The sequence below is a fragment of the Anolis carolinensis genome, unplaced genomic scaffold, assembly GCF_035594765.1.
Source record: "Anolis carolinensis isolate JA03-04 unplaced genomic scaffold, rAnoCar3.1.pri scaffold_14, whole genome shotgun sequence".
In the NCBI taxonomy this organism is placed as follows: domain Eukaryota; kingdom Metazoa; phylum Chordata; class Lepidosauria; order Squamata; family Dactyloidae; genus Anolis; species Anolis carolinensis.
The window spans coordinates 8,060,225-8,334,481 of NW_026943825.1; the positions used below are offsets into that span (position 1 = coordinate 8,060,225).

At 41.1% G+C, this 274,257-nt stretch overlaps 13 protein-coding genes and 1 long non-coding RNA gene across 22 annotated transcripts; 9 read left to right on the forward strand and 5 right to left on the reverse strand.

The window, feature by feature from the left end:
- The first annotated feature begins 828 nt into the window (after positions 1–828).
- Positions 829–23,118, forward strand: LOC107983754 (V-set and immunoglobulin domain-containing protein 8-like). The gene is made up of 7 exons (XM_062965179.1): positions 829–1,433; positions 5,277–5,455; positions 6,869–7,070; positions 9,396–9,557; positions 11,364–11,486; positions 13,259–13,493; positions 21,254–23,118. The coding sequence occupies exons 1-7, from the start codon at positions 1,385–1,387 to the stop codon at positions 21,693–21,695; spliced, it is 1,392 nt and encodes a 463-aa protein (XP_062821249.1). The 5' UTR covers positions 829–1,384; the 3' UTR covers positions 21,696–23,118.
- Positions 23,119–25,297: 2,179 nt separating this feature from the next.
- LOC100562394 (V-set and immunoglobulin domain-containing protein 8) lies at positions 25,298–35,447 on the reverse strand. The gene is made up of 6 exons (XM_062965171.1): positions 34,922–35,447; positions 31,424–31,745; positions 29,260–29,424; positions 29,048–29,170; positions 28,000–28,135; positions 25,298–26,213 (listed from the first exon to the last, which is right to left on the reverse strand). Exons 1-6 carry the CDS (start codon positions 35,135–35,137, stop codon positions 25,823–25,825), a joined length of 1,353 nt encoding a protein of 450 aa, XP_062821241.1. The 5' UTR covers positions 35,138–35,447; the 3' UTR covers positions 25,298–25,822.
- A 6,572-nt stretch (positions 35,448–42,019) lies between these two features.
- On the forward strand, positions 42,020–51,651 carry cfap126 (cilia and flagella associated protein 126). 2 transcript variants are annotated; one of them, XM_062964920.1, is made up of 5 exons: positions 42,020–42,159; positions 44,009–44,071; positions 44,859–44,939; positions 46,356–46,532; positions 50,653–51,651. In XM_062964920.1, exons 1-5 carry the CDS (start codon positions 42,133–42,135, stop codon positions 51,274–51,276), a joined length of 972 nt encoding a protein of 323 aa, XP_062820990.1. In that variant the 5' UTR covers positions 42,020–42,132; the 3' UTR covers positions 51,277–51,651. The 2 variants fall into 2 exon arrangements, with proteins under 2 accessions (XP_062820990.1, XP_062820991.1); XM_062964921.1 differs by lacking the exon at positions 44,859–44,939.
- A 1,923-nt stretch (positions 51,652–53,574) lies between these two features.
- sdhc (succinate dehydrogenase complex subunit C) lies at positions 53,575–63,505 on the reverse strand. The gene is made up of 6 exons (XM_062964926.1): positions 63,387–63,505; positions 58,458–58,514; positions 57,906–58,007; positions 56,321–56,382; positions 54,792–54,955; positions 53,575–54,685 (listed from the first exon to the last, which is right to left on the reverse strand). The coding sequence occupies exons 1-6, from the start codon at positions 63,404–63,406 to the stop codon at positions 54,581–54,583; spliced, it is 510 nt and encodes a 169-aa protein (XP_062820996.1). The 5' UTR covers positions 63,407–63,505; the 3' UTR covers positions 53,575–54,580.
- Positions 63,506–73,304: 9,799 nt separating this feature from the next.
- Positions 73,305–90,575, forward strand: mpz (myelin protein zero). The gene is made up of 6 exons (XM_062964925.1): positions 73,305–73,531; positions 80,531–80,697; positions 80,870–81,083; positions 82,366–82,501; positions 85,025–85,082; positions 87,586–90,575. Exons 1-6 carry the CDS (start codon positions 73,465–73,467, stop codon positions 87,688–87,690), a joined length of 747 nt encoding a protein of 248 aa, XP_062820995.1. The 5' UTR covers positions 73,305–73,464; the 3' UTR covers positions 87,691–90,575.
- A 3,537-nt stretch (positions 90,576–94,112) lies between these two features.
- On the reverse strand, positions 94,113–117,766 carry pcp4l1 (Purkinje cell protein 4 like 1). 2 transcript variants are annotated; one of them, XM_062964927.1, is made up of 3 exons: positions 117,609–117,766; positions 100,438–100,492; positions 94,113–97,094 (listed from the first exon to the last, which is right to left on the reverse strand). In XM_062964927.1, exons 1-3 carry the CDS (start codon positions 117,627–117,629, stop codon positions 96,949–96,951), a joined length of 222 nt encoding a protein of 73 aa, XP_062820997.1. In that variant the 5' UTR covers positions 117,630–117,766; the 3' UTR covers positions 94,113–96,948. The 2 variants fall into 2 exon arrangements, with proteins under 2 accessions (XP_062820997.1, XP_008121962.1); XM_008123755.3 differs by lacking the exon at positions 117,609–117,766 and adding an exon at positions 112,061–112,230.
- Positions 117,767–120,633: 2,867 nt separating this feature from the next.
- Positions 120,634–144,511, forward strand: nr1i3 (nuclear receptor subfamily 1 group I member 3). Of its 3 annotated transcripts, none has more exons than XR_010001239.1 (9): positions 120,647–121,277; positions 125,094–125,299; positions 126,082–126,212; positions 130,035–130,228; positions 139,218–139,411; positions 141,395–141,540; positions 142,773–142,889; positions 144,029–144,129; positions 144,255–144,443. XR_010001239.1 is itself a non-coding variant. In XM_062964918.1 (9 exons), exons 2-9 carry the CDS (start codon positions 125,106–125,108, stop codon positions 144,382–144,384), a joined length of 1,212 nt encoding a protein of 403 aa, XP_062820988.1. In that variant the 5' UTR covers positions 120,656–121,277; positions 125,094–125,105; the 3' UTR covers positions 144,385–144,511. The 3 variants fall into 3 exon arrangements, 2 of the variants coding, with proteins under 2 accessions (XP_062820989.1, XP_062820988.1); XM_062964918.1 differs by having other exon boundaries at positions 120,656–121,277; positions 144,024–144,129; positions 144,255–144,511; XM_062964919.1 differs by lacking the exon at positions 144,255–144,443 and having other exon boundaries at positions 120,634–121,277; positions 144,029–144,131.
- Positions 144,512–149,570: 5,059 nt separating this feature from the next.
- tomm40l (translocase of outer mitochondrial membrane 40 like) lies at positions 149,571–188,804 on the reverse strand. Of its 2 annotated transcripts, none has more exons than XM_062964924.1 (9): positions 188,458–188,804; positions 168,141–168,208; positions 167,657–167,749; positions 165,858–165,959; positions 162,656–162,761; positions 156,876–156,998; positions 154,637–154,713; positions 154,448–154,550; positions 149,571–149,848 (listed from the first exon to the last, which is right to left on the reverse strand). In XM_062964924.1, exons 2-9 carry the CDS (start codon positions 168,189–168,191, stop codon positions 149,709–149,711), a joined length of 795 nt encoding a protein of 264 aa, XP_062820994.1. In that variant the 5' UTR covers positions 168,192–168,208; positions 188,458–188,804; the 3' UTR covers positions 149,571–149,708. The 2 variants fall into 2 exon arrangements, with proteins under 2 accessions (XP_062820994.1, XP_062820993.1); XM_062964923.1 differs by lacking the exon at positions 188,458–188,804 and adding an exon at positions 171,560–171,863.
- Positions 162,757–165,437, forward strand: LOC134294295 (uncharacterized). The gene is made up of 2 exons (XR_010001241.1): positions 162,757–164,848; positions 164,932–165,437. It is a non-coding gene; the product is annotated as an uncharacterized LOC134294295 (long non-coding RNA).
- Positions 181,219–185,678, forward strand: apoa2 (apolipoprotein A2). The gene is made up of 4 exons (XM_003229033.3): positions 181,219–181,301; positions 182,727–182,808; positions 182,990–183,131; positions 185,475–185,678. The coding sequence occupies exons 2-4, from the start codon at positions 182,757–182,759 to the stop codon at positions 185,593–185,595; spliced, it is 315 nt and encodes a 104-aa protein (XP_003229081.1). The 5' UTR covers positions 181,219–181,301; positions 182,727–182,756; the 3' UTR covers positions 185,596–185,678.
- A 125-nt stretch (positions 188,805–188,929) lies between the features above and the next one.
- On the forward strand, positions 188,930–192,925 carry ufc1 (ubiquitin-fold modifier conjugating enzyme 1). The gene is made up of 6 exons (XM_003229034.3): positions 188,930–189,090; positions 190,945–191,012; positions 191,237–191,300; positions 191,395–191,471; positions 191,555–191,645; positions 192,667–192,925. Exons 1-6 carry the CDS (start codon positions 188,968–188,970, stop codon positions 192,745–192,747), a joined length of 504 nt encoding a protein of 167 aa, XP_003229082.2. The 5' UTR covers positions 188,930–188,967; the 3' UTR covers positions 192,748–192,925.
- Positions 192,926–194,549: 1,624 nt separating this feature from the next.
- Positions 194,550–216,145, forward strand: usp21 (ubiquitin specific peptidase 21). 4 transcript variants are annotated; one of them, XM_062964915.1, is made up of 14 exons: positions 194,550–194,720; positions 196,912–197,005; positions 197,800–198,616; positions 200,991–201,050; positions 202,863–202,986; positions 204,935–205,046; positions 206,607–206,744; positions 207,671–207,735; positions 209,499–209,602; positions 209,981–210,067; positions 211,621–211,699; positions 211,917–212,024; positions 213,470–213,584; positions 215,578–216,145. In XM_062964915.1, the coding sequence occupies exons 2-14, from the start codon at positions 196,953–196,955 to the stop codon at positions 215,666–215,668; spliced, it is 1,953 nt and encodes a 650-aa protein (XP_062820985.1). In that variant the 5' UTR covers positions 194,550–194,720; positions 196,912–196,952; the 3' UTR covers positions 215,669–216,145. The 4 variants fall into 4 exon arrangements, with proteins under 4 accessions (XP_062820985.1, XP_062820982.1, XP_062820983.1 ...); XM_062964912.1 differs by lacking the exon at positions 194,550–194,720 and adding an exon at positions 194,827–194,850; XM_062964913.1 differs by lacking the exon at positions 194,550–194,720 and adding an exon at positions 194,827–194,850 and having other exon boundaries at positions 197,800–198,607.
- A 2,207-nt stretch (positions 216,146–218,352) lies between these two features.
- On the forward strand, positions 218,353–248,640 carry ppox (protoporphyrinogen oxidase). Its single transcript, XM_062964917.1, has 13 exons — positions 218,353–218,493; positions 225,747–225,843; positions 226,011–226,145; positions 229,347–229,462; positions 229,567–229,699; positions 234,297–234,441; positions 237,314–237,507; positions 241,499–241,559; positions 244,167–244,285; positions 245,298–245,411; positions 247,174–247,323; positions 247,590–247,632; positions 248,137–248,640. Exons 2-13 carry the CDS (start codon positions 225,757–225,759, stop codon positions 248,268–248,270), a joined length of 1,431 nt encoding a protein of 476 aa, XP_062820987.1. The 5' UTR covers positions 218,353–218,493; positions 225,747–225,756; the 3' UTR covers positions 248,271–248,640.
- A 3,368-nt stretch (positions 248,641–252,008) lies between these two features.
- Positions 252,009–272,437, reverse strand: b4galt3 (beta-1,4-galactosyltransferase 3). The gene is made up of 7 exons (XM_008122964.3): positions 272,253–272,437; positions 268,375–268,661; positions 266,152–266,387; positions 262,976–263,166; positions 262,736–262,858; positions 257,252–257,356; positions 252,009–254,632 (listed from the first exon to the last, which is right to left on the reverse strand). Exons 2-7 carry the CDS (start codon positions 268,628–268,630, stop codon positions 254,155–254,157), a joined length of 1,389 nt encoding a protein of 462 aa, XP_008121171.3. The 5' UTR covers positions 268,631–268,661; positions 272,253–272,437; the 3' UTR covers positions 252,009–254,154.
- Between the last annotated feature and the right edge of the window lie 1,820 nt (positions 272,438–274,257).

The following is a 274,257-nucleotide window of genomic DNA, read 5'->3' on the forward strand; positions in this document are numbered from 1 at the left end:
TTGGATCATTGATGTCGCCATCCCAGGTGACAGTCGCATTGACGAAAAACAACAGGAAAAACTCAGCCGCTCTCAGGACCTCAAGATTGAACTTCAAAGACTCTGGCAGAAACCAGTGCAGGTGGTCCCGGTGGTGATGGGCACATTGGGTGCCATGCCAAAAGATCTCAGCCGGCATTTGGAAACAATAGGCATTGACAAAATTATGATCTGCCAGCTGCAAAAGGCCACCCTGCTGGGATCTGCGCGCATCATCCGAAAATACATCACACAGTCCTAGACACTTGGGAAGTGTTCGACTTGTGGTTTTGTGAAACGAAATCCAGCATATCTATCTTGTTTGCTGTGTCACAATAAAATAATAATACTAATAATAATAATAATACATCACACAGTCCTAGACACTTGGGAAGTGTTCGACTTGTGGTTTTGTGAAACGAAATCCAGCATATCTATCTTGTTTGCTGTGTCACAATAAAATAATAATACTAATAATAATAATAATACATCACACAGTCCTAGACACTTGGGAAGTGTCCGACTTGTGATTTTGTGATACGAAATCCAGCATATCTATCTTGTTTGCTGTGTCATAATAAAATAATATTTTTATTATTATTATTTATTTATTTTTAATTTATTTTTCTATCCTGCCACCATCTCCCCGAAGGGACTCGGGGCAGCTAACATGGCCTAAGAAGAGACATGATTTCAAGGAACTTTCCATGCAGTGTTTTGTTGTGCCAGCTGTCAGCTCTAGTTTGTAGTGCAGTTTTCTTGTACTGGTTTTTTGTCTGCTGTGCTTTGAGGAGTTTCTGATTTTTGATTTCAATCAAAGCAAGTTCTTCACTTTGCTTTCCATATTCTGCCAGGGCATGTTCGGGGCAATGTTCCAATGGATTATTATTATTATATTATTATTATATATAATCTCTGGACTCGAACTGCTGACCTTTCCGTCAGCAGCTCAGTGGTTTAACGTGGAGGAGTAATAATGTAAAAATAATAATATAATAATATAAAATAATATACAGTAACAATAATATAAAACTTTGGAGGAGACTCCGGCCAACGGGTCCGTCCCGGAGGAGACTTCTCTCCAAACTTCCTCTGTCGATGGGGAAAAAAATTGCCTTAATTGCTAATTGTGGTGCAACTTCAAAGGTAACCGGGGTGGGTCCCCGAAGCTGGCTTTTATGGTTTGGAGGTGCACAATCACCGGCTGGAAAGTCAATCCAAAGGAATCCTGACCTCACACATGATGCAAGCCCAGGAGGGTTAAAACATCAACACTCTCCGCATAACAACTTATTTGGCAGGAGCTGCTCGCCTGCAAGTCGCCGCGCATCCTGCCACTCGTTATATTATATTGCGGGACTTCGCCATGGCAAGCAACACGGGCTTCCGGATCCTGCTCATCCACATCTTTCTAGGTAAGGCACATCTATATATATAGATATATAACAGCATACAACATATAAAATTCATACAAATACATCTGATAATATTATTTTATATTATTATTACTGTATATTATTTTATATTATTATATTATTATTATTGCATTATTACTCCCCCAGGTTAAACCACTGAGCTGCTGATGGAAAAGTTGGCAGTTCGAATCCAGAGATTATATATAATAATAATAATAATAATAATAATAATAATAATAATAATAATAATAATAATAAATAAGATATATATATATATATATAAAACAGCGTACAACATATAAAATTCATACAAATACATCCAATAATATTATTTTATATTATTATATTATTATTATGGCATTATTACTCCCCCAGGTTAAACCACTGAGCTGCTGATGGAAAAGTTGGCAGTTCGAATCCAGAGATTATATAATAATAATAATAATAATAATAATAATAATAATAATAATAATAATAATAATAATAATAATAATAATAATAACAGCGTACAAAATATAAAATTCATACAAATACATCCGATAATATTATTTTATATTATTATTACTGTAATAATAATAATTATTATATATAATCTCTGGATTCGAACTGCCAACTTTTCCATCAGCAGCTCAGTGGTTTAACCTGGGGGAGTAATAATGCAATAATAATAATATAATAATATAAAATAATATACAGTAATAATAATATAAAATAATATTATCGGATGTGTTTGTATGAATTTTATATGTTGTACGCTGTATATATATATATATATATATATATATATATATATATATATATATCTTATTTTTTATTATTATTATTATATATAATCTCTGGATTCGAACTGCCAACTTTTCCATCAGCAGCTCAGTGGTTTAACCTGGGGGAGTAATAATGCCATAATAATAATATAATAATATAAAATAATATACAGTAATAATAATATAAAATAATATTATTGGATGTATTTGTATGAATTTTATATGTTGTACGCTGTTTTATATATATATATATCTTATTTATTATTATTATTATTATTATTATTATTATTATTATTATATATAATCTCTGGATTCGAACTGCCAACTTTTCCATCAGCAGCTCAGTGGTTTAACCTGGGGGAGTAATAATGCCATAATAATAATATAATAATATAAAATAATATACAGTAATAATAATATAAAATAATATTATCGGATGTATTTGTATGAATTTTATATGTTGTACGCTGTTTTATATATATATATATATATCTTATTTATTTATTATTATTATTATTATTATTATTATTATTATTATTATTATTATTATTATATATAATCTCTGGATTCGAACTGCCAACTTTTCCATCAGCAGCTCAGTGGTTTAACCTGGGGGAGTAATAATGCAATAATAATAATATAATAATATAAAATAATATACAGTAATAATAATATAAAATAATATTATCGGATGTGTTTGTATGAATTTTATATGTTGTACGCTGTTATATATATATATAAAATTATTTTATGGTTTTCCAGTCTAACAGCTGAGTTACCTGTGTGCCATTACATCAGCGCTTCTCAACCTTCCTAATGTGGTGACCCCTTAATACAGTTTCTCATGTTGTGCTGGCCCCCAACCATAAAATTATTTTATGGTTTTCCAGTCTAACAGCTGAGTTACCTGTGTGCCATTACATCAGTGCTTCTCAACCTTCCCAATGCCACGACCCCTTACTCCACCTTCTCATGTCGTGGTGACCCCCAACCATAACATTAGTTTCGTTGCGACTTCATCACTGACATTTTGCTCCTTTTATGAATCAAGTAAGAAACACTGGGGTGTCTGTGGTGGAGGAAAAACGGGAAATCTAGGATATGCAGGATGTATTTGCATTCACTGGATCAAATTTGGCACAAATATCCGATACGCCCAAATTTGAATAACTGGTGGGGTGGGTCGGGGGGAATAATTTTGTCATTTGGGAGTTGTAGTTCACTTACGATCAAAGAACATTCTGAACTGCACCAAGAATTTAATTTATTTATTTACTTATTTATTTATTTACTACATTTATATCCCGCTCTTCTCACTCAGAGCGGCTTACAAATCAAATGAACATACAATATATTACTAGCATAGCACAATATAAGCATTAAATTACTATAATTTACTATATCATTATATGGTTATATTATTAGTAATATTACATATAATATATAATATATAATTAATATTATTATATTGTATTATTAGTATAATATTGTATTACATTATAATATTATTATCAATATTATATGTATATATAATATATACATATAATATTGATAATAATATAACTATATTGTACTATACCACTATATTGCAATATTATTAGTAATATTACATGTAATATATAATATATATTATATTGTATTATTGTTCTATTGTATTACATTATCATATTATTATCAATATTATATGTATATACAATATATTATAGATTGATAAATTAAACAGTGGCGTTGAACAAACTTGTATTTCATTATCATATTATTATCAATATTATATGTATATACAATATATTATAGATTGATAAATTAAACAATGGAGTTGAACAAACTTGTATTTCATTATCATATTATTATCAATATTATATGTATATACAATATATTATATATTGCTAAATTAAACAATGGAGTTGAACAAAGTTGTATTACATTATCATATTATTATCAATATTATATGTATATACAATATATTATATATTGCTAAATTAAACAATGGAGTTGAACAAAGTTGTATTACATTATCATATTATTATCAATATTATATGTATATACAATATATTATAGATTGATAAATTAAACAGTGGAGTTGAACAAACTTGTATTTCATTATCATATTATTATCAATATTATATGTATATACAATATATTATATATTGATAAATTAAACAGTGGAGTTGAACAAACTTGTATTTCATTATCATATTATTATCAATATTATATGTATATACAATATATTATAGATTGATAAATTAAACAATGGAGTTGAACAAATTTGTATTACATTATAATATTATTATCAATATTATATGTATATACTAGGGTTGTCCAAAAAATCGTTTTGATTCTTATATCGGAATTATTTCGGATTGTTCTTGCTTTTTGAATCGAGTTCCGAGACGTTGTCCCTGGGCGCAACCAGCAATGTAATTTGAACCATCGTTGGGCCATTCTCTAAATGTGTCTTAATGTTTCGTTAAAGTCTACACAAGTAGAAGAGGGACTTTCACAGTGATAAGAACCCAATTGAACAGGAAATAAGACTTTCAAACCAGGAACAGGTTTCTTCAAATATTGAAAAATAGTGTATTATAAAAAGTTATCCAGAGATAATAATAATAATAAGAAGAAGAAGAAGAAGAAGAAGAAGATATTATATAATAATTACTGTATATATATATATAACAGCGTACAACATATAAAATTCATACAATTACATCCGATAATATTATTTTATATTATTATTATTATTATTATTATTACATTATTACTCCCCCAGGTTAAACCACTGAACTGTTGACGGAAAGGTCGGCAGTTCGAATCCAGAGATAATAATAATAATAATAATAAGAAGAAGAAGAAGAAGAAGAAGAAGAAGATATTATATAATAATTACTGTATATATATATATAACAGCGTACAACATATAAAATTCATACAATTACATCCGATAATATTATTTTATATTATTATTACTGTATATTATATTATTATAGTCAGGTCGGCTTATACTTGAGTATATACGGTATATACAGTTTAAGTCTTATTCTGCTACAGAAATAATAGTGTACATTGTGTTGCTTTTCAGTGGGAGCTGGTGGAGTGAGGATCAAGGAAGGGGAGCCGAAGGTCATCTACCTGCCCAAAGGGGAGTCCATCAAGCTGGGGTGTCCTTTTGCGTCCGACCCGGAAGACAACACTCCCGAAAACGACTGGGACATCGAGTGGAAGCAGGTGAAGCCGGGCCCCTACCCCCAGGACAAGCAGGTGAGTCTGGGATGCTTGAGAAACCCGTATCGGAGTTGCAATGCAAGTAGTAATAGTAGTAGTGCTTCTCAACCTTCCTAATGCCGCAAACCCTTGATACGGTTCCTCATGTTGTGCTGACCCCCAACCATAAAATTATTTTATGGTTTCTCAGTCTAACAGCTGAGTTACCTGTGTGCCATTGCATCAGTGCTTCTCAACCTTCCTAATGCCGCGAACCCTTAATTCGGTCTCTCATGTTGTGCTGACCCCCAACCATAAAATTATTTCATGGTTTCTCAGTCTAACAGCTGAGTTACCTGTGTGCCATGACATCAGTGCTTCTCAACCTTCCTAATGCCGTGAACCCTTAATTCAGTTCCTCATGTTGTGCTGACCCTTAACCATAAAATTATTTTACGGTTTTCAGTCTAACAGCTGAGTTACCTGTGTGCCATTACATCAGTGCTTCTCAACCTTCCTAATGCCGTGACCCCTTGATATGGTTCCTCATGTTGTGGTTACCCCCAACCATAAAATTATTTTAGGGTTTTTCAGTCTAACAGCTGAGTTACCTGTGTGCCATGACACCAGTGCTTCTCAACCTTCCTAATGCCCCTCATGTTGGTGACCCCCAACCATAAAATTCTTTTACGGTTTTTTGGTCTAACAGCTGAGTTACCTGTGTGCCATGACATCAGTGCTTCTCAACCTTCCTAATGTCCCTCAAGTTGGTGACCCCCAACCATTAAATTATTTTATGGTTTTTCAGTCTAACAGCTGAGTTACCTGTGTGCCATTACATCAGTGCTTCTCAACCTTCCTAATGCCCCTCATGTTGGTGACCCCCAACCATAAAATTATTTTACGGTTTTTCGGTCTAAGAGCTGAGTTACCTGTGTGCCATGACACCAGTGCTTCTCAACCTTCCTAATGCCCCTCATGTTGGTGACCCCCAACCATAAAATTATTTTACGGTTTTTCGGTCTAAGAGCTGAGTTACCTGTGTGCCATGACACCAGTGCTTCTCAACCTTCCTAATGCCCCTCATGTTGGTGACCCCCAACCATAAAATTATTTTACGGTTTTTCGGTCTAACAGCTGAGTTACCTGTGTGCCATGACACCAGTGCTTCTCAACCTTCCTCATGCCGCGAACCCTTGATACGGTTATTGTTGTTGCTACTTCATCACTGTCATTTTGCTTTATGAACCGTTATGAACTGCAAATCCGATAAATATTCAAATCGTAAATATCCGAAAGGTTTGGTGGGCACTGACATTGAGTTTGGGAGTTGTAGTTCACCTACATCCAGACATGGGAAAAGTGGATTAAACTTCAAAAACTTTGTGATGGCGGGACATTGTTGATGGTTGATCGAACTCGCTTCCTCCTCTCTCCAACTCTGTTTCTCATTCCTTGAATCCCCAAAAGCTCCTCGGTTACCACGATCACCGGATCACCTACCCGGGGCCTCCGGATCTCCAGCAGCGGGTGGGCTTTGCCTCCCCGGACCCCAGCCTCTATGACGCCTCCATGCAGCTGCAGAACGTGCAGATCGCCGACTCGGCCACGTACGAGTGCACGGTCAAGAAGACCACGGAAGCCAGCCACAAAGTCACCATCACCGTGCAAGGTGGGTCTCCTCTCTCCTCCGGTCGAGGCGGGATTCACCTCCTCATGCCTTCGACTCAGTGGTTCTCAACCTTCCTAATGCCGTCACCCCTTATCCGATATCCAATAAATATCTGAATTGCGAATCGTAAATATCCGATAAATATCCGAATTGCAAATTGTAAATATCTGATAAATATCTGAATCGCGAATCGTAAATATCCGATAAATATCCAAATCGCAAATCGTAAACATCCGATAAGTATCTGAACCACGAATCGTAAATATCCAAATTGCAAATCGTAAACATCCGATAAATATCCGAATTGTGAATTGTAAATATCCGATAAATATCTGGATCATGAATCGTAAATATCCGATAAATATCCAAATCATAAATATCCGATAAATATCCAAATTGCGAATCGTAAATATCTGATAAATATCTGAATCACGAATCATAAGTATCCAAATTGCAAATCGTAAACATTCGATAAGTATCCAAATCACGAATTGTAAATATCCAAATTGCAAATTGTAAACATCCGATAAATATCCGAATTGCAAATTGTAAATATCCAATAAATATCCGAATCGTGAATCGTAAACATCCGATAAATATCCAAATTGCGAATTGTAAATATCCGATAAATATCTGAATCACGAATCATAAATATCCGATAAATATCCAAATCGTAAATATCCGATAAATATCCGAATCGCAAATTGTAAATCTCCGGTAAATATCTGAATCACGAATAATAAATATCCGATAGACATCCAAATCGCGAATCGTAAATGTCCAATAAATATCCGAATTGCAAATCGTAAAGATCCGATAAATATCCGAATTGTGAATCGTAAATCTCCGATAAATATCCAAATCACGGATTGTAAATATCTGATAAATATCTGAATTGCAAATCGTAAATATCCAATAAATATCCAAATCACGAATTATAAGTATCCGATAAATATCTGAATCGTGAATTGTATATATTCGATTAATATCCGAATTGCAAATCGTAAATATCTGATAAATATCTGAATCACAAATTGTAAATATCCAAATTGCAAATCGTAAACATCCGATAAATATCCAAATCACGAATTGTAAATATCTGAATCGTAAATCGTAAATATCCAAATTTCAAATTGTAAACATCTGATAAATATCCAGATTGTGAATCATAAATATCCGAATCACGAATCGTAAATATCAGATAAATATCCAAATCACAAATTGTAAATATCCGATAAATATCTGAATCACAAATAATAAATATCCGATAAATATCCGAATTGCAAATAGTAAACATTTGAAAAATATCCGAATCACGAATCATAAATATCTGATTAATATCTGAATCACGAATCATACATATCTGATAAATATCTGAATTGCGAATTGTAAATATCCAATAAATATCCGAATCGTGAATCGTAAACATCCAATAAATATCCAAATTGCGAATTGTAAATATCTGATAAATATCTGAATCACGAATCATAAATATCCGATAAATATCCAAATCGTAAATATCCGATAAATATCCGAATCGCAAATTGTAAATCTCCGATAAATATCCAAATCGCGAATCGTAAATATCTGATAAATATCTGAATTGCAAATCGTAAATATCTGACAAATATTCGAATTGCAAATCGTAAATATCTGATAAATATCCGAATCGCAAATCGTAAACATCCAATAAATATCCGAATTGCAAATCGTAAATATCTGATAAATAACCGAATCGCGAATCGTAAATATCCAATAAATAACCAAATCACGAATTGTAAATATCCGATAAATATCCGAATCACAAATCGTAAATATCCGAATTGCAAATAGTAAATATCCGATAAATATCCGAATCACAAATCATAAATATCCGAATTGCAAATAGTAAATATCCGATAAATATCCGAATCGCAAATTGTAAACATCTGATAAATATCCAAATCACAAATCATAAATATCCGATATGCAGGATGTATTTTCATTCACTGGACCAAATTTGGCACAAATACCCAATACACCCAAATTTGAATACTGGTGGGGTTGGGGAGGGACTGATTTTGTCGTTTGGGAGTTGTAGTTGCTGGGATTTATAGTTCGTCTAAAATCAAAGAGCATTCCGAACTCTGCCGACGATGGAATTGAACCAAACGTGGCCCACAGAACCCCCATGACCAACAGGAGATACTGGAGGGATTCCTAAGACCATTGGAAATAAATAATCAATAAAATTAGCCTCCCCACATAAAGCAGTACCTATATTTCCTACTTGACCTTCTCTGACTTTGACTTGTGGTGCTGACGGCCTCTTTGTTTCCCTCCTAGAAAGGCCGGCGGCTCCGCAGTGCTGGATTATGGGAGATGTTGCCTACGGGCAGGACATCATCCTACGCTGCTCGGCCACGGTGGGCTCCCAGCCCCTCAGCTACCACTGGTCTATACTGGGCGGACAGCCCTTCATAGACAGGATTCCCGGGGGATCTATGGGTGAGTATGCAAATATGTGTATATATGTCTGTGTGTGTGTATATATATACCGTATATACTCGAGTATAAGCCGACCCGAATATAAGCCGAGGCACCTAATTTTATCACAAAAAACTGGGAAAACACTGACTCCAGTATAAGCCGAGATACCAATAAAATTACATTACCGTATATACTCGAGTATAAGCCGACCCGAATATAAGCTGAGGCACCTAATTTTATCACAAAAAACTGGGAAAACACTGACTCCAGTATAAGCCGAGATACCAATAAAATTACATTACCGTATATACTCGAGTATAAGCCGACCCAAATATAAGCCGAGGCACCTAATTTTATCACAAAAAACTGGGAAAACGTTGACTCCAGTATAAGCCGAGGGTGGTAAATTTCAGAAATAAAAATAGATACCAATACAATTACATTAATCGAGGCATCAGTAGGTTAAATGTTTTTGAATACAGTAGAGTCTCACTTATCCAACACTCGCTTATCCAACGTTCTGGATTATCCAACACATTTTTATAGTCAATGTTTTCAATATATCGTGATATTTTGGTGCTAAATTCATATATACAGTAACTAGCTGTGCCCAGCCACGCATTGCTGTGGCAAAGTGGTGGTGGTATTGGTTAAAAATTGTTGTGTAATTTTTATTTTACGTTAGTTTTTTTTATTAATTTTATTGTAAGTTATATTTTTATTTATTATATTTTATTATTTTCTTGTATTGTTAGTTATTTTCTTTTATTATAGTATTTTATTGTATCAATTTTTTAGTGTTTTTTTATTATTTTTTATTGGGTTGCTAGGAGACCAAATTGGAGGTGCTTAGCCTTCTAACTGGCAGCAAGTGGATAAAAGCAATTATTCCTCTCTTTCTAATTAGGACTTTATTTTTCTTTTCTTTTTGTTGTATCAACCTAGAGGCGTGGATGATGGATTGTGTTGTCAAATTTCAAGGTTGGAGGGACTGTAGTTTTGTTGTTTTGTGGGTTGCCGTGATGCCATCACTCTTTTATATATATAGATTACTACATAGCATTACTGGGTATTGAACTACTTTTTCTGCCAAATTTGTTGTCTAACATGATGTTTTGGTGCTTAATTTGTAAAATGATAACCTAATTTGATGTTTAATAGGCTTTTCCTTAATGCCTCCTTATTATCCAACATATCCACTTATCCAACATTCTGCCGGCTCGTTTATGTTGGATAAGTGAGACTCTACTGTATTTACATCAAGCTCAAATTTAAGATAAGACTGTCCAACTCGGATCAAATCATGATTCTCATCTTCTTCAATGTAAATGTGCTTATGTATCCTTTTAAGAATAATAGAATAAAATAATACATGTAATAATAATAAATACAGGAAAATAGTGCAAGTAATAATAAACAGAGAAAAATAATAAATGCAATAATAATAATAAGATCAGAGTGAAATAATAAATGTATTAATACTAATAAAAAATAGAGTAAAATAAATGTAATAGTAGCAACAATAATAGAGTACAATAATAAATGTAATAATAGAGTAAAATAATAAATGTAATAATACCATATATTCTCGAATATAAGCTGATCCAAATATAAGCCAACCAGGACCCTCACCCATGTATAAGCCAAGGTTTTTTTTTTCAGTCCTAATAAAGGGCTGAAAAACTCGGCTTATACTCGAGTATATACGGTGTGTGTGTATATATATCTATGGTTGCTTTTTAATGATGCAAAGCTCTGTGCATATACTCAGACTGGCAAATCTCAACTGAAATCAGGACTTTATTCCTCTTTTGCTGGAAACAGGTTCCATGCCGGGCGACTTCCACATCTACGGCTTGTGTGAAGACCACGTGGGGACCTATCAGTGCAAAGTGGGCAACAACGTGGGCGTTGCCTATTGCTCGGTCGATATCGGCTTCGACAGAGGTAAGACGCTTGCCATTCATTAGCTATGCAGCTCAAAAGACAGTTGCATCTGTCGAGTAGGAAATTTAGGTACCGCTTTATGCGGGGAGGCTAATTTAACTTAATTTACGACACTACAAAAACCATCCATCATCATCATCATCATCATCATCATCATCATCATCATTTAATTACTTATTAATCGCCCTCCATCCACGATGCTCTAGGCGATTTACATCCAGCAGCGTGCATAAGAATGAGGAAGTACTCCATCAAGGACTCGGTGTCACAAGTGAACAGTGAAGCAGCCAGAACCGAGCATACCCTCATGACACTGGAAGCTGGAAAAATGTTAAATTGCTTCTATGTCTGTCTCCATATGTCGTATGTCTAATAATGGCATTGAATGTTTGTCACATATATGTGTATTGTGATCCGGCCCTGAGTCCCCTTCGGGGTGAGAAAAAAGGGTGGGATATAAATACTGTAAATAAATAAATAAATAAAATTAGCCTCCCTACATAAAGCAGTATCTAAATTTCCTACTTGAGGGATGCAACTGTCTTTCGGGTTGCTTAGGTCAACTGCGAGCTAGGCTATTAATGTTAACTTGCCTCTGTGTCTGTCTATATATGTCGTATGTCTAATAATGGCATTGAATGTTTGTCACATACACGTGGATTGTGATCTGGCCCTGAGTCCCCTTATACTCGAGAATATATGGTATTATTACATTTATTATTTTACTCTATTATTACATTTATTATTGTACTCTGTTATTGTTGCTACTATTACATTTATTTTACTCTATTTTTATTATTATTAATACATTTATTATTTCACTCTGATCTTATTATTGTAAATAAATAAATAAAAAGATAAATAAAATTGGCCTCCCCACATAAAGCAGTACCTAAATTTCCTACTGACGGATGCAACGGTCTTTCGAGCTGTTTGGTCAACAACGAGCTAGGCTATTAATAGTCGGGAGCTCAATCCAACCTGGGCTTTGGACTCAAAATTAGCCTCCCCACATAAAGCAGTACCTAAATTTCCTACTTGACGGATGCAACTGTCTTTCGAGCTGCTTAGGTCAAACACGAGCTAGGTTATTAAATAGTCGGGAGCTCAATCCAACCTGGGCTTTGGACTCAAAATTAGCCTCCCCACATAAAGCAGTACCTAAATTTCCTACTTGACGGATGCAACTGTCTTTCGAGCTGCTTAGGTCAACAACAAGCAACATTGGAGCTCAATCCAACCTGGGCTTTGAACTCAAAATTAGCCTCCCCACATAAAGCAGTACCTAAATTTCCTACTCGATGGATGCAACTGTCTTTCGGGCTGCTTAGGTCAAGAACGAGCTAGGCTATTAAATGGTCGGGAGCTCAATTCGACTCGGGCTTTGAACTCAAAATTAGCCTCCCCACATAAAGCAGTACCTAAATTTCCTACTTGACAGATGCAACTGTCTTTCGAGCTGCCTAGGTCAACAACAAGCAACATTGGAGCTCAATCCAACCTGGGCTTTGAACTCAAAATTAGCCTCCCCACATAAAGCAGTACCTAAATTTCCTACTCAACGGATGCAACTGTCTTTCGAGCTGCTTAGGTCAACAACGAGCTAGGCTATTAAATGGTCGGGAGCTCAATCCGACCCGGGCTTCGAACTCGTGACCTCTCGATCAGTAGTGATTTAGTGCAGCTGGCTACTAACATGATATAGCAGCTCATTGAGTTAGATCTTCTTCCCAACGATAGGAAACTAACGGTCCTGACTTTTCTTTGAGCAGGTTTCTACTACGACTGGCTGGTCGGAGGGTCGGTCACCATCTGCCTCCTGGCCGCGGCCCTCATCGCGGGGGGAGTGACGTGGTGCTGCTGCTGTTGCCGCAACCAACGTTGTTGTCCGTGCGGCGGCGGCTGTTGCGGGAAAGAGAGTTGCTGGGACTGCTGTTGCTCTTCCTGTTGCTCCGGCGGTCAGGACATCAAGCAGGAGTGTGTGCAGACCAAGGGCAACGACATCTGGTGAGCATCGTGGTGGTGGCGGCACATAGACCACTTTCATGAGCTCCAGGGGTCACCTAGGGCCGGCTCACACTTCCCAACAAAGGATTCCCCCAGGCAGCAAGCAGCCAGGCTTCGAAGCTTGCAAGGCTAATCAGTGCTAATCAAGCAGACAAGAGTTCTTTCTCCCACCCTCCACAGATATATATATATATAAACCCCACTTGCCTAGTTTCCAACAGACCTCGCAACCGCTGAGGATGCCTGCCATAGGTGTGGGAGAAATGTCAGGAGAGAATGCTGCTTGCGGAACATGGCCAGACAGCCCAGGAAACACACAGCAACCCAAAGTTCAGAAATATATACACCACTTGCCAGGTTTCTAATAGACCTCACAACTTCTGAGGACGCCTGCTATAGGTGTGGGAGAAATTTCAGGAGAGAATGCTGCTTCCAGAACATGGCCAGACAGCCTGGAAAACTCACCGCAACCCAAAGTTCAGAAATATATACACCACTTGCTAAGTTTCCAATAGACCTCGCAACTGCTGAGGATGCCTGCCGTAGGTGTGGGAGAAACGTCAGGAGAGAATGCTGCTTCCGGAACATGGCCAGACAGCCCGGAAAACTCGCAGCAACCCAAAGTTCAGAAATATATACACCGCTTGCCTAGCTTCCAACAGATCTCGCAACTTCTGAGGATACCTGTCGTAGGTGTGGGAGAAACGTCAGGAGAGAATGCTGCTTCCGGAACATGGCCAGACAGCCCAGGAAACTCACAGCAAACCAAAGTTCAGAAATATAATAATAATGAATAATAATAATAATGGATAATAATTATGGATACTTATAGATAGATAATAATGGATAATAATAATAATAATAATAATAATAATAATAATAATAATAATAATGGATACTAATAATTATGGAAACAATAATAATATTGGATAATAATAATAATAATAATAATAATAATAATAATAATAATAATAATAATAATAATAGATAGTAATGGATAATAATATAGCAGGAATTTGATCATCCTTTATGGCAGAAAGGGGCTGGACTGGATGGCCTCTGGAGGTCCCTTCCAACTATGTATCTCTTAAGGGTTGGACTAGATGGCCCTTGGGGTCTCTTCCAACTCTAGGAATCTATCTGTCTATCTTTCTATCCATCTATCTATCTCTATGTTGGGCTGGATGGCCCTCTGTCAGGAAGCCTTCAACAACACTAATAATAATAATAATAATAATAATAATAATAATAATAATAATAATAATAATAATAATAGTGATGTTGACCGGCTATATCTGCCTAGAAGATCAGGGGGCAGAGGACTCTTACAAGTCAAACAAGCAGCCAAAGAAGAAGAACATGCCCTGGCAGAAGATGGAAAGCAAAGGGAAGAACCTGCTTTGATTGAAGTCAAAAATCAGAAACTCCTCAAAGCACAGCAGACAAAAAACCAGTACAAGAAAGCCGCACTACAAACTAGAGCTGACAGCTGGCACAACAAAACATTGCATGGAAAGTTCCTTGACAAAACTGAAGGAAAAGCTGATAAGGAGAAGACCTGGCTCTGGCTCACGAATGGGACCCTGAAGAAGGAGACAGAAGGCCTGATCCTTGCAGCCCAGGAGCAAGACATCAGGACAAAGGCAATTCAGGCCAAGATTGAAAAATCAGCTGATGACCCAAAATGCAGACTGTGCAAGGAAACCGACGAAACCATGGATCACATCCTCAGCTGCTGTAAGAAAATTGCACAGACAGACTACAAACAGAGGCACAACTATGTGGCCCAAATGATTCATTGGAACTTATGCCTCAAGTACCACCTCCCAGCAGCAAAGAACTGGTGGGATCACAAACCTGCAAAAGTATTGGAAAATGAGCACGCAAAGATACTGTTGGACTTCCAAATCCAGACTGACAAAGTTCTGGAATACAACACACCAGACATCACAGTTGTGGAAAAGAAAAAGGTTTGGATCATTGATGTCGCCATCCCAGGTGACAGTCGCATTGACGAAAAACAACAGGAAAAACTCAGCCGCTATCAGGACCTCAAGATTGAACTTCAAAGACTCTGGCAGAAACCAGTGCAGGTGGTCCCGGTGGTGATGGGCACACTGGGTGCCGTGCCAAAAGATCTCAGCCGGCATTTGGAAACAATAGACATTGACAAAATTACGATCTGCCAACTGCAAAAGGCCACCCTGCTGGGATCTGCACGCATCATCCGAAAATACATCACACAGTCCTAGACACTTGGGAAGTGTTCGACTTGTGATTTTGTGATATGAAATCCAGCATGTCTATCTTGTTTGCTGTGACATAAGAAGAAGAAGAAGAAGAAGAAGAAGAAGAAGAAGAAGAAGAAGAAGAAGAAGAAGAAGAAGAAGAAGAAGAAGATGATGATGATGATGATGATTCTTGGGAAGTGTTCGACTTGTCATTTTGTGGTACGAAATCCAGAATGTTTATCTTGTTTGCTGTGTCATAATAATAATAATAATAATAATAATAATAATAATAATAATATCACACAGTCCTAGACACTTGGGAAGTGTTCGACTTGTGATTTTGTGATACGAAATACAGCATATCAATCTTGTTTGCTTTGACATAATAATAATAATAATAATAATAATAATAATAATAATAATAATAATACATCACACAGTCCTAGACACTTGGGAAGTGTTCGACTTGTGATTTTGTGATACGAAATCCAGCATGTTTATCTTGTTTGCTGTGTCATACAATAATAATAATAATAATAATAATAATAATAATAATAATAATAATAATAATAATAATAATAGAAATAGAAGAATATCCAAAGCGGATCAGGAGTACATTTCTAATGGGAAATCCCGCAATAAACAAACAAAGCCGGTCTGTGATGCTTGTCTAATTTGCAGCCTGGAGCTTAGGAAGAGCCAGCTCAATCAGTTGGAAAGAGGAAACTATTAAAAAAAGGTCTCGCTTCCTTTCTGGCTGAGAAAATAATGAGCGCTTGGGATGGTTTCATAATTACACCGGTTTATTCCCAAATGCAGGTCGAGCCGGCCCTCCCAGGCATCCCTTCCTTCCTCCCCAAAAACAACAACAGGAAAAATAGGCCTTTAATTTAACAACTAAAATGGCTAATGGGTCGAATTCAGAGCCGCAAGACGTAGTCACCGTTTAAGGTTTCAGAAATTTGCAAGATAATATTCCGTTCCCATCGGGTCAGAATCAGATTGCTTGCTTCGAAGAGAATAAGGCTTGCATGCTAGGCAGATGTGTTGTTGTTGTTGTTGTTGTTGTCTTTATTATTTTTTATATACTGCTTTTCTCTCTTAAACAGACTCAAAGCAGTGAACAGTGGTACAGTAGAGTCTCACTTATCCAACATAAACGGGCTTATTATTATCCAAGATATTCACTTATCCAAGGTTCTGCCGGCCTGTTTAGCTTGGATAAGTGAGACTCTACTGTAATAACAATAATAATAATAAGCTGACAGATGGTTATTTTTGTCAGTGCTGATTGTTTATAACTGCTGGCCAAGGTCTTTAGGCATTGCACCCAGTGTGCCGATCCCCACTGGGACCACCTTGACCGGCTTGTGCCGGAGTCTTTGCAGGTCGATCTTTAGATCCTCGTATCGTGACAGCTTTTCCAGTTGCTTCTTGTTTTCTGCTTATTGCTGTTGTTGTTGTTATTATTATCATCATCACCATTATTACAGTAGAGTCTCACTTATCCAACATAAACGGGCCAGCAGAACCTTGGATAAGCGAATATGTTGGATAATAAGGAGGTATGAAGGAAAAGCCTATTAAACATCAAATTAGGTTATGATTTTACAAATTAAGCACCAAAACATCATGTTTTACAACAAATTTGACAGAAAAAGTAGTTCAATACGCAGTAACGTTTTGTTGTAATTACTATATTTACGAATTTAGCAACAAAATATCACGATATATTGAAAACATTGACTACAAAAATGCATTGGATAATCCAGAACCTTGAGTAAGTGAGACTCTACTGTATTTGAAACACAAGATGAGTCCACAGCAGACACTCTGCTGTATTGGATCATGCGTCGGACACTTCCTAATAATAATAATAATAGGGTTGTTGTATGTCTTTCGGGCTGTGTGGCCATGTTCCAGAAGCATTCTCTCCTGACGTTTCGCCCACATCTATGGCAGGCATCCTCAGAGGTTGTGAGGTATGGATACCTCACAACCTCTGAGGATGCCTGCCATAGATGTGGGCGAAACGTCAGGAGAGAATGCTTCTGGAACATGGCCACACAGCCCGAAAGACATACAACAACCCTGTGATTCTGGCCATGAAAGCCTTCGACAATAATAATTTTATTATGACACAGCAAACAAGATAGACATGCTGGATTTCGTATCACAAAATCACAAGTCGAACACTTCCCAAGTGTCTAGGACTGTGTGATGTATTTTCGGATGATGCGTGCAGATCCCAGCAGGGTGGCCTTTTGCAGTTGGCAGATCGTAATTTTGTCAATGTCTATTGTTTCCAAATGCCGGCTGAGATCTTTTGGCACGGCACCTAATGTGCCAATCACCACCGGGACCACCTGCACTGGTTTCTGCCAGAGTCTTTGAAGTTCAATCTTGAGGTCCTGATAGCGGCTGAGTTTTTCCTGTTGTTTTTCATCAATGCGACTGTCACCTGGGATGGCGACATCAATGATCCAAACCTTTTTCTTTTCCACAACTGTGATGTCTGGTGTGTTGTGTTCCAGAACTTTGTCAGTCTGGATTCGGAAGTCCCACAGTATCTTTGCGTGCTCATTTTCCAAGACTTTTGCCGGTTTGTGATCCCACCAGTTCTTTCCTGCTGGGAGGTGGTACTTGAGGCATAAGTTCCAATGAATCATTGTAGTCTGTCTGTGCGATTTTCTTACAGCAGCTGAGGATATGATCCATGGTTTTGTCGCTTTCCTTGCACAGTCTGCATTTTGGGTCATCAGCTGATTACTCCATGGAATTATGCACATTGCATATATATATATATATATATATATATATATATATATATATATATATTATTATTATTAAGCTGACAGATGGTTATTTTTGTCAGTGCTGATTGTTTATAACTGCTGGCCAAGGTCTTTAAGCATTGCGCCCAGTGTGCCGATCCCCACTGGCACCACCTTGACTGGCTTGTGCCGGAGTCTTTGCAGTTCGATCTTTGAATCCTCGTATCGCTTCAGTTTTTCCAGTTGCTTCTCGTCAATTCTGCTGTCGCCTGTTTTGTTTCTGTGTGCCAAGTTTGGTCCAGATCTGACCTCAGCTGGGTTCAGGGCTCTCTGGACAAGAGTGAACTATAACTCCCAAAATCAAGGTCCATTCCCACTAACCCCACAGTATGTCCTGTTGTTGATGGGGCTTCTCTGTGACACGTTGGCTCCCAGTTGGTGGGTGTCACCAGTGATGGTACTGCAAGTCCCATTATCCTCTCCATTATCCGTCTCCTTGAGGCGTGGCGGAGGATGCTCTTCCACGGTTTGCCACTAATGAAGAAATCTTTAATGTCTCGTCCGGACAGCAATCAGGAAGAGGGAGACGCCTTGCCTGGTGCCTTGGGCGAGCAAAACGCCTTGGCCCAGCCCTGCGACTGTCAGTCACTCTTATTCATCACGACTGTTAAAACCTGCCTGTTCAGACGCAATCTCTCTCGGAATAGCCGTTTCCGACAGATCGTCGGGTTGGGTGAGATGGCGAGATAGATCGACTTTATGTTGAGCATAAAGCCTGGCTTATAGTTTAATAGCATTCTCATTCTGCATTTCTTGGATTCAATCATATACCGTATATACTCGAGTATAAGCCGACCCGAATATAAGCCAAGGCACCTAATTTTACTACAAAAAAAATGGGAAAACATTGACTCCAGTATAAACCGAGGGTGGTACATTTCAGAAATAAAAACAAATACCAATAAAATCTTATTATTATTATTACATGTATTATTTTACTCTATTATTATTAAAAGGATACATAAGCACATTTACATTGAAGAAAATGAGAATAATGATTTGATCAGAGTTGGACAGTCTTATCTTAAATTTGAGCTTGATGTAAATATTCAAAAACATTTAACCTACTGATGCCTCAATTCATGTAATTTTATTGGGATCTGTTTTTATTTCTGAAATTTCCCACTCTCGGTTTATACCTGAGTCAATGTTTTCCCAGTTTTTTTGTGGTAAAATTAGGTGTTTCGGCTTATATTTGGGTCGGCTTATACTCGAGTATATACAGTAATGTAATTTTATTGGTACCTTGGCTTATACTGGAGTTAATGTTTCCCCAGGTTTTTTGTGGTAAAATAAGATGCCTCGGGTTATATTTGGGTCGGCTTATACTCGAGTATATACGGTAATCTGCCCATATCACAATTTTCTTCTATTTTGTCTTGCCAGAGATCTTTTGTTGGAATTTCTTCCGATTTCCAGTATCTAACAAAGGATATTCTTGCAGTAGTTGTCAAGTACTGTATTCAAATGCAGGCATATTGGATATGCAGATATGAATCCAAGCCATCATTGTTTGGGTTCCTAGTGTGCTCTGGATGTAGGTTGTAAAGAAGTACAAATTTTGGTTTACAGATGTTATGTTTAATTGTGTGCTTATGTTTTAAAAGGGTAAGTATTACAGTTATTGCATCTCAGCACTCAGAGGCTGGTTGCCGTTTAGTTGAAGAACTGCAGAGTTTAAAAAAGAAAGTCAGTCTGTGCTCTGATGAGGCACAGGGAAGATTGATTCCAGGTGGATGGGATCAAGGAGACTCAATTATTCATTTTGAGTCGGTTTTAAATAAGTTTGGTGACTTATTTAATGTAGTCTGTGTCCTGGAAAGGCACAGAGGATCTGTGATAGTATATCACAGGGGTGACTGTGGTTTGAAGTCACTGGATAGTCCGGGTTTCAGACTTTGGGAACCAATCCCAGCTGGACTCACAGAGATCCATTGAAGTAACAGTTTAAAAGTGGCAGAGGAAGAAGTTTTAACTATTTTAAGTAAAAGAAGTGATACTTTAGAGAGTTGATTCATCTCATTCTAGTATTGTAACTGTTAATAAGAATACCTCTAAGTGAGAAACAATATTGTAACCACTAAGCTCTGTGCCTGAATAAACTCGTTAATGTTCTTCCAACATCTAAGCCTCTGTTGCATATATTCTAAACCAAGTTACGCTACCCTTTAAAGTAAAAGGTCTCCTCCCTGAGTCTTTGGTGGCTGCATCTTTCCAAATTGGTGTTAGTCATTCATAGTCCTTTACAAATTGGTGGCAGTCGTTATAAATTCCTTACAATTTGGTGGCAGCGGTGGGATAAAAAGATTCCCCCCTGCCTGAAAGAACCTTAGTCGTAATTAGATCTTTACATAGGTAAGCTACAACTCCTATAAATCCCTCCAAAGACATCCAGTATGTTTTTTTGGTCACGGGGGCTCTGTGTGCCAAGTTAGTTCCAGCCCTGATTCCTCAGTGTTTTCTCTGTGAGCCTAGCTGACCTTCTTCTGCCTTCTTTCTCCCTTCGCCGTTCCTAAAAGTAGGGATCTGTGCCGTATCTTCTCTCACTCCTCCTTCTGCTTCGTCCTGAATCCCCGAGTGCTGCTGCCTCTTTAACCACCTGTCCTCCGTCTCTCTCAGAATCCACAACACACAACATGTTTGGAAAGCTCTGCCTTGACGTGTTTCATGATCTCTGACCTTCTTTCCCTTCCAGCGTGGATGCCGATGCTCCTCCGAGCCGGCCCTGCAGCCAGGCCTTGAGCCAGACGGGCAGCCTCCACTCTATACTGGGATACCAGTTCCGGACCGGCCACCGACCCCCCGGCTGCAAGTATCTCCCTCCCATCGTCCAGGTCAAGATGGCCAATCCTCTCTCTCCTCCCGACAGCGACCTGGAACCCTCCTCTCTGCCCAGTTCGGAGCAAGAGCCGCTCACCTCCAAATGGCGAGATCCGTATTCCCCCGCCGATAACTCCATCCAGTACACCAAGGGCAAGAACCACAGCGGCCAGTCTCAGGCTTACTCCAGCTTACACAATTTCGACAGCCCCGCTTCGGAGCCCGGCTGCGTCCGCTGGAAGGATGGGAGCACCAAGCGTTACAAGAGTGCCATGGTCATGATGCAGGCCTCCACCAAGGAAGGCCTTTTGATATGAAGCCGGTTGGGACATTGAGTGACGAGGGTCATAATATGCCCAACACTTGTCTTCGCTGGGAAACATGTACGACTTCGTACCTTTCTCCTGCAATGGTTTTATTTTTCATCTCATACTGAAGAACGTAGTCATTTCGGTTCTGCAAAGTTCTGTAACTGGGCTAAATTAATACCCTGTTTCCCCGAAAATAAGACCTAGTAGAGGTTTTGCTGAATTGCTAAATAAAAGGCCTCCCCTGAAAGTAAGACCTAGCAAAATTTTTCTTTGGAAGCATGTCCACCAAAAAGTACAATGTCGAAGAGATAAACAAACACTATAAAGGTTCAAAACATAAAAAGAGGTACAGTAGAGTCTCACCTATCCAAGCCTTACTTATCCAAGGTTCTGGATTATCCAATGCATTTTTGTAGTCAATGTTTTCAATACATCGTGATATTTTGGTGTTAAATTTGTAAATACAGTAATTACAACATAACATTACTGCGTGTTGAACTACTTTTTCTGTCAAATTTGTTGTATAACATGATGTTTTGGTGATTAATTTGTAAAATCATAACCTAATTCGATGTTTAATAGGCTTCTCCTTAATCTCCTTAAAAATTTACGATTTTAGCACCAAAATATTACGATGTATTGAAAACATTGACTACAAAAATGCCTTGGATAATCCAGAATGTTGAATAAGCGAGTCTTGAATAAGTGAGACTCTACTGTATATATAACATCATATATATATGAATATTATATATAACATCATATGTATAATTATATATATAAGTGAGACTCTACTGTACCTCTTTTTATGTTTTGAACATTTATAGTGTTTGCTTATCTCTTCGACATTGTTTAGTTTAGACATCTGTGTGTATTTATCATTACCACCAAAAAGAACACCAGAGCATGCAGGATCGGTAAATGTACGTACTATAGATTGTTGTACATGGAAATAATAACAGGAAACTCCTGATAGGATTCACAGTTTGTCTGGTCATGCTGGTTTGTGGTGACAACTACTGTACAGTATATAATAAATGTTCGTTTTTTTGTTCAACAATAAATGTGAATTCTTCTTCATGGAAAAGTAAGACATCCCCTGAAAACAAGACCTAGTACATCTTTGGGAGCAAAAATTAATATAAGACACTGTCTTATTTTCGGGGAAACAGGGTAGTTCTAGTATCGTTGACGACAAAAAGGCGATTAGAAAAAGATGAAATCGTTCTCACCACCGGGAAATGCTTCCTAATATATTTTCCCATAGATGGAAACCTCTGTGTTGTGATATACCAGGTTCAGTATGTGGATGACATATTTCAGTATATCGACGATTGGCTCATAGCATCCTTATGTATATGGACGATATACTCATAGCATTGGCATGGGTCAACTTGGGCCTTCCCTCCAGGTGTTTTGGACTTCAACTCCCACAATTCCTAACAGCCTACCGGCTGTTAGGAATTGTGGGAGTTGAAGTCCAAAACACCTGGAGGGAAGGCCCAAGTTGACCCATGCCTGCGACTATGAGCCAATCGTCTATATACTGAAATATGTCCTATATGATTGCCCTTCATTCATATGTATATATACTTATCAATTGGAAAAAAATCACACTTAAAGATTTTACGAATCACTTCAAAAGTTTGCCCAGAAATTTGGGTGTTTTTTTTCTGATTCTAATAAAGTTATTACAACATGGGTTTTAATATAATTGTATGCATTCATGCTTTATGCGTCTGTGGTTACAAACACCACGTTGCCTGCAATTATACATTTCCTGGGGTTGTCAAAGGCTCAATGGGTTGCTGTGAGTTTTCCAGGCTGTCTGGCCATGTGGGTGGGATCATGCAAATTCCACACCAGTGGAGAGTCAGAAACACTGGGGTGTCTGTGGTGGAGGTATGACAGAAAATGTAGGATAGATCTACCCTTCACCTGGGTAGTGGGCAGGATGGTGTTTGTGGAGGACATTGGCAGAGTTCTTGGACATGTTCACAGCACTCTCTATAACTGGGATGTCTGTGGTGGAGGAAATACATACAATCTAGGACGAAATTGTCCCCGTCTGAAAGACTTCCCTTGGGTGGTGGGCAGGATGGTGTTTGGGGAGGACATTGGCAGGGCTCTTGGACATATTCATGGCGCTCTCTTTAACTGGGGTGTCTGTGGTGGAGGAAATACGTGCAATCTAGGATGAAATTGTCCCCGTCAGAAAGCCTTGACTTGGGGGGTGGGCAGGACGGTGTTTGTGGAGGACATTGGCAGGGCTCTTGGACATGTTCGCGGCGCTCTCTTTAACTGGGGTGTCTGTGGTGGAGGAAATACGTGCAATCTAGGATGAAATTGTCCCCGTCAGAAAGCCTTGACTTGGGTGGTGGGCAGGATGGTGTTTGTGGAGGACATTGGCAGGGCTCTTGGACATGTTCATGGCGCTCTCTATAACTGGGATGTCTGTGGTGGAGGAAATACATAAAATCTAGGATGAAATTGTCCCTGTCACGGCGCTCGCTGTAACCTGCAATGTCATTGGAGGAGGGCCACTGGTGTCTCCTGAGTAGTGGGAGATATAGTATGAAACACTGGGATGTCTGTGGTGGAGGAAAAATTGAAAATATAGGATGAAATTGTTATTGGAGGGAGGGATGTTGTTATCTCCGGAGTGGTGGGAGATATAGTTATTTGTGGAAGTGGGAGCCTGTCTGTGTAAGTGGACACCCTAGCCACATACATATATACATACTTTTATTTTATTATGTGTTTATATATATATATATATACACTCACATACATACAAACACACACACACACATATATATATTAAGGAAAAGACATTTCTTCCGCTCATTCTGTTTTGCGGCTGGTACAGGAATGTTGTTCGAAACCTATTTTGCCCTTAGGAAAATTCAACTAAAACAGTCACTGTGGCGTGTTTCAAAAATCCAAGGCGGTAATTTCCACGGTCAAATGTAATTGGTGCTTAATTTGTTGCTGCCGGAGTGTTTTTGCTAAGGAATTAAGCTCCAGATGAGCCTGCATTTTTAATCGCTGCTTTGAAACGTAGCATTAGCAACGCCGGTTATGAAGGCAGTTGCATAAAATACGAGGGTTATCCAGAAAGTAGATTACGTTTTGGGATTAAAAATGAACAAAGTATAGGAGAGAACATTTACCACATGCAGTTGAAAGCCACACCCAAATACCACTTCTCAACATAGTCGCCATTTAAATCTAGCGAGGAATGAGCTTGGCAACTCCTTCCCCACAAAACTCTGCCACTTGCGTCCTTAACCATCCGGTCACCCCTTCTCGCATCTACGCATCATCGCTAAAATGCTGCGTTGAGGATGCAAGCGGCAGAGTTTGGTGGGGAAGGAATTGCCAAGCTCATTCATTGCTATGATAATGATGAATGAGCTTGGCAACTCCTTCCCCACTAAATTCTGCCACTTGCGTCCTCAACCAGCCAGTCACCCCTTTTCGCAGCTGCGCATCATCGCCAAAACACTGCGTTGAGGATGCAAGTGGCAGAGTTTGGTGGGGAAGGAGTTGCCAAGCTCATTCATCACTATGATAATGATGAATGAGCTTGGCAACTCCTTCCCCACTAAATTCTGCCACTTGCGTCCTCAACCAGCCAGTCACCTCTTACCGCAGCTGCGCATTGTTGCCAAAACGCTGCGTTGAGGATGCAAGCGGCAGAGTTTGGTGGGGAAGGAGTTTCCAAGCTCATTCATTGCTATGATAAGTACCTAGATTTCAATGGCGACTATGTTGAGAAGCGGTATTTGGGTGTGGCTTTCAACTGCATATAGTAAATGTTTTCTCCTATAATTTTTGAGGACGCAAGCAGCAGAGTTTTGTGGGGAAGGAGTTGCCAAGCTCATTCATTGCTATGATAAGTACCTAGATTTCAATGGCGACTATGTTGAGAAGTGGTATTTGGGTGTGGCTTTCCACTGCATATGGTAAATGTTTTCTCCTATACTTTGTTCATTTTTAATTCCAAAACGTAATCTACTTTCTGCATAACCCTCGTATATCTGCTGGAAAGAAATAGGGCAGGCTATAACAATGTCGTGACGAATCCACAACACAAAATGAACTTTTACGGGAATCACCACTACAGGGACTTAGAGAACTAGGTCTTTTCTACTCTTGGCCGACACTATGATACGAGCGTCCCCACACCGCTCAGAAGGTCCATGCGCCGACTGAGCCGCATCCTGCTGAGATGTAGATCGCTCTGTTACTACAAGGCTCGTGGGTGGTTGAGCTCGACACTGCGACTGTGCCAAGGAAGGAATGGCCGGGGCGCAATGGACTCTGGCCTTTGTAGTGACCGACGTGGAGCCCTTGTTCTGGACCTCGCTCTCCGTGTTCCTGGAATCTTGATTTGTTGGGCAGAGCATCTCGACCTCTTCCTGCTCCTTTGGAAGGTCATACTTGCCACGTTGAGTGTTTTGATTTGGCCGTTGGTTGCTTTTCCTCCCACCTCTTCCCCGCGGAGGAGCGCTGTCAACCCTAACAACAAGAAAATAATAATTTGCTTCGTTTCTGGAAACCCCTTTTGCACAGAATTAAAACCAAATGCTTCTGCTTAGACCAGTGATGGCCAACCTATGACACGCGTGTCAGCACTGACACGCCTAGCCATTTTTGCTGACACGCTGCCGCATGCAGATTGATTGGATGACTAATGTCTTTTGTGGCCAAATTTGGTGTGATTTGGTCCAGTGGTTTTGTTGTTTACTCCATGGGAATTATGCACATTACACACACACACACATACACATATATAAAATCATTCTATTATTCTATTATTATTGTAATATATTATTATATCTATTAGGGTTGTCCAAAAAATAATTTTGATTCTTATATCGGAATTATTTCGGATTGTTCTCGCTTTTTGAATCGAGTTCCGAGACGTTGTCCCTGGGCGCAACCAGCAATGTAATTTGAACCATCGTTGGCCCATTCTCTAAATGTGTCTTAATGTTTCGTTAAAGTCTACACAAGTAGAAGAGGGACTTTCACAGTGATAAGAACCCAATTGAACAGGAAATAAGACTTTCAAACCAGGAACAGGTTTCTTCAAATATTGAAAAATAGTGTATTATAAAAAGTTATGAAAATTTGCCAAAAATCATAGGAGACAGGAAACCTTCTGCAATTTGTTGAGCAAAGAGCGTTGAATGTGATCTCCCACTGTACCAAATTTGATGAGGATAACTCAAGAAATGAGGGCGGGAGAGCCCTGTAAAAGTCCCCCCCCCGGTTTCCTTTTTTTTTTTTGGCGATTGCACATGCACGTCCACCATTTTACAAACATTTAGAATCATAATGAATTTGCGGAAATATCCAAAATTTTTGGGTGAAAAATTCGGAAATACTTTCTATATCGAAGCGCCGGCACCCCCTACTTTAGAAACAAGAATTGAAACATATTTTACATCGATCGGACATGCCTAATATCTATATATATAAAAGGGTAATGAAATTTCGGCCTAGGACAAAACAACAAAACTACGCATCCCAGAAACACTAAACTTGGCAGTACAACCCCTCATCCATGCCTCTACGTTCATACAACAAAAACAAAAGAAAAATAAAGTCCTAATTAGAGGGAGAGGAATAATTGTTTTTATCCAATTGCTGCCAGTTAGAAGGCTAAGCTCCACCCACTTGGTCTCCTAGCAACGCACTCAGCCCAGGGGACATGCAGAGTTAGGCCTCACTTAGGCCTCTTCCACACTGCCTATCAAATACATATTATCTGATTTTAACTGGATTATATGGCAGTGTAGACTCAAGGCCCTTCCACACAGCTATATAACCCATTTATAATGGACTTAATGTCAGGAGAAAACCTTTACCCTTTACTCTAACTACCACCAATTCCTCAATACTTTATTTCCCATACCACCAGACTTCGCCACAGCAACACGTGGCCGGGCACAGCTAGTTATTACTATTATATTATTATTATATTATTCATTATTCATGACTACATTGAAACTACAATAGAGAGAAATCAGCGTGGAAATTGCAAGAGGTACCATAGATTGTTGTACATGGAAATAATGGTAGTAAATAGTTATGATTTATTAAATACAGTTATATATTACAATTATATATTTTTGTTATTTAAACTATATATATTGTGAAATTATGGTTTTTTTCTCGAAGTGACACACCACCCAAGTCATGCTAGGGGTTTTTTTGGGGTGAATTTTGACACACCAAGTGCAAAAGGTTGCCCGTCGTTGGCTTAGACTAAGATCCCCATGTCCGTGTCTTAATTCACCTGATCTGGTTGACTTCTTCCTTGAATTTCCTCCTCCGGACGCAGTAAATAATCCACATTGTGAGACACAGGAGCAGGATCAAGAACAGCAGCGAGCCGAGGACAGCACCAATTACAACAACCAACTGGTTGGAATCTAAAAGTGGGGAAAAGTTGTCGTAGCAATGGGATCACTTTGAGCTATGAGGTACCGTATGTACCCGAGTATAAGCCGACCCGAATATAAACCGAGGCACCTAATTTTACCACAAGAAAACTGGGAAAATATTGACTCGGGTATAACCCAAGAGTGGTGAATTTCAGAAATAAAAATAGATAACCAATACAATTACATTAATTGAGGCATCTGCAGGTTAAATGTTTTTGAATATTTACATAAAACTCTAATTTAAGATAAGGCTGTCCAACTCTGATCAAATCAAATCATTATTCTCATCTTCTTCAATGTAAATGTAAAATGATATGTAATAGTAGCAACAATAATAGAGAAAAATAATAAATGTAATAATACCAATAATAACAGAAAAAAATAATAAATGTACCATATATTCTCAAGTATAAGCTAACCCAAATATAAGCCAACCAGGACCCTCACCCGAGTATAAGCCGAGGGGGGCTTTTTCAGTCTTTAAAAAGGGCTGAAAAACTAGGCTTATACTCGAGTATATACAGTAAATAAACTTCTTCTTCTTCTTCTTCTTCTTCTTCTTCTTATTATTATTATTATTATTATTACTATTATTATTACTTTTGAACTTATATATTTTGGCTCTGCAATCCTGTGCCATCCTATGCAACAGAGGCTTATCCCAGCTAACTAGACATACGTTTCTGCTCGTTGTAAAGTGTGCGATATTTTTGGTGGAATCACCCCAAGAGGGTTATTTTGATTCCCAACAGGCCTCACAACCTCTGAGGATGCCTGCCATAGATGTGGGAGAAACGTCAGGAGAGAATGCTTCTGGAACATAGCCATTCAGCCCGGAAAATTCACAACAATCCAGTCATTCTGGCCACGAATACCTTTGACAAGACATTGCTCTCTTACCGTCGGCTAGACTGATCTCCAGGACACATTGGCTGTATCCAACTTTGTTGGCCACGCTGCACTGGTAGAGGCCGACATGTTCACGCGAGAGGTTCTTAATGACGATGTCACCAGGATGGACACCTGAAGGGTCAAGAAAGGATGATGGGGTGAGAGAACCAAGTCTGGCGAGATGCAAAACAAAGGATCTTGGGCCGCGAGAGCGTCCCTACCTTTGGTTGCAAAAGCCGAGATGGTGTTCCCATGGAGGTGGCCGGCCACCCGGGACCATTGGTAGGCCAGAGGGGAGTTGCCGGCGTCCGCGGCACAGCAAAGCGTGACTTCGTGGCCCAAAGACACTTTGCCCGTGATGGAACATTTGGGAACCGAAGGCCTCTCTGAAGGAAAGGAGAGATAGGCTTGGGGACGAGATCCAAAATTGCGCCTCATTTTTCCTTCTAAGGAAAGGTCAAGGTTTTCCCCTGACGTTAAGTCCAGTTGTGTCCGACTCTGGGGGTTGGTGCTCATCTCCATTGCTAAGCTGAAGAGCCGGCGTTGTCCGTAAACACCTCCAAGGCCATGTGGCCACTGGCATGACTGCATGGAGCACCAATGTTACCTTCCCGCCGGAGCAGTACCTATTGATCTACTCACATTTGCATGTCTGTTGTTTCCACAGTCATGTGGCCATGGGCATGACTGCATGCAGCGCTGATACCTTCCCGCTGGAGCAGTACCTATTGATCTACTCACATTTGCATGTCTGTTGATGCTTCCACAGTCATGTGGCCACTGGCATGACTGCATGCAGCGCTGATACCTTCCCACTGGAGCAGTACCTATTGATCTACTCACATTTGCATGTCTGTTGTTTCCACAGTCATGTGGCCATGGGCATGACTGCATGCAGCACTGATACCTTCCCGCTGGAGCAGTACCTATTGATCTACCAACATTTGCATGCCCGTTGACGCTTCCATGGTCATGTGGCCACTGGCATGACTGCATGCAGCGCTGATACCTTCCCACTGGAGCAGTACCTATTGATCTACTCACATTTGCATGTCTGTTGTTTCCACAGTCATGTGGCCATGGGCATGACTGCATGCAGTGCTGATACCTTCCCGCTGGAGCAGTACCTATTCATCTACTCACATTTGCATGTCTTTTGTTTCCACAGTCATGTGGCCATGGGCATGACTGCATGCAGCGCTGATACCTTCCCGCCAGAGCAGTACCTATTGATCTACTCACATTTGCATGTCTGTTGATGCTTCCACAGTCATGTGGCCACTGGCATGACTGCATGCAGCGCTGATACCTTCCCGCTGGAGCAGTACCTATTCATCTACTCACATTTGCATATTTTCAAACTGTTAGGTTGGCACAGGCTGGGCCCCCCCGGTGACGCAGCACGTTAAAGCACTGAGCTTGCAGACCGAAAGGTCACAGGTTCAAGCCCAGGGTGAGCAGAGTGAGCACCTGCTGTTAGCCCCAGCTTCTGCCAACCTAGCAGCTCGAAAACATGCAAATGTGAGTAGATCGATAGGTACTGCCCCGGTGGGAAGGTATTATATATTATATTTTACATGTAATATTGCTAATAATATTACAATATATTGATGTAGCACAATATAGTAATTTATTGCCAGTATTGTACTATGCTAATAATATAATATTATATGTAAATTTAATTTGTAAGCCGCTCTGAGTCCCCTTCGGGATGAGAAGGGCGGGATATAAATGTAGCAAATAAATAAATATAAATAAATAAGGGAACGGCACTCCATGCAGTCATGCCAATGGCCACATGACCTTGGAGGTGTCTACAGACAATGCCGGCTCTTTGGCTTAGAAATGGAGATGAGCACCAACCTCCAGAGTCGGACACGACTGGACTTCACATCAGGGGAAAAACTTGATCTTTACCTTTACTTAGGTTGGCAGAAGCTGGGGCTAACAGTGGGAGCTCATTCCGCTCCCCAAATTTGAACTGCCAACCTTTCAGTCAGCAAGTTCAGCAGGTCAGAGATTTAATCTGCCATTAACAAAATCCAAACTTAAAATTTACTAGGGACAAGACACTTGTTTTACTTACCCCTGTCCTTAGGAAATTACTAATTTTAACCTTTTAACTTTGTATTTGTACACTTATCTAGGAGCGAGTTATTAGGCTGCAGGTCGGGATGTTTTGTATCTTTACATGGTTTTATTGTATGTATGCGTAAGTGTGTACGTATTGTATGTTTCACATGTCTTGATATGGTCAAAAGTGACTAATCAATAAAGAGTTGTTGTTGTTGTTGTTACTCAAATATATGCCCAAACTACTTTCGGATATTTCCCCAATGCTTGGAGATATCCACGTCCTTAGCCTCTGAGAAAATCCCCACTCACCAAGCACCATGATGGTGACTTTGCGGCTTGCCAGCGTGGTTTTCTTCACCTTGCACTCGTAGGTGGCGGAATCGGAAATCTGAACGTCTTGCAGGTTGATGGACGCGTCGTACTGGCTGGGGTCGGGGATGGCAAAGTTGATGCGCTGCTGCAAACCGGAGCAGCACTCGGCCACCGGGCCCAGAGGGTGCCGGACGGAGCTCTCCTTGGCCACGTGGAAGCCACTCACCCGCTGCGCTGTCTCCCGGGCCCCAAAGCTCCCTCTTTGCTGCACGTAATGCTCGCCGGGATAGATCACTTTGTGGTCGTGGTAGCTGAGGATCTGCTGGGCAGGAATCAGAGAACGCTGCTGAATCGACAAAAGGTGTGGGAACGCAATGCCCTGTCATTAGAGAGGCTACGGCAGTGCTTCCCAACCCACCGGAGAACCAAAAGCGGACTTTTTTTCATCGTGTAATAGTCGCACCCCAGTTATTAATGATATAATACTATATCAGTTTAATGATATCTCTATCTCTATCTATATCTATATCTCTATCTATATATATAAAAGAGTGATGGCATCACGGTGACCCACAAAACAACAAAACTACAGGCCCCCCAACCTCGAAATTTGACAACACAACCCATCATCCACGCCTCTAGGTTGATACAACAAAAAGAAAAGAAAAATAAAGTCCTAATTAGAGAGAGAGGAATAATTGCTTTTAACCAGTTGTTGCCAGTTAGAAGGCTAAGCTCCTCCAACTTGGTCTCCTAGCAACCCAATAAAAAAGAATAAAAAACCACTAAAAATTAATACAATAAAATGGGGTTGTTGTATGTCTTTCGGGCTGTGTGGCCATGTTCCAGAAGCATTCTCTCCTGACGTTTCGCCCACATCTATGGCAGGCATCCTCAGAGGTTGTGAGGTATGGAGAAAACTAAGCAAAGAGTTTTCTCCATACCTCACAACCTCTGAGGATGCCTGCCATAGATGTGGGCGAAACGTCAGGAGAGAATGCTTCTGGAACATGGCCACACAGCCCGAAAGACATACAACAACCCTGTGATCCCGGCCATGAAAGCCTTCGACAACACATCAATACAATAAAATACTATAATAACAGAAAATAACTAAAAATAATACAAGAAAATAATAAAATATAATAAATAAAAATATAACTTACAATAAAATTAATAAAAAATTGCAAATAAAGTCAAATAAAAATTACACAACAATTTTTAACCAATACCACCACCACTTTGCCACAGCAACACGTGGCCGGGCACAGCTAGTATATAATAAAAGTGAATGTTTGTATGTATGTATCTGGGTATGTGGCAGCTTTCTGATTGGCCGACCCACAGGCCACTGAGACCACCAGAAATGACGGATCTGGCCCAAACTTGACACATTTAACCCCCATGAGGCACTTTATGGCCTGGTGCCGTTTGGGGGAGGATGGACCACAGATGATGGGATTTGCAGTACTTTCAAACACTTTAACTCCCACAGACTACTGCAATGCCCACCAATGATAGAAATAGACCAAACTTGGCACACACAACTCCTGTCGACCCCTTTACGTCCTGATGTATATTGGGGCAGGATGGACCAAGGATGATGGAATTTGCAGTACCTTCCCTCACTTCTTCAGACCACAGCAACTGTCACAAATCACAGAACTGAACCAAACCAGGCACACATATCCCAAATGACACACTTCAGACGGAGGATGGACCAAGGATTATGGGATTTGCAGTACATTCATCCAATTCACCTCCCACAAACCACTGTGATGCCCATGAATGACAAAACTGTATCAAACTTGACACGCAGGTGCAGGGTAGCCCACTTTACATCCTGGTGCAGTTTGGGGGAAGAGGGACCGTGGATGAGGGGACTTACAATATCTTCAGTCACTTCCTGGGACTACTGTGACCCCCACCAATGACTGATCAAGACCAAACTTGGCACATAGAGCCACCATGGTCCATTCTACATCTTGGTGAGATTTGAAAGAGCTTGGACCTTGGATGATGGGACTTGCAGTATATTCATTCACTTCCTGAGACCACTGTCACCCCCATCAATGTCTCATCAAGACCAAACTTCAAACAGAGAACACCCATGACTCACTCTACACCCAGGTGCAGTTTGGAGGATGATGGACCATGCACGATGGGACTTCCAATACCTTCACTCACTTCCTGAGAGCACCGCGACCCACACAAATGACTGATAAAGATCAAACATGATACATGGAGCCCCCGTGACCTATTCTACATCCTGGCTCTGTTTGGAGGGGGATGGACACTGGACGATGGGACTTGCATATGGGAGTTGGAGCTCACCCGCACCCACTGAACCCACCTGACATTGGATATAGGCTACACTTGGAACACAGGCAAACAATGCCTTTCTCAAATGACCCGGGCATCGCCGGGTCTCCAAGCTAGTCTATATATATAAAAGGGTAATGAAATTTCGGCCTAGGACAAAACAACAAAACTACACATCCCAGAAACACTAAACTTGGCAGCACAACCCCTCATCCATGCCTCTACGTTCATACAACAAAAACAAAAGAAAAATAAAGTCCTAATTAGAGGGAGATGAATAATTGTTTTTATCCAATTGCTGCCAGTTAGAAGGCTAAGCTCCACCCACTTGATCTCCTAGCAACCCACTCAGCCCAGGGGACAGGCAGAGTTAGGCCTCACTTAGGCCTCTTCCACACTGCCTATAAAATACAGATTATCTGATTTGAACTGGATTATATGGCAGTGTAGACTCAAGGCCCTTCCACACAACTATATAACCCGGCAGAAACTTGGATAAGCGAATATGTTGGATAATAAGGAGGGATTAAGGAAAAGCCTATTAAACATCAAATTAGGTTATGATTTTACAAATTAAGCACCAAAGCATCATGTTATACAACAAATTTGACAGAAAAAGTAGTTCAATACGAAGTAATGTTATGTTGTAATTACTGTATTTATGAATTTGGCACCAAAATATCACGATATATTGAGAACATTGACTACAAAAATGGCTTGGATAATCCAGAGGCTTGGATAAGCGAGGCTTGGATAAGTGAGAATCTACTGTATGTTGTATATACATATAATATTTATAATAATATTACAATGTAATACAATGCTAATAATAATAAGTGAGACTCTACTGTATTATTATTATTATTATTATTATTATTATTATTATTATTATTATTATTATTATTATTATGTTTATTTATACAGTAACCCAGTTTTTCTCTCCACAAGGAGACACCAAACGGCTAGTAAAATAAATCAATTAAAATACAATTAAAATAAATTACTGAAGCAACATCAGCAAGAACACATTGTATTGATTAGCCGTTAGGCCGTATCACAAGAAATTAAAAAAGGGTTTTCAAAACAATTCCCTAAACCAAGACAGGTCCCTCTGGCTTGTCCTTTAAATTCAAAACCATGAAATTGTCCATCTGCACAGATCCGTTGACTCACCACATTATCTAGACTGGTCGGATCGGAGTTCATGCGCGTCCATTCGATGTCCAGACTGTCCGGACCGTCATCGTGGGCCTCCAGCTCGTAGGGACAGACCAACCGGGCCGACTGACCCTTGGCCAAGTAGATCACTTCCCGTCCTTTGGCATTGATCCTCACCGCTGGCAACATGGCTAGAGAAGTGCGGGGAGATTTAAATACAGGTAAGATCATGGGAACAACTCCTGCTTCACTTTCAATATACGTCCATGCAATACAAAAGACATATACCACCTTAGAGGGGGTGGTCACCCTTGACGCGAGCCCTTACCTGGCATGAGACACAGGAGGAAAAGCTGAGCTCGCCATGCCCCAGACATCTTTCCAGAATGGACTGTGGAGTGGGCGAAGAGGTCTTGGGTGGAAAATGCTGGGAGGCACGCTTCTTTTTGATATACTCTGCCAAGCCACTCCCTCTCGGGCCAGTTACTCCTCAAAGATGAATGGGCAAAGCGTCCACCCAGTTGCCATCGCAGTCATGCTCTGAGTCAACCATCGAGAGGAGAGTGAGTCTCCTTTCACATGGAGTGTGGCTCCTAAGGGTTTTCAAATGGGGAACAGGTGCTTCCCCTGGTTGGCTTTCGGAAGTTCAGCACCCTAGCGTCGGATAGCGCCGTAGCGTGGGATAACACGGTAGTGTCGGATGGAACCGTAGTGTCGGATAGCGCGGTAGTGTCGGATAGCGCAGTAGCGTCGGATAGCACGGTAGCGTCAGACAGCACGGTAGCGTCGCATAGCACGGTAGCGTCGGATAGCACGGTGGCGTCGGATAGCGCGGTGGCGTTGGATATCGCCGTGGCGTCGGATATCGCGGTGGCGTCGGATAGCGCGGTGGCGTCGGATAGCATGGTGGCGTCGGATAACGCCGTCGCGCCGGATAACGCCGTCGCGTCGGATATCGCCGTCGCGTTGGATAGCGCGGTGGCGTCGGACAGCGCGGTGGCGTCGGACAGCGCGGTGGCGTCGGACAGCGCCGTGGCGTCGGACAGCACGGTGGTGTCGGATAGCGCGGTGGCGTCGGACAGCGCGGTGGCGTCAGACAGCGCCGTCGCATCGGATATCGTCGTCGCATCGGATATCGCCGTCGCATCGGATATCACCGTCATGTTGGATATCGCCGTGGCGTCGGACAGCGCGGTGGCGTCGGACAGCGCGGTGCGTCGGACAGCGCCGTGGCGTCGGACAGCGCCGTGGCGTCGGATAGCGCGGTGCCGTCGGATAGCGCCGTTGCGCCGGATAACGCCGTCGTGCCGGATATCGCCGTCGCTTCGGATATCGCCGTGGCGTCGGATAGTGCCGTGGCGTCGGATATCGCTGTCGCATCGGATATCGCCGTCGCATCGGATATCGCCGTCACGTCGGATATCGCCGTCACGTCGGATAGCGCCCAACCAATGATGGATCTGGACCAAACTTGCCACAGATGATGGGACTTGCAGTACCTTCACTGATACTTGGCACAGAGAAGCCCCATGACCAACTGAACATACTTTAGGGGAATGGATCTTCAGTTTGGGAGTTGTAGTTCACCTCCATCCAGAGAGCACTGAACCTAGCTGACGTTAGATCTGGACCAAACTTGGCACACAGACCCATCATGGCCAACTGTGCATATGGGCCTGGTTGGGGGTGAATGACCTCGGATCTGGGAGTTGTAGTTCACCTTTATCCAGAGAGCGCTGAACTAAGCCGGCGACGGAACTGGACCAAACTTGGCACACAGACCCATCATAGCCAACTGTGCATACGGGCCTGGTTGGGGGTGAATGACCTCAGATCTGGGAGTTGTAGTTCACCCTTATCCAGAGAGCGCTGAACCCAGCTGACCCCGGATCTGGGAGTTGTAGTTCACCCTTATCCAGAGAGCACTGAACCCAACTGACCCCGGATCTGGGAGTTGTAGTTCACCCTTATCCAGAGAGCACTGAACCCAACTGACCCCGGATCTGGGAGTTGTAGTTCACCCTTATCCAGAGAGCACTGAACCCAACTGACCCCGGATCTGGGAGTTGTAGTTCACCCTTATCCAGAGAGCGCTGAACCCAACTGACCCCGGATCTCGGAGTTGTAGTTCACCCTTATCCAGAGAGCACTGAACCCAACTGACCCTGGATCTGGGAGTTGTAGTTCACCCTTATCCAGAGAGCACTGAACCCAACTGACCCTGGATCTGGGAGTTGTAGTTCACCCTTATCCAGAGAGCGCTGAACTAAGCCGGCGATGGATTTGGACCAAACTTGGCACACAGACCCATCATGGCCAACCGTGCATATGGGCCTGGTTTGGGGGTGACTGACCTCGGATCTGGGAGCTGTAGTTCACTCTTATCCAGAGAGTGATCCACTAAGCTGGCGACTGATCTGGACCAAACTTGGTAAACAGACCCATCATGGCCAACTGCAAATACTGGCAGAGTTTGGGGGTGATTGCCCTGGGAATCTGGAAGCTGTAGTTCACCCTTAACCAAGCCAACATCAGATCTGGACCAAACTTCAGTAATATGACCTAATGCCCGTTCTTCTAATAACCCGGGCACCGCCGGGTCCCGAAGCTAGTAAATAAATAAAAGTGTCAGGCTAAAACCCGGAACCTCAGATGAGAGATTCCGTCCTTTCTATTCCTTCCTTCCTTCCCTTCTTTTTCTCCTTGGCCCTTCCAAATGCCCCCCTACCACATCCCTCCTTGACTTTCCTTCCCTGCAAGGCAAGGAAGGCGAACGGGTATTTGGCCAAGGTTTTGGTTCAACCGGCTGGTTGGGTTTGTGCATTTTTGCACGAGACGCAGAGGATGTGACTCTCCACCAATGTCGAGAAATAGGAAGTGAGTGCGAGAGTAAATTGTACACTTTGGGCACCCGCTCGCGTCATCCCGGGCCCCGGCCGGGCTTAGGCTTGGGGTGGCACAGGAAGCCCTCAATAGGACCAGGAACACACCTTAGTGAGCCATTTATTCATTTTTGCACCTGCAAAGGCGGGATCACACGCACCGCATTTCTCCTGCGGAGAGGCCAACGAGTAAAATTAATGTCAATAGCAGGGAGGGATCCACCTTATTTGCAATTAGCTTCACTGAGCAAAAAGAATGTTAACTGTTACTATTTACAATTAATTATTTAAATTAGACACTGAGGTTCAGGTTGAATCATGTCTCGCCATTGGGAATGTTAATACCGGTAACACCGCTCCTTTCTAAAATTATTTATTCTGATCCGTCTTAAAAAAATTGGGACCAGATTTAAAGCATGGATTTAAAACTCGTGTCATTTGTTCAATCTCTGTTTTGTGTATTTTAATATGTTTTATTTAACCCCAGCAGATTGAAAACTGAAAACAAGGTCACAACAACATCTATGATAGAACTCCAATATGCTGATGATAACGTAGTCTGTGCACATTCAGAAGACTTACAACGTGTGTTACAGAACTCCAATATGTCAATGATAACGTAGTCTGTGCGCATTTAGAAGACTTACAACGTGTGTTGGAGAACTCCAATATGTCAATGATAACGTAGTCTGTGCACATTCAGAAGACTTACAACGTGTGTTATAGAACTCCAATATGTCAATGATAACGTAGTCTGTGCGCATTTAGAAGACTTACAACGTGTGTTGGAGAACTCCAATATGTCAATGATAACGTAGTCTGTGCACATTCAGAAGATGTACAGCGTGTGTTATAGAACTCCAATATGTCAATGATAACGTAGTCTGTGCACATTCAGAAGATTTACAACGTGTGTTATAGAACTCCAATATGTCAATGATAACGTAGTCTGTGCACATTCAGAAGATTTACGTGTGTTATAGAACTCCAATATGTCAATGATAACGTAGTCTGTGCACATTCAGAAGATTTACAACGTGTGTTATAGAACTCCAATATGTCAATGATAACGTAGTCTGTGCACATTCAGAAGATGTACAGCGTGTGTTATAGAACTCCAATATGTCAATGATAACGTAGTCTGTGCACATTCAGAAGATTTACAACGTGTGTTATAGAACTCCAATATGTCAATGATAACGTAGTCTGTGCACATTTAGAAGACTTACAACGTGTGTTGGAGAACTCCAATATGTCAATGATAACGTAGTCTGTGCACATTCAGAAGATTTACAACGTGTGTTATAGAACTCCAATATGTCAATGATAACGTAGTCTGTGCACATTCAGAAGATGTACAGCGTGTGTTATAGAACTCCAATATGTCAATGATAACGTAGTCTGTGCACATTCAGAAGATTTACAACGTGTGTTATAGAACTCCAATATGTCAATGATAACGTAGTCTGTGCACATTCAGAAGATGTACAGCGTGTGTTATAGAACTCCAATATGCCAATGATAACATAGTCTGTGCACATTCAGAAGATTTACAACGTGTGTTATAGAACTCCAATATGTCAATGATAACGTAGTCTGTGCACATTCAGAAGATTTACAACGTGGGTTATAGAACTCCAATATGTCAATGATAACGTAGTCCGTGCACATTCAGAAGATTTACAACGTGTGTTATAGAACTCCAATATGTCAATGATAACGTAGTCTGTGCACATTCAGAAGATGTACAGCGTGTGTTATAGAACTCCAATATGTCAATGATAACGTAGTCTGTGCACATTCAGAAGATTTACAACGTGTGTTATAGAACTCCAATATGTCAATGATAACGTAGTCTGTGCACATTCAGAAGATGTACAGCGTGTGTTATAGAACTCCAATATGTCAATGATAACGTAGTCTGTGCACATTCAGAAGATTTACAACGTGTGTTATAGAACTCCAATATGTCAATGATAACGTAGTCTGTGCACATTCAGAAGATGTACAGCGTGTGTTATAGAACTCCAATATGTCAATGATAACGTAGTCTGTGCACATTCAGAAGATGTACAGCGTGTGTTATAGAACTCCAATATGTCAATGATAACGTAGTCTGTGCACATTCAGAAGATTTACAGCGTGTGTTATAGAACTCCAATATGTCAATGATAACGTAGTCTGTGCACATTCAGAAGATGTACAGCGTGTGTTATAGAACTCCAATATGTCAATGATAACGTAGTCTGTGCACATTCAGAAGATTTACAACGTGTGTTATAGAACTCCAATATGTCAATGATAACGTAGTCTGTGCACATTCAGAAGATTTACAACGTGTGTTATAGAACTCCAATATGTCAATGATAACGTAGTCTGTGCACATTCAGAAGATTTACAACGTGTGTTATAGAACTCCAATATGTCAATGATAACGTAGTCTGTGCACATTCAGAAGATGTACAGCGTGTGTTATAGAACTCCAATATGTCAATGATAACGTAGTCTGTGCACATTCAGAAGATGTACAGCGTGTGTTATAGAACTCCAATATGTCAATGATAACGTAGTCTGTGCACATTCAAAAGACAATATAATGTAATACAATACAACAATGATACAATATAATCATTATATATTATATATTACATGTAATATTACTAATAATATTGCAGTATAGTGGTATAGTACAATATAGTAATATATAATACTAATATTATGCTAATAATATATTGTATATACATATAATATTGATTATAATATTATAACATAATACAATATAATAATTATATGTTATATATTACATGTAATATTTCTAATAATATTGCAGTATAGTGGCATAGAACAATATGGTAACATATAATACTAATATCGTGCTACGCTAATAATACAATATATTGTATATACATGTATTGTTGATCATAATATTATTTATAATGTATTACATTACAACAATATACAATATAACAATACAATATAATAATGATATATTTTATATTACTTATAATATTGCAGTATGGTGTTATCGTACAATATGGTAATATATAATACTAATATTGTGCTATGCTAATAATATAATATATTGTATATACATATATTATTGATCATAATATTATAATGTAATACATTATAACCATATACAATCTAATAATACAATATAATAACGATATATTTTATATTACTTATAATATTGCAGTATGGTGTTATCGTACAATATGGTAATATAGAATACTAATATACAATATAACAATACAATATAATAATGATATATTTTATATTACATGTAATATTACTAATAATATTGCAGTGTAGTGGTATAGTACAATATGGTAACATATAATACTAATATTGTGCTATTCTAATAACATACTATATTGTATATACATATATTATTGATCATAATATTGTAATGTATTACATTATAACAATATACAATATAACAATACAATACAATAATGATATATTTTATATTACTTATAATATTGCAGTATGGTGTTATCGTACAATATGGTAACATATAATACTAATATTGTGCTATGCTAATAATATAATATATTGTATATACATATATTATTGATCATAATATTATCTTATAATGTATTACATTATAACAATATACAATATAACAATACAATATAATAATGATATATTTTATATTACTTATAATATTGCAGTATGGTGTTATCGTACAATATGGTAATATAGAATACTAATATTGTGCTATGCTAATAATATAATATATTGTATATACATATATTATTGATCATAATATTATCTTATAATGTATTACATTATAACAATATACAATCTAACAATACAATATAATAATGATATGTTTTATATTATTTATAATATTGCAGTATGGTGTTATAGTACAATATGGTAATATATGATATTAATATTGTGCTATGCTAAAAATATAATATATTGTATATAGATATATTATTGATCATAATATTATAATGTAATACAAAATAATTATATATTGTATAACACCATATTGCAGTATGGTGTTATAGTACAATATGGTAATATAGAATACTAATATTATGCTATACTAATAATATAATATATTGTATATACATATAATATTGATTATAATATGTATTGTATGGATAGCGTTGGAAAAAACCCCCCAGGGCCATGTAGGAAACAGGTAGAAATAGATTTAATAGACAGTGGCTGATTGACAGGGATTTGAATCTATGACGTAATTAAAGGGGCGGGTCCTGGCCGAGGTGGGCGTGGCTTCCCCGCCCACTCGCCTTTCCTCTTTGTCTCCCGCGCATGCGCACATTCCACCGTTGCTAGGAAACGGGCCAAACAGCATCCAGAGGAAACAGCATGGCAACGCATTACAGTTCTGGCCAGGTAAGGAGATCAGAGCCTAAAAGACTCTCTTGAGGAGTCACAGAATCCTAAAGTTGGAAGAGAACCCCAAAGGGCATCCAGTCCAACCCCATTCTGCCCTGAAGTAAGACACCATCAAAGCCCTCCTGATAGATGGCCATCTGATTTGCTTTGCCCAGACCTAGGCCCAGGGTCCCTCCAGGTGACCAAAGCAGAAAAGGGGCTATGGCCAAGGATACTAATAATTATACAATATCATAATAATATGTTATATATTACATGATAATAATATTATAATGTAATATAATAAATTATATATTGCATGTAATATTACTAATAATATTGCAGTACAGTGGTATAGTACAATATAGTTATTTATAATACTAATATTGTGCTATTCTAATAATACAATATAGTATATGTACATTTAATATTGATAATATTATAATGTAATACAATAGTGCAATAATACAATACAATATATATCATATATTACTAATAATATTGCAATATAGTGGTATAGTACAATATAGTAATATATAATACTAATATTGTTCTATGCTAATAATATAATATATTGTATGTACATATAATATTGATAATATTATAATACAATAGTACAATAATACAATATCATATATATTATATATTACATGTAATATTACTAATAATATTGCAGTACAGTGGTATAGTACAATATAGTTATTTATAATACTAATATTGTGCTATGTTAACAATGTATTGTATGTACATATAATATTGATATTATAATACAATAGTACAAAAATACAATATAATATATATTATATATTACATGTAAAATTACTAATAATATTGCAATATAGTGGTATACTGTAGTACAATATAGTAATATATAATACTAATATTGTGCTATGTTAATAATATAATATAATATATGTCCATTTAATATTGATAATAATAGTATAATGCAATACAATATAACAATAATACAATATAATAATTATATATTATATATTACATGTACTATTACTAATAATATTGCAATATAGTGGTATAGTACAATATAGTAATATATAATACTAATATTGTGCTATGCTAATAATATAATATATTGTACGTACATATAATATTGATAATATAATGTAATACAATAGAACAATAATACAATATAATATATATTATATATTACATGTAATATTACTAATAATATTGCAGTACAGTGCTATAGTACAATATAGTTATTTATAATACTAATATTGTGCTACTCTAATAATATAATATAGTATATGTACATTTAATATTGATAATATTATAATATAATACAATAGTACAATCATACAATATAATATATATTATATATTACATGTAATATTACTAATAATATTGAGTATAGTGGTATAGTACAATATAGTAATATATAATACTAATATTGTGCTATGCTAATAATATAATATAGTATATGTACATTTAATATTGATAATACAGTAGAGTCTCACTTATCCAAGCCTCACTTATCCAAGCCTCTGGATTATCCAAGCCATTTTTGTAGTCAATGTTTTCAATATAATAATTATATATTATATATAATATTACGAATAACATTGCAGTATAGTGGTATAGTACAATATAATAATCTATAATACGAATATTATGCGATGCTAATGATATAATATATTATATGCACATATAACTTGTAAGCTGCTCTGAGTCCCCTTTGGGGTGAGAAGGGCGGGATATAAAGGTCGTAAATAAATAAATAAATGAGGATCGTGTTTGCCTTGTTCGCTGCAGCATCCCTCTGTTGATCAAGGGTTTGTATGAGCCTTGCTGCTTCCGAAATGTCTTTCCCACCCTGATGCCTTATTTCCCCTTCTGTTCTCACTTACAGTATGAGGATGCCTATGCTCCCCAGAACTTGCGGAACTGGGGCCTTCCAAGAGTAACCAAAGCGGTGAGATCTTGCATATGTTTTTGGGTTGCACGACCCAAGTCTTCTCTAGAACAATAACAAGAACAATAACAAGTTTATTCAGGCACAGAGCTTAGTGGTTACAATGTTTTTTCTTACTTAGAGGTATTCTTGTTAACAGTTACAATACTAGAATGAGATGAATCAACTCTCTAAAGTATCACTTCTTTTACTACTTTTAAACCGTTACTTCAATGGATCTCTGTGAGTCCAGCTGGGATTGGTTCCCAAAGTCTGAAACTTTGACTATCCAGTGACTTCAAACCACAGTCACCCCTGTGATATACTATCACAGATTCTCTGTGCCTTACCAGGACACAAACTACATTAAATAAGTCACCAAACTTATTTAAAACCTGACTCAAAATGAACAATTGAGTCTCCTTGATCCCATCAACCTGGAATCAATCTTCCCTGTGCCTCATCAGAGCATAGACTGAAATTTGAACTTCCCTGGTTTCCCTAAACCTGGAACCAGTCTATTCCCTGTGACTCTCCCGATCACAGACTGAACTCTCTTCAAAACATTCCCTCCTTTTTCATCCAGCTAGCTCCACCCCTTTCTTGCTAGCTTCGAAATAGTTACATTTCTACAGAAGCAGCTACGTTTCTATGGCAACCTGCCTCAGAATGCTGAGCTGGCTACCATCACTCACGCACTGGTAACTCTAATACTTACCCTTTTAAAACATAAACACACAATTAAACATAACATCTGTAAACCAAAATTCATACTTCATTACACCTTCACTCTCTTTTCCCCCTGCAGCACCCTTCCGCCCGAGAAGGTTATACGCAATTCATAGCCGATGACAAGGGACACCTGCTCCCATTGATCCCACGATCAAAGGTGAGGCTTTGAGGTTCAATCCCTATTCCTTGGGTAGATTTCCCTTCCAAGGGGTGGATTTCTCTCGTTTCCTGTTGTCTCACCCCCTGTCCTTATCCAGAAAGTAGATTACGTTTTGGAATAAAAATGAACAAAGTATAGGAGAAAATATTTACCATATGCAGTTGAAAGCTACACCCAAATACCACTTCTCAACATAGTCGCCATTCAAATCTAGGCACTTATCATAGTGATGAATGAGCTTGGGTCCTCAACCAGCCGGTCACCCTTTAGCACAGCTGCGCATAGTCACCAAAATGCTGTGTTGAGATGCAAGCGGCAGAGTTTTGTGGGGAAGGAGTTGCCAAGCTCATTCCTCGCTCTGATAAGTGCCTAAATTTGAATGGCCGCGCAGGAAGCACACCTTTCCTGTCCCAAAAAACGGTTGCCATAAGCTTCCTTGCCGACATCGTTTGCAAGCATTTGCAAAACCTTAGAAGAGCGATCCAGGACGAGTGTGGGGGAAAGTTGAGCCAGGGATTTTGCTGTTTCATGGGGACGCCCGGCAGTGTTTTGCCGACGATGCTCAGCTGCGGGAAGGGGTGGTTTAGGAGGCAAGTGGCAGAGTTTTGTGGGGAAGGAGTTGCCAAGCTCATTCATTGCTATGAGAAGTGCCTAGATTTGAATGGCGACTATGTTGAGAAGCGGTATTTCGGTGTGGCTTTCAACTGCATATGGTAAATGTTTTCTCCTATACATTTTGAGGACTCAAGTGGCAGAGTTTTGTGGGGAAGGAGTTTCCAAGCTCCTTCATCGCTATGAGAAGTGCCTAGATTTGAATGGCGACTATGTTGAGAAGTGGTATTTGGGTGTGGCTTTCAACTGCATATGGTAAATGTTTTCTCCTAAACTTTTTGAGGATGCAAGCGGCAGAGTTTTGTGAGGAAGGAGTTGCCAAGCTCATACATCGCTATGAGAAGTGCCTAGATTTGAATGGCGACTATGTTGAGAAGTGGTATTTGGGTGTGGCTTTCAACTGCATATGGTAAATGTTTTCTCCTATACTTTTTGAGGACGCAAGCAACAGAGTTTTGTGGGGAAGGAGTTGCCAAGCTCATTCATCGCTATGATAAGTGCCTAGATTTGAATGCCGACTATGTTGAGAAGTGGTATTTGGGTATGGCTTTCAACTGCATATGATAAATGTTTTCTGCTATACTTTGTTCATTTTTAATTCTAAAACGTAATCTACTTTCTGGATAGCCCTTTGTAACTCAGGGACGGCCTGTATGCTGTTCTGCTCACAGAATTGTAAACCTGTACAGTGAGAAGAGACCACAACGACCATCCCAGAGCCTACGGGTATCTCAAGAGGCACCCATTTGTCCCCACTGGGACCTCTCTCAAGGCTCTCTCTCCTTGTGTCCCTCCCCACAGGCTTCCCCGTGGGGCACCTACTTGGGCACCTGGGATATGCCCCTGAAGATCCCTCCGGCCAAAGTCAACCTCACCTGTCGTTCGGTGGACGCCGCGGCCCGACTCACCGAGTGGGTCAACAAAGCAGAGGTCCTGCGCAGCGCCTGCAATGGTTTCAGCCCAGAAATTGTTGGCAAGGTAGCAAACAATAATAATAATTTTTTTTTTTTTTCCGTGTCAGGAGTGACTTGAGAAACTGCAAGTCGCTTCTGGTGTGAGAGAATTGGCCATCTGCAAGGACGTTGCCCAGGGGACGCCCGGATGTTTTTGATGTTTTTACCATCCTTGTGGGAGGCTTCTCTCATGTCCCCGCATGGAGCTGGAGCTGACAGAGGGAGCTCATCCACACTCTCCCCGGGTGGCAGCCTTCAGGTCAGCAACCCAACCTTCAAGTCACGAGGCTTTAGCCCACTACGCCATTGGGGGCTCCTATGAGAATAATGATTTGATCAGAGTCTGAGAGTATTATCTTAAATATTTAATTATATTAAATTCATAATATTTACATGTATAATATTATAATATATAATATTTATATATTCATAATATTTAGGCTTTTATCTACTACGCCACCGGGGGCTCCGGAATAATAATAATAAGGTAAAGGTTACCTATTGACCTACTCATATTTGCATGTTTTCGAACTGCTAGGTTGGCAGAAGCTGGGGCTAACAGCGGGTGCTCACTCAGCTCCCTGGATGCGAACCTGCAGCCTTTCGGTCCGCAAATTCAGCAGCTCAACGCTTTAACACGCTGCGCCACCGGGGGTCAAATAAAGTGGGGAGATAAATGGGCCTTGGGTGTTGACGTTGTTTTGAAATTTTGATCTTATTTTATGCATTTGTTAAAACTGTGCCTGAATTCGTTTGTGTTTTGATACTGCTTGTTACTTGTTTTTATTCTCTTGTTTTATATTTTAACTGGTTTACATTATGTCTTTTGGGCTTGGCCCTGTGTTATCCGCCCTGAGTCCCTTTGGAGAGATACAAAAATAAAGTACAGTAGAGTCTCACTTACCCAAGCCTCGCTTATCCAAGGTTCTGGATTATCCAAGGCATTTTTGTAGTCAATGTTTTCAATATATCGTGATATTTTGATGCTAAATTCGTAAATACAGTAATTACAACATAACATTACTGCGTATTGAACTACTTTTTCTGTCAAATTTTTTGTATAATATGATGTTTTGGTGCTTAATTTGTAAAATCATAACTTAATTTGATGTTTAATAGGTTTTTCCTTAATCCTTCCTTATTATCCAAGATATTCGCTTATCCAAGGTTCTGCCAGCCCGTTTAGCTTAGATAAGTGAGATTCTACTGTATTATTATTATTATTATTATTATTATTATTATTATTATTATTATTATTATTATTATTATTTTATTATGACACAGCAAACAAGATAGATATGCTGGATTTCGTATCACAAAATCACAACCCGAACACTTCCCAAGTGTCTAGGACTGTGTGATGTATTTTCGGATGATGCGTGCAGATCCCAGTAAGGTGGCCTTTTGCAGTTGGCAGATTGTAATTTTGTCAATGACTATAGTTTCCAAATGCCGGCTGAGATCTTTTGGCACGGCACCCAATGTGCCCATCACCACCGGGACCACCTGTACTGGTTTCTGCCAGTCTTTGAAGTTCAATCTTGAGGTCCTGATAGCGGCTGAGTTTTTCCTGTTGTTTTTCGTCAATGCGACTGTCACCTGGGATGGCAACATCAATGATCCAAACCTTTTTCTTTTCCACAACTGTGATGTCTGGTGTGTTGTGTTCCAGAACTTTGTCAGTCTGGATTTGGAAGTCCCACAGTATCTTTGCGTGCTCATTCTCCAATACTTTTGCCGGTTTGTGATCCCACCAGTTCTTTGCTGCTGAGAGGTGGTACTTGAGGCATAAGTTCCAATGGATCATTTGGGCCACATAGTTGTGCCTCTGTTTGTAGTCTGTCCGTGCGATTTTCTTACAGCAGCTGAGGAGATGATCAATGGTTTCATCGGTTTCCTTGCACAATCTGCATTTTGAGTCACCAGCTGATTTTTCGGTCTTGGCCTGAATTGCCTTTGTCCTGATGTCTTGCTCCTGGGCTGCAAGGATCAGGCTTTCTGTCTCCTTCTTCGGGGTCCCATTCGTGAGCCAGAGCCAGGTCTTCTCCTTGTCAGCTTTTCCTTCAATTGTGTCAAGGAACTTTCCATGCAATGTTTTGTTGTGCCAGCTGTCAGCTCTAGTTTGTAGTGCGATTTTCTTGTACTGATTTTTTGTCTGCTGTGCTTTGAGGAGTTTCTGATTTTTATTATTCTGATTATTCTGATTATTCTGATTATTCTGATTATTATTATTATTGGGGCCCCTGGTGGCACAGTGTGTTAAAGCGCTACGCTGCTGAACTTGCAGACCAAAAGGTCCAAGGTTCAAATCCTGGGAGTGGAATGAGCGCCCACTGTTAGCCCCAGCTCCTGCCAAGCTAGCAGTTTGAAAACATGCAAATGTGAGTAGATCAATAGGTACTACTCCGGCGGGAAGGTAACGGCGCTCCATACAGTCATGACAATGGCCACATGACCTTGGAGGTGTCTATGGACAATGCCGGCTCTTTAGCTTAGAAATGGAGATGAGCACCAACCCCCAGAGTCGGTCACGACTGGACTTAACATCAGGGGAAACCTTTACCTTTACCTTATTATTATTATTATTATTATTTTATTATAAATGGACCAAGTGTGGTGCTCTGGCCAATAATTATTAAGTGCCTGTCCGCAGATGGGCACCAACTTCCAAGTTTTTTTTGGGAAGTTTCCGTCATTGAGATGCTGTTACTAACCAAGGCTTACTCACTGACCCAACCTCTCAGGGTGGTTGGGAGGACACACAACAGGGCTTTTGAGGAAGATAGTGCATTCCAGGCAGGTTACTATGGGAGGAAGTGATCTTTTAGATGTTCTGACTCATACACAACTCAAGCCTGTGCAGGACAAAACCAGAGATGATAAATGGAAACAAATGGGAAGCCATAGTATCACAAAATCACAAGTTGAACACTTCCCAAGTGTCTAGGACTGTGTGATGTATTTTCGGATGATGTGCGCAGATCCCAGCAGGGTGGCCTTTTGCAGTTGGCAGATCGTAATTTTGTCAATGTCTATTGTTTTCAAATGCCGGCTGAGATCTTTTGGCACGGCACCCAATGTGCCCATCACCACCGGGACCACCTGCACTGGTTTCTGCCAGAGTCTTTGAAGTTCAATTATTATTATTATTATTATTATTATTATTATTATTATTATTATTATTATTACTACTACTACTACTACTTATTTTGTCCTCCAGCCAAGTGACCCTTCTGCACGTTATATTTTATTATTATTATTATTACTTATTTTGTCCTACAGCTAAGCGACCCTCCTGCACATATAATAAAATATTTTATTATTATTATATTGTATGACACAGCAAACAAGATAAGATATGCTGGATTTCATATCACAAAATCACAAGTCGAACACTTCCCAAGTGTCTAGTACTGTGTAATGTATTTTCGGATGATGTGTGCAGATCCCAGTAGGGTGGCCTTTTGCAGTTGGCAATCGTAATTTTATTTTTATTATTATTATTATTATTATTATTATTATTATTATTATTATTATTATTATTTTGTCCTACAGCCAAGCAACTCTCCTGCACATATAATAAAAATATTATTATTACTTTTGTCCTACAGCCAAGCAACCCTCTTGCACATATAAAATATATTATTATTATTATTATTATTATTATTACTTATTTTGTCCTACAGCCAAGTGACCCTCCTGCACATATAATAAAAATATTATTATTATTATTACTTATTTTGTCTTACAGCCAAGCAACCCTCTTGCACATATAAAATATATTATTATTATTATTTATTTTGTTCTTCAGCCAAGTGACCCTCCTGCACATATAATAAAAATATTATTATTACTACTTATTTTGTCTTACAGCCAAGCAACCCTCTTGCACATATAAAATATATTATTATTTTATTATGACACAGCAAACAAGATAGATATGCTGGATTACATATCACAAAATCACAAGTCGAACACTTCCCAAGTGTCTAGGACTGTGTGATGTATTATTATTATTATTATTATTATTATTATTATTATTATTATTATTATTACTTATTTTGTCCTACAGCCAAGTGACCCTCCTGCACATATAATAAATTTTTTTTATTATTCTTATTCTTATTCTTTATTTTGTCCTACAGCCAAGTGACCCTCCTGCACATCCCACTAAAGAGACTTCTGCCAAACTCGGAGGGCCTTCGAGCAGGGGCTCTGAGGGGAAAATGCCGGCTCAAGAAGTGGTCAAATCCAGTGGGGCAGCCACCCCCAAGCACCCCCTGTCCCGCCAGCCTGGCTCTATTGACGTCCGATTGAAAAAAGAGGCTCCGCCTGACGTCCCGTCCTTCCAACAGCCGGATCCCACGGAGGTGAGACAGAGGAGCGGCAGCCAGATCCCGCTCTCACGCCAGCCGGGCTCCATGGACGTCCGGGTCAAAGACACGGCGAGCCTGAAGACCTCGGCCACAAGCCGCCCCAACTCCAGAGAGTTTACTCCTCCGAGGAGAACCATTTCGGCAGAGGCCCCTGCCTTGAGTCGGCCTCGGTCTCTGGAAGGGAAGGCCAAAGGGGTCAGCACCTCTGAACTGTTGGCTTCATGCCGCCCGGGAACCATGGAAGCCAACCCCAAAAGCGCCCTCTCGCTCGAGGCCCTGTCTCCTAGCAGGCCAGCCACAAAAGCCAGCCACGTTTCAGAAATTAGTAAGGATGGCAATCGGAGCGAAAGGGAAGGGGCAACCAAATCTCGCCTTGAAGAAACGTCCAGTTAAATGTCCCTCTCGAGGTCAAATCAAACATATTGTATTACGACGACTGGACATTAAATCTATTCAATGTGTCAAGCCACTCTGATGTGTTTGCATTTCCCTGCATCCCTGAGACCCCTTCCTGTTCCGACCCAAACTTTCTCTTTTCCACTTAATCACTCAACAAGAAACATGTTCCATCAAAGTCCAAACAACGGTGAAAATATATAAAACCCAAGAGAAACCCATGCATTTCTCAACTTGTCCAAACCAGAAGCAAAGGAAGAGCAAAGCCGACTCTGCTTCCCAAAAGATTTGCCCAACTGGACAAGAGGCAGCAATGATATCTGAGTGATACCGTTTGAAAATATTAAATAAAAATTGGATGGAATGGTGTGATCATGCCTTAAAATGCTTTCATGGTAATTGACACTACATCAGTGGTTCTCAACCTTCTTAATGCTGTGACCCTTTGATACAGTTCCTCAAAGCCTCCCTCACTCTTAACCATGAGAATGTTTTGAAAAGGAAAATAAGCCCTTGCAAGTCAGGAAGAATATATATCTATACCCATTAATCTTATAAAAGCATTTTCCCCTGAAATATTTGTTAATGTAATAATAATAATTATAATTCACTATTATAATTGTATAGTTATATTACATGCAATATTACTAAAAATATTGCAATATAGTCGTATAATACAATGTATTGTATGTATATATACTTGTAAACTGCCCTGAGTCCCCTTCGAGGTGAGAAGGGCGGGATATAAATGTCGCTAGTAGTAATAATAATAATAATAATAATAATAATAATAATAATGTTGTGGTGACCCCCCCCCCCCCCAAACATAACATTATTATTATTTTTATTTTTTTTGTTGCGGAGCCCCCGGTGGCCAAGGGGATAAAAGCCTCGTAACTTGAAGGTTGGGTTGCTGACCTGAAAGCTGCCAGGTTCGAATCCCACCCGGGCAGAGTGCGGATGAGCTCCCTCTATCAGCTCCAGCTCCATGCAGGGACATGAGAGAAGCCTCCCACAAGGATGGTAAAACATCAAAAACATCCGGGCGTCCCCTTGGCAACGTCCTTGCAGACGGCCAATTCTCTCACTCCAGAAGCAACTCCAGTTGCTCCTGATACGAAATAATAATAATAATAATTTTTGTTGCGACTTCATCACTGTCATTTTGCAATCGCAAATCGTAAATATCTGATAAATATCCGAATCGCAAATCGTAAATATCTGAGATGCAAGATGTATTTTCATTCACCAATTGGGCACAAATACCCCATACGCCCAAATTTGAATAGTGATGGAGTTGGGGGAGGGTTGATTTTGTCATTTGCAAGTTGAAGTTGCTGGGATTTATAGTTCACCTACAATCAAAGAGCATTCCGAACTCCACCAATGATGGAATTGAACCAATCTTGGCACACAGAAGTCCCATGACCAATAGGAAATACTGGAAGGGTTTGGTGGGCATGGACCTTGAGTTTGGGAGTTGTAGACTCAAAACAATGATGGACGTGGACCAAACTTGGCACGAATACTCAATATGCGCAAATGTGAACACTGGTGGCGTTTGGGGAAAATAGACCTTGGCATTTAGAAGTTGTAGTTGCTGGGATTTATAGTTCGCCGACAATCAAAGACCATTCTGAACTCCACCAACGATGGAATTGAACCAAACTTGGCACACAGACCTCCAATGTCCAACATACTGGGAGACTGGGAAGAATTGACAGTGATTTAGGGGAAGATATAGATACTGGGATGTATAGTTCAACTGCAGTCAAAGTGCACTCTGATTCTCACCAATGATGGACCGGGGTCAAGCATGGCACACAGAACCCCCATGACCAACTGGACATACTGGGTTTGGGGCGAGCTGGCCTTCATTTCTGGGAGTTGTAGTTCACCTACATCCAGAGACACCATGACCACCAACGACAATAGACCGGGACCGAACTTGGCATACATAACTGAACCAACTGAACATAGAGGGGTTTGCGGGGGGGTGCTGACACACCTTGATGGGAAATGTAGTTTATCCTGCAGCCAGAGATCACACTGAACCCCACCGGTGATGCATCCAAAGCAAACTGGCCCAACATAACAAACTTTAAGTCCTGATAGAGTTTATGTGGGTTCACCTGGCATGGTGGGAGTTGTAGTTCACCCACACAACCTTATGCATTTTGTACAATTAAAACATTGACATTTTTCAAATAATCCGGGCAGCGCTGGGCACCCAAGCTAGTCAGAAATAAAGAAGATTGAACTAAATTTACAGCCAAACAACTTTTAGGAGACCAGTAAAAAGGGCGAGCTTATTTGTTTATTAACTGAAAGGACAAGAACACTACAAAACCGAAGCAACAACTTCAGCGTGTCTCGATAATTACATGACAGTTTACATTTACAGAGGAGGGGATGGCCTTCATTTGGTTGGAAATGTCTGACAAAAGGAAAATTAGCAGCAGCTGTTTCAAGGTTTGAAATCTAACATCCTGATGAAAGATTATGTCACGCTCATTAGCAAAGGAATGACATAACTTTGGGTTAGGATATTAGATGGTCTCTCTGGCTGGAAGAAACCTGAACAAGACACTATCATATATATATTTATGTTGTTCGACTTACAATTATTTGGATTATACTGTTTTAATTACTGGATTGTGTTTTTAATCCATGTTACGGCTGGGCTCATCCCCATGTGAGCCACCCCGAGATGGTGGTGGGATATAAAAATAAAATTATTATTATTATATATTATTATCATATGAAACTACAGCAGAAGCAGCCTCAGGCTTCGGGCCCTAAACCTCCCCTCAGGCCAATATTCTGGAGATAAAGAGACAAGGAACAGGACGGCAGCTGGAGGTGGCCAAAGCCTTGAATGTGCTGGTCTGGCCACAGTTCGGCCATCAATGGGGATTGTTGTCCTTTGAAGAAATGTACCCACACGCTCGCTCACACACACTGCACAATTGGAGTCCCCTGGGCACAAAGACTGCTATTGTTTGGAAGGAGAGGGAGAAAGAAAAGAGCACACAGCCGAGAAAAGCAAAGGCTTGTGGTACATTTGTGGGTATGTGAACTTCTTCACCAACTTATTTCGGCCTTCTAGAAGTCTTTGGCTTCATACGGCGATCCCACAAACCATCACACACATATGCAGGGACTTCTACCATAATCTGATCTGAGAGAGAGAGCAAAAAATTGCCTTCTTTCATTTAACTGTGTATTGATTTGTCACCTATTCATCCAGGCCAAGAATTGATAGCCACACTCCTAATGGTGGAGGAGAGCCGTTTAGTGTTTACATGGCTGCAATTCCAACGGAGGACAAAACCGTCAAGACGAGGACAAGGACCCCAGACTGGTAGACCTGCGGGATCTTGAATCCTTTGCCCATGTCCCAGGCCTGTATAGTAACAAGGGAGAGAAATTCGGTAGAATAAGAGCCTCCCTCAGCGGCGGAAAAAAAAAAATCAAAATGAAACGCAGGTCCCCCAAAACGGCTTACATACCAGATGCCGGATTCCGTTCCAAGTGTGGAAGGACAAGGGGAACGCCAGGGCAAACTTTGCGGAATATATAAGAACAGGACCCAGGCTCAGAGACCGGATGAGGTCCAGGTAGTCAGCAAAATGCCCGGGAAGCACCAAAGCGCTTAAGCCGAAGAGTGACACTCCTGGACAAAGACATTTAGGGGGAAATCTGACTTAAACACCGTGCAAATCAAATGAAATCAGTTAAATTAATCCAACTACTCAAACACCTTCACTTTGCCACAACTAAGAAACATCACAGAATACACAAAATCAACTGGAGGGACACATAACCCTGTACAAAAAAGACCAGGCCTTTTTATATACCAACAGTCATGTTATAACGTGTACACTTTGAAAATAATAATAATAAAATAAAAAAATGCCTTCACTCTGCAACAACTAAAAAACATCACAGAATACACAAAAGCTACATGCTGTAGTCCAAATATTTCCAAAATCAACTGGAGGGACACATAACCCTGTACAAAAAAGACCAGGCCTTTTTATATACCAACAGTCATGTTATAACGTGTACACTTTGAAATAAAAAAATACATAAATAAAAATAATAAAATTCATCCTAAAATAGCCAATTGTTCCAATAATAATGAAAATAATAATAAATAAATTAAATAAAATTCATGCTAAAATAGCCAAATGTTCCAATAATAATGATAATAAAAATAAATAAAATTATTCATGCTAAAAATAACCAATTGTTCCAATAATAATGATGATAATAATAATAAATAAAAATAATAAAATTCATGCTAAAAATAGCCAATTGTTCTAATAATAATAATAATAATAATAATAATAATAATAATAATAATAAAGGAATCTTTCTGCCACCATCTTCCCAAAGGGACTCGGGGTGGCTAACAGAAGCATTAAAAATCAACTGGAGGGACACATATAATAATAATAATAATAATAATAATAACAACAACTTTATTTTTGTATCCCGCCTCCATCTCCCATAACCCTATAAGTCAAGAGTCCCTACAGGGAGATGGAGGTGGGATAGAAAAATAAAGTTGTTATTATTATTATTATTATTATTATTATTAGGACCTCCCCAGCAGATTTCAATGCCCATGCCGGTTCGTAGAAGGAGATGCGGTCTCGAAGGTAAGATGAACCGAAAGCTCTCCTCTAGGGATTACTCTCTATGTTTTAAGTTATTTTAATTTTTATAAGATGTTACTGTTTTTATTGATGTAATACTGTTTTGGGCTTGTCCCAGTGTAAGCCGCCCAGAGTCCTTCAGGAGATGGAGCAGGGTATAAATAATAATAATAATATTAACAATATTATAACCCGAATAAAGGGGCTGCTCTTCATCCTGTAATCCTTGGGATATCAATTACTGATGGAAGTATACAATTGCATTCAATGTCATGCCACTGGGGACTAGGGAGGCCTTTGGATTAATACACTCCCCCTCTTCTGATATCCTGATAACAACATCATTGGCAGACAAAACAGAGAAAAGGTTAAAGTACCTAAGCTCATTGCGACCCCTGTGCCACGATGAGAAATGGACATCATCATGGGCAGAGACCACCTGGAAGAGAGAAGAAAGAAAGAAGTGTACATTGCTCTTAAATTCAGAAATAGGAAAACATGGGGAGAGGTGATGCTCCATCATGGAAGACAGAACAGCAAATGGGCTTAGGAAGAGCCAACCATTAGAGCTAGCTCCATGTCTGTGCGCAGAATTATGCAAAGAATCCAGCGAAAGGAGAAAAAAGGACGGAGGAATCTGTGGAGGTGGCTGAACAATGACATTACTCCAATGGTGGGAATCCTGGGAGGGCAGAGGGAAAAAAGAGAGCAATGGGGGTAAAAAGGGACACACAATTGTGAAGTCCAAGACTATTGCTGCCCCATTTGACCAAGAAAAACCAAAGAGAGTGCTCCAAATCCAACGTTCGGTTTTGTTGCCCAAGAGCCAGTGTAGTGCCACAACCTATACACATAATAAAAGTGAAAATATGTGTGTGTGTGGCTGGGGTGTCCACTTCCACAGAACGCTCCCACTTCCACAAATAAATATAGCTCCCACTACTCAGGAGACACCTGCTTCCTGGGAGAAAGGAAATGCAACTGAACATTTTTTTTCACACACAAATAATAATAATAATAACAACAACAACGTGAGAAGAATGGGGATTAAGCCCCCTAGATACCACTTTCTGTTTCCTGGGAGAAAGGAAATGCAACTGAAAATTTTTTGTCACACACAAATAATAATAATAATAATAATAATAATAATAATAATAATAATAATAATAAAACTTTATTTATACCCCGTCACCATCTCCCCAACGGGGACTCGGGGCGGCTTACATGGGGCCATGCCCAGGACAATACAATATAGCAAAATATAAAAACAACATATCATAATACAATTAATAATAATAATAATAATAATACGAACAACAATGTGAGAAGAATGGGGATTAAGCCCCCTAGATACTACTTTCTGCTTCCTGGGAGAAAGGAAATGCAACCGAATAGTTTTTGTCACACACAAATAACAACAACAACAACAACAACAACAACGTGAGAAGAATGGGGATTAAACCCCCTAGATACTACTTTTTGCTTCCTAGGAGAAAGGAAATGCAACTGAACATTTTTTTCCACACACAAATATTATTATTAAATAATATTATTTAAATAATAATAATAATAATAATATTTCACACAAGTAATATTATTTAATAATACTGTAATATTTCACACACAAATGATATTAATAATATTATTAAATGATAATATTTCACACACAAATAATATTATTAAATAATATTATTTAATAATACCCTGGCGATCAATGGGGTGACAGATGTCGTAGCCAGATCGCCCTTACATCCAGATCGCCCTTACATATTACAGTATAATAATACTGTAATAATATTTCACACACAAATAATATTATTAAATAACATTATTTAATAATAATAATAATAATAATAATAATAACAATGTGAGAAGAATGGGGATTAAGCTCCCTAGATATTACTTTCTGCTCCTTGGGAGAAAGGAAATGCAACTGAACGCTTTAAATAAGTATGCTCTTACTGGTAGATGGTAATATGAGGGGAGAGAGGACGCTTTGACTGTGTGTTCTTGTCCCAAAACTGGGCCATTTCTTCTTTTGCTGTCGTTGCCTTGGAGACCGCACTGGAACGAAAACAGCGTGGGATGTCATTTATGTCATTTATTAAGTGTGCTTTCGTCTAAAAAGGGGTCTCGGCTATACATAGCACTTTAATCTACAACACAGTTGACAACAACATGACACATTAAAGTCAAGAGGAATGACAAATTAACAAGTGAAAAAAACCACTAAGTTTAAGAATGCATAGGCAAATACAAAGGGTGCTGAAACCACTGGGTTGTGCAGCTTAATACTGAGTTCACTGAATGGGATTATTTTAACATTTTTATAGAGTTATGGTGCCTTAGAAGGAAAAGCTGCAGGTTTTGAAAGGCAGCAATCATAGCATTAGCACCCACCCTATTATATGCATAACAGTATATGAATTATGGAAAGAAGGGATGTGAAAACTGACAGGAGATGGTTGCAGGTGAAGGAAGGGGAGAATTAACAACTTGAAGTTAAAAACTTACTGTTGTGTGGAGAGTCCTGGGCTAAGACGGACGCAGAGGCAGCGCCGACCAGTTAATCTGAAAGTAAAGACAAAATCTGTGTGCTGAATTTGCGCCATCATGGTTCAATCATCCTGGCAGCCTTTCTTAGCTTCAATCTCAAGTGAATTTTGCAATAACAACTATCATTTTTAAACTAGAGCATTCACAGGGAAGCTTCAGCCTTGTGTTAACTTGCATTTTAACTACAGTACAGTCTCACTTATCCAACGTTCTGGATTATCCAACACATTTTTGTAGTCAATGTTTTCAATGCATCATGATATTTTGGTGCTAAATTCGTAAATACAGTAATTACTACATAGCGTATTGAACTACTTTTTCTGTCAAATTTGTTGTATAACATGATGTTTTGGTGCTTAATTTGTAAAATCATAACCTAATTTGATGTGTAATAGGTTTTTCCTTCATCCCTCCTTATTATCCAAGATATTCGCTTATCTAAGCTTCTGCCGGCCCGTTTATCTTCGATAAAGCTACTGTATATGTATCTTGGGGTTGCTGTGAGTTTTACAAGCTGTATGGCCAAGAGTTCTTTCTCTGACCCTGGACATTCCACAGATATATAAACCCCACTTGCCTAGTTTCCAACAGACCTCACAACCTCTGAGGATGCCTGCCATAAGTGTGGGCAAAACATCAGGAGAGAATGCTTCTGGAACATGGCCGTACAGATCAGAAAACTCACAGCAACACATGATTCCGGCCATAAAACCTTCAACAACACACTTCACTTCACTTTATTTCTTAATTAGTCTCTCTCCACCAGCGACTTACCATTTAAAATATCATTCCACAATATAAAAACATTCAACATAAAAACATTCAACAATGACTATTTGGCAAATTAGATCTGATTTAATTAAACGGACAACCAAACAGCCAAGTCTTGAGCGCTTTTCCAAAAGGTTGCAACTCCGACATTGCTCTAACATATATATGGAGGCAATGAGTTCCACAGAACTGGTCGAAAAGGCTCTAAGCCTTGTAGCTTCCAGGTGTACCTCCCTAGGGCCCCGTACGTATAGGACACTGAATGACTGTGTCACCAAATGATGCATAAAAAGCGTGTCACCGACATTAACCTGTTGGAAAGCTCTGGCTTAGGTACTAGTTCCATCTAGTGGTCTTTTGAGGGTGAAGCAGTTAAAAATCTAATTTACTGACCTATCTTGGACTTTCAAGAAAAGCAGGAGTTTTTAACTTCAATAAATGGAATGAATAATATGTCGGTTACCACTCTTTGGGACAGAAATACTGCTACTACTGTGTTGTTGAAGGCTTTCACGGCCGGGATTGCAGGGTTGTTGTATGTTTTCCGAGCTGTATGACCATGTTCCAGAAGTATTCTCTCCTGACGTTTCGCCCACATCTATGGCAGGCATCCTCTGAGGATGTGGGCGAAACGTCAGGAGAGAATACTTCTGGAATATGGCCATACAGCCCGGAAAACATACAACACTGCTACTACTACTATTATTATTATCATTATTATTAACTTTATTTCTACCATGCAGCAATTACGAGGGAGGCAAACTGGTTCTGGACATCATAATAAATTGTAGACTACAAGTCAAGTAGTTGGGGCCCCCAGTGGCGCAGCGTATTAAAGCACTGAGCTGCTGAACTTGTGGTCACAGGTTCGAATCCGGGGAGCGGAATGAGCGTCTGCTGTTAGCTCCAACTTTTGCCAACCTAGCTGTTCAAAATCATGCAAATGTGATGTACCGCTCCTATTGGCAGGAAGGTAATGGTGCTCCATGAAGTCATGCCGGCCACATGACCTTGGAGGTGTCTACGGACAACGGCGGCTCTTTGGCTTAGAAATGGAGATAAGCACCAACTCCCAGAGTCAGACACGACTGGACATAACGTAAGGGAAACTTTTACCTTTTTACAAGTCAAGTGTGTTCTATGGCTCTGTAAAGATCATTTTACCAAGGGACACTGTCAACTCAAGAACTATGAGTACACTCAGTTGATCAAACATTGGTCTACGAAGATACAGTAATAAACAGATCCACATTCATGTGTCATGGCACCAAAGTTCAATCCATGGGTTGAGATGACTTAAGCCTGTCATCCAAAGTGCTACAAAAGTTGTACAACAAATAATCTTTATTATTATTATTATTATTATTCATGTCAGGAGCAACTTGACTCACTTCTGGAGTGAGAGAATTGGCCGTCTGCAAGGACGTTGCCCAGGGGATGCCCGGATGTTTTTGATGTTTTTACCATCCTTGTGGGAGGCTTCTCTCATGCCCCCGCATGGAGCTGGAGCTGATAGAGGGAGCTCATCCGCACTCTCCCCGGGTGGGATTCGAACCTGGCAGCTTTCAGGTCAGCAACCCAACCTTCAAGTCACGAGGCTTTAGTCCACTACTCCAACCCAGATCATTTTCAATATATAAAATAACATTTAGGGGATACACAGGGCAAGCTCTGAGTTCCCTTCGGGGTGAGAAGGGTGGGATATAAGTATTGGAAATAAACAAACTACCAATGATAGCAAAGGGGGGGGGGAGAATAAAACCAACTGAGTTCCCACTCTCCAGCTAATAGTTATCAATACTAAAATATCTTACATTATCTACATTAATAGGTAAGTTTCAGATCTCAACCAACCCCACTGTTTCCATTCCACTCTTTTGTGTCATCTGACATGATTGAAAGTGCCACTGAAAGGGCAGGTTACTGTCACGGCTCAGCAAGCATCACATTTCTGTTCCAAACGGACACCGCCGGCAAGAAGCAAATTGAATGTTTCAAGGTTTTTCATCGCTGAGACAAACCAGGACCCAGAGGCTACAGAAGCTATTTTGGACAGATCCAGCCAAAGTACTGTCAGGCTGACATTCAAATGTGACGGAGAGGGGAGAGAGACTCACAATCTGTCATGGCTCAAAGATTATAAACTGAAATATGTTTAGATATCTGAAAGGATGTCACATTGAAGGGGTGGGGGAGACAGGCTTGTTTTTTGCTGCTCAAGAGACTAGGTCACAATGGAGCAATGGATTCAAACTGCAGGAAAAGAAATATCACCTAAACATTAGGAAGAACTTCCTGATGATAAGAGCTGTTCAACAACAGGATATGCTGCCTGGACGTTATCCGTAGACACCTCCAAGGTCATGTGGCCACTGACATGACTGCATGGAGCACCAATGTCACCTTCCCGCCAATTGGAGCGGTACCTATTGATCTACTAACATTTGCATGTTTTCAAACTGTTAGGCTGGCAGAAGCTGGGGTTAATAGCGGGAGTTGACAGAAAAAGTAGTTCAATCCGCAGTAATCTTATGTTGTAATTACTGTATTTACGAATTTAGCACCAAAATATCACGATATATTGAAAACATTGACTACAAAAATGGCTTGGATAATCCAGAAGCTTGGATAAGCGAGGCTTGGATAAGTGAGACTCTACTGTATAAGCAGCTAGGGATATTTAGCTTGGGGTGAATAAGGCTGAGAGAAATAATAAATAATAATTTTTGTGTGTGTGTCAGGAACAACCTGAGTCGCTTCTGGTGTGAGAGAATTGGCCGTCTACAAGGACGTTGCCCAGGTGACGCCTGGATGTTTTGATGTTTTTACCATCCTTGTGGGAGGCTTCTCTCATGTCCCTGCATGGAGCTGGAGCTGATAGAGGGAGCTCTCCCTGGGTGGGATTCGAACCTGGCAACCTTCAGGTCAGCAACCCAACCTTCAAGTCACAAGGCTTTAATCCTCTACGCCACCAGAGGCTCCTGATTAATAATTTAAAAAAACTTTATTTATACCCCGCCACCAACTCCCCGCGGGGACTCGGGGCGGATCACATGGGGCAAAGCCCGGTCAACATAGTTCACAGAAGTATATTGTTTTTAACTGTTTAATGCCTATTTTTTTATTGCTCTATGCTTTATTTTATTGTATTGTTGTTTATTGGCATTGAATTTTGCCAGATTTGTAAGCCGCCTTGACTCCCCTCGGGTGAGAAAGGCGGGATAGAAATGACGTAAATAAATAGAATAAATAAATAAATGACATAAATACATTTGCACAATATACACAAGTGAAAACACGATAAGGTAATACAGTAGAGTCTCACTTATCCAACATTCTGAATTATCCAACGCATTTTTGTAGTCAATGTTTTCAATACATCATGATATTTTGGTGCTAAATTCGTAAATACAGTAATTACTACATAGCATTACTGAGTACTGAACTACTTTTTCTGTCAAATTTGTTGTATAACATGATGTTTTGGTGCTTAATTTGTAAAATCATAACCTAATTTAATGTTTCATAGGCTTTTCCTTAATCTCTCCTTATTATCCAACATGTTCGCTTATCCAACGTTCTGCCGGCTGTTTATGTTGGTTAAGTAAGACTCTACTGTATTTACGAATGTAGCACCAAAACATTGCAACATTGACTACAAAAACAATGACTACTAAAAGGCAGGCGGCCTTGGATAATACAAAACCATGGATAAGTGAAGCTTGGATAAGTGAACCTCTACTGTATTTAGCTTGGGGTGAAGAAGGCTGAGAGAAAGGGACAGGAGAGTCATGTTGACATATTTAATTATTACTATTAATTATTACTACTAATAATAATTTATTATTATATTTGGAAGAAGGAGAAATAAGCTTCTGTTGCTGCTCTGGAGGCACATAAGGGCCTGAGAGGAAGGCCTGTTCAAGGGTAGCAACCTAGGCCTCGCCAGGCCTGCCAAGGGCGAGACGGCCTTCTCCACCCTCCAAGGGCCTCACCCACACGGTCCTTCCCCCAAAGCGGTGGGCACGGCCTCCCCGGGCTCCCTTCGCCCTCTCCCTCGCCTTCCGCCCTTCCTCTCGGCCCCAAGGCCTCCCCGTCCCGCTCCCTTCCAGTCACCTCAGCAAAGAGAGCGCCATCTTGCCCAGATGCCGTCCCTTCCAGCAAGCGGAAGTGACGTCACTGCCCTTCTTCCGTCGTCGGGAGGAGAGAAGGGCGGAAGGGAAGAGTGTAGTCAACACGAGGCAGAGGAAGACTTAGGCGGGTGTTTTGGACTACAACTCCCACAATTCCCAACAGCTTCGTCTAAGGATGGTGATTATTAGAAGTACAGTAGAGTCTCACTTATCCAACACTCGCTTATCCAACGTTCTGGATTATCCAACGCACTTTTGTAGTCAATGTTTTCAATGCATCGTGATATTTTGGTGCTAAATTGTAAATACAGTAATTACTACATAGCATTACTGTATTTGGACTACTTTTTCTGTCAAATTTGTTGTATAACATGATGTTTTGGTGCTTAATTTGTAAAATCATAAACTAATTTGATGTTTAATAGGCTTTTCCTTAATGCCTCCTTATTTTCCAACATATTCGCTTATCCAACATTCTGCCGGCCCGTTTATGTTGGATAAGTGAGACTCTACTGTACTCATTGTTAGCTTGACTGTTTTTTCAAACTGTATCCTGATATAATGGGGCCTGCTATAAATCACATAGGGGCTAAGTTGGATCCAGCCTGGTTGCATCTCCCATCAATCCCAGATGTGGTGGGCTGAGACTCCCATCACCCCCAGATCTGGCTGGATTGGGACTGGCAATGATGTAGCTCCCCGGATGTGGGATGTACTCAAGTCCCATTTTATTTATTTATTTCGTGTAAAAAGCATTGCATAACAAATACATTTTAAAATGATGAAAAAAAGGGAATCACAAACAAAACTACGGTTAGGTGGATCTGTAATTGGCTAAGCGAACGAACCCAAAGGGTGATTCTTACCAATGCGTCGTCTTCATTTTGGAAAGAAGTCACGAGTGGAGTGCCGCAGGGCTCTGTCCTGGGCCCGGTTCTGTTCAACATCTTTACTAACAACTTAGACGAAGGGTTAGAAGGCACGATCATCAAGTTTGCAGACGACACCAAACTGGGAGGGAGAGCCAACACTCCAGAAGACAGGAGCAGAATCCAAAATGATCTTGACAGACTAGAGAGATGGGCCGAAACTAACAAAATGAAGTTCAACAGGGACAAATGCAAGATACTTCATTTCGGCAGAAAAAATGGAAATCAAAGATACAGAATGGGGGACGCCTGGCTTGACAGCAGTACATGTGAAAAAGACTTTGGAGTCCTCGTAGACAACAAGTTAAACATGAGCCAACAATGTGATGCGGCAGCTAAGAAAGCCAACGGGATTCTGGCCTGCATCAATAGGGGAATAGCGTCTAGATCCAGGGAAGTCCTGCTCCCCTCTATTCTGCCTTGGTCAGACCACACCTGGAATCACACTGTGTCCAATTCTGGGCATCACAGTTGAAGGGAGATGTTGACAAGCTGGAAAGCGTCCAGAGGAGGGCGACTAAAATGATCAAAGGTCTGGATGTTGTCGACCGCGCTTTAGGGGATCGGGCCCTTAAGGAGAGTCCCGATCCGGTCCTGAGAGAACGGACCTTGGCGGAGCCAATAGGAAAATATGAGCCGCAATTCAACCTGAAGCCGAAATGAAGAAGGTCCGCCAAAGTTGAAGGAAAATCCGCCAAGGAGTCTTTATTGAGCGATTCAGCTGAAGAGGACTCTAGTAGTGATCATTCAGTCTACTAGGGTACCATATAATCAAAATAAAGCCATATTTATACAATGTTTCAGTCTGACAGCCCCTTGAATTTCCCGCCCCGCTCCCCCACCCATCTGATCGCGGATAGGCTAGAGGGTTGAACGAGGCGGGCTTTCGTTTCCCGCCTTGCTCTGCTGGCCCAATAGGGAGCTGCTTTTTGTCCCCACTCGAGCCAATCAGGGAGGAGAAGGCGGGAGTTATTGGAACAATGAAGTGACAGGGCAGGAAAGATCGGATTAATTCCTGTCCGGCCGATTTCTAAAGGGATTAATGACAGCAATCAAGGGTTCCTGTCACGTACACAGATTTCAGATATGCCTTGGGGTGTCAGAGGTGGAAGTAGGGATGGGTGGTGATGGGCTCAGCAGGGCGCCTTCCTGAGGTGTCCTGGATTTCCTTTTGGAGGAGATATGACAATGTTTGCCTTGAGGGCGAATCACCTTTAGGTCAAATACTCCGAATTCGGCGACTCAAGCCCTATATTGTCCATGCAATCTGAATTTGATTGGGTTAAGCGGCAGCGGATTAACCTTTTGTTTTTGGGAAGGTAAGCCTGGGTCATAGAAAATGGGGCAGGTTCTGGGGTTCAAGTTGAGTTCGAAATATTCCCTATTTGATTTCATGACTTGGCAATTATATGAAATAAAATGAAAAATAAAATAAAGTTGGAATATAAACCCAGCTGGGAAAAATACATATTTTCCGGGGATCCCAAAGAGTACAAATACATATAGGCAGATAGATAGATTTCAAGGAAGTAAGGGAGAATCCATAGAGGTGGGTTACATTGCATAAAGGGGAATCATGAATGATATAAACAATTGAGAACATTTGATAAGAACGAAGTTCACAACATCTGGGGAACCCAATATGGAAATTCATAAAAGTGGAGTTTTAGCAGCATGATTTTACAATTCATGAAGTTAGCCCAACGATCAGAAATTCATACAACAGTGATTCATGAGGGTGTCCAGGTACATAGAATATGAAAATTCACGGATACATTGGGAAAAGAGTTCATCTGTGGTGGAAGGAATTCATAGAGATGGCATGGGGAAGAGGCACATGTGGGTTGCAGTCTTTGGAAGTATAAGATTTCATAAGTTCAGGGGTAGGTTTGGGGAAGAGTGTTCTTCTCATTCATAAAATTATGAAGGTGTGAATGAAACGTGGAGGGCGCCCGTCCAGGCACCCTCCTGGCAGCTGTAGAGAGGGTGAAGGTCCTTGGAGAACTATGTCTCCCCAGCGGGAGAGCGATCCCCCCATCCCCAGTTCACAGAAAGGGACCAGGGATCTCCTAAAACCATCCCGCGGGTCGCGGGGAGAGGAAAGTCCGGGATAAGGCTGGAAGAGAGCAGTCTGGCTTGAAAGGAGCAGTCGGTTCCGTTTGACAGTCAGCTGATGAGGTGCCGAGAACTGGACCGATTTTGGTTCCGCTGGTGGTCCTTGAGTCAGGAGCCTTAGAAAGGGTTAGAACTAAAAGAAGAGCGTGCTAGGGGTAATTTTGATAAAGATATGAGCCAATTTGTATCGTCCGCTGTATTAATCTATGGCGGAGGAGCCTCAGCCAGAGTTAAAAGGACGGACGGGTTAGAGAGAGAGAGAGGGGGGGGGGAATGCGTGCAAAAGAAGGAGTCAGGGAAAGACACAAAATAACCAGATAGAGAGTGTTACTGTTAAAAATGAATGCTACTTTTATTGGGGGGATTTGTTACATAGTTCAGGGAAGGGGAAAGTGAAGAAGAAAAGATCTTTTAATAATAGTCTGCTGCGGTCCCGCTCCGTTCCTTTTGGTGATGGATCTGCGGAACTCTCCGCTGCGGGTTCAAATCAATTTGAAAGCCGGGGTCACGGTCATCATGGAGAACAAGCCCTATGAGGAGCGGCTTAAAGAGCTGGGCATGTTTAGCCTGCAAAAGAGAAGGCTGAGAGGAGACATGATAGCCATGTACAAATACGTGAGGGGAAGTCCTAGGGAGGAGGGAGCAAGCTTGTTTTCTGCTGCCCTGCAGACTAGGACACGGAACAATGGCTTCAAACTACAGGAAAGGAGATTCCACCTGAACATCAGGAAGAACTTCCTCACTGTGAGAAGGGCTGTTCGACAGTGGAACTCTCTGCCCCGGACTGTGGTGGAGGCTCCTTCCTTGGAGGCTTTTAAGCAGAAGCTGGATGGCCATCTGTCGGGGGTGCTTTGAATGCGATTTCCTGCTTCTTGGACTGGATGGCAACTAAATAGTTTTAGACCAAAAGCGGGCAACAGCAACCGCACTGTCCGTAGCTTTAAACAATTCCTCCTCCGTGCATGAGGCAGGGCATTGTGGGCAAGCATACATATGTGGAGTTGTTTGTTCTGCTCCACAGTCACACAAGGTGGAGGATTCCTCCAGGTAGTGCCACCTTGCCAAGTTGTCTTTAGATCTGCCCACTCCACTTCTGAGTCTGTTCAGGGACTTCCATGTTGCCCATTCTTGGTTTGCCCCTGGAGGAAGGAAGACCCTCTTGGGGGGCCATCCAGTTAGAATTGCCAGGTTCTAGGGTGCCCAGAGGGACACCCTTGCTGTTGCTGGAGGAACATCCAGAGGAGTGGTGGTTCTCACGAAGCCCTTCCTTGACTTGAGTCTGGTGGGAGGAGGCTGATAGCCATGCAGTGGGGGGCTTTCACAATGTTTGACCTTTTTTCTCTCACCGTTAGCAGCAACTTCCCGTCGCACATCAGGAGGGGCAATGCCAGCTAACTTGTAGAGTTTATCAACAGGTGTAGGTTTAAGGCATCCCGTGATGATTCTGCATGTTTCATTCAGTGCTATGTCCACCTGCTTTGCATGGGCAGACTTGTGCCAAACAGGACAGGCGTACTCAGCAGTTGAGAAAGACAAGGCCAGGGCTGAGGTTCTTATTACTTGTGGGTCTGCTCCCCATGCGCTGCCAGTCTGTTTCCGCAGGATGTTGTTGCGTGCAGCTACTTTGTGCTTGGTGTTCATGCAGTGTTTCCTATATGTTAGTGTGATCGAGGTGACCACCCTCCCCCCCAGGACTTTGTAAAAGATAGTTCAAAAATCAAGACTTTATGTTTATGTTCCATATATTTATAGTAGAAGGTGATTGAGACTTTTTACTGGAGTTTACTGTGGATTATCCCTGCACTCTGAGGCAAGAGATAACAACTTCATGAATTGTAAAATCATGCTGCTAAAACTCCACTTTTATGAATTTCCATGCTGGGTTCTCCAGATGTTATGAACTTCGTTCTTATTAAATATTTTCAATTGTTTATACCATTCATGATTCCCCTTTATGCAATGTAACTCACTTTTATGGATTCTCCCTTATTTCCATTAAATCTATCTATCTGCCTATATGTATTTGTACTCTTTGGGATCCCCGGAAAATATGTATTTCTCCCAGCATGGTTTAATATTCCAACTTTATTTTATTTTTCATTTTATTTCATATAATTGTCAAGTCATGAAATCAAATAGGAAATATTTTGAACTCAACCTGAACCCCAGAACTTATCCCATTTCCTATGACCCAGGCTTCCTTTCCCAAAAACAAAAGGATAATCTGCCACCGCAAAACCCAATCAAATTCAAATTGCATGGACAATATAGGGCTTGAGTCGCCGAATTCAGAGTGTTGACCTAAAGGTGATTCGCCCCAAGGCAAACATTGTCATATCTCACCCAAAGGAAAAACCAGGACACCTCAGGAAGGCGCCCTGCCGAGCCTGTCAATATGGCTCATCACCACCCATCTTTGCTTCCACCTCTGACACCCCAAGGCATATCTAAAATCTGTATACGTGACAGAAACCCGGACACCTTTGATTGCTGCCATTAATCACCCTTTAGAAATCGGTCTAGCAGGACTTAATCCGCCAGCTCCTGTCCTGTCACCTCATTGTTTCAATAACTCCCGCCTTCTCTTTCCTGATTGGCCCTAGTAGAGACAAAAGGCAGCTTCCTATTGGGCCAACGGAGCAAGGCGGGAAACGAAAGCCCGCCTCGTTCAACCTTCTAGCCTATCAACGATCAGATGGGCGGGGGAGCAGGGCGGGAAATTCAAAGGGCTGTTAGACTGAAACTTTGTATAAATATGGCTTTATTTTGATTGTATGGGACCCTAGTAGACCGAATGATCGCTACTAGAGTCCTCTTCAGCTGAATCGCTCAATAAAGACTCCTTGGCGGATTTTCCTTCAACTTTGGCGGACCTTCTTCATTTCGGCTTCAGGTTGTATTGCGGCTCGTAATTCTCCTTTTGGCTTCGCCAAGGTCCGTTCTCTCAGGACCGGATCGGGTCTCTCCTTAAGGGCCCGATCCCCTAAAATGCGGTCGACAACATTAGTGTTCGGTCTAAGGTGACACCAAGGTATTTAGGATGGAAACAGTGTTCGAGCTCTTGGCCTTCCCAAGTGACTTTCAGTTTCCTGTTGGCTTCGCGGTTACGTAGGTGGAAAGCACACACTTGTGTCTTGGCAGGGTTAGGCTTCAGGTGGTTCTCTTTGTAGTAGCTGGAGAGGTCTTTCAAGGCATTGGTGAGTTGCTTTTCAACTGTTTCAAAATCTTTCGCTTGTGTTGTAAGGCCAAGGTCATCAGGCTGCCGATATGCTACTGGGCCCAATTTAAAGTGCTGGTTTTGACCTGCAAAGTCCTAAACCAGGGGTCCCCAAACTAAGGCCCGGGGGCCGGATGCGGCCCATCGAAGCCATTTATCCGGCCCCACGGCACAAGGGCAGAAGGGGGTTGGGCTAAGTAACCCAAGGGGTCTCTTTTTCTCTTACAACCATTATTATTATTATTATTATTATTATTATTATTATTATTATTATTGAGGCTGGGTGGCCATCTATCAGGGATGCTTTGCTTGTGCTTTTGGTGCACACAGGCAGAAGGGGGTTGGACTAAATGGCCCAAGGGGTCTCTTCCAACCCTCTTTCTTCCTCCTCCTCCTCCTCCTCCTCCTCTTCTTCTTCTTCTTCTTCTTCTTCTTCTTCTTCTTCTTCTTCACATTGACGCTGGGTGGTCATCTGTCAGGGGTGCTTTGCTTGTGCTTTCGATGCACGAAGCAGAAGGGGATTGGACTCAATGGCCCAAAGGGTGTCTTCCAACCCTCTTTTTTATTGTTATTGTTATTATTATTTATTTATATATTTATTTATTTATTATTGCTCGGTGGCCAACTATAGTCCGGCCCTCCAACGGTCCAAAGGATCGTGAACTGGCCCCCTGTTTAAAAAGTTTGGGGATCCCTGCCCTAAACGGTTCTGGTCCAACTTACCTGTCCGAACGCATCTCCTATCAGCTCACAAGAACCTTAGGATCATCCGGGGAGGCCCTGCTCTCGATCCCACCTGCCTCACGAGCATGGCTGGTGGGGATGAGAGACAGGGCCTTCTCGGTGGTGGCTCCTCGGCTATGGAACTCCCTCCCCAGTGACATCCGGCAGGCTCCATCCCTTCTGGAGTTTAGAAAGAAGTTGAAAACCTGGCTATGTGCGCAAGCATTTAATGAATGAACTCAAGTTAATGTTGACATGGATTGCATTAAGGCTCTTGCACAAGGTCTGATGGTTGATTGGCATATATATTCGGTGTTGCACTGTGTTATATCTTTTATATATCGTAATTTATTATGTTATTTTAACTATTTTAACTGTTTTATTATTGTATTGTATTATGATATACTGGTAGTGATCCTGCCAGTTGTGTAAGCCGCCCTGAGTCCACTCAGGGAGAAGGGCGGGGTAGAAATATCGGAAATAAAATCAGCATATATAAAGCTCTTTGTGAGTGGTGGTTGTGGCTGATCGTTTATGAAGATGTTAAATAAGGTCGGTGCAAGAACGCTGCCTTGGGGTAAAGTCCCATCATCCTCTGTCATGTCTCCTGAAACCCATCACTATTTTAGATTGGATCATGATGGGTGCGTATCCTGGCTATGCGAGCAAGCGTTCAAAGAATAAGTTTTGTTGGCTTCGACTCGGGCTGGACTACGGTTAATGTACAAGGTTTTGTGGATGAATGGCTCAAGTATTTTGTATTGTTAAAAATCTGTATTTAACTGCTTATGTTTTAATTTTTTTGTATTGTTGTGTATTAGCATCGAATTCTGCCAGTTTTGTAAGCCACCCTGAGTCCCTTTAAGTATAAATAAAATAAGTATAAATATACATATACATAAACAGTGATGCTTGAGCAGTGATGACATGATCGTCAGCATAGATGAAACTATGCTGGTCAGTGTCCACCAAACCATTCCAGTATTTTCTGTCGGTCATGTGGGCCAAGTTTGGTTCAATTCCATCGTTGGTGGAGTTCAGAATGCTCTTTGATTGTAGGTGAACTATAAATCCCAGCAACTACAACTCCCAAATGCCAAGGTCTATTTTCCCCAAACTCCACCAATGTTCACATTTGGGCATATTGAGCATTGGTGCCAAGTTTGGTCCAGATCCATCGTTGTTTGGCCACATGACCTTGGAGGTGTCTATGGACAATGCCATCTCTTCGGCTGAGAAATGGAGATTTCCCCCAGAGTCAGACATGACTGGACTTAACATCAGGGGAAACCTTTACCTTTACCTTTACAATATAGTAATTTAATGCTTATATTGTGCTATGCGACTGATATATTGTATGTTCATTTGATTTGTAAGCCGCTCTGAGTCCCCTTCGGGGTGAGAAGAGTGGGATATAAATGTAGTAAATAAATACATTAATAATAATAATAATAATAATAATAATAATAATAATAATAATAATAATAAAGCTGATAAGGAGAAAACCTGGCTCTGGCTCACGAATGGGACCCTGAAGAAGGAGACAGAGGGCCTGATCCTTGCAGCCCAGGAGCAAGACATCAGGACAAAGGCAATTCAGGCCAAGATCGAAAAATCAGCTGATGACCCAAAATGCAGATTGTGCAAGGAAACCGACGAAACCATAGACCATATCCTCAGCTGCTGTAAGAAAATCGCACAGACAGACTACAAACAGAGGCACAACTATGTGGCCCTAATGATTCATTGGAACTTATGCCTCAAGTACCACCTCCCAGCAGCAAAGAACTGGTGGGATCACAAACCTGCAAAAGTCTTGGAAAATGAGCACGCAAAGATACTGTGGGACTTCCGAATCCAGACTGACAAAGTTCTGGAACACAACACACCAGACATCACAGTTGTGGAAAAGAAAAAGGTTTGGATCATTGATGTCGCCATCCCAGGTGACAGTCGCATTGACGAAAAACAACAGGAAAAACTCAGCCGCTCTCAGGACCTCAAGATTGAACTGCAAAGACTCTGGCAGAAACCAGTGCAGGTGGTCCCGGTGGTGATGGGCACACTGGGTGCCGTGTCAAAAGATCTCAGCCGGCATTTGGAAACAATAGACATTGACAAAATCACGATCTGCCAACTGCAAAAGGCCACCCTACTGGAATCTGCACTCATCATCCGAAAATACATCACACAGTCCTAGACACTTGGGAAGCGTTCGACTTGTGATTTTGTGATACGAAATCCAGCATATCTATCTTGTTTGCTGTGTCATACAATAATAATAATAATAATAATAATAATAATAATAATAATAATAATATAGTAGAGTCTCACTTATCCAACACTCACTTATCCAAGGTTCTGCATTATCCAAGGCATTTTTGTAGTCAATGTTTTCAATATATCGTGATATTTTGGTGCTAAATTCGTAAATACAGTAATTACTACATAGCATTAATATGTAATGAACTGTTTTTTCTGTCAAATTTGTTATATAACATGATGTTTTGGGGCTTCATTTGTAAAATCATAACCAAATTTGACGTTTAATAGGCTTTTCCTTAATCCCTCCTTATTATCCAAGATATTCGCTTTTCCAACATTCTGCCGGCCCGTTTATGTTGGATAAGTGAGACTCTACTGTAATAATAATAATAAGAAGAAGAATTATTATTATTATTGTTATATAAAGGTGGACAGGCTTTTGCCCAAGCCATGCTGCTCCTTTTGATGCCCCTTCTCTTCCGAGGACGGCTTGGCATGCCTTCCGGGGGCTGCAGCTTCGCCTACACCCGGGCAGGAATGTAGCTGGACAATGGGTGCTGTTTGCCCAGCTATGCCACCGGAGCGCTTAACATAAATGCCCCCTTTTCACTTTTGTTCCCCCTCAAAGCCGAATGCCGAGCTCCCATTGGCTCCGGGTTTCTGCAGAGACGGCATCCTTGCAAGGACGGCCGGGTTCTTAAGCCGAGGGCGGCATTCCTTGTGCCTTCAGAAAGGACTTTCCTGCCGCCCAGACCTTCCCCGCCAATGCAGCAAGTCGGAAACGTACAGTAAACAAGGGCAACGTCCAAACCATGAGTTCCCCATTCAGCTTGGGGATGGAGAGGGCCGTGCTGCTGGCCGTGCTGCTCTCAACAACCGGTAAGTTGGCTTCACAAAGCATGGCTTCGGGGAGATGGAAGGGACCACCTGGAAGACGTATAGTCCAACTCCTTGACCAATGTAGTTAGAGCAGGTATGGGCCAACTTTGGTTCTCCAGGTGTATTCTGATATACGAGGTTCAGTATGTGGACGACACTGTTCAGTATATAGACGATTGGCTCATAGCGACAAGCATGGGCAAACTTTGGTTCACCAGAAATGTTACACAACACATGATTCAGGGATTAAATCCCAAATGTTGGCATTGTGGGAGTCGGGAGTCATGGTACTCTCATCTATGATGGGAATGTGATGAGATTAAAAAAAAATGGAACCAAATTCTAACCCAGGTTGAATTATATACTAATACCAAATTTGATTTAAATTCGGTTAATAGGGGGACAGAAGAATTAAGGACCAAGAATAAGAATTAATGATGGTAATGTTTCGAGCAATGATGGGCAACCTTTTGCGCTTGGTGTGTCAAAATTCACCAAAAAAAAAACTAGCATGACTTGGGTGGTGTGTCACTTTGAGAAAAAAACCCCATAATTTCGCAATGTGTATAGTTTAAATAACAAAAATATATAATTGTTATATATAACTGTATTTAATAAATCAAAAACTATTTACTACCATTACAGTAGAGTCTCACTTATCCAACATAAACGGGCCAGCAGAACGTTGGATAAGCAAATATGTTGGATAATAAGGAGAGATTAAGGAGAAGCCTATTAAACATCAAATTAGGTTATGATTTTACAAATTAAGCACCAAAACATCATGTTATACAACAAATTTGACAGAAAAAGTAGTTCAATACGCAGTAATGTTATGTTGTAATTACTGTATTTACAAATTTAGCACCAAAATATCATGATGTATTGAAAACATTGACTACAAAAATGCATTGGATAATCCAGAACATTGGATAAGTGAGACTCTACTGTACATACTAAAACCATATTTGATATAAATATGCAAATTCTGTTAATAGGGATATATGGGGACAGAAGAATTAAGGACCAAGAATACGAATTAATGATGGTAATGTTTAGAGCAATGATGGGCAGCCTTTTGTGCTTGGTGTGTCAAAATTCACCAAAAAAACCTAGCATGACTTGGGTGGTGTGTCACTTCGAGGAAAAAAATACATAATTTCTCAATGTGTATAGTTTAAATAACAAAAATATATAATTGTAATATATAACTGTATTTAATAAATCAAAAACTATTTACTACCATTATTTCCATGTACAACAATCTATGGTACCTCTTGCAGTTTCCACGCTGATTTCTCTCTATTGTAGTTTCAATGTAGTCATGAATAATGAATAATATAATAGTAATATAATAGTAACAAAATGATAATATACTACAATAATAATAGAATAATAATAGAATGATATTATATATTTATTCATTTATTTATTGACAGCATTTATATTCCGCCCTTCTTTCTCACCCCGAAGGGGACTCAGGGCGGATCACATTACACACATAGGCAAACATTCAATGCCTTTAATTGAAAACATTGACTACAAAAATGCCTTGGATAATGCAGAACCTTGGATAAGTGAGTCTTGGATAAGTGAGACGCTACTGTACATGGACGACACTCTTCAGTATATCGACGATTGGCTCATAGCAATCGGCATGGGCAAACCTCGGCCCTCCAGGTGTTTTGGATGCCAAGACACCTGGAGGGCTGAAGTTTGCCCATGCCTAGGTTAGACCAGGACTCTATAGACTAGGGTTTACATCCTCACTCAACTATGGGCAGGTCACACTCTCTCGGCCTCAGAGGAAGACAAAGAATCAAAACCAAAAATTATTATACAGTCTTTATATCCCTCCCTTTCTTCTCAGGGTGGATCACAATGCACATATACATGGCAAACATTCAATGCCATTATTAGACATACAACATATACAGACGGACAATAGAGGCTACCGTATATACCCAAGTATAAGCCGACCCGAATATAAGCCGAGGCACTTGATTTTAACCCCAAAAAACTGGGACTCCAGTATGAGAGTGGTAAATTTCAGAAATAAAAATAGATACCAACAAAATTACATTAATCAAGGCATTAGTAGGCGAAATGTTTTGGAATATTTACATAAAACTGTAATTTAAGGTAAGACTGTCCAACTCTGATTAAATCGTTATTCTCATCTTCTTCAAAATGCAAAAGTGCTTATGTGTCCTTTTAATAAAAATAATAATAATACAGTAAAACAATAAATGAAATAATATAATTTACAATAATATATAATATTATAATATATTGTATATGCATATAATATTAATAACATTATTTTGTAATACAATATAATACTAATAACACAATATAATACTATTAATTATATATTATATATTACATGTAATATTATTAATAATATTACAATAGGGTTGTTGTATGTCTTTCGGGCTGTGTGGCCATGTTCCAGAAGTATTCTCTCCTGACGTTTCGCCCACATCTATGGCATCCTATATATATTACAATATATAGATATAGTACAATATGGTAATTTCTTGCCAGCATTGTGCTATGCTAGTAATATAATATTGTATGTAAATTTAATTTGTAAACCACTCTGAGTCCTCTTCGGAGTGAGAAGGGCGGGATATAAATGTAGTAAATAAATAAATAATAAGACTGACAAATACAGTAAAATAATAAATGTCATAATAAATGTAGTAAAATTATAAAAAAAATAAATGTAATAACAGTAAAAAAAATATCAGCATTAAATAGCCTTGCAGCTTCAAAGTCTGGCTGCTTCCTGCCTGGGGGAATCCTTTGTTGGGAGGTGTTTGCTGGCCCTAATTGTTTCGTGTCTGGAATTCTCCTGTTTTCTGAGTGTTGTTCTTTATTTACTGTCCTGATTTTAGAGTTTTTTTAACACTGGGGGCCAGATGGTGTTCATGTTCATGGTTTCCTCCTTTCTGTTGACATTGTCCACCTGCTTCTTGTGGATCTCAGTGGGTTTTCTGTGTCGTCTGACATGGTGGTTGACGAAGTGGTCCATAGACACCTCCTAGATCACGGCACATGGAGCGCCGTTACCTTCCTGCCGGAGCAGTACCTATTGATCTACTCACATTTGCATGTTTTCGAACTGCTGGGTTGGCAGAAGCTGGAGATAACAGTGGGAGCTCACCCCGCTCCCTGAAATCGAACTGCCAACCTTTTGGTCAGGAAGTTCAGCAGTTTAGTGGTTTAAATGTCTGTTTTCTGATGGTCTTTGATGACTCCTCTGACAACCCCTCGCGACCCCCCCCCCCCCGGGGTCCCGACCCCCAAGTTGAGAAACACTCAGCTAGCTATATATGCCAGTGAGTGAGGTTCTGACATCGCAGGAAGACAGAACTGATAAATACATATATTTATTTACTAGCTGTGCCCAGCCACGCGTTGCTGTGGCAAAGTGGTGGTGGTATTGGTTAAAAATTGTTGTGTAATTTTTATTTGACGTTATTTGTATTTTTTATTGATTTTATTGTAAGTTATCTTTTTATTTATTATATTTTATTATTTTCTTGTATTATTTTTAGTTATTTTCTGTTACTATAGTATTTTATTGTATTAATTTTTTAGTGTTTTTAATTATTTTTAGTGTTTTTATTATTTTTTATTGGGTTGCTAGAAGACCAAGTTGGAGGAGCTTAGCCTTCTAACTGGCAGCAATTGGATAAAAGCAATTATTCCTCTCTCTCTAATTAGGACTTTATTTTTCTTTTCTTTTTGTTGTATCAACCTAGAGGCGTGGATGATACGTTGTGTTGTCAAATTTTGAGGTTGGGGGGCCTGTAGTTTTGTTGTTTTGTGGGTCGCCGTGATGCCATCACTCTTTTATATATATAGATTAATGTGGGATCAGAACCCTGTTGCAGAACGTGCGAATTGGATGCTTGTGTTTTCCCAAATGCCTCGACCACGGTTTCTTGGAAGGCCGTGTCTATCACATGCTGGGTCCAAAAAGCGCGGGAGTAAAACCTCCTCGGCCATGGAAATGTGTCTGGCTGGTTGGAATTTGCAACAAGACTGGATTGTGTGGCATGACAATGGACGCCTTTGAATCAAATGTCACCCCGAACGTTGTAAAGCCAGGTCAGCAATGTTGATGAAACAGGGCTTTTCTTGCAGAAGGAGACCTCCCACGTCATAGATGGAGGGACAGAGGGACGAGGGGGCGGAGGGGATGGAGCCCTTGTACATTCTCCTTTGGAATAAAGGATCCTTCTATATCTCCCTCTCATGTTATGGAGCCTTGATATAATTATTCATCCTCTTCTTCTGCTGCTGATCCAAAATCAAAGCTTGATTGGAACCAGGAACAAGAGAACGCAGGCTTAGCTTCTCACTCTAACACAACGTTGCCTGAACTGACCTTAAGGTAAACAACACAAGAGTCCAGGAAAAAAACCATAAATAGTAAATAGTAAAAATATAAATACAGTAGAGTCTCACTTATCCAAGCTAAACGGGCCGGCAGAACCTTGGATAAGCAAATATCTTGGATAATAAGGAGGGATTAAGGAAAAGCCTATTAAACATCAAATTAGGTGATGATTTTACAAATTAAGCACCAAAACATAGTGTTTTACAACAAATTTGATAGAAAAAGTAGTTCAATAGGCAGTCATGTTATGTTGTAATTACTGTATTTACGAATTTAGCACCAAAATATCACGATATATTGAAAACATTGACTACAAAAATGCCTTGGATAATGCAGAACCTTGGATAAGCGAGTCTTGGATAAGGGAGACTCGACTGTACATGGACGACACTCTTCAGTATATAGACGATTGGCTCATAGCAACCAGCATGGGCAAACTTGGGCCCTCCAGGTGTTTTGGATTCCAAAACACCTGGAGGGCTGAAGTTTGCCCATGCCTGGGTTAGACCAGGACTCTACTGTAGTAAATCCAAAATCAAAGTTTGATTGGAACCAGGAACAAGAGGACTCAGGCTTAGCTTCTCACTCTAACACAACGTTGCCTGAACTGACCTTAAGGTAAACAACACAAGAGTCCAGGAAAAATATAAATAATAAATAGTAAACATATAAATAGTAAATCCAGAATCAAAGCTTTATTGGAACCAGGAACAAGAGAACGCAGGCTTAGCTTCTCACTCTAACACAACGTTGCCTGAACTGACCTTAAGGTAAGCAACACAAGAGTCCAGGAAAAAACATAAATAGTAAATACATATATATAGTAAATCCAAAATCAAAGCTTGATTGGAACCAGGAACAAGAGAACGCAGGCTTAGCTTCTCACTCTAACACAATGTTGCCTGAACTTAAGGCAAGTTCAGGAAAAAACATATTAAAAGTATGTAAAACTCAGGAATAAGAAAGGAAGGTATATAATACAAAAAAGATTTAGTAGAAGGTGAGAACCAAACAATGATCCAAATGTGTCATAAAGTTCCACAGGTGACAAAGTCCAGGAATCACAGATACAACATAAGTCCACAGTCTGGAAGGTATCACTAGTAAGACTTGAACAGGAGTACATGAACAGGAACATAGAAAAGTTCCAGGATATATTAAATCCAAAATCAAAGCTTGACTGAAACCAGGAACAAGAGGACTCGGGTTTAGCTTCTCACTCTAACAGCATTGCCTGAACTGACTTTAAGGCAATGGTTTTCAACCTGTGGGTCCCCAAATGTTTTGGTCTTCAACTCCCAGAAATCTTAACAGCTGGTAAACTGGCTGGGGTTTTGGGGAGTTGTAGGCCAAAACACCTGGGGACCCACAGGTTGAGAAGCACTGCCTTAAGGTAAACAACTTGTAGCTTAATAGACATCCATGAAATCGTTCAGTTTCCCGGTGACTTTCTTTCCCAACTTTCCCATGTAATCTCTCTGAATGACGCAATCTATTTTCAGTTCTGATTTGTAAACAAAGACTTTTGTTGATCTCTGGGGACCCTCCTTATCACTCAGTGTAACGAAGTGTGAATTTTTTAGTTTACAGATGTCATGTTTAATTGCGTTTTAAAAGTCATGTTTAATTGCGTTTTAAAAGGGTCAATATTTCAGTTACTCTGCACTCATGAGTTGGTTGCCATGGAGAAGTGGGCGGAGCCAACTGCCGTTTTGGTGGAGAAGTGCAGGTTTGGAAAAGAAGCAGTTAGTCAGTGCCCTGATGAGGTACAGTGAAGACTGACCCTCTGTGAAGGGATCAGGGAGACTCAAATGCTCATTTTTGAGTCAATTTAAAATAAGTTTGGTGACTTATTTTAAGGTAGGCTGTGCCCTGATGAGGTATAGTGAAGACTGACCCTCAGTGGAAGGGATCAGGGAGACTCAAATGCTTATTTTTGAGTCAATTTAAAATAAGTTTGGTGACTTATTTTAAGGTAGGCTGTGCCCTGATGAGGTATAGTGAAGACTGACCTTCTGTGAAGGGATCAGGGAGACTCAAATGCTTATTTTTGAGTCAATTTAAAATAAGTTTGGTGACTTATTTTAAGGTAGGCTGTGCCCTGATGAGGTATAGTGAAGACTGACCTTCTGTGAAGGGATCAGGGAGACTCAAATGCTCATTTTTGAGTCAATTTAAAATAAGTTTGGTGACTTATTTTAAGGTAGGCTGTGCCCTGATGAGGTATAGTGAAGACTGACCCTCAGTGGAAGGGATCAGGGAGACTCAAATGCTTATTTTTGAGTCAATTTAAAATAAGTTTGGTGACTTATTTTAAGGTAGGCTGTGCCCTGATGAGGTACAGTGAAGACTGACCTTCTGTGAAGGGATCAGGGAGACTCAAATGCTTATTTTTGAGTCAATTTAAAATAAGTTTGGTGACTTATTTTAAGGTAGCCCGTGCCCTGATGAGGTATAGTGAAGACTGACCCTCAGTGAAGGGATCAGAGAGACTCAAATGCTCATTTTTGTGTCAATTTAAAATAAGTTTGGTGACTTATAAAAATTGAAACAGTGTGAAAACTAACATCTCCTGCCTTCCTTTGCAGGGCTAAATCCAGCTTTGGCCATCAACGTTTACACCGACAGGGAGATCCACGGCATCGTGGGCTCCAACGTCAAGCTGTATTGCTCTTTCTGGTCGAACGAATGGATCTCCGACGACATTTCGGTGACTTGGCACTTTCAACCGGAAAGCAGCAGAGACAGCTTATCGGTAAGATTTCCCCCTCCGGTCATTTTAATTTAAGATCTCTATCTTTAATAATGATAATAATAACTATTATTATGACTATTATTATTATTGTTATTGATATCATTGTTTATTATCGCCACTGTGTGGCTCTTCCTCACACATGTATCTCTGCTCTCGGGTCATCCAACCCCAGATCTTTCATTATGCGAAAGGCCAGCCTTACATCGACAACGTGGGGATGTTCAAGGAGCGCATCGAGTGGGTCGGGAACCCGCGCTGGAAGGACGGCTCCATCATCATTCACGATCTGGATTACACCGACAACGGCACCTTCACCTGTGACGTCAAGAACCCGCCGGACATTGTTGGGAAGACCTCTCAGGTCACGCTCTACGTCTTTGAAAATGGTAACGTCCCGTTCAAATGTCGTAAACTTGCCACAAGTACCTGTTATGGTATTTCAGTTTAGCCTGCCACTTTTGGACTCTTGCTTGCTGATGTGTTCCTGTGAGTATCTCTGCAGATCTGTTTCTTGATTTAAGGCAATGATTCCCAAAGTGGGTGCTGGAGCAATCCAGGGGGGCAGTGATGGCACCTATTAGGACACGGGGGCAGGGCCAGGGGAGGGGCGGGGCCTCTTCCCAAGGGCCGGAGACAGGGCTGAGCCCCTGAGGCGCCTGTTAGGACACACGGGGGGGTGGAGCTAGAGGAATGGGCAGGGCTTCTTCCCAAGAGCCCGAGACAGGGCTGAGCATCTATACCTCTCCTGAGGTGCCTGTTAGGACACAGAGGGCGGAGATAGAGAAGGGGGTGGAGCCTCCTTCATAGAGCCCGAGACAGGGCTGAGCCTCTACCTCTCCTGAGAGGCCTTTTAGGACTAAAGGGTGGGGCTAGGGGCGGGGGCGGGGCCTCCTTCCAAGAGCCTGAGACAGGGCTGAGCCTCTATACGTCTCCTGAGAGGCCTTTAAGGACTAAAGGGCGGGGCTAGGGGTGGGGGCGGGGCCTCTTCAGAAGAATATGAGACAGGGCTGAGCCTCTATACTACTCCTGAGAGGCCTTTTAGAACTAAAGGGTGGGGCTAGGGGTGGGGGCGGGGCCTCCTTCCAATAGCCCGAGACAGGGCTGAGCCTCTATATTTCTCCTGAGAGGCCTTTTAGGACTAAGGGGCGGGGCTAGGGAAGGGGGCGAGGCCTCCTTCCAAGAGTCTGAGACAGGGCTGAGCCTCTACACTACTCCTGAGAGGCCTTTTAGGACTAAAGGGCGGGGCTAGGGGCGGGGTCTATTCCCAAGAGCCTCTGTTTACCTCCCCTGAGGTGCTTGTTAGAACACGGGGGCGGGGTATAGAGGTTCAGCCCCGTCAGGCACTTGGGAAGAGGCCCCGCCCCCTCCTCCAGCCCCGCCCCCTGTGTCCTGGACAGGGATAGAAGCTCAGCCCTACCTCAGAGCTCGTAACTCCGCCCATCCCAGTCCCGGCTCCGCCCACCTCCCCCTCCCAGCCCTGCATCTTGGACGAGGGGAGAGGCTCAGCCCCGCCCTCTTGAGCAGGAGCCACGCCCACCCCTCTAAGCCACGCCCCCTTTCCAGGGTGCAGAGAATCCTTATACAATGTGGATACTACCAAACACGCAGTCTAAAACGCTATGGAATTCTATGTATTTCAATGCAAACCTGTTATTTGTGTTGTTTTAGTACCTACCAGGTATGGCGTGGTGTTGGGAGCTGTTATTGGAGGCATCCTTCTCGTGGTCTTTGTGGTCTTGATATTAGCCTACCTTATCAGGTATTGCTGGCTGCGGAGACAAGCAACGCTCCAACGGAGACTCAGGTAAGCCTACAATCGAGAATATGCCCGAGTATATACTCGAGTATAAGCCGACCCAAATATAAGCCGAGGCACCTAATTTTACCAAAAAAAAACTGGGAAAACATGGACTCCAGTATAAACCGAGGGTGGTAAATTTCAGAAATAAAAGTAGATACCAAAAAAATTACATTACCGTATATACTCGAGTATAAGCCGACCCGAATATAAGCCGAGGCACCTAATTTTACCACAAAAAACTGGGAAAACATGGACTCCAGTATAAGCCGAGAGTGGTAAATTTCAGAAATAAAAATAGATACCAATAAAATGACATTACCGTAAATACTCGAGTATAAGCCGACCCGAATATAAGCCGAGGCACCTAATTTTACCACAAAAAAACTGGGAAAACATGGACTCCAGTATAAGCCGAGGGTGGTAAATTTCAGAAATAAAAATAGATACCAATAAAATTACATTACCGTATATACTTGAGTATAAGCCGACCTGAATATAAGCCGAGGCATCTAATTTTACCACAAAAAAACTGGGAAAACATTGATTCCAGTATAAGCAGAGGATGATAAATTTCAGAAATAGAAATAGACACCAATAAAATTACATCAATTGAGGCAACGGTAGGTTAAATGTTTTTGAATATTTACATAAAGTTCAAATTTAAGATAAGACTGTCCAACTCTGATCAAATCATTATTCTCATCATCTTCAATGTAAATGTGCTTATGTATCCTTTTAATAATAATAGAGTAAAATAATACATGTAATAATAATAATAATAATAATAATAATAATAATAATAAATAGAGTAAAATAATACATTTAGTAATAAATGAAATAATAAATATAATAATAATAAATCAGAGTGAAATAATAAATGTATTAATAATAATAAAAATAGAGTAAAATAAATGTAATAGTAGCAACAATAATAGAGAAAAATAATAAATGTAATAATAATAATAAATACAGGAAAATAACACAAGTAATAATAAATAAAGTAGAATGATAAATGTAATAATAATAAGATCAGAGTGAAATAGTAAATGTATTAATATTAATAATAATGAGTAAAATAAATGTAATAGTATGTAAATAATGTAAATAAACAATAATAGAGAAAATAATAAATGTAATAATAATAATAAATACAGGAAAATAATACATGTAATAATAATAATAAGATCAGAGTGAAATAATAAATGTATTAATAATAATAAAAATAGAGTAAAATAAATGTAATAGTAGCAACAATAATAGAGAAAAATAATAAATGTAATAATACCAATAATAATAGAGAAAAATAATGAATGTACCATATATTCTCAAGTATAAGCTGACCCAAATATAAGCCAACCAGGATCCTCACCCGAGTATAAGCCGAGGGGGGCTTTTTCAGTCTTAAAAAAGGGCTGAAAAACTAGGCTTATACTCGAGTATATACAGTATATTGTAAGAGATATTTATTTATTTATTTATTTGCGACATTTATATCCTGTCCTTCTCACCCCGAAGGGGACTCAGGGCGGTTTACAAGTATATATATATACATACAATATATTATATTATACAACTATATTGCAATATTATTAGTAATATTGCATGTAATATAAATATACAATTATAATAGTGAATTATAATTATTATTACATTGTATTACATCATAATATTATTATTAATATTACATGTATATACAATGTATTATAATTTATAATACATAAATTATTATATAAAGAAAGATATATTTCTTTATTTCTTATTTCTTATTTGCGACATTTATATCCTGCCCTTCTCACCCCGAAGGGAACTCAGGGCGGTTTACAAGTATATATACATACAATATATTATATTAAATGGCTATATTGCCATATTATTAGTAATATTTATGTAATAAACATATACAATTATAATAGTGAATTATAATTATTATTACATTGTATTACATCATCATATTATTCTTAATATTACATGTATATACAATATATTATAATATTAGTATAGTATAATATTATTATATATTATAGATATAATATAATTGAGAAAAATAATAAACGTACCATATATTCTCGAGTATAAGCTGACCCAAATATAAGACCACCAGGACCCTCACCCAAGTATAAGCCGAGGGGGGCTTTTTCAGTCTTAAAAAAAGGGCTGAAAAACTAGGCTTATACTTGAGTATATACAGTATATTGTATAGAGATATATAAATATATACACATCCTATTAAGGTTTGAACAGTTGCCTCTAAAAAAAGGAATATATTACCTATACTTAAATAATAATAATAATAATAATAATAATAATAATAATAATAATAATAATAATAATACAACAACAACAACAACAACAACAACAACAACAACAAATATATGTTAAAGGTGCTCAGAAGTCTTCATCTAGAAATCCAAACAACGGTTCTCAATTTTGGATTCATAATCTTCTCGTAATTTTTTTCCTGCTCGGAAATGTAACCACGGGTTTTCAAAAGTTCAAGAAACTCACTTTTTTTTCATTTCTATTTAGTACAATGGAGAAAGGGAGATTGAGGCTGGGCAAGGACTCGTCGAAAAGAGGCCGTCAGGTAAGCATTTCTCCGAAAGAATAGGTTATGTTATTTATTTACTCAGGGCTGATCACAATACACATATACATGGCAAACATTCAATGCCATTAGACATATAACATATATAGACAGACACAGAGGCAATTTAATATTTTTCCAGCTTACGGTTTAATGAGGGTTATGCTCGATTCCTGCCGCTTCACCGTCCACTTGTGACACCGAGTCCTTGATGGAGTACTTCCTCATTCTTCCGTTTTTATGGTGTCTCAAATTAGTTAAATTAGCCTGCCCGCATAAAGCGGTACCTAAATTTCCTACTCAACAGATACGATGGTTTTTCGAACGGTTAAAGTCAACAGCAAGCTAGGCTATTAAATGGTCGGGAGCTCAATCTGACCCGGGCTTCGATCTCATGACCTCTTGGTCAATAGTCATTTATTGCAACTGGCTACTAACCAGCTGTGCCACAGCTCGGGCCCTGTAATGCTTTACAGTGTCTTCCTTTATGGCGGGAAGGAGGTTAGACTAGATGATCCTCTTTATTGGTGTTGTAAATTAGTTAAATTAGCCTCCCCAAAAAAAGCGGTACCTAAATTTTCTACTTGACAGATGCAACTGTATTCGAGCTGCTTAGGTCAACAACGAGCTAGGTGATTTATGTATTTATTTATTTGTTTACAGTATTTATATTCCGCCCTTTTTTCTCACCCCGAAGGGAACTCAATGTGTCACATTGACACATATAAGGCAAACATTCAATGCCATATAACATAGAACAGAGACAGAGACAGACGCAGAGGCAATTTAAACTTTCTCCAGCTTCCAGCTTCCTGAGCGTATGCATGATTCTGTCCACGGGGGGAGCAGATGCTTCATCATCCACTGCGACGGCACTTCCTCATTCCAACGGTGGCTGGATGATTTTTATGGTGTCGTAAATTAGCCTCCCCACATACAAGTGGTACCTAAATTTCCTACTTGATAGATGCAGCTATCTTTCGGGTTGCATAGGTCAGCAACGAGCAGGGGCTATATTTTATTTTTAATTGTTGGGTGCTCACCCCGACACGGGCTGGCCTCAAACTCATGACCTCTTGGTCAGAGTGATTTATTGCAGCTGGCTGCTAACCAGCCTGCGCCACAGCCCAGCCCCTAAACTATTAATGGTTGGGAGCTTACTCCGACCTGGGCTGGCTTCAAACTCATGAACTCTCGGTCAGAGTGATTTATTGCAGCTGGCTACTAACCAGCCTGCGCCACAGCCCAGCCCCTAAAATATTAATGGTTGGGAGCTTACTCTGACCTGGGCTGGCTTCAAACTCATGACCTCTTGGTCAGAGTGATTTATTGCAGCTGGCTGCTAACCAGCCTGCGCCACAGCCCGGCCCCTAAACTATTAATGGTTGGGAGCTTACTCTGACCTGGGATGGCTTCAAACTCATGACCTCTTGGTCAGAGTGATTTATTGCAGCTGGCTGCTAACCAGCCTGTGCCACAGCCTGGCCCCTAGACTATTAATGGTTGGGAGCTGCACCACAGCCCAGCTATGACGACGAGCCCTTTGATCGCAGAGTTTTTCCTCCTTGTTCTTTGATCGCCGGCCTTTTTTATGGAGCCGTAAAATACCTCCCCGCTTAATGTGTGTAAAGATGTCTGGAAGGGGAATTGATGATGACTTTAATCAACTAATTAATTATTATATATATATATCTAATTTTTATAACCGCTGCCACCAATTGTGGAGATGTCAGGCAGAGGATAATTTATTCTTTTTAATCTTACTTTACTTATTTCACCTTTGATGGTAACGTTGCTTAGTTTAGAATATGAGTGTGAGAGAGGCTTAGATGGTTTAAAGAACAAAACAAGTTTATTTCATGCACAGAGCTTAGTGGTTCAATAACTTCTTTAAGGCGCTTAAATAACTGTTACAAATAGATATTGAGGTGTTCCAACTTCCAAAATACTTCCTCCTCTCCAATCAAAACTATTAACTGATCTCTTGGATCTACTGGGATTACTTCCCCTTACTTCTCAGCCTCTACACATAATCCTAAACAAGTCACCCAACTTGCTTAGTCTGGCTCTATTCCCTGGTTTTCCTAATCTGGAACCAGTGTCTTTTCCCTGTGACTAAAAATCACAGACTAAGATTTGAACTTCCCTGGTTTCCCTAAACCTGGAACCAGTCTATCTCCCGTGACTCTCAGATCACAGACTAAACTGGTTTTAAAACATTCCCTCCTTTTCTTCCAAACGTTTGGCTCCGCCCCCGTTGCTATGGTAACCTGCCTCAGAATGCTGAGCTGGTTACCTTCCCCCACGTATTGTTAACTCTAATACTTACCCATTTTAAACATAGCCAAACATGACTTCTAAAACAAAATCAAACAAACATGTCATCCATAAATCAAAACAAAAACACACACTTCTTTACAATGTGTCTCTGTGGCATCCTGTGACGGACGCCTGCTTCTTGGCCTCCCCACGCCGACCATCTCCTCTTCTTTCTCCTCCGTAGCCGCCCGTCTTGTACGCCATGCTGGACCACAGCCGCCTCACCAAATCCGCCGGCGAGAAGAAGTCCAAGGGAGGCCTGTGCGACCTCCGCAAAGACCGGAAATAGCGGTTAGCTGGCAGAGAAGGTACCCGGAAGAAGGCGGGAGACAAAAAGGTCGTCATGACCATCGAGATGGAACTGAAGAGGGACCAGCTCGAGGTCGAGGGCCACAAACCCGCCGTCAAATCCCCCAGCAAGAACAGCCTCAAAAACGCGCTCATGAACATCATCAAAAGCGATTCGGAAAAGTGACCTCAATTTGCGACCCTCTCCGTTCACTACTTGGGGATGTTTTTGCTCTTCGCCCAACTGTCTCGGCTTTGTTTTCTGTCCTGTCCTTCGTTTCGTTTATTTGATGATTCTTGTTGTTTCATCTTAACGTAGACGTCTTGGCATCATATCTGTGTCGCAGATTATAATGTTATTAATAGTTATTACTAGGCAACTAGAATAACTGGGGCAATGATCCAACCCATGCCTCTCCCATATTAAGAACGTACAGAAACTACATTCTTTTTGGGAAGGTAATGCACCGGATAACCTTGTTTGGTCATCACAAAATCAGTATCCATATGGCAATAGTAGCCGAACCTTCCACTTAAATTCCCATTACGCCAGATATGATGCCACGAGGACCACGTAGCCATCCATCCTAGCCCTGCAGTATCCCCTCGACGTCTTAAACACGGACAAAATGATCTAGATTCCATTGTGACCACGGTACCTTCTTCTGCTCAGACGGCTGCGACAACCCTCTTCTGCTTGGTAACTTGACCACAGGTGTAATATTTCGTTTCCTTTTTAATCCACGGATTCAATATATGTATGTGTCTTCCTAAGACGGATGGTTTAATTCCTTTACACAGCTCATGCCATATATCTATTTGACCTATTTCCGGGTATTATAAGGTCGGCGAAAAAACCCATCAATGGAGACCTCTGTATTCTGATATACCAAGTTCAGTACATGGACGACATCCTTCAGTATATAGACGATTGGCTATCAATTAAGTTCCTAATTTTTTCTCCGAATCCAAATTTGTCTAGTATCAATTTTCATTGTCTGCCAGGAGACACTATCAAATGCCTTATAAATATCCAAAGCTAATACTCCAGCCACTAAATACCTTTTTTTTAATACTATGAATTGCATGTAATACCCTACCCATTAAATTTGGCATTTGCCATCCTCCTATAAATCCACATTGATCCTCCTTGATAGATGGAAACCTCTGTATTCTTATATACCAGGTTCAATATGTGGACGACATCCTTCAGTATATAGACGATTGGCTCATAGCAGCCGGTATGTGCAAACTTTGGCCCTCCAGGTATTCCTACTGGCTGTTAGGAATTGTGGGAGTTGAAGTCCAAAACACTTCAAGGGAGTGCCCATATCTGCCGTATATCTGTTTTATCACCACAACCTATTTACGGATAGTATAAGGTCAGCGAAAAGACCCATAGATGGAAATCTCTGTATTCTGATATACCAGGTTCAATATGTGGACGACATCCAGTATATAGACGATTGGCTCATAGCAGGCGGCATGTACAAACTTTGGCCCTCCACGTGTTTTGGACTTCAACTCCCACAATTCCTAAGTTGAAGTCCAAAACACCTGGAAGGAAGGCCCAAGTTGACCTTATGATATGAGTATATCGTCCACATACATAAGGATGTCGTTCTCGTATTGAGGGAAAGCCAAAGTTGACTCATGCCTATGCTATATCGTCCATGTACATAAGGATGTTGTCCATGTATTGAGAAAAAGCCAAAGTTGACCCATGCCTATGCTATGAGTATATCGTCCATGTACATAAGGATGTCGTCCACATATTAAGGGAAGGCCAAAGTTGACCCATGCCTGAGTATATCATCCACGTACATAAGGATGTTGTTCACATATTGAGGGAAGGCCCAAGTTGGCCCATGCCTGTGATATACTTTGCTGGTATTTAGTCCCCCTCTAGTGAACATTGAGATGGAAATCCCTTCATTTTCCAAACATTTCCACACTTTTGAGGCTCATTTTGCAACACAGTCATTCAGTTTGTCCCGCAAACCCTTAGAAGAGTTACGGACCGTCGTAACAAAACGTATGTGGGCGCAATGTATCTCATGAAAACTTTTCATTTATCTCTTTTCAAAGCTCTGTGATGTATTGCTTATTACATCACATAGAGACTCAGAGGTGTCTTGTTTGCGTGGCACAAAATCCCTGCCATAAGGATTTTGGTTAAAACAACACATCATCTAACAAACCAGGAATTTATTTTCAATGCACACGAGAGCTGTGACTAAGATTATTATTAATCGTCGATGTATTTCTTTGTTGTCGTCCTCCCTGTGACCGAACGCCATATGACGTCGCATGGCTAACCCTCCTATTTTTCATTGTTCTTTATGTACGCCTTTCTTCTCACCGTTCCTTACGTTTATATGTACTTCTGTTACCAATGACAACATACGCCGTAATTTCTGGAGGCCAATCGTTCCACAAGGTCATATTAAGGAATGCGATGAGCTCGTCGACACACTTCTATCTTATCACATTATCTAGGTCGGTGTTTCTCAACCCTTGGGGGGTTGCGAGGGGGTCTCGGAGGGGTCTCCCCGTTAAAAAGGTTGAGAAACACTGATCGACGTGGTTTCTTCCCATTCTATTCTAGAATCCAAACATACGCAGCATTGATATGCGATGCGGTGTAGCACGACATTGGTCTCCAGTGCAATGTATATAGTGGGTTGATTCTTCTCTCTTTCACATAATGTTCTAGAAAACTAAACTGTATTTTTTTTTCAAAAAATTTTTTTTTCTCTCTGTTGATCGGGACTTTCCTCCAACGTATGTACATTGATTCCCTCCCAAAGAAAAACAGCAACAACCAAACAAACATACCACGAGTTTTAAATAAATAAATAAATAATAAAAAGACTGACATTTCAATTCAGAGCTGTCCGTGTCTCTTTTCTAAGCCAGGAACAAATGCTTAAGCCCGGCCAATCTCCAACCTCCCATTTTTGGGCAAGGTCCTGGAGAGAGCGATTGCTTCTCAGCTCCGGGGATTCTTGAATGAGACAGATTATCTGGATTCGTCACAGTCCGGCTTCAGCTGGTTCAAAGATCGGCAGCCAGATTTCTAACTGGAGCTGGCTATAGGGAGCATACAATGCCCCTATTAAAGCAGCTCCACTGGCTGCCGATAAACTGCCGGGCCCAATTCAAGGTGCAGGTTTTGACCAATAAAGCCTTACACGGCTTGGGCCCTACCTATTTCCGTGATCGCATCTCCTCCTATGAGCCAGTGCGGACCTTGAGATCATCCGGGGAGGCTCTCCTCGCGCTCCCACCACCGTCTCAAGTGCGGCTGGTCCCACAGTATCTTTGCCTGCTCATTTTCCAATACTTTTGCAGGTTTGTGATCCCACCAGTTCTTTGCTGCTGGGAGGTGGTACTTGAGGCATAAGTTCCAATGAATCATTTGGGCCACATAGTTGTGCCTCTGTTTGTAGTCTGTCTGTGCGATTTTCTTACAGCAGCTGAGGATATGATCCATGGTTTCGTCGGTTTCCTTGCACAGTCTGCATTTTGGGTCATCAGCTGATTTTTCGATCTTGGCCTGAATTGCCTTTGTCCTGATGTCTTGCTCCTGGGCTGCAAGGATCAGGCCTTCTGTCTCCTTCTTCAGGGTCCCATTCAGGGTCTTCTCCTTGTCAGTTTTTCCTTCAATTTTGTCAAGGAACTTTCCATGCAATGTTTTGTTGTGCCAGCTGTCAGCTCTAGTTTGTAGTGCGGTTTTCTTGTACTGATTCTTTGTCTGCTGTGCATTGAGGAGTTTCTGATTTTTGACTTCAATCAAAGCAGGTTCTTCCCTTTGCTTGACATCTTCTGCCAGGGCATGTTCTTCTTCTTTGGCTGCTTGTTTGACTTGTAAGAGTCCTCTGCCCCCTGATCTTCTAGGCAGATATAGCCGGTCAACATCACTGCGAGGGTGCAGTGAATGAGGAATGGTCATGAGTTTTCTTGTTTTTCTGTCCAAATTGTCCAGTTCCGCCTGATGATGATGATGATTATTATTATTTTATTATGACACAGCAAACAAGATAAATATGCTGGATTTCGTATCACAAAATCACAAGTCGAACACTTCCCAAGTGTCTAGGACTGTGTGATGTATTTTCAGATGATGCGTGCAGATCCCAGCAGGGTGGCCTTTTGCAGTTGGCAGATCATAATTTTGTCAATGCCTATTGTTTCCAAATGCCGGCTGAGATCCTTTGGCATGGCACCCAGTGTGCCAATCACCACCGGGACCACCTGCACTGGTTTCTGCCAGAGTCTTTGAAGTTCAATCTTGAGGTCCTGAGAGCGGCTGAGTTTTTCCTGTTGTTTTTCGTCAATGCGACTGTCACCTGGGATGGCAACATCAATGATCCAAACCTTTTTCTTTTCCACAACTGTGATGTCTGGTGTGTCGTGTTCCAGAACTTTGTCAGTCTGGAGTCGGAAGTCCCACAGTATCTTTCCGTGCTCATTTTCCAATACTTTTGCAGGTTTGTGATCCCACCAGTTCTTTGCTGCTGGGAGGTGGTACTTGAGGCATAAATTCTAATGGATCATTTGGGCCACACAGTTGTGCCTCTGTTTGTAGTCTGTCTGTGCTATTTTCTTACAGCAGCTGAGGAGATGATCAATGGTTTCGTCGGTTTCCTTGCACAGTCTGCATTTTGGGTCATCAGCTGATTGTTGTTATTATTATTATTATTATTATTATTATTATTATTATTATTATTATTCCCAACTTGTTGAACATACCATTCCGACATCCTTGTTTATTTTCCAGTTTGAATGTTTTATCTTCCATGTCGGTGCAAAATTCTCGAGGGAGCACCATATGCTCCCATATATTCCGGGGGTTTGCGTGCTTTGCGAAATGGCTCGCCGCCCGATGAGTGCACCAGGTGGTCCCTGACAATATTTTGATGTTTGTATTCTTCTGAGTGGAAATATCCATCTGCAGGAGCAGATTGGCGGCGGGGTTCGGGGTTTGGCAAGGCATGTGTTTGGAGGCAGGGATAGGTCCCCGAGGAGGCTGGAACGGCAGGCCAATTGCTTGCCTTCGTGCCTCTCTTGCCGCATATCGAGCATCTCGTGCTGAACTGCCCGGCGATGAGTGACGGCCCTCAAAGGCACCAACTTGGTCTGATATCCACTTCCAAATAATGCATATCATGGCTGAGTTGGTCTGAGTTATTATTTGTACTATCCTGGGTACCCAGCATGGCCCAGGTTATTTGAAAAAGTTAATTTTTTAAAGTGTACCAAATGCATAAGGTTGTGGTTGAACTACAACCAAACCAATGGAAAATGTAAGAAACACTGGGGTGTCTGTGGTGGAGGAAAAATAGAAAATCTAGGATGAAAATGTCCCTGAATGAAAGCTTTCCCTTGGGTGGTGGGCACGATGGTGTTTGTGGAGGACATTGGCAGGGCTCTTGGACATGTTCACGGTGCTCACTATCACTGGGGTGTCTGTGGTGGAGGAAAAACGGGAAATCTAGGAGGAAATTGTCTCCGTAGCAAAACTCTCCCTTGGGTGGTGTTTGTGGAGGACATTGGCAGGGCTCTTGGGCATGCTCATGGCGCTTTCTATAACTGGGGTGTCTGTGGTGGAGGAAATACATGAAATCTAGGAGGGAATTATCCACGAATGAAAGCCTTGACTTGGGGGGTGGGCAGGATGGTGTTTGTGGAGGACATTGGCAGGGCTCTTGGACATGTTCATGGCGCTCTCTATAACTGGGGTGGAGGAAATACATGAAATCTAGGATGGAATCATCCACGAATGAAAGCCTTGACTTGGGTGATGGGCAGGATGGTGTTTGTGGAAGACATTGGCAGGGCTCTTGGAGATGTTCACGGTGCTCACTATAACTGGGGTGTCTGTGGTGGAGGAAAAACAGGAAATCTAGGAGGAAATTGTTTCTGTAGGAAAGCTTTCCCCTGGGTGGTGTTTGTGGAGGACATTGGCAGGGCTCTTGGACATGTTCATGGCGCTAACTATAACTGGGGTGTCTGTGGTGGAGGAAAAACAGGAAATCTAGGAGGAAATTGTCCCCGTAGGAAAGCCTTTCCTTGGGTGGTGGGCAGGATGGTGTTTGTGGAAGACATTGGCAGGGCTCTTGGAGATGTTCACGGCGCTCACTATAACTGGGGTGTCTGTGGTGGAGGAAAAATAGGAAATCTAGGAGGAAATTGTCCCCATAGGAAAGCCTTTCCTTGGGTGGTGTTTGTGGAGGACATTGGCAGGGCTCTTGGACATGCTCACGGTGCTCACTATAACTGGGGTGTCTGTGGTGGAGGAAATGAGCAAAATCTAGGATGAACATTTTGGAAATGTTACAGTCACGGCATACACTATCTGTTTCCCTATTCAATGTTCGAGAGAGGGAGAGAGAACACAATGATAACCTTGAGAAGCCGTTTTCCCTGATTATTATTATTTTATTGACATGCGGAAAGAGTCAATCCTCGAGTGGCTTTGCCTGCGCCACACAGTGATGCCGCTCGCCATTCTGGGTGAAGCCGCGCCGCGGGATGAAGGTGACGGAGCCAAGAACGGTTCGGATCTCTGCGGCGCCGACCTTCAGCAAAGAAGGATCTGGTGCACCTTTGGCTCAAAACAGGGTGCCGGCAGCAGTGCCCTCTCCCATTGGTGTGACACCCGAGGACGGGCTTCGATCTTGGCGTTTAAAAATAGCAGTGATTTCGGGATCTCTAACATATCGGTTTCAGGATCGAATACTTAAGGAATGGCAGACCTTAGAGGTTGTGAGGTCTGTTGGAAAGCTAAGCAAGTCGTGTATAGGTATGTCTGGGCAAAATGACAGGAGAGAATGCTTCTGGAACAGGGCCAGACCGCCCAGAAAAGTCACAGCAACCCAAAAAATATAACTTGCAAGAATTAGACTTCCAGGTTCAGATATCAGAAAACGAATGGCTCATGTACACTGCCATGTATAATGTAATTTGGAGCGGCACTATAAGGCTAGTGTAATAATAGTAATAATAATAATAATAATAATAATAATAATAATAATAATAATAACGATCTGCCAACTGCAAAAGGCCACCCTACTGGGATCTGCACACATCATCCGAAAATACATCACACAGTCCTAGACACTTGGGAAGTGTTCGACTTGTGATTTTGTGAAATGAAATCCAGCATATCTATCTTGTTTGCTGTGTCATACAATAATAATAATAATGTTGTTTGCTGTGTCATAATGAAATAATAATAATAATAATAATAATAATAATAATAATAATAATAATAATAGCTAGCAGAGTGTCTGCTGTGGACTCAACTTGTTGTGTTTCAAATAATAATAATAATAATAGTAATAGTAATAGTAATAGTAATAATAATAATAGCCAGCAGAGTGTCTGCTGTGGACTCAACTTGTTGTGTTTCAAATAATAATAATAATAATAATAATAATAATAATAATAATAATAATAATAATAATTTTAATAATAATAATAATAATAATAATAATAGCCAGCAGAGTGTCTGCTGTGGACTCAACTTGTTGTGTTTCAAATAATAATAATAATAGTAGTAGTAATAATAATAATAATAATAATAATAATAATAGCCAGCAGATTGTCTGCTGTGGACTCAACTTGTTGTGTTTCAAATAATAATAATAATAATAATAATAATAATAATAATAATAGCCAGCAGAGTCTCTGCTGTGGACTCAACTTGTTGTGTTTCAAATAATAATAGTAATAATAATAATAATAATAATAATAATAATAGCCAGCAGAGTGTCTGCTGTGGACTCAACTTGTTGTGTTTCAAATAATAATTATTATAATAGTAATAGTAATAATAATACTTTATTTATATACTCGTTGGATGCAAGTTTACTGCATCCAATGAGTCCACACTGACCATATAATGCAGTTTCGACTTGCATTATATGGTGGTGGAGATGGGGGGTCTTAGATGTCATTTTCAGATGAGATTTTTTTTGGTTTGGACCTTTAAGAAACACAAGCAGCACCAAAGCCCGGTGAAACCAACCGGCAATAACGGGATATTGTCAAATTTCACGAGCCGGCGGTCAAGCCCTTGCCAAACGAGTCACGAAAATAGTCCGCTGGGCGGGATTGTCCATCTCGAATTTAATGCATGACATGGCAAGTTCATTTACGATGAACACATGTCGAGTGGAAATGACTCGTCCGCTCGCAACGTTTGCACGCAGCAGAGGATGCGACCTCTGAGGATGCCTGCCATAGAGGTGGGCGAAACGTCAGGAGAGAATGCTTCCTGAACGTGGCCAGACAGCCTGGAAAACTCACACAACCCAAGGCGATACTTCTCCACTTGATTAGTTTCCAACAGTCCTCACAACCTCTGAGGATGCCTGCTATAGATGTGGGTAAAACGTCAGGAGAGAGTGCTTCTGGAACGTGGCCAGACAGCGTGGAAAACTCACAACACCCCAAGGAGATACTTCTCCACTTGCCTAGTTTCCAACAGTCCTCACAACCTCTGAGGATGCCTGCTATAGATGTGGGCGAAACGTCAGGAGATAATGCTTCTGGAATGTGGCCAGACAGCGTAGAAAACTCACACAACCCAAGGAGATACTTCTCAATCTCCTCTTGCCTAGTTTCCAACAGTCCTCACAACCTCTGAGGAGGCCTGCCACAGATGTGGGTGAAACGTCATGAGAAAATGCGAGTCTTATCGCAATTGTGTCGAGCGCCCGGTTTAATTGGCTAAGGATGCGCAGAAGCATGAACTGACCCGTAAAGCCACCCTTAAGGGGTCGGCCAGTGTTCAAAGTGCAGACATTTCAAAAAAATACGGGAAATCTAGCAGCGGTTCCCCGACCTCTCCCACCTGCCCTAAGGCCACCACGTTCCCCAAAGCATCGATGGCTTTCTCCAAAGGACAACGCTGCGCTGCTTTATCATGGCTATTGGGGATCCAAGGGGTGGGTGTGGGGTTCGGGATGTGCACGAGCTCTAAAGAAGCCCTCTTGGTTGGTTGTTTCCCCCTCTCCAGCCCTTGCCCGCCCACCAAAAAACCCACCCCGGTCCCTGCTTTGAGTAAGATATGGTACGTGCAAAAAGGAGGGAGCCAAAAGAGACGACGAGTCCCGCTTAACAGGGGCAGATACGACGATATTGAGTGAGCCAGGCTTTGCGAGGAGTGTTTGGGGCAAGGAGGAGGGGTGGGTTGCCGGGAAAGGAGGAGAGAGCGGAGCAGAGAGGTAGGCTCGGCATCGCGGCACGCTCAGGAGCTGGGGTCCTTTTTCCGCTTCTGGAAGCGCCGGAATTTGCCCTGGATGGCGAGCGCAGCCTTCTCGGTCTCGGGGGCGTTCAGGTCAATGTCTATTTCCTCCTCTTCGGCTTCCACCTTCTTGGCAGTCCCGGGTTTATCTGTGGGGAGAAGCAGTTGGCGTGGTCATGAAAGACAGGAGGATCAAAGGACGTCATCACATGCAAGAAAATCAGCATTTCCACACACTATCAGGCTTTTGTTTTGCCTATCAAAAGGCTAGCAGAGAGAGACATATAAGAGAACTAAAGCTTCATTTCCCCCCTTCCTCCTGTTCTCAACTCTGCAACATAAGAATAACCCCTCTATATATGTTTTCAACTCTTACCTACTATTTTCTAAATTGCCTCTCTGAAACACCTGCTGTGCTGCCAGGCTTTTGTTTTGCCTATCAAAAGGCTAGCAGAGAGAGACATATAAGAGAACTAAAGCTTCATTTCCCCCCTTCTTCCTGTTCTCAACTCTGCAACATAAGAATAACCCCTCTATATATGTTTTCAACTCTTACCTACTATTTTCTAAACTCCTGCTGTGCTGCCAGGCTTTTGTTTTGCCTATCAAAAGGCTAGCAGAGAGAGAGTTATAAGAGAACTAAAGCTTCATTTCCCCCTCCCTCCTGTTAGTTAGCCCAGATTGTTTCCTGTCTGGAATTTCCCTGTTTTCTGAGTGTTCTTCTTTATTTACTGTCCTAATTTTAGATTATTTTAAATACTGGTAGCCAGTATTACAGAAAGGCGGAAACCATGAAAACGAACAAAATCTGGCCACCAATATTGAAAACTCTAAAATCAGGACTGTAAATAAAGAGCAACACTCAGACGACAAGGGAATCCCAGGCAGGAAACAATCGGGGCCAGCTAACACCTACCAACAAAGGATTCCCTCAGGCTTTTTAAGCTGCAAGGCCCTTCGATGCTAATCAAGGTGGCCAATAGCAACATTCACACTTGCGAGAATGTGACTTTCCCAAGATCACACCATGACTCACAATCCAATGCTCACATCGCAACACCATTCAGGCTCTTACACGTGAAAATAATATGGCAATTTTGTCTATGCGGCAAGAGACTCGCACGTATACTCGGCTTTCTGTGCCAGAATCCAAAGCCACCGGATTTATCTGAGCAGATGCTGCGAAAGTCCTGGGTTTTGTGGCATCTCCAGAATTAGGGGTGGACAGGGCAGCGCACACAACGGGTAGCTTAGCAACCAGAAACGGAGAGCTGCGGTGATGGATCTGCCATCCCTACAAGGACCGAAAGCATCACAACCCTTGAGGTTCCTAAGCAACCATTAATAGGTGGGATCCGAGCACGTTGCCCCTATAGATTTCCAGCATTTGTCTGCGAGATTTGGTCCTCTTTCCCCAGAATTGGAAACCATCTCAAATGGGAACCATCTCAGTACATTCAAGCCAGCAACAGATAAAGAGGATCCTTGCACTTTAATAGTCACTCCCACATAATGCCAAAAAGGAGGCAATTTGCGCACACAGATCTCTGTCTCCTGCTAGGAACATTTCAGGTTAGGGGAAGATTTTTGTATTATTATTACAGGGAGGACAAATGGTTCTTAAATCCTATTTGCCCTTGTTCCTCTCGTAATTGCTAGGCTCCCGTGTAGGAGCAAACACTGAAACTTCCCGCTTGTCAATCAGCGGGCGGCTGATCCCTTCGTCTTCCAACTCTGCAGCTGCACAAATTGCCCCATTACAACGTCAAGGAACTCTTCAGAGAAGGAACAAAGGAGAGACAGAGGACGGTGGCTTGCTTTGTTGTTGCCGAGCGTCGAGCACGTCACTCGCAGTGGAGTGGGATAGGGTACCCACCAAAGGGGAATCTGCAGAGGGGCCTTTCCCCGTCCCCGTGCAGGGCTTCCGCCCGCTAATTGCGAGCTGCATTCTCATTACTGCAATTTGCCCAAGTGGCATTGAGTGCCCTGGGTCGGACCTTGTCAACTTTCATTTCTATCAGTCATGCGGTAATAAACTACCCATTAATGATGGGTACCAGAACTTGAGCATCTTTCGAGACACAGCCCAACATACCATTGCTGAGTGATGGTCCAGAGCAGGCATGGGCAAACTTTGGCCCTCCTGGTATTTTGGACTCCAACTCCAACAATTCCTGTTGCTGGTAGGAATACCTGGACGGCCGAAGTTTGCACATGCCGGCTGCTATGAGCCAGTCGTCTATATACTGAAGGATGTCGTCCATATATTGAACCTGGTCTATCAGAATGCAGAGGTTTCCATATGGGTCTTTTCGCTGACCTTATACTACCCGGAAATAGGTCGTGGTGATAAAACAGATATACGGCAGATATGGGCACTCCCTTCAGATATTTTGGACTTCAACTCCCACAATTCCCAACAGCCAGTAGGAATGCCTGGACTGTCAAAGTTTGCACATACCGGCTGCTATGAGCCAATCGTCTATATAGTGAAGGATGTCGTCCACATATTGAACCTGATATATCAGAATACAGAGGTTTCCATCTATGGGTCTTTTCGCTGACCTTATACTACCCGGAAATAGGTCGTGGTGATAAAAAAGATATATGGCAGATATGAGCACTCCCTTCAGGTGTTTTGGTCTTCAACTCCCACAATTTTGCCTATCAAAAGGCTAGCAGAGAGAGACATATAAGAGAACTAAAGCTTCATTTCCCCCTCCCTCCTGTTCTCAACACTGCAACATAATAATAATAACCCTTTTATTAGTTAGCCCAGATTGTTTCCTGTCTGGGATTCCCCAGTTTTCTGAGTGTTGTTCTTTATTTACTGTCCTAATTTTAGATTATTTTAAATACTGGTAGCCAGTATTACAGAAAGGAGGAAACCATGAAAACGAACAAAATCTGGCCACCAATACTGAAAACTCTAAAATCAGGACTGTAAATAAAGAGCAATACTCAGACGACAAGGGAATTCCAGGCAGGAAATAATCAGGGCCAGCTAACACCTACCAACAAAGGATTCCCCAAGGCTTTGAAGCTGCAAGGCCCTTAAATGATAATCAAGGTGGCCAATGGCAACATTCACACTTGCGAGAATGTGACTTTCCCGAGATCACACCGTGACTCACAATCTAACTGGACGGCCAAAGTTTACACATGCTGGCCTGGATGGCCGAAGTTTGCATATGCCGGCTGCTATGAGCCAGTCGTCTATATACTGAAGGATGTTGTCCACATATTGAACCTGTTATATCAGAATACAGAGGTTCCCATCTATGGGTCTTTTTGACAACATTATGCTACCCAGAAATAGGTCATGGTGATAAAACATATACGGCAGATATGGGCACTCCCTTCAGGTGTTTTGGACTTCACCTCCCACATTTCCTAACAGCTGGTGGGAATACCTGGACGGCCAAAGTTTGCACAAATTTTCGTGCACATCTTTAATATTTTGCCTGCGAAGGCCGGCGGTCTTACACTCACCTTTCCCCTCCTGGCCAGGAATCTCACTGGGGGACGGAGTCTCATTGGGACTGAGCTGCAGAGGGGGGCGTTGGGGAAAAGGAGGAGAGAGAGAAAGGGACACTCATTAAAAACATGCTTCTTTTGGACCAGTCTCCAGCCTGCCTCTGGGCTCCCGTCACTCAGTCCGATGTCCCGGCGCGTCCTATCCACTCGCCAATGTCACGCAGAGGAGATGTTTGCCAGACAGCTGCCAGGGGAAGAGAGAAACTTTATCTATAGGGAGGATGTGTCATGTACAGCGATGGGGAAGCATCCAAGGTCATATGGCCAGCATGCAGGGACGGTTTAACCATTAGGCGAGCTAGGTGGTTGCCTGAGGCGCCATCCTCTGTGGGGCGCTGTTGAGGCAACTCCGCCCAGGCGTCGCCTCCGCCCAGGCACAGCCTGTTCTGACCTTCGCCCTCGAGGCCAGGTCTCCAGGCTGCCTGGCCATGTTCCAGAAGCATTCTCTCCTGACGTTTCACCCACATCTATGGCAGGCATCCTCAGAGGTTCTGAGGTCTGTTGGAAGCTAGGGAAGTGGGGTTTATATATCTGTGGAAAGTCCAGGGTGGGAGAAAGAGCTCTTGTCTGTTTGAGGCTAGTGTGAATGTTGCAGTTGGCCGGCTTGGTTAGCATTTAATAACCTTGCAGATTCAAAGCCTGCCTGCTTCCTCCCTGGGGGCATCCTTGGTTGGGAGGTGTTAGCTGGCCCTGATTGTTTCCTGTCTGGATTTCCCGTTTTCAGAGTGTTGTTCTTTATTTAGGCTTTTCCTTAATCCGTCCTTATTATCCAACATTTTCACTTATCCAACACTTTTGTCAGTGATTGGTTTGGGGGGGGGGCGCCAAAATTCTGTTCGCCTACACTTGAAAATTACCTTGGGCCGGCCCTGCCAGCATGACTGAATGGAGTGCCAATGTTACCTTCCTACCAAAGCAGTATCTATTGATCTACTCGCATTGCATGTTTTTGAACTGCTAGGTTGGCAGAACCTGGGGCTAATAGCGAGAGCTCACCCCGCTTCCTGGATTCAATCCTGGCAACCTTTTGGTCTCTACATGCAATAAAAATATCAAAATATGTATTATGTGTGTAGCTGGAATGTCCATTTCCACAGACAAGCTCCTACTTCCTCAATTAGCTTTAACTCCCACAGTTCAGGAGACACCGATGGCCTTCCCTACAATGATATTACAGGTTATAGCGAACGCTGTGAACATGTCCAAGAGCCCTGCCAGTGTCCTCCACAAACACCATCCTGCCCACAACCCAAATTTCCTACGAGAACAATTCCATCCTAGATTTTCTGTTTCTCCTCCACCACAGGCACCACAGTGTTTCTGACTCTCTCCATTGGTGTGGAATTTGCATGGCCCTGCCCACTTCCTCTCCCAGCACCCTGCTACATTGGATGTGGTTTCTGTGCATCAGACAAGACCATTTGAGTGGCAGCAATCTCTTGCCTGGGAGCCCTCAAAGAAGCCAACAACAACAACAACAACAATAATAGCAAGCTCAATAGAGGCAACACCATCAGGGCCATAAACACCTGGGCCATACCTGTCATAAGATATACTGCTGGCATCATAAACTGGACACAGGCAGAACTGGACAATTTGGACAGAAAAACAAGAAAACTCATGACCATTCATCATTCACTGCACGACCATTCATCATTCACTGCAACACAGTGATGTTGACCGGCTATATCTGCCTAGAAGATCAGGGGACAGAGGACTCTTACAAGTAAAACAAGCAGTCAAAGAAGAAGAACATGCCCTGGCAGAAGATGTAAAGCAAAGTGAAGAACCTGCTTTGATTGAAGTCAAAAATCAGAAACTCCCCAAAGCACACCAGACAAAAAACCAGTACAAGAAAACCGCACTACAAACTAGAGCTGACAGCTGGCACAACAAAACATTGCACGGAAAGTTCCTTGACAAAATTGAAGGAAAAGCTGATAAGGAGAAGACCTGGTTCTGGCTCATGAATGGGACCCTGAAGAAGGAGACAGAAGGCCTGATCCTTGCAGCCCAGGAGCAAGACATCAGGACAAAGGCAATTCAGGCCAAGATCGAAAAATCAGCTGATGACCCAAAATGCAGACTGTGCAAGGAAACCGACGAAACCATTGATCATATCCTCAGCTGCTGTAAGAAAATCACACAGACATACTACAAACAGAGGCACAACTATGTGGCCCAAATGATTCATTGGAACTTATGCCTGAAGTACCACCTCCCAGCAGCAAAGAACTGGTGGGATCACAAATCTGCAAAAGTCTTGGAAAATGAGCACGCAAAGATTCCTGACTGACATAGTTCTGGAACACAACACACCAGACATCACAGTTGTGGAAAAGAAAAAGGTTTGGATCATTGATGTCGCCATCCGAGGTGACAGTCACATTGACGAAAAACAACAGGAAAAACTCAGGACCTCAAGATTGAACTGCAAAGACTCTGGCAGAAACCAGTGCAGGTGGTCCCGGTGGTGATGGGCACACTGGGTGCCGTGCCAAAAGATCTCAGCTGGCATTTGGAAACAATAGACATTGACAAAATCATGATCTGCCAACTGCAAAAGGCCACCCTACTGGGATCTGCATGCATCATCCGAAAATAAATCACACAGTCCTAAACGCTTGGGAAGTGTTCGACTTGTGATTTTGTGATAAGAAATCCAGCATATCTATCTTGTTTGCTGTGTCATAATAAAATAATAACAATCAAGAGCATGAGACTGTGTGGGAGGAGTGGGAGAAGCCAAGGCAATTTGGTGACCGATATCTCAAGTATTTCAAAGGAACCCTGGCACACATCAAACCCAATCTAGGGCTCTCCATGCGGGAGCTGCTCTGGCATTGCTGCGCTTCTGAATGCATGCATGCACTGGGGAGGGGGGGGGGGCAGGGAGGCTGCAGCATTGCAGCATCTGGCTCTTTTATGGCCTCCCAGCAGGTGATTAAACCCTCGAAGCAGCAATTAAATCCCCTGCCATGCAAAGCTCAGCGTTCCCGGCCGCAAGTGCCGGGTCAAGAAAGGCGAAGCATCCTTTTGTGATTTGGAGAGACTCAATTGCTTGCTTGCTGTGAGTTTCCTGTGGTTGTTTCTGGTCTGGACACCTCAATTAGCACTGAATGCAATTGCAGCTTCAAAGCCTGGCTGCTTCCTGCCTAGAGAGGAGGGAAACCTTTGTATTTGGCCCATCCAAGATGGGAGAAAGAAGTATTTGTCTGTTGGAGGCAAGAGTGAATGTTGCCATTGGCCACCTTGATTATCATTGAAGGGCCTTGCAGCTTCAAAGCCCCGGGGAATCCTTTGTTGGTAGGTGTTAGCTGGCCCTGATTGTTTCCTGCCTGGAATTCCCTTTTTGTCTGAGTGTTGCTCTTTATTTACCATCCTGATTTTAGAGTTTTTCAATATTAGTGGCCAGATTGTGTTCGTGTTCATGGTTTCCTCCTTCCTGTAATACTGGCTACCAGTATTTTTTTTTAAAAATCTAAAATTAGGACAGTAAATAAAGAACAACACTCAGAAAACAGGGGAATTCCAGACAGGAAAGAATCTGGGCTAACTAATAAAAGGGTCATTATTATGTTGCAGTGTTGAGAACAGGAGGAAGGGGGAAATGAAGCTTTAGCTCTCTTATAACTCTCTCTCTGCTAGCCTTTTGATAGGCAAAACAAAAGCCTGATAGTTTGTGGAAATGCTGATTTTCTTGCATGTGATGTAAGAGTTGAAAACATATATAGAGGGGTTATTCTTATGTTGCAGAGTTGAGAACAGGAGGAAGGGGGGAAATGAAGCTTTAGCTCTCTTATAACTCTCTCTCTGCTAGCCTTTTGATAGGCAAAACAAAAACCTGGCAGCACAGCAGGAGTTTCAGAGAGGCAATTTAGAAAATAGTAGGTAAGAATCAAAAACATATATAGAGGGGTTATTCTTATGTTGCAGAGTTGAGAACAGGAGGAAGGAGGAAAATGAAGCTTTAGTTCTCTTATATGTCTCTCTCTGCTAGCCCTTTGATAGGCAAAACAAAAGCCTGATAGTGTGTGGAAATACTGATTTTCTCGCATGTGATGTAAGAGTTGAAAACATATATAGAGGGGTTATTCTTATGTTGCAGAGTTGAGAACAGGAGGAAGCAGGGAAATGAAGCTCTGCTAGCCTTTTGATAGGCAAAACAAAAGCCTGGGAGCACAGCTGGAATTTCAGAGAGGCAATTTAGAAAATAGTAGGTAAGAGTTGAAAACATATATAAAGGGGTTATTGGCCTCCTTGATTAGCATTGAATGGCCTTGCAGCTTCAAAGTCTGGCTGCTTCCTGTGCTTTGATTGTGTCTTCCTTGCAGTCCCTTCCAATTCTAGGTTTGCATGATGCAGAGGTCACTGCCAGGATGACACTGGCCGCAGAGGACGAGGTTTGGGAACGATCCAAAAGTAAGTTGAGCTCTTAGCAAAAATACAAATTGTTCTGCAGGAGGAGGATCAGATTTAGGAAACGAACCGGATCATAGCCAACCGGATCATAGAGAGATGCGTGGAGCTGGCAGGGCCCACTGGGAGCGCACGGAGAGGCCTTTGCAATCGGCGGGGCCCATCTGGAGCCCATGCGCCGGTGCCAGCTCCCAACCCCGAGCCCCGAGCACCAGCGATGGCTCTCCCCGGCCGCCTCCTCGCTAAGCCAATTAGCCACGATTAAGAGCCTCGGCCCCGGCTGCTCATGCCTAAACGGCTCCTGTCAGCCCTGCTTAAGCACAGGCCCCGCGATGGCTCTTTCAGGAGACACGGCTCTCGCTCCTCTGCAAAACGGGGTCCGCAGCTGGAGTGCGCGGCGCATGGTGCATGGCTTCGGTGCATGGCCTGGGGAGCCTCTCTGGGAGACCCCTGAGCCTTGAGCTTGCAGGGTTAAAGTGCAATGAGAACTCTTGGAGAGGATGGGCCTCCTCTCCTTCTTTCCCCACCAATCTTGTGAAGTGTGAATTATTATTATTATTATTATTTAATTGTTATTAAATTATTGCCACCTTACTGGGATCCACGCGCATTACTCACAAACACATCACACAGTCCTAGAAGCTTGGAAAGTGTTCGACTTGGAATTCTGTGATACGAAATCCAGCATATACATCTCATTTGCGGTGTCAAAATAATAATAATAATAATAATAATAATAATAATAATAATAATAATAATAATAATAATAATAATAATAATGGCACCTTCATTGAAAACATGATGGAGCACTGGAAAACTGAACTGTTTGTTGGAAATGAAAGCTATGGACTTGTCAACATCAGAAGAGGAATTTTCCAGGGAGACTCATTGTCCCCTCTGCTTTTCATTATTGCCATGATCCCTCTGTCAACAATCTTACAAAAAACAAATTTCGGCTATCAAACATCTAAGAAATCTCACAAAATTTCACATCTGATGTACATGGATGACCTGAAGCTGTATGGGAAAACGGAAACTGAAATCCAGTCTCTGACCAACACTGTCTGAATTTTTAGCACTGATATCAACATGGAGTTTGGTTTGGACAAATGTTCGACAGTGGCATTGAAGAAGGGAAAAATCATGGAAAGTGAGGGCATCAATATGCCTAATGGCCAAACAATCAAGTGTCACCAGCCAGAGGCCTATAAATATCTGGGCATACTACAGCTGGACAACATCAAGCATGAACATGTGAAGACTGTGGTCAGCAAAGAATACACACAAAGGGTCAGAAAAATTCTCAAAAGCAAGCTCAATGGAGGCAACACCATCAAGGCCATAAACACCTGGGCCATACCTGTCATAAGATATACTGCTGGCATTATAAAGTGGACACAGGCGGAACTGGACAATTTGGACAGAAAAACAAGAAAACTCATGACCATTCATCATTCACTTCACCCTCGCAGTGATGTTGACCGGCTATATCTGCCTAGAAGATCAGGGGGCAGAGGACTCTTACAAGTCAAACAAGCAGCCAAAGAAGAAGAACATGCCCTGGCAGAAGATGTCAAGCAAAGGGAAGAACCTGCTTTGATTGAAGTCAAAAATCAGAAACTCCTCAAAGCACAGCAGACAAAAAACCAGTACAAGAAAACCGCACTACAAACTAGAGCTGACAGCTGGCACAACAAAACATTGCATGGAAAGTTCCTTGACAAAATTGAAGGAAAAGCTGATAAGGAGAAGACCTGGCTCTGGCTCACAAATGGGACCCTGAAGAAGGAGACAGAAGGCCTGATCCTTGCAGCCCAGGAGCAAGACATCAGGACAAAGGCCATTCAGGCCAAGATTGAAAAATCAGGTGATGACCCAAAATGCAGACTGTGCAAGGAAACCGACGAAACCATTGATCATATCCTCAGCTGCTGTAAGAAAATCGCACAGACAGACTACAAACAGAGGCACAACTATGTGGCCCAAATGATTCATTGGAACTTATGCCTCAAGTACCACCTCCCAGCAGGAAAGAACTGGTGGGATCACAAACCTGCAAAAGTCTTGGAAAATGAGCACGCAAAGATTCCTGACTGACAAAGTTCTGGAACTCAACACACCAGACATCACAGTTGTGGAAAAGAAAAAGGTTTGGATCATTGCTGTCGCCATCCCAGGTGACAGTCGCATTGACGAAAAACAAGAGGAAAAACTCAGCCACTATCAGGACCTCAAGATTGAACTGCAAAGACTCTGGCAGAAACCAGTGCAGGTGGTCCCGGTGGTGATCGGCACACTGGGTGCCGTGCCAAAAGATCTCAGCCGGCATTTAGAAACAATAGTCATTGACAAAATTACTATCTGCCAACTGCAAAAGGCCACCCTGCTGGGATCTGCGCGCATCATCCGAAAATACATCACACAGTCCTAGACACTTGGGAAGTGTTCGACTTGTGATTTTGTGATACAAAATCCAGCATATCTATCTTGTTTGCTGTGTCATAATGAAATAATAATAATAATAATAATAATAATAATAATAATAATAATAATAATAATAATAATATAAGGCCACCTTACTGGGATCTGCTCTAATAATAATAATTGTTATTATTATGATCCCTCAACTGCCAAAGGCCACCTTACTGACGCCAATTGTGTATTTATATGTATATTTTTTATCAGTGGTGGAAAAGATGTTTAATGTATTTAATTTTAATTGATTGAATTGTCTGTAATATTTTTATATTGTGCTTTATTGTAAGCCTCCCTGAGTCCCCTATGGGTGAGTATGGCGGGCTATAAATATTGTAATAAATAAATAAATCTGCACTCATCCTCCAAAAATACATCATGCAGTCCAGTAGAATCTCCTTCCGACTCTGGAAGTTCTTAAGCAGAGGCTGGATGGCCATCTGTCAGGAGAGCTTTGGTGGTGCCTCCCTGCCTGGCAGAATATGGTTGGACTGGATGGCCTTTGGGGATCCCTATAGTAGAATACACCTTTCCATTCATTGTAGGGTGACCCTTTGATCCTTTTTCCTCCAAATTGGGATCTAAGAGTCCAAAGTCGGCACATTTTAATCAGTGCGCAGAGATGGGCGGAAATAGATATCTGGGCTTAACCCCAGAATGTGGCTTTCGTGGATTAGTCGTGTCCTTTTGCCTCTCACGAAGGCACAGGCATGCACACACTCGTCTCTTCGCTTCACCCCAATCTTCCACTATATCCCACTATAGGGATCCCCAAAGGCCACCCAGTCCAACCCCATTCTGCCATTTAGGAAGGCACCATCAAAGCCCTCCCGACAGATGGCCATCCAGCCTCTGGTAAAGAACCCCCAGAGACGGAAGAAGACTCCACTGGACACTAAGGAAGTCCATATCCCACTAGGCTTGGAAAGGATCCCCAAAGGCCATCCAATTTGGGAGAGAGGAAGCGGGAGATAAATATATAAATAATAATAATAATAATAACAGAAAAAACTCAGCCGCTATCAGGACCTCAAGATTGAACTTCAAAGACTCTGGCAGAAATCAATGCAGGTGGTCCCAGTGGTGATGGGCACACTGGGTGCCGTGCCAAAAGATCTCAGCCGGCATTTGGAAACAATAGACATTGACAAAATTACAATCTGCCAGCTGCAAAAGGCCACCCTACTGGGATCTGCATCCGAAAATACATCACACAGTCCTAGACACTTGGGAAGTGTTCGACTTGTGATTTTGTGATATGAAATCCAGCATATCTATCTTGTTTGCTGTGTCATAAAATAATAATAATAATAATAATAATAATAATAATAATAATAATAATAATAATAATTGAAGACCTGGCTCTGGCTCACAAATGGGACCCTGAAGAAGGAGACAGAAAGCCTGATCCTTGCAGCCCAGGAGCAAGACATCAGAACAAAGGCAATTCAGGCCAAGATCGAAAAATCAGCTGATGACCCAAAATGCAGACTGTGCAAGGAAGCTGACGAAACCATTGATCATATCCTCAGCTGCTGTAAGAAAATTGCACAGACAGACTACAAACAGAGGCACAACTATGTGGCCCAAATGATTCATTGGAACTTATGCCTCAAGTACCACCTCCCAGCAGTAAAGAACTGGTGGGATCACAAACCTGCAAAAATATTGGAAAATGAGCACGCAAAGATACTGTGGGACTTTCAAATCCAGACTGACAAAGTTCTGGAACACAACACACCAGACATCACAGTGGTGGAAAAGAAAAAGGTTTGGATCATTGATGTCGCCATCCCAGGTGACAGTTGCATTGACGAAAAACAACAGGAAAAACCCAGCCGCACTCAGGACCTCAAGATTGAACTTCAAAGACTCTGGCAGAAACCAGTGCAGGTGATGGGCACACTGGGTGCCATGCCGGCATTTGGAAACAATAGACATTGAAACAATCACAATCTGCCAACTGCAAAAGGCCACCCGACTGGGATCTGCACGCATCTTGTTTTTCAAATACAGTAGAGTTTCACTTATCCAAGACTCGCTTATCCAAGACTCTACTGTAATAATGGTGATAATAATAATAATAATAATAATAATAATAATAATAATAATAATAATAATAATACAGTAGAGTCTCACTTATCCAAGCTAAACGGGCCGGCAGAACCTTGGATAAGCAAATATCTTGGATAATAAGGAAGGATTAAGGAAAAGCCTATTAAACATCAAATTAGGTTATGATTTTACAAACTAAGCACCAAAACATCCTGCTATACAACAAATTTGACAGAAATAGTAGTTCAATACGCAGTAATGTTATGTTGTAATTACTGTATTTACAAATTTAGCACCAAAATATCATGATATATTGAAAACATTGACTACAAAAATGGCTTGGATAATCCAGAATGTTGGATAAGCAAGGCTTGGATAAGTGAGACTCTACTGTAATAACAATAAGAAGAACAATAAGCAGAAAATGAGAAGCAACTGGAAACGCTGTCACGATATGAGGATCTAAAGATTGAACTGCAAAGACTCTGGCACAAGCCAGTCAAGGTGGTCCCAGTGGTGATCGGCACATTGGACTCAGTGCTTAAATACCTTGGCTAGCACTTGAAATCAATCGGAGCTGACAAAATTTCCACCTGTCAGCTTCAAAAGGCCACCCTCCGCGAGTCTATCGGACCCTTTCCGGGTGTATCGGATCGCATGTCGGACCCTTTGCGAGTCTATCGGACCCTTCCCAAGTCTACTGGATTGCATAGCTATCGGATTGCAAACTTCCTAATGCCGCTACCCGTGAATCCAGTTCCTCATATTGTGGTGACTCCCAACCATAACATCATTTCCATTGCACCTGGATCACTGTCGTTTTGCTCCTGTTCTGTATCATAATGTAAATATCTGATATGCAGGATGTATTTTCATTCACCGGACCAAATTTGGCACAAATGCCCTTCTCAGGTGTATCGGATTGCACATTGGACCCCTCCCAAGTCTATCAGAGCCTTCCCAAGTGTATCGGATCGCATGTCGGACCCTTCCCAAGTCTAGCGGACCCTTCCCGAGTGTATCAGATCGCACACCTGACCCTTCCCGAGTGTATCAAATCCCACGTCGGACCCTTCCCAAGACTGTTGGACCCTTCCCAAGTCTGTCGGACCCTTCTCAGATGTATTGGATCGCTCGTTGGACCCTTCCCAAGTCTGTCGGACCCTTCCCAAGTCTATCGGATTGCATAGCAGACCCTTCTCAGATGTATCGGATCGCACGTTGGACCCTTCCCAAGTCTATCGGACCCTTCCCGAGTCTATCGGATTGCATAGCGGACCCTTCCCGGGTCTATCAGACCCTTCCCAAGTGTATTGACCCTTCCCAAGTCTATCAGATTGCATAGCAGACCCTTCCCGAGTGTATCAAATCCCACGTCGGACCCTTCCTGGGTCTATCGGACCCTTCCCAAGTCTATTGACCCTTCCCAAGTCTATCAGATTGCATAGCAGACCCTTCCCGAGTGTATCGGATTGTATAGCAGACCCTTCCCAAGTCTATCGGATTGCATAGCAGACCGTTCCCGAGTCTATTGGATTGCATAGCGGACCCTTCCCGGGTCTATCGGACCCTTCCCAAGTCTATCGGACCCTTCCCAAGTCTATTGGACCCTTCCCGAGTGTATCGGATTGCATAGCGGACCCTTCCCAAGTCTATTGACCCTTCCCAAGTCTATCAGATTGCATAGCAGACCCTTCCCAAGTCTATCGGATTGCATAGCAGACCGTTCCCGAGTCTATTGGATTGCATAGCGGACCCTTCCCAAGTCTATCGGATTGCATAGCAGACCCTTCCCAAGTCTATTGGACCCTTCCCAAGTCTATCGGACCCTTCCCAAGTCTATCGGACCCTTCCCAAGTCTATCGGACCCTTCCCAAGTCTATCGGATCCTTCCCAAGTCTATCGGACCCTTCCCGAGTGTATCGGATTGCATAGCGGACCCTTCCCAAGTCTATCAGATTGCATAGCAGACCCTTCCCGGGTCTATCGGACCCTTCCCAAGTCTATCGGATTGCATAGCGGACCCTTCCCAAATCTATCGGACCCTTCCCAAGTCTATCGGATTGCATAGCGGACCCTTCCCAAATCTATCGGACCCTTCCCAAGTCTATCGGATTGCATAGCGGACCCTTCTCAAGTGCCTTGATTTGCACATTGGACCCCTCCCAAGTGTATCGGACCGCACGGCGGACCCTTCCCAAGCTTCGAGGACTGTGTCATGTATCGGCAAATTATGATGATGATTGTTGTTATTATTCCCGACATAGACATCCCCGTCCCCGTCCCCAAATATGGCTTGCCGATCTGTCTCGATCCCATAATAAAATCCAAGGAGGCAGGTGCGGGATGGGACGCCGCAATGAGAGAGCCGAAAGCCCCCCCGCGAAGCCTTCCTCCTCCCCCTCGTCCTCCCCCACATTACACAATTAAGCAGCAGTCTGTCTCTCCGTCTGACGCATAGGTTTCCCCACCGCAAGCCAAGCCTTCACAGCTTTGCATCCTTTTGGCATCCCCGGTGCGCTTCACCGCCACACCGAGGAAGCCGCCGAGAGACGGAGCATTCCCGAATCCATGCACAACCCAAACGTCACCCTCGAGCCATCTATCGCGGCACCCTTTCCCCGCTCACCTTGCTCATGGCGATGGCTGGGCTGCTCTGAGAACGATGCTCGGCGCTCTTCTCATATGCGTTCGGCGCACACACGAGGGCTCCGCTGTTTTTGCTCTCTCTCTCTCTCTATCTCTCTCTATCCCGATAGCATACTGCCGGACTCAAAAAGGATGCCCGGCACTTTGAGTGGCGCTTGCAGGCAGCCAATGGGAGCGATGCACAGCTTCTGCTGCATTTGCAAATTGGGTTAATACGGTCGGTTTGACGGTAGTAAACAGATGCCTTTCCAGAGCCAGGTTCTGAGAAGATTCCCGACTGGAACGGCTACCGACCAGCCAGACACATTCCCACGTACACTGTGATGCTTGTACAGTAGAGTCTCACTTATCCAAGACTCGCTTATCCAAGGTTCTGGATTATCCAACACTTTTTTGTAGTCAATGTATTCAATACATTGTGATATTTTGGTGCTAAATTCGTAAATACAGTAATTACAACATAACATTACTGCACATTGAACTACAGTAGAGTCTCACTTATCCGAGACTCGCTTATCCAAGGTTCTGGATTATCCAAGGCATATTTGTAGTCAATGTTTTCAATATACCGTAATATTTTGATGCCAATTCATAAATACAGTAATTACAACATAACATTACTGCGTATTGAACTACAGTAGAGTCTCACTTATCCAAGCCTCACTTATCCAAGGTTCTGGATTATCCAAGGCATTTTTGTAGTCAATGTTTTCAATATATCGCGATATTTTGGTACTAAATCCGTAAATACAGTAATTACAACAAAACATTACTGGACATTGAACTACAGTAGAGTCTCACTTATCCAAGGTTCTGGATTTTCCAAGGCATTTTTTTAGTCAATGTTTTCAATATACAGTAGAGTCTCACTTATCCAACACTCACTTATCCAACGTTCTGGATAATCCAAGCCATTTTTGTAGTCAATGTTTTCAATACATCATGATATTTTGGTGCTAAATTCGTAAATACAGTAACTACTACGTAACATTACTGTGTATTGAACTACTTTTTCTGTCAAATTTGTTGTATAACATGATGTTTTGGTGTTTAATTTATAAAATCATAACCTAATTTAATGTTTAATAGGCTTCTCCTTAATCCCTCCTTATTATCCAACATATTCGCTTATCCAACATTCTGCCGGCCCGTTTATGTTGGATTAATGAGACTCTACTGTATATAAAAAGTATGAGACAGTGTAATAAATTAGAGAACAGATTAGATTGAAGAAACTGAAAAATAATAAGAACTACAATAAATAAAATAAATATAAATAAACTACAAGCACAGAAGAAGGAAAATACAATACCCCAAACAAATAAAGTTTCCCTTCCAAATCCTCTGCACAGCAAGACATGTTTTCTTCAATTCTAAACACTTGCCAGCAGATTCCCAAACACATTTTGGGTCCTAGGGTGATATTTTTTTTTACAAATGTTCAATATTTTCTTTAAACATGTATTCTTTCAGTTTGGACCAATTTGTCTCTTGCCTTGAAGCATTGTCCTGTGATAATATTTGTGTTAATAAATCCATGTTTTTAATATCTCATAGTCTCAGAAGCCATTGTTCTGTAGAGGGAATTTCTTGTGTCTTCCACAATTTGGCTAAACATATCCTGGCTGCCGTCACCATGTATGTGAAAAGCTTATCCGTGTTTAGATCCATCTGAAAATCCGTCATTCCTAATAGGAAGTATAGTAGAGTCTCACTTATCCAAGCTAAACGGGCAGGCAGAACCTTGGATAAGCGAATATCTTGGATAATAAGGAGGGATTAAGGAAAAGCCTATTAAACATCAAATTAGGTTATGGTTTTACAAATTAAGCACCAAAACCTCATGTTTTACAACAAAGTAGTTCAATACGCAGTAAAGTTATGTTGTAATTACTGTATTTACAAATTTAGCACCAAAATATCACGATATATTGAAAACATTGACTATAAAAATGCCTTGGATAATCCAGAAACTTGGATAAGCGAGGCTTGGATGAGTGAGACTATACTGTAATAATAATAATAAGAAGAACATTAAGCAGAAAACGAGAAGCAACTGGAAAAGCTGTCACGATACGAGGATCTAAAGATCGAACTGCAAAGACTCTGGCACAAGCCAGTCAAGGTGGTCCCAGTGGTGATCGGCGCATTGGACTCAATACCTTGACTAGCACTTGAAATCAATCGGTGCTGACAAAATTTCCATCTGTCAGCTGCAAAAGGCCACCCTATTTGATTCTGCACGCACTATTTGCTGAAAAAGTAGTTCAATGCGCAGTAATGTTATGTTGTAATTACTGTATTTACGAATTTAGCACCAAAACATCACGATGGATTGAAAACATTGACTACAATACCTTGACTAGGACTCAATACCTTGACTAGCACTTGAAATCAATCAGTGCTGACAAAATTTCCACCTGTCAGCTGCAAAAGGCCACCCTATTTGATTCTGCACGCACTATTTGCTGAAAAAGTAGTTCAATGCGCAGTAATGGTATGTTGTAATTACTGTATTTACGAATTTAGCACCAAAACATCACGATGGATTGAAAACATTGACTACAAAAATGCGTTGGATAATCCAGAACCTTGGATAAGCGAGTCTTGGATAAGTGAGACTCTACTGTATCTATTACACGGATGGGCAAACTTCAGCTCTCCAGGTGTTTTGGACTCCAACTCCCACAATTCCAGTGGTTCTCGAACTTCCTAATGCCGCTACCCCTGAATCCAGTTCCTCATAACATCATTTCCATTGCACCTTGGTCACTGTCGTTTTGCTCCTGGTCTGTATCATAATGTAAATATCCGAGATGCAGGATGTATTTTCATTCACTGGACCCAAATTTGGCACAAATACCCGATATGTCCAAATTTGAATCCTGCTGGGGTTGTCATGTGGGAGTTGTAGTTGCTGGGATTTATAGTTCGCCTACAATCAAGGAGCATTCTGAACTCCACCAACAATGGAATTGAGCCAAACTTCGCAAACAGAACTCCCATGACCAAAAGAAAATACTGGAAGGGTTTGGTGGGCATTGATTTTGAGTTTGGGAGTTGTAGTTCACCGTCATTCAACAAGCACCTGCTTTAGATGTTGCAGGCTGCACCATTGCCGAGCGTTGGCCCATTTCTAGCTCTCATTTTTCAGGTGGTGTTTTTTTTTATTTTACCCCTATTTCCTCCTCATGTTTAATTCAAAGTCTGAAGAAGCAAGTGATAAAAAATTCATGCTGGCTGGGAAAAGAGAAAGCGCAGCCAGGAGAAGAAATCTCTGGTTCCCACTGACTAAGGCTTCTTCTCTCCAAAGACAACAACCATGGGACGGACGGAGATTACCTTATATAAGTATAAGCCGACCCGAAGATAAGCCGAGGCACCTAATTTTACCACAAAAAAACTGGGAAAACATTGACTCCAGTATAAGCTGAGGGTGGTAAATTTCAGAAATAAAAACAGATACCAATAAAATTACATTAATTGAGGCATCAGTAGGTTAAATGTTTTTGAATCTTTACATCAAACTGTAATTTAAAATATGACTGTTCAACTCTGATTAAATCATTATTTTCATCTTCTTCAATGTCAATGTGCTTATGTATCCTTTTAATAATAATAGAGTGAAATAATAAATGTAATAATAATACGTTATTGAAAACATGATGGAGCACTGGAAAACTGAACTGTTTGTTGGAAATGAAAGCTATGGACCTGTAAACACCAGGAGAGGAATTTTCCAGGGAGACTCATTGTCCCCTCTGCTTTTCATTATTGCCATGATCCCTCTGTCAACAATCATACAAAAAACAAATCTCGGCTAACAAACATCTAAGAAATCTCACAAAATTTCACATTTGAGGTACATGGATGACCTGAAGTTATATGGGAAAACGGAAACTGAAATCCAGTCTCTGACTAACACTGTCCAAATTTTTAGCACTGATATCAGCATGGAGTTTGGTTTGGACAAATGTTCGACAGTGCCATTGAAGAAGGGAAAAATCATTGAAAGTGAGGGCATAAATATGCCCAATGGCCAAACAATAAAGTGTCACCAGCCAGAGGCCTATAAATATCTGGGCATATTACAGCTGGACAACATCAAGCATGAACATGTGAAGACTGTGGTCAGCAAAGAATACACACAAAGGGTCAGAAAAATTCTCAAAAGCAAGCTCAATGGAGGCAACACCATCAAGGCCATAAACACCTGGGCCATACCTGTCATAAGATATACTGCTGGCATCATAAACTGGACACAGATGGAACTGGACAATTTGGACAGAAAAACAAGAAAACTCATGACCATTCATCACTCACTGCACCCTCGCAGTGATGTTGACCGGCTGTATCTGCCTCGAAGATCAGGGGGCAGAGGACTCTTACAAGTCAAACAAGCAGTCAAAGAAGAAGAACATGCCCTGGCAGAAGATGTAAAGCAAAGGGAAGAACCTGCTTTGATTGAAGTCAAAAATCAGAAACTCCTCAAAGCACAGCAGACAAAAAACCAGTACAAGAAAACCGCACTACAAACTAGAGCTGACAGCTGGCACAACAAAACATTGCATGGAAAGTTCCTTGACAAAATTGAAGGAAAAGCTGATAAGGAGAAGACCTGGCTCTGGCTCACAAATGGGACCCTGAAGAAGGAGACAGAAGGCCTGATCCTTGCAGCCCAGGAGCAAGACATCAGAACAAAGGCAATTCAGGCCAAGATCGAAAAATCAGCTGATGACCCAAAATGCAGACTGTGCAAGGAAACCGACGAAACCATGGATCATATCCTCAGCTGCTGTAAGAAAATCGCACAGACAGACTACAAACAGAGGCACAACTACGTGGCCCAAATGATACATTGGAACCAGGCCTGTAGCGAGGGGGCGGTTTTAGGGGTTCAACCCCCCCCCCCCCGAAATTTTTCAGGTTATAAAAAAAACCTGGTTTACTCATGAATTTTAACTGGTTAACCAAATCCCCATGCTAAGTCTGTGAGACGCAAAACATTAAGAGTCCCTCCAGGCACTATTTCAAGCAGATATTGACAGGTTTGTAGTGGGGAGAGGTGTGTGCTAGGGGTTCAACCCCCCCCCCCCCCCGAAATTTTCAAAACCCCTCCCGAATTTTTTTTCTGGCTGCGGCCCTGATTGGAACTTATGCCTCAAGTACCACCTCCCAGCAGCAAAGAACTGTTGGGATCACAAACCTGCAAAAGTATTGGGAAATGAGCACGCAAAGATACTGTGGGACTTCCGAATCCAGACTGACAAAGTTCTGGAACACAACACACGTACAGTAAGTACGAGCCTAATGGGAATTGCAGTTCGACCATCTCTTGGGGTCACGAGTTGCCTATCATAGGATCCTAGAGTTGGAAGAGACCCCCCAAAGGGTCATCCAGACCAACCCCCTTCTTCCAGGTAGGAAGACACCATCAAAGCCCTCCCGACAGATGGCCACCCAACCTCCGAATCATACAATGCTGGAGTTGGACGAGACCCACCAAGACCGCCGTTCTTTGGGACTACCTTTTTCTTGGCCGGATCCATGCCGTCGCCGCCGCCTGGCTCCTCCTTCCGAGCTGGTCTAGGTCACGGCCAAGGAGAGGTCCATGGTGGGAACCCACCAGAGATGGAGCCAAGGCTGAAGCCCATCCGGACGCTGATGTCACCAGGCAGAGCACTGTGATGAGCTGTGATGTCAAGGCGACGTTCCATGGACCGAATCATCACCACTGTACCGTGAGCCATATTGGTCAAAGAATCCTAGAGATGAAAGAGACAAAAAAATTCAATTTAATTGCTTTCCTTTTGGTCCGGATCTGCGGGAGGAGAGGACGGATGGGCGAGTGCCAAACAAGACATCCGATCCCAATATCATTATCATCTCTGCCTGGAAAGATGGGGACGGAGGAGCCCGGGGAGAAGAGACAGATCGGCTTGGCTCCGCAAAGATTAATCAAGCTTCTCAAAGTTTCATTAGGAGGAAATTGGTCTTCATGGCCGGGGGAGCGGGATATTAATCGCACCCGGGGGAAAAAACGGATGGGTTTGGCTGCGCTCCATCCCTCTCGCAGGGTTGCCAACTATTTAATTGGCCTTTTTTTTCATTCCATTTTACTTCATACCTATTTTTCAATAGTTGTGCATTTTTCCCCGATATCCAAATTCCTAAATATTTGATTTTTGTTACTATTTGAATACCAGTCTTGTTCTCTATTTCTTCTTGATTTTTCTTTGATATATTTTTTGTTAAAATTTGTGTTTTCTTCTTATTTAGGTAAAAAAATCCGCCATTGATCCATATTCTTCTATTTTCTTTATCCACTGTTGAATTTGGTATTTTGGGTTTTCGATGATACAAATAAGGTCATCGGCGAATGCCCTCATTTTAAATTCGTAATTTGCTACTTTTGTTTAATTGATTACAGTAGAGTCTCACTAATCCAACATAAACAGGCCGGCAGAATGTTGGATAAGCGAATATGTTGGATAATAAGGAGAGATTAAGGAAAAGCCTATTAAACATCAAATTAGGTTATGAATTCACAAATTAAGCACCAAAACATCATGTTGTACAACAAATTTGACAGAAAAAGTAGTTCAATACGCAGTAATGCTATGTAGTAATTACTGTATTTACGAATTTAGCACCAAAATATCATGATTTATTGAAAACATTGACTACAAAAATGTGTTGGATAATCCAGAACGTTGGATAAGCGAGTGTTGGATAAGTGAGACTCTACTGTGTCATTTCTTATGCTCCTTATTACGATTTCCATTGCAAAGATAAAAATTTGAGGCGATTTGAGGCGATTTGTTAATCTGTATTTCTTTTGTATATTGATCATTTACTATGATTTTTGCTTTTTGTTCAGTATAAATTGCTTCTATAGCATTATAGAATTGCTGTCCTATGGCAATTTCTTTAAATAAAAGTTTGACAAATGTCCAATTCAAATTATCAATGCTTTTTCCGCATCAATCGATAGTAAAGCTCATTCTTTTTTGGTGGTACGTTTCGTAATATTCTATAACATCCAGTATGCACCTTACATTTTCTTTCATATATCTTCCCGGAAGAAATCCCTTTTGCTCAGGGCCAATCCAGGTATTTAAAAATTCTTTAAATCGATTTGCCAATATGTTGGTGAAAATTTTGTAATCCACATTTAATAGAGATATCGGTCGATAGTTTTTTACATCTGATTTATCTGTATCTTCTTTGTAGATTGTAATAATGTCTCCTTCTTTCCAAGATTCGGGCCTTTTTTTTTTTGCAGGTGAACCTGGATTAGTACGAGGGTTGAATGAAAGTAATGCCTCCACCTTCATAGCACCTCAACCGATGGCAGTCCTGGTCTGCGGCAGTAGACTCTCCTCTACAGTTAGTTCCATTGGGCAGGAAGCCTTAGCATTGAACGGTTGGGTTGTTAAAATGCGAAGTACGGAACCCTGCACAGACGGGGAAGCCTTAGCATTGAACAGTTGTGTTGTTAAAGTGAAAGTATGGAACCCTGATTGTTTCCTGTCAGGATTTCCCCTGTTTTCAGAGTGTTGTTCTTTATTTAGGCTTTTCCTTAATCCCTCCTTATTATCCAGCATTTTTGCTTATCCAATGCTTTTTTTTTTCAGTGTTTAGTTTTGAGGGGTCGCCAAAATTCTGTTCGCCTACGCTTGAAAATTACCTTGGGCCAGCCCTGAAAGAGTTGGACGTCCTGTGACAGCAACCACTGAGTTTCACAAGCAAAAGGTGGACAGATTGATTCAGGACGATCATCGTATCACTCAAAGAGAAATTTCAAGCATCATCAGCATTTCACAAGAACGTGTGGGTCACATTATTGCTTCAGAAGATTTGTGCACGATGGGTCCTGCGAGACGCCGGTTGCGGAAACAGAGTGTCAACTTCTTCTGCGACGGCTTCAGAAAACTTGTTCATTGTTGTCAGAAATGTATCCAATTGTCTGGTGATTACAGTAGAGTCTCACTTATCCAACACTCGCTTATCCAACGTTCTGGATTATCCAACACATTTTTGTAGTCAATGTTTTCAATATATCGTGATATTTTGCTGCTAAATTCGTAATTACAGTAATTACAACATAACATTACTGCGTATTGAACTGCATCTTCTGTCCAATTTGTTGTATAACATGATGTTTTGGTGCTTAATTTGTAAAATCATAACCTAATTTGATGTTTAATAGGCTTTTCCTTAATCCCTCCTTTTTATCCAAGATATTCGCTTATCCAAGCTTCTGCTGGCCCGTTTAGCTTGGATAAGTGAGATTCTACTGTATTATTATTATTACTATGATCATAACCTCAGCTGCTGTAAGAAAATCGCACAGACAGACTACACACAGAGGCACAACTATGTGGCCCAAATGATTTATATTCCGCCCTTCTCACCCCGAAAGGGACTCAGGGCGGATCACATTATATACATATAGGGCAAACATTCAATGCCCATAAACACATAGAACTGAGACAGAGAGAAACGCAGGCACGGGCGGGCCTCAAACTCATGACCTCTTGGTCAGAGTGATTTGTTGCAGCTGGCTGCTAATCAGCCTGCGCCACAGCCCGGCCTGTTTGATTCAGGACGATCATCATATGACTCAGAGAGAAATTTCAAGCATTTCACAAGAATGTGTGGGTCACATTATTCCTTTGCTTGGCTATCGGAAGATCTGTACACGATGGGAACTGTGAGACGTCGGTTGCGGAAACAGAGTGTCGACTTCTTCTGTGACGGCTTCAGAAAACTTGTTCATCGTTGTCAGAAATGTATCCAATTGTCTGGTGATTATGAGGAAAAGTGAATAGTGCACATTCTGAGGATTATTTCTGCGTTTGATTTATTAAAATATTCCCATCCAAACCCAAGTAATGAAGGGTTTCGATGGGAATATGATACCTATACCCGCTTATATCTTTTGGCTTCGTTGGCTTCGGCCCAGGGCTGCCAAAGCTGCGTCGATCCACGCCTTTCTGCCTTCGAGGACAAAGTACAGATTTCGCCACATCAAATGAAATCAAGCTGGATTATTTCTCGTCTTCTTTTTATTTCACTTTGGAGGGCAGACGGGCACGGCCGGGGAGGAAAACAAGGCAGCCGACGAGACCTCGGCCCACCCCGATTTAAACTGCGACTAATCTGGCTCGTGTTTTCCGGCCCTTCTCATTTTGGTAAGCAAGCCTAATGGAAGGAAATAAGACATATTGGTGGACAAACTCAGGCTTCAAAAGAAATGGAAAAATTGACAGTATACACCGTGAAAGTTTGCTTCCTTGGCTTTCTTTGTTTACATTCTCCGGCAATTGAAACCAAGCAGGAATATCAAAAGTAAACAAGGTTGCAGAGGTGACTCATTTGGAAAAATATGGCTGGAATAGAAACTGTAAGATCCTTTGAATATATGCAAACAATACCCAGTTTTGCTTCCTTCTGCCCAACTTATTTTTTACTGTATATACTCAATAATAATAATAATAATAATAATAATAATAATAATAATAATAATAATAACAACAACACTTGGGAAGTGTTCGACTTGTGATTTTGTGATACGAAATCCAGCATATCTATCTTGTTTGCTGTGTCACAATAATAATAATAATAATAATAATAATAATAATAATAATAATAATAATAATAATAAAAGGCCACCTTACTGGGATCTGCGCTAATAATAATACTGTATATATTAAAGTATAAGCCGACCCGAATATAAGCCTACGATCCATAATATACCCGTATATACTCGAGTATAAGCTGACACGAATATAAGCCTACGATCCATAATATACCCGTATATACCAGAGTATAAGCTGACACGAATATAAGCCTACGATCCATAATATACCCGTATATACTCGAGTATAAGCTGACACGAATATAAGCCTACGATCCATAATATACCCGTATATACCAGAGTATAAGCTGACACGAATATAAGCCTACGATCCATAATATACCCGTATATACCAGAGTATAAGCTGACACGAATATAAGCCTACGATCCATAATATACCCGTATATACCAGAGTATAAGCCGACCCGAATATAAGCCTACGATCCATAATATACCCGTATATACCAGAGTATAAGCTGACACGAATATAAGCCTACGATCCATAATATACCCGTATATACCAGAGTATAAGCTGACACGAATATAAGCCTACGATCCATAATATACCCGTATATACTCGAGTATAAGCTGACACGAATATAAGCCTACGATCCATAATATACCCGTATATACCAGAGTATAAGCCGACCCGAATATAAGCCGAGGCACCTAATTTTACCACAAAAAAACTGGGGAAAAACATTGACTCCAGTATAAGCCGAAGGTGGTAAATTTCAGAAATAAAAATAGCTACCAATAAAATGACATTAATTGAGGCATCAGTAGGTTAAATGTTTTTGATTATTTACATCAAGCTCAAATTTAAGATAAGACTGTCCGACTCTGATCAAATCATTATTCTCATCTTCTTCAATGTAAATGTGCTTATGTATTCTTTTAATAATAATAGAGTAAAATAATAAATGCAGTAATAATAAGATCAAAGTGAAATAACAAATGTATTATTAATAATAATAAAAATGAAGTAAAATAAATGTAATAGTAGCAGCAATAATAGAGAAAAATAATAAATGTAATAATACCAATAATAATAGAGAAAAATAATAAATGTACCATATATTCTCGAGTATAAGCTGACCCAAATATAAGCCAACTAGGACTTAGTCTTCAGTCTTAAAAAAAGGGCTGAAAAACTAGGCTTATACTCGAGTATATACAGTACTTTCTTTCCTTAGCTTGCCTTTTCCCTCCTCCATTTACCTGTTGCATAACACTGCCCTTTGATTACATGCACGGTACACGGAAAAAGCTGGCACCGTATGTTATTAGGAGGAGGGCCAAGTCAAGTTTACAAAACTTAACACCTTAAAGCAGTGGTTCCCAACCTTCCTAACGCCGCAACCCCTTAATACAAAGTTTGGAGAAAATAGACCTTGACATTTGGGAGTTGTAGGTGCTGGGATTTATAGTTCACCTACAAACAAAGAGCATTCTGAACTCCACAAACGTTGGAACTGAATCAAATTTGGCACACAGGACTCCAAAAAAAGAAAAAAAAATACTGGAAGGGTTTACTGGGCATTGAGCTGAAGTCTGAGAGTTGTAGTTCACCTACACCAGAGAGCACTGTGGACTCAAACAATGATGGATCTGGACCAAACTTGATATATATATATATATATATATATATATATATATATATATATATATATATATAATTGTATATGCATATAATATTAATAGTATCCTTCCTATACAGATCTTATAGGAAGGATATTGTTAATATTACATGCATATACAATATATTATAATACAGTAGAGTCTCACTTATCCAACACTCGCTTATCCAACGTTCTGGATTACCCAACGCATTTTTTAGTCAATGTTTTCAATAAATCGTGATATTTTGGTGCTAAATTCGTAAATACAGTAATTACTACATAGCATTATTTCGTATTGAACTATTTTTTCTGCCAGATTTGTTGTCTAACATGATGTTTTGGTGCTTCATTTGTAAAATCACAACCTAATTGGATGTTTAATAGGCTTTTCCTTAATCCCGCCTTATTATCCAACGTATTCACTTATCCAACGTTCTGCTGGCCCGTTTATGTTGGATAAGTGAAACTCTACTGTATAAATATTAATAATTAATAATAATAATATTTTGTAATCTATATATATAAAAGGGTAATGAAATTTCGGCCTAGGACAAAACAACAAAACTACACATCCCAGAAACACTAAACTTGGCAGCACAACCCCTCATCCATGCCTCTACGTTCATATAACAAAAATAAAAGAAAAATAAAGTCCTAATTAGAGGGAGAGGAATATTGTTTTTATCCGATTGCTGCCAGTTAGAAGGTTAAGCTCCGCCCACTTGGTCTCCTAGCAACCCACTCAGCCCGGGGGACAGGCAGAGTTAGGCCTCACTTAGGCCTCTTCCACACTGCCTATAAAATACAGATTATCTGATTTTAACTGGATTATATGGCAGTGTAGACTCAAGGCGCTTGCACACAGCTATAGAACCCATTTATAATGTCAGGGGAAAACCTTTACCTTAACTACCACCAATTCCTCAATACTTTATTTCTCATACCACCATACTTCGCCACAGCAATGCGTGGCCGGGCACAGCTAGTACAATATAATACTAATAATACAATATAATAATATTAATTATATATTATATATTACATGTAATATTATTAATAATATTACAATATATAGATATAGTACAATATGGTAATTTATTGCCAGTAATAAATAACAGAATAGAATATTGTATGTAAATTTAATTTGTAAGCCGCTCTGAGTCCCCTTCGGGTTGAGAAGGGCGGGATATAAATGTAGTAAACAAATAATAATAAATAAATATTCAACTTGCCCAAATGTGAATACTGGTGGAGTTTGGAGAAAATAGACCTTGACATTTGGGAGTTGTAGTTGCTGGGATTTATAGTTCACTTACAAGCAAAGAGCCCCTTGAACTCCACCATCCATCGGGTTGGGAAAATTGGATTTTTTGGAGGGAGAGAGGAAGTAAAGAAAGAAAAAGAAGGGAAAGAAAGAAATGGAGAAGAAGGGAAGGAGATGGGAAGAAAGAAAAAGGTGGGAAGGTGGTTAAACCACCAGCTGCAATAAATCTTTGCCGATCAAAAGGTTGACAGTTCGAAGCACAGGTCAGGGTGAACTCCTGGCCTTTTAGCCCTGCTTCTGCTTACCTAGCGGTTCGAAAGCAAAATGCGAGTAGATAAATAGGTACTGCTTCTTCTTTTTTTACAAAGCGGGGAGGTCTTTTAAGCCATTTTAAGGGGGGAATATAAATACTGTCAATAAATAAATAAACCATATTGCTGTTTCCCTAGGCTACCACTGATTCTGACCTCCATTGCACTTACAGGGAGGCTTCCCGATGGCCGGTCTCACCCGGAAATGCTTTTCCGAAAGCGATAGTTGCAGCGACAGCCCCGGTTCGAGCTCCACGGCTTTGTCTCACGGCGACACAGACTCCAATGGCGAGGAGAAGACCTGCGCCGTGTGCGGGGACCGGGCCACCGGCTACCACTTCCACGCCATGACCTGCGAAGGCTGCAAGGGCTTTTTCCGGTAAGATTTTCCCGCTCGACTCCTATTCCACGCTCCAACAGTCAGTCCATACAAAGCAGTGGGAAACAACAAAGACAATGAGAGGACAGAATAACAAACAACAAACGCCATCCTGCCCATCACCCAAGTGGGTTTAATTTCATCCTAGATTTTCTGTTTTTCCTCCACCACAGACACCCCAGTTATAGAGAGCACTGTGAACATGTCCAATAGCCATGCCCATCTCCTCCACAAACACCATCCAGCCCACCACCCAAGTAAAGGCTTTCATATGGGTTTAATTTCATCCTAGATTTTGTTTTTCCTCCACCACAGACACCCCAGTTATAGAGAGCACCATGAACATGTCCAAGAACCCTGCCCATCTCCTCCACAAACACCATCCTGCCCACCACCCCATTGAACACTTTCATATGGATTTAATTTCATCCTAGATTTTTTGTTTTTCCTCCACCACAGACACCCCAGTTATAGAGAGCGCCGTGAACATGTTCAAGAACCCTGCCCATCTCCTCCACAAACACCATCCTGCCCACCACCCAAGTGAAGGCTTTCATATGGGTTTAATTTCATCCTAGATTTTCTGTTTTTCCTCCACCACAGACACCCCAGTTATAGAGAGCACCGTGAACATGTTTCTTCACCACAGACATCCCAGTGTCATATCTGATATGCCCAAATTTGAATACTGGTGGGCTTGGAAGGCAATTAAGTGAAGGTGTTGACAATGACTTTCTTCAATGAGGCACTTCTACTTGTGTTTTCCCATTTGTGTCTCGCAGACGGTCCGTCATCAAGAGGATTGAGTTTACGTGCCCTTTTACTAGCAGTTGTACCATCACCAAAGCCAAGAGGAGGCAGTGCCAGGCCTGCCGCTACCAGAAATGCCTGGCTGTGGGCATGAGGAAGGACAGTGAGTAGCACAAGGCAATTATCTAGGCACTTATCATAGGGATGAATGAGCTTGGCAACTCCTTCCCCACAAAACTCTGCCGCTTGCATCCTCAACCCAGCTTCTGCCAACCTAGCAGTTAGAAAGCATGCAAATGTGAGTAGATCAATAGGTACTGCAAGTAGCTGAACTTGCAGGCCGAAAGGTTGGCAGTTCGAATCCAGGGAACGGGGCGAGCTCCCACTCTTAGCCCCAGCTTCTGCCGACCTAGCAGTTAGAAAGCATGCAAATGTGACTAGAACAATAGGTACTGCAAGTAGCTGAACTTGCAGGCCGAAAGGTCGGCGGTTCGAATCCAGGGAATGGGGCGAGCTCCCACTGTTAGCCCCAGCTTCTGCCAACCTAGCAGTTAGAAAGCATGCAAATGTGAGTACAATAGGTACTGCAAGTAGTTGAATTTGCAGGCCGAAAGGTCAGCGGTTCAAATCCAAGGAGCGGGGTGAGCTCCTTCTGTTAGCCCCAGCTTCTGCCAACCTAGCTGGCTCATCGGAGGAGAAATAGAGATAAGCCCCAATCCCCAGAGTCGGACTCGAGTACACTTAGTGCCAAGGGGGAAACCTTCACTTTTAGCTATAGCATATAAAATACTAGCTGTGCCCGGCCACGCGTTGCTGTGGCTAGGACTTTATTTTTCTTTCCCTTTTGTTGTATGAACGTAGAGGCGTGGATGAGAGGTTGTGCTGTCAATTTTCGAGGTTGTGGGGTGTTTAGTTTAGTTGTTTGGTCCGGTGCCGTGATTCCATTACCCTTTTATATATATAGATAAAATACTAGCTGTGCCCGGCCACGCGTTGCTGTGGCTAGGACTTTATTTCTCTTTTCTTTTTGTTGTATGAACGTAGAGGCGTGGATGAGAGGTTGTGCTGTCAATTTTTGAGGTTGTGGGGTGTTTAGTTTAGTTGTTTGGTCCGGTGCCGTGATTCCATTACCCTTTTATATATAAAGATAAAATACTAGCTGTGCCCGGCCACGCGTTGCTGTGGCTAGGACTTTATTTCTCTTTTCTTTTTGTTGTATGAACGTAGAGGCGTGGATGAGAGGTTGTGCTGTCAATTTTCGAGGTTGTGGGGTGTTTAGTTTAGTTGTTTGGTCCGGTGCCGTGATTCCATTACCCTTTTATATATATAGATAGTCGATGCAGGTGAAGCCGTGCTTTCCCTGCAAGGCCTTTTCAGTGGTGGAGCTCTGCCTTTTTTGCTTTTCTAAACCCATCCTTTGGTATTGAGAGGTGGCAGCAGCTGCAGAGGAAGAGAAGATGCTCAATACGGCAGAATCCGCTCCCCAGGGATCCCCACTTGGCAGGATGGATTCAAAGGGGCCAGCCAGCTGGCATTTCCCTTGCCTCAACCGCCCCCAAAAAATAAAACCCAGATCAGATTCCTGTAAAAAGATAAGGAATTAAAAGACAGAAGGCAGATCAAAAGGGATTGGTTCCTAATCCGGTGGCAGAGACGCCGAAGCCTGGCCTCGCTCTTTGAACAACAAGAGAGCTCGCTCTAGCTCTCCTCCCGCTCTCGAGGGCCCTTATTCTGCCCCATAGAATAAGAGCCTAATGGAGGTGAAACGCGGGACACGAGATCTCCTGAGTGTCCCCCGAGGCGGCAGCAGCGAAGGGAAGAGAGACGGAGGAGGGAGAAAGAAGCCCAAGCGGGGAGGGAGCGCGATGAAAGATGATGCATTGCAGCTTTCTGATACGGTGCTGCAGTCGGTTTAGGATTTAGACACAGGAGGGAGCAGGAGGAGGAGGAGGAGAGGAGCAAAGCAGGCCGTTCGGGTGTGCGCCGTGCACAAGCCTTGCACCCCATCCTCTCAAAAATCCCCATTGCTTTGTATTTACTTAATCCTTTACTTAGATGATTTGCCCCTCGTTGTCCGAGTAGCTTTGACGGAGTGGGGAGTGAATTAGAACCAGACATCCTGAGGAGTGAGGTTGAATGGGCCTTAAGAAGCATTGCTAATAACAAGGCAGCAGGAGAGGATGGGATCCCAGCTGAACTGTTTAAAATATTTTTTTATAATAATATAATATATTATTAGTAATATAGTATATAATATATTATTAGTAATATTACATGTCATATAGAATATATAATTAACATTATTATATGGTATTATTATTAGTGTTATATTGTATTACATTATAATATTATTATCAATATTATATGTACAGTAGAGTCTCACTTATCCAACACTCGCTTATCCAACGTTCTGGATTATCCAACCCATTTTTGTAGTCAATGTTTTCAATATATCGTGATATTTTGGTGCGAAATTCGTAAATACAGTAATTACTACATAGCACTACTACATATTGAACTACTTTTTCTGTCAAATTTGTTGTATAACATGATGTTTTGGTGCTTAATTTGTAAAATCATAACCTAATTTGATGTTTAATAGGCTTTTCCTTACTCCTTCCTTATTATCCAAGAGATTCGCTTATCCAAGCTTTTGCTGGCCCGTTTAGCTTGGATAAGTGAGACTCTACTGTATATATAAAAGAGTGATGGAATCCTGGCACCGAGCAAAACAACAAAACTAAACACCCCCCAACCTTGAAAGTTCACAACACAATCAATCATCCACGCCTCGAGGTTGAAACCACAGAATATCACGTCAGGAACCTCCACAGGGCCTAAAAACCCCCAAAAACCGGAGCTATTCAGTGCAATTCCAATGGGCCACAGCAACGCGTGGCTGGGCACAGCTAGTATATATATAAAAGGGTAATGAAATTTCAGCCTAGGACAAAACAATAAAACTACACGTCCCAGAAACACCAAACTTGGCAGCACAACCCCTCATCCATGCCTCTACGTTCATACAACAAAAAGCTCCAGCTACTCCAGAAATGGCCAGGCTTTGAGACTGCATGGCTATTCACTGCTATTCCACCTGGCCAACAAAGGATTCCCATAAGCCACAGCAATGCATGGCCAGGCAAAGCTAGTATATATATATATATATAAAAGGGCAATGAGATTTCAGCCTAGGACAAAACAACAAAACTGCACATCCCAGAAACACTAAACTTGGCAGCACAACCCCTCATCCACGCCTCTACGTTCATACAACAAAAAGAAAAGAAAAATAAAGTCCTAATTAGAGGGAGAGGAAGAATTGTTTTTATCCAATTGCTGCCAGTTAGAAGGCTAAGCTCCGCCCACTTGGTCTCCTAGCAACAAACTCAACCCAGGGGACAGAGTTAGGCCTCACTTAGGCCTCTTCCACACTGCCTATAAAATACAGATCTAGAAGTGGTTGCCAATCTGTGCATCTCATTGGTAGCACCTGTTGTTTCGTTATTAGTCTGTCCATATTCTTTATTTCCATTAGTTTTATTATCCATGGTCTACTGTTTAAAATCTTGAAAGATGATGCTGTCAGGGTGATGCGTGCCATATGCCAGCAAATAAACGAATAAACAACAACAGCAACAAATATCCGAATACAATGGTCTTTCAAATGTAGTGTCTTGGTGGTGGGTACCTAGGTGGCTGTGGAGTCCTATTCTTGACCCGCATGTTCTTCCTCCGTGAGGACATCAGATTCCAAATGGAAGGCGGTCCCGGTCAGGGTTGGCTTGATGTGCCTTCCTCTTGGCACGTTTCTCCTTTTTGCCCTCTCCTTGTGTCTCTTTGAATTCCACAGCACTGCTGGTCACAGCTGACCTCCAGTTAGAGCGCTCCCCTAAAACAATGGTTGAAAAAGGATTCGGAAAGAGGGAAAAGCTTTGTGTTTTTTATTTGTCTCGGTCACTGCTCTTTCTTGTTTCGCCCCCAGTGATTATGTCCGACGAAGCCTTGCGCCTCCGCCGGACGCTGCGGCACCGGAAGCAGAAAGAGGAGCAGAGTCCCAGAGGGGAGCCAGACCAGGGTGCCGGCCTCACGGCGGAACAGGAGCAGCTGATCGAGATTCTCTCTGAGGCGCATCAGAAAAACTTTGACTCCAGCTTCTCCCAATTCACCCACTACCAAGTGAGCTGTAATTTCTTTCCGGCGTTAGCTTAGTCCCTACCTGTCTGGGTTTTCGGGTTCTTAGGGGCTGCCCAGTACCAGACCTACTAGGTCCATTCTCCAACCTCACTCCACTTCCGCACCTCTACAATCCAAACCATTATCAGTTCCAAGTTGTCAATTGGCACATCACCTATTGAGACGTATATCATGACACATGTGCAGTTTCAGCCTCCTGTGATAAATAGAAGTGGGTCAGGGGAAATCTTTAAGAAACGCTCCTCATACTATACCACAGCCATGGGCAAACTTTGGCCCTCCCTCCAGGTGTTTTGGGCTTCAATGACATCCTTCAATATATGGATGATTGGCTCATAGCAGCAGACATGGGCAAACTTTGGCCCTCTGTCTAAGTGTTTTGGGCTTCAATAACATCCTTCAATATATGGATGATTGGCTCATAGCAGCAGACATGGGCAAACTTTGGCCCTCCGTCCAGGTGTTTTGGGCTTCAATGATATCCTTCAATACATGGATGATTGGCTCATAGCAGCAGACATGGGCAAACTTTGGCCCTCTGTCTAAGTGTTTTGGACTTCAACAAAATCCTTCAGTATATGGATGATTGGCTCATAGCAGCAGACATGGGCAAACTTTAGCCCTCTGTCCAGGTGTTTTGGGCTTCAATGATATCCTTCAATACATGGATGATTGGCTCTTAGCAGCAGACATGGGCAAACTTTGGCCCTCCGTCCAGGTGTTTTGGGCTTCAACAACATCCTTCAGTATATGGATGATTGGCTCATAGCAGCAGACATGGGCAAACTTTGGCCCTCCGTCCAGATGTTTTGGGCTTCAATGACATCCTTCAGTATATGGATGATTGGCTCTTAGCAGCAGACATGGGCAAACTTTGGCCATCCACCCAGGTGTTTTGGGCTTCAACGACATCCTTCAGTATATGGATGATTGGCTCTTAGCAGCAGACATGGGCAAACTTTGGCCCTCCGTCCAGGTGTTTTGGGCTTCAACGACATCCTTCAGTATATGGATGATTGGCTCTTAGCAGCAGACATGGGCAAACTTTGGCCCTCCGTCCAGGTGTTTTGGGCTTCAACAACATCCTTCAGTATATGGATGATTGGCTCATAGCAGCAGACATGGGCAAACTTTGGCCCTCCGTCCAGATGTTTTGGGCTTCAATGACATCCTTCAGTATATGGATGATTGGCTCTTAGCAGCAGACATGGGCAAACTTTGGCCATCCACCCAGGTGTTTTGGGCTTCAACGACATCCTTCAGTATATGGATGATTGGCTCTTAGCAGCAGACATGGGCAAACTTTGGCCCTCCGTCCAGGTGTTTTGGGCTTCAACGACATCCTTCAGTATATGGATGATTGGCTCTTAGCAGCAGACATGGGCAAACTTTGGCCCTCCGTCCAGGTGTTTTGGGCTTCAATGACATCCTTCAGTATATGGATGATTGGCTCTTAGCAGCAGACATGGGCAAACTTTGGCCCTCCGTCCAGATGTTTTGGGCTTCAATGACATCCTTCAGTATATGGATGATTGGCTCTTAGCAGCAGACATGGGCAAACTTTGGCCCTCCGTCCAGGTGTTTTGGGCTTCAACAACATCCTTCAGTATATGGATGATTGGCTCATAGCAGCAGACATGGGCAAACTTTGGCCCTCCGTCCAGATGTTTTGGGCTTCAACGACATCCTTCAGTATATGGATGATTGGCTCTTAGCAGCAGACATGGGCAAACTTTAGCCCTCCGTCCAGGTGTTTTGGGCTTCAACAACATCCTTCAGTATATGGATGATTGGCTCTTAGCAGCAGACATGGGCAAACTTTGGCCCTCCGTCCAGGTGTTTTGGGCTTCAACAACATCCTTCTGTATATGGATGATTGGCTCATAGCAGCAGACATGGGCAAACTTTGGCCATCCACCCAGGTGTTTTGGGCTTCAACAACATCCTTCAGTATATGGATGATTGGCTCTTAGCAGCAGACATGGGCAAACTTTGGCCCTCCGTCCAGGTGTTTTGGGCTTCAACAACATCCTTCTGTATATGGATGATTGGCTCATAGCAGCAGACATGGGCAAACTTTGGCCATCCACCCAGGTGTTTTGGGCTTCAACAACATCCTTCAGTATATGGATGATTGGCTCTTAGCAGCAGACATGGGCAAACTTTGGCCCTCCGTCCAGGTGTTTTGGGCTTCAACAACATCCTTCTGTATATGGATGATTGGCTCATAGCAGCAGACATGGGCAAACTTTGGCCATCCACCCAGGTGTTTTGGGCTTCAACAACATCCTTCAGTATATGGATGATTGGCTCATAGCAGCAGACATGGGCAAACTTTGGCCATCCACCCAGGTGTTTTGGGCTTCAACAACATCCTTCAGTATATGGATGATTGGCTCTTAGCAGCAGACATGGGCAAACTTTGGCCCTCCGTCCAGGTGTTTTGGGCTTCAACAACATCCTTCTGTATATGGATGATTGGCTCATAGCAGCAGACATGGGCAAACTTTGGCCATCCACCCAGGTGTTTTGGGCTTCAACAACATCCTTCAGTATATGGATGATTGGCTCTTAGCAGCAGACATGGGCAAACTTTGGCCCTCCGTCCAGGTGTTTTGGGCTTCAACAACATCCTTCTGTATATGGATGATTGGCTCATAGCAGCAGACATGGGCAAACTTTGGCCATCCACCCAGGTGTTTTGGGCTTCAACAACATCCTTCAGTATATGGATGATTGGCTCTTAGCAGCAGACATGGGCAAACTTTGGCCCTCCGTCCAGGTGTTTTGGGCTTCAACAACATCCTTCTGTATATGGATGATTGGCTCATAGCAGCAGACATGGGCAAACTTTGGCCATCCACCCAGGTGTTTTGGGCTTCAACAACATCCTTCAGTATATGGATGATTGGCTCTTAGCAGCAGACATGGGCAAACTTTGGCCCTCCGTCCAGGTGTTTTGGGCTTCAACAACATCCTTCAGTATATGGATGATTGGCTCATAGCAGCAGACATGGGCAAACTTTGGCCATCCACCCAGGTGTTTTGGGCTTCAACAACATCCTTCAGTATATGGATGATTGGCTCTTAGCAGCAGACATGGGCAAACTTTGGCCCTCCGTCCAGGTGTTTTGGGCTTCAACAACATCCTTCTGTATATGGATGATTGGCTCATAGCAGCAGACATGGGCAAACTTTGGCCATCCACCCAGGTGTTTTGGGCTTCAACAACATCCTTCAGTATATGGATGATTGGCTCTTAGCAGCAGACATGGGCAAACTTTGGCCCTCCGTCCAGGTGTTTTGGGCTTCAACAACATCCTTCTGTATATGGATGATTGGCTCATAGCAGCAGACATGGGCAAACTTTGGCCATCCACCCAGGTGTTTTGGGCTTCAACAACATCCTTCAGTATATGGATGATTGGCTCTTAGCAGCAGACATGGGCAAACTTTGGCCCTCCGTCCAGGTGTTTTGGGCTTCAACAACATCCTTCTGTATATGGATGATTGGCTCATAGCAGCAGACATGGGCAAACTTTGGCCATCCACCCAGGTGTTTTGGGCTTCAACAACATCCTTCAGTATATGGATGATTGGCTCTTAGCAGCAGACATGGGCAAACTTTGGCCCTCCGTCCAGGTGTTTTGGGCTTCAACAACATCCTTCTGTATATGGATGATTGGCTCATAGCAGCAGACATGGGCAAACTTTGGCCATCCACCCAGGTGTTTTGGGCTTCAACAACATCCTTCAGTATATGGATGATTGGCTCATAGCAGCAGACATGGGCAAACTTTGGCCATCCACCCAGGTGTTTTGGGCTTCAACGACATCCTTCAATATATGGATGATTGGCTCATAGCAGCAGACATGGGCAAACTTTGGCCCTCTGTCCAGGTGTTTTGGGCTTCAATGATATCCTTCAGTATATGGATGATTGGCTCATAGCAGCAGACATGGGCAAACTTTGGCCCTCTGTCCAGGTGTTTTGGGCTTCAATGATATCCTTCAATACATGGATGATTGGCTCATAGCAGCAGACATGGGCAAACTTTGGCACTCCCTCCAGGTGTTTTGGGCTTCAATGACATCCTTCAATATATGGATGATTGGCTCATAGCAGCAGACATGGGCAAACTTTGGCCCTCTGTCTAAGTGTTTTGGACTTCAACAAAATCCTTCAGTATATGGATGATTGGCTCATAGCAGCAGACATGGGCAAACTTTGGCCCTCTGTCTAAGTGTTTTGGACTTCAATAACATCCTTCAATATATGGATGATTGGCTCATAGCAGCAGACATGGGCAAACTTTGGCCCTCTGTCTAAGTGTTTTGGACTTCAACAAAATCCTTCAGTATATGGATGATTGGCTCATAGCAGCAGACATGGGCAAACTTTGGCCCTCTGTCCAGGTGTTTTGGGCTTCAATGATATCCTTCAATACATGGATGATTGGCTCATAGCAGCAGACATGGGCAAACTTTGGCCCTCTAAGAGTTTTGGACTTCAACAAAATCCTTCAGTATATGGATGATTGGCTCTTAGCAGCAGACATGGGCAAACTTTGGCCATCCACCCAGGTGTTTTGGGCTTCAACGACATCCTTCAGTATATGGATGATTGGCTCTTAGCAGCAGACATGGGCAAACTTTGGCCCTCCGTCCAGGTGTTTTGGGCTTCAACGACATCCTTCAGTATATGGATGATTGGCTCTTAGCAGCAGACATGGGCAAACTTTGGCCCTCCGTCCAGGTGTTTTGGGCTTCAACAACATCCTTCAGTATATGGATGATTGGCTCATAGCAGCAGACATGGGCAAACTTTGGCCCTCCGTCCAGATGTTTTGGGCTTCAATGACATCCTTCAGTATATGGATGATTGGCTCTTAGCAGCAGACATGGGCAAACTTTGGCCATCCACCCAGGTGTTTTGGGCTTCAACGACATCCTTCAGTATATGGATGATTGGCTCTTAGCAGCAGACATGGGCAAACTTTGGCCCTCCGTCCAGGTGTTTTGGGCTTCAACGACATCCTTCAGTATATGGATGATTGGCTCTTAGCAGCAGACATGGGCAAACTTTGGCCCTCCGTCCAGATGTTTTGGGCTTCAATGACATCCTTCAGTATATGGATGATTGGCTCTTAGCAGCAGACATGGGCAAACTTTGGCCCTCCGTCCAGGTGTTTTGGGCTTCAACAACATCCTTCAGTATATGGATGATTGGCTCTTAGCAGCAGACATGGGCAAACTTTAGCCCTCCGTCCAGGTGTTTTGGGCTTGAACAACATCCTTCAGTATATGGATGATTGGCTCTTAGCAGCAGACATGGGCAAACTTTGGCCCTCCGTCCAGGTGTTTTGGGCTTCAACAACATCCTTCTGTATATGGATGATTGGCTCATAGCAGCAGACATGGGCAAACTTTGGCCATCCACCCAGGTGTTTTGGGCTTCAACAACATCCTTCAGTATATGGATGATTGGCTCTTAGCAGCAGACATGGGCAAACTTTGGCCCTCCGTCCAGGTGTTTTGGGCTTCAACAACATCCTTCTGTATATGGATGATTGGCTCATAGCAGCAGACATGGGCAAACTTTGGCCATCCACCCAGGTGTTTTGGGCTTCAACAACATCCTTCAGTATATGGATGATTGGCTCTTAGCAGCAGACATGGGCAAACTTTGGCCCTCCGTCCAGGTGTTTTGGGCTTCAACAACATCCTTCTGTATATGGATGATTGGCTCATAGCAGCAGACATGGGCAAACTTTGGCCATCCACCCAGGTGTTTTGGGCTTCAACGACATCCTTCAATATATGGATGATTGGCTCATAGCAGCAGACATGGGCAAACTTTGGCCCTCTGTCCAGGTGTTTTGGGCTTCAATGATATCCTTCAATACATGGATGATTGGCTCATAGCAGCAGACATGGGCAAACTTTGGCACTCCCTCCAGGTGTTTTGGGCTTCAATGACATCCTTCAATATATGGATGATTGGCTCATAGCAGCAGACATGGGCAAACTTTGGCCCTCTGTCTAAGTGTTTTGGACTTCAACAAAATCCTTCAGTATATGGATGATTGGCTCATAGCAGCAGACATGGGCAAACTTTAGCCCTCTGTCCAGGTGTTTTGGGCTTCAATGATATCCTTCAATACATGGATGATTGGCTCATAGCAGCAGACATGGGCAAACTTTGGCCCTCCCTCCAGGTGTTTTGGGCTTCAACAACATCCTTCAGTATATGGATGATTGGCTCATAGCAGCAGACATGGGCAAACTTTGGCCCTCTGTCCAGGTGTTTTGGGCTTCAATGATATCCTTCAATACATGGATGATTGGCTCATAGCAGCAGACATGGGCAAACTTTGGCCCTCTGTCTAAGTGTTTTGGACTTCAACAAAATCCTTCAGTATATGGATGATTGGCTCATAGCAGCAGACATGGGCAAACTTTGGCCCTCTGTCTAAGTGTTTTGGACTTCAATAACATCCTTCAATATATGGATGATTGGCTCATAGCAGCAGACATGGGCAAACTTTGGCCCTCTGTCTAAGTGTTTTGGACTTCAACAAAATCCTTCAGTATATGGATGATTGGCTCATAGCAGCAGACATGGGCAAACTTTGGCCCTCTGTCCAGGTGTTTTGGGCTTCAATGATATCCTTCAATACATGGATGATTGGCTCATAGCAGCAGACATGGGCAAACTTTGGCCCTCTAAGAGTTTTGGACTTCAACAAAATCCTTCAGTATATGGATGATTGGCTCTTAGCAGCAGACATGGGCAAACTTTGGCCATCCACCCAGGTGTTTTGGGCTTCAACGACATCCTTCAGTATATGGATGATTGGCTCTTAGCAGCAGACATGGGCAAACTTTGGCCCTCCGTCCAGGTGTTTTGGGCTTCAACGACATCCTTCAGTATATGGATGATTGGCTCTTAGCAGCAGACATGGGCAAACTTTGGCCCTCCGTCCAGGTGTTTTGGGCTTCAACAACATCCTTCAGTATATGGATGATTGGCTCATAGCAGCAGACATGGGCAAACTTTAGCCCTCCGTCCAGGTGTTTTGGGCTTCAACAACATCCTTCAGTATATGGATGATTGGCTCTTAGCAGCAGACATGGGCAAACTTTGGCCCTCCGTCCAGGTGTTTTGGGCTTCAACAACATCCTTCAGTATATGGATGATTGGCTCATAGCAGCAGACATGGGCAAACTTTAGCCCTCCGTCCAGGTGTTTTGGGCTTCAACAACATCCTTCAGTATATGGATGATTGGCTCATAGCAGCAGACATGGGCAAACTTTAGCCCTCCGTCCAGGTGTTTTGGGCTTCAACAACATCCTTCAGTATATGGATGATTGGCTCATAGCAGCAGACATGGGCAAACTTTGGCCCTCCGTCCAGGTGTTTTGGGCTTCAACAACATCCTTCAGTATATGGATGATTGGCTCATAGCAGCAGACATGGGCAAACTTTGGCCCTCCGTCCAGGTGTTTTGGGCTTCAACAACATCCTTCAGTATATGGATGATTGGCTCATAGCAGCAGACATGGGCAAACTTTAGCCCTCCGTCCAGGTGTTTTGGGCTTCAACAACATCCTTCAGTATATGGATGATTGGCTCTTAGCAGCAGACATGGGCAAACTTTAGCCCTCCGTCCAGGTGTTTTGGGCTTCAACAACATCCTTCAGTATATGGATGATTGGCTCATAGCAGCAGACATGGGCAAACTTTAGCCCTCCGTCCAGGTGTTTTGGGCTTCAACAACATCCTTCAGTATATGGATGATTGGCTCATAGCAGCAGACATGGGCAAACTTTGGCCCTCCGTCCAGGTGTTTTGGGCTTCAACAACATCCTTCAGTATATGGATGATTGGCTCATAGCAGCAGACATGGGCAAACTTTAGCCCTCCGTCCAGGTGTTTTGGGCTTCAACAACATCCTTCAGTATATGGATGATTGGCTCTTAGCAGCAGACATGGGCAAACTTTAGCCCTCCGTCCAGGTGTTTTGGGCTTCAACAACATCCTTCAGTATATGGATGATTGGCTCTTAGCAGCAGACATGGGCAAACTTTAGCCCTCCGTCCAGGTGTTTTGGGCTTCAACAACATCCTTCAGTATATGGATGATTGGCTCTTAGCAGCAGACATGGGCAAACTTTAGCCCTCCGTCCAGGTGTTTTGGGCTTCAACAACATCCTTCTGTATATGGATGATTGGCTCTTAGCAGCAGACATGGGCAAACTTTAGCCCTCCGTCCAGGTGTTTTGGGCTTCAACAACATCCTTCAGTATATGGATGATTGGCTCTTAGCAGCAGACATGGGCAAACTTTAGCCCTCCGTCCAGGTGTTTTGGGCTTCAACAACATCCTTCTGTATATGGATGATTGGCTCTTAGCAGCAGACATGGGCAAACTTTAGCCCTCCGTCCAGGTGTTTTGGGCTTCAACAACATCCTTCAGTATATGGATGATTGGCTCTTAGCAGCAGACATGGGCAAACTTTAGCCCTCCGTCCAGGTGTTTTGGGCTTCAACAACATCCTTCTGTATATGGATGATTGGCTCATAGCAGCAGACATGGGCAAACTTTGGCCATCCACCCAGGTGTTCTGGGCTTCAACAACATCCTTCAGTATATGGATGATTGGCTCATAGCAGCAGACATGGGCAAACTTTGGCCCTCCCTCCAGGTGTTTTGGACTTCAACTTCCACAATTCCTAACAGCCTACCGGCTGTTAGGAATTGTGGGAGTTGAAGTCCAAAACACCTGGAGGGAGGTCCAAAGTTTGCCCATGCCTGCTATCCATGAAACTCTGTCTTAACTTGATATTGAAGTACAGAAATTAGAAGCAAATACGTACAAACTTAATATAAACATATACACGGATGAGTTTGAGCTAGACTTGGCCCAAAGAAGTATGGGCTTTGGTTCCTGAAACCCCTGTCTTTCAGCCCCCAGTGCGCCTGGATATCCATAGCGTGAGACCCCAGAACGGGGCCTGTTTGCTCAGCCCCGAAGACTACCTGGAGAGCTACCCAGAGGAGGTCCTGCCGGACGTCTTCTCCATGGTTCCCATCCTTGCCGAAATGAGCACTTTCATGATCCAGCAAGTCATCCAGTTTGCCAAGGCCATCCCGGCTTTCAGGTAGATTGGCATTGTAAACAGAAGCTTCGCTGTTGGGGGCTTTGCTAATTGAGATATGCCTATTGCCATCTCGGTCTCTTTGCATTCAATGGATCGGGCGAGACGAGTTTTGTTTTCTTGTGATCAATTGCATAGAAAACTATCTGTGCCTGACATCACCAAAAAAAGGGGGGACACAAGCTAGTTTTCTTGCAACCACTTGTAATATTAATAATAATAATAATAATAATAATAATAATAATAATAATAATAATAATAATAATAATACTTTATTTTTCTATCCTGCCTCCATCTCCCTGCAGGGAGTTGAGGCGCCTAACATGGGGCCAAGTCCAAAGAACAAACAATAAAAAATAAAATACATGTAAAAACAACATCTTCAAGCAAATAAAATAATATTAAAATAATAATAATATAGTACAATAATAAAACAGTAAGCAAAATAAAATACATGTGAAAACAATATCTTCAAGCAAATAATAATAATAATAATAATAATAATAATAATAATAATAATAATAATAATAATAATAATACTTTATTTTTCTATCCTGCCTCCATCTCCCCGCAGGGACTTGAGGCGCCTAACATGGGGCCAGGTCCAAAGAACAAACAATAAAAAATAAAATACATGTAAAAACAACATCTTCGAGCAAATAAAATAATAATAATAATAGTAAAATAATAATAATAATAATAATAATAATAATAATAATACCATAGTAATGCAATATAGTACAATAAAACAGTAAGCAAAATAAAATACATGTAAAAAACAACATCTTCTAACAAATAAAATAATAATAGTTAAATAATAATACCATAGTAATGCAACATAGTACGATAATAAAACAGTAAGCAAAATAAAATACATGTAAAAACAACATCTTCAAGCAAATAAAATAATAGTAAAATAATAATACCATAGTAATGCAATATAGTACAATAAAACAGTAAGCAAAATAATATACATGTGAAAAACAACATCTTCAAGCAAATAAAATAATAATACAGTAGAATCTCGCTTATCCAACGTAAACGGGCCAGCAGAACGTTGGATAAGTGAATATGTTGGATAATGAGAGATTAAGGAAAAGCCTATTAAGCATTAAATTAGGTTATGATTTTACAAATTAAGCACCAAAACATCATGTTATATAACAAATTTGACAGAAAAAGTAGTTCAATACACAGTAATGCTATGTAGTAATTACTGTATTTACGAATTTAGCACCAAAATATCACGAAATATTGAAAACATTGACTACAAAAATGCGTTGGATAATCCAGAATGTTGGATAAGCGAATCTTGGATAAGTGAGACTCTACTGTACATGTAAAAACAACATCTTCAAGCAAATAAAATAATAATAGTAAAATAATAATACCACCATAGTAATGCAACATACTACAATAATAAAACAGTAAACAAAATAAAATACATGTAAAACACCACATCTTCAAGCAAATAAAATAATAATAGTACAATAATAATAATAATAATAATAATAATAATAATAATAATAATAATAATACTGCTGGGAGGTGGTACTTGAGGCATAGGTTCCAATGAATCATTTGGGCCACATAGTTGTGCCTCTGTTTGTAGTCTGTCTGTGCGATTTTCTTACAGCAGCTGAGGAGATGATCATAGTAATGCAATAAAGTACAGTAATAAAACAGTAAAATAATAAATAATAAAATGGCAAAGTGAATAAAATGGGAGGGCGGTCTAGACAAAAGTGCAACAATATACCATTTGGGTATGAACTACAACTTCTAACATATGGAATCAATCTCCCAAACTTTTCCAGTATATTTAGTTGCTGTTCAGTTCTGCTCTGTTTCTAATGCATGCAGAGTTGATAATAGTAGGAAAGGGTTAAGGGAGAGGCAGTGGGTGGGATCATGCAAATTCCACACCAAGTGGTTACCACTTTAATCCTTATTTGTGTGTGTTTTTTTTGTCCCTCCTTCGACTAGAATCCTGCCCATCGAAGACCAGATCTCACTCCTGAAAGGGACAACCCTCGAAATCTGTCAGATCCAGTTCAACACCATCTTCAACGAGGAAACCAAAGTTTGGGAATGTGGCCAACACTGCTACACCATACAAGACGCTGCTCTGGGTAAGTCACAACCAGTGCCGAGAATCCCAGAGTTGGGAGAGACCCCCAACATTAAGAGACAATTAGAGAATGGGCCAACGATGGTTCGAATTGCATTACTGGTTGCGCTGTGAGACAATGTCTCGGAATGCGTATCAAAAAGCGAGAACAATCCGAAATAATTCCGATATACAATTCAAAACGATTTTTTGGACCTGTCTAATCTACACATTACAAAGGCCCGACTTATCGAAAGGAGAAAGCTTTTCAACTCTCAGATAGGAGATGTCCCTTCCAAGAGTTGAATGAAAAGTAATGCCTCCACCTTCGTTACTTGGGTTTGCATGGGAGTATTTCAATAAATCAAACGCAGAAATAATCCTTTAACGACCACTATTCACTTTTCCACATCATCACCAGACAATTGGATACATTTCTGCCAACGATGAACACGTTTTCTGAAGCCGTCACGGAAGAAGTCGACACTCTGTTTCCGCACCCAACGTCTCACAGTCCCCATTGTGCACAGATATTCCGAAGCAATAATGTGACCCACACGTTCTTGTGAAATGTTGATGATGCTTGAAATTTCTCTCTGAGTGAGACGATGATTGTTCTGAATCAATCTGTCAACCTTTTGCTTGTGAAATTCAGTGGTTGCTGACACGGGACATCCAACTCTTTGTTTGTCACACAAGTCAGATGTTCCCCCCTCAACATCTTTAAACTTACTCACCCAACGATGCACAGGACTCACATTAACACAATCACCACAAACAGCTTCTCTGATGAATATCCTTTGGGGTGACACTTTCTGCCGTCAAGAATTGAGTGACTACACGTTGCTTAAGTCGCATTGACCGACCGTCTGCGCAGGGTTCCATACTTCGTACTTTAACAACACAACCGTTCAATGCTAAGGCTTCCCCGTCTGAGCAGGGTTCCAAACTTCGTACTTTAACAACACAACCGTTCAATGCTAAGGCTTCCCCATCTGCACAGGGTTCCAAACTTCATACTTTAACAACACAACCGTTCAATGCTAAGGCTTCCCCGTCTGCACAGGGTTCCAAACTTCGTACTTTAACACCACAACCGTTCAATGCTAAGGCTTCCTGCCAAATGGAACTGTAGAGGAGAACAAGCCCGTACCTGCCGCAGACCAGTAAGGCCATCTGTTGAGTTATGAAGGTTTCATTCAACCCTCGTCCAAGCATCCTTGGTCACCTCACCTCTTTTTCTCCCTCTCCCAGCGGGTTTTCGGCAAATCTACCTGGAGCCGCTGCTGAAGTTTCACGTCAGTTTGCGGAAACTCAAGCTCCACGAAGCCGAATACGTCCTGCTCCAGGCCTTGGTGCTCTTCTCCCCAGGTGAGTCCCCATCTACGCACCTTAATACTGAGAACGTCAAGCTTATAAAAATATTATAATGTAATACAATATTATATTAATAATAATACAATATAATAATATTTATATATTAAATGTAATATTACTAATAATATTACCATATAGTGATATAGTACAATATAGTAATTTAATGCTTATATTGTGCCATGCTAATAATATACATTTGATTTGTAAGCCCTTCGGGGTGAGAAGAGCAGGATTCAAAAGTAGTAAATAAATAACTAAATAAAAAAATTGGTGTTCATCTCCATTTCTAAGGTCATGTGGCCACGGGCATGACTGCGTGGAGCACCGGTGCTAGGTTGCTCCATGCAGCAGGTGCTCACACCCCTCCCCGGATTCGAACCTGAGACCTTTCGGCCAACCTAGCAATTTGAAAACATACAAATGTGAGTAGATCAATAGGTACTGCTCCAGCGGGAAGGTAACGGCACTCCATGCAGTCATGCCCATGGCCACATGACCTTGGAGGTGCCTATGGACAACGCCGGCTCTTCGGCTGAGAAATTGAGATGAGCACCCACGGTTAGCCCCAGCTTCTGCCAACTTAGCAGTTCAAAAGCATGCAAATGTGAGTAGATCAATAGGTACTGCAAGTAGCTGTACTGGCTGGCCAAAAGGTCGGCGGTTCTAATCTGGGGAGCGGGGTGAGTGCCTGTTGTTAGCCCCAGCTTCTGCCAACCTTGCAGTTCAAAAGCATGCAAATGTGAGTAGATCAATAGGTACTACAAGTAGCTGTAGTTGCTGGCCTAAAGGTCGGCGCTTCTAATCTGGGGAGCGGGGTGAGTGCCTGCTGTTAGCCCCAGCTTCTGCCAACCTAGCAGTTCAAAAGCATGCAAATGTGAGTAGCACTATAGGTACTGCAAGTAGCTGTACTGGCTGGCCGAAAGGTCGGCGGTTCTAATCTGGGAGCAGGGGTGAGTGCCTGCTGTTAGCCCCAGCTTCTGCCAACCTAGCCGTTAAAAAGCATGCAAATGTGAGTAGACAAATAGGTACTGCAAGTAGCTGTACTTGCTGGCCGAGAGGTCGGCGGTTCTAATCTGGGGAGCGGGGGTGAGTGCCTGCTGTTAGCCCCAGCTTCTGTCGCTTTTGCAGATCAGGTGGACGTCGTGCAGCGAGAGGATATTGACCAGACGCAAGAGAAAATTGCCCTGACTCTCAAGAGCTACATTGACCAGCGGCACCCACTTCCCGAAGGCAGGTGAGGGCGGAAAGAGTTTCTTGGGAAGCGGGAGGTGCACCATGAAACCACTGGCCAGATGTGTGAAGGGCTGATGGAACGGGATACAAGAATAAAAGTATTATTCTTGCCTCCCTCGTCTCCAGGTCCCTGTATGCCAAGCTGCTCTTGCTGTTGACGGAGCTGCGGACCCTGAAGGTCGAGAACACGCGGCAGATCCTCCACATCCAGGACTTCCGCTCCATGACGCCACTGCTCTCCGAAATCATCAGCTGAAAGCTTGGGACACTGACATTGGGTGGTTTTGCTTTGTGACATTAAACGATCCCGATTGAGGCCACGTTTTAAGCAAAGGCTGGATGGAAAATGCATATATAAAATTAATGTGTATGGATAGATACTAGACATGTCCAAAAAATCGTTTTGAATTGTACATCGGAATTATTTCGGATTGTTCTCGCTTTTTGATACGCATTCCGAGACATTGTCTCACAGAGCAACCAGTAATGTAATTTGAACCATTGTTGGCCCATTCTCTAATTGTCTCTTAATGTTTCATTAATTCCCCCCCCCCCAAAATATTTTTTAATATATTTTTAAAAATATTTTTTAAAAAAATTGTTTCTTCAACCTACCTTGAATGGGAGCTTAGCACAGCCTAACATGGCTGCCTCTCCCCGGCCAATCAGAAGCTTCCATGATGGACGCAAAGGTGGGGGCTAACGTCCACATGGAAGATTGCCATACAAGCCCGGTGTGTAGCGATTGCGCATGCGCATCCGCCATTTTAGAAACATTTAGAATCATTACGAATTTTTGGAAATATCCGAAATTTTTGGGTGAAAAAAATCGGAAATACTTTCTATATCGAAGTGCCAATGCCCTCTACTTTAGAAACGAGAATTGAAACATTTTTTTCATCGATTGGACATGCCTAATAGATACAGATATATAGGTACATAGGGATTGCAAAGGCTTGCAGGGGGATATGCCTATATATCTGCAGGAGAGATGAACAAATATTTCAGGAGAAAATACACTTATCTATCTATCTGGAGCCTCCAGTGGCTCAGTGTGTTAAAGCACTGAGCTGCTGAACTTGCTGACCGAAAGGTGCCAGGTTCAAATCCGGGGAGCCGAGTGAGCACCCGCTGTTAGCTCCAGCTTCTGCCAACCTAGCAGTTCGAAAACATACAAATGTGAGTAGATCAATAGGTACCGCTCCGGTGGGAAGGTAATGGCGTTCCATGCAGTCATGCCAGTGGCCACATGACCTTGGAGGTGTCTATGCACAACACCGGCTCTTCGGTTTAGAAATGGAGATGAGCACCAAACCCCAGAGTCAGACACGACTGGACTTAACGTCAGGGGAAACCTTTACCTTTACCCTATACATTCAACATTCACAAAAATAATAATGCCCTGATCAGGGTTATAATATGCAGATGTATCTTACTAAATATTATCAATCAAACATAATTATATAAGAAACTGCAAACCTAGAGGCTTAAATACGGACTAGAGTCAAAGGATTCCAAAAACATGTCAACACAGTATTAGAGCATCATATACATTTAATTCCCAAACATGACTAGACTTAACGTCAGGGGAAACCTTTACCTTATCTATCTATCTATCTATCTATCTATCTATCTATCTATCTATATGTATAAAAGGGTAATGGAATCACGGCACCGGACAAAACAACTAAACTAAATGCCCCACAACCTTGAAAATTGACAGCACAACCTCTCATCCACACCTCTACGTTCATACAACAAAAAGAAAAGAAAAAGTAAGTCCTAGCCACAGCAACACATGGCCGGGCACAGCTAGTATATATATAATTTATATATATACAGTAGAGTCTCACTTATCCAAACTAAACGGGCCAGCAGAACCTTGGATAAGCAAGTCTCTTGGATAATAAGGAGGGATTAAGGAAAAGCCTATTAAACATCAAATTAGATTATGATTTTACAAATTAAGCACCAAAACATCATGTTTTACAACAAATTTGACAGAAAAAGCAGTTCAATATGCAGTCATGTTATGTTCTAATTACTGTATTTACGAACTGAGCACCAAAATATCACAATATATTGAAAACATTGACTACAAAAATGGCTTGGATAATCCAGAGTCTCGGATAAGTGAGACTCTACTGTATTACATTTATTTTTTATAATTTTACTCTATTTATTATTACATTTATTATTTGGATAAGTGAGATCTACTGTATGTGTGTATATATCTATATATATAAAAGAGTAATGGCATCAGGGCAGCGGACAAAACAACAAAACTACAGGCCCCCCATCCTCGAAATCTGACAATACAACCCATCATCCACGGCTCTAGGTTGATACAACAAAAAGAAAAGAAAAATAAAGTCCTAATTAGAGGGAGAGCAATAACTGTTTTTATCCAATTGCTGCCAGTTACAAGGCTAAGTTCCGCCCACTTGGTTTCCTAGCAACCTACTCAGCCCAGGGGACAGGCACAAGAGTTTGGAGAGACCCCTAAGGGCCATCCAGCCCAACCCTTTCTACTATGCAGCAGGACACAATCCAAGCATACACAACACACGGACAACATATAAATACTATACAATACTACACAGAGACATAGACCCCCTCTACCCTCACCACTTTCACAGTACACAAACAACCAAATGCATACTGAAAATAAAGACAACCATACAACAGACATTCAATACCACCACTACCTCAACAATTTCTCACCAACACCACCAGACAACACCACAGCAAAGCGTGGCCGGGCACAGTTAGTATATATATATATATATATATATATATATATACACACACACACACACGCACACGTATACATATACCATATATACTTGAGTATAATCCGACCCAAATATAAGTCAAGGCACCTAATTTTACCACAAAAAAACTAGGAAAACATTTACTCCAGTATAAGCTGAGGGTGGTAAATTTCAGAAATAAACACAGATACCAGTAAAATTACATTAATTGAGGCATCAGTAGGTTAAATGTTTTTGAATATTTACATCAAGCTCAAATTTAAGATAAGACTGTCCAGCTCTGATCAAACCATTATTCTCATCTTCTTCAATGTAAATGTGCTTAATGTATCCTTTTAATAATAATAGAGTAAAATAATACATGTAACAATAATAATAAAATAATAATAATAATAATAATAATAATAATAATAATAATAATAATAATAATAATAAATAGAGTAAAATAATACATGTAGTCATAAATCTATATATATAAAAGGGTAATGAAATTTCGGCCTAGGACAAAACAACAAAACTACACATCCCAGAAACACTAAACTTGGCAGCACAACCCCTCATCCATGCCTTTGCGTTAATACTACAAAAAGAAAAGAAAAATAAAGTCCTAATTAGAGGGAGAGGAATAATTGTTTTTATCCAATTGCTGCCAGTTAGAAGGCTAAGCTCCGTCAGGGGAAAACCTTTACCCTTTACCTTAACTACCACCAATACTTCAGTACTTTATTTCCCATACCACCATACTTCACCACAGCAACGCGTGGCCGGGCACAGCTAGTAAATTAATAAATGCAGTATGAATAAGAATAAGATCAGAGTGAAATAATAAATGTATTAATAATAATAAAAATAGAGTAAAATTAATGTAATAGTAGCAACAATAATAGAGAAAATAATAATACCAATAATAGAGAAAAATAATAAATGTACCATATATTCTCGAGTATAAGCTGACCCAAATATAAGCCAACCAGGACCCTCACCCAAGTATAAGCTGAAGGGGGCTTTTTCAGTCTTAAAAAACGGGCTGAAAAACTAGGCTTATACTCAAGTATATACAGTATATGTTCTTCTTCCTGACTTGCAAGGGCTTCTCTCCCTCTCCTTTCCCTTTTCAAAACATTCCCTTGGTTAAAAGCAGAGAGGGAGGCTTTGGAAAAGAAAACACACTGATAAGGGAGGGGAAGAGAGAGAAATTTATCATATATTGCAAGCAGTGCCCCCCCCCCCCGGCTCCGCTGCTTGGCTTGCTCCATTATAAGCTCAAAAAAAGTGGGGGCTTAAAACCCAGAGTATAAGCTGACCCGAATATAAGCCGACGCACCTAATTTTACCACAAGAACTGGGAAAACGTATTGACTCGAGTATAAGACGAAGGTGGGAAATGCAGCAGCTATGGGTCAAATTCAAAAATAAAAATAGATACAGTAGAGTCTCACTTATCCAACACTTGCTTATCCAACGTTATGGATTATCCAACACATTTTGTAGTCAATGTTTTCAATACATCGTGATATTTTGGTGCTAAATTCGTAAATACAGTAATTACTAAATAGCATTACTGCGTATTGGACTACTTTTTCTGTCAAATTTGTTGTATAACATAAAGTTTTGGTGCTTAATTTGTAAAATCATAACCTAATTTGATGTTTAATAGGCTTTTCCTTAATGCCTCCTTATTATCCAACATATTCGCTTATCCAACGTTCTGCTGGCCTGCTTATGTTGCATAAGTGAGACTCTACTGTATTAATAAAATTGCATTATTTGAGGCATCGGTAGGTTAAATGCTTTTGAATATTTATATAAAACTGTAATTTAAGATAATAAGACTTTAGTATGATAAGACTGTTCAACTCTGAATACCTATATACTCAAGTATAAGCCGAACTGAATAGAAGCCGGCCAGGACCCTCACTCGAGTATAAGCCCAGGGAAGCTTTTTCAGCCCTAAAAAAGGGCTGAAAAAATAGGCTTATATACAGTATGTGTGTGTATGTATGTATGTATGTATGTGTGTGTGTGTATATATATATATATGTGTGTGTGTGTGTGTGTGTGTGTGTATATAATATATATATATATATATATATATATATACACATACATACATACATACATACATACATACACACACACATACAGTAATTGTTTAAACTGCTTCAGTACTTGGCAGCCAATTACATCTCAAGAAAGCGAAATCCCAAATGATGACAAACGAGGCTTTTTTTGTTTTGTTTTCAAGGAGGTGATGATACCTCCCACTGCATGATTTTAATGGAATTCCAAGTTGGCGTTACACTGAAGCCACAGCCCTCGCCTTCACCGTTGTTGTTGGAAAACCACGTGTCCCGGTGCTTCCCACTGAATGTCAGAGCTCTGATACAGAACTGGGGCAATAACAACACCCGTGTACTGTGGTCAGCGGCACCCTAGGAAACAAAGGCACCCATTCCTCTGCGATGGGGGCCTTCACAACCTGCTTCGCAATCCGTGGTGTGGAGGGAATGCCCGACACGTGATCCACAGCCATGTTTGGGGGTCAAGGGGTTTCTTCCGACGTCAAATGTGTCAAATACAAAAAAGGGGGGATTGGGGTTCTGAGCCTCTTGAAGGCAAGGAAACACTCTCAGACACAAGGGACAGCGGGCCTCAAATCACCAGCGCCCGGCTGCAGAACGCTTTTGGGGCGGACGGCCCCCACGTGCCCACGCGCACACATGTACACACATGCAGCCGGGCCTCCTTCCACCCAGAAGTGCCGCCGACATTGAATCCTGGACGAGGCAAGCTCCCAAAGCGCTGCTCAGCCCACGATGATGCTGAAGCCACAATGGAAGCGGTGTTTCCAGTGGTTGAGGAAGGCACCCAAGGCCAAGGTGACGGGCAGCGGGGGCAGCTTCTTCTCCAGGATGGCCCCCACGCACCAGCTGCTGTCCAGGAAGCCTGGAAGGGGGGCAAGAAAAAGGTTCAGAAAGCAACCACGGTCATAATGATATTCCTGACCCACCTTCCTGACTGTTAAGTGTTTTCCAACAGTGGACGTCATTGCCTCGGAGTCTGGTGGGGGCTCCTTAACAATAACAACAACAACAACTTTATTTTTATAACCCACAACCATCTCCCAATTGGGACTCGGGGCGGCTTACACATGGAGCAAATGCCCCTAGATACGAGGGTTATCCAGAAAGTAGATTACGTTTTGGAATTAAAAATGAACAAAGTATAGGAGAAAACATTTCCCATATGCAGTTGAAAGCCATACCCAAATACCACTTCTCAACATAGTCACCATTCAAATCTAGGCACTTATCATAGCAATGAATGAGCTTGGCAACTCCTTCCCCACAAAACTCTGCCGCATGAGTCCTCAAAATGTATAGGAGAAAACATTTACCATATGTAGTTGAGAGCCACACCCAAATACCACTTCTCAACATAGTCGCCATTCAAATCTAGGCACTTATCATAGCAATGAATGAGCTTGGCAACTCCTTCTCCACAAAACTCTGCCGTTTGAGTCCTCAAAATGTATAGGAGAAAACATTTACCATATGCAATTGAAAGCCACACCCAAATACCACTTCTCAACATAGTTGCCATTCAAATCTAGGCACTTATCATAGCGAGGAATGAGCTTGGCAACTCCTTCTCCACAAAACTCTGCCGCTTGAGTCCTCAAAATGTATAGGAGAAAACATTTACCATATGCAGTTGAAAGCCACACCCAAATACCACTTCTCAACATAGTCGCCATTCAAATCTAGGCACTTATTGTAGCAATGAATGAGCTTGGCAACTCCTTCCCCACAAAACTCTGCCGCATGAGTCCTCAAAATGTATAGGAGAAAACATTTACCATATGTAGTTGAGAGCCACACCCAAACACCACTTATCAACATAGTCGCCATTCAAATCTAGGCACTTATCATAGCAATGAATGAGCTTGGCAACTCCTTCTCCACAAAACTCTGCCGCTTGAGTCCTCAAAATGTATAGGAGAAAACATTTACCATATGCAATTGAAAGCCACACCCAAATACCACTTCTCAACATAGTTGCCATTCAAATCTAGGCACTTATCATAGCGAGGAATGAGCTTGGCAACTCCTTTCCCACAAAACTCTGCCGCTTGAGTCCTCAAAATGTATAGGAGAAAACATTTACCATATGCAGTTGAAAGCCACACCCAAATACCACTTCTCAACATAATCGCCATTCAAATCTAGGCACTTATCATAGCGAGGAATGAGCTTGGCAACACCTTTCACGCAAAACTCTGCCGCTTGAGTCCTCAAAATGTATAGGAGAAAACATTTACCATATACAGTTGAAAGCCACACCCAAATACCACTTCTCAACATAGTCGCCATTCAAATCTAGGCACTTATCATAGCAATGAATGAGCTTGGGAACTCCTTTCCCACAAAACTATGCCGCTTGAGTCCTCAAAACATATAGGAGAAAACATTTACCATATGCAGCTGAAAGCCACACCCAAATACCACTTCTCAACATAGTCGCCACTCAAATCTAGGCACTTATCATAGCAAGGAATGAGCTTGGCAACTCCTTTCCCACAAAACTCTGCCGCTTGCGTCCTCAAAATGTATAGGAGAAAACATTTACCATATGCAGTTGAAAGCCACACCCAAATACCACTTCTCAACATAGTCGCCATTCAAATCTAGGCACTTATCATAGCAATGAATGAGCTTGGGAACTCCTTTCCCACAAAACTATGCCGCTTGAGTCCTCAAAACATATAGGAGAAAACATTTACCATATGCAGTTGAAAGCCACACCCAAATACCACTTCTCAACATAGTCGCCACTCAAATCTAGGCACTTATCATAGCAAGGAATGAGCTTGGCAACTCCTTTCCCACAAAACTCTGCCGCTTGAGTCCTCAAAATGTATAGGATAAAACATTTACCATATGCAGTTGAAAGCCACACCCAAATACCACTTCTCAACATAGTCGCCATTCAAATCTAGGCACTTATCATAGCGAGGAATGAGCTTGGCAACTCCTTCCCCACAAAACTCTGCCGCTTGCGTCCTCAAAATGTATAGGAGAAAACATTTACCATATGCAGTTGAAAGCCACACCCAAATACCACTTCTCAACATAGTCGCCATTCAAATCTAGGCACTTATCATAGCGAGGAATGAGCTTGGCAACTCCTTCCCCACAAAACTCTGCCGCTTGCGTCCTCAAAATGTATAGGAGAAAACATTTACCATATGCAGTTGAAAGCCACACCCAAATACCACTTCTCAACATAGTCGCCATTCAAATCTAGGCACTTATCATAGCGAGGAATGAGCTTGGCAACTCCTTCCCCACAAAACTCTGCCGCTTGCGTCCTCAAAATGTATAGGAGAAAACATTTACCATATGCAGTTGAAAGCCACACCCAAATACCACTTCTCAACATAGTCGCCATTCAAATCTAGGCACTTATCATAGCGAGGAATGAGCTTGGCAACTCCTTCCCCACAAAACTCTGCCGCTTGAGTCCTCAAAATGTATAGGAGAAAACATTTACCATATGCAGTTGAAAGCCACACCCAAATACCACTTCTCAACATAGTCGCCATTCAAATCTAGGCACTTATCATAGCGAGGAATGAGCTTGGCAACTCCTTCCCCACAAAACTCTGCCGCTTGCGTCCTCAAAATGTATAGGAGAAAACATTTACCATATGCAGTTGAAAGCCACACCCAAATACCACTTCTCAACATAGTCGCCTTTCAAATCTAGGCACTTATCATAGCGAGGAATGAGCTTGGCAACTCCTTCCCCACAAAGCTCTGCAGCTTGCGTCCTCAACCACTTGTTTCCAACAATGTGGGGGTGGCTGGCAACACAACCTTATCCAACATAAACGGGCTGGCAGAACATTGGATAAGCGAAAATGTTGGATAATAAGGAGGAATACAAATACAAATTAAGCTCCAAAACATGTTTTACAACAAACAGACAGAAAAAGCAATCCAATACACGGAAGCATTATGTAGTAATGACTGTATTAATGAATTTAGCACCAAAACATCGCAACGTATTGAAAACATTGACTACAAAAACATTGACTACTAAAAGGCAGACTGCGTTGGATAATACAGAACATTGGATAAGTGAAGGTTAGATAACCTTTACCTGTTACTGTAATATTAATAATAATATTATAATGTAATACAATATAATAATTGTATATTTATATTACATGTAATATTACTAATAATATTACAGTATAGTCGTATAGTACAAATTAGTAATAGATAATGCTTATATTGTGCTATGCTAATAATATAATATATTGTATATACACATAATATTGTTTTCCCCTGATGTTAAGTCCAGTCGTGACCGACTCTGGGGGTTGGTGATCATCTCCATTTCTAAGCCGAAGAGCCGGCGTTGTCCGTGGACACCTCCAAGGTCATGTGGCTGGCATGACTGCATGGAGCGCCGTTATCTTCCTGCCGGAGCGGTACCTATTTATCTACTCACATTTGCATGTTTCGAACTGCTAGGTTGGCAGGAGATTATATTGTATATACACGTAATATTGATAATATTATAATGTAATAGAATAATAATAATAATAATAATAATAATAATAATAATAATAATAACTTTATTTTTATACCCCGCCCCATCTCCCCGAAGGGACTCGGGGCGGCTTACATGGGGCCTTGCCCGATAAAACAATCAAATATCAAAACACAGCAATAAAACAGTTATCCAATAAAAACATCAATTACAGTAAAAACAATCGTTAAAATCAACATAAAACATACAATATTAACACTGGAGACTAATTCATAGAACCCAGGCAACGTGCAACATGTGCCGAAATGGGCCGAAATGGGGAATGTAATTTCACAGTTAAAATGGACAAAGTGCAATATAGCATTGGCAACACCTCAAGAATGGGGCTATTATAAAATGAGCAGATTGTATATTACATGTAATATTACTAATGATACTGCAGCATAGTGTTATAATACAATATAGTAATATATAATGCTTATATTGTGCTATGCTAATAATGTATTATATTGTATATACACGTAATATTACTAATAATATTGCAGCATAGTGTTATAGTACAATATAGTAATATATAATGCTTATATTGTGCTATGCTAATAATATAATATATTGCATATACAGTACATATAACTTGTAAGCCACCCTGAGTCCCCTGAGTATAATATGAGTATTATATATTATTATATTGTTATATTGAATGCATTTATGTACTGCATTTTCCACAACATGTTTATGCCCAAAGTGGTTCTCAGTATGTAAACAAATGACTGGGTCGCTGTGAGTTTTCTGGGCTGTCTGGCCATGTTCCAGAAGCATTCTCTCCTGACACATCTATGGCAGGCATCAAAGCACTGGTCTGCAACGTGTGGCCCGCTAGTTGTTATTGCCGGCTAGCTAGGGCTGATGGGAGTTGCAGTGTATCATTTAGAGGGCATCCATTGCCTACTTGAAGAAAATTATCTCTCATTGCTGTTCACTTACCTCTGAAAACCATGTTGGTCTTGGGCAGCGTGAGCTGATACCCAAAGGCAAAACTCGTGTCCTGCAGTCGGGTGTTTGCCTCAAATTCCACCCCAACCTGGATCTACAAAGGGAAGGGATACAGATGTTGGGTGGGTGAAAAAACTAAGGGAAGAGGGGAGAAGTACATTTTTCATTTTTGGGACTCACCTGGTCATTGGCCCGATGGTAGTAGCTGGCGTGGGCCCCGCCGTAGCCAAGGTTGAGTGTGGCAATCCATTTGAGAGCTAAAGGGGTGGAAGCAGGAGGCAAATTATGTGGGTATAAACCAGTGGTTCTTAACCTTCCTAATGCTGTGACCCCTTAATCCAGTTCCTCACGTGGTGGTGAACCCCCAACCATAACATTATTTCCGTTGCGACTTCATAATAATCGTTTTGCTGCTATTATGAATCGTAATGTCAATATCTGATATGCAGGATGTACGAGGGTTATCCAGAAAGTAGATTACGTTTTGGAATTAAAAATGAACAAAGTATAGGAGAAAAACATTTACCATATGCAGTTGAAAGCCACACCCAAATACCACTTCTCAACATTCAAATCTAGGCACTTATCAGAGAGAGGAATGAGCTTGGCAACTTCTTCCCCACAAAACTCTGCCGCTTGCGTCCTCAACCACTTGTTTCCAACAATGGGGGGTGGCTGGCAACACAGCATTTTGGCGATGATGCGCAGCTGTGGGAAGGGGTAACTGGCTGGTTGAGGACGCAAGTGGCATAGCTTTGCTATGATAAGTGCCTGGATTTGAATGGTGAGTACTGTATATAAGTATATACACTAGTCGCCATTCAAATCCAGGCACTTATCAGGGCCTGGGCTGTGGCGCAGGCGGGAGAGCAAACCAGTGCAATTAACTGCAATGAATCACTCTGACCAGGAGGTCATGAGTTCAAGCCCCGCTCGGAGCCTATGTTTGTTTATCTTTGTTCTATGTTAAAAGGCATTGAATGTTTGCCTATATGTGTAATGTGATCTTCGGGGTGAGAAGGGCGGAATATAAATGCTGTAAATAAAATAAATAATTATCATAGCGATGGATGAGCTTTGCAGTATAAGCCTAGTTTTTCAGCCCTTTTTTTAAGACTGAAAAAGCCCCCCTCGGCTTATACTCAGGTGAGGGTCCTGGTTGGCTTATATTTGGGGCAGCTTATACTCGAGAATACAGTAGAGTCTCACTTATCCAACACTCTCTTATCCAACATTCTGGATTATCCAACGCATTTTTGTAGTCAATGTTTTCAATATATCATGATATTTTGGTGCTAAATTCGTAAATACAGTAATTACTACATAGCATTACTGCGTATTGAACTACTTTTTCTGTCAAATTTGTTGTATAACATGATGTTTTTGGTGCTTAATTTGTAAAATCATAACCTAATTTGATGTTTAATACGCTTTTCCTTAATGCCTCCTTATTATCCAACATATTTGCTTACCCAACATTCTGCCGGCCCGTTTATGTTGGATAAGTGAGACTCTACTGTATATGGTACATTTATTATTTTTCTCTATTATTATTGGTACTATTACATTTATTATTTTTCTCTATTATTGTTGCTACTATTACATTTATTTACTCTATTTTTATTATTATTAATACATTTATTATTTCACTCTGATCTTATTATTACATTTATTATTTTACTTTATTATTACATGTATTATTTTACTCTATTATTATTAAAAGGATACATAAGTACATTTACATTGAAGAAGAAGAGAATAATGATTTAATCAAAGTTGGACGGTCTTATCTTAAATTAGAGCTTGATATAAATATTCAAAAACATTTAACCTACTGATGCCTCAATTAATGTAATTTTATTGGTATCTATTTTTATTTCTGAAATTTGCCACCTTCTGCTTATACTGGAGTCAATGTTTTCCCAGTTTTTTTGTGGTAAAATTAGGTGCCTCGGCTTATATTTGGGTCGGCTTATACTTGAGTATATACGGTATGTTGAGAAGTGGTATTTGGGTGTGGCTTTCAACTGCATATGGTAAATGTTTTCTCCTATACTTTGTTCATTTTTAATTCCAAAATGTAATCTACTTTCTGGATAACCCTCGTATTTTCATTTACTGGACCACATTTGGCACAAATACCCGATATGCCCACATTTGAATAATGGTGGGGTTCGGAGTGTGAATGCTTTTGTCATTTGGGAGTTGTAGTTGCTGGGATTTATAGTTCACCTCCAATCAAAGAGCATTCTGAACTCCACCAACAATGGAACTGAGCCTAACATGGCACACTTGGATGGTTATTTTAATGGAACATTTAGGGAACGTCTCCCCAGGTATTGACAAAAGGAATCTGTGGGAAAGAAGGGGGTTCTCTTTGGAGAGAGGGCACTCCAGTTTGTCAGCAAAGGGGACCAACCTGTGTACTTCCCAGCCAAGGTGACAATGGCTCCCTCTTCTCCCAGTCGCCGGTGGTAGACCATTTCGCCTCCCAGGACCAACCGCGATGTGACGCTCTGCAGGAAGTGCGCAACCACAATAACTGCGGAGAGGAACACAGAGCGAAGGTTCAGAGTAGAACTCCCTTCCTTGGAGATTTTCCAACAGGGGTTGAACTAGATCAGTGATGGCCAACCTATGACACGCGTGACATCACTGACACGTCTAGCCAATTTTGCTGACACGTGGTGGTCACCTCTTGGGTTGTTAAGTGTTTTGTGGCCAAACTTGGTGTCATTTCATCCAGTTGTTTTTTTGTTTACTCCGTCCTACAAATGAACAGTACATTTATATAAATATATATTATTATTATATCCTATTATTATATTATCCTATTAATATATTTTATATCATTATATCTATATATATATAAGGGAGTAATGGTGTCCGTTCCTCCCACTAAACAACAACAACAACAACAACAACAACAATAATAATAACTTTATTTTTATACCCCGCCCCATCTCCCCAAAGGGACTTGGGGCGGCTTACATGGGGCCTTGCCCGATAAAACAATCAAATATCAAAACACAGCAATAAAACAGTTATCCAATAAAAACATCAATTACAGTAAAAACAATAGTTAAAATCAACATAAAACATACAATATTAACACTGGAGACTAAATCATAGAACCCAGGCAAAGTGCAACATGTGCCGAAATGGGCCGAAATGAGGAAGGCAATTTCACAGTTGAAATAGACAAAGTGCAATATAGCAAAAGTACAAGCCCCAGAATCTAGAAATTTGGCAACACAACCCACCATCCTTGCCCCTAGGTTCCAACAACAAAAAGAAAAGAAAAATAAAGTCCTAATTAGAGGGAGAGAAATAATTGTTTTTATCCAATTGCTGCCAGTTAGAAGGCTAAGCTCCGCCCACTTGATCTAGCAACCCATTCAGCCCAGTGTTAATAAAAGAATAGAAAATAAAATAAATACAAATAAGACAATAAAAAATAATTTAAAAACTCTTAAAAATTAATACAATAAAATACTATAATAACAAAATAACTAAAAATAATACAACAAAATAATAAAATATAATGAATAAAAAAGATAACTTACAATTCACTATTATAATTGTATATTTATATTACATGCAATATTACTAATAATATTGTGATATAGTTGTATAATATAATATACTAGCTGTGCCCGGCCACGCGTTGCTGTGGCAAAGTGTGGTGGTATGGGAAATAAAGTATTGAGGAATTGGAGGTAGTTAAGGTCAAGGGTAAAGGTTTTTTCCTGATATTAAGTCCAGTCGTGTGTGAGTGTGTGGGTTGGTGATCATGTGTATTTGTAAGTCGAAGAGGTGTCATTGTTTGTAGAGTCCTTGGAGGTCATGTGGGTGGTATGACTGTATGGAGCGCTGTTAGTTTTGTGTCAGAGGAGTACTGATATTTGGTAGTTTATTTGGATGATATTGGATGTAGTGATATTTGGATGTTTTGAAAGTGTTGGGTTGGGAGAAGGTGGGGTAATAGTGGGGGATGACTCCGTTTTTCGAATTCAAACGTGCGACGTTTCATTGGAGAAGTTGAGTAGGTTAGCGGTTGAAGACGCTGCGTCATTAGGGGATATTATTTCCTAAAGGTTGCGAATATACAATATTTGTGATTATTGGGTGTTTTTGTCTGTTGGAGGTAAGTATGAATGGTGTCTAAGAGATGTTGTAGGTGTTGTGAATGGGTATAGAGTACGTTATCATCGGTAGAGTTGTATAAGAGATGTTGTAGGTGTTGTGAATGGGGATAGAGTACGTTATCATCGGTATATTAGAGTTGTATAAGAGATGTCGGTGTTGTGAATGGGTATAGCGTACGTTATCATCGGTATATTAGAGTTGTATAAGAGATGTTGTCGGTGTTGTGAATGGGTATAGAGTACGTTATCATCGGTATATTAGAGTTGTATAAGAGATGTTGTCGGTGTTGTGAATGGGTATAGAGTACGTTATCATCGGTATATTAGAGTTGTATAAGAGATGTTGTAGGTGTTGTGATTGGGGATAGAGTACGTTATTATTGGTATATTAGAGTTGTATAAGAGATGTTGTAGGTGTTGTGAATGGGTATAGAGTACGTTATCATCGGTATATTAGAGTTGTATAAGAGATGTTGTCGGTGTTGTGAATGGGTATAGAGTACGTTATCATCGGTATATTAGAGTTGTATAAGAGATGTTGTAGGTGTTGTGAATGGGTATAGAGTACGTTATCATCGGTATATTAGAGTTGTATAAGAGATGTTGTCGGTGTTGTGAATGGGTATAGAGTACGTTATCATCGGTATATTAGAGTTGTATAAGAGATGTTGTAGGTGTTGTGATTGGGGATAGAGTACGTTATTATTGGTATATTAGAGTTGTATAAGAGATGTTGTAGGTGTTGTGAATGGGTATAGAGTACGTTATCATCGGTATATTAGAGTTGTATAAGAGATGTTGTCGGTGTTGTGAATGGGTATAGAGTACGTTATCATCGGTATATTAGAGTTGTATAAGAGATGTTGTAGGTGTTGTGATTGGGGATAGAGTACGTTATTATTGGTATATTAGAGTTGTATAAGAGATGTTGTAGGTGTTGTGATTGGGGATAGAGTACGTTATTATTGGTATATTAGAGTTGTATAAGAGATGTTGTAGGTGTTGTGAATGGGTATAGAGTACGTTATCATCGGTATATTAGAGTTGTATAAGAGATGTTGTAGGTGTTGTGAATGGGTATAGAGTACGTTATCATCGGTATATTAGAGTTGTATAAGAGATGTTGTCGGTGTTGTGAATGGGTATAGAGTACGTTATCATCGGTATATTAGAGTTGTATAAGAGATGTTGTAGGTGTTGTGAATGGGTATAGAGTACGTTATCATCGGTATATTAGAGTTGTATAAGAGATGTTGTCGGTGTTGTGAATGGGTATAGAGTACGTTATCATCGGTATATTAGAGTTGTATAAGAGATGTTGTAGGTGTTGTGATTGGGGATAGAGTACGTTATTATTGGTATATTAGAGTTGTATAAGAGATGTTGTAGGTGTTGTGATTGGGGATAGAGTACATTATCATCGGTATATTAGAGCTGTATAAGAGATGTTGTAGGTGTTGTGATTGGGGATAGAGTACGTTATTATTGGTATATTAGAGTTGTATAAGAGATGTTGTAGGTGTTGTGAATGGGTATAGAGTACGTTATCATCGGTATATTAGAGTTGTATAAGAGATGTTGTAGGTGTTGTGATTGGGGATAGAGTACGTTATTATTGGTATATTAGAGTTGTATAAGATATTGTAGGTGTTGTGAATGGGTATAGAGTACGTTATCATCGGTATATTAGAGCTGTATAAGAGATGTTGTAGGTGTTGTGATTGGGGATAGAGTACGTTATTATTGGTATATTAGAGTTGTATAAGAGATGTTGTAGGTGTTGTGAATGGGTATAGAGTACGTTATCATCGGTATATTAGAGTTGTATAAGAGATGTTGTAGGTGTTGTGATTGGGGATAGAGTACGTTATTATTGGTATATTAGAGTTGTATAAGAGATATTGTAGGTGTTGTGAATGGGTATAGAGTACGTTATCATCGGTATATTAGAACTGTATAAGAGATGTTGTAGGTGTTGTGGTTGGGGATAGAGTACGTTATTATTGGTATATTAGAGTTGTATAAGAGATGTTGTAGGTGTTGTGAATGGGTATAGAGTACGTTATCATCGGTATATTAGAGTTGTATAAGAGATGTTGTAGGTGTTGTGATTGGGGATAGAGTACGTTATTATTGGTATATTAGAGCTGTATAAGAGATGTTGTAGGTGTTGTGAATGGGGATAGAGTACGTTATCATCGGTATATTAGAGTTGTATAAGAGATGTTGTAGGTGTTGTGAATGTGTATAGAGTACGTTATCATCGGTATATTAGAGTTGTATAAGAGATGTTGTAGGTGTTGTGAATGTGTATAGAGTACGTTATCATCGGTATATTAGAGTTGTATAAGAGATGTATGTGTTGTGAATGGGGATAGAGTACGTTATCATCGGTATATTAGAGCTGTATAAGAGATGTTGGTGTTTTGAATGGGGATAGAGTACGTTATCATAGGGATATTGCAGTTGTGTAAGTGATGTAGGTTTTTTTGTGAATGGGTATAGAGTACGTTATCATCGGGATTTTGTAGTTGTATAAGAGATGTTGTAGGTTTTCTGAATGGGTATAGAGTACGTTATCATTGGTATATTAGAAATGTTAGGATTGTATGATGATGTTGTTGTTATTATTGACACAACGACGTTGTATGACACAGCAAACAAGATAGATATGCTGGGTTTCGTTTCACAAAATCACAAGTCGAACACTTCCCAAGTGTCTAGGACTGTGTGATGTAATAATTGTTATTATTATTATTATTATTATTATTATTATTATTATTATTATTATTAAGAGGCTGGGTGGCCATCTGTTGGGAGTGCTTGGATTGTGTCCTGCATGGCAGATGGTGGGAGGTGTTAGCTGGCCGTGATTGTTTAGTGTCTGGCATTCCTGTGTTTGAAGAGTGTTGTTTTTTATTTGGTGTTGTGATTTTAAGCTTATTATAATATTAGGAGTCAGATTGTGTTGATTGTCATGGTTGATAGCATATATTTAAAATATTGAGTGTTAAAATGGGTTGGATATTGTAGAAGGGAGAGTATATGGAGAGAAATAACTCGGATGATGGGCGGGCGCTAGGACCCAGGGGACAGCTTTTTCCCATTGCCTGCCTTCCCTGTTGCCGGCGGCCATTATACTTTCTGTTTCCCTCCCGGGCATGGCTACCGATGGTGCGTTGTGGGTTCTCTCCATGTGGAGCTGCGTGAAGTGAGTTTGTGTTGTTTCAACCTTAAGGCGTGGATGATGGGTTGTGTTCTCAAATTTCGAGGTTGGGGGCCCTTTACTTTTGTTGTTTTGCTCGGTGCTCGAATTCCATCACTCTTTTATATATATAGATTGTATGTATATATACTTGTAAACCGCCCTGAGTCCCCTTCGGGGTGAGAAGGGCGGTATATAAATGTCGCAAATAAATAAATAAATAACATTAATTAAAAATACAAATAATGTCAAATAAAAATTCCACAAAAAAATTTAACCAATACCACCACCACTTTGCCACAGCAACGCATGGCCAGGCACAGCTAGTTATATTATATCTTTATATTCTATTATTATTATATTTTTCATTCTATTATTATTCTATTATTGTAGTATATTATCATATTATTACTACTATATTATATTATTATTCATTATTCATGACAATATTGAAACTAGAATAGAGAGAAATCAGTGTGGAAACTTTGTGAAGCTTAAACTGCAAGAGGTACCATAGATTGTTGTACATGGAAGTAACGGTAGTAAATAGTTTTCGATTTATTAAATACAATTATATATTACACTTATACATTTTTGTTATTTAAACTATACATATTGCGAAATTATGGTGTTTTTTTTCTCAAAGTGACACACCACCCAAGTCATGCTAGGTTTTTTGGCAAATTTTGACACACCAAGTGCAAAAGCTTGCCCATCATTGGACTAGATGCCCATGTGGTCTCTTCCAACTCTATTACTCTATGATTCTACAAATGGAGAGCACGATAGACACAGTTACAACTGCTACAAGAAATTTCCCTTTCATGCTGGAAGTCACTCACTCACTCGACTCGCTGATCAAGTTCGGGTTCCCCAGCGTCAAGGTGGCCGTGTAGTCGTCTCCACGGTATTCCGTATCAAACTGCCAAGTCACAAATTTGGACTGCTGAGTCTAAAAACATTCACAAATGGGGGGACAGGCATTCAGCGTGGATGTACTTACAAGAGATTTACAACATAATGCTCGCAGATATATTTATTTATTTGCAATACAATATATTATTATTATATTGTACTACATTATAATATTATCAATATTATATTTATATACAATACATTATATTATTAGTATAGCACAATATTAGCATTATATATTACTACTGTATATATTCGAGTATAAGCCTAGAATTTCAGCCCTTTTTTAGGACTGAAAAAACCCTCCTCAGCTTATACTCAGGTGAGGGTCCTGGTGGGCTTATATTCAGATAGGCTTATACTCAAGTATATATGGTATATTTATTATTTTTCTCTATTGGTATTGTTACATTTATTATTTTACTCTATTATTATTATTATTACATTCATTATTATACTCTATTATTGTTGTTACTTTTACATTTACTCTATTATTAATATTAATACATTTATTATTTTACTCTATTTATTATTACATTTATTATTTCACTATGATTATTAAAAGGATACATAAGCACATTTACATTGAAGAAGATGAAAATAACGATTTAATCAGAGTTGAAGTCATATCTTAAATTACAGTTTGATGTAAAGATTCAAAAACATTTTAACTTCTGATGCCTCAGTTAATGTAATTTTATTGGTATCTCTTTGCACATGCTCGGAGGGAGAAAAGCACTTTGTACATGCTCAGCAGGGAAAGGGTCAATTGGTAGATGATGATAATGATTATTGTGAGACCTGCACTTTGCACACGATCATTATTATTATAATTATAATTATTAGACTTGATCCCTGATCACTACACTTTGCACATGCTCAGGTGAGAAAGCATCAATCGGTAGATGATGATGCCTCAATTAATGTAATTTTATTGGTATCTATTTTTATTTCTGAAATTTGCAACTCTCTGCTTATGCTGGAGTCAATGTTTTCCCAGTTTTTTTGTGGTAAAATTAGGTGCCTCGGCTTATATTCGGGTCGGCTTATACTCAAGTATATACAGTATATTATATACAATACATTATATTATTAGCATAGCACAATATTAGCATAATATATTGCTATATTGTGCTATACTACTATACTGCAATATTATTAATAATATTACATGTAATACATAATATACATTATTACATTATATTATTATTACCATATATACTCCAGTATAAGCCGACCCAAATATAAGCCGAGGCACCTAATTTTACCACAAAAACTAGGAAAACTTATTGACTCGAGTATAAGACAAGAGTGGGAAATACAGCAGCTACAGGTCAATTTCAAAAATAAAATAGATATTAATAAAATTGCATTATTTGAGGTATCAGTAGGTTAAATGTTTTTGAATATTTATATAAAACTGTAATTAAAGTTAATAATAAAACTTTAATAAGATAAGACTGTCCAACTCTGCATACCTATATACTCAAGTATAAGCTGACCTGAATAGAAGCCGGCCAGGACCCTCACTTGAGTATAAGCTGAGGGGAGTTTTTTCAGCCCTAAAAAGGGCTGAAAAACTAGGTGTTATGGTTGAGCCTCATGGCTCTACTACTGGGAGACGTGGGCGTAAGACTCCTCGAGAGTCAGATACTCTCGAGGAGCGAGAAAGGAAGCGGCTGCGAGATATCTTTGCAGAACCATCTGACGAGGATTCTTTTGAGGGGTTTACTGAGAGAATGGAGGAAGAGATGGTTAGCTCGGAAGAGGATGACATGGAATGGACTCGTGTAAGGGAGGATTTGGGTGCCACTGGCAATGATAGTATGGAAGGCGATTGGGGACCTTCAGGATTAGACCCGTGGACAAGCTGGAGGGATGGGACGGGATCCACAGCTGGGGATGCTGCGGGGCGTAGTCAAAGGTGTTCCAGTTCTGATGAGGAAAGTGATGAGGAAACGCCCGGGCTAAGGAGAACAGCTGATAGCGATGAGGACTTGTAACTGGCATAAAATGGGGTTTGGGAGCAATAGCAAATTGCGTTGGGCAAGGTAATCTGGACGAACGCTTGGGATCTGTGTGGGAAGTTTTCCTGAAGACGGGTGTGATTCGTTTGCTGACTACGTAAGTTATCCTGGACATTGGGCTCAGACGGCGGGAGGAATTGTGTGGGGTTTTGTTGTGCAACCTCTGCTTAATCTTAATAGCTTTGACCTTCCGTCGTCTTCTTGACGGACGCCATCTGCTTACTCTGGACTTACGGACTGACTGACTACGGCCTCGGATTCTCCTACCTGTGTCTATCGTTGGAACTGGTGAACTACAAACGTCTGCATCTGCCTTACGACCTTCGGAACGGATTGGGACTTCGCTGACTGCTTCTGCCCTCGTCTGCTGTGTTTGTATCGGGAAATTGCCTGCTGTGTGGAGGAGTAACCTCTAAGTTACTCAAACATAGCTCTTGGCAGCAGAGAAGCATCTGCTGCCAATTAGTTGCATTCCTTTGAACTTTTTGTTCACCAGCTTCTGTTTGTTTATTCCCAGGCTGAAGCAAGCTGTTTTGATTTAACCCGGATTAAACTCCGGTTTAATCCGGTTTATCTTTTGAACGTTTTTCTTGTCTCTTTTTACTTTTAAGGCCAGTGTTTGCCTAGCCCTTGTCTTTTACGGGCATTTTTGGTTCTGTAACTCCAATAAACTTTGTTATCTTTTATCTTGTGGCGTTCTGTCTTTGTCACTAGGCTTATACTCGGGTATATACTGTATATTGTACTACATTATAATATTATCAATATTATATTTATATACAATATATTATATTATTAGCATAGCACAGTATTAGCACTGCATACTACTACATTGTACTAGACCACTATGCTGGAATATTATTAGTAATATTACATACAATATGTATTATATAATTATTCTTATATTGTATTATTATTAGTATTACATTGCATTGCATTACAATAATTTTATCAATAATATATGCATATACAATATATTATATACAATAGATATATAATATAATATTATTAGCATATATATCTAGGCCTGGAATGTACCACTTCATGACAGGGGAAGCGCTACAACTGATCAGACTGTCCTGCAACAACTGCAAGAGAGACATTACCTGGAACACAGCCTTGGTTCGGATCTGCTCAGCCAGAAGGTACAGCACTTGGGCATTGAGGCTGCCAGTGTTGTTAATATCCCCAATAAGCGTTGGGAATGTCTGCATTGGAAAGAGGGAGAAAAATAATAATAATAACTTTATTTTTATACGCAGGGGCTTGGGGCAGCTAACATGGGGCCAACCCCAGATAACCACAATAAAACAGGATAAAATACATACAGAACAAAACAAGCATCATCAATGAGAAAATTTAAGAGAGCAAAACAGCGATTTAAAATAATAAGAGAACTGGGCAAAAGTTATTATATATTACTGTATATTATATTGTACCAGCTGTGCCCGGCCACGCGTTGCTGTGACTTAGTCTGGTGGTGTTGGTCAGTCTACATTAGATTGTATTGATGCTGTGACCTCCACCCTTCTTTATACTCACATTAGTAGTAGTATTTGAAGTCTGTTACCTTCTTCAATTTTTGTATTGATTGATAATTGCTTGAGATCCCTGTTGTCTTTGGTTTGTGGTTAATCGTGATGTCTGATTCTGTTGAGTGCGGTTTATATTTTTATTGTGGTACAATAGTCTTTTTTTTTGCCTGTGTTGGTGTTTATTATTATTGTTGTTGTAGTGGTCATGAAGGTTGGATAAGTTAGATGCTACTGTATTGTTTTTTGGAGGCCCAGTGTAGCACTGACTAGCCTCTTAGCCTCAGTGCTTGGCTGCTTGTTGCCTGTGATGGTGTTGATTCTTATTGTTGTTGTTATTGTTATTATTGTAATTGTTTTTTTTGGAGGCCAAGTGTGAATGTAGGGATTGGGGAGGTGGATGAGCACTGAATGGCCTTGTAGCCTCAGTGCATGGCTGATTCTTGCCTGTGTAGGTTTATTATTAGTGGGTGAGTGGATGGATAGATGAGTGGATGGATAAATAGAGTGGGTGCTCTCCTTGTTTTCTTTACTCCTATGCTGTTCCTATGTTGTGGGTCCGGATTGTGGTTTTGTGGTGTGGTTGTGTTGTTACAACTGGGAGGCAAGGCTTTTGCATTGTGTTGTCAAGTTTTGTATTTCTGGGGCGTTTAGTTGTGTGCCAAATTTCGTATTTCTGGGGCGTTTAGTTGTGTTGTTATAGTCACGATGCGTTGTTGTGAGTTTTGTGGGTCCGGATTGTGGTTTTGTGGTGTGGTTGTGTTGTTGTAACCGGGAGGCAAGGCTTTTGCATTGTGTTGCCAAGTTTCGTATTTCTGGGACGTTTAGTTTTGTTGTTATAGTCACTGTCCAAACAACTTGCCCTATAAGCCTTATATATCACCTGTCACATCAGCACTTTTAATCTTGTACCCATTACTCTGGCCCGGCCCAGTTCTATTGTGTTTTAGCGTATTGTTATTGCTTGTGGTTTATACTGTTTTAATTCCTTTAATTTGCCTTTGTTTGTATTGTTATATTGTGTGTTGAGGCCTTGGCCTTTGTAAGCCGCATCAAGTCCTTCGGGAGATGCTAGCGGGGTACAAATAAAGTTTAATAATAATAATAATAATAATAATAATAACGTTATCCTTTTATATATATAGATATTGTGTATTGTATATTATATATTTAAAAGAGCTAGAATGCAGAAGAGGGCTCTCTGAGATATTAAGGCAAAAAAAAAGCAAAATAAGCCCGGGGCATTATATACGATCTGGGCAGGCACATCGCAAGGCACATTTCCTCTAGTAAGTAAAGGTGACATACATTGTCCTCAGGAATTAATACTGCAACTCCCAATTTCCTCCTCCTACGTTCCACCCTTCACTCACCTCCGTTGGGCCTAGCTGCTGGTCCCCGACATAGGTGGCACTGAAGTGGTAACTCGACTGGCCGATTGTGCTCATATGGACGGTGTGGGTCACCTGGAGAAAGATGACAAACAACAGCATTCAGCAGCCAAGTCTTTTTTTTTTTCCTAAGAAGCTCATCCTCTTCTTCACCTCCCAACAAAGGATTCCCCCAGGCAGGCAGCAGGCAGGCTTTGAAGCTGCAAGGCCATTCAATGCTAATCAAGCTGGCCAATTGCAACATTCACACTTGCCTCAAACGTACAAGACTTCTTTCTCCCACCTTAGACATGCCACAGATATTTAAACCCCACAAACCTCACCAACCTCTGTGGATGCCTGCCATAGATGTGGGTGAAATGTCAGGAGAGAATGCTTCTGGAACATGTCTATACAGCCAGGAAAACTCACAGCAACCCAGTGACCCCAAGATGCTAGCATAGTGAACAGCAACAAGGATACATACCTGAAAATGGCTACTGAAGGATTTGTTTACGATGAGTTTGACTCCTTCCATCTGCTGCGGGAAGACTTCTGGCAGGAGAAGAGGAGAATGAAGCCGTGCTTATGTTTACTCTCATTTACTTCAAACTTTCTAAGCAGCAACTGGTTTCCCTATTTCTTTTTCTGCTTCTCTAGAGATTAAGCAACATAGCATATTGCATGTGAATGGGATCTAGGGGCCCTACTAGACAGGCCCTGTATCCCAGGATCTGATCCCAAGTTTTCTATTTTAAACTGGATTATATGAGTCTGCATTGCCAGATAAACAGACAACCTGGGATCAGATCCTGGGATATAGGGCCTGTCTTGGTTCCCTTCCACACAGCTGTAGAAAATCCACCATTATCTGCTTTGAAGTGGAATATTTGGCAGTGTGGATTCAGATAACCCAGTTCATAGCGGATACTATGGATTATTCGCCTTGATAGTCTATGGCTGTGTGGAAGAGTCCTGGGTTATATAATTACACTGAAATACCGCCGATCTCTGGGCCTGAATATATTGCACAAGATTGATCTAGCCTAAAATGATACAGAATAATATATAATAATTATAACATATTGTATATACATATAATATTCATAATATTATATTGTAATACAATATAATACTAATAATACAATATAATAATATTAATTATATATTAAATTTACATGTAATATTACTAATAATATTACAATATATTGATACAGTACAATATAGTAATTTATTACCAGTATTGTACTATGCTAATAATATAATATTGTATGTAAATTTAATTTGTAAGCCTCTCTTGAGTCCCCTTCGGGGTGAGAAGGGCAGCATATAAATGTAGCAAATAAATAAATAATAAATAAATACACTTTAATATATTGGGTTTATGGTTCCCGTCCCCTTGATCAGGTTGTGTAAATGTTATTTATTGCTACATAATTGTATTGTTTTACCTTGCTTAATAATGTGTTATTATGTTGCTATGTAATGTATGTGTTGTTTTTATGATTGGAAACCGCCCGGAGTCCCATCCAGGAGATAAGGCGGTATATAAATAATGTTTTTATTATTGTTATTATTATTGTTATTATTATTATTATTATTATTATTATTGTTATTATTATTATTATTATTATTATTATATTGTATGTATGACATAGCAAGCATGATAAATATGCTGGATTTCGTATCACAAAATCACAAGTCGAACACTTCCCAAGTGTCTAGGACTGTGTGATGTATTTTCGGATGATGCACGCAGATGCCAGTAGGGTGGCCTTTTGCAGTTGGCAGATCATAATTTTGTCAATGTCTATTGTTTCCAAAGTATTATTATTATTATTATTATTATTATTATTACAGTAGAGTCTCACTTATCCAACATAAACTGGCCAGTAGAACGTTGGATAAGTGAATATGTTGGATAATAAGGAGGGATTAAGGAAAAGCCTATTAAACATCAAATTAGGTTATGGTTTTACAAATTAAGCACCAAAACATCATGTTATACAACAAATTTGACAGAAAAAGTAGTTCAATACGCAGTAATGCTATGTAGTAAATACTGTATTTACGAATTTAGCACCAAAATATCACAATATATTGAAAACATTGACTGCAAAAATGGCTTGGATTATCCAGAGGCTTGGATAAGCAAGACTCTATTGTATTATTATTATTATTATATTGTATGTATGACATAGCAAATATGATAAATATGCTGGATTTCGTATCACAAAATCACAAGTCAAACACTTCCCAAGTGTCTAGGACTGTGTGATGTATTCTCGGATGATGCACGCAGATCCCAATAGGGTGGCCTTTTGCAGTTGGCAGATTGTAATTTTGTCAATGTCTATTGTTTCCAAATTATTATTATTATTATTATATTATTATTATATGGCCATGTGGACTCCGATATAATTTTTTTGTGTGTGTCAGGAGTTGCTTCTGGAGTGAGAGAATTGGCCGTCTGCAAGGACGTTGCCCAGGGGACGCCCGGATGTTTTGATGTTTTACCATCCTTGTGGGAGGCTTCTCTCATGTCCCCGCATGGAGCTGGAGCTGATAGAGGGAGCTCATCCACACTCTCCCCAGGTGGGATTCGAACCTGGCAGCTTTCAGGTCAGCAACCCAACCTTCAAGTCACGAGGCTTTTATCCCCTAGGCCACCAGAGGCTCCAGATATGATAACAGAATCATAGATAACCCCGTTCAAATCATAGATAACCCAGTTCCAAGCAGATATGGTGGACTATAGTATCCACCTTGATATTCTGAGTTATATGTCTATGTGGAAAGGTCCTAAGAGTCTTGGTAAACCTCAAGATGGATGTTATTCTTCTACAGATGCAGCCTATTTATTTTATTTATTTATTTCCGTCATTTCTACCCCGCCCTTCTCACCCGAGGGGACTCAGGGCGGCTTACAAACTGGCAATTCATGCCGATACACAATAATACAATACAATAAAACAGTTTAAACAGTTATAATATACAGTATACAAAGTCTGCTGAATTTGCAGACCGAAAGGTCGCAGGTTCAAATCCCGGGAGCGGAGTGTTAGCTCCAGCTTCTGCCAACCTAGCAGTTCGAAAACATGCCAATGTGAGTAGATCAATAGGTACTTAGCAGGGGGTTGGACTGGATGGCCCATGTGGTCTCTTCCAACTCTACTATTCTATGATTCTATGATTCTACCACTCCGGCGGGAAGGTAACGGCGGTCCATGCAGTCATGCCTATGGCCACATGACCTTGGAGGTGTCTATGGACAACGCCGGCTCTTTGGCTTAGAAATGGAGATGAGCACCAACCCCCAGAGTCGGTCACGACTGGACTTAATGTCAGGGGAAACCTTTACCTTTTTATACAAAGTTTAAAACAGTGCAAAGTGCTTATGCCATTCGTCCACCAGACCTTGTACAAAAACCTTATTTGAAGCCAGTAAAAACTCTTGGGCGCATAGCCAGGTCTTCAGCTTCTTTCTGAACCCCAAAAGGGATGGAGCCTGCCGGATGTCACTGGGGAGGGAGTTCCACAGCCGAGTTCCACTGAGAAGGCCCTGCCACAGAAGGCATCGCATTGGCCTTCTGTGCTGCAGCATCACACTGTAGGCTCATATAATTAAGCTCCCTTTCACAATGACATTGTTTCCAAGTCCTTCTCTATCTCTGCTTTGCATTTTTAAGGCCTAGGGGAGGTATGAGCCAACTTGGGCGTCTAAGTGCTTTGGACTCCAACTCCCAGCATTCCTCACAGCCTCAGGCCCTTTCCTTAAGCGGCTGAGGGGGGAAAGGAAAGGGCCTGAGGCCGTGAGGAATGCTGGAAGTTGGAGTCCAAAGCACCTGGAAGGCCCAAGCTGGTCCATTTGGGCCCATCTTTCATTGTGTCAGCCGCATCACCGACCTTTGCACTTCCGGTGGAGCTCGTCGAAGCTTCCCGGGTTGCTCCGGGCCTCCTCCTTCCTCGGGGCGCCCCTCAGGGAGCCCGGCCGAAGGGGCAGCGCGTTCCCCATGGCCTTCCAGCTCAACCGGTTCGGCCCATGGGAAGGCCTGGCTAGGCCAAGGCTAGGAAGAGCCTGTCTCCACAAGGGCCGCCATGCCGAAGCGCTTTCTTCCGGAAGCGATCCCCTCACCCGACAACTCCCGAACGCTTCCTCCGGCGGCCATCTTTGTCACGGGCAAGCCCAAGCCCTGTGTTCTGATTGGACGGCCGTGACGTCCCACCCTTTCTCCGCTGCGTTGCCATTGGTTGAATGCTTCAACATAGAATGCTAGGGTTGGAAAAAAGCTTCAGGGACAGTCAGTCCATTCTGCCAGGCAGGAAGACACCATCAAAGCCCTCCCGACAGAGGGCCATCCAGCCTCTGCTTATAAACCTCCAGAGAAGGATTATTATTATACATATTGTTATTATTATATTAATTTATATATATAAAAGAGTGATGGCATCACGGCAATTCACAAAACAACAAAAGTACAGGCCCCCCAACCTCAAAATTTGACAACACAACCCATCATCCACGCCTCAAGGTTGATACAACAAAAAGAAAAGAAAAATAAAGTCCTAATTAGAGGGAGAGGAATAATTTTTTTATCCAATTGCTGCCAGTTTAGAGGGCTAATCTCTGCCCACTTGGTTGCCTAGCAACCAAGGGACAGCCAGGCTTCAGTTAGGGGACAGGCAGATTTAGGCCTCACTTAGGCTTCTTCCACAGATTATCTAATTTGCACTGGATTATATGGCAGTGTAGACTCAAGGCCCTTCCACACAGCTATAGAACCCATTTATAATCTTATATTATCTGCTTTGCACTGGATTATCTTGACTCCACACTACCATATAACCCACTTCAGTGTGCATTTTATACAGCTGTGAAGAAGGGGCCTCATATAATCGAGTTCTGAGCAGATAATATAAGATTAGAAATATACAGCAGAGTCTCACTTATCCAACGTAAACAGGCTGGCAGGATAAGTGAATATGTTGGATAATAAGAAGGGATTCAGGAAAAGCCAATTAAACATCAAATTAGGTAATCGTTATACAAATTAAGCACCAAAACATCATATTATACAACAAATTTGACAGAAAAAGTAGTTCCATGCGCAGTAATGCTATGTAGTATTTACAGTAGAGTCTCGCTTATCCAACGTTCTGGATTATCCAACGCATTTTTGTAGTCAATGCTTTCAATATATCATGATATTTTGGTGCTAAATTCATAAATACAGTAATTACTATATAGCATTACTGTGTACTGAACTACTTTTTCTGACAAATTTGTTGTCTAACATGATGTTTTGGTGCTTTATTTGTAAAATCATAACTTAATTTGATGTTTAATAGGGTTATCCTTAATTCCTCATTATCCAACATATTCGCTTATCCAACGTTCTGCCGGCCCGTTTATGTTGGATAAGTGAGACTCTACTGTACTGTATTTACAAATTTACCACTAAAATATCACAATGAATTTAAAACACTGACTACAAAAGCATTGATTATGAAAAGGCAGACTGCGTTGGATAATCCAGAACATTGTATAAGCGAATGTTGGATAAGTGAGATTCTTCTTTAATATGAAATAATTACTGGGATAGAATAATGCAGAACAATATAATCTCTAAAACCAGGACAGTAAATAAACAGGGGAATTCCAGACAGGAAACAATCAGGGCCAGCTAACACCTCCCAACAAAGTATTCCCATCATCAAAGTCTGGAAAATCCTCTGTTTTCTCAGGGCCACAGACAGTAGAAGCACATAAAATATCGCAAACAACACCACTCTGAAAACAAGGGAATTCCAGACAGGAAACAATCAGGGCCAGCTAACACCTCCCAACAAAAAATTCACTCAGGGAGGAAACAGCCAGGCTTTAAAGCTGCAAGGCCATTACATCCTAATCATTTTTCCTAATTGCAGCATTCATACTTGCCTCCAACAAACAAAAAAAAAACCAATCAGAAATATTGTATATTCACAACCTTTAGGAAATAATATCCCCTGATGGCGCAGCGTGTTAAAGCGCTGAGCTGCTGAACTTCTGGACCGAAAGGCCACAGGTTTGAATTGGGGGAGCGGAGAGAGCCCCCACTGTTAGCCCCAGCTTCTGCCAACCCAGAAGTTCAAAAACATGCAAATGTGAGTGCATCAATAGGTACTGCTCCGGCGGGAAGGTAACGCCGGTCCATGTAGTCATCCCACATGACCTTGGAGGAGTCTACGGACAACGCCGGCTCTTCGGCTTAGAAATGGAGATGAGCACCAACCCCCAGAGTCAGACACGACTGGACTTAATGTCTGGGGAAAACCTTTACCCTTGACCTTAACTACCACCAATTCCCCAATACTTTATTTCCCAGACCACCAGACTTCGCCACAGCAACGCGTGGCCGGGCACAGCTAGTATTATTATATTAAAGATGGTAGAGACAATCTAGTGCAACCCCTTTCTGCCAGGCAGGAAGACACCATCAAAGCCCTCCCGACAGAGGGCCATCCAGCCTCTGCTTATAAACCTCCAGAGGAGGATTATTATTATTATACATATTGTTATTGTTATATTAATATTATTATATTAAAGATGGTAGAGACAATCTAGTGCAACCCCTTTCTGCCAGGCAGGAAGACACCATCAAAGCCCTCCCGACAGATGGCCATCCAGCCTCTGCTTATAAACCTCCAGAGGATGATGCTTATTATGATTATACATATTGTTATTATTATATTAAAGATAATAATAATAAGAAGAAGAAGAAGAAGAAGAAGAAGTTTATTTATATCCCGCCTCCATCTCCCCCGAAGGGGACTCGGGGCGGCTTACAACAAAATCCAAATACAAGCAATGATAAAATATAAAACATCAAAGGACAAAAACAAAAACCAATAATAAAATATACACATTAGGTGAAAAAACACACCACAGAATTAAAACATCAGATTAAAAACAAAAAGGTTGCAATAGTGGATAAGCAAGGCAGAGACTATCTAGTCCAGGCAGGAAGACACCATCAAAGCCCTCCCAACAGATGGCCATCCAGCCTCTGCTTAAGAACCTCCAGAGAAGGAGGCACCACTATCATCATTATTATCAAAAGTTGATATTATTCTTTTTATTATTTGTTTTTTGAATAAGTCAGTTTTTTAATTGTCCAAAATGCATAAGGTTGTGGGTGAACTACAGCTCCCATCATGCCAGTTCAACCCTGAGAAACTCCCATCAGGACTTGAAGTGTGTTAAGTTGGGCAACTTTGCTCTGGATGCATCATGGGTGAGGTTGAGTGTAGGGTGAACTACAACTCCCACTCTGGTAAGTCAGTCTCCTGTAACCCCTCTAGTAGGTTGAGTGAGCCATGCGGGTTCTGTGTGCCAAGTGTGGCCCATCATCGGTGGAGGTTACAATTTCCCTGGTTGTGGGAGAACTACAACTCCCAGAAAGGAACGCTAGTTCCCTAACCCATCCCGTAATCACATATTCGGTTGTGAGGCATCTCTGAGGATGCCTGGCATGGATGAGGGCGAAACGTCAGGAGAGAATGCTTCTGGAACATGGCCAGAAATACACACCAATCCTGTGATTCCGGCCATGAAAGCCTTCGACAACACATTGTCATTGGAAAGGTTTGGCAGTGCCCTGTCCGTCTTCCAAAGAGTGCTTCCAGCTCACAGATGGGGCAGAGTCGATCCACGGTGGGGTGAAGGACAGGCCTCTGATCTGCTCTTATCGCTGGACATTGACCTCCAACATGTCACATTTGCTCAGGGACCGGGCGAGAGGAAGCGGGGAAACACGAGTCAGCAGATTCCAACGCCAAAACAGGAGGTTTGTCCTAATATTTAGGTGGAATCTCTTTTCCTGCAATCTGAATCCAATGTTCCCTTGTGTCCTAGTCTCCGGAGCAGAAGAAAACAAGCAAACAGTTAAACATAACTCTCATGTCCCCTCTTAACCTTCTTTTCTCCCAAGGTAAACATCCCCAGCTCCCTAAGATGCTCCTCATATGGCTTGGTCACCCTTCTCTGGGCTTAATCTTCTTCAACTGTGCCCAGAACAGGCCACTGTGTTATTCCAGGTGAGGTCTCACCAAAGCGGAATTGAGTGGGACTGTGACTTCCCTTGGTCTAGACCAGGGGTCCCCAAACTAAGGCCCGGGGGCCAGATGCGGCCCTCCAAGGTCATTGACCTGGCCCCTGTCCTAAACTTTAGACTTAGGGTTGGCCTAAGTCTAGCTGGTCTTTGGAGGTCTCTTTGCTTACTTATAGCCTTATGAGATCATCTAGATGGTCTTTGGAGGTCTCTTTGCTTAGCTACGGCCTTATGAGACCATCTAGATGGGCTTTGAGGGTGCCTTTCCTTACCTATGGTCCTATGAGACCATCTAGATGGCTTTTGAGGGTCCCTTTCCTTACTGATGGTCTTATGAGACCATCTAGATGGCTTTTGGAGGTCACTTTCTTTACCTATGGTCTTATGAGACATCTAGATGGCTTTTGGAGGTCCCTTTCCTTACCTATGGTCCTATGAGACCATCTAGATGGCCTTTGAGGGTCCCTTTCCTTACTGATGGTCTTATGAGACCATCTGGATGGCTTTTGGAGGTCACTTTCTTTACCTATGGTCTTATGAGACCATCTAGATGGCTTTTGGAGGTCCCTTTCTTTACCTATGGTCTTATGAGACCATCTAGATGGCCTTTGAGGGTCCCTTTCTTTACTGATGGTCTTATGAGACCATCTAGATGGCTTTTGGAGGTCCCTTTCTTTACCTATGGTCTTATGAGACCATCTAGATGGCCTTTGAGGGTCCCTTTCCTTACCAATGGTCTTATGAGACCATCTAGATGGTCTTTGGAGGTCTGTTTGCTTACCTATGGTCTTATGAGATCATCTAGATCAGGGGTCCCCAAACTAAGGCCCATGGGTCAGATGTGGCCCCCCAAGGTCATTGACCTGGCCTCTGTCCTAAACTTTAGACTTAGGGTTGACCTAAGCCTGAAATGACTTGAAGGCACACAACAACAACAATCCTAATTTTGGACTATTTCATCCTAGCCCGTTCCCCCAGCAGTCTGAGGGACTGTGAATCGGCCCTCCACTTCAAAAGTTTGAGGACCCCTGATCTAGACCAATAATAGGCAACCTTTTGCGCTTGGTGTGTCAAAATTCACCAAAAAAAAAAAAAACTAGCATGACTTGGGTGGTGTGTCACTTCGAGAAAAAAAACATAATTTCGCAATATGTATAGTTTAAATAACAAAAATGTATAATTGTAATATATAACTGTATTTAATAAATCAAAAACTGTTTACTACCATTATTTCCATGTACAACAATCTATGGTACCTCTTGCAGTTTCCACACTGATTTCTCTCTATTCTAGTTTCAATGTAGTCATGAATAATGAATAATATAATAATAATATAATAGTAATAATATGATAATATACTACAATAATAATAAAATAATAATAGAATGATATAATGATAATGTAATGTGCATAATTCCCATGGAGTAAACAACAAAACCACTGGACCAAATCACACCGAATTTGGCCACAAAAGACATAGTCATCCAATAAATTTGCATGCAGCAGCGTGTCAGCAAAAATGGCTAGGTGTGTCAGTGCTGACACGAGTGTCATAGGTTGGCCATCACTGGTCTAGACACTATATTCCTATCGATGCAGCCTGGAATCGCATTGGCCTTTTTTGCTGCTGCATCACACTGCTGCCTTGTGTTCAGACAGAGATATTGTTTACGTTGCTGTGTTAAGTTATTGTATGTTGTCTTGACAACTGATTATTTTGCACTCATGTTGGAAACCGCCGTGAGTCTTCTCAAGGAGATAGAGCAGTATATAAATAAATAAATTAATTAATAATAATACATTAGAGTCTCACTTATCCAACATAAACAGGCCGGCAGAATGTTGGATAAGTGAAAATGTTGGATAATAAGGAAGGGTTAAGGAAAAGCCTTACAAATGTCAAATTACGTTATAATTTTACAAATTAAGCACCAAAACATCATGTTTTACAACAAATTGACAGAAAAAGCAGTTCAGTACACAGTCATGTTATATAGTAATGACTGTATTTACGAATTTAGCACCAAAACATTGCAATGTATTGAAAACATTGACTACAAAAACACTGGCTACTAACAAACTGACTACAAATAAAGATAGAATTGCATAAAATGAAATTACAGTAACAATACTGTCTGAAATTAAATGTGTAAAAAGTTCGGTCCTTGCTGCCTAGAGAAACAGCTGTGGATCTAGGCAGGAGGCAGATTGCGTTGGATAATCCAGAACGTTGGATAAGCGAATGTTGGATAAGTGAGACTCTACTGTATATACAGTAGAGTCTCACTTATCCAACATAAATGGATCGGCAGAACGTTGGATAAGTGAATATGTTGGATAATAAGGAGAGATTAAGAAAAAGCCTATTAAACATCAAAATAGGTTATGATTTTACAAATTAAGCACCAAAACATCATGTTATGCAACCAATTTGACAGAAAAAGTAGTTCATTACACATTAATGCTATGTAGTAATGACTGTATTTACAAATTTAGCACCAAAATATCACAATGCATTGAAAACATTGACTACAAAAATGCGTTGGATAATCCAGAATGTTGGATAAGTGAGACGCTACTGTATTATTGTATCTTTTTGCTTCCTGTTTCATCCTGAAATTATATTGGGTTGTCTGTAATGAACAAAAACAGAGAACATCAGAGAATGTCATAAACAATCAATTAAAAGGGTGGCTGTGATTTTTCTAGCCACGTTCAAGAAGCATTCTCTCCTGATGATTTGCCCACATCTATGGCAGGCATCCTCAGAGGTTGTGAAGTCTGCTGGAAACTTCTGAGGATGCCAGGCAGCCCGAAAAACTCACAGCAGCCCTATCAAAGGCAGCAGAGCCTAAAACAAGTGTTACGTATAATGACAAGTTATGCCAATGCAACAGAATGATAGAGAGACAGGGGCTTAAAGGCTTTCAGGCTTATATAATATTTTCCAACTGGCTTTTACAATTATTTTAATCCGTTTTAATGAATGCTTTTACATGCCTTGTTGCACATCGCTTTATGGCCTTAGCTGGGCAGGAAAGGAAATATTCTCAGTTAACCAGCCAAAGCGTGACGAGAATTGCAATCCAGCCAAAGAATGGTAGGAAATGCAATCCAGCTACAGGATGATAGGAAGTGCAGTCCAGACAAAGAGCAATGGGAATTTCAATCCAGCGAAAGAATGATGGGAACACTCATATTATGCTATACTAAATAATATATTGTATGTACATATAATATTGATAATAATATTATAATGTAGTACAATATAATAATGATACACTATTATAATTGTATATTTATATTACATGTAATATTACTAATAATATTGTAGTATAGTGGTATGGTACAATATAATGCTTATATTGTGCTATGCTAATAATATAATATATTGTATGTACAGTAGAGTCTCACTTATCCAACATTCACTTATCCAGCATTCGGGATTATCCAATGCATTTTTGTAGTCAATGTTTTCAATATATCATGATATTTTGGTGTGAAATTGGTAAATACAGTAATTACTACATAGCATTACTGCATATTGAACTACTTTTTCTGCCAAATTTATTGTTTGGGTGCTTAATTTGTAAAATCATAACCTAAATTGATGTTTAATAGGCTTCTCCTTAATCTTTCCTTATTATCCAACATATTCGCTTATCCAATGTTCTGCCGGCCCGTTTATGTTGGATAAGTGAGACTCTATTGTACAGACAGTAGAATCTCACTTATCCAAAACTCACTTATCCAACGTTCTGGATTATCCAACACATTTTTGTAGTCAATGTTTTCAATACATCGTGATATTTTGGTGCTAAATTCGTAAATACAGTAATTACTACGTAGCATTACTGCGTATTGAACTACCTTTTCTGCCAAATTTATTGTATAACATGATGTTTTGGTGCTTAATTTGTAAAATCATAACCTAATTTGATGTTTAATAGGCTTCTCCTTAATCTCTCCTTATTATCCAACATAGTCGCTTATCCAATGTTCTGCCGGCCCATTTATGTTGGATAAGTGAGACTCTCCTGTACATATAACTTGTAAGCCGCCCTGAGTCCCCGTCAGGGTGAGAAGGGCGGGATAGAAATGTCACAAATAATAATAATAATAATAATAATAATAATCCCAGGAGCAAGCCATCAGAACAAATGCAATTAAGATCAAGATCGAAAAATCAGCTGATGACCCAAAATGCAGACTGTGCAAGGAAACCGACGAAACCATGGATCATATCCTCAGCTGCTGTAAGAAAATCGTACAGACAGACTACAAACAGAGGCACAACTATGTGGCCCAAATGATTCATTGGAACTTATGCCTCAAGTACCACCTCCCAGCAGCAAAGAACTGGTGGAATCGCAAACCTGCAAAAGTATTGGAAAATGAGCATGCAAAGATACTGTGGGACTTCCGAATCCAGACTGACAAAGTTCTGGAACACAACACACCAGACATCACAGTTGTGGAAAAGAAAAAGGGTTGGATCATTGATGTCACCATCCCAGGTGACAGTTGCATTAACGAAAAACAACAGGAAAAACTCAGCCGCTATCAGGACCTCACGATTGAACTGCAAAGACTCTGGCAGAAACCAGTGCAGGTGGTCCCGGTGGTGATGGGCACACTGGGTGCCTTGCCAAAAGATCTCAGCCGGCATTTGGAAACAATAGACATTGACAAAATTACGATCTGCCAACTGCAAAAGGCCACCCTGCTGGGATCTGCGCGCATCATCCGAAAATACATCACACAGTCCTAGACACTTGGGAAGTGTTCGACTTGTGATTTTGTGATACGAAATCCAGCATATCTATCTTGTTTGCTGTGTCATAATAAAATAATAATAATTGCAATTGAGGCAAAAAATGATGGGAGTCACAGTCTAGTGAAAGAATGATGGGAGTCACAGTCTAGTGAAAGAATGATGGGAATCGCAGTCTAGCCAAAGAACAATGGGAAGTGTAATTCAGACAAAGAATGATGGGAAACGTAGTTTAGCCAAAAACACAATTGGAATTGCAATCCAAACAAAGAATGATGGAAATCGCAGTTTAGCCAAACAACATTGGGAATTGCAATCCAGCCAAAGACCGATAGGAATTGCAATCTAGCAAGAGAAGGATAGGAATTCCAGTCCAGCCAAAGAACAATGGTAATTGCAGTCCATCCAAAGGACAATGGGAATTGCAATCCAGACAACTATGAAATTTTCCTTTGTATCATGCTCCTGCCGTGTGCCATGCCTTCCAAGGAGAGATGGATGGGGACACGGCACACACTGTTTTACCTGCCCACGCAAAACCTTATCTCTGAAGCGCGTGCCCTTTCGCCCCCTGCTAACCTGTTTACGTGGAAATGGTCTCCTGTTCGCAATTACACAATAGTCCCCAAATGATAGCGGATGGGTTGGCGGATTGGGGTGGAGGGAGGCATCAGCGCCAATCAGGACAGGTGAGACTAACTGGACTCTCAGCGGGATATATAAAGGCCTGACATTGCCGACAGAAACACATTTCGACACTGAATGTTAATCGATTCCTCAGGTAAGAACGGGAGACGGGAATAGGTTTGTTCCTCCAATAGAACCCTTGCGGTGTTACGTTTATAGGCGCGAGACAGACAGAAATACAACTGGGACAGCTTCCCCATTACTGAATTATAAAGTGGCTGGATAATAATAATAATAATAATAATAATAATAATAATAGTAATAATAATAATAATCACACAGTCCTAGACACTTGGGAAGTGTTTGACTTGTGATTTTGTGATACGAAATCCAGCATATCTATCTTGTTTGCTGTGTCATAATAAAATAATAATAATAATAAATTTATTTTTGTATGCCGCCTCCATCTCCCCAACAGGAGACTCGGGGCGGCTCACACGGGGAACAAGCCCAGTATAATCACATAAAATCATAAAACAACAATTTAGACATCAGACAACACAATTGAAAAAAGTCATAGTTAAAATCGACATAGTTAAAATGTTAATAATCTAGGCATTATAGGATAACATCTGGGCGAAAATCAAAACTGATTTAGGGAGTGTCTATTGCAAATAGGACATACAGTAGAGTCCCACTTATCCAAGCTAAACGGGCCAGCAGAAGCTTGGATAAGCGAATATCTTGGATAATAAGGAGGGATTAAGGAAAAGCCTATTAAACATCAAATTAGGTTATGATTTTACAAATTACGCACCAAAACATCATGTTATACAACAAACTGCATAGAAAAAGTAGTTCAATACGCAGTAATGTTATGTTGTAATTACTGTATTTACGAATTTAGCACCAAAATATCATGATATATTGAAAACATTGACTACAAAAATGCGTTGGATAATCCAGAACGTTGGATAAGTGAGACTCTACTGTAAAATCATAAAACAACAATTTTAGACATCAGACAACACAATTTTAAAAAGTCATAGTTAAAATCGACATACAGTAGAGTCTCACTTATCCAACATAAACGGGCCAGCAGAACGTTGGATAAGCGAATATGTTGGATAATAAGGAGAGATTAAGAAAAAAACCTATTAAACATCAAAATAGATTATGATTTTACAAATTAAGCACCAAAACATCGTGTTATACAACAAATTTGACAGAAAAAGTAGTTCATTACACATTAGTGCTATGTAGTAATTACTGTATTTACGAATTTAGCACCAAAATATCACAATGCATTGAAAACATTGACTACAAAAATGCGTTGGATAATCCAGAATGTTGGATAAGTGAGACTCTACAGTAGATACAACAGGTAGGGAAGATAAATCTGAACGGGAAACAAACTAAAAAGTAAGCAGGGCAAGTTTCAGTGTAGATATGGACCATATGGATATATCATTTATATATTCATCCCACTTTTTCGCTCCCAAAGGAGACTCCAAATTGAGAAAGGTGTGCAATTCTGCCTTCATTGACAACCTCTTTTTCTATCATTTTTTTTCTCCAGAAAGTACAAAAACCCTCGGACTGTAGCAAAATGAAGGTGTTGGTTCTAGCCCTCCTGCTGGTCAGCGTTTGCTGCCTTGAAGGTAATGTTGACCATTCTCCATCAATTTTAAACATATATTTAAAAGTCAGACTGTAGTTTGGCACATGTTGGAAACGGCATTATATGATCATGGTAGATTCCTGTAGTGTTGCTTAATGGCACTGAACTGTAGCGATACAACAACTCTTCCTAAGCTTTCGGTGGGTCTCCTCTCTTTGCAGGCGCTTTCGTGAAACGCGAAGCGGAAGGGGAATCTCAGGCGCCGGCTCAAGAAGTGTCACATTATCTGGAGACCTTATCCCAGTTCTTTCCCCATGAAGTGTTCAGCGAGGAGAAAATTGGGCAGTTCAAGACCCAGGCCCAGTAAGTGATTTTTGCCCAATGGGACGGGTATGTCGAAGAAGGGTTAGAGCCATTGCTATCCAGATATACTAGAAAGCATCCAGACGTTGGTCACTTCACATGGTCTTTTTTACTCACCTAAGCTGCATTTTTGGGGAGGGAAGGGACATTCTTGTTGGTAGGACAATGGTCTCATTCTTCCCTTCTGGAGCCGGGTTACATTGCCATACAATGCAGTTAAACTCCATCCTGAAACTGTATTATATGCCAGTGTAGATGAGCCTGAACAATGAGCATTAATCACCGCTGACCACAAAGAATAACAAAATGGGGAGTATATGCGCACATAGAACACACACATATAAAAATGAATGATAATATTATACATGTAATATTGATAATAATATTATAATGTAATACGGTATAATAATAATACACTATTACAATTGTATATTTATATTACATGCAATATTACTAATAATATTGCAGTATAGTGGTATAGTACAATATCTATATATATAAAAGGATAAAAAAAAATTCAGCCTAGGACAAAACAACAAAACTACACATCCCAGAAACACTAAACTTGGCAACACAACCCCTCATCCATGCTTCTACGTTCATGCAACAAAAAGAAAAGAAAAATAAAGTCCTAATTAGAGGGAGAGGAATAATTATCCAATTGCTGCCAGTTAGAAGGCTAAGTTCTGCCCACTTGGTCTCCTAGCAACCTACTCAGTCCAGGGGACAGGCACAGTTAGGCCTCAGGCCTCTTCCACACTGCCTATAAGATACAGATAATCTGATTTGAACTGGATTATATGGCAGTGTAGACTCAAGGCCCTTCCACACAGCTATATTACCCATTTATAATCTTGTATTATCTGCTTTGACCTGGATTATCTTGAGTCCACACTGCCAGATAATTCACTTCAGTGTGCATTTTATACAGCTGTGTAGAAGGGGCCTCATATAATCCAGTTCTAAGCATCATGTTATAAAAGTAGTTCAATATGCAGTAATGTTATGTTGTAATTACTGTATTTACAACTTTAGCACCAAATTTCACGATATATTGAAAACATTGACTACAAAAATGGCTTGGATAATCCAGAACCTTGGATAAGTGAGTCTTGGATAAGTGAGACTCTACTGTAATAATATTATAATGTAATACAGTATAATAACAACAATACACTATTATAATTGTATACAGTAGAGTCTCACTTATCCAAGACTCGCTTATCCAAGGTTCTGAACTACTTTTTCTGTCAAATTTGTTGTATGATGTTTTGGTGCTTAATTTGTAAAATCATAACCTAATTTGATGTTTAATAGGCTTTTCCTTAATCCCTCCTTATTATCCAAGATATTACTTATCCAAGGTTCTGCCGGCCTGTTTAGCTGGGATAAGTGAGACTCTACTGTATTTATATTACATGCAATATTACTAATATTGCAGTATGGTGGCATAGTACAATATAGTAATATATAATACCAATATTGTGCTATGCTAGTAATATAATATATTGTACAATATGTACATATTATTTGTAAGCTGCTCTGAGTCCCCTTCAGGGTGAGAAGGGTGGGATATAAAGGTCGTAAATAAATAAATAAATAAACAAACATGTATGTATGTAATATGTATGTATGTATATACACACACATATACAGTAGAGTCTCACTTATCCAAGCCTCACTTATCCAAGCTTCTGGATTATTTTTGTAGTCAATATTTGCAATATATTGTGCTATTTTGGTGCTAAATTCGTAAATACACTAATTACAACATAACACTACTGCGTATTGAACTACTTTTTCTGTCAAATTTGTTGTATAACATGATGTTTTGGTGCTTAATTTGTAAAATCATAACCTAATTTGATGTTTAATAGGCTTTTCCTTAATCCCTCCTTATTATCCAAGATATTCGCTTATCCAAGCTTCTGCTGGCCCGTTTAGCTTGGATAAGTGAGACTCTACTGTATTTATATTACATGCAATATTACTAATATTGCAGTATAGTGATATTTATATATAGTAATATATAATACCAGTATTGTGAGATGCTAATAATATATTGTCCAGTATGTACATATTACTTGGAAGCTGCTCTGAGTCCCCTTCGGGGTGAGAAAGGTGGGATATAAAGGTCGTAAATAAATAAATAAATAAACATGTATGTATGTATACAAACACACATATACACACATTTGAAAGCAGTGCCTTGAAGATTTCTCCTCCTGGTCTTGAGGACTAGAGACTTAGAAAAAAAATACCCTTCACATATGGCAGGCCAACAATGGGGATGGGGCTTGTTGTTGTTATTGTTGTTGTTATTGTTATTTCCTGCCATTGCAGGTCGCTGGCTCAGCAGGCCCAAGAAAGCCTGAAGCCTTTGGCCGACCAAATGCGGGAGAGCTTTAGCCAGTTCTTTGCCGCGCTCGGAGACTCCGTCAAGAAAGCGACGTCGTCGTCATAACAAACCATTAGGACCTTCCCGTCGAGAATGGCTGAGATGCAGATTGTGCCTGGTTGCAATAAAAAGCAGATTTTTTCCCTCCACGCTCTCTTGTGTGGCATTTTAATTGGGGAACAAGAGGATGTGGGTTTGGGGCTCCATCATGTCCAACGTTCCCAGCCTTGGATCAAGAGGGCTTCTCTTCAGGACTGCTTTCTGGCCTCCATCTTTGAGAAGGCCTTGCTTAGAGTGTCTCCATGGTAACACTCTGGAGAGACTCTTAAGGTGTCTCCATGGCAACACTCTGGTCCTTTGACTTAGGGTGTCTCCATGGCAATGTTCTAGCCCTCTGAGAGAGACCCTTAAGCTGTCTCCATGGCAACGCTCTGGCCCTCTGAGAGGGGCTCTTAAGCTGTCTCCATGGTAACGCTCTGGCCCTCTGAGAGAGACCCTTAAACTGTCTCCATGGCAACACTCTGGCCCTCTGAGAGGGGCTCTTAAGCTGTCTCCATGGCAACGCTCTGGCCCTCTGAGAGAGACCCTTAAGCTGTCTCCATGGTAACGCTCTGGCCCTCTGAGAGGCCCTACACAACTTCTAAACAGGGTTGTTGTATGTTTTCCGGGCTCTATGGCCATGTTCTAGAAGTATTCTCTCCTGACGTTTCGCCCACATCTATGGCAGGCACCCTCAGAGGTTGTGAGGTATGGAGAAACTCAGCAAGGAAGGTTTATATATATCTGTGGAAAGTCCAGGGTGAGACTCTTTGTCAGTTGGAGGCCAGTGTGAATGTTGTAGTTAATCACCTTGATTAGCATTGAATAGCTTCATCTCCTGGCATGAAAATGAACAAAATCTGGCTACCAGTATTAAAAAAACTCAAAAATCAGAACAATAAATAACAAGCAACACTCTGAAAACAGAGGAATTCCAGACATGAGAACCAAGGGCAGTTAACGACTCTGCCAACCTAGCAGTTCGAAAACATGCCAATGTGAGTAGATCAATAGGTACCACTCTTGCGGGAAGGTAAAGGCTCTCCATACAGTCATGCTAGTGGCCACATGACCTTGGAGGTGTCTACGGACAACGCCAGCTCTTCGGCTTAGAAATGGAGATGAGCACCAACCCCTAGAGTCGGACACGACTGGACTTAACGTCAGGAGAAACCTTTACCTTTACAGTAGAGTCTCACTTATCCAACATAAACGGGCCGGCAGAATGTTGGATAAGCGAATATGTTGGATAATAAGGACGCATTAAGGAAAAGCCTATTAAACATCAAATTAGGTTATGATTTTACAAATGAAGCACCAAAACATCATGTTAGACAACAAATTTGGCAGAAAAAGTAGTTCAATACGCAGTAATACTATGTAGTAATTACTGTATTTATGAATTTTGCACCAAAATATCACGATATATTGAAAACATTGACTACAAAAATGCGTTGGATAATCCAGAACGTTGGATAAGCGAGTGTTGGATAAGTGAGACTCTACTGTACCTTATACATTCAACATTCACAAAAATAATAATGCCCTGGTCAATGTTATAATACGCAGATGTATCTTACTAAATATTATCAATCAAACATAATTATATAAGAAACTGCAAACCTAGAGGCTTAAATACGGACTAGAGTCAAACACATACTGTGTTTATAACATATGTTTTGAACCATCATTGTGTTTTGTATATCTCTACATTGTTTAGAATAGACATCTGTGTTTATCTCTTAGTACACCCTAAGGGAGCCCTAAACAACTTCGAATAGGACCCAAAGGAACAAAATGGGACCTGGGACACCCTAAGAGGCCCTGAACAACTTCTACCCAGGTCCTTGGGTGGTGGGCAGGATGGTGTTTGTGGAGGACATTGGCAGGGCTCTTGGACATGTTTACAGCGCTCGCTAGAACCTGCATTGACATTGGAGGGAGGGCCATTGGTGTCTCCTGAGCAGTGGGAGCTCTAGTAAGAAACATTGGGATGCCTGTGGTGGAGGAAATACATAAAATCTAGAATGGATTTGTCCCCGTCTGAATGCCTTCCCTTGGGTGGTGAGCAGTATGGTGTCTGTGGAGGACATTAGCAGGGCTCTGGGACATGTTCACGGTGCTCGCTATAACTGGGATATCTGTGGTGGACACCCCAGCCACACACATACATTTATTTATTTATTTACTACATTTATATCCTGCTCTTCTCACCCTGAAGGGGACTCAGAGCGGCTTACAAATCAAATGAAAATACAATATATTATTAGCATAGCACTATATAAGCAATAAATTACTATATTGTACTATATCAGGAGCCTCCGGTGGCTCAGTGTGTTAAAGCGCTGAGCTGCTGAACTTGCAGACCAAAAGGTCCCAGGTTCAAATCCGAAGGAGCGGAATGAGCGCCCACTGTTAGCCCCAGCTCCTGCCAACCTAGCAGTTCGAAAACATGCAAATGTGAGTAGATCAATAGGTACCGCTCCGGCGGGAAGGTAACGGCGCTCCATGCAGTCATGCCGGTCACATGACCTGGAGATGTCTACGGACAACGCCGGCTCTTCGGCTTAGAAATGGAGATGAGCACCAACCCCCAAAGTCAGACACGACTGGACTTAATGTCAGGGGAAACCTTTACCTTACTATATCATTACATGGTAATATTTGTAATATTATATTTAATATATGATATATAATTAATATTATTATATTGTATTATTAGTAGTATAATATTGTATTCCATTATAATGTTATTATCAATATTATATGTACATACAATATATTATATATTTATAAATTATTTATTTATAATTATTTACATATTTTCACTTTCATTATGTGTATAGATTTATCAAGGCCAGCTCTGGGAAAATAAGGCCATATCCTTACCTGTAAATATCCTCCTTTTTCCTGTTTTCCTCCCTTCTTTCTTTCTTTACTTCCATTCTCTATCTTCCTACTTCCAGACCTTCCTCCCAATCTTCTTTCTTTTCTTTCTTTGTTATGTAGTTTCCCACTCCAGCCTCATGGTGGCGGCAAAGGAGAAGATCAAGAAGATCAATTCTCCATGTGTCCACTGGGGGCGGCAAAGAGAGCTCATTGGGTACCTGGCATAGAGTTGGGCCATCCAGGCTCTTAAGCGACTGAGGGAAAAGAAGGGGCCTGAGGCTGTTAGGAATGATGGGAGTTGGAGTCCAAAACACCCGGAGGGAAGGCCCAAGTCGGCCCAGGCCTGATACACACAGGATAGGCTCCTCTGAAACCCACCACAGCCACACACTTCCGCCGGAAATAAACACGTCGCTCTGCCCTGGACAAAAATGGCCACCGTTTGCCGTTCTAGAGAAAGGGGTGAAGCCACTTCCGGTGACGTTTGCTTCCTTTTCTCCCTCAACCAAGATGGCCGACGAGGCAACTCGCCGGCTGGTGGCGGAGCTGCCGCTTCTGAAAACGAACGCGGGTCCGCGGGACCAGGAGCTGTGGGTGAAGCGGCTCAAGGAGGAATACCAGGCGCTCATTAAGGTACGCGCAGGGACGGGGTTCTCCTCAGGAACGGGGTTCCGACGCTGAGGTGGCGCAGGGCCTTCCAGGCCTGCTCACCTACGGTGGCTTTCGAGGCTCAGTTTGAGACAAGTATTCCTTGAGCCAAGAGAGGAGAGAAGAAGGTTGAATGACAGGCACGAACTCACTGTAACTAATAGGAGCATAGAGCTGTAAGAGACCCCAAGGGCCATCTAGTCCAACCCTCTTATGCCAGGTAAGAAGACACCATCCAAGCCCTCCCGACAGATGGCCATCTGGCATTGTATATTTATATTACAGTAGAGTCTCACTAATCCAAGTCTCGCATATCCAAGGTTCTGGATTATCCAAACCATTTTTGTAGTCAATATTTTCAATATATCGTGATATTTTGTTGCTAAATTCGTAAATACAGTAATTACAACATAACATTACTACGTATTGAACTACTTTTTCTGTCAAATTTGTTGTCTAACATGATGTTTTGGTGCTTAATTTGTAAAATTATAACCTAATTTGATGTTTAATAGGCTTTTCCGTAATCCCTCCTTATTATCCAAGATATTCACTTATCCAAGCTTCTGCTGGCCCGTTTAGCTTGGATAAGTGAGACTCTACTGTACTGTATTCATTGAGCCAAGAGAGGAGAGACGAAGGTTGAATGACAGGCACGAAGTCACTGTAACTAATAAGAATAGGAACATAGAGATGGAAGAGACCCCAAGGGCCATCCAGTCCAACCCTCTTCTGCCAGGTAGGAAGACACCATCCAAGCCCTCCCGACAGATGGCCATCTAGCATTGTATATTTATATTACATGAAATATTACTAATAATATTTATTTATTTATTTATTTGCGACATTTATATACCGCCCTTCTCACCCCGAAGGGGACTCAGGGCGGTTTACAAGTATATATACATACAATATATTATATTGCAATATAGTCATATAATATAATATATCTTATGTATATATACTTGTAAACCGCCCTGAGTCCCCTTCGGGGTGAGAATGTCACTAATAATAATAATAATAATAATAATATTAATAATAATAATAATAATAATAATAATAAAATTATTAATAATTTTCATCCAAAAATACATCACACAGTCCTAGACACTTGGGAAGTGTTTGACTTGTGATTTTGTGATATGAAATCCAGCATATCTATCTTGTTTGCTGTGTCATAATAAAATAATAATAATAATCTGCTTACAAACTTCCAGAGAAGGATTATTATTATTATTATACATTATTATTATACATTATTATTAAAGATGGTAGAGACTATCTAGCCCAACCCCCTTCTGCCAATCAGGAAGACACCATCCAAGCCCTCCTGACAGATGGCCATCCAGCCTTTGCTTATAAACCTCCAGAGGAGGATTATGATGATGATTATTATTAAACATTATTATTATACATTATTATTAATGGTGGGAGAGACTATCTAGCCCAACCCCCTTCTGCCAATCAGGAAGACACCATCCAAGCCCCCCTGACAGATGGCTATCCATAATCATATTATGATTATGATTGTTATTATTATTATACATTATTAACGTAATACAATATAGTAATAATTATACACTATTATAACGGTATATTTATATTACATGTAATATTACTAATAATATTACAGTATAGTGTTATCGTACAATATAGTAATATAAAATGCTTATATTGTGCTGTATGAATAATATAATGTATGTACACATGACTTGTGAGCCGCCCTGAGTCCCCTTCGGGGTGAGAAGAGTGGGATATAAATATCGCTAATAATAAATAAATAAATAAATAAGTAAAGAATGTATAATAAATATAGTTTATTTTTATTTGTTTTTCCAGTATGTCGAGAACAACAAGAATGCTGATAATGATTGGTTCAGACTAGAATCCAACAAAGAAGGCACAAGGTGAGTTTGTTAGTGTATTATTAAGCAAGTATAAAATGACCAGGAGTTGGAAACCTAGGCATGAAACAATCACGGCCAGTTAACACCTCCCAACAAAGGATTCCCACAGGCAGGAAGCAGCCAGGCTTTGAAGCTGAAAGGCCATTCAATTCTAATGACAGTGATTAAGACGAAAATCAGAATCAAAAGACTAACATCTGCTTCTTTCTTTTGCGTCTTTCTAGGTGGTTTGGGAAGTGCTGGTACATCCACAATCTCTTGAAATATGAGTTTGCCGTTGAGTTTGATGTGAGTCTTTATCCCGTTCTCTACCGAATGGCGCCTTGAACACAGCAGTGCAGGATCCTGACATGTTGGGCTCATGAATGTGATTAATTTGCAGATTCCGGTCACTTATCCCGCCACTGCGCCAGAAATAGCCATTCCAGAACTGGATGGGAAAACAGCCAAAATGTACAGGTCAGATACTCACCTCTGTAATGTTGCTCTTGGGTTGATGTCCTCTTTCTGCCTGTCATTTTAAGGTCTTTTTTTCTTTATAGGGGTGGGAAAATATGCCTGACAGACCATTTCAAACCTTTGTGGGCCAGGAATGTCCCCAAATTTGGACTTGCGCACCTCATGGCTTTGGGGGTAAGTGGTTGACCTGACATAGAATGGTGGGAAAGGGAGGCTTGGGTTCATCGCATCATAAGAGTCGGAAGGGAACACCAGTGGCCATCCAGTCCAACCCCAATTCTGCCAGGCAGTAAGACACAATCAAAGTCCACCTGACAGGTGGCCATAGTGCAACATATTTATTTATTTATTTATTTATTTATTAGCAACATTTATATCCCGCCCTTCTCACCCCAAAGGGGACTCAGGGCAGCTTACAGTCATATGTACATACAATATATTATATTATTCATATAGCACAATGTAAACATTATGTACAATAGAGTCTCGCTTATCCAACCTTCACTTATCCAACGTTCTGTATTATCCAATGCAGTCTGCCTTTTAGTAGTCTGTGTTTATGTAGTCAATTTTTTCAATACATTGCAGTATTTTGGTGCTAAATTCGTATATACAGTAATTACTATATAACGTTACTGTGTATTGAACTGCTTTTTCTGACGATTTCTTGTAAAACATTATGTTTTTGGTACTTAATTTGTAAAATCATAACGTAATTTGACATTTAGTAGGCTTTTCCTTAATCTCTCCTTATTATCCAACATTTTCACTTATCCAGCGTTCTGCCGGCCCGTTTATGTTGGATAAGTGAGACTCTACTGTATTACTATATTGCACTATAACACTATATTGCAATATTATTAGTAATATTACATGTAATATAAATGTACCATTGTAATAGTGTTTAATTATGATGATGATTATTATTATATTGTATTACATTATAATATTAATATTATATGCATCTACAATATATTATATTATTAGTACAGTATAATTATTATATATTATTATATTGTTATATGGGCACAGGAGACATAGTGGAATAATGACCAAACTGATATGACCTAACATCTGACAACAAACAAGGCCCTTTTCAAATAACCTGGGCACCGCAAAAGGATACCAAAGCTAGTAAATAAATAAATTCAGGGTATGCAAATGGAGCAAGACTAACCTCCTCTTTGTGTTACAGCTGGGACCTTGGCTGGCGGTGGAAATCCCGGATCTGATCTCAAAGGGTCAGATTGAGCACAAGGAGAAAGGAGGAGCGTGAGGCTTATTATCGCTGGAGACGAGGCTTTGGTTTCCTTCTTAGGCCTGGACTGTTGGTGACTGCTGGGGTCGGATTTGTGCCAATGGATTGCCTTGTTGTTTTATGAGTATCTGTTTGTCCAACCTGACCGGGAGACATATCTCAATTAATATAATAAATATATATACATATAACTAGACATGCTCTTTTTTGGGGTGTCTGTTTCACAATTTTGACAACCTGCTATAGAACTGGATAGATGAGAAGTCATTTACTATTGTTGTTATTATTGTTCATAACAATAACAAATGTTGAGCAGACTTGTAGGCCGTCAACTAGAGTTTCTGCCCAGATATTTGACAATAGCAATAATACATTGTTATTAATATTAATAATAAATTCATAATATTTCTTTATTATGTCAGAAGCAGATTGAGAATACAGTTATAATATAGAACAACACTCTGAAAACGGGAATTCCAGACAGGAAACAATCAGGGCCAGCTAAACCTCCCAACAAAGGATTCCCCCAGGCAGGAAGCAGCCAGGCTTTGAAGTTGCAAGGCCATTCAATGCTAATCAAGGTGGCCAATGGCAACATTTACACTTGCCTCCAACAGACAAGAGTTCTTTCTCCCACCCTGGACATCAACCCCACTTGCATAGTTTCTAACAGGCCTCATAACCTCTGAGGATGTCTGCAATAGATGTGGGCGAAATGTCAGGAGAGAATGCTTCAGGAACATGGCTAGACAGCCTGGAAAACTCACAGCAAGCCCGTGATTCCAATCATGAAAGCCTTCAACAACACAATAATAATACACACACACACACACACACAATAATTTATAAATATATAATATATTGTATATAATTATAATATTGATAATAATATAATGTTTAAAAAGGTAAAGGTTTTCCCCTGACGTTAAGTCTAGTCATGTCTGACTCAGGGGGTTGGTGCTCATCTCCATTTCTAAGCCGAACAGCCAGCGTTGTCCGTAGACACCTCCAAGGTCATGGGGCCGGCATGACTGCATGCAGCGCCATTACCTTCCCGCTGGAGCGGTACCTATTGATGTACTCACATTGGCATGTTTTTGAACTGCTAAGTTGGCAGGAGCTGGAGCTAACAGCGGCCGCTCATATAATGTTATACAATATTATACTAATAATATAATATAATAATAATATATTAAATGTAATATTACTAATAATATTACCATATAATGATATAGTACAATATAGTAATTTAATGCTTATATTGTGCTATGCTAATAATGTATTGTATGTACATTTGATTTGTAAGCCGCTCAGTCCCCTCCGGGGTGAGAAGAGCAGGATATAAATATAGTAAATAAATAAATACAGTAGAGTCTCACTTATCCAAGTTTTTGGATTATCCAAGCCATTTTTATAGTCAATGTTTTTACTATATCGTGATATTTTGGTGCTAAATTCATAAATACAGTAATTACAACATAACATTACTGCGTATTGAACTGCTTTTTCTGTCAAATTTGTTGTATAACATGATGTTTTGGTACTTAATTTGTAAAATCATAACCTAATTTGATGTTTAATAGGCTTTTCCTTAATCCCTCCTTATTATCCAAGATATTCGCTTATCCAAGCTTCTGCCGGCCCGTTTAGCTTGGATAAGTGAGACTCTACTGTAATAAGACATACAAGGCTCACTTTGGCAAAATACTGCGGCCCCTTTAAATTTCCGGAGACGCTTTGCTCGCCTCCATGGCAACGGGAGGCGAGCGTGGCGGACTTTGCGGCAAAAAGGAGCGCACAGTCTGTGGCGTCAACAAAGCCCCGAAAGGGGAGGGGGAGACGCGCTGAGGCGCATGCGCGGATCGCGTGCGCCTGCGCGGTAGGGCCGCGCGAAGCCCAGACCTCTGGCCGGGCAAGCCGGAGAGGAGAGGAGGGACAAAGATGGCGGCGGGCGCCCCAGGAGTTGTTGTTGCCATGGCGTCGTGGAGGAGGTGAGCGCCTGCCGCACCTGGACGCCTTCGCGGCCCTGAGTCCGGGCGGGAGGGGGGTGCGTTTGGGTCGTGGCCGAGCTGGGCAGCGGCGAAGGCTCCTGAATGAGGGACACGAAGAGAAGCTGTGGAGGTTTCTTGGAGGGGTTTGGTGGCTGAGTGGCCGTTGAGGCCTAGGAGGCCGGCTTTTGCGGTGGAGAGCGGGCCTGGGCCTGCCTGAAGGGGGGAGGACACCCACACCTTTGTCTTGGATGAGCCCTGCGGGCATTACAGTAGAGTCTCACTTATCCCAGACTCGTTTATCCAAGGTTCTGGATTATCCAAGGCATTTTTGTAGTCCATGTTTTCAATATATCGTGATATTTTGGTGCTAAATTCGTAAATGTAGTAATTACAACATGACATTACTGCGTATTGAACTATTTTTTCTGTCAACTTTGTTATTTTGGTGCTTAATTTGTAAAATCATAACCTAATTTAATGTTTAATAGGCTTTTCCTTAATCCCTCCTTATTATCCAACATATTCGCTTATCCAAGGTTGTGCCTGCCCGTTTAACTTGAATAAGTGAGACTCTACTGTATTATGTAATCTCATCATTAGGATCTATGGCAGTGGTTCCCAACCTTTTTTTTGACCAGGGCCCACCTCACCACAGTCCACCTTGACCAGGGAGCACCTTGATCAGGGACTACCTTGACCAGGGTCCACTGACTAGGGTTCATTTGACCACAGCCCATCCTGACCAGGAACCACTTCGCCATAGTCCACTTTGACCAGGGTCCACTTTGACCACGACCCACTTTGACCAGGGACCCACCTCACCATGGTCCACTTTGACCACAGTTCACTTTGACCAGGGAGCACCTTGATCAAAGACCACCTTGATCAGGGTCCACTTTGACCAGGGCCCACCCTGACCAGGAACCACTTCACCAAGGGTCACTTTGACCAGGCCCAGCTTGACCATGGCCTGGCCCACCTTGACCAGGACCCACTTCACCAGGGACCAATTTGACCAGGGACACACCTTGACCAGGAACCCACCTCACCAGGGACCCACCTTGACCAGGAACCCACCTCACCAGGAACCAATTTGACTAGGGACCAATTTGACCAGGGACCCACCTTGATTAAGAACCTACCTCACCAGGGACCCACCTTAACCAGGAACCCACCTCACCAGGGACCCATCTTGACCAGGGACCCACTTTGACCAGGACCACCTTGACCAGGGACCTTCCTTACTTAGGCGATCCCTCGTAGTTCGAGGATGATGGTCTTCCAGCCGTGGGGTCCTGTGGGTGGGTTCTTAGGTGGCTGAAGAGACCTGTTCTTGATCTGCATGTTCTCCCGCAGTGAGGACATCAGTTTCCAGGTGGAAGGCGGTCCCAGTCAGGGTTGGCTTGACAGGCCTTCCTCTTGGCACGTTTCTCCCTTAAGCCCTCCATTCGTGCCTCTTCGGACTCCACAGCACTGCTGGTCACAGCTGACCTCCAATTAGAGTACTCAAGGGCCAGGGCTTCCTAATTCTCAGTGTCTATGCCACTGTTTTTAAGGTTGGCTTTAAGCCCATCTTTAAATCTCTTTTCCTGCCCACCAACATTCCGTTTCCCATTCTTGAGTTCGGAGTGGAGTAACTGCTTTGGGAGACGGTGATTGGGCATTCGAACAACGTGGCCAGTCCAGCGGAGTTGATGGCATAGGAGCATGGCTTCATTGCTGGTAGTCTTTGCTTCCTCAAGCACGCTGACATTTGTCTGCCTGTCTTCCCAAGAGATTTGCAGGATTTTTCTGAGGCAACGCTGATGGAAACGTTCTAGGAGTTGAGTGTGACGTCTGTAGACCGTCCACGTTTCTCACCACCTTGACCAGAACCCACATCACCAGGGCTACCTTGACCAGGGCTCACCTTGACCAGGACCCACATCACGAGGGCCCAGTTTGACCAGGGACTACCTTGACCAGGGTCCACTTTAGATTTGGTTTGATATTAATTTTTGGTGTCTCATTCATTAGAATCATAGAATCATAAGGTTGGAAGAGACCCCAAGGGCTATCCAGTCCAACTCTTTCTGCCCTGCAGGACTAAACAACCAAGCTCGTGTCACTAAGCATCACATGGGGTCAAATGAAACATCTTTGAATGCAAGCCGAGCCAGGGATGAGTCCCACTTTTCCTTTTGCTTTGCAGGGCAACTGCAGAGGAAAGCCCTTGTGTACTCAGCCACCTCTATGAGGTTTGAACCAGGATCTGGCCGGGGAACGAGTCTCTTGGCTTATGAGAGGTTAGTATCAACATTGGGCAAGGACTGAGCTTCTGTGGCTTGGTAGATCTCATGAACCCGGCTTTTGGTGTCTGTTGAGTTAATCAAAATTGGTTTCAGATTGTCTCAGAGTATTTGTGCTGATTCTAAATGGTCTTGTTTAACTTGTAAGCTTGCTTAATTTGTTTCTGTCAATTTAAATCACTCTTACTGCTAAAACTGATTTTATTTCATGTCATTCTGACTTTCTGTAATTTTGGAGGAGATATACAGGGTTTTTATCTGTTTATGATTTGTTTTTACTGTTGAGTTTTATATTGTTTGCTGCCTGGGCTTGGCCCCATGTAAGCCGCCCCGAGTCCCCTCTGGGAGATGGGGCGGGGTATAAAAATAAAATTATTATTATTATTATTATTATTATTATTATTATTATTATTATTATTATTATTCAAAATGAAACCTCAGAGGTTGTGAGGTCTGTTGGAAACTAGGCAGGTGAGGTCCAGGATGGGAGAAAGAACTCTTGTCTGTTGGAGGCCAGTGTGAATGTTGCAATTGGTCAGCTTGATTAGCATTGAAAAGCCTTGCAGCATCAAAGCCTGTGTGATTCCTGCCTGGGGGAATCTTTTGTTGGGAGTTGTTAGCTGGCTCTGACAAGTTTTATCATTATTATTATTATTGTTATCTCAATATGCCAACTTTTCAGAGACTGTAACATTGGAACACTTACAAAAAAAAGTCATGTTCTAATTCCCTGACCTTGCTTTTAAAATGGACAGTGACCATGTTGCTTGTTTCCCTTGCGTTTGTCGTAGGGCCTTCCTTTCCCTTCTCTCCACAATGCCCCAAGCGTCTGAGCACCGCATGAGCCGGGCGAGAGAGCAAGCAGTCATCACCTCTCAGCCAAAGGCCAACAGCAAGCTCCCAAATGCACACCGAGCTCCGAGTCAAGAGCACCGCAATTGTTGCTCGTCCTCCTCCATCTCCAATGGACTCTCTGGCCCTTCCAAACTCCGGCCCTTACCGCCCCGGCCAACCCCTCTGGACGACAGGGGCAAGAAGCTTGAGACTGATCGAGGCCGGGCCTCCAAGCACAGCGACGTGCCGCGCGGTCCCACCTCTCGCCGCGGCCCCATCAAGGCAGACCACGCGCTCAAAATACCCAGCTGCCCTCAGCCCGGCACTATCTCTGGCAGCACCTCCTTCACCGTGATGCCTGGGGTTCTTTTTGGTGGACCGGACTCTGACCAACGAAGAAGCAACCTGCTCCGTTCCAAATCCATCAGCATTGGTGACTTGAGCCAGGCCAGCAACCATGGGGAGGAGCCGCTGAGCACCGCACTGAACCGCCTGTCCCTCCGGGACCGTAGCCCCTCTTGCGTTCACAAGATTGGCTTGGGCGCCCTGGCTCTGAAGAGAAGTTCTTCGCTCCGCAGGGTCAACATCACCACAGGGCTGGATGGGAGACCGTCTGCCACCCTGCTGTCCGTCTGCACAGAAGGCTGCCTGAGGACTCGCAGCATAGACCCACAAGCCCCGGAATACACTCGCTCTCCAGACCTCCTCTTATCGACCAGCCCGCCCCAGAGCAAGGCCCCTGTTCTTGGCAAACTGGAAGAGAAGGCAAGCACTGTATGGAATTGATACCTTTTAATCTAAACTAGTGGTTCCCAACCTGTGGTCGGTGGACCCCCAGTAATCCGCAAGAACTAAAAAATGGTCCGTGGCCTCACCGTTACTACTATGGATAATATCACAGCCCAACCAAAATAATATTTTTTCTTGATGTCTTTGTTTTTAGGCCTGTTTCTGAGGTTATTTGGGGTGCTGATTCAGAAAATTGCATTGAATAGACCATTTAGTAGTAGTAGTAATAATAATAATAGTAATAATAATAATAATAATAATAATAATAATAATAATAAAGGCCACCCTACTGGGGTCTGCACGCATCATCCAAAAAAACCGAGGAAAAGCTGAAATTTGATAACACATGGCTCTTGTTTTCATCATTAAAATATATTAAATGAGATGATCTTACATAGGATGGAGCAACAGAGTTCTGGAGGACATCTGGAAGGTTCTGCATATAGTTATCTTTTTTTCTTATATATATATACCTTTACTTGCTCATGGAGAAAACGATTCTAATACTGTGCTATCTCAATTTTTAAATGGGCTTAAGTTTAAATTGCTTTTAATTCTGTTGATAGTTCACTACTACTACTACTACTACTAACAACAACAACAATTTCTTACTTATTACCCGCCTCTTCTTACAGCTCAAAGCGAGGCACAATATAATAATAATAATAATATCATATTGTTTGCTGTGTCATACTATGCTGTTGTGTCAAAATAATAATAATAATAATAATAATAATAATAATAATAATAATAATAATAATAATACATCACACAGTCCTAAACACTTGGGAAGTGTTTGACTTGTGATTTTGTGATACGAAATCCAGCATATAGATCTCATTTGCTGTGTCATACTCTGTCTTTGTGTCAATAACAATAACAACAATAACAACAGCAACAACATCACATAGTCCTAGACACTTGGGAAGTGTTCGACTTGTGATTTTGTGATACGAAATCCAGCATATCTGTCTTATTTGCTGTGTCATACAATGTTGCTGTGTCAATAATAATAATAATAACAACAAACAAACAAACAACAACTTTATTTTTGTATCTTGCCTCCATCTCCACGAAGGGATTCAGAGAGACTTAACACAGGGCCAAGCCCAAACAATTACAGTAAAACAAGATAAAATACATACAAAACACACAGCATCAGTCCAATAAAATGCTTATACAGTATCAAAGTAAAATATCAGCTCTAGATTATTAAATATGGTTTTCTGTGGGCAAGCAGATGCCAACTACCGGATGGCATATGCTCTGTATCTGAAAATAGATCTGATATGGTCTATCCAATGAAGTTTTCTGATTTGTAACCTCTTTGGTACTAATGTCGGAGAGTGGTCCCTGGTCAAAAAAAGGTTGGGAACCACTGATCTAAACCACCAGGGGATGGAGGGCTCCAGGGATAATTATGGGGGATATTTATTTATGGACTACGTTTATATCCTGGCCTTCTCACCCCTTCCCACTGGGAGGATTTTTCAGGCCACTATAGTCGCTGTTCAGCTTAACCTGCTTGGTGTGACTTCTGGGAAAGTCGTTGTGTTCCTGGAAAGAGGGAGGGTTGCTTTCATTGGTCTCTGAGAAGTGGTGTGATGGGCAGCATCCATTATGTGCCTTTTCCTGGTTAGAGGATGGTGTGGGTCTCCCGGGGAAGATGTAACCCCAAGCGTGCTACACCTACCATTGGGGTGTTTGTATTTATTTTTATTTCCTCCCCATCTGGCTCCCTGGTGATCCAAACAGCAGCTGTCCCTCAAAGGAGCTCTTCTTGCTAATTAATCCCCATGAGAAAAGCCTCCAGGAGAACCAGGAATAGCCAGGAGAAATCGGATCAGCTCATGAACCGGTGGCTTATAGGGACAGGTGGGAGGGCCCAGCGGCCCTTTTTTCTTTTCCATTTGCCACGGTGTCTGGTGAAGCCTGCGTTTTTGCTCGCTCCCCTGGACTCGGAAGGCGAGCCATGCCGGGGCTTCAAGGGGCCACGCTGGTGGAACTACCGCAGAAGCTCCACCGCACCTTGGCCACCAAGCGTGAGCTTCATGGTCGAGCAGCAGACATTTCCGAGTCCGTGGTCCACACCGCAGTCATGGGGTTGCTCCTGATGACCAGCGAGGTAAATCTCCTTTGTCTCTATGTGTGTGTCAGACTTCATGTTCTGCTTGGATTATGCCTCGTGGGGACACAAGACACGCTGGAGCTCTTATATAAATATAAATTATATTTATATAATATAAATTAAATGAAATTATAATATATAAATTAAATAAAAGTATAATATATAAAATAAATAAATAAAAATGAATTAAACAACTACTTCAGCTACCTACTGTGCTTTCTTTCCCTTTAGACACATCACACCCTTCTTCTGGGCTCTGGGCACATTGGTCTGCGCAATCTTGGCAACACGGTGAGTAACAGGCAATGTGCTGCCTTCCCTGCTCCAGTTATTTGAAAAAGTCACTTTTTAAAAATTATATTGTTGTGGGTGAATTACAACTCACATCATGCCACGTTAACCCATCTGTACTTAAAGTGTATTATGTTGGGGAAGTTTGCTGTGGATGCATCATGGGTGGAGTTCAGTGTGCTCCCTGGCTGTCAGGTAAACTACAGCTCCCACTATGGTGAGTCAGTCCCCTCAAACCCCTCCACTAGGTTGAGTGAGTCATGGGGGTTCTGTGTACAAAGTTTGGAATAGTTTCCCTATGGCAACCTTTATTTATTTACTATTTATGTACCACATTTATATCCCGCCTTTCTCACCCCGAAGGGGACTCAGAGCGGTTTACAAATTATATGTACATACCATATTTTATGTTATTAGCATAACACAATATTATTATTATTAATAATAATAATAATAATAATTGCAACTTTATTTTTGAATGCCGCCTCATATATTACTACTGGCTGTGCCCGGCCACATGTTGCTGTGGTGTTGTCTGGTGGTGTTGGTGAGAAATTGTTGAGGTAGTGGTGGTATTGAATATGTGTTGTATGGTTGTCTTTATGTTTAGTATGCATTTGGTTGTTTGTGTACTGTGGTGACGATAGAGGGGGTCTATGTGTGGAGCTTAGCTCTCTAAACTGGCAGCAATTGGATAAAAACAATTATTGCTCTCCCTCTAATTAGGACTTTATTTTTCTTTTCTTTTTGTTGTATCAACCTAGAGCTGTGGATTATGGGCTGTGTTGTCAAATTTCGAGGTTGGGGGGTCTGTAGTTTTGTTGTTTTGTCCGGTGCCCTGATTCCATCACTCTTTTATATATATAGATAGATATAGATATTGGACTATACCAATATACTGTAATATTGTTAGTAACATAACATGTAATATATAATTAATATTACAGTAGAGTTTCACTTATCCAAGGCTCGCTTATCCAAGGTTCTGGATTATCCAAGGCATTTTTGTAGTCAATGTTTTCAATATATCGTGATATTTTGGTGCTAAATTCGTAAATTCAATAATTACAACATAACATGACTGCGTATTGAACTACTTTTTCTGTCCAATTTGTTGTAGAACATGATGTTTTGGTGCTTAATTTGTAAAATCATAACCTAATTTGATGTTTAATAGGCTTTTCCTTAATCTCTCCTTATTATCCAAGATATTCGCTTATCCAAGCTTCTGCCGGCCCGTTTAGCTTGGATAAGTGAGACTCTACTGTATTATATTGTATTATTGACAGTATTATATTGTCATACGTTATAATATTGTTATCAATATTGCATGTACAGTAGAGTCTCACTTATCCAACACTCGCTTATCCAACGTTCTGGATTATCCAACGCATTTTTGTAGTCAATGTTTTCAATACATCGTGATATTTTGGTGCTAAATTGGTAAATACAGTAATTACTACATAGCATTACTACTTATTGAACTACCTTTTCTGTCAAATTTGTTGTATAACATGATGTTTGGGTGCTTAATTTGTAAAATCATAACCTAATTTGATGATTAATAGGCTTTTCCTTAATTTCTCCTTATTATCCAACATATTCGCTTATCCAACGTTCTGCCGGACCATTTATGTTGGATAAATGAGACTCTACTGTATATACATATTATATTATCATATATTATTGTATATATAATAATATATTGTATATATTTACAGTCCCCAATTCAGAGCCACTTTGTTTCAAATCAGTTCCATAGTAATTTTTGTTTCCAGAGTAATGTTTTTTGTCTTTTGGCCTCATTCTCAGTGCTTCATGAACGCTGTCCTCCAGTGCCTGAGCAGCACCAAACCCTTGCGGGACTACTGCCTCCGCCGCGAATTTCGGCAAGAGCAACCCGGAGCCCTGCGGACCCAGCAGGAGTTGACGGAAGGTGACGGCAACCCCTCTGCGGCCTGTTTCTTTTCCTCGACAGGAAGAGATTACGTAATGGAGTCCTGTCTGAAGTGACTTGGGCTCACAGGATCTTGGTCGTGATCCACAATCTAAATTGGTCTCTGGCTGCTTTTAATCCCAAGTCCAGTTGACCACAATTACATAATTACCTTGGCCTATAACAAAAGGGTTATATAATTAGAGGACCCAATTTCTGTATTGTCCGTGGCTTTCATTCTCTGACCCAAAGCTTGCACATTATTATTATTATGCAGCCCAACCAAAAAATGTGTTTTTTGGTTTTTAGACTTCTTCCTGGGGTTATTTAGGGTTCTGATTCAGAAAACAACTGTATATACTCGAGTATAAGCTGACCTGAATATAAGCTGAGACACCTAATTTTACCACAAAAAAACTGGGAAAACATTGACTCCACTATAAGCCGAGATATCAATAAATTTACATTAATTGAGGCCTCAGTAGTTTAAATGTTTTTGAATCTTTACATCAAACTGTAATTTAAGATATGACTGTTCAACTCTGATTAAATCATTATTTTCATCTTCTTCAATGTAAATGTGCTTATGTATCCTTTTAATAATACAGTGGAGTCTCACTTATCTAACACTCGCTTATCCAACGTTCTGGATTATCCAACGCATTTTTGTAGTCAGTGTTTTCAATACATCATGATATTTTGGTGCTAAATTCGTAAATACAGTAATTACAACATAACATTACTGCGTATTGAACTGCTTTTTCTGTCAAATTTGTTGTATAACATGATGTTTTGGTGAATTAATTTGTAAAATCATAACCTAATTTGATGTTTAATAGGCTTTTCCTTAATGCCTCCTTATTATCCAACATATTCGCTTATCCAAACTTTTGCTGGTCCGCTTATGTTGGATAAGTGAGACTACTGTAATAGAGTGAAATAAGAAATGTAATAATAGTAAATGCAGTAAAATAATAAATGTAATAATAAATAAAGTAAAATAATAAATGTATTACAGTAGAGTCTCACTTATCCAAGCTAAACGGGCCAGCAGAAGCTTGGATAAGCGAATATCTTGGATAATAAGGAGGGATTAATGAAAAACCTATTAAACATCAAATTAGGTTATGATTTTACAAATTAAGCACCAAAATAACAAAGTTGACAGAAAAAATAGTTCAATGCGCAGTAATGTCATGTTGTAATTACTGTATTTGCGAATTTAGCACCAAAATATCACGATATATTGGAAACATTGACTACAAAAATGGCTTGGATAATCCAGAAGCTTGGCTAAGCGAGGCTTGGATAAGTGAGACTCTACTGTAACAACAATAGAGTAAAATAATAAATGTAATAATAATCATTAATAGAGTAAAATAATAAATGTAACAATAATAATAATATAATAATAATAATAATAATAATAATAATAATAATTTTATTTTTGTTGTTTGCCACCATCTCCCCAGAGGGACTCGGGGCGGCTTACAGATATAAAACCAGCATACAGTAATATCAAATACAAAAACACACAAATAAATTTAAAAGGCATTAAAAAAATCACAATCATTATAAAACACATGAAAAACACAGCAATAAAAACATAAAATGAGCTGGGCAAAATACCAATAATAATAGAGAAAAATAATAAATATACTATATATACTTGAGTATAAGCCGACCTGAATATAAGCCAACCAGGACCCTTACCCAAGTATAAGCCGAGGAGGTTTTTCTTTTCAGTCCTAAAAAAGGGCTGAAAAACTAGGCTTATACTCGAGTATATACAGTAAGTAAAGGATGGATAGACTGCTGCAGCTCTAGTTTCATAGCTATGGTTATCATGGTTTCCTACGCGTGAGCATTCTGGAATTGTAGAGGAGGGCAGGCTAACTGAAGGGTGTTTTGTTGTCCCCTTCACCTTTTTTGGTTTCTCCCTCGGCAGCCTTCGCAGATGTCATTGCCACCTTGTGGCACCCCGATTCCACAGAAGCCGCCAATCCCAGCCGCTTCAAAGCCATCTTCCAGAAATACGTGCCATCCTTTACAGGATACAGGTGAGAAAAAGCCGGGTTTTCCCTCCTCTCGGTTCCTTTCTTCTTTGTTTGTCTGTGCCACTCATTCAGTCTCCCTGGGTTGCCGTTTTTCACTTGTTCCAGAAGCCAAAGAGAAAATGTTAGTGATGTAATATCAGAGGGAATGCATTGCGTGAATTTCAGTTCATATACTTGCCCTTGCATTGGGAACCAGGTGTAGCTTCTAAATGTGAGAGTAGCCCATGGCAGTTGTCTGTGCTGGATATGCTGGATTTCGTATCACAAAATCACAAGTCAAACATTTCCCAAGCGTTTAGGACTATGTAATGTTGTTGTTGTTGTTATTGTTATTGTTATTGACACAAAGACATAGTATGACACAGCAAACGAGATATATATGCTGGATTTTGTATCACAAAAACACAAGTCGAACACTTCCCAAGCGTTTAGGACTATGTGATGTTGTTGCTGTTGTTATTGTTGTTATTGTTATTGACGCAAAGACGGAGTATGACACAGCAAGCGAGATCTAGATGCTGGATTTCGTATCACAAAATCACAAGTCGAACACTTCCCAAGTGTTTAGGACTGTGTGATGTATTATTATTATTATTATTATTATTATTATTATTATTATTATTATTATTATTATTATTTTGACACAACAGCATAGTATGACACAGCAAACAAGATATTATTATTATTATTATTATTATTGTGCCTCGCCTTGAGCTATAAGAAGATGCCGGTAATAAGTAAGAAATTGTTGTTGTTAGTAGTAGTAGTAGTAGTAGTAGTAGTGAACTAGCAACAGAATTAAAAGCAATTTAAACTTAGGCCCATTTAAAAATTGAGATAGCACAGTATTAGAATCCTTTTCTCCATGAGCAAGTGAAGGTATATGTAAGAAAAAAAAATATAAGAACTACAGTAGAGTCTCACTTATCCAACATAAACGGGCCGGCAGAACGTTGGATAAGCGAATATGTTGGATAATAAGGAGGGATTAAGGAAAAGCCTGTTAAACATCAAATTAGGTTATGATTTTACAAATTAAGCATCATAACATCATGTTATACAACAAATTTGACAGAAAAAGTAGTTCAACATGCAGTAATGCTACGTAGTAATTACTGTATTTATGAATTTAGCACCAAAATATGATGTATTGAAAACATTGACTCCAAAAATGCGTTCAATAATCCAGAACGTTGGATAAGCGAATGTTGGATAAGTGAGACTCTACTGTATATGTAGAACCTTCCAGATGTCTTCCAGAACTCTGTTGCTCCATCCTATGTAAGATCATCTCATTTAATATATTTTTAATGATGAAAACAAGAGCCATGTGTTATCCGATTTCAGTTTTTCCTCGTTTTCTTGCAGAATCTAGTAATGTCCTCTAAAAGGCCCTTAGTGGCTTAGAAAATAATATACCTTTGGGATGCAATAATACCTCCAACCATGAATATTTTTCCGAGACCCTTTAGATAAAAGAATGAATCTGGGCTCTCTGTTTTGTTGTTGTTTCATTGCCTGAAGATTAAATTGTCCTGTGCTTTTCCCGTCTTCCCTTTCCAGCCAGCAAGACGCTCAGGAGTTTCTGAAGTTCCTGATGGATCGGTTGCATGTGGAGATCAATAGGAAAGGACGCAAAACGCCCAGCATCCTTTCCGACGCCAAGAGGGCCTCCGTATTGGAGGATGCCGACATTCTGAGGTGAGTCTGGTCGGGCAGAAATAATACTGTATATACTCGAGTATAAGCCTAGTTTTTCAGCCCTTTTTTAGGACTGAAAAAAAAAACCTCCTCGGCTTATACTCAGGTGAGGCTTATATTCAGGTCGGCTTATACTTATATATGGTATATTTATTATTTTTCTCTATTATTATTGGTATTGTTACATTTATTATTTTACTCTATTAATGATTATTATTACATTTATTATTTTATTGTTGTTACTTTTACATTTATTTTACTCTGTATTTATTATTAATACATTTATTATTTTACTCTGTTATTACATTTATTATTTTACTGCATTATTATTATTATTACATTTATTATTTCACTCTATGATTATTAAAAGGGTACATAAGCACATTTGCATTGAAGAGATGAAAATAATGATTTAATCAGAGTTGAATAGTCATATCTTAAATTACAGTTTGATGTAAAGATTCAAAAACATTTAAATTACTGATGCCTCAGTTAATGTAATTTTATTGATATCTCGGCTTATACTGGAGTCAATATTTTCCCAGTTTTTTGTGGTAAAATTAGGTGCCTCAGCTTATATTCGGGTCAGCTTATACTCAAGTATATACGGTAAATCAAATTGTTGTTGTTTTTTTACTCTGTTTCTAAGAATCTTTTCAACTGAAAGTGGCAGAAATTGAATCGTGAATTTTTTGCATCTTCCTGAGACATTTAAGGGCAGATTTCTGTTGTCTCTGAGGATACTGGGGCTGTTCTTATATTAATAATAAATAAATAAAACTTTATTTATATACCGCCCTATCTCCCGGATGGGACTCAGGGTGGTTTCCAGTCATAAAAACAACACAAACAATGTGTTGTTTGTGTTGTTTACTTCTTGTGTTGTTTACTAATGTTTACTTCTTGCCTTTTCTTTCTCCACACAGTGATGACGAACAAGCCAACCAGATGTGGAAGCGTTACCTGGAAAGAGAGGACAGCAAAATAGTGGGTGAGTGTGGACATCCCTCCCATCATCCCTGCTTACGTGTCATCAGATTGTCATCAGACTATTTTTCTGTTTACAAAATTGTATGGCACTTTATCTCTGTTCTTTATTCCATATAATACAGCACTTTAATGGAGCTTGTCCCTGCATTCCTCCTTTATTCACTCTGATTTTATCTGCTCAGATTTTAAGTATTATTACTATGTTATTTTGTTTACTGTTGAAATCTTTTAATTTTGTTGTTATGTTTTGAGTATGTAATGTTTTTTGCTATATCGTTTCGGGCTTCTCCCTGTTGTAAGCCGCCCCGAGTCCCTTCGGGGATCTGGGGTTGGGATATAAGAATAAAATAATAATAATAATAATTATTATTATTATTATTATTATTATTATTATTATTATTATTCTGATTTGGCTGATGGGAGGTGTAGAAATAATTGAAAACCTGGATGTTTGGGCTGGCCTTTGGAGAGACAGCTATTGGATGACCAGCCTCATTATAATTCTATTCTGAATGTTATTAGGTTCCTTTTATCTGGGTATTTTAATCTAATGATTTTATCTTATATTGCTGCTATAGTCCCCCCCCCCACCTTTGAAGTTGACGGATTTGCATTGGTGGTTGTTTGGTATTATTACTGTTTTATAAACCTTTGTTTTAACTTCTGTTTTATCAACTTCTTGTGTTTTAAACTGTGTATATTGTTTAATGTATTTGCGCTGTTACTTTTGTAACGTTGTGAGCCGCCCCGAGTCCCCGCGGGGAGATGGTGGCAGGTTATAAATAAAGTATTATTATTATTATTATTATTATTATTATTATTATAGTATCTGTTCCTCCCCCTTCAAAATACCTTGGAGATTTGACTTAATGGAAAGCTGTGTCTTAAAATCCCAAAAGTACAACATCACTGTGGCTTTTGCATCTTATAGAAGGCAGGATTCTGCAAAATAATTTAACTCAAGTCTGTGGAATATGAATGTAGTGAATCAGGGCATGAAGGCTGATGATAGTGGAATTTTGGGTTTTTTTGTCCAGTGTGGTCACCAGAATGGGGAAGACAGAGTAAAATAATTATTGTAGAGAGCCACAAAAAGAGGCAGATAATAAACAAACACATTATTATTACTGTATATACTTGAGTATAAGCCTAGTTTTTCAGCCCTTTGTTAGGCCTGAAAAAAAACCTCCTCGGCTAATACTTGGGTCCTGGTTGGCTTATATTCAGGTCGGCTTATACTCACGTATATATGGTATATTTATTATTTTTCTCTATTATTGTTGCTACTATTACATTTATTTTACTCTATTTTTATTATTATTATTATTAATACATTTATTATTTCACTCTGATCTTATTATTATTGCATTTATTATTTTTCTCTATATATTATTACTTGTATTATTTTCCTGTATTTAATATTATTATTATTGCATGTATTATTTTACTCTATTATTATTAAAAGGATACATAAGCACATTTACATTGAAGAAGATGAGAATCATGATTTGATCAGAGTTGGACAGTCTTATCTTAAATTTGAGCTTTATGTAAATATTCAAAAACATTTAACCTACTGATGCCTCAATTAATGTAATTTTATTGGTATCTATTTTTATTTCTGAAATTTACCACCCTCGGCTTATACTGGAGTCAATGTTTTCCCAGTTTTTTGTGGTAAAATTAGGTGCCTCATCTTATATTCGGGTCGGCTTATACTCGAGTATATATGGTAATTTTTTTCTTTCCTTCTCTCTCTGCCAGACCTCTTTGTCGGCCAGCTGAAGAGCTGCCTCAAGTGTCAAGTGTGCGGTTATAGGTCGACCACGTTTGAAGTTTTCTGCGACCTCTCCCTGCCCATCCCCAAAGTAGGCGTCAATGAAATTACAATAGGTTTTGGGGGGTAGGAAGCATTTGGGGGACCCAGCATGCCAAAATTGTGGAGGGGTTTTGCCCTCAATAGACATGTAAGGCAAGGTCAAAGACATTGATATATTTTGCACTTTTGGCACAGATCCTTTGAATCTAATCCATGATTTTATCATTTTATTTTTCTATGTGGTTTTTTATGACTTGTTTTTATTGTTTGATTGATCGGTTTTATTGTTTCGCTTTTATACTGTTTTGTCTGGGCATGGCCCCATGTAAGCCGCCCCGAGTCCCTTCGGGGAGATGGGGCGGGGTATAAGAATAAAGTTATTATTATTATTATTATTCCTAATGAAATCTTTGCCTCTGTTTTGCAGAAGGGCTTCACGGGCGGAAAGGTCTCTCTCCTCGACTGTTTCAGCCTCTTCACCAAAGAAGAGGAGCTGGACTCGGAGAATGCACCGGTAAGACTCTTGTAAAAAAACAAACCCTAACCTCATATTTGGAATAAACAAAAGTATGACCAGAGTCTGTGGTATATGTCAACAACAGTGTCCAGGTTCTGGTCCAAGCAACCATGCTAGCTGAGACATTATTGAATCTGCAACCCATAGAAGTCTCTTTTGCCCTTTTTGATTTCCCCAGACTTAGTTCCCATTCTTCGTAATAATAATAATAATAATAATAATAATAATAATAATAATAATAATAATAATAACAACTTTATTTTTATATCCCGCCTCATCTCCCCTAGGGGACTCAGGGTGGCTCACATGGGGGAAAGCTCAACAACACAGTTAAAATTATAATATATTTATAATATATTATAATTATGTATATAATTATGTATATGCATATAATATTGATAATATTATTTTGTAATACAATATAATACTAATAATACAATATAATAATATCGATTATCTATATATATAAAAGAGTGATGGCATCACGGCGACCGACAAAACAACAAAACTACAGCCCCCCCAACCTCGAAATTTGACAACACAACCCATCATCCATGCCTCTAGGTTGATACAACAAAAAGAAAAGAAAAATAAAGTCCTAATTAGAGGGAGAGGAATAATTGTTTTTTATCCAATTGCTGCCAGTTAGAAGGCTAAGCTCTGCCCACTTGGTCTCCTAGCAACCCACTCACCCAGGGGACAGGCAAAGTTAGGCCTCACTTAGGCCTCTTCCACAGATTATCTAATTTGCACTGGATTATATGGCAGTGTAGACTCAAGGCCCTTCCACACAGCTATATAACCCATTTATAATGGACTTAATGTCAGGGGAAAACCTTTACCTTTTACCTTAACTACCACCAATTCCTCAATACTTTATTTCCCAGACCACCAGACTTCGCCACAGCAACGCGTGGCCAGGCACAGCTAGTATATTATATATTACAAGTAATATTATTAATAATATTACAATACAGTAGAGTCTCACTTATCCAACGTAAACGGGCCGACAGAACGTTGGATAAGCGAATATGTTGGATAATAAGGAGGGATTAAGGAAAAGCCTATTAAACATCAAATTAGGTTATGATTTTACAAATTAAGCACTAAAACATCATGTTATACAACAAATTTGACAGAAAAAGTTGTTCAATATGCAGTAATGCTATGTAGTACTTACTGTATTTACAAATTTAGCACCAAAATATCACGATATATTGAAAACATTGACTACAAAAATGCGTTGGATAATCCAGAATGTTGGCTAAGCGAGTGTTGGATAAGTGAGACTCTACTGTATATAGATATAGTAGAATATGGTAATTTATTGCCAGTATTGTGCTGTGCTAATAATATAATATTGTATGTAAATTTAATTTGTAAGCCGCTCTGAGTCCCCTTCGGGGTGAGAAGGGTGGGTTATAAATGTATTTAATAAATAATAAATAAAATACAAGTTACATAAAAATGCAATTCACAATATAAAAACTGAATAAAAACAGTAGTGTTAAACAATACATATTGACACCCCCACCTTCTCTCTCGAATAGGAATGTGATAAATGTCGGCAGAGGACCCGAAGTACCAAGAAGCTGACCATCCAGCGCTTTCCCCGAATCCTTGTGCTACGTATCCTTTCCGAATCTTATATTGGGATGCTAAAGGCTGCAGGGCCTGGTCATAAGTCTTAAGGGGGCTGGGTTGTTGTATGTATTCCGGGCTGTATGGCCATGTTCCAGAAGTATTCTCTCCTGACGTTTCGCCCACATCTATGGCAGGCATCCTCCATCCGCAATACCTGCAAGTGAGCCCTTCACCAGTAATTCCTTAACTTCTGCTCGCTTAGATCTGAACCGTTTCTCCACCACCCGCTACTCCATTAAGAAGTGCTCTGTGTTTGTGGACTTCCCCCTACAACAGCTGAACCTGAAGGAGTTTGCCAGCGAAAAAGCAGGTGAGTTGGGTGTCAAAACCAGGGCAATCCTTGCTGTGCCTTCTGAGACCAGATCTGAGCCTTTATTTGGGTTGCTATGAGATTTCCGGGCTGTATGGCCATGTTCCGGAAGCATTCTCTCCTGACGTTCCACCACATCTATGGCAGGCATCCTCAGAGGTCTTGAGATCTGTTGGAAACTAGACAAGGGAGGTTTATATAATTGAACTGCATCGGTGTAGACACATACAATGTCTACATTTCGAGCCAAACCGGGAGTAGCGGTATATACGTTTAATAATAATAATAATAATAATAATAATAATAATAATAATAATAATAATATAATGCTGTTCAATGAAGATTATTATTATTTTATTTTATTTTATTATGACACAGCAAACAAGATCGATATGCTGGATTTCATATCACAAAATCACAAGTCGAACACTTCCCAAGTGTCTAGGACTGTGTGATGTATTTTCGGATCATGCGTGCAGATCCCAGTAGGGTGGCCTTTTGCAGTTGGCAGATCGTAATTTTGTCAATGTCTATTGTTTCCAAATGCCGGCTGAGATCTTTTGGCACGGCACCCAATGTGCCCATCATCACCGGGACCACCTGCACTGGTTTCTGCCAGAGTCTTTGAGGTTAAATCTTGAGGTCCTGAGAGCGGCTGAGTTTTTCCTGTTGTTTTTCGTCAATGCGACTGTCACCTGGGATGGCGACATCAATGATCCAAACCTTTTTCTTTTCCACAACTGTGATGTCTGGTGTGTTGTGTTCCAGAACTTTGTCAGTCTGGATTCGGAAGTCCCACAGTATCTTTGCGTTCTCATTTTCCAATACTTTTGCAGGTTTGTGATCCCACCAGTTCTTTGCTGCTGGGAGGTGGTACTTGAGGCATAAGTTCCAATGAATCATTTGGGCCACGTAGTTGTGCCTCTGTTTGTAGTCTGTCTGTGCAATTTTCTTACAGCAGCTGAGGAGATGATCAATGGTTTCGTCGGTTTCCTTGCACAGTCCGCATTTTGGGTCATCAGCTGATTTTTTATTATTATTATTATTATTATTATTATTATTATATAAAGGCCTTCAATAATAATTATTATTATTTCTATCCTTTGCATTTGAAATCCAGCCACATTCAGAGACCTGTGTGAAATGAGTTTTTGAAAACAAAACTATTTATTTATTTATTTAACACATTTATATCCCGCCCTTCTCACCCCGAAGGGGACTCAAGAGCAGCTTACAAATTAAATTTACATACAATATTATATTATTAGCATAGCACAATACTGGCAATAAATTACTATATTGTACTATATCAATATATTGTAATATTATTAGTAATAATAATAATAATTAGTAATAATAATATTATTGTTAATCTTAATATTAACAATAACCAAAATAATTTACGTCTTTTTGAAAGATGTTGCCCTGCCCCTTTTTCTTTGCAGGGACTCCTGTGTACAACCTTTACGCCCTCTGTAACCACTCCGGCAGTGTACACTACGGCCACTACACAGCCTTCTGCAAGGACCAGTCTGGCTGGCGGGTCTACAATGATTCCCGGTAGGTCAAAATGCTGCAGAATCTTTGCTCGGCTTTTTGTGTCTTTCATTAAGGCAGAAGGGGGTTGGAATAAATGACCTTTAGGGTCCCTTCTAATGGACTATAGACTGCCTGGGAGTCCAGTAATGTCCCCTCTTCTGGAGGTTGTTAAGTAGTGGCTGGATGGCCATCTCTCTGGAGTGTTTTGATTATGTCTTCCTACAAGGTAGAAGGGGGTTGGACTGGATGATCTTTAGGGTTCCTTCTAATGGAATATAGACCGGTGGGAGTCCGGTGACATCTACTTCTCTGGAGGTTGTTAAGGAGAGGCCAGATGGCCATCTGTTGGGAGAGCTTTGATGGTGTCTTCCTTTGTGGCAGAACAGGGTTGGACTAAATGGCCCTTGGGGTCTCTTCCAACTCTGTAATTCAATAATAACAACAGCCTTTGATGGTGATGGTAACTGAGTCTTCTTCTCTGGAAGTTTTTAAGCCAAGTCTAGATGGCCATCTGTCTGGAGTGTTTTGATTATGTCTTCCTACAAGGTAGAAGGGGGTTGGACTGGATGATCTTTAGGGTTCCTTCTAATGGAATATAGACCAGTGGGAGTCCAGTGACATCTACAGTAGAGTCTCACTTATCCAACATAAACGGACCGGCAGAAGCTTGGATAAGCGGATATCTTGGATAATAAGGAGGGATTAAGGAAAAGCATATTAAACATCAAATTAGGTTATGATTTTACAAATTAAGCACCAAAACATCATGTTATACAACACATTTGACAGAAAAAGTAGTTCAATATGAAATAATGTTATGTAGTAATTACTGTATTTATGAATTTAGCACTAAAATATCACGATTTATTGAAAACATTGACTACAAAAATGCGTTGGATAATCCAGAACATTGGATAAGCAAGTCTTGGATAATTGAGACTCTCCTGTACTTCTCTGGAGGTTGTTAAGGAGAGGCCAGATGGCCATCTGTTGGGAGAGCTTTGATGGTGTCTTCCTTTGTGGCAGAACAGGGTTGGACTAAATGGCCCTTGGGGTCTCTTCCAACTCTGTGATTCAATAATAACAACAGCCTTTGATGATGGTGGTAACTGAGTCTTCTTCTCTGGAAGTTTTTAAGCCAAGTCTAGATGGACATCTGTCATGAGGGCTTTGATGGTGTCTTCCTTTATAGCAGAACGGGGTCAGATTGGTTGGCTTTTGTGGCTCCAACTGTAGAATTCTAAGATTCGGCGTCTGGATGGTCATCTGTCAGGAGGGCTTTGATTGTGTCTTGAAATGGGGTCAAACTGGATGGCTTTTGTGGTCCCAACTGTAGAATTCTACGATTCAGCAGCTGGATGGTTATCTGTCGGGAGGGCTTTGATGGTGTCTTCCTTTATAGCAGAACGGGGTCAGATTGGTTGGCTTTTGTGGCTCCAACTATAGAATTCTAAGATTTGGCGTCTGGATGGTCATCTGTCAGGAGGGCTTTGATTGTGTCTTCAAATGGCTTTTGTGGTCCAGACCATAGTGTTGTAAGATGCCGCAGCTGGATGCTCATCTGTCAGGAGGGCTTTGATTGTGTCTTCAAATGGCTTTTGTGGTCCAGACCATAGAGTTGTAAGATGCCGCAGCTGGATGCCCATCTGTCAGGAGGGCTTTGATTGTGTCTTCAAATGGCTTTTGTGGTCCAGACCATAGAGTTGTAAGATGCCGCAGCTGGATGCCCATCTGTCAGGAGGGCTTTGATTGTGTCTTCAAATGGCTTTTGTGGTCCAGACCATAGAGTTGTAAGATGCCGCAGCTGGATGGTCATCTGTTGGGAGGGCTTGGATGGTGTCTTCAAATGGGGTCAAACTGGATGGCTTTTGTGATCTCAACTGTAGAATTCTACGATTCAGCGGCTGGCTGGTCATCTGTCGGGAGAGCTTGGATTGTGTCTTCAAATGGGTTCAATCTGGATGTTCCTTGGGGTCTCTCCAACTTTTCCCGTCTTTCTTCCTTTCTTCGGCAGTGTCTCTCCGATCAGCGAGAACCAGGTCCCTTCCAGCGAGGGATACGTCCTTTTTTACGAGCTGGACGACACGCACTGGAAGAAGCAGTAAAAATAAATAATAAAATGACTGGGTGCCCTTCAGCGTTTTTGCTCGACTGCCCTCTTACCTCAGAGACAAAAACAAAACAATAAGAAAACAAACAAACACTGTGTGGAGTTGGTTTCTCAGAGTGAGCTGGTTCGCCCAACTTTGTCCTGTGGGTTGTTTTATTATTAATATTATTATTATATTATTTTCTCCCCCTTGGCTTTGGTTAACTTTACCAAGGCTGCAGGATGACTCTCGTCTTATGGAAGAGTCTAGGTTGTGGGGAAAAGCCCGACCGAGAGGGAAACTGAGGCGGATGATGACACCTCCTCTGCCTGTCCGTCTGTCCGTCCGTCTGTCCCCCGACCCCTCAGGTGAAATGACGCCCGCTACTGATTTTAACTTTGTACATAATGATGACTTTGTACATAGATAAAAAAAGACCGAACAATGAAAAGGTTGAGACTTTTTTTGTGAATAAATTTGCTAAAAAAATAAGGGTTTTGTCTCGTTTCTTAATTTTTTTTTATTTCTATTTATTTATTTATTTATTCAAATAGACACACATTTGTGAGTGTTTGTTGCATACAGTGCAATATTTTCCAGCTCTTCCATAATTGTTTCTCAGATAATGTATTTTCTTTAAGGGGTCACAGTCCTCTATTGGCATCAGAGAGTTCACCTGTATCCAGAGAGGCCCCCACCCTGGTAGCATTCAGAAAGAGCTTGAAAACCTCACTCTTCACTCAGGCCTTTAGATAAATATTGCTCATCCCCATAACAATGCTGTTTCCGTGGCCATTTTCGTACTGGTTTGCACTTTTTACCTTTGTGAACTTGATATAGACACAGCGTCTACTCCCATCCCAATTCGCACTTCCAAGAATTTGCAGCACTTTATCAGTCACCTCGTGTTTACAATATTTATATGGTGCACTTTACCCAGTCTATTTTTACAACCTCTCTATTTTAATTCATGTTTTTATTAAGTTTTTGACATTTATTGGGTAATGTTTAAATTTTTATAATTGTGCATGTCTCGTCTGTTGTTGTGTTTTATATTTTTATTGTTTTTATTCGGGCTTGGCCCCATGTAAGCCGCCCTGAGTCCCCTTTGGGGAGATAGAGGTGGGGTATAAAAATAAAGTTGTTGTTGTTGTTGTTATTATTATTATTATTATTATTATTATTATTATTATTATTATTATTATGACATAGCAAACAAGGTAGATATGCTGGATTTCATATCACAAAATCACAAGTTGAACACTTCCCAAGTGTCTAGGACTGTGTGATGTATTTTCGGATGATGTGCGCAGATCCCAGTAGGGTGGCCTTTTGCAGTTGGCAGATCGTGATTTTGTCAATGTCTATTGTTTCCAAATGCCAGCTGAGATCTTTTGGCACGGCACCCAGTGTGCCCATCACCACCGGGACCACCTACACTGGTTTCTGCCAGAGTCTTTGAAGTTCAATCTTGAGGTCCTGATAGCGGCTGAGTTTTTCCTGTTGTTTTTCGTCAATGCGACTGTCACCTGGGATGGCGACATCAATGATCCAAACCTTTTTCTTTTCCACAACTGTGATGTCTGGTGTGTTGTGTTCCAGAACTTTGTCAGTCTGGATTCGGAAGTCCCACAGTATTTTTGCCTGCTCATTTTCCAATACTTTTGCAGGTTTGTGATTATTATTATTATTATTATTATTATACTGAACCCAGCCGACTTCAGATCTGGACCAAACTTGCCACACAGACCCGACGTGGCCAACTGTGAATGTTTCAGGGTGGTTGCCCTGGGAATCCGGGAGTTGTAGTTCACCCTTAGCCAGAGAACACTGACCAAACTTGCCACATAGATTATGATGATGATAATAATAATAATAACTATTTTTCTATCCCACTTCCATCTCTTCCATCTCCCCGCAGGGACTCTGAGTGGCTAACACAGGGCCAAGCCCAAAAAAACAAGTAAAATAAATATACAGTAGAGTCTCTTACCCAAGCTAAACGGGCCGGCAGAATCTTGGATAAGTGAATATCTTGGATAATAAGGAGGGATTAAGGAAAAGCCTATTAAACATCAAATTAGGTTATGAATTTACAAATTAAGCACCAAAACATCATGTTATACAACAAATTGGACAGAAAACTTAGTTCAATACGCAGTAATGTTATGTTGTAATTACTGTATTTACGAATTTAGCACCAAAATATAACCATATATAGGAAACATTGACTTCAAAAATGCCTTGGATAATCCAAAACCTTGGATAAGCGAGGCTTGGATAAGTGAGACTCTAATATATAAAGTAAAATACATATAAAAACAGCATCTTCAATCAAATAAAATGTTCGATGCTTTGATGTTCTGTGTTATGCAAATCTAGTTTCCTTATTGTCCTTGCTTAATTTAATTTGTGTGTGTGTGTTTCCGAATTTATTTTTTTTAAGAAAACAGCATCCACACTATACGCAACACCCGGGTCAGTTGCGCTTTTACCTCTCTCTGCCTCTACTTCCTGTTTTGGAGCACGAACATGACGTCACCGCGGGTGGTAGCCAATCACGGGCCTCGCCCCGCCGTCTCATTAACACTTTGGACCTGACGTCACCGCCGACGATAGCCAATCAGAGATGGAGTGGGCGGGGTTTTTAAACCCGTGTTTTGCAGGAGGTGAAGGAGGGGCGCATGCGCAGAAAGGACCTACTTGTGTCTAACTGGGGAATGGGATGATCTGAACGGGGAGGGGGCGTGGCTTGTGGTGCTCACGTGACTTGCCTGCAGCTCAGTGCTGCTTCCTGGATCAGATAGTGTAGACACACACAGTCAGTGTTAATTTCAGAGGCAAGTAACAACTTATTATTATTATTATATTACTGTTATTATTATTACAGTAAAGTCTCACTTATTCAAGACTCGCTTATCCAACGCATTTTTGTAGTCAATGTTTTCAATACATCGTGATATTTTGGTGCTAAATTCGTAAATACAGTAATTACTACATAGCATTACTGCGTATTGAACTACTTTTTCTGTCAAATTTGTTGCATAACATGATGTTTTGGTGCTTAATTTGTAAAATCATAATCTAATTTGATGTTTAATAGGCTTTTCCTTAATGCCTCCTTATTATCCAACATATTTGCTTATCCAAGCTTCTGCCGGTCCGTTTCATAGAATCATAGAATCATAGAATAGTAGAGTTGGAAGAGACCTCAAGGGCCATCTAGTCCAACCCCCCGCTAAGAAGCAGGAAATCGCATTCAAAGCACCCCCGACAGATGGCCATCCAGCCTCTGCTTAAAAGCCTCCAAAGAAGGAGCCTCCACCACAGTCCGGGGTAGAGAGTTCCACTGCCAAACAGCCCTCACAGTGAGGAAGTTCTTCCTGATGTTCAGGTGGAATCTCCTTTCCTGTAGTTTGAAGCCATTGTTCCGTGTCCTAGTCTGCAGGGCCGCAGAAAATAAGCTTGCTCCCTCCTCCCTATGACTTCCCCTCACATATTTGTACATGGCTATCATGTCTCCTCTCAGCCTTCTCTTCTGCAGGCTAAACATGCCCAGCTCTTTAAGCCTCTCCTCATAGGGCTTGTTCTCCAGACCCTTAATCATTTTAGTCGCCCTCCTCTGGACGCTTTCCAGCTTGTCAGCATCTCCCTTCATCTGCGGTGCCCAAAATTGGACACAGTGTGATTCCAGGTGTGGTCTGACCAAGGCAGAATAGAATAAGGGGGAGCAGGACTTCCCTGGATCTAGACGTTATTCCCCTATTGATGCAGGCCAAAATCCCATTGGCTTTTTTAGCTGCCGCATCACATTGTAGGCTCATGTTTAACTTGTTGTCCACGAGGACTCCAAGATCTTTTTCGCACACACTGCTGTCAAGCCAGGCGTCCCCCATTCTGTATCTTTGATTTCCATTTTTTCTGCCGAAGTGAAGTATCTTGCATTTGTCCCTGTTGAACTTCATTTTGTTAGTTTCGGCCCATCTCTCTAGTCTGTCAAGATCGTTTTGAATTCTGCTCCTGTCTTCTGGAGTGTTAGCTATCCCTCCCAGTTTGGTGTCGTCTGCAAACTTGAGGATCGTGCCTTCTAACCCTTCGTCTAAGTCGTTAATAAAGATGTTGAACAGAACCGGGCCCAGGACGGAGCCCTGCGGCACTCCACTTGTCACTTCTTTCCATGATGAAGACGACGCATTGGTGAGCACCCTTTGGGTTCGTTCGCTTAGCCAATTACAGATCCACCTAACCGTAGTTTTGTCTAGCCCACATTTTACTAGTTTGTTTGCCAGAAGGTCGTGGGGGACTTTGTCGAAGGCCTTACTGAAATCTAGATATGCTACATCCACGGCATCCCCTGCATCGACCCAACTCGTAACTCTATCGAAAAAAGAGATCAGATTAGTCTGGCATGACTTGTTTTTGGTAAATCCGTGTTGACTATTAGCAATGACCGCATTTGTTTCTAAGTGTTTGCAGACCACTTCCTTAATGATCTTTTCCAGAATCTTGCCTGGTATTGATGTGAGGCTGACCGGACGGTAATTGTTTGGGTCGTTCTTTTTTCCCTTCTTGAAGATAGGGACCACATTCGCCCTCCTCCAATCTGCTGGGACTTCTCCCGTTCTCCAAGAACTCTCGAAGATGATTGCCAGTGGTTCTGAAATAACTTCCGCTAGTTCCTTCAGTACTCTTGGGTGTAGCTGATCTGGCCCTGGGGACTTGAATTCGTTTAGAGTGGCCAGGTGTTCCTGGACAACTTGTTTCCCTATTTGGGGTTGGATTTCCCCCAATCCTTCGTCCATTCCATGTTGCTGAGGTTGAAGATGGCTTTCTTTTTGTGAGAAGACCGAGGCAAAGAAGGCATTAAGCAGTTCTGCCTTTTCCCTGTCCCCTGTCACCATCACCCCATCTACTCCTTGCAGTGGCCCTATCGCCTCCTTTTTCTTCCTTTTTCTACCAACATAAGCAAAAAAACCTTTTTTGTTGTTTTTTATGTCCCTGGCAAGCCTGAGCTCATTTTGCGCTTTAGCCTTGCGAACCTTTTCCCTACAGGAGTTGGCTATACGTTTGAATTCTTCTTTGGTGATTTCTCCCCTTTTCCACTTCTTGTGCATGTCACTTTTGAGCTTTAGCTCAGTTAGAAGTTCTTTGGACATCCATTCTGGCTTCTTTGCACTTGTCTTATTTTTCTTCTTTGTTGGCACTGTTTGCATTTGCGCCTTGAGTATTTCACTTTTGAAAAACTCCCATCCATCCTTAACTCCCTTGTTTTTTAATATCAGCGTCCATGGAATGCCGGTCAGTAATTCCTTCATTTTTTGGAAGTCAGCTCTCTTAAAGTCCAGAATGCGTGTTTGACTTGTCTTAGTTTCAGCATTCCTTTGTATTGCAAACTGCAGGAGCACATGGTCACTTGCCCCTAAGGATCCAACCACTTCAACTGTATTGATCAGGTCTTCCACATTTGTTAAGATTAGATCAAGAGTTGCTGATCCCCTTGTTGCCTCTTCTACCTTCTGGACCATAAAATTATCTGCAAGGCAAGTGAGGAATTTGTTGGACTTTGTACTCTTGGCTGAGTTTGTTTTCCAGCAGATATCGGGATAGTTGAAATCGCCCATGACTACTATATCTCTTCTTTGTGCCTGTTTGGTCAGCTGTTGACAGAAGGCTTCATCAAGTCCTTCATCCTGACTCGGAGGTCTGTAGTAGACACCCACGACAAGATCTTTTTGAGTCCCGGTTCCCTTGATTCTTATCCAGATGCTTTCAAGCTGGTTTCCCGGATTACAGTCTTGCATTTCTTCTGCAACGTAACTGTTTTTGACATATAAAGCTACTCCCCCTCCTCTCCCCTTTGTTCTATTTCTGTGAAAGAGGTTATAGCCCTCAATGGTTAAATTCCAGTGATGGGAGTCATCCCACCAGGTTTCAGTGATGCCTATGACATCGTATGTGTGGTGCTGTGCTAGGAGTTGGAGTTCGTCTTGCTTATTTCCCATGCTCTGAGCATTAGTGTAAAGACATGTAAGCCCCTGTGACCTCCCCTCGAACTGTTTATTTGGGATTATTGTGCTCTCTGTACTTGGTCCTTGCTGTGTTTGTGCAGCCCTCCGTTTAGCCTTACGGCGGTTCCCTGTGGTCGTGGGTAATATAGTGTTCGCCAGGCTGTTGTTCCCCTCCCCCAGTGGATTTAGTTTAAAGTGCGCCTGATGAGGTTTGTGAGTCTGTGTGCAAAAAGATGTTTTCCTACTTGTGTGAGATGCACCCCATCGCTTGCCAGTAGTCCATCCTCTTGGAAGAGTAGACCATGGTCAAGGAAGCCAAAATGCTCCTCTTGACACCATTTTCTGAGCCAGTTATTGACCTGTACTATTTTTCCGGCCCTTGTAGAGCCATGTCCTACAACAGGGAGGAGGGATGAAAAGATCACATGTACATTATACAGTTTTAGCTTTGTTCCCGGAGCTCGAAAATCATTTGTGATCTTTTGAAAAGTATGCCTAGCGGTGTCATTGGTACCTACATGAATCAACATAAGGTGGGGAGGGTGATGGGGCTTTAGGAGCCTGCTGAGCCTCTGAGTGATATGGTGTATTTTTGCCCCCGGGAGGCAGCATGTTTCTCGAGCCATCCCATCCGGTCTGGAAATGATGGCTTCCGTTCCTCTAAGGAGGGAGTCACCTACTACCAAGACCTGTTTCCTTTGAGGATTGACAGGGTCCCTTTTGTGCAAGACAGTGTGTATGTCCCCTGAAGAGTGTTCCTGTTGAAGTGAATCATGTAGGTGTAAAGTGTTGTCCTCCTCCTCAACATCCCCAGTGCATTCATCAATGACAATCCATTGAGATACATCCGAGAGCCCATTACTCTCCCAAGGATGTTCCTGTTGCTCCTGGTCTATGATTGGGGATGGAGCATTTGCATGATTACATAAGTGTGACTGTGGTGATGCACTGTCCCTGTCAGGGCTATCCCCTGCGCATTGATCCAGGATGGTCCACTGAGTGGTATCTAAGAAACTGTGGTCCTCCACAAGATGTGTTTCCTGATTGTATGTTAATGATGTAAGAATTTCAAATCTGTTGTGTAAATGCAGCTGAGCAGAGGAGTTCTGTGGAGGCTGCCTGGTCCTGCGTCTCCTTCTATGGGTGACCTCCTTCCAAGCCTGAGGGTTGTCTACCTTTGAGTTGATCTCCCCATAAGGTTCCTGATCATGGTCTTGGTGGTGTTGGTGTGATGCAGGCTGCTGATCTACAGCAGCGTGTTGTGCAGTGTCCAAGAAGAGCTCGAGTGCCTGAATGTCCTTAAGGGTCTTAATACGGTGCTCGAGCTGTTGGATCCTCTGCTCCATCAGAGTCATCTGTTTGCATTTGGAGCAGATGTAGTTGTCTAGTTTTTGTGTGAAAAAGCGGAACATGCCACAGCTGGTGCATGTGATGGGAATGTTTTGCTTTTGTTGCATCTCTTGGTGAGCGTGGTGGCCAAGTGGGATCTTTGTACAGTTAAGTAATATGCACGCACTTTATGTGCAGACTGCAACAAACCACGTCTTTGTGTATTTGTTTATGTTGCTTTGTTTCCTGTATGTACTGCAAAGGATAGTTAGTAAAGGTGCCTTTTTCTTCTGCGAGAACCAACTGCCCTTCTGGGATCAGGCTCTGGCAGAAACTCACACTGGCAAATAAAGCTTTCCCAGAAACTCAATTAACAGGGGACAATGCCTGCTGTCAATCAACTTAAGTACCTGGCTCTCTTTCAACACAACAGTCACACAACAGTTAGACTTTGACCACAGGAGCCAAGCCCAAACTCAGTTTAAAATCTTAGCCAAATCTTAGCTACATGGGTGGAGTTTATGTTGGATAAGTGAAACTCTACTGTATTATTATTATTATTATTATATTACTGTTGCTGTTATTATTATTATATTACTGTTGTTATTTTTATTATATTACTGTTGTTATTTTTATTATATTACTGTTGTTGTTATTATTATATTACTGTTGTTGTTATTATTATTATTATTATTATTATATTACTGTTATTTTATTATGACACAGCAAACAAGATAGATATGCTGGATTTCATATCACAAAATCACAAGTCGAACACTTCCCAAGTGTCTAGGACTGTGTGATGTATTTTCAGATGATGCCCGCAGATCCCAGTCGGGTGGCCTTTTGCAGTTGGCAGATCGTAATTTTGTCAATGTCTGTTGTTTCCAAATGCCGGCTGAGATCTTTTGGCACGGCACCCAATGTGCCCATCACCACCGGGACCACCTGCACAGGTTTCTGCCAGAGTCTTTGAAGTTCAATCTTGAGGTCCTGATAGCGGCTGAGTTTTTCCTGTTGTTTTTCGTCAGTGCGACTGTCACCTGGGATGGCAACATCAATGATCCTGTTATTATAATAATAACAATACTGTATTATTATTATTATTATTATTATTATTATTATTATTATTATTATTAGTGGTTAACCCCCAGAAACTCAGTCCTTAAAGTGTGTGATGTTGTGCAAGTTTGCTCTGGATGCATCATGGGTGGAGTTCATTGTCCTCTCTGGCTCTAGGGTGAACTACAACTTCCTCATAGGTCCATTTCCTAACTTTAACCCAAACCCCTTCAGTCATCCAATTTAAGAATATCAGGCCCGTGTGTCAATTTTGGTTCAGATTCATCGGTGTTTGGCTTCACAGTGGATGTAGGTGAACTACAACTCCCCCAAATCAAGACAAATTTCGCCCAAAGACCTCCAGTATTTTTTGCTGGTCATGAAGGCTCTGTGTGCCAAGTTTGGTCCAATTCCATCTTTGGTGGATCTCAGAGTGCTCATAGATTGCAAGTGAACTATACATCCCAGTACCTACAACTCAAAACTGTCCAGGCCAATTCCTCTCAAAACCAACCAATATTCAAATTTGGGCATACCAGGTATGCATGCCAAGTTTGGTCCAGATCCATCATTGTTTGGGTTTATAATGTGCTCTGGATGGAGGTGAACTACAACTCCTATAAATCCCTCCAAAGACCGCCAGTATTTTGTGTTGGTCATGGGGGGTTCTGTGTACAGTAGAGTCTCACTTATCCAAGCTAAACGGGCCGGCAGAAGCTTGGATAAGCGAATATCTTGGATAATAAGGAGAGATTAAGGAAAAGCCTATTAAACATCAAATTAGGTTATGATTTTACAAATTAAGCACCCAAACATCATGTTATACAACAAATTGGATGCAAAAGTAGTTCAATACGCAGTAATGTTATGTTGTAATGACTGTATTTACGAATTTAGCACCAAAATATCATGATACAATAGAGTCTCACTTATCCAACATAGACGGGCCGGCAGAACGTTCATAATGGGCTCTGAATGTAGGTGAACTACAACTCCCATAAAACCCTCCAAAGACTTCCAATATTTTTTTTCTTGGCATGTATTATTTTCCTGTATTTATTATTATTATTACATGTATTATTTTACTCTGTTATTATTCAAAGGATACATAAGGGCATTTACATTGAAGAAGATGAGAATAATGATTTGATCAGAGTTGGACAGTCTTATCTTATGTAAATATTCAAAAACATTTAACTTACTGATACCTCAATTAATGTAATTTTATTGGTATCTGTTTTTATTTCTGAAATTTGCCACTCTCGATTTATACTGGAGTCAATGTTTTTCCAGTTTTTGGGGGGTTTTTTTGGTAAAATTAGGTGCCTCGGCTTATATTTGGGTCGGCTTATACTCGAGTATATACGGTAATTTTATTGGTATCTGTTTTTATTTCTGAAATTTACCACCCTTGGCTTATACTGGAGTCAATGTTTTCCCAGTTTTTTTGTTGGTAAAATTAGGTTCCTCGGCTTATATTCGGGTCGGCTTATACTCGAGTATATACGGTAATTTTATTGGTATCTGTTTTTATTTCTGAAATTTGCCACTCTCAGCTTATACTGGAGTCAATGTTTTCCCAGGTTTTTTGCGGTAAAATTAGGTGCCTCAGCTTATATTCGGGTCGGCTTATACTCGAGTATATACGGTAAATTAAAAATAGATGTATTCAGTGATATTTCTGCTTCTTGCAGAAGTTTTCCGATGCCGCGGACTGTGGCCGTCCTTGGCGGAGGGGTCAGTGGCTTGTCCGCCTGCTTCTACCTCTCCCGGAGCCCCCAGGCGCCCAAGGTGAGCCCCCTTAACCCGTCGGTCTATCTACACTGCAGATTTAATGCAGTTTGATGCCACTTTAGCTGCCATGGTGGCTCCGTTGTGGCCCACGACCAACGCCACTTAATTTCCAATCGAGGAGACGACGGGGAAAGCCTGTATCACCTTGAGATCTTCTGTTTTAGGTCATCCTTCTCGAAAGCAGCAGCCGCTTGGGAGGCTGGATCAGCTCCACGCGGACAGAGGACGGAGCTGTTTTCGAACACGGACCCCGAGGGGTCCGTCCCGCCGGGAATGTGGGCAAGAATACCCTCCTTATGGTATGTTGGGCCCACGGAAGAGAAGGGAGGGAACTGAGGCACAGCTGGGATAAATGAGTCAACCACCTTGTGCCTATGCACAAAGGAATCTATTTCAAGTTGCCACTTTTGGACTCTTGCTTGCTGAGGTGTTCCTGTGAGTATCTCTGTGGATCTTAGGGAGCAGTTTCTTGATTTAAGGCAGTGGTTCCCAAACTTATTTGGCCTGCCGCCCCCTTTCCAGAAAAAATATGACTCAGCGCCCCCTGGAAAGGCGGGTGTGGCTTAGAGGGGTGGGCGTGGCTCCTGCTCAAGAGGGCGGGGCTGAGCCTCTCCCCGATCTAAGATGCAGGGCGGGGAGGGGAAGGTGGGCGGGGCCACCAATAGGTGGCCAGGACTGGGATGGGCAGAGTTACAAGCTCTGAGGCAGGGCTGAGCTTCTATCCCTGTTCTGGACACAGGGGGCGGGGCTAGAGGAGGGGGCGGGGCCTGTTCCCAAGTGATGGGGCTGGACCTCTATACCCCGCCCCAGTGTTCTAACAAGTACCTCAGGGGAGGTATACAGATGCTCTTGGAAAGAGGCCCCGCCCCCACCCCTAGCCCCGCCCTTTAATCCTAAAAGGCCTCTCAGGAGAGATATAGATGCTCAGTCCTGTCTCGGGCTCTTGGGAAGAGGCCCCGCCCCCTTCCCTAGCTCCGCCCTCTGTGTCCCAACAAGCGCCTCAGGAGAGGTATAGATGCTCAGCCCTGTCTCAGGCTCTTGGGAAGAAGCCACGCCCCCACCCCTAACTCCGCCCTTTAGTCCTAAAAGGCCTCCCAGGAGAGGTATAGAGGCTCAGCCCTGTCTCGGACTCTTGGACAGAGGCCCCGCCCCCTTCCCTAGTTCTGCCCTTTAGTCCTAAAAGGCCTCTCAGGAGAAGTATAGAGGCTCAGCCCTGTCTTGGACTCTTGGAAAGAGGCCACGCCCCCTTCCCTAGTTCTGCCCTTTAGTCCTAAAAGGCCTCTCGGGAGAAGTATAGAGGCTCAGCCCTGTCTTGGACTCTTGGACAGAGGCCCCGCCCCCTTCCCTAGTTCTGCCCTTTAGTCCTAAAAGGCCTCTCGGGAGAAGTATAGAGGCTCAGCCCTGTCTTGGACTCTTGGAAAGAGGCCACGCCCCCTTCCCTAGTTCTGCCCTTTAGTCCTAAAAGGCCTCCCAGGAGAGGTATAGAGGCTCAGCCCTGTCTTGGACTCTTGGAAAGAGGCCCCGCCCCCTTCCCTAGTTCTGCCCTTTAGTCCTAAAAGGCCTCTCGGGAGAAGTATAGAGGCTCAGCCCTGTCTTGGACTCTTGGACAGAGGCCCCGCCCCCTTCCCTAGTTCTGCCCTTTAGTCCTAAAAGGCCTCTCGGGAGAAGTATAGAGGCTCAGCCCTGTCTTGGACTCTTGGAAAGAGGCCACGCCCCCTTCCCTAGTTCTGCCCTTTAGTCCTAAAAGGCCTCCCAGGAGAGGTATAGAGGCTCAGCCCTGTCTTGGACTCTTGGAAAGAGGCCCCGCCCCCTTCCCTAGTTCTGCCCTTTAGTCCTAAAAGGCCTCTCGGGAGAAGTATAGAGGCTCAGCCCTGTCTTGGACTCTTGGACAGAGGCCCCGCCCCCTTCCCTAGTTCTGCCCTTTAGTCCTAAAAGGCCTCTCAGGAGAAGTATAGAGGCTCAGCCCTGTCTTGGACTCTTGGACAGAGGCCCCGCCCCCTTCCCTAGTTCTGCCCTTTAGTCCTAAAAGGCCTCCCAGGAGAGGTATAGAGGCTCAGCCCTGTCTTGGACTCTTGGAAAGAGGCCCCGCCCCCTTCCCTAGTTCTGCCCTTTAGTCCTAAAAGGCCTCTCTGGAGAAGTATAGAGGCTCAGCCCTGTCTTGGACTCTTGGAAAGAGGCCCCGCCCCCTTCCCTAGTTCTGCCCTTTAGTCCTAAAAGGCCTCCCAGGAGAGGTATAGAGGCTCAGCCCTGTCTCGGACTCTTGGACAGAGGCCACGCCCCCTTCCCTAGTTCTGCCCTTTAGTCCTAAAAGGCCTCCCAGGAGAGTTATAGAGGCTCAGCCCTGTCTCGGACTCTTGGACAGAGGCCCCGCCCCCTTCCCTAGTTCTGCCCTTTAGTCCTAAAAGGCCTCCCAGGAGAGGTATAGAGGCTCAGCCCTGTCTCGGACTCTTGGACAGAGGCCACGCCCCCTTCCCTAGTTCTGCCCTTTAGTCCTAAAAGGCCTCCCAGGAGAGGTATAGAGGCTCAGCCCTGTCTCGGACTCTTGGACAGAGGCCACGCCCCCTTCCCTAGTTCTGCCCTTTAGTCCTAAAAGGCCTCCCAGGAGAGTTATAGAGGCTCAGCCCTGTCTCGGACTCTTGGACAGAGGCCCCGCCCCCTTCCCTAGTTCTGCCCTTTAGTCCTAAAAGGCCTCCCAGGAGAGGTATAGAGGCTCAGCCCTGTCTTGGACTCTTGGACAGAGGCCACGCCCCCTTCCCTAGTTCTGCCCTTTAGTCCTAAAAGGCCTCCCAGGAGAGTTATAGAGGCTCAGCCCTGTCTCGGACTCTTGGACAGAGGCCCCGCCCCCTTCCCTAGTTCTGCCCTTTAGTCCTAAAAGGCCTCCCAGGAGAGGTATAGAGGCTCAGCCCTGTCTCGGACTCTTGGACAGAGGCCACGCCCCCTTCCCTAGTTCTGCCCTTTAGTCCTAAAAGGCCTCCCAGGAGAGGTATAGAGGCTCAGCCCTGTCTTGGACTCTTGGAAAGAGGCCCCGCCCCCTTCCCTAGTTCTGCCCTTTAGTCCTAAAAGGCCTCTCGGGAGAAGTATAGAGGCTCAGCCCTGTCTTGGACTCTTGGACAGAGGCCCCGCCCCCTTCCCTAGTTCTGCCCTTTAGTCCTAAAAGGCCTCTCAGGAGAAGTATAGAGGCTCAGCCCTGTCTTGGACTCTTGGAAAGAGGCCCCGCCCCCTTTCCTAGCTCCGCCCTCTGTGTCCCAACAAGTGCCTCAGGAGAGGTATAGATGCTCAGCCCTATCTCAGGCTCTTGGGAAGAAGCCACGCCCACTCCTGTAACTCCGCCCCCTGTGTCCTAACAGGCGCCTTAAGTGCTCAGCCCTGTCTCCGGCACTTGGGAAGAGGCCCCGCCCCTCCTCTGTCCCCTCTGATTGACAGTGTCATAAGCTGCTGACAGGTCTGTGTGTTGCAAATGCAATAAGACAGAGTATGATGGGATTGCGGTTCCTCCCTAGGTCTCCGAACTTGGACTCGAAAGCGACCTCCTTCCCGTCCCGGGCGACCACCCGGCCTCCAAAAACCGCTACTTGTATCTCCAAGGGGCTTTGCATAAACTCCCCTCAAGCCTCGGGTGAGTTACCTTCCCGGAAACCCTTGAGATGACCGTAAACGGGCTCTTCTTCCTATTCTAGTGGTGACAACGGTCTCTTTGTTTTTCCTTTTTTGGGGACGCAGCGGCATTGTCCGGACGGTGCCTCCGTTCACCCGTCCTCTGCTCTGGAGCGGACTCAAGGAACTGGTGGCACCTCGAGGATCCGAACCCGACGAGACCATCCATGCCTTTGTCAAGCGTCGCTTCGGCCAGGAGGTACCTCCCGACCTTGTTTTGAAAAGAATCAGTTCCATCCCTCTGCCACAATCAAAGCCCTCCCGACAGATGGCCATCCAGTCTCTACATAAAAACCTCCAGGGAAGGAGAGTCCATTATGATTATGATTATTATTATCATCATTATCATTATCATCATTATATTATTATTATTATTATTATTATTATCATCATCATTATCATCATTATATTATTATTATTTTCATCATCATTATCATCGTCATCAACATCATCATATTATTATTATTATTATTATTAAAAAGAATCCAGTCCATCCCTCTGCCACTATCAAAGCCCTCCCGACAGATGGCCATCCAGTCTCTACATAAAAACCTCCAGGGAAGGAGAGTCCATTATGATTATGATTATTATTATCATCATTATCATTATCATCATTATCTTATTATTATCATCATTATTATCATCATTATATTATTATTATTATTATCATCATCATCATTATCATCATTATATTATTATTATTATCATCATTATCATCGTCATCATCATAATATTATTATTATTATTATTAAAAAGAATCCAGTCCATCCCTCTGCCACTATCAAAGCCCTCCCGACAGATGGCCATCCAGTCTCTACATAAAAACCTCCAGGGAAGGAGAGTCCATTATGATTATGATTATTATTATCATCATTATCATTATCATCATTATATTATTATTATTATTATTATCATCATCATCATTATCATCATTATATTATTATTATTTTCATCATCATCATTATCATCGTCATCATCATCATCATCATATTATTATTATTATTATTAAAAAGAATCCAGTCCATCCCTCTGCCACAATCAAAGCCCTCCCGACAGATGGCCATCCAGTCTCTACATAAAAACCTCCAGGGAAGGAGAGTCCATTATGATTATGATTATTATTATCAACATTATCATTATCATCATTATCTTATTATTATTATCATTATTATCATCATTATATTATTATTGTTATTATCATCATCATCATTATCATCATTATATTATTATTTTCATCATCATCATTATCATCGTCATCAACATCATCATCATCATATTATTATTATTATTAAAAAGAATCCAGTCCATCCCTCTGTCACTATCAAAGCCCTCCCGACAGATGGCCATCCAGTCTCTACATAAAAACCTCCAGGGAAGGAGAGTCCATTATGATTATGATTATTATTATCATCATTATCATTATCATCATTATATTATTATTATTATTATTATTATTATCATCATCATTATCATCATTATATTATTATTTTCATCATCATTATCATCGTCATCAACATCATCATCATCATATTATTATTATTATTATTAAAAAGAATCCAGTCCATCCCTCTGCCACAATCAAAGCCCTCCCGACAGATGGCCATCCAGTCTCTACATAAAAACCTCCAGGGAAGGAGAGTCCATTATGATTATGATTATTATTATCATCATTATCATTATCATCATTATATTATTATTATTATTATTATCATCATCATCATTATCATCATTATATTATTATTATTTTCATCATCATCATTATCATCGTCATCATCATCATCATCATCATATTATTATTATTATTAAAAAGAATCCAGTCCATCCCTCTGCCACAATCAAAGCCCTCCCGACAAATGGCCATCCAGTCTCTACATAAAAACCTCCAGGGAAGGAGAGTCCATTATGATTATGATTATTATTATCATCATTATCATTATCATCATTATATTATTATTATTATCATTATTATCATCATTATATTATTATTATTATCATCATCATCATTATCATCATTATATTATTATTATTTTCATCATCATCATTATCATCGTCATCAACATCATCATCATCATCATATTATTATTATTATTAAAAAGAATCCAGTCCATCCCTCTGCCACTATCAAAGCCCTCCCGACAGATGGCCATCCAGTCTCTACATAAAAACCTCCAGGGAAGGAGAGTCCATTATTATCATCATCATCATCATCATCATCATCATATTATTATTATTATTATTATTATTATTATTATTATTATTATTATTATTATTAAAAAGAATCAGTTCCATCCCTCTGCCACAATCAAAACCCTCCCGACAGATGGCCATCCAGTCTCTGCATAAAAACCTCAGGGGAAAGAGATTCCACTATAATTATCATCATCATCATCATCATCAACATATTATTATTATTATTATTATTATTATTATTATTATTATTATTATTATTATTATTATTAAAAAGAATCCAGTCCATCCCTCTGCCACAATCAAAACCTTCCAACAGATGGCCATCCAGTCTCTGCATCAAAAACCTCCAGGGAAGGAGAGTCAATTATTATAATTATCATCATCATCTCCATCATCATAATCATATTATTATTATTATTATTATTATTATTATTATTATTATTATTATTATTATTATTATTAAAAAGCATCCAGTCCATCCCTCTGCCACAATCAAAACCCTCCCAACAGATGGCCATCCAGTCTCTGCATAAAAACCTTCAGGGAAGGAGAGTCCATTATCATCATCATCATCATCTTCTTCTTCTTCTTCTTCTTCTTCTTATTATTATTATTATTATTATTATTAAAAAGAATCCAGTCCATCCCTCTGCCACAATCAAAACCCTCCCAGCAGATGGCCATCCAGTCTCTGCATAAAAACCTCCAGGGAAGGAGAGTCCATTATTATTATCATCATCATCATCATCATCATCATCATCATCATTATTAAAAAGCATCCAGTCCATCCCTCTGCCACAATCAAATCCCACCCGACAGATGGCCATCCAGTCTCTGCATAAAAACCTCCAGGGAAGGAGAGTCCATTATTATTATCATCATCATCATCATCATTATTATTTAAAAGCATCCAGTCCATCCCTCTGCCACAATCAAATCCCACCCGACAGATGGCCATCCAGTCTCTGCATCAAAAACCTCCAGGGAAGGAGAGTCCATTATTATTATCATCATCATCATCATCATTATTATTTAAAAGCATCCAGTCCATCCCTCTGCCACAATCAAATCCCACCCGACAGATGGCCATCCAGTCTCTGCATCAAAAACCTCCAGGGAAGGAGAGTCCATTATTATTATTATTATTATTATTATTATTATTATTATTATTATTATTATTATTATTATTACTATCATCAGCATCATGAATGATGATAATTCATGGTTTGTTCCTCATTGGAGAGAGAGTGAGGAGGCCAGAGGGGTTGAACCTCCAAAGTTGGGCCGTGTCTCTTTCTCTGTGTTGTTTCCAAGGGCGGGACCTGGTTTTGTGGCCTTATCAGCTTCCCACACGTGCTGCTCCACCCTGCCATCTCACGTATTGTCTTTATCAGAGTATTGAAGCATGCACAGAAACGGCCATGAGCACATCTTTAGCATTGTCCTTGGCTCCTTTTTTTTGGAGATACCTGTAATAATAATAATAATAATAATAATAATAATAATAATAATAATAATAATAATAATAATAATAATACAAACTAGAGCTGACAGCTGGCACAACAAAACATTGCATGGAAAGTTCCTTGACAAAATTGAAGGAAAAGCTGATAAGGAGAAGACCTGGCTCTGGTTCACGAATGGGACCCTGAAGAAGGAGACAGAAGGCCTGATCCTTGCAGCCCAGGAGCAAGACATCAGAACAAAGGCCATTAATAATAATAATAATAATAATAATAATAATAATAATAATAATAGAAGACCTGGCTCTGGCTCACGAATGGGACCCTGAAGAAGGAGACAGAAGGCCTGATCCTTGCAGCCCAGGAGCAAGACATCAGGACAAAGGCAATCAAGGCCAAGATCGAAAAATCAGCTGATGACCCAAAATGCAGACTGGGCAAGGAAGCTGACGAAACCATTGATCATATCCTCAGCTGCTGTAAGAAAATTGCACAGACAGACTACAAACAGAGGCACAACTGTGTGGCCCAAATGATCCATTGGAACTTATGCCTCAAGTACCATCTCCCAGCAGCAAAGAACTGGTGGGATCACAAACCAGGAAAGGTCGTGGAAAATGAACACGCAAAAATACTGTGGGACTTCCAAATCCAGACTGACAAAGTTCTGGAACACAACACACCAGATATCACAGTTGTGGAAAAGAACAAGGTTTGGATCATTGATGTTGCCATCCCAGGTGACAGTCGCATTGACGAAAAACAACAGGAAAAACTCAGCCGCTATCAGGACCTCAAGATTGAACTGCAAAGACTCTGGCAGAAACCAGTGCAGGTGGTCCCGGTGGTGATGGGCACATTGGGTGCCGTGCCAAAAGATCTCAGCCGGCATTTGGAATCAATAGACATTGACAAAATTACGATCTGCCAACTAGAAAAGGCCACCCTGCTGGGATCTGCGCGCATCATCCGAAAATACATCACACAGTCCTAGACACTTGGGAAGTGTTCAACTTGTGATTTTGTGAAACGAAATCCAGCATATCTATCTTGTTTGCTGTGTCATACAACATCGTTGTGTCAATAATAATAATAATAATAATGCCCCTGACATTTGTGATTCCCTCTCCCTGGCTTCCCTAGCTGGCGGACATCGTGATTGACAGCCTCTGCCGCGGGGTGTTTGCGGGCGACTGCCGTGCGCTGAGTGTGCGCTCCTGCTTCCCGGCTCTTTTCCAGGCCGAGCGGGCACACCGATCCGTCATCCTGGGCATGACCTTGGCTGGAGGTGAGGCTTCCGATTTTGGCAAATCCAGAAATCTCCAAAGCCTTTTGGAAGCGTGGCATTTCAGAGAATCATTGGCATATACTAATATCCACTAGTACCGTATATACTCAAGTATAAGCCGACCCAAATATAAGCTGAGGCACCTAATTGTACCATAAAAAAACTGGGAAGACATTGACTCCAGTATAAGCCGAGATACCAATAAAATTACCGTATTTATTCGAGTATAAGCCGACCCAAATATAAGCTGAGGCACCTAATTTTACCATAAAAAACTGGGAAAACATTGACTCCAGTATAAGCCGAGATACCAATAAAATTACCGTATGTACCTGAGTATAAGCCAACCCAAATATAAGCCGAGGCACCTCATTTTACCATTAAAAAACTGGGAAAACATTGACTCCAGTATAAGCCAAGATACCAATAAAATTACCGTATTTATTCGAGTATAAGCCAACCCAAATATAAGCCGAGGCACCTAATTTTACCATAAAAAACTGGGAAAACATTGACTCCAGTATAAGCCGAGATACCAATAAAATTACCGTATGTACCTGAGTATAAGCCAACCCAAATATAAGCCGAGGCACCTAATTTTACCATAAAAAAACTGGGAAAACGTTGACTCCAGTATAAGCCGAGATACCAATAAAATTACCGTATTTATTCGAGTATAAGCCAACCCAAATATAAGCCGAGGCACCTAATTTTACCATAAAAAACTGGGAAAACATTGACTCCAGTATAAGCCGAGATACCAATAAAATTACCGTATGTACCTGAGTATAAGCCAACCCAAATATAAGCCGAGGCACCTAATTTTACCATAAAAAAACTGGGAAAACGTTGACTCCAGTATAAGCCGAGATACCAATAAAATTACCGTATGTACCTGAGTATAAGCCAACCCAAATATAAGCCGAGGCACCTAATTTTACCATAAAAAACTGGGAAAACATTGACTCCAGTATAAGCCGAGATACCAATAAAATTACCGTATGTACCTGAGTATAAGCCAACCCAAATATAAGCCGAGGCACCTAATTTTACCATAAAAAACTGGGAAAACATTGACTCCAGTATAAGCCGAGATACCAATAAAATTACCGTATATACCTGAGTATAAGCCGACCCAAATATAAGCCGAGGCACCTCATTTTACCACAAAAAACTGGGAAAAGATTGACTCCAGTAAAAGCCAAGATACCAATAAAATTACCGTATTTATTCGAGTATAAGCCGACCCGAATATAAGCCGAGGCACCTCATTTTACCATTAAAAAACTGGGAAAACATTGACTCCAGTATAAGCCGAGATACCAATAAAATTACCGTATATATTCGAGTATAAGCCGACCCGAATATAAGCCGAGGCACCTCATTTTACCATTAAAAAACTGGGAAAACATTGACTCCAGTATAAGCCGAGGGTGGGAAATTTCAGAAATAAAAACAGATACGAATAAAATTACATCAATTGAGGCATCAGTAGGTTAAATGTTTTTGAATATTTAGATAAAGCTCAAATTTAAGATAAGACTGTCCAACTTGGATTAAATCATTATTTTCATCTTCTTCAATGTGCTTATGTATCCTTTTAATAACAATAGAGTAAAATAATGCATGTAATAATAATAAATACAGGAAAATAATATGTAATAATAAATAGAGTAAAATAATAAATGCAATAATAATAAGATCAGAATGAAATAATAAATGTATTAATAATAATAATAAAATATAGTAAAGTAAATGTAATAGTAGCAACAATAATACAGAGAAATAATAAATGTAATAATACTAATAATCATAGAGAAAAATAATAAATGTAATAATACCAAGAATAATAGAGAAAAATAATAAATGTAATAATACAAATAATAATAGAGAAAAATAATGAATGTAATAATACCAATAATAATAGAGAAAAGTAATAAATGTACCATATATTCTCAAGTATAAGCTGACCCAAATATAAGCCAACCAGGACCCTCACCCGAGTATAAGCCAAGGGGGGCTTTTTCAGTCTTAAAAAAAGGGCTGAAAAACTAAGCTTATACTGGAGTATATACAGTATTTGTACAAGGCCATTTAGGTTTCTCAGTTGTTAGACTGACGTACCTGGTTAGGAGCAACTCTTAGGAGCAAAGATATGCCAGTGTTCAAAGTACCCCAGGCCTTTCAGTGCTGTTCACCATCTTTATTCATGACTTGTTTTAGAGCAGGCGTGGGCCAACTTCGGCCCTCCAAAACACCTGGAGGGCCGAAGTTGGTCCATGCCTGGCATAGAAGGTGTGCATAGATACAAGGTGGGTGACGCCTGCCTTGGCAACAGAGAGCTTGGAGTTGCTGAGAGTTTTCCGAACTGTCTAGCCATCTTCCGGGCTGTGGCGCAGGCTGGTGAGCAGCCGGCTGCAACCAGCTGTAACAAATCACTCTGACCAGGAGGTCATGAGTTCGAGTCCAGCTCGGAGCCTGCGTTTGTCTCTGTCTTTGTTCTATGTTAAGGCATTGAATATTTGCATTATATGTATAATGTGATCTGCCCTGAGTCCCCTTCGGGGTGAGAAGGGCTGAATATAAATACTGTAAATAAATAAATTTTCTCCTGACGTTTCACCCACCTCCATGGCAGGCATCCTCAGAGGTTGTGATGTTTGTTGGAGCACTTCTGAAACGCTGCTCTGTGTATGTGTGTTTTGTGCATTTTGGTCCTTAACAAGTTCAAAGACGTACCTAGGTCCATCAGTCTAACAACTGAGAAACCTGAGTGCCTTGCACGAATGCCGTTTCCCCCAAAAGGGGATGGCATCATGTATTCAAAAGGTTGTGACTTCTAACAAGCTCATAAGAGTCTCCCAATGTTTAGGGAAAGGGGCTCCCGCCTTGGACTCCCCGCTGATCCGCAGGGCCAAGGAGGAGCGCTGGAGCCAGTGGTCCCTCCGGGGTGGGATGCAGACCCTCCCGGAAGCCCTGGAAGCCTTCCTCAAGCAGCGCGGGGCCGAGATCCACCGGGACACCCCTGTCAAGCGGATGGAGAGGACGGCATCCGGATCCTGGAGGGTAAGGCGGCTTCAGGAAGGTGGGCTTGGAGTCAACTTTGGGAGGGAGGGAGGGAGAGCGCTTTGGTACTTTTTGTTTTGTTTTATCATGGCAGAAGTTATAATGTATTTTGAAACACAAACAAAGTTAAAAATGTGGCATGAGACTAGATTTCCTTTCACCACTAGATTTCCTTGGACCACACATACACCTATACCTATATATATATATATATATATATACTTATATAAGTGTATAATATATATATATATATATACACACACACACATACATACATATACATACCTATATATACATATATACACACACATATACCTATACCTATATATATATATACCTATATAAGTGTATAATATATATATATATATACACACATACACACACACACATACATACATATACATACCTATATATACATATATACACACACATATACCTATACCTATATATATATATATATACCTATATAAGTGTATAATATATATATATATACACACACACACATACATACATATACATACCTATATATACATATATACACACACATATACCTATACCTATATATATATATACCTATATAAGTGTATAATATATATATGTATACACACACACACATACACACACACACACATACATACATATACATACCTATATATACATATACACACACACATACACCTATACTTATATATATATACCTATATAAGTGTATAATATATATATGTATACACATACACACACACATACATACATATACATACCTATATATACATATATACACACACATATACCTATACCTATATATATATATACCTATATAAGTGTATAATATATATATATATATACACACACACACATACACACACACATACATACATATACATTACCTATATATACATATATACACACACATATACCTATACCTATAGATACACATACAGTAGAGTCTCACTTATCCAAGCTAAATGGGCCGGCAGGAGCTTGGATAAGCGAATATCTTGGATAATAAGGAGGGGTTAAGGAAAAGCCTATTAAACATCAAATTAGGTTATGATTTTACAAATTAAGCACCAAAACATCATGTTATACAACAAATTTGACAGAAAAAGTAGTTCAATACGCAGGAATGTTATGTTGTAATTACTGTATTTACAAATTTAGCACCAAAATATCACGATATATTGAAAACATTGACTACAAAAATGGCTTGGATAATCCAGAGGCTTGGATAAGAGAGGCTTGGATAAGTGAGACTCTACTGTATTTCTATATATGCCTATATATACACACACACATACATATATACATATATATATATATATATATATATATATATACATACATGCACACATTTACATATACCTACACATACACATATTTCTATACATGCCTATATATATACACACACATATACATATACACACACACATATATACATGCACACATATATATACACACACATACATATACACACACACATATATATACATGCACACATATATATACACACACATACATATACCTACATATACACACATATATATATACATACATACACACACACATACATATATATTCACACACACATATACCTATCTATCTATCTATATATATAAAAGAGTGATGGCATCACGGCAATTCACAAAACAACAAAAGTACAGGCCCCCCAACCTCAAAATTTGACAACACAACCCATCATCCACGCCTCAAGGTTGATACAACAAAAAGAAAAGAAAATAAAGTCCTAATTAGAGGGAGAGCAATAATTGTTTTTATCCAATTGCTGCCAGTTTAGAGGGCTAATCTCTGCCCACTTGGTTGCCTAGCAACCAAGGGACAGCCAGGTTTCAGTTAGGGGACAGGCCTCACTTAGACTTCTTCCACAGATTATCTAATTTGCACTGGATTATATGGCAGTGTAGACTCAAGGCCCTTCCACACAGCTATATAACCCATTTATAATCTTATATTATCTGCTTTGCACTGATTATCTTGACTCCACACTGCCATATAATCCACTTCAGTGTGCATTTTATACAGCTGTGAAGAAGGAGCCTCATATAATCCAGTTCTGAGCAGATAATATAAGATTAGAAATATACAGTAGAGTCTCACTTATCCAACGTAAACAGGCCGGCAGGATAAGTGAATATGTTGGATAATAAGAAGGGATTCAGGAAAAGCCAATTAAACATCAAATTGGGTAATCGTTATACAAATTAAGCACCAAAACATCATATTATACAACAAATTTGACAGAAAAAGTAGTTCCATGCGCAGTAATGCTATGTAGTATTTACTGTACTGTATTTACAAATTTACCACTAAAATATCACAATGAATTTAAAACACTGACTACAAAAACATTGATTATGAAAAGGCAGACTGCGTTGGATAATCCAGAACATAAGCGAATGTTGGATAAGTGAGATTCTTCTTTAATATGAAATAATTACTGGGATAGAATAATGCAGAACAATATAATCTGCTGAACTTCTGGACTGAAAGGCCGCAGGTTTGAATTGGGGGAGCGGAGAGAGCCCCCACTGTTAGCTCCAGCTTCTGCCAACCCAGAAGTTCGAAAACATGCAAATGTGAGTGCATCAATAGGTACTGCTCCGGCGGGAAGGTAACGCCGCTCCATGCAGTCATCCCACATGACCTTGGAGGAGTCTACGGACAACGCCGGCTCTTCGGCTTAGAAATGGAGATGAGCACCAACCCCCAGAGTCAGACACAACTGGACTTAATGTCTGGGGAAAACCTTTACCCTTTACCTTAACTACCACCAATTCCTCAATACTTTATTTCCCAGACCACCAGACTTCGCCACAGCAACGCGTGGCCGGGCCCAGCAAGTATATATATAAAAGAGTGATGGCATCACGGCGACCCACAAAACAACAAAACTACAGGCCTTCCAACCTCGGAATTTGACAACACAACCCATCATCCACACCTCTAGGTTGATACAACAAAAAGAAAAGAAAAATAAAGTCCTAATTCGAGAGAGAGGAATAATTGCTTTTATCCAATTGCTGCCAGTTAGAAGGCTAAGCTCCTCCAACTTGGTCTCCTAGCAACCCAATAAAAAATAATAAAAAACACTAAAAATTAATACAATAAAATACTATAATAACAGAAAATAACTAAAAATAATACAAGAAAATAATAAAATATAATAAATAAAAATATAACTTACAATAAAATTAATAAAAAATTGCAAATAACGCCAAATAAAAATTACACAACAATTTTTAACCAATACCACCACCACGTTGCCACAGCAACGCGTGGCCGGGCACAGCTAGTACTTATATATACGACTATATATGTGCAGATATACCTATACACACACACACATACATATATACATATACACATATACACACACATATACCTATACCTATAGATACATACATATTCAGGGTGAATTGTGTCCTAGTGGCATCCTTGATTTTGGTGTCTTAAAAAATATTTATGAGAGGAAAATATTGAGTAGCCTGAGTGATACATGGCTTGTCCTTCCTCCCATAAATACAGTAGAGTCTCACTTATCCAAGCTAAACGGGCCGGCAGAAGCTTGGATAAACGAATATCTTGGATAATAAGGAGGCATTAAGGAAAAGCCTATTAAACATCAAATTAGGTTATGATTTTACAAATGAAGCACCAAAACATCATGTTATACAACAAATTTGACAGAAAAAGTAGTTCAATATGCAGTAATGTTATGTTGTAATTACTGTATTTACAAATTTAGCACCAAAATATCACAATATATTGAAAACATGGACTACAAAAATGGCTTGGATAATCCAGAACGTTGGATAAGCGAGGCTTGGATAAGTGAGACTCTACTGTACCATGATTGGGCTCCAGGACTTTCCATTGTGATCCAAGGCAGAGGTGAAGATATCTCTGTGGCTTCAGTTTGTGTGGTTGTCGAGGAGGCCAGGCTGACCCCGTGTGTGCTTTGCTTCTCCTTCAGATAATGCTGGACGACGGGAGCATCGAGGCCGACCACGTCATCAGTGCTTTGCCCGCCAAAGGTAAGAAGGAATGAGGAAGTTGATACTGTAAGTGGAATAATTCTATGGAATTGGAAGAGATCCCAAAGGAAGAGGTGACTGCCATGCAAAAAGACACAATCTAATAATATAATATTACTAGCTTTGCCCAGCCACGTGTTGCTGTGGCTTATGGGAATCATTTGTTGACCAAGTGGCCGCTTTCTACCTTGTGGAATTCTTGGTTGGCCAGGTTGAATAGCACTGAATAGCCTTGCTGCTTGCAAGCCTGGCCGCTTTCTACCTTGCGGAATCCTTTGTTGGCCAGTTTGAATAGAAATGAATAGTCTCGGTGTGTCAGGTATGAATGCTGCAATTACCCACCTTGATTAGCATTTAATGGCCTTGCAGCTTCAAAGCCTGTCTGCTTCTTGCCTGGGAGAATCCTTTGTTGGGAAGTGTTAGCTGGCCCTGATTGTTTCCTGTCTGGAATTCCCAGTTTCCCTGCTTTCAGAGTGTTGCTCTTTATTTACTCTCCTGGTTTTAGAGATTATATTCTTCTGTATTATTATACCACAGTAATTATTTCATATTACAATAGAGTCTCACTTATGCAACATTCGCTTATCCAATGTTCTGGATTATCCAACGCAGTCGGCTTTTTAGTAGTCAATGTTTTTGTAGTCAATGTTTTCAATACATTGTGATATTTTGGTGCTAAATTCGTAAATACAGTAATTACTACATAGCATTACCGCGCATTGAACTACTTTTTCTGTCAAATTTGTTGTATAACATGATGTTTTGGTGCTTAATTTGTAAAATCATTACGTAATTTGACGTTCAATAGACTTTTCCTTAATCCCTTCCTATTATCCAACATATTCGCTTATCCAACGTTCTGCCGGGGTGTTTATGTTGGATAAGTGAGACTCTACTGTATATTTATAATCTTACTAGCTTTGCTCGGCCACGCGTTGCTGTGGCTTATGCTTTCAGAGTGTTGTTCTTTATTTACTATCCTGATTTTAGAGATTATATTGTTCTGTATTATTATATCACAGTAATTATTACATATTATATTTATAATCTTATATTATCTGCTTAGAACTGGATTATCTGAGGCCCCTTCTTCACAGCTGTATAAAATGCACACTGAAGTGGATTATATGGCAGTGTGGAGTCAAGATAATCCAGTTCAAAGCAGATAATATAAGATTATAAATGGGTTATATAACTGTGTGGAAGGGCCTTGAGTCTACACTGCCATATAATCCCGTTCAAATCAGATAATCTGTATGTTATAGTCAGTGTGGAAGAGACCTGATTGAAGCGGCCCTGGGCGCCATTAAATGGCTGAGTGGGTTGCTAGGAGACAAAGTGGGAGGAGCTTAGCCTTCTAACTGGCAGCAATAGGGGAAAAAACAATTATTCCTCTCCCTCTAATTAGGACTTTATTTTTCTTGTTTTTTTATGTCTAAACACAGCGGGGATGACCATGTCTTTTGTGGCCAAGTTTCGTGGGTTTTGGGTGTTTAGTTTCGCTGTTTACTTTAAGGCAGAAATGGTCAGAACATTTCTATATATATATATATATATATATATATATATATATATATATATATATACACACACACACACACACACACACACACACACACACACACACACACACACACATACTAGCTGTGCCCGGCCACGCGTTGCTGTGGCGAAGTCTGGTGGTATGGGAAATAAAGTATTGAGGAATTGGTGGTAGTTAAGGTAAAGGGTCAAGGTTTTCCCCTGACGGAGCTTAGCCTTCTAACTGGCAGCAATTGGATAAAAACAATTATTCCCCTCCCTCTAATTAGGACTTTATTTTTCTTTTCTTTTTCTTGTATGAACCTAGAGGCATGGATGAGGGGTTGTGATGCCAAGTTTAGTGTTTCAGGGATGTGTAGTTTTGTTGTTTTGTCCAAGGCCGAAATTTCATTACCCTTTTATATATATAGACTAGCTGTGCCCGGCCACGCGTTGCTGTGGCAAAGTGGTGGTGGTATTGGTTAAAAATTGTTGTGTAATTTTTATTTGACTTTATTTGCATTTTTTTATTAATTTTATTGTAAGTTATATTTTTATTTATTATATTTTATTATTTTCTTGTATTATTTTTAGTTATTTTCTGTTATTATAGTATTTTATTGTATTAATTTTTAGTGTTTTTTATTATTTTTTATTGGGTTGCTAGGAGACCAAGTTGGAGGAGCTTAGCCTTCTAACTGGCAGCAATTGGATAAAAGCAATTATTCCTCTCTCTCTAATTAGGACTTTATTATTCTTTTCTTTTTGTTGTATCAACCTAGAGGCATGGATGATGGGTTGTGTTGTCAAATTTCAAGGTTGGAGGGACTGTAGTTTTGTTGTTTTGTGGGTCGCCATGATGCCATCACTCTTTTATATATATATAGATTGTATGTACATATTATTTGTAGGCCACTCTGAGTTCCCCTTCGGGGTGAGAAGGGCGGGATATCAATGTAGTGAATAAATAAATAATAAATAAATCCCTCCTGAGAGATGGCCATGCAGCCCCTGCTTCGACAACTCCAAGGAGGCGACTCCGGCACGTTCCCACTTACTGTCCTTTGTTTCCCTTTCAACTTTCAGCACTCGCGGCATCTCTCCCCGCCTGGGCCGAACCACTTTCTCGCGAGCTTCTAAACATCCGAGCGGTGTCCGTAGCCGTGGTCAACCTGGCGTATGGCAACGTGGGGCTCCCCGTGATGGTAAGGAACCAAACTCGGCACACAGAACTCCCACGACCAACAGAAAATACTGGAAGGGTTTGGTGGGCATTGAGCTTGAGTTTGGGATATGTAGTTCACCTACATCCAAAGACTCAAACCATGATGGATCTGGACCAAACTTGGCACCAATACTCAATACGCCCAAATGTAAACACTGGTGGAGTTTGCGGAAAATAGACCTTGACATTTGGGAGTTGTAGTTGCTGGGATTTATAGTTCACCTACAATTGAACCCCTCTTGCGACACTGGAAGCAGAAACGAATCCCACCCAAATGAACCTGTTGTGTACTTTTCTTTAGAAAAAATTATTAGCTTTTCAAATAACAAATACAGCAAAAGCGTGGGAACAAAATTGTAATAGAAAAGATGGGTGAAAAGATAGACCGAGAGTTGAAATCAACAAAAGGAAAAAAGAAGTAAAAAGAAAAAAGGAAAAAAAAACGCACTCAAAGTTATCCAAAGTCTCTCAGAGGGGAAAAAAAAAGGTGAAAAAGGTTTAAAAAATACTTACAAAAAAGGGGAATAAAAATAAAAGGATATATATATATATCCGTAGTTGACTTCTATTTTTCGTCTTCTTTCCTATTTAATATAGGTGTAAATGCATAACCCTATTTGGACTCAATAGAAGTTATCCATTGATACTGTTTTAGTCTTTCCCTCCCTTTTTAAAACTCCATATATATATATATACACACACACACACACACACACACATACACACACACACATATATATATACACACTACATTTATATCCCGCTCTTCTCACCCCGAAGGGGACTCAGAGCGGCTTACAAATCAAAAGAACATACAATATATTACTAGCATAGCACAATATAAGCATTAAATGACTATATTGTATTATATAATTATATGGTAATATTATTAGTAATATTACATTTAATATTGAGTTCAAAATCAAACATTCCTAATAAATAAAATTCTGATTTCATTGTTGTGTCCTTTTCTTGACCACCTTTTGCTCCAGGGTTTTGGGCACCTGGTGCCGTCTTTTGAGGACAACGCCTTACTCGGCATCGTTTACGACTCGGTGGCATTTCCTGAACAGGACGGATCCGGTGGGCCTGCCATTCGCCTCACGGTAAGAACCGGATTCCGGTGGGAAAACCGTCCACCCCATCCTCCCCACTGCCTGGAATCCTTGAGAGAAGTGCGACCGACCGGAGCACAGGTCAGACCCATAACCTGATCTGGTCTACATCTAATGCACAAGCCTCAAGGATGGTGTTTGAGGAGGACATTGGCACTCTCTATAACTGAGGTGTCTGTGGTGGAGGAAATACATGAAATCTAGGATGGAATTATCCACAAATGAAAACCTTGACCTGGGTGGTGGGCAGGATGGTGTTTGTGGAGGACATTGGCAGGACTCCTGGACATGTTCACGGCACTCTCTATAACTGAGGTGTCTGTGGTGGAGGAAATACATGAAATCTAGGATGGAATTATCCACAAATGAAAACCTTGACCTGGGTGGTGGGCAGGATGGTGTTTGTGGAGGACATTGGCAGGACTCCTGGACATGTTCACGGCACTCTCTATAAGTGGGGTGTATGTGGTGGAGGAAATACATGAAATCTAGGATGAAATTGTCCCCGTCTGAAAGCCTTGATTTGGGTGGTGGGCAGGATAGTGTTTGCGGAGGACATTGGCAGGGCTCTTGGACATGTTCACAGCGCTCTCTATAACTGGGGTGTCTGTGGTGGAGGAAATAAATAAAATCTAGGAGGAAATTGTCCCTGTCTGAAAGCCTTGACTTGGGTGGTGGGCAGGATAGTGTTTGCGGAAGACATTGGCAGGGCTCTTGGACATGTTCACAGCGCTCTCTATAACTGGGGTGTCTGTGGTGGAGGAAATAAATAAAATCTAGGAGGAAATTGTCCCTGTCTGAAAGCCTTGACTTGGGTGGTGGGCAGGATGGTGTTTGTGGAGGACATTGGCAGGACTCCTGGACATGTTCACGGCATTCTCTATAACTGGGGTGTCTGTGGTGGAGGAAATACATGAAATCTAGGATGAAATTGTCCCCGTCTGAAAGCCTTGACTTGGGTGGTGGGCAGGTTAGTGTTTGCGGAGGACATTGGCAGGGCTCTTGGACATGTTCACAGCGCTCTCTATAACTGGGGTGTCTGTGGTGGAGGAAATAAATAAAATCTAGGAGGAAATTGTCCCTGTCTGAAAGCCTTGACCTGGGTGGTGGGCAGGATGGTGTTTGTGCAGGACATTGGCAGGGCTCTTGGACATGTTCACAATGCTGTCTATAACTGGGGTGTCTGTGGTGGAGGAAATAAATAAAATCTAGGAGGAAATTGTCCCAGTTTGAAAGCCTCGACTTGGGTGGTGGGTGGAGGACATTGGCCGCTGCCTCAGCCTCCGTTTTTTTTCCGTTGGGCGGGGGCGCCTTTTCCGCGCATGCGCAGAAAGGATTTTTGTGGTTTTGGGGTTTTTCCAAATTATCTTTTTTATTATTTTGATTTCTAAACACAGTCCGGATGACCATGTCCTTTGTGGCCAAGTTTCGTGGGTTTTGGTTGTTTAGTTTTGTTGTTTACCTTAAAGCAGAAACTAACAGAACATTTATATATATATAGATATACTAGCTGTGCCCAGCCATGCGTTGCTGTGGTTAGGACTTTATTTTTCTTTTCTTTTTGTTGTATGAACGTCGAGGCGTGGATGAGAGGTTGTGCTGTCAATTTTTGAGGTTGTGGGGCATTTAGTTTAGTTGTTTTGTCCAGTGCCGTGATTCCATTACCCTTTTTATATATATATATATATATATATATATATATATATATATATATATATATATATATATTGTCCCTCTGTATCCACGGATTCAGGTGATGCTGGGCGGTGCATGGTTCAAGCCGGGACTTGGAGACCCCGACACAGTCTCCCACGCGATGTTACTGAGTTGTGCCAAAGCAGCCGTCAAGAAACATCTTGGGATCCATGCCGAGCCTTCTCGGGCCATCGTCAAGGTGCAGAAGGTACCTTCTCAGGAGCCACAAATCCACAACAAGCCTGCAATAATATTTTCAAAGTTTTTGTTGCTTTGACATTGTAGTTTAGTCCCCTTGACTTGATTGTAAGTTGACAAGGGAACTTGAGATACAGGGCAGGGTGGAAATATAGTAAGTAAATTAAAGGAAACGATTAGATTCAGTAAAATAGACCAGTTCCGGACTTTGCCGCTTGCCTTGCAGTCTCCTTTCTGAAGACGTTGCCCATCCTTTACTTATTTCTGTTTTTGCAGGCGTGCATCCCGCAGTATGAAATCGGTCACTGGAAGCACATAGGTAGGTTTTGCAAACATCTTGCCTGTTCCTTTGCCAACTCTTCTCTTTCCTAAGTCTTCTCCGACTTTCCAAACCCGGTTCCTTTTAGAAAGTCAGAGAAGATTTGTTGCAAGCTAAGAAATAGAGCAAAACATAGATAAGAATTCTTCAATGTTAACATTTCCCAGTTTCCGACTTCCTGAGGTTATGCTCGGTTCCGGCTGCTTCTGACACCAAGTCCTTGATGGAGTACTTCCTCATTCTTCCACACGCTGTTGGTACCGTAGATTAGTTAAATTAGCCTCCCCGCATAAAGCGGTACCTAAATTTCCTACTCGACAGATGCACCTGTCTCTCGAGCCGCTTAGGTCAACAGCGAGCTAGGCTATGAATGGTTGGGAGCTCAATCGACCTAGGATTCGATCCCATGAGTAGCGATTTATTGCAGCTGGCTACTAACCAGCGGACATTATTGACATTAATGTTGAACGTAAGCATTCCTAAATTATTTCCTTTTCTCTGTAGAGAATGCAGCCACTTACCTGGTGCAGCAGAAACTACCTCTGAGTCTGATCGGGGCTTCCTATGAAGGCGTCTCCGTCAACGACTGCATCTCTGGTGCTCGGGCAGCAGCGGTCAAGCTCCTCGGCCAGACTTGAAAACGGAGGTCGTGCTTACGTTTGGATTCTTTGTGCTAGATCTCAGGGTCTCTTAAGAAAACCAAGACGGCAGGACCATTGGCCTCCGACTTCTTACTGCTTTTAAAATGTGGAAGGTGGAATTTTTTTGCCATCCCTGTTTGGAACTGAAATCCCTTTCTGCTTGACTGGGCAAAACAGAGATTTTCTCAGAACAGCAAGCAGGACTCGTCCTCTTGCCACCATTGCAATGGCATTTTAGAAATGTGATGTATCCGATTGGTCTTCCTAAATTTTTTGCCCACTGGGTCATGCATCCTTTAACTTGTTCAGTTTCAGTGTTCCACTCTAATAACTTATTATAAATATTTGCAATTGTTTTTTTTCCCGATCTTAGCGGGTTTTTCCCCCCCATTCTGACTCGTTTTCTGTGAACCCCTCTTGTTTATCTATATCTATATATATAAAAGAGTGATGGCATCACGGCGACCCACAAAACAACAAAACTACAGGCCCCCCAACCTCAAAATTTGACAACACAACCCATCATCCACGCCTCTAGGTTGATACAACAAAAAGAAAAGTAAAATAAAGTCCTAATTAGAGAGAGAGGAATAATTGCTTTTATCCAATTGCTGCCAGTTAGAAGGCTAAGCTCCTCCAACTTAAAAACACTAAAAATTAATACAATAAAATACTATAATAACAGAAAATAACTAAAAATAATACAAGAAAATAATAAAATATAATAATTAAAAATATAACTTACAATAAAATTAATAAAAAATTGCAAATAACGTTAAATAAAAATTACACAACAATTTTTAACCAATACCACCACCACTTTGCCACAGCAACGCGTGGCCGGGCACAGCTAGTATATAAATGAGTAATGGTGTCCTCCCCTCCCACTAAACATCAAAAGTACAAACCCCAGAACCTAGAAATTTGGCAGCACAATCCACCATCCTTGCCCCTAGGTTCCGACAACAAAAAGAAAAGAAAAATAAAGTCCTAATTAGAGGGAGAGGAATAATTGTTTTTATCCAATTGCTGCCAGTTAGAAGGTTAAGCTCCACCCACTTGGTCGCCTAGCAACCCACTCAGACCAGGGGACAGGCAGAGTTAGGCCTCACTTAGGACTGATCCACACTGCCTATAAAATACAGATTATCTGATTTGAACTGGATTATATGGCAGTGTAGACTCAAGGCCCTTCCACACAGCTATATAACCCATTTATAATCTTATATTACAGTAGAGTCTCACTTATCCAACACTCGCTTATCCAACATTCTGGATTATCCAACGCATTTTTGTAATCAATGTTTTCAATACATCATGATATTTTGGTGCTTAATTCGTAAATACAGTAATTACTACATAGCATTACTGTGTATTGAACTGCTTTTTCTGTCAAATTTGTTGTATAACATGTTTTGGTGCTTAATTTGTAAAATCATAACCTAATTTGATGTTTAATAGGCTTTTCCTTAATCCCTCCTTATTATCCAACATATTCGCTTATCCAACATTCTGCCGGCCCGTTTATGTTAGATAAGTGAGACTCTACTGTATAAATATTTGCTATTGTTTTTCTTCCGATCTTAGCGGGGTTTTTTCCCCAATCAATCTTTTTCCGTGAACCCCTCTTGTTTATCTTTATTATATTGTTCCCTTATTTGTCTGAAGCGAAGCCATGAGAATTGTTTGTATAATGAGAGGATTTCCTCTTGTGGTTTTAAAGTGTATTCATTGCCTTGTCGTTCCAAAATTTCGAAAACCAATCAGATATGAATGGGAATCAATCTGAAAAAAGAAAATGAAATTTGCCTATGCTACCGACTTAAAAAAAAAATCAGTACAAAATGATACAGTAGAGCAGGGGTCCTCAAACTTTTTAAGCCGAGGGCCGGTCCACAATCCTTCAGACTGTTGAGGGGCCGGATTATCATTTGAAAAAAAAAATACAAACAAATTCCGATGCACACTGCACATGTCTTATTTGTAGTGCAAAAACAACAACAACAACAACAACAACAACAATGAAAGAACAATACAATATTTAAAAATAAAAATAATTTTAACCAACATACATTTATCAGGATTTCAATGGGAAGTGTACTCCTGCTTCTGGCCAATGAGATAGTCAAGTTAATTAGGGTTGTTGTTGTTGTGGTGTGCCTTCAAGTCATTTCAAACTTTGGCCGAGCCTAAGTCTAAAATGTATTTATTTATTTATTATTTATTTACTGCATTTATTTACTACATTTGTATCACACATTTCTCACCCCAAAGGGGACTCAGAGTGGCTTACAAATTATATGTACATACAATATATTATATTATTAGCATAACACAATATTAGCATTATATATTACTTTATTGAACTATACCACTATACTGTAATATAATATAGTAATATTATATGTAATATAGAATATATAATTAATATTATTATATGATATTATTATTAGTATTATATTGTATTACATTATTATATTATTATCAATATTATATGTATATACAATATATTATATTATAAAACTGAGGGCGGGGGCCAGGTAAATGACCTCGGAGGGCCGCATCCGGCCCCCGGGCCTTAGTTTGGGGACCCCTGCAGTAGAGTCTCACTTATCCAAGGTTCTGGATTATCCAAGCCATTTTTGTAGTCAATGTTTTCAATATATCGTGAAATTTTGGTGCTAAATTCATAAATTCATAATAATAGCATGGATAAGTGAGACTCTACTGTATATAGATGGTACATCACTCCGAAAAAAATAAGCTACTACAACAAAAATATCAATACAAAATGTTGGAAATGCCAGTTCTACCATATGTGGTGGACTTGCACTAAATCGAAGAGATATTGGAAAGAAGCACATAGAGAATGTCAGAAGATCTTGAAGAAGAAATTCCAAATGAATCCAGAATTATTTCTATTGGGTATAACTGATCTAAAATTAGAAACAAATGAGGAAAAAGATACTAAACTACTTGGTAATAGGAGCCAGGATAGTCTTTGCAAAGAAATGGAGACTAAAAGAGATACAGTAGAGTCTCACTTATCCAACATAAACAGGCCGGTAGAACGTTGGATAAGCGAATATGTTGGATAATAAGGAGAGATTAAGGAGAAGCCTATTAAACATCAAATTAGGTTATGATTTTACAAATTAAGCATCATGTTATACAATAATTCTGGCAGAAAAAGTAGTTCAATACACAGTAATGCTACGTAGTAATTACTGTATTTACGAATTTCGCACCAAAATATCATGATATATTGAAAACATTGACTACAAAAATGAGTTGGATAATCCAGAACGTTGGATAAGTGAGACTCTACTGTACTTGGTAATAGGAGCCAGGATAGTCTTTGCAAAGATATGGAGACTAAACGAGATACCTACAATTGACCAATGGATATCAAAATTATGGGAAATAAGAAACATGGACAGACTGACATTCTTGATCTGAAAACACCAGGGGAATCCAATGAAAGAAATGGATTGGTCAATACTTGAAGAATATACAAGAAAAACAACTATTCATCAATAAAAATTAATAATGATAATAAAAAGAAACCTGATGTAGAAAGCAAAGGTATGGTAAGCCATGTTGGCTGCGGGAAAAATTCCCCAAGTATTGCGCTCCAAAACATTTTTAAAAAGTGTGTGCCAACGTTGATGCGATAAATAAATAACTCGTTAATAAATAAAGTCGTAAAGAGGCAGTGGCCAAAAAAAAAAAAAATGGCTTGGACACTATTTTTATTTTTTTCCTAAAAATCGATTTATCAAAAACCGGATGGGGAAGAGCAGCAGCTACAGCAAGAGAGAACTCCATAAATAAGAATATAAATAGCCACACACCATTGACGGAGGACGAGATTGTGAGACGCAGGTGGGAGGGAAAGGGCAGGCTGGGGCCAGCCCCAAGGCAAAGAATTGGGAAAGTAAGTAGTTGGGGGCCCAAGACCATAGAGCAGGCATGGGCCAACTTGGGCCTTTCTCCAGGTGTTTTGGACTTCAACTCCCACAATTCCTAACAGCCTCCCTCCAGGTGTTTTGGACATCAATGACATCCTTCAGTATATCGACGATTGGCTCATAGCAGCCGGCATGTGCAAACTTTGGACCTCCGGCTGTTAGGAATTGTGGGAGTTCAAGTCCACGTTTGCCCATGCCTGCCATAGAACTACAACTTCTTTCCAGCATTTTTGGAGTAGTGACTGTGAACCTAGAAACCCAACGGATTCAGTATCTCCTCGCTATTCTAAGTGTCTGGACGCAGCATTTACGTGACCCAATTTTCCGAGGACGGGAGGTTATTGCTCTAAAGGACATAATTATATTCCAAACTAATCACAGAACTGGCATGGATGAATGTCTTGCTGGACACGAAGAAGCCAAAGGCACTGAACGGTGGGCACGGGCGGTGCCGGTGCCGGTCCAGCGCACTGCTTGGTGGGATCGCATAGACCTTTGGAAGGATTTGGGGACGTCAAGCTCATCGAGGGATCCTCTCTCCCCGTCGACGTGCCCGCGAGAGTTGCAAACATCTGTGTGCGCGAGGAGAAGCAAAACCAAGCTCAGTGCCTGCTTTTCAGCTCCATTTTCCAGGGGGAAGGAGCCCAAACATGGGCTAAAAACAGTACGAAGCCATGATCATCCTTTTTCTGGTTCTCTTTGTGAAGTAATTTGTGATTTGTACGAGCCAGGCCTCCTTTTCTAAAGCCAACCAGCCTCCTTTTTGAAAGCAAATCGGTCTCCTTTTCGAAAGCCAACCGGCCGCCTTTTCGAAAGCAAATCGGCCTCCTTTTCGAAAGCAAATCGGTCTCCTTTTCGAAAGCCAACCAGCCCCTTTCTAAAGCCAACCAGCCTTCTTTTCTAAAGCAAATCGGTCTCCTTTTCGAAAGCAAATCGGCCTCTTTTTCGAAAGCCAACCAGCCCTTTTCTAAAGCCAACCGGCCACCTTTTCGAAAGCAAATCGGTCTCCTTTTCGAAAGCAAATCGGCCTCCTTTTCGAAAGCAAACCGGTCTCCTTTTCGAAAGCAAATCGGCCTCCTTTTCGAAAGCAAACCGGTCTCCTTTTCGAAAGCAAATCGGCCTCCTTTTCGAAAGCAAACCGGTCTCCTTTTCGAAAGCAAATCGGCCTCCTTTTCGAAAGCCAACCAGCCTTCTTTTCGAAAGCCAACCGGCCTCCTTTTCAAAAGCAAATCGGCCTCCTTTTCGAAAGCAAACCGGTCTCCTTTTCGAAAGCAAATCGGCCTCCTTTTCGAAAGCCAACCAGCCTTCTTTTCGAAAGCCAACCGGCCGCCTTTTCGAAAGCAAATCGGCCTCCTTTTTGAAAGCAAATCGGCCTCCTTTTCGAAAGCCAACTGGCCTTCTTTTTGAAAGCAAATCGGCCTCCTTTTCGAAAGCCAACTGGCCTCCTTTTCGAAAGCATATCGGCCTCCTTTTCTAAAGCCAAATGGCCTCCTTTTCGAAAACCAAGTGCTGCTTCCAGTTTGGGAAAGCAATAAGGTCCAGGCCTTTTGCAAGAACAACGTATCCCTGTTTGTGTGAAGCCTAGTTCCCTGATTCATTCACATACAACTGCCGTATCGTCTCATTCCGGACACCCCACCATTGCACAGCAACACACATGCTTTGTCCGCCACCCATCAAGAAAGTGAATGTAGAGATCCAAGGAGTGAACGCGACCCCGATTCCCCTCTTGCTGGAAGTCGTGACTGACGTTTCCCGTTTGCCGAAAGTGGAGGGAAGGAAACGCGGGGTTTCTGTGGTCCAAATATGCCAAACTGGGCCCTTCAGTGCCGAACCCGCCTTAGGAGAGGTCAACATGGGTCTAGGCACGGCTCAGAGCGCTTGGGCCACTTCATCCAGTTCAATGTGCTTCAACCAGTGTGATTGCTCGCCGTCTTCCACAGTGTTGTGGCTGTGGCTGAATCCCCGGAAGAGCCCGACTCCAGGCGATGTTTCTCTTCTGTATGTTTCGGCGCTTCCTTGATGTAACCGGGGGGTTCCGTCCCCGCTTTCCCTGCCGTCGGGCTCGCGTTGGGCTTCTCCTTCTTTCCCGTGTCCATCAGGGCTTGGATCGTGGCTTCGCCCCAACCCATGGCCCGGGAGAGCTTGGCGAAGGGCGTCTTGCGGAGCATCTCCTCCCGGAAGTCGTGGTTGCTGCCGCTCTGGAGGTTCTTCCCCCGCAGGCCCGGCAAGGGGTCCTTCCCGCCTTTGGTGGCTCGCGGGTTGGCGCCGATGTCGGCCGTGATGTTGGTGTAGAGCGGGAGCAGCTCCTTGGACACAAGCGTGTAGGTCAGCGAGTTCATCCCGTCCTGAGTCCAGGCCCGGTGTGTCCGAATCAGGAGGTCAAACCTGCAAGAGGAGGAGAGGGAGAGGCACAGAGAGGATATTTCTTCCTCAAAATCGAGGATATTTCTTCCATTCAAAGACCCACTCTGCCCCATATGAACATCTCTAAAAACGGAGTGTGTCTTAGAACCACAGGCGCATCTCATGTTTGTTTTTTGTTGCTGGTGGTTGTGAAATTAGGGTGCACTTGAGTCAATGTTTTCCCAGTTTTCTTGTGGCAAAATTAGGGACCTTGGCTTATATTTGGGTCAGCTTGTACTCAAGTATATACGGGGAGATATATATATATATACTAGCTGTGCCCAGCCACGCGTTGCTGTGGCGAAGTCTGGTGGTATGGGAAATAAAGTATTGAGGAATTGGTGGTAGTTAAGGTAAAGGGTAAAGGTTTTCTCCTGACATTAAGTCCAGTTGTGTCTGACTGCACACTGAAGTGGATTATATGGCAGTGTGGAGTCAAGATAATCCAGTGCCAAGCAGATAATATAAGATTATAAATGGGTAATATAGCTGTGTGGAAGGGCCTTGAGTCTACATTGCCATATAATCCAGTGCAAATTAGATCATCTGTGGAAGAAGCCTAAGTGAGGCCTAAGTCTGCCTGTCCCCTGGGCTGAGTTGGTTGCTAGGAGACCAAGTGGGCGGAGCTTAGCCTTCTAACTGGCAGCAATTGGATATAAACAATTATTCCTTTCCCTCTAATTAGGACTTTATTTTTCTTTTCTTTTTGTTGTATCAACCTTGAGGCATGGATGATGGGTTGTGTTGTCAAATTTCGAGGTTGGGGGGCCTGTAGTTTTGTTGTTTTGTGGGTTGCCGTGATGCCATCACTCTTTTATATATATATACACACACACACTAGCTGTGCCCTGCCACGCGTGGCCAATTGGAATTGCGCTTTGTATGTATGGGCCTTCTTGGTTGGACTGGTTGAATGGGAGGGAGTGCCCTGATGGTTTCCAAAAGTGAGGGTTTTTGATGTAGGGGAAATCTTGGTTGGGCAGGTTGAAGAGGAGTGAATAGTCTTGCTGCTTGGAAGCCTGGCCGCTTTCTAGTTTGTGGAATTGTTGGTTGGGAGGTCAAATAGTAATGAATGGTGTGAGTGTAGCAAGTATGAATGTTGCAATTAGTTGCCTTGATTAGCATTGAATGGCCTTGCAGGTTCGAGGCCTGGGTGTTTCCTGGTTGAGGGAATCCTTTTTTGGGAGGTGTTATCTGGGTGTGATTGTTTCCTGTTGGGAATTGCCCTGTCTGTCTTCTGAGTGTCGTTTTGTATTTAGTGTCCTGATTTTAGAGATTCTATTGTTCTGTTTTCTTATTTGATCAGAGTTAATTATTACATATGAGATACAGTAATGTTATGTATTAATGAATATGAGACAAGTGAAGTTTGGATAAGTGAGACTGTATTGTATTGTCTGTTTGGAGAGCAAGTGCCAATGTTGGCATTGGTGAGCTTGATTAGCACTGAATGGCCTCGCAGGTTCAGTGCCTGGCTGCTTCTTGCCTGTGAAGCTGTTTATTGTTATTGTTGTTTTGGTTTTTATTATGATTGAGGGGTAAATTGAGGGAAAGAGAAGGAAAAACTGAAAGTAATTGAGGGAGAATTCTTCCTCCCTCCCTCCCACTCCTCCTCCTCCTCCTCCTCGTTTCCCCCTCCCCCCGTACCTCCGTGGAGTTGGTGTGCCTGTTTTACGGGGCGACGTGGGCCGCTATTTCCAACCCAGCTTGGTCCTCCAGATGGAGCGTTCCAGTTTTTGGGTTTTTTTAGGCCCCATGGAGGTTGGGGATGTCTAATTTTGTTGTATGAACTTAGAGACGTGGATGATGGGTTCTGTTGTCAAATTTTGAGGTTGGGGGCCTTTAGTTTTGTTGTTTTGCCTGGTGGAGTGATGCCATTCTCCTTTTATATATATACTAGCTGTGCGCGTTGCTGTGGCGTTGTCTGGTGGTGTTGGTGAGAACTTGTTGAGGTAGTGGTGGTATTGAATGTCTGTTGTATGGTTGTCTTTATGTTTAGTATGCATTTGGTTGTTTGTGTACTGTGAAAGTGGTGAGGATAGAGGGGGTCTATGTCCCTGTGTAGTGTTGTATAGTATTTATACGTTGTCCTTGTGTTGTGAATGCTTGGATTGTGTCCTGCTGTATAGTAGAAAGGGTTGGGCTGGATGGCCCTTAGGGGTCTCTCCAAATTCTTGTGCCTGTCCCCTGGGCTGAGTAGGTTGCTAGGAGACCAAGTGGGCGGAACTTAGCCTTGTAACTGGCAGCAATTGGATAAAAACAATTATTCCTCTCCCTCTAATTAGGACTTTATTTTTCTTTTCTTTTTGTTGTATCAACCTAGTGCCGCGGATGATGGGTTGTATTGTCAAATTTCGAGGTTGGGGGGCCTGTAGTTTTGTTGTTTTGTCCGCTGCCCTGATGCCATCACTCTTTTATATATATATAGATATAGATAGATAGATAGACAGACACACACCCCACACTTCGCATGCATACCCGAATCCATTGCAAATAGTAACGAGAACAACCACAACAGCCAATAATAATAATAATAATAATAATAATAATAATAATAATAATAATAATAATAATACTTTATTCTTATGGTTCTTAGCCTACCTGTGTGGGTTCTCCTCGTTGCCTTTGTCTCCCTTATGCCTGACCATCTTGTAGTGTCCGGTGGAGAGAGGAGGCCGGGCGATCTTCAGGCCAGCCAGGCGCACTCTGGGGAAGGAACAAGGCAAGTCAAGGGCATGAGGATATTTGGGTTTGCTGATGGGTTTGCTTAAAATCCTTGAGCAAACACATAAGAGCTACATTCACATTTCATTAACCATGCATTCTTCTCCTGCCTATCTATCTATCTATGTGATACAGTGGTTCTCAACCTTCCTAATGCCATGACCCCTTAATACAGTTCCCCCTGTGGTGGTGACCCCCAACCATAATAATAATAATAATAATTTTATTTTTGTATGCCGCCTTCATCTCCCCAACGGGGACTCGGAGCGGCTCACACAGGGGCAAGCCCAATACAATCATCTATATATATAAAAGAGTGATGGCATCACGGCAGCGGACAAAACAACAAAAGTAAACACCCCCCAACCTCGAAAATTGACAGAACAACCCCTCATCCATGCCTCTAGGTTGATACAACAAAAAGAAAAGAAAAATAAAGTCCTAATTAGAGGGAGAGGAATAATTGTTTTTATCCAATTGCTGCCAGTTACAAGGCTAAGCTCCGCCCACTTGGTCTCCTAGCAACCCACTCAGCCCAGTGTTAATAAAATAATGATAAAAAATAAATACAAATAATACAATAAAAAATTATAAAAAATTATAAAAAACACTAAAATAATTAATACAATAAAATACTATAAAAATGACTAAAAATAATACAACAAAATAATACAATATAATAAATAAAAAAGATAAGTGACAATAAAATTAATTTTAAAAAAAATACAAATAACGTCAAATAAAAATTCCACAACAAGTTTTAACCGATACCACCACCACTTTGCCACAGCAACGCGTGGCCGGGCACAGCTAGTATAATATAAAATCAATAGTTAAGACATCCAAGAATGCATTTAAAAACAAATTAACAAGTCATGATTTAAAATATTACAAAATTATATATATATACACACACACACACACACACACACACACACACACACACACATAATTTTGTATTATTTTAAATCATGACTACTGTATGTGTGTGTGTGTGTGTGTGTATGTATGTATATTGTATTACATAATATAATACTAATAATACAGTAGAGTCTCATTTATCCAAGCTAAACGATACCAAAATATCATGATACAGTAGAGTCACACTTATCCAACATAAACGGGCCGGGAGAACGTTGGATAAGCAAATATGTTGGACAATAAGGAGGGATTAAGGAAATGCCTATTAAACATCAAATTAGGTTATGATTTTACAAATTAAGCACCAAGACATCATGTTTAACAAAAAATTTGACAGAAAACATAGTTCAATACGCAGTAATGCTATGTAGTAATTACTGTATTTATGAATTTAGCACCAAAATATCACAATGTATTGAAAACATTGACTACAAAAATGCATTGGATAATCCAGAACGTTGGATAAGTGAGACTCTACTGTATATTGAAAACATTGACTACAAAAATGGCTTGGATAATCCAAAAACTTGGATAAGCGAGGCTTGGATAAGTGAGACTCTACTGTGTGTGTGTGTGTGTGTGTGTATATATATATATGTAAATAAAATATTATTTTCGTTGCGACTTCACAACTCGTCATTTTGCTCCTGTTCTGAATTGCAATGTAAATATCTGAGATGCAGGATGTTTTTTCATTAACTGGACCCAAATTTGGCACAAATACCCGATACACCCAAATGTGAATTCTGGTGAGGTTTGGGGAAAATAGACCTTAACATTTGGGAGTTATAATTGCTGGGAATGTATAGCACTGTGGATTCCAAACAACGATGGATCAGGACCAAACTTGGCACCAATACTCAACATGCCCCAATGTGAACAGTGGTGGAAATTGGGGAAAATAGACCTTGGCGTTTGGGAGTTGGAGTTGTTGGGATGTATAGTTCACCTACAATCAAAGAGCATTCTGAACTCCACCAAGGATGGAATTGAACCAAACTTGGCACACAGAACCCCCATGACCAACAGAAAGTACTGGAGGGATTTGGGTTCCTAAGACTATCAGAAATGTGTGTTTTCTTATGGTCTTTGGTGACCCCCCCCCCCCAGGGGAAAAACACTGGGCTAATAGGACTAATGGTCATGGCTTATCTCAAGCTCTGTCATCGTTCCATCTTACCTGAATAACCCGTTCTGTATGGGAAGGGAAAATGAGCATGCAATGATCCGCAAGAGAGAGAGCGCGGAAGGCGGAGTGGAGGAAGAAAGAGAGAGAGAAAAGAAATGATGATGATGGAAACAAAGCAGCGAATGAAACGAGGAAATGGAATGAAGACTGGGATTTCCAGCTGGAAACCATGTTCTAAAAGTATTCTCTCCTGACTCCAGGCAAGAGACAGACCTTTCCAATGCTAATTAACTGCAACATTCACGCTGACTTCCAGCTGACAAAGAACTCTTCTCACACCCTGGACCAGGGGTCCCCAAACTAAGGCCCGGGGGCCGGATGTGGCCCTTCAAGGTCATTTACCTGGCCCCCGCCCTCAGTTTTATAATATTATATTTTTATATCAGTTTTAATAATATAACATATTAATAATATATTAACACACTGGTGGCACAGTGTTTTAAGGCGCTGAGCTGCTGAACTTGCGGACCAAAAGGTCCCAGGTTCAAATCCCGGGAGCGGAGTGAGCGCCCGCTGTTAGCCCCAGCTCCTGCCAACCTAGCAGCTCGAGAACATGCAAATGTGAGTAGATCAATAGGTACTGCTCCGGCGGGAAGGTAACAGCACTCCATGCAGTCATGTTGGCCACATGACCTTGGAGGTGTCTATGGACAACACAGGCTCTTCGGCTTAGAAATTGAGATGAGCACCAACCCCCAGAGTCAGTCACGACTGGACTTGACGTCAGGGGAAACCTTTACCTTTTTATAGACATATTATATTGATAATAATATTATCACATCTATATATATATAATAAAAGTGAAATCGGAGTATGTATCAGCGTTTTGATTGGCCTGGCGGAATATGTGCTCGCATTTTGATTGGCCGCCACTATCCCAGGCCACTGAGACCAACAGGAATGACGGATCTGCACCAAACTTGGCACACTTCATCCCCACGATGCACTTTATGACCTGCTGCCATTTGGGGGAGGATGGACCACAGATGATGGGATTTGCAGTTCTTTCAAACACTTTAACTCCCACAGACTACTGCAATGCCCACCAATGATAGAAATGGACCAAACTTGGCACACAGAACTCCTGTCAACCCCTTTACATCCTGATGTATATTGGGGCAGGATGGACCAAGGATGATGGAATTTGCAGTACCTTCCCTCACTTCTTGAGACCACAGCAACTGCCACAAATCACACAACTGAACCAATCCAGGCACACATATCCCAAATGACACACTTCACATGCTGCAGCAGTTTGACGGAGCGTGGACCAAGGATTATGGGATTTGCAGTACATTCATCCAATTCACCTCCCACAAACCACTGTGATGCCCATGAATGACAAAACTGTATCAAACTTGACACGCACATACAGGATAGCCCACTTTACATCCTGGTGCAGTCTGGGGGAGGAGGGACCGTGGATGAGGGGACTTACAATATCTTCAGTCACTTCCTGGGACTACTGTGACCCCCACCAATGACTGATCAAGACCAAACTTGGCACATAGAGCCACCATGGCCCACTCTACATCTTGGTGAGATTTGAAAGAGCTTGGACCTTGGATGATGGGACTTGCAGTATATTCATTCACTTCCTGAGACCACTGTCACCCCCATCAATGTCTCATCAAGACCAAACTTCAAACAGAGAACACCCATGACTCACTCTACACCCAGGTGCAGTTTGGAGGATGATGGACCATGGACGATGGGGCTTCCAATACCTCCACTCACTTCCTGAGAGCACCACGACCCACACAAATGACTGATCAAGACCAAACATGGTACATGGAGCCCTCATGACCTATTCTACATACTGGCTCTGTTTGGAGGGGGATGGACACTGGACGATGGGACTTGCATATGGGAGTTGGAGCTCACCCGCACCCACTGAACCCACCTGACATTGGATATAGGCTACACTTGGAACACAGGCAAACAATGCCTTTCTCAAATGACCCGGGCATCGCCGGGTCTCCAAGCTAGTTATACAATATAATACTAATAATAATACCATATAATAATATTAATTATATGTTATATATTACAAATAATATTACAGTATAGTGGTATAGTTCAATATAGTAATATATAATGCTAATATTGTGCTATGCTAATAATATAATATATTGTATGTACATACAGCTGCTCTGAGTCCCCTTCAGGGTGAGAAGGGTGGGATATAAATGTAATAAATAAATGTAGTAAATGAATAAATAAATAATTTTAGACTTAGGCTCGCCCAAAGTCTGAAATGACTTGAAGGCACACAACAACAACAACAATCCTAATTAACTTGACTATCTCATTGGTCAGAAGCAGGCCCACACTTCCCATTGAAATCCTGATAGGTTTATGTCGGTTAGAATTGTTTTCATTTTTAAATATTGTATTGTTCTTTCATTGTTGTTGTTGTTGTTTTGCATTACAAATAAGATATGTGCAGTGTGCATAGGAATTTGTTCATTTTTTTTCAAATGATAATTCGGCCCCTCAACAGTCTGAAGGATTGTGGACCGGCCCTCTGCTTTAAAAGTTTGAGGACCCCTGCCCTGGACTCTTCACAGATATAGATTAACCTACCTTGCCTAGTTTCTCCATGCCTCACAACCTCCGAGGATGCCTGCCATAGATGTGGGCGAAACGTCAGGAGAAAATACTTCTAGAACTTGGTCATACAGCCCAGAAAACATACAACAACCCTATTATTATTATTATTATTATTATTATTATTATTATTAAGTTGCCCAGAGTCCCTTTGGGGAGATGGTGGCAGGGTATAAAAGTAAAATATAATAATAATAATAATAATAATAATAATAATAATAATAATAATAATAATTTGCTTTATTATTATTATTAAACCAAAGAAGCAGAAAGAAGGGAGTTAACCAGCCCAAACATATATAGATTTATATAATGCAGTTAAATATCTATCCACACTGACAACACAATGCAGTTCCAAACTGCCTTAAAGCTGAGCTGTTGCTGCTTTTGAAAGCAAAATTCTACCCCTTAGGCTTCACAAGATGCATTTGAGAGTGTAAACAATACCTGCCATGCACGGTACAGGCATGTTTGAGTAAGATTTCCAAGAAATTGGATGGTAAACAATCCATGCCTTGGCTGTATCAGCATCACCTGGCTTTGGAAGTCCAACTAAGTCAGGTGCCAAAGTGTCACACAAATGGGAACCTTAGACATAAACAAGGTCAAAGAAAGGACGGCCACAGCCAACGGAGACTCACCTGGTGGCGATGTCGTCGTCCTCTCCCCCCCAGCCCCAGTATTCGTTGGGGAAGCCATTGATCTTCAGGTACTGCTCCGGAGTCAGAGCCGACACTCCACCAAAGTACTGCAGATAGGGAAGCCTGGACAGAGGACACAGAGAGAAAGCCAGCATTGTTATTATGCCTTCAAAGAGAGAGAGACAAGTCTGGTAATAATAAAAATAATTCTCCATTACTGCCTGCACCCCATTCTCTTACTTGTAGCCGAACTTGTTCATGGCGATGGAGACGTGTTTAGGGCTCCAGGGGTCGCAAACGTAGAGGTTGTGGTCGTTCTCTGGGATGAGGTCCACGTCGTGGACAAAGAGGCAGTTCCACTCCTCGTCCTTCAAGGCTTCCTTGACGCCCACGTTCAGGAGCTTGGCCCGGTTGAAAGTGGCATTCCCAGCCTGCAAATGGATCAAGGGTTGAGTGGACAAAACAGGAGAAGACAACGCAGCCAGATATATAAGATACATAATAATAACAACAACAACAACAGACAGACAGGGTTTTGGAGCACAATACTCCTGACCTCACGATCGTGTTAAAAAACAAAGTATGGATTGTCAATGTTGCAATCCCAGGGGACAGCAGGATTGAAGAGAAACAACTGGAAAAGCTGGCACGATATGAGGATTTAAAGATCGAATTGCAAAGACTCTGGCACAAGCCAGTCAAGGTGGTCCCAGTGGTGATGGGTACACTGGGTACAGTGCGTAAAGACCTTGGCCTCCACGTGAACACAATTGGCACTGACAAAATCCCCACCTGCCAGCTGCAGGCGGCCACCTTACTGGGATCTGCGCGCATTATTCACAGATACATTACATAGACCTAGAAGTGTCCGACGTGTGATCCAATACAACTGCTGTGGACTCAACTTGTGTTTCAAATTATTATTATTATTATTATTATTATTATTATTATTATTATTATTATTATTGCCATGATCCCTCTGCCAACAATCTTACAAAAAACAAATCTCAGCTATCAAACATCTAAGAAATCTCACAAAATTTCGCATCTGATGTACATGGATGACCTGAAGCTGTATGGGAAAACGGAAACTGAAATCCAGTCTCTGACCAACACTGTCCGAATTTTTAGCACTGATATCAGCATGGAGTTCGGTTTGGACAAATGTTCGACAGTGGCATTGAAGAAAGGAAAAATCATTGAAAGTGAGGGCATAAATATGTCTAATGGCCAAACAATAGTGTCACCAGCCAGAGGCCTATAAATATCTGAGCATACTACAGCTGGACAACATCAAGCATGAACATGTGAAGACTGTGGTCAGCAAAGAATACACACAAAGGGTCAGAAAAATTCTCAAAAGCAAGCTCAATGGAGGCAACACAATCAGGGCCACAAACACCTGGGCCATACCTGTCATAAGATATACTGCTGGCATTATAAACTGGACACAGGCGGAACTGGACAATTTGAACAGAAAAACAAGAAAACTCATGACCATTCATCATTCACTGCACCCTCGCAGTGATGTTGACCGGCTATATCTGCCGAGAAGATCAGGGGGCAGAGGACTCTTACAAGTAAAACAAGCAGTCAAAGAAGAAGAACATGCCCTGGCAGAATATGGAAAGCAAAGGGAAGAACCTGCTTTGATTGAAGTCAAAAATCAGAAACTCCTCAAAGCACAGCAGACAAAAAACCAGTACAAGAAAACCGCACTACAAACTAGAGCTGACAGCTGGCACAAAAAAACATTGCATGGAAAGTTCCTTGACAAAATTGAAGGAAAAGCTGATAAGGAGAAGACCTGGCTCTGGCTCACGAATGGGACCCTGAAGAAGGAAGGAGACAGAAGGCCTGATCCTTGCAGCCCAGGAGCAAGACATCAGAACAAAGGCAATTCAGGCCAAGATCGAAAAATCAGTTGAGGCAGACTGTGCAAGGAAGCCGACGAAACCAATGATCATCTCCTCAGCTGCTGTAAGAAAATCGCACAGACTACAAACAGAGGCACAACTATGTGGCCCAAATGATTCATTGCAACTTATGCCTCAAGTACCACCTCCCAGCAGCAAAGAACTGGTGGGATCACAAACCTGCAAAGGTCGTGGAAAATGAACACGCAAAGATACTGTGGGACTTCCGAATCCAGACTGACAAAGTTCTGGAACACAACACACCAGACATCACAGTTGTGGAAAAGAAAAAGGTTTGGATCATTGATGTTGCCATCCCAGGTGACAGTCGCATTGACGAAAAACAACAGGAAAAACTCAGCCGCTATCAGGACCTCAAAATTGAACTTCAAAGACTCTGGCAGAAACCAGTGCAGGTGGTCCTGGTGGTGATGGACACACTGGGTGCCGTGCCAAAAGATCTCAGCCGGCATTTGGAAACAATAGACATTGACAAAATTACGATCTGCCAACTGCAAAAGGCCACCCGACTGGGATCTGCACGCATCATCCGAAAATACATCACACAGTCCTAGACACTTGGGAAGTGTTCGACTTGTGATTTTGTGATACGAAATCCAGCATATCTATCTAGTTTGCTGTGTCATAATAAAATAATAAGTCCTAGACCAGTGATGGCCAACCTATGACACGTGTGTCAGCACTGACACGCCTAGCCATATTTGATGACACGCTGCTGCATGCAGATTCATTGGATGACTATGTCTTTTGTGGCCAAATTTGGTGTGATTTGGTCCAGTGGTTTTGTTGTTTACTCCATGGGAATTATGCACATTACATTTATATATAAAGATATAGATTATTATTATATCATTCTATTATTATGTTATTATTATTATAGTATATTATTATATTATTACTATGATATTATTATTATATTATTAATTATTCATGACTACATTGAAACTAGAATAGAGAGAAATCAGCGTGGAAACTGCAAGAGGTATCATAGATTTATGTACATGGAAATAATGGTAGTAAATAGTTTTTGACTTATTAAATACAGTTATATATTACAATTATATATTTTTGTTGTTTAAACTATACATATTGAGAAATTATGGTTTTTTTTCTCGAAGTGACACACCACCCAAGCCATGCTAGGTTTTTTAGTGAATTTTGACATACCAAGCACAAAAGGTTGCCCTTCACTGTCCTAGACACTTGGGAAGTGTCCGACGTGTGATCCAATACAACAGCCAGCAGAGTGTCTGCTGTGGACTCATCTTGTTGTGTTTTAAATAATAATAGTAATAATAATAATTATTATTTTATTTTTATATCCCACCACCATCACCCCTAGGGGACTCGGGGCGGCTCACATGGGGCGAAGCCTAGTTTCCAACAGACTTCACAACCTTGGAGGATGCCTGCCACAGATGTGGGCGAAACGTCAGGAGAGAATGCTTCATAGGTCACTCTGCCTACATGCTGACTCACCTGATGTACAACGTAGATGCCGTACTGCAGCTGCTGCCGCTGAAGGAAGGGGTGCAGGTAGTAGAGCAGGTGGCGGAGGTGCGTCTCGCGGTTGCGGTGCGGGATGATGATGGCGGTGCGGGAACGGGACTCGCAGGCGGCCGGGCGGTACCTGCCCCCTTGGGTCACAAACGGGTTCTTCTCCTGGATCTGCTCCAGCGTCGGGACCTGGCCGAAGCTCACCGTCAGGGGACCGACTGAGATCGGACGAGAACAACAGGAGCATCATCAACAAGGCGGGGCTCTTATCACTACGTAACATGTATATTTGTTCTTGGGCTGTTAATGTCATTTCCTAATTGGTTGAGGATGTGAAGATCAAACTGCAAAGACTCTGGCACAAGCCAGTCAAGGTGATCGACACACTGGACCTTGGCCAGCACTTGAAAACAATCGGCGCTGAGAAAATTACTATGTGTCAGCTGCAAAAGGCCACTCTAATTAGATCTGCACGCGTTATTCACCGATTATTTATTTACTACATTTATAAAATACACAGGTATTATCTAATAATAATAATATTTAAAAATTAATTTAAAATACATCGGTATTATTATCTAATAATAATAATATTTAAAAATTAATTTAAAATACACAAGTATTACTGTATATACTCGAGTATAAGCCGAGTTTTTCAGCTGTTTTTTAGGGCTGAAAAATCTCCCCTCGGCTTATACTCAAGTGAGGGTCCTTGCCGGCTTCTATTCAGGTCAGCTTATACTTGAGTATATAGGTATTCACAGTTGGACAGTCTTATCTTATTAAAGTCTTATTATTATCTTAAATTACAGTTTTATATAAATATTCAAAAACATTTAACCTACTGATGCCTCAAATAATGCAATTTTATTAATACAGTAGAGTCTCACTTATCCAACATAAATGGGCCGGCAGAATGTTGGATAAGTGAATATGTTGGATAATAAGGAGAGATTAAGGAAAAGCCTATTAAACATCAAATTAGGTTATGATTTTACAAATTAAGCATCAAAACATCATGTTATACAACAAATTTGACAGAAAAAGTAGTTCAATAAGCAGTAAGGCTATGTAGTTATTTACAAATTTAGCACCAAAATATCACAATGTATTGAAAACATTGACTACAAAAATGCGTTGGATAATCTAGAACGTTGGATAAGCAAGTGTTGGATAAGTGAGACTCTACTGTATCTATTTTTATTTTTGAATTTGACTCGTAGCTGCTGCATTTCCCACCCTCGTCTTATACTCGAGTCAATAAATTTCCCCAGTTATTGTGGTAAAATTAGGTGCCTTGGCTTATATTCGGGTCGGCTTATACTTGAGTATATACGGTATTATCAAATAATAATAATAATAATAACTAGCTGTGCCCGGCCACGCGTTGCTGTGGCGAAGTCTGGTGGTATGGGAAATAAAGTATTGAGGAATTGGTGGTAGTTAGGGTAAAGGGTAAAGGTGTGGAGTCCAGATAATCCAGTTAAAGCAGATAATATAAGATTAAGGGCCTTGAGTCTACACTGCCATCTAATCCAGTTAAAATCTGATAATCTGTATTTTATAGGCAGTGTGAAAGAGGCCTAAGTGAGGCCTAACTCTGCCTGTCCCCTGGGTGAGTGGGTTGCTAGGAGACCAAGTGGGCGGAGCTTAGCTTTCTAACTGGCAGCAATTGGATAAAAACAATTATTCCTCTCCCTCTAATTAGGACTTTATTTTTCTTATCTTTTTGTTGTATCAACCTAGAGGCGTGGATGATGGGTTGTGTTGTCAATTTTCGAGGTTGTGGGGTGTTTAGTTTTGTTGTTTTGGCGGTCGCCAGGATTCCATCACTCTTTTATATATATAGATAACAATATTTAAAAATTAATTTAAAATACTGTATAAAGGTATTATTATCTAATAACAATACTGTATTAATATTTAAAAATTAATTTAAAATTACACAGGTATTTTATTATCTAATAATAATATTTAAAAATTAATTTAAAATACTGTATACAGGTATTATAATAATAATATTTTAAAATTAATTTTAAAAATACACAGACAGATAGTTTTGACTTTGGGAACTAAATTTTTAAGTCACGATTCCGGAGGAACACTTCCAGAGCCTGTCCAACCGCCGACTCCCTATGCTTTTGTGCCTTGTCTCTGAATACAGTAGCCCCGCTCTCTTTCACTGGCCACACACTTTGGACTCACGGAGGTAAGGTGAGCGCTCTGGGCAGAAGGGGAGCGAGTGGGGGGATCCGCTGCCGGGCCAGGGCTGCTGGGGCAAGAGGCTGAGGTTGGTGTAGACGTCGTGGGTGCGGGAGTAGTCGAAGGCGGGGCTGGACTCATGCCCGAAGAAGGCGGCCAGGTTCCGGAAGCCGCCCAGCGAAAAGTAGGCCATGAAGGCAAACTGGAAGCCGATGAGGAGGGCCAAGGTACACGGCCGGTCCAGCACCCGACGGAGCATGGTGCTGGGTGCGAGGAGGCCTCTTTCCCACCTGGAACAACAGACAGTGGGGTAACACACTTGGAATAAAGCAGAGCGGCTCATTTGCAGAACTCCAGGCCTTGGAATGCCCTTTGCAATAACAACAACAACAATTATTATTATTATTATTATTATTATTGTGTCAGGAGTGACTTGAGAGGACTGGCTGTCTGCAGGGTAGGCTTGGGTCACCCTTTGTAATAATAATAATAATAATAATAATAATAATAATAATAATAATAATAAGTAAAGCAAAGGAAAAACCTGCTTTGATTGAAGTCAAAAATCAGAAACTCGTCAAAGCACAGCAGACAAAAAACCAGTACAAGAAAACCGCACTACGAACTAGAGCTGACAGCTGGCACAACAAAACATGGCATGGAAAGTTCCTTGACAAAATTGAAGGAAAAGCTGATAAGGAGAAGACCTGGCTCTGGCTCACGAAGGGGACCCTGAAAAAGGAAGGAGACAGAAGGCCTGATCCTTGCAGCCCAGGAGCAAGCCATCAGGACAAAGGCAATTCAGGCCAAGATTGAAAAATCAGCTGATGACCCAAAATGCAGACTGTGCAAGGAAGCTGACGAAACCATTGATCATATCCTCAGCTGCTGTAAGAAAATCGCACAGACAGACTACAAACAGAGGCACAACTGTGTGGCCCAAATGATCCATTGGAACTTATGCCTCAAGTACCACCTCCCAGCAGCAAAGAACTGGTGGAATCACAAACCAGCAAAGGTCGTGGAAAATGAACACGCAAAGATACTGTGGGACTTCCGAATCCAGACTGACAAAGTTCTGGAACACAACACACCAGACATCACAGTTGTGGAAAAGAACAAGGTTTGGATTATTGATGTTGCCATCCCAGGTGACAGTCGCATTGACGAAAAACAACAGGAAAAACTCGGTCGCTATCAGGACCTCAAGATTGAACTTCAAAGACTCTGGCAGAAACTAGTGCAGGTGGTCCCGGTGGTGATGGGCACACTGGGTGCCGTGCCAAAAGATCTCAGCCAGCATTTGGAAACAATAGACATTGACAAAATTACGATCTGCCAACTGCAAAAGGCCACCCTGCTGGGATCTGCACGCATCATCCGAAAATACATCACACAGTCCTAGACACTTGGGAAGTGTTCGACTTGTGGTTTTGTGAAACGAAATCCAGCATATCTATCTTGTTTGCTGTGTCATACTTATAATAATAATAATAATAATAATAATAATAATATTTTTTTGTGTCAGGAGCGACTTGAGAAACTGCAAGTCGCTCCCAGTGTGAGAGAACTGGCCGTCTGCAGAGTAGGCTGGGTCACCCTTTGTAATAATAAATAATAATAATACAGTAGAGTCTCACTTATCCAAGACTTGCTTATCCAACGTTCTGGATTATCCAACGCATTTTTGTAGTCAATGTTTTCAATACATCATGGTATTTTGGTGCTAAAATTAATAAATTCAGTAATTACTACATAGCATTACTGTGTATTGAACTACTTTTTCTGTCAAATTTGTTGTATATTTATTTATTTATTTATTTGCGACATTTATATACCGCCCTTCTCACCCCGAAGGGGACTCAGGGCGGTTTACAAGTATATATACATACAATATATTATATTATACAACTATATTGCAATATTATTAGTAACATTGCATGTAATATAAATATACAATTATAATAGTGAATTATAATTATTATTATTACTATTATTATAATTATTATAACATGATGTTTTGGTGCTTAATTTGTAAAATCATAACCTAATTTAATGTTTAATAGGCTTTTTCTTAATCTCTCCTTATTATCCAACATATTTGCTTATCCAAAGTTCTGCTGGACCGTTTATGTTGGATAAGTGAGACTCTACTGTAATAGTATTTTTTGTGTCAGGGGTGACTTGAGAAACTGCAAGTTGCTCCCAGTGTGAGAGAACTGGCCATCTGCAGGGTAGGCTTGGGTCGCACTTTGTAATAATAAATAATAATAATAATATTTTTTGTGTCAGGGGTGACTTGAGAAACTGCAAGTCGCTCCCAGTGTGAGAGAACTGGCCATCTGCAGGGTAGGCTTGGGTCGCCCTTTGTAATAATAAAAATATTTTTTTTGTGTGTCAGGAGCAATTTGAGAAACTGCAAGTCGCTTCCAGTGTGGGAGAATTGGCCGTCTGCAAAGACATTCCCCAGATGTTTTGATGTTTTTACAATACTTGTGGGAGGCTTCTCTCATGTCCCTGCATGCAGGTGGAGCTGACAGAGGGAGCTCACCCGCGCTCTTCCCGGGTTGGATTTGAACCTGGCAACCCTAAGGCAACCCAGCCTTCAAGTCAGCAGTCCTGCCAGCACAAGGGTTTAACCCACTGCAACACTTCATAATAACAACAACAACACTATGCAACGCAATGCATACAGTTGGAAGGGACTCCTAAGGGTCATCCAGACCAACCCCCTTCTTCCAGGCAGGAAGACACCATCAAAGCCCTCCCAAGAGATGGCCATCCAGGCTCCGAATCATAGGATCCTAGAGTTGGAACGAACCCCAAAGGCCATTCAGACTAACCCATTCTGTTATTCAAGAAATACACCATCAAAGCTCTCCTGACAGATGGCCATCCAGGAAAGGAGATTCCACTCACATCATCCTCATTATATTATTATTATTAGAAAATCCTAGAGCTGGAAGAGAACTCAAGGGCCATCCAGTCGGTTGCAAGGAGACACCATCAAAGCTCTCCCAACAGATGGCCATCCAGGGAAGGAGATTCAATCCTTATTATTATTATTATTATTATTACAGAATACTAGAGCTGGAAAGGAACTCAAGGGCCATCCAGTCGGTTGCAAGGAGACACCATCAAAGCTCTCCCAACAGATGGCCATGCAGGCCATCCAAACCCCTTCTTCCAGGCAAGAAGACACCATCAAAGCTCTCCCGACAGATGGCCATCCAGGGAAGGAGATTCCATCCTCATTATTATTATTATTATTATTATTATTATTATTATTATTATTATTATTATTAGAGAATCCTAGAGCTGGAAGAGAACTCAAGGGCCATCCAGTCGGTTGCAAGGAGACGCCTCAAAGCTCTCCCAACAGATGGCCATGCAGGCCATCCAAACCCCTTCTTCCAGGCAAGAAGACACCATCAAAGCTCTCCCGACAGATGGCCATCCAGGGAAGGAGATTCCACCCTCATCATCCTCATTATTATTATTATTATTATTATTATTATTATTATTATTATTATTATTATAGAATCCTAGAGTTGGAAGCGAACTCAAGGACCATTCAGTCGGTTGCAAGGAGACGCCATCAAAGCTCTCCCAACAGATGGCCATCCAGTGAAGGAGATTCTATCCTCCTCCTCATCATCATTATTACTATTATTACAGAATCCTAGAGCTGGAAGAGAACTCAAGGGCCATCCAGTCGGTTGCAAGGAGACACCATGAAAACCCTCCCAACAGATGGCCACCCAGCCTCTGCTGGAAGACCTCCAGAGAAGGAGAAGGGAGACAGCCATCCTTCCTGGGAGCCTTGATCCAAGCAGAAGCCCTCTCCCTCCCTCCCTACCTGGCATGTATGACAGACTCACCCTCCTTGCACGGTTCCCTCTTCTCCGGACCGGGACCGGCCTCCTAGCCGGGCTGCTGGAAGTCTTCCTGGCCGAGGCGCCGGACTTCAGCCCCACCCAAGGACCCCGGTGCCCACCGCCGCCATCTTCGAAAGGTGAGCCGGCAAGGCAGGGGCGGGGCTGCCTCCCTCACCGAGGGGAGTGACGTAGGCGCCTGGGGGCGGGGCCCTGAGCGGCCTCCTTTTTTAAAGGGACGCAGGAAGCATTCTCTCCTGACGTTTCGCCCACACCTATGAGGTTGTGAAATATGCTGGAAAATAGGCAAATGGGGTTTATATAACTATGGAGGGTGGAATAAAGAAATTTATTTATTTATTTATTTGCTACATTTCTATGCTGCTCTTCTCACCCCCAAATGTACATACAATATATTATTAGCATAGCACAATATAAGCATTAAATTACTATGTTGTACTATATCATTGTATGGTGATATTACAGTAGAATCTCACTTATCCAACACTCGCTTATCCACGTTCTGGATTATCCAACGCATTTTTGTAGTCAATGTTTTCAATACATCGTGATACTTTGGTGCTAAATTCGTCAATACGGTAATTACTACGTAGCATTACTGCGTATTGAACTGCTTTTTCTGTCAAATTTGTTGTCTAACATTATGTTTTGGTGCTTCATTTGTAAAATCATAACCTAATTTGATGTTTAATAGACTTTTCCTTAATGCCTCCTTATTATCCAACATATTCGCTTATCCAAGCTTTTGCCGGCCCGTTTATGTTGCATAAGTGAGACTCTACTGTATTAGTAATATTACATTTACGAATTTAGCACCAAAATATCACGATATATTGAAAACATGGACTACAAAAATGCCTTGGATAATCCAGAACCTTGGATAAGTGCGTCTTGGATAAGTGTGACTCTACTGTATTATTATATTGTATTATTATTAGTATAATATTGTATTACATTATTTTTTTTTATTTTTTTTTTCGTGTCAGGAGCAACCGGAGTTGCTTCTGGAGTGAGAGAATTGGCCGTCTGCAAGGACGTTGCCCAGGGGACGCCCGGATGTTTTTTTTTTTTTACCATCCTTGTGGGAGGCTTCTCTCGTGTCCCCGCATGGAGCTGGAGCTGATAGAGGGAGCTCATCCACACTCTCCCCAGGTGGGATTCGAACCTGGCAGCTTTCAGGTCAGCAACCCAACCTTCAAGTCACTTAGTCCACTACGCCATCTGGGGGCTGTATTACATTATGATATTACAGTAGAGTCTCACTTATCCAACATAAACGTGTCGGCAGAACCTTGGATAAGCGAATATCTTGGATAATAAGGAGGGATTAAGGAAAAGCCTATTAAACATCAAATTAGGTTATGATTTTACAAATTAAGCACCAAAACTTCATGTTATACAACAAATTTGACAGAAAAAGTAGTTCAATACGCAGTAATGTTATGTTGTAATTGCTGTATTTACAAATTTAGCACCAAAATATCACGATATATTGAAAACATTGACTACAAAAATGCCTTGGATAATCCAGAACCTTGGATAAGTGCGTCTTGGATAAGTGAGACTCTACTGCAGGGGTCCCCAAACTTTTTAAACAGGGGGCCAGTCCACGGTCCCTCAGACCGTTGGAGGGCCGGATTAGAGTTTTTTAAAAAAACTATGAACAAATTCCTATGCACTCTGCACATGCCTCATTTTGAAGTAAAAAACAAAACAAAACGGGAACAAATACAGCCTTGATGTTAATAATAATAATAATAATAATAATAATAAAGAGGGTTGGAAGAGACCCCTTGGACCACTGAGTCCAGCCCCCTTCTGCCTTTGTGCACCCAAAGCACAAGCAAAGCACCCCTGACAGATGGCCACCCAGACTCAATGTTAATAATAATAATAATAATAATAATAATAATAATAATAATAATAAAGAGGGTTGAAAGAGACCCTTTGGCCATTGAATCCAACCCCCTTCTGCCTTTGTGCACCAAAA

What these genes read in the sequence shown, in the direction of transcription:
- LOC107983754 (XM_062965179.1), top strand. Translation starts at nt 1,385, where the DNA reads ATGGCAAGCAACACGGGCTTCCGGATCCTGCTCATCCACATCTTTCTA. An exon ending in CGATATCGGCTTCGACAGAG is followed by an intron (nt 11,487 to 13,258) that starts GTAAGACGCTTG and finishes TTCTTTGAGCAG; the next exon opens with GTTTCTACTACGACTGGCTG. An exon ending in ACCAAGGGCAACGACATCTG is followed by an intron (nt 13,494 to 21,253) that starts GTGAGCATCGTG and finishes TTTCCCTTCCAG; the next exon opens with CGTGGATGCCGATGCTCCTC.
- LOC100562394 (XM_062965171.1), bottom strand. Translation starts at nt 35,137, where the DNA reads ATGATCTTACCTGTATTTAAATCTCCCCGCACTTCTCTAGCCATGTTG. An exon ending in CTCGGCTTTTGCAACCAAAG is followed by an intron (nt 29,171 to 29,259) that starts GTAGGGACGCTC and finishes TTGACCCTTCAG; the next exon opens with GTGTCCATCCTGGTGACATC. An exon ending in GGAGATCAGTCTAGCCGACG is followed by an intron (nt 28,136 to 29,047) that starts GTAAGAGAGCAA and finishes CCCCACTTTTAG; the next exon opens with ATTCCAACCAGTTGGTTGTT.
- cfap126 (XM_062964920.1), top strand. Translation starts at nt 42,133, where the DNA reads ATGGCAACGCATTACAGTTCTGGCCAG. An exon ending in CGCATTACAGTTCTGGCCAG is followed by an intron (nt 42,160 to 44,008) that starts GTAAGGAGATCA and finishes TCTCACTTACAG; the next exon opens with TATGAGGATGCCTATGCTCC. An exon ending in TTCCAAGAGTAACCAAAGCG is followed by an intron (nt 44,072 to 44,858) that starts GTGAGATCTTGC and finishes TTCCCCCTGCAG; the next exon opens with CACCCTTCCGCCCGAGAAGG.
- sdhc (XM_062964926.1), bottom strand. Translation starts at nt 63,406, where the DNA reads ATGGCGCTCTCTTTGCTGAG. An exon ending in ATGGCGCTCTCTTTGCTGAG is followed by an intron (nt 58,515 to 63,386) that starts GTGACTGGAAGG and finishes CTTTACTTTCAG; the next exon opens with ATTAACTGGTCGGCGCTGCC. An exon ending in GGAACGGAATCCGGCATCTG is followed by an intron (nt 54,686 to 54,791) that starts GTATGTAAGCCG and finishes GTTACTATACAG; the next exon opens with GCCTGGGACATGGGCAAAGG.
- mpz (XM_062964925.1), top strand. Translation starts at nt 73,465, where the DNA reads ATGAGTTCCCCATTCAGCTTGGGGATGGAGAGGGCCGTGCTGCTGGCC. An exon ending in GCTCTACGTCTTTGAAAATG is followed by an intron (nt 81,084 to 82,365) that starts GTAACGTCCCGT and finishes GTGTTGTTTTAG; the next exon opens with TACCTACCAGGTATGGCGTG. An exon ending in ACGCTCCAACGGAGACTCAG is followed by an intron (nt 82,502 to 85,024) that starts GTAAGCCTACAA and finishes ATTTCTATTTAG; the next exon opens with TACAATGGAGAAAGGGAGAT.
- pcp4l1 (XM_062964927.1), bottom strand. Translation starts at nt 117,629, where the DNA reads ATGGATCCGGCCAAGAAAAAG. An exon ending in TGGATCCGGCCAAGAAAAAG is followed by an intron (nt 100,493 to 117,608) that starts GTAGTCCCAAAG and finishes CCCCCTCTGCAG; the next exon opens with CTCAGTCCCAATGAGACTCC. An exon ending in TCCTGGCCAGGAGGGGAAAG is followed by an intron (nt 97,095 to 100,437) that starts GTGAGTGTAAGA and finishes TTCTCCCCACAG; the next exon opens with ATAAACCCGGGACTGCCAAG.
- nr1i3 (XM_062964918.1), top strand. Translation starts at nt 125,106, where the DNA reads ATGGCCGGTCTCACCCGGAAATGCTTTTCCGAAAGCGATAGTTGCAGC. An exon ending in AAGGCCATCCCGGCTTTCAG is followed by an intron (nt 139,412 to 141,394) that starts GTAGATTGGCAT and finishes TCCTTCGACTAG; the next exon opens with AATCCTGCCCATCGAAGACC. An exon ending in CACCCACTTCCCGAAGGCAG is followed by an intron (nt 144,130 to 144,254) that starts GTGAGGGCGGAA and finishes CCTCGTCTCCAG; the next exon opens with GTCCCTGTATGCCAAGCTGC.
- tomm40l (XM_062964923.1), bottom strand. Translation starts at nt 171,668, where the DNA reads ATGGGGAACGCGCTGCCCCTTCGGCCGGGCTCCCTGAGGGGCGCCCCG. An exon ending in AGCAGCTAGGCCCAACGGAG is followed by an intron (nt 165,960 to 167,656) that starts GTGAGTGAAGGG and finishes TTTCCAATGCAG; the next exon opens with ACATTCCCAACGCTTATTGG. An exon ending in GAACCAAGGCTGTGTTCCAG is followed by an intron (nt 162,762 to 165,857) that starts GTAATGTCTCTC and finishes GAATGTTTTTAG; the next exon opens with ACTCAGCAGTCCAAATTTGT.
- apoa2 (XM_003229033.3), top strand. Translation starts at nt 182,757, where the DNA reads ATGAAGGTGTTGGTTCTAGCCCTCCTGCTGGTCAGCGTTTGCTGCCTT. An exon ending in CAGCGTTTGCTGCCTTGAAG is followed by an intron (nt 182,809 to 182,989) that starts GTAATGTTGACC and finishes CTCTCTTTGCAG; the next exon opens with GCGCTTTCGTGAAACGCGAA. An exon ending in CAGTTCAAGACCCAGGCCCA is followed by an intron (nt 183,132 to 185,474) that starts GTAAGTGATTTT and finishes CTGCCATTGCAG; the next exon opens with GTCGCTGGCTCAGCAGGCCC.
- ufc1 (XM_003229034.3), top strand. Translation starts at nt 188,968, where the DNA reads ATGGCCGACGAGGCAACTCGCCGGCTGGTGGCGGAGCTGCCGCTTCTG. An exon ending in AGTTTGCCGTTGAGTTTGAT is followed by an intron (nt 191,301 to 191,394) that starts GTGAGTCTTTAT and finishes ATTAATTTGCAG; the next exon opens with ATTCCGGTCACTTATCCCGC. An exon ending in AAAACAGCCAAAATGTACAG is followed by an intron (nt 191,472 to 191,554) that starts GTCAGATACTCA and finishes TTTTCTTTATAG; the next exon opens with GGGTGGGAAAATATGCCTGA.
- usp21 (XM_062964915.1), top strand. Translation starts at nt 196,953, where the DNA reads ATGAGGTTTGAACCAGGATCTGGCCGGGGAACGAGTCTCTTGGCTTAT. An exon ending in AGTCTCTTGGCTTATGAGAG is followed by an intron (nt 197,006 to 197,799) that starts GTTAGTATCAAC and finishes CGTTTGTCGTAG; the next exon opens with GGCCTTCCTTTCCCTTCTCT. An exon ending in GTTTGCCAGCGAAAAAGCAG is followed by an intron (nt 212,025 to 213,469) that starts GTGAGTTGGGTG and finishes TTTTCTTTGCAG; the next exon opens with GGACTCCTGTGTACAACCTT.
- ppox (XM_062964917.1), top strand. Translation starts at nt 225,757, where the DNA reads ATGCCGCGGACTGTGGCCGTCCTTGGCGGAGGGGTCAGTGGCTTGTCC. An exon ending in GGGCATGACCTTGGCTGGAG is followed by an intron (nt 234,442 to 237,313) that starts GTGAGGCTTCCG and finishes CCCAATGTTTAG; the next exon opens with GGAAAGGGGCTCCCGCCTTG. An exon ending in ACGTGGGGCTCCCCGTGATG is followed by an intron (nt 244,286 to 245,297) that starts GTAAGGAACCAA and finishes CTTTTGCTCCAG; the next exon opens with GGTTTTGGGCACCTGGTGCC.
- b4galt3 (XM_008122964.3), bottom strand. Translation starts at nt 268,630, where the DNA reads ATGCTCCGTCGGGTGCTGGACCGGCCGTGTACCTTGGCCCTCCTCATC. An exon ending in GCATCTACGTTGTACATCAG is followed by an intron (nt 263,167 to 266,151) that starts GTGAGTCAGCAT and finishes ATCCATTTGCAG; the next exon opens with GCTGGGAATGCCACTTTCAA. An exon ending in GACGACGACATCGCCACCAG is followed by an intron (nt 257,357 to 262,735) that starts GTGAGTCTCCGT and finishes TTCCTTCCCCAG; the next exon opens with AGTGCGCCTGGCTGGCCTGA.